General features: G+C 45.1%; 10 protein-coding genes, 1 long non-coding RNA gene and 1 pseudogene across 17 annotated transcripts; 8 read left to right on the top strand and 4 right to left on the bottom strand.

Annotated features, from left to right (window-relative positions):
- The first annotated feature begins 24,717 nt into the window (after positions 1-24,717).
- chst7 (carbohydrate (N-acetylglucosamine 6-O) sulfotransferase 7) lies at positions 24,718-29,281 on the top strand. Of its 2 annotated transcripts, XR_008810031.1 has the most exons (3): positions 24,718-26,121; positions 28,273-28,536; positions 28,644-29,281. XR_008810031.1 is itself a non-coding variant. In XM_056277208.1 (2 exons), the coding sequence occupies exon 1, from the start codon at positions 24,832-24,834 to the stop codon at positions 26,086-26,088; it is 1,257 nt and encodes a 418-aa protein (XP_056133183.1). In that variant the 5' UTR covers positions 24,718-24,831; the 3' UTR covers positions 26,089-26,121; positions 28,273-29,281. The 2 variants fall into 2 exon arrangements, 1 of the variants encoding a protein (XP_056133183.1); XM_056277208.1 differs by having other exon boundaries at positions 28,273-29,281.
- A 1,170-nt stretch (positions 29,282-30,451) lies between these two features.
- On the top strand, positions 30,452-36,600 carry LOC130109266 (uncharacterized). The gene is made up of 3 exons (XR_008809988.1): positions 30,452-30,463; positions 35,638-35,776; positions 36,566-36,600. It is a non-coding gene; the product is annotated as an uncharacterized LOC130109266 (long non-coding RNA).
- Positions 32,371-60,727, bottom strand: slc9a7 (solute carrier family 9 member 7). The gene is made up of 16 exons (XM_056276072.1): positions 60,439-60,727; positions 57,965-58,167; positions 57,730-57,807; positions 55,990-56,066; positions 55,767-55,879; positions 55,497-55,602; positions 55,120-55,261; positions 54,855-54,960; positions 54,370-54,458; positions 53,333-53,446; positions 52,421-52,532; positions 52,164-52,317; positions 41,113-41,176; positions 39,627-39,709; positions 36,119-36,224; positions 32,371-33,443 (listed from the first exon to the last, which is right to left on the bottom strand). Exons 1-16 carry the CDS (start codon positions 60,716-60,718, stop codon positions 33,180-33,182), a joined length of 2,091 nt encoding a protein of 696 aa, XP_056132047.1. The 5' UTR covers positions 60,719-60,727; the 3' UTR covers positions 32,371-33,179.
- Positions 57,243-81,711, top strand: rp2 (RP2 activator of ARL3 GTPase). 2 transcript variants are annotated; one of them, XM_056276070.1, is made up of 6 exons: positions 57,243-57,293; positions 61,730-61,785; positions 63,483-64,151; positions 78,214-78,328; positions 78,462-78,547; positions 78,630-81,711. In XM_056276070.1, exons 2-6 carry the CDS (start codon positions 61,783-61,785, stop codon positions 78,711-78,713), a joined length of 957 nt encoding a protein of 318 aa, XP_056132045.1. In that variant the 5' UTR covers positions 57,243-57,293; positions 61,730-61,782; the 3' UTR covers positions 78,714-81,711. The 2 variants fall into 2 exon arrangements, with proteins under 2 accessions (XP_056132045.1, XP_056132044.1); XM_056276069.1 differs by lacking the exons at positions 57,243-57,293; positions 61,730-61,785 and adding an exon at positions 62,349-62,659.
- Positions 81,712-82,294: 583 nt separating this feature from the next.
- On the top strand, positions 82,295-118,332 carry jade3 (jade family PHD finger 3). 2 transcript variants are annotated; one of them, XM_056276143.1, is made up of 12 exons: positions 82,295-82,445; positions 86,346-86,414; positions 86,530-86,589; positions 86,693-86,775; positions 86,895-87,052; positions 99,849-100,039; positions 100,160-100,371; positions 107,398-107,565; positions 107,866-107,982; positions 114,157-114,615; positions 115,140-115,257; positions 115,437-118,332. In XM_056276143.1, exons 3-12 carry the CDS (start codon positions 86,541-86,543, stop codon positions 116,291-116,293), a joined length of 2,412 nt encoding a protein of 803 aa, XP_056132118.1. In that variant the 5' UTR covers positions 82,295-82,445; positions 86,346-86,414; positions 86,530-86,540; the 3' UTR covers positions 116,294-118,332. The 2 variants fall into 2 exon arrangements, with proteins under 2 accessions (XP_056132118.1, XP_056132117.1); XM_056276142.1 differs by having other exon boundaries at positions 82,295-82,440; positions 86,322-86,414.
- Positions 118,333-119,428: 1,096 nt separating this feature from the next.
- plcxd1 (phosphatidylinositol-specific phospholipase C, X domain containing 1) lies at positions 119,429-123,437 on the top strand. The gene is made up of 7 exons (XM_056277691.1): positions 119,429-119,817; positions 120,029-120,174; positions 120,480-120,622; positions 120,722-120,850; positions 121,052-121,207; positions 121,303-121,483; positions 122,452-123,437. Exons 2-7 carry the CDS (start codon positions 120,051-120,053, stop codon positions 122,694-122,696), a joined length of 978 nt encoding a protein of 325 aa, XP_056133666.1. The 5' UTR covers positions 119,429-119,817; positions 120,029-120,050; the 3' UTR covers positions 122,697-123,437.
- A 1,179-nt stretch (positions 123,438-124,616) lies between these two features.
- si:dkey-66a8.7 (PI-PLC X domain-containing protein 1) lies at positions 124,617-131,146 on the top strand. Its single transcript, XM_056276520.1, has 6 exons — positions 124,617-124,854; positions 124,994-125,130; positions 130,130-130,258; positions 130,351-130,506; positions 130,622-130,805; positions 130,887-131,146. The coding sequence occupies exons 1-6, from the start codon at positions 124,767-124,769 to the stop codon at positions 131,138-131,140; spliced, it is 948 nt and encodes a 315-aa protein (XP_056132495.1). The 5' UTR covers positions 124,617-124,766; the 3' UTR covers positions 131,141-131,146.
- A 12-nt stretch (positions 131,147-131,158) lies between these two features.
- On the bottom strand, positions 131,159-135,420 carry gtpbp6 (GTP binding protein 6 (putative)). Its single transcript, XM_056276519.1, has 10 exons — positions 134,793-135,420; positions 133,945-134,082; positions 133,754-133,824; positions 133,547-133,677; positions 133,351-133,421; positions 133,069-133,227; positions 132,720-132,928; positions 132,275-132,423; positions 131,959-132,111; positions 131,159-131,823 (listed from the first exon to the last, which is right to left on the bottom strand). Exons 1-10 carry the CDS (start codon positions 135,169-135,171, stop codon positions 131,697-131,699), a joined length of 1,587 nt encoding a protein of 528 aa, XP_056132494.1. The 5' UTR covers positions 135,172-135,420; the 3' UTR covers positions 131,159-131,696.
- Positions 135,421-136,347: 927 nt separating this feature from the next.
- Positions 136,348-141,296, top strand: LOC130109338 (ICOS ligand-like). 3 transcript variants are annotated; one of them, XM_056276195.1, is made up of 6 exons: positions 136,348-136,709; positions 136,840-136,946; positions 137,077-137,415; positions 138,725-139,009; positions 139,145-139,294; positions 140,653-141,296. In XM_056276195.1, the coding sequence occupies exons 2-6, from the start codon at positions 136,886-136,888 to the stop codon at positions 140,736-140,738; spliced, it is 921 nt and encodes a 306-aa protein (XP_056132170.1). In that variant the 5' UTR covers positions 136,348-136,709; positions 136,840-136,885; the 3' UTR covers positions 140,739-141,296. The 3 variants fall into 3 exon arrangements, with proteins under 3 accessions (XP_056132170.1, XP_056132172.1, XP_056132171.1); XM_056276197.1 differs by having other exon boundaries at positions 137,077-137,184; XM_056276196.1 differs by lacking the exon at positions 136,348-136,709 and having other exon boundaries at positions 136,788-136,946.
- nit2 (nitrilase family, member 2) lies at positions 140,769-158,122 on the bottom strand. Its single transcript, XM_056276198.1, has 10 exons — positions 158,083-158,122; positions 157,693-157,811; positions 157,096-157,216; positions 147,823-147,911; positions 147,548-147,641; positions 147,355-147,429; positions 147,186-147,264; positions 142,058-142,156; positions 141,805-141,860; positions 140,769-141,615 (listed from the first exon to the last, which is right to left on the bottom strand). Exons 1-10 carry the CDS (start codon positions 158,108-158,110, stop codon positions 141,521-141,523), a joined length of 855 nt encoding a protein of 284 aa, XP_056132173.1. The 5' UTR covers positions 158,111-158,122; the 3' UTR covers positions 140,769-141,520.
- A 579-nt stretch (positions 158,123-158,701) lies between these two features.
- On the bottom strand, positions 158,702-189,218 carry tbc1d23 (TBC1 domain family, member 23). 2 transcript variants are annotated; one of them, XM_056276259.1, is made up of 19 exons: positions 189,175-189,218; positions 188,331-188,442; positions 187,215-187,320; positions 185,949-186,153; positions 185,687-185,810; positions 185,446-185,570; positions 184,689-184,735; positions 184,505-184,608; positions 184,253-184,375; positions 183,877-183,969; positions 182,213-182,383; positions 181,751-181,793; positions 181,473-181,579; positions 177,438-177,580; positions 176,714-176,758; positions 175,704-175,792; positions 175,435-175,570; positions 174,189-174,383; positions 158,702-160,992 (listed from the first exon to the last, which is right to left on the bottom strand). In XM_056276259.1, the coding sequence occupies exons 1-19, from the start codon at positions 189,210-189,212 to the stop codon at positions 160,908-160,910; spliced, it is 2,091 nt and encodes a 696-aa protein (XP_056132234.1). In that variant the 5' UTR covers positions 189,213-189,218; the 3' UTR covers positions 158,702-160,907. The 2 variants fall into 2 exon arrangements, with proteins under 2 accessions (XP_056132234.1, XP_056132233.1); XM_056276258.1 differs by lacking the exon at positions 176,714-176,758 and having other exon boundaries at positions 189,175-189,212.
- A 63,873-nt stretch (positions 189,219-253,091) lies between these two features.
- Positions 253,092-258,001, top strand: LOC130109839 (serine/arginine-rich splicing factor 7-like; annotated as a pseudogene).
- Positions 258,002-261,277: the final 3,276 nt, after the last annotated feature.

Below are 261,277 nucleotides of genomic sequence, written 5' to 3' on the forward strand. Positions count from 1 at the left end.
CGTTGGAAACCGGGAGTTACTGGCTGTAGTGGCTGCTCTGGAGGAATGGCGCCACTGGCTCGAGGGCGCTGAGCACCCGTTTCTCATCTGGACGGACCACAAGAACTTGACTCACCTGAGGGCAGCCAAACGTCTCAACAGTCGTCAGGCTCGGTGGGCTGGCTTCCTTAGTCGTTTCAACTATGTTCTGACTTACCGTCCTGGGACACGCAACGTAAAGGCTGACATCCTGTCTCGGCTACACCCGAAGGAAGGCGCGTTTGAAGAGCCTGAACCCATCCTCCCTGCGGCTAGAGTGGTCGGTGTGGTCACTTTTGGTCTTGAGTCGGCTGTTCGCACTGCCCAACGTGCTCAACCCGCTCCGAGTAACGTGCCACCCCGTCGCCTCTTCGTCCCAGATGCTGTTCGGTCTCGAGTTCTTCAGTGGGGTCATAGCAGTCGTTTCTCCTGTCACCCAGGAGTTAGTCGTACCCAGTCGTTCATCGCTCGGCGCTTCTGGTGGCCAACTATACGGGAGGATGTCAAGAGCTTTGTAGCGGCCTGCACTGTTTGCGCCCGCAGCAAGGCCTCTCACCAGGCGCCATCTGGTCTGTTGCAGCCACTCCCTATTCCTAGCCGCCCCTGGTCTCACGTGGCTTTGGATTTCGTTTCCGGACTACCACCTTCTCGGGGAAACACTGTGGTTCTCACCGTCATAGACCGTTTCAGCAAGGGCGTCCATCTGATAGCCCTTCCCAAACTTCCTTCGGCTGCTGAGACCGCGGACCTCTTGATGCAACATGTCTTCCGGCTTCATGGCCTGCCATCAGATGTAGTCTCCGATAGAGGTCCTCAGTTCACCTCACAAGTGTGGCGTGCATTTTGTAAAGGCATCGGAGCCACAGTAAGTCTGTCTTCGGGCTACCACCCCCAAACAAATGGTCAGACCGAGAGGGCAAACCAGAGCATGGAGACAGCGTTGCGTTGTGTATGTAACAGCAAGCCCTCCACCTGGAGTGACTACCTACCGTGGGTAGAGTACGCCACCAATTCCCTGGTCAGCTCTGCATCTGGACTTTCTCCATTCGAGGCATCCCTGGGGTATCAACCTCCCCTGTTCGACCCACAGCAGGATGAAGTGGCCGTTCCCTCCGTACAGCTCCACTTGCGACGCTGTCAGCGTGTCTGGAGGACCATCCGGACAGCACTGCTCAAGGCTAGGGAGCGCGCTCGCAGAGGGGCTGACCGGCGACGTACCCCTGCGCCGGAGTACAAGAAGGGACAGAGGGTCTGGCTGTCCACGAAGGACGTTCCCCTCCAGACAACCGACAAGAAACTCTCGCCCCGCTTCATTGGTCCTTTTGAAGTCCAGAAAGTCCTGAGCCCGGCAGCTGTTCGGCTGAAGCTGCCTTCCTCCATGCACATTCATCCTGTCTTCCACGTCTCTCGAGTTAAGCCCGTCTCCAGCAGTCCTCTTATGCCCCCGGTTCCTGAGCCTCCGCCTCCGGAATTTGTAGATGGTCATCCTCAATGGAAGGTCCGCCGGCTGCTTAAAGTCCGGCGCTGCGGCCGCGGGTTCCAGTATCTCGCGGACTGGGCAGGTTATGGACCTGAGGAGCGCAGTTGGATTTCGCGGAAGCTCATTATGGATCCCTCTCTCCTCGCCGACTTCTACCGTGCCCACCCGGGGGCGCCAGGTCAGTCGCCAGGTGGCTCCCGTAGAGGGGGGGGGTACTGTTACGTCTCGCCGCTCCACACCCGCTCTGCAGTGTAACCTTGGCCAAGGCTCAACGTCTCCCCGCTCCACACCCGCTCTGCAGTGTAAGCGTACCCGGAGCTCTGCCAACTCCACCTGATGCCTGTTTCCTCGTTACCCCTCCACTCACCTGTTGGCAATCACCTCCCTATATCTGGCTGTGTCACTCTCAGCTTGCTGCCAGTTCGTGCCGTTCCCTGGGAGAGTACTTGTGCTTGTCCTGCTCATCGAAGTTTGTTTACTTACCTGGATCTTCCCTGGAGATTTCTCTGTTGGACCTTCCTCGTTGCTCCCCTTCCCCTGTGCGCTGCTTTCCGTTTACGAAGAGGATTTCTTCACTCCAGCGTTGCTGTGATTTTCCGTTCTCCTTTGGTATCCTCCTGTTTACCCCCCCCCCCCCCTCCTGCCTGGATTAAGGGCCGACTCCACTGTTCCCGGATTAAAGGGCGACTCCACGGTTCCCGGCTTAAAGGTGGACTTCGCGTTTCCTGGTGAGAGTGGACTTCCTGAGTTTTCTCTTCAATAAATTAGCCTGTTGGTCCCGCTATATTGTGCCTTCTGTGTTTGTGCTCTTGGGGTCGGGTGCAAACCCTAACACCGGGGGCAGACAGGCCTCCAAGAGAGAGACGCTTGCCATCGAGGCTGGCAGATTATGATATGACGTAGACTGGAGAAATGTAAAAAAAAAACTGTTGGGTCAAGTTCAGTGACGATTGTTGTTTGATGATGCAAATGTGAAATTAACATGTTAAAAGGTCTTATATGTTTACAGACTGTTCAGAAGTGAATGTGTTAATGGAGAATTAATACATGGTTCTAATTAAGGTGAAAGCATACAGAATATGTGGTATGTGTTTTGGTTAGGAATGTTTTGATACTGTCATTCTATGGGTTCATATTTTTGAATTGACAATAACCTAAAGTTTATTTCCCAGAAAAGGAGGGATGTCATTTACCGGTTTGGCATGTAAGGGCACCCGTATGTATGTGACGTCACCTGTTGATGTGGGGAGAAGCGCGAGGAATATTATTCGGGCAGTCTTGCAATACGGTGGAATAAAGCAAGCCACGTTAGGCATTGTGTAATAACAGTGTGCCTAATCATTTATAATTAATGACACCTATATAAGCATATAGGTGGGAATAACAGATCAGAACAGTAAGCTTAACATAAATAGGTAAGTATTACTTACAGATATATGCTCTTTAGGGTTCAGCAGAGAAAAATGAACAAATGATGAGTAAAAAACAGCGGTTTGCTTCAAGGCTTTCTTCCGTGTAAAGGAAACTATGGCAAGTCCACATGAACAAACAGCGTAGCACATCAGTCAACATTAACCTTCTCTTAAAGGGCCAGCACACTTTGGTTCTCCTTGTCCACTATGTCCTGTTGTCAATTCCGCCTTGGTGTTTGTATGTTTTGTCTTTGTGTGAGAGTTTTATACTGGCTGCAAACTAATTTTCCTGCAAGGGACAATAAAGATAAGTTGACTTAACACTCCCTCCAGCATAAGTTTGATGCCCCACTATATCTTGCTATAACAAGGGGATTTTTGAAAAACCTCATCTTGACCTTCCAGTCGAACACGTTCCATATTGGATAATTTGTTAGTTTGTGTCTATCTCTACATGAATTTTCCCAGGTTTCATCTTCAATTATAATATTGATTTCTAGCTCCCATTTTTCTTTAATATCCACAGTGTTACACATTTATGTGTCTTGAAGTATCTTATATCTGTGATATTAAATTAAGTTTTATTGTTCCCTTTACTGTTGATATGAAAAATGCTTAAAGGTTAGATGGTACTTCACATATCTGTTGCCATTCAGAGTTTGTTTGTAAATAGTGTCTTATTTTTAGGAATCTGTAGATACCACTTCTAGTGAGATTAAATTCTTGTTGGAGTTGGTCAAATGATCGTAGGACCCATCCATCCATCTGAACCGCTTATCCTGCTCTCAGGGTCGCGGGGATGCTGGAGCCTATTCCAGCAGTCATTGGGCGGCAGGTGGGGAGACACCCTGGACAGGCCGCCAGGCCATCACAGGGCCGAGACACACACACACGCACGCACGCACGCACACACACACACACCTAGGGACAATTTAGCATGGCCGATTCACCTAATTTACATGTTTTTGGACCGTGGGAGGAAACCCACGCAGACACGGGGAGAACATGCAAACTCCACACAGAGGACGACCCGGGATGACCCACCAAGGTTGGACTACCGCAGGGCTCGGACCCAGGACCTTCTTGCTGTGAAGCGACCGCACTAACCACTGCGCCACCGTACCACCTGATCGTAAGATCTCCCCCTCAAATAGTTGGTCTATAATAGACAGGCCTCTGTCACTCCATTTTTTAAAACCCTTATAATTTTTAGCTGGCAAAAAAAACAACAACGCTATTTTGTGGTGAAGAAGGAGCTGAGCCGGAAGGCAAAGCTCTCAATTTACCAGTCAATCTTCGTTCCAACCCTTACCTTTTTTTTGTTCCAACCCTTACCTATACGCCCATTTCACGCCGCGGCCATCTTGGATTAAAAAAAAACAAGCGGTGGGAATTTAGCTACGCCCCCTTCTTACTTAATTGAAAACACTGCTGGAAGCAACATGTCGTACTGCTGTGTACCATCCTGCAACTCCTATCAAAGAAGGGAAAGAGATAAATCCTTGACGTTAAACCGCTTCCCCGAACGCCTGCACACCCGTAATGCATGGGTGGTGAAAATTAAGAGGGATACAGGGCCACATTTTCAGGTAACTACCAACACCTTCACCTTTACCTAGTTAGCTGGCTGGATAGCTAGCTAGCTAGCTCCCTAGCAACGTTGTTAGCTAGCTTTCTGGTCTAACTACAACCATGACAGTTAACATATTGCTGACAGTAACGTCAGATATCATTTGTCATTATAGATCACAGGCAACACCAGGGTGTGCTCAAAGCACTTCACCGAGGACTGTTTTCGCAAGACGTTTCTTGGGCTGACAAAACTGAAACCCGGAACTCTACCGACCATTTTCCCATGGTCAAATCAACCTACGCCGAGGAGGTAGCTAAGTTTACTAACTTTACTAGCAGACAGACATCACGGTAGGTCATGCAGAGCTATAATAACGTTAGCTGGATGTTGTCATGAAAATGATTTTAGGATGTTGATGAAATGAAACATAATAACTGCCATTAATAGCGTGTATTTTTAGGGTTCCTGTTCGTGGTGGTCAACCTGCTGGGGAGGTGACACCCGAGTCAGCAGATGAGTGAGTAACGTTTACAGTTGTGCACTCATGTTTACAACTAAATTCCACATTAAGATGCCATATGGCTAAATGTTTACTCCTCCTGCTATTATTGCAACAGACATTATGTACATGTAGGCCTACTGTATGCATTGAGCTGCAGAGGTTGCATGTACATTTAACGTTACTGTATGCATTGAGCTGCAGAGGTTGCACCATGTACAGCCAGTTAAATAATACAGTTTCACTGTGACTAAAACATTAGAAGGGAGACAGAAGTTTGACGTTGAAAAATGTTTGCTCCTGTTTGTAGTCGCATTGGTGACTTAATAGCGGAAGAAGATGAAGAGGAACATGAAGAGGAACATGAGGGAGATAGGTGAGTTGTTACTGTCAGTACAATCCAATTTTTCAAACATGTAGATTACTGCATTGTACAATATGTATGTATATATATATATATATATATATATATATATATATATATATATATATATTCACTAATCTTTCAATAGTGGATAGCTCTGTTCTGACACATCATCTTGATAACAGGAAAATGTGTGGATTTATATTGCTTCCCACATGTATGACATATCCTCATGTGTCCAGTGAGGTTTGGGTGACTCTACCTGATCATGACTACGACGTCAAGCCCCTTTCTGCGGAAGACCAGCTTGATGCAGTAAAGAAACGCATCGCTTTCCTGGAGGACGAAAATAAAAAGCTGAAAAGTGAGCGTTTTGGTCTAGAACGCTTCCAGTGTGCGCCCAATCTGATCAGGTTTTACACTGGTTTTAAGGATTACCACACTCTCAAAGCACTCTTCCTAGCTTTACAGCCTACTGCAGAGTCCATGGTGCGATGGACTCAAATGCAAAGAAACAGCCATAACCTAGAACACATTTCTGTGTCTGGCTTCCATGCAGAGCATTTATCGCTGATTGATCAGTTTTTCCTGTTCTTGTGCCGTGTGAGGCAGGGCTTTTTTGCTCTGGATTTATCTGTACGATTCAATGTGTCGCCGGCCACAGTCAGCAGGAACTGTACGACGTGGGCCAACTCTTTGCTCTTTATGTTAGGGACCCTCCCAATATGGCCTAGTAGAGCAGCAGTAGACAAGCTAATGCCACCAGTATTCAGGGAATTCTACCCAAACACAAAAGTGATACTAGACTGCACAGAGATCCGCATTGAGACAGCTAGTTCGAAGGTTTTGAACACCATGACATACTCCCATTATAAAAGTAACACTACACTGAAATCCCTAATTGGGATCACTCCCTCAGGGTCAGTTAGCCTGGTAAGTAATCTATACACAGGATGTATTTCTGATAAGGAGATAACTAAGAGGTCAGGTGTTCTGGACCTCTTAGAGTCAGGTGATGAGGTCATGGCCGATAAGGGCTTCCTTATCAAAGACCTGCTCGATGAAATAGATGTACAACTTGTCATCCCTGCATTTTTAGGCCCAAGTGGACAGTTTAGCTGTGATGAGCTCACAGACACACAGAGTATTGCTGGCTTGAGAATACATGTCGAACGGTCAATAAGACGCATAAAGGAGTACCACATTTTTGATGGAGTCATACCCCTTTCACTAAGTGGAACAGTCAACCAACTGTGGACTGTGTGTGCTCTCCTAACAAATTTTCAGGGACCACTGTTTTAAACCTTTGTTAAATTCAGCTGACAAGAAAATAGCGCACACAAACCTTAGATAGATTGAAACATATTTAACTTCATTTCAGTACAGTCCCATTTTTTAGCCCACACCTTGAGATGAGCAATCACTATCTTAGTTTAGTAAACAATTGATGATCTGAGTTGGTAGTGAGTTCCAGTTTATTGCTACAACAGAAGGACAGTTGACCCAACATATTTTAGTTTAAAATGAACCAACAGTTTTGTTAAAGTTAAAGGACAAAGAATGAAAATATTGTAGATGGGACAATCCAATGTATAAATATTGAATGTACAGTATAAAAATGAAATGTATCTTATTTTTTATTTTATTGTGATTAAACAGCTTCTTTGAATACAGCCCTGTGTGTGTTTCTCTCCTCATTGGCACAGGAGAGGCATAAAGTACTCGAAAAAGAAAAGATCCAGCTTAGTTTTCATATTCTCCCATTCCTCCGCATCAAAGTAGATTCGCTCCAGGTGGTAGTCATCTCGGCACTTCACAAAAAAGTCACACCACATCATCCCTGTGATTCCCATTTGTCCCATGATCTGATTGTAGTAGCCATGGCTCTGTTTGAGAGCAAAATATCCATCTGGTCTTAGAGAAAGGTACTTGCACTCCACTAAGCTGTCCACATCAGGACACTTGATTTCCAGCAGTCCCTGAAGCTGACCGGAGTCATCCACCACCTTTCGGTCAGGGGAGGCACCCAAATGTGGGGCGTTGGGGTTGATGGCGAAACCGCAAGTGGAGACCGAGTGTCCAGTTACTTCCTCATACTGTATAGCTGCAACGGGCTCCAACTCAATTCCTCTCATCATGGCCTGTGTCTGCAGTCCTCTTCGGTCTCTGCCCCGGCTGCATTGATTAACGATTCAGTAAGAAGGGGGCGTGGCTAAGTTCCCACCACTTGGTTTTTTTAATCTAAGACGGCCGCGGCGTGAAATTGGCGTATGGTCATGAGCTCTGGGTGTCGTGTATTGATTACGTCATTACGTCGCGCTTTGATGTGGAATGGAGATGAAGAAGAAATATGGAGTAAAGTGAAGTGATGTGAAACGTGGCTCTCGGTGTGCGTATGATTTAATTCGGTTCTACTTGGCATAATATGCAAGTTAGAAGTGTAACACTGGGTAGTGACCGAAAGGGTGAGATCACAGATACAAGCGGCTGAAATAAATTTCCTCTGTAGGGTGTGTGGGCTCAGAGATAGGGTGAGGAGCTCGGACATCCGGAGGGAGCTTGGAGTAGAGCCGCTGCTCCTTCGCGTCGAAAGGAGCCAGCTGAGGTGGTTCGGGCATCTGATTAGGATGCCTCCTGGGTGCCTTCGTTTGGAGGTTTACCGGGCACGGCCAACTGGGAGGAGACCCCGGGGTAGACCCAGAACTCGCTGGAGTGACTACATGTCCAATCTGGCCTGGGAACGCCTTGGGATCCCCCGGGAGGAGCTGGAGGGCGTTGCTGGGGAGAAGGATATCTGGAATACCCTACTTAGCTTGCTGCCACCGCGACCCTATTTAGCTTGCTGCCACCGCGACCCGACCCCGGAGAAGCGGCTGATGATGAATAAATGAATGAATGAATAATTGGGATGTTTAATTTTTTTCTTACGTTTGACCAGACCTTCAAGGTAAAGATGATCCATTCATTTTTTTTATTTGCATTGTGCTTGGGTCAAAAATGGCAGCATGGGGGGTTACGTGATGCACGGAGCCATACAGACGTAGTTTTTTCGTCTCCCCACTGGATTGACTCTAAATTAATATTAGCATTTTCTGCCAGTTAACTACTTTAAAAAGTAACGACGGCATTTAACGTCTCTGGAAAACTTTGTCACTACGTCTGGATCGTCTAAGAGGAAAAGCAATCGTAAAAAGGGAGGAAAGTCCACTGCTAACGCCATGCTTGCTAGCCAAGGTAAAGCACATGCTAATCCCGATGATACCGCTCGAGAGGCCAGTTTAGCCGACGGAGGAGAGATGAATGTGCACCGAGACGACTTGATAGTGGAGCGGATGACCGCTAACATCGCCAAAATGTCAGACAGTAAGTTAGCTGTGTAACAGAGTTGAAAATGACCTCACTCAGATAAAGTGAATTCTCCCAAAATTTGTATTTTAACATGTTATTGTAATCCAATGCTTTTTGATGGTTTGTGTAAACCCCAGATGTTGTACCGCATTCACTAAGGTTAAATATGAGGCTGCGCGACTGTTTGTCTATTTACTTTCGCTTTGACACATTTTGGGCATTTGCGCTATCCGTACCTTAGAGCTAGACCATCTCCGCTGGAGGTAAGCAGGCTTTGGGAGCGCTCCGTGAATAATTTGATATTTTAATAAAGGAACATGTTTTCTTTGCAAACTATGGGTTGGATATAAATGTATATAAGTTGTACTAACTGATGCTCTCGAAAAGTAACGATAGAAAGTGATTTGTAAGTGTTTTAACCGAGTTAAAGTATAATTTTGGCGGCAACCACGCTGCGCTGTGCGTTATGGAGAGCATTGTTCTTATTTTGGTTTTATGCTATTTTAGACTTGTATGCAGTCGCGTTGCAGCAGAAATCGCATGGATTGTTGTTTCATTTGTGAATGCAAGTACGTGGTTTATGTATAATGTAAATGTGTAAGAACTTGGTTATGAATATTGCAAGAGTCAAGAATTTCTATGTTAAAACTATACGATCACTTAGTGCGCTATGCTTGTGCTGTCTGTCCTTTTGTTTGGTTTGTTTTGTACTTTTGTTTGCATGAAGATTAATGAGTTGTGCATTTTGATTTCCATGTAAGTTTAGTATGCTATGCAACGCATGAGGTTAGCCAGGAGAAACATTGTTTGCTAGCTCATGCACGGGAGAGCTAGACCATCTCCGCTGGAGACTTGTATGCAGTCGCGTTGCAGCAGAAATCTCATGGATTGTTGTTTCATTTGTGAATGCAGGCAATAAAAGCCACTGTTAGGAACCTCTGGTCTGAATCTCTACCACAAACACCTGCACAAGTGAGGGTCGTTACAGCTGTCATACTGAAGCCGGTCAATGAGCTCGCTGAGAAATTCGACACTACCTGAGAGACCGTTGAACAGCGGGGACTGTTGAACAGCGGGTCTCCAATCTGGACGATACATCGACGGCTACCGCGCCACATTTGGACTCTGGAGACCAAACTTATGTAGCGCTATCTATCCCTTTTAACTGTCAAGGACAACGCTCCTGAGTTCTCTATACAACTCGGTATCCAATAAATTATTGAAGTTTGTTAACTTCGCTTCTTATGTGTTTAAAGTATGTTCTAAAGGCTCTAAATGCCTTACAGTGTCATCAGGTAACTCCAACTAAAAAGTTGACTACCTCTTTAAGGCGCTTAAATATGGCATATGACCCCTTTAAGGCAATTTAACATGGTCTAGACATCTCTGGGTGTCACTAGGTTACTTCCAGTAAAAAGGTGGACTAGCCCTTTAAGGTTGTCTCAACATGTTACTTACCATAGCCTAGACACCACAGGAATAAACACACATGAATAATCCACACTCACACAGGTACATAGAATTATATATACAAATTTATTATGAGTAATAATTATTAGAATGAATGAAAGTAATAAGCCTCAATGGCTAACAAGCATCTGCATTCATATACACACAAATGAATCAGACCAACACATTAGCATACAGCTCAACAACCCTATAACTAAGCCGGCAATAAAAATAAAAGAAAGTCAACCCCTAGTTGCAGGCCTGTTTCTTTATCGGGTACGTTGGGACCCTAAACAGCCCTCTTCGCTCCCCTTGGAAGCCCGCACATCCAACTTGTACTCACAAAGAATGCTCCTCTTCGACTCGCGCTTCTCACCGCAGCACAGCAGCGAACGTCAGGCAGGCAGCCATCCTAGCTAACTGGCTAGTTAGTCGTTAGCACCATCTCACGGTCGAACCGTGCGCTCGCCTCGGCAGCACAACACGGCAACAGACGACTCCTTCTGCGTTCCTCGATGGTCGCATGAACACACCACTACACTGTAACTGATAACGTTACTTCGCTAAACTAGAAGACGGCCCGACTCACTGTGGGGCAAGCCCCTTACCGCATCCAGTCCATTCGCCCGTCTTGCTGTGCTAGCAACGAACACCGACTGGCTAGCTCGCTCCGTAACGTCGCTGGGTCAACATATGGGACTGACGAGTAGTCAGTTTGTCTCCCCAGTCCACACAAACAGTTCCCGGGATGGGTCTCGGTCAGACACCCGCACACATCACTGTTCACTAAACTTCAATTACATTTCTCTCACCGCAAAATAGCATATAACAACTCGACATCAAACTGCTCCGTTCTGCTCACACAAGTGACGAGTGACCTACTTTCTCTCCCAGTTCAGTCTGCTCGCGCTGACGTTCCCCGCTGCCCTCTCAACCAATCACATTCAAGGTAAGTTATTCTCTCCACAGCCAACCAATCACAACAATGGTAAGTTTTCAACAATAAAAGTAAATGCATTTCACATTGGTAAACAACTGTTTTGCAGAACAATATCAACCATATAATATATTCATATTCAAAATGTAAACAAATAAACATAGGCCAAACTCTTATCTAATAGTGCAATATAATATATCTAAGGCCTATAATTTAACCACAGGGTTACACTTAAAAGGGCACTGGATCGTCTTGACATGCTTGAGAACCAAAGCCAATATTTAAAATAGTTATATTTTGTCAAATTAATGTCAATAACTACTGGAGCATGGTCGTTTAGTGTTATTGGTTCAATGCTGCAGTTTGTTACTTTATGTGTATGCTGTCTGGATATACAAAATGGTCAACACGTGAGTAACTTCTATGTACATTAGAAAATAAACTAAAGCCATTGCCTTTTGGATATTTATGCCTCCGTATACTGTATCTGTTAAACCTAATTCAGTTAGCATTCTATTTAGCTTTTTTTTTCTTGATTGAGGTCCTGGGTCTGCTGGGTTCTTATTTTGTTTTCCCATTCATTACTGCGTTAAAATCCCTCCCTAAAGTTATCGTTCCCTTTGCATTGCTAGCAATTAAATTTGCAATGCAACTGTAACAATAAAGGTCATCTTCATTTGGGGAGGCGCAGTGGTTAGTGCGGTCGCCTCACAGCAAGAAGGTCCTGGGTTTGAGCCCCGGGGTTGTCCAACCTCGGTGGGTCGTCCTCTTTGTGGAGTTTACATGTTCTCTCCGTGTCTGCGTGGGTTTCCTCCGGGGCCTCCGGTTTCCTCCCACAGTCCAAAGACATGTAGGTTGGGTGAATCGGCCATACTAAATTGTCCCTAAGTATGAGAATGTGTGTGTGTGTGTGTGTGTGTGTGTGTGTGTGTGTGTGTGTGTGTGTGTGTGTGTGTGTGTGTGTGTGTGTGTGTGTGTGTGTGTGTGTGTGTGTGTGTGTGTGTGTGTGTGTGCGTGTGTGTTTGTATGTCGGCCCTGTGTGATGACCTGGCAGCCTGTCCAGGGTGTCTTTCCACCTGCCGCCCAATGACTGCTGGGATAGGCTCCAGCATCCCCGCGACCCTGAGTCTGAGAGCAGGATAAGCGGTTCACATAATGGATGGATGGATATATTTGTAGTGGATACATATAAGCCGTGTATTGTGCCAGTGATCATACTATATCTTCACATTTTATCTTGAATTATTTTTCTAGAGAAAGGCAAACGTTCTTATGGAGTAGGATGGTGACTCTTTCTTTTTTTATTTTTTTTTACCATGAGAGGCACTGAACACCATCCCCACCCGCTCCCTTCTTAGTTTTGCATTGTGGTGGACACGTATTGGGGATAGAATTCACCCCAGGAACTAAGGGTTAAGTCAGGGTTGCCCTGACAGGTTAACGCAGGGTTAAGTTATGGTTGTTCAGCCAGTTTTCTGATTATTCTTGCCGCCTCCGCTCAGTCGAGCTGTGGTTTTGTTGTCTCTGATTTACCGTTGATTAAAGAAAGTTGCCTACACGGCTTAAGTGTGAACCTACGGTCTTCTCCGTTCCTTCGGCTCTACACTGGTGACCCCGACGTCGGTTTTCGGATAAGTTTTCTGAAACCACACACATTATGGCTACGAACGCCGTTGCAATTAAACTGCCGGAGTTTTGGGAGTCTTCCGCGGCTACATGGTTCGCGCAGGCTGAGGCACAGTTCGCGCTCAGAGACATAACAGCAGACGAGACCAGGTACTACTACGTAGTGGCAGCGCTGGGGGGCGCTACGGCTTCCAGGATAAGCGGTTTCATAACCAACCCACCGGCCGATGGTAAATACGCCGCACTTAAAAATCTCCTCCTTGAAACTTTTGAACTGTCAACAACGGAGAGAGCACGTCGCCTCTTCGCAATTCAGGGTTTGGGAGATGGCAAACCATCGGAGCTAATGAGCAGGATGTTAAATCTCCTGGGTCAAGAAAAGCCATGTTTCCGTTTATGGAGCTGTTTCTGCGCAACATGCCGCCCCACGTCCAGACTGCGCTCGCTAACTCCACCATCACTGATCCCCGTGAGCTGGCAAAGGAGGCTGACCGATTCTTCGTCGCTACACAACGTTCCTCCCATGCCGGGGTGCTGGCTCCTACCTTCACTGGCCCCCCGCCGACATCGCGGGCGTGGCCCGACGGTGGCGCCACAGCGTCAGACCGCTACAAGCCCTCTGGACTCTGTATGTACCACGCTCGATTTGGTGCGAAAGCTGAACAGTGCCGTTCCCCCTGCAACTACAGGCCGACGGGAAACGAGAGGGCCAACACTCAGTAGTGGCCATGAATGTTGGCGATACGAGCAGGCTACTCTTCATCCTCGACACCATCTCTGGTAGGCGATTTCTCTGTGACACGGGCGCACAGAGAAGCGTGCTCCCTGCTACTGACGTCGACATCATGGCCGGGGAGCGGGGCCCCCAGTTGGCGACGGCTGACGGCTGACGGCAGCCCTATCCACACCTACGGCGTGCGGTCTGTAGCAGTGGCGTAACCAGGAATATTTTTGTAGGTGGGCCTGAGTGAAAATGGGTAGGCCAAAATTTTCCAGCAATAATCCTTCAAACAAGACGCAAATTCGAACACATTACAGCAGTAAACACATAACACAGGTTTTTAGTACGTGACCAAGAAACATACTAAAACTTTAATAAAAACCCACTTAAACAAATACCACGCCAGTCATTCTCGCCAGGCTCTGCACAACCATTTAAACATCACTGAGGAAAACAGCCCGACTCGGTCTAAAAGATCATGATACAACATGTAAGCTATAGGCCTATAGTACACGTTTTACAGCACAATGTGTAGACGCCGAGGGCGAGCATTGAAGATCGAGATTATTTCATCATAGTCCAAAGAGTCAGTAAGTTCCCTTTCAAAGGACAACAGGGATAGATTGTTGAGGCGTGCAGTTAGCATGGAACATCTTAGACATGTTTTGATACGGCCTGTAGTGGAGAAGAGTCTTTCAACAGTACATGAAGTCAGGGGAATGGTGATCATTGCCCTTAACAGTCTGTTAATGTTTGGGAAAACGTCAGAGTTGCAGCTGTCCAGCACTTCAATGAGGGATGGGTAACACTGACCCCTCTCCACTTTACGACGCAGTGCCTGAATGAAAACGGTCCATTCCGAACCCTCAAATTTACCAAGTGCAATACAATGGGGGGGGGGGTTGCTAGCCTGATGTTTCGAGCATGCCTGGCGGAGGTGCTTCCAATCTACAAACCCGCTTCGAAAAAACGTGTTTTCCATATGGGGCTCGGGGAAATGCCCACACATTTTACAGAAAACAGCGTTCCTTGCTGAGCTGTATTCAAGTCACTTAAATTCTTCATACCACTTATGGGAAAAAGAACGTAATTTTCCTGAAATGTTGGTTGCGGGGAACACTAATTTAGGCTGCCTGGGTGGCTCATCCACAGCAGACAAATCTGACAGTGGCATGGTCAAGGGAATCGTCTCACCGTCGTCAGAGGGGGGAGGAGAAGCTGCCTGCAACGGAGAAGCTGTAGCCTCCTCTGTCGTTCTCTCCGGCGGTATCTCACTCTCATTGGGCGGCTCAGTCGGTGCTGGAGCAGGTGTGCTTTCCTCCTCTCCATCCGTGGCTTTTTAAAAAAGCGGAAGATTGAACTTTGTTTCGCCATTCCATAAGTTATGGCTAACTGTTGGCTATTGGCTAGTTAGCAGCAGCGAAAAATACAGAGCGTGATGGTATGCGCGCTCAGATTTTGCAGTTCTACGTACGTAAAAGGGGCCGGCCTACGTGCTTGTAAGCCATCGTGATTGGGTGGGCCTGGGCTTGAAATGGGTGGGCCTGTGACAGGCCAGGCCCACCCGTGGTTACGCCCCTGGTCTGTAGAACTGTGTTTTGGTGGACAACGTTTCACGTGGGAGTTCGTCATGGCCAATGTAACGCTTCCCCTCCTCGGAGCTGATTTTTTGTGCGCTTACGGTTTGCTAGTGGACATTCAGAACAGCCGTCTGGTCGACGCCTTAACCTTCTCCTCCTTCGCATGTACGCGGGGGGAAGCGGCCTATGCAGGTCTAGCCAACTCTCTCTCAGAGGCAGACAAGTTCAACCGCCTCCTCGCTGAGTTCCCTGACCTCACCCAGCCTACCTTCTCTGCACCCACCGCTAAGCATGGGGTGGAGCATCACATTGCTACGAAGGGGCCCCGGTCTACGCCAGAGCCAGGCGTCTCGACCCCGCCAAACTCGCCATTGCCAAGTCTGAGTTCGAGCACCTGGAACGCATGGGGATCATCCGCCGCTCTGACAGCCCGTGGGCGTCCCCACTTCACATCGTCGCTAAGCCTGATGGAGGTTGGCGCCCATGCGGGGACTACCGCCGACTAAATGACGCCACCACGCCCGACCGCTATCCTGTCCCGCATATCCAGGACTTTTCTGCAAACCTGTCTGGCAAACGCGTCTTCTCAAAAGTCGACCTGGTCCGTGGTTATCATCAAGTTCCCGTGCACCCCTCGGACATCCCCAAGACAGCGGTGACTACCCCATTCGGCCTATTTGAATTCCTACAAATGCCATTTGGACTCAAAAACGCGGCCCAGTCCTTTCAGCGGCTGATGGATTCGGTGCTCCGTGGCCTTCCTTTCATCTTCGTCTATTTGGACGACATACTCATCGCCAGCGCCTCCGAGGAAGAACACCTGTCCCATCTTCACGCCCTCTTCACACGCCTCAGCCAGCATGGGCTGATCGTAAGCCCGGCGAAGTGCCGGTTCGGGCTGACGGCCATTGATTTCCTCGGCTACCGCATCACTGGGGACGGGGCGGTCCCCCTGCCCTCAAAGGTGGAAGCGGTGGCGGCCTTTCCGCGCCCCCAAACAGCTCGTGTGCTCAGGGAGTTCATCGGGATGGTGACATTCTACCACCGCTTCATTCCCCGAGCCGCCTTTATCATCCGGCCACTGTACGAGGCGCTGAAAGGCATGTCCCCCAACCAGGCGGTCGACTGGACAGCAGAGCGGGACCGTGCATTCACCGAGACTAAAGCTGCGCTCTCCCAGGCTACCCTGCTAGCGCCTCCTTCACCTACAGCGCCTATTTCCATAATCACGGATGCATCGGACTATGCTGTTGGTGCGGTTCACGAGCAGTGGGTGGGGTGGGGGGGAGGGGGGGCTTGGTAGCCTTTGTGCTAAGCTCGCGCACCAGAACCTGACCCGTGTGGCGAAACCCAAGACAGACAGACACGAGATGACTTCAAAAGCTACAAAGGGGGGTTTTATTGTGGGAGGGAAATGTATGGTGAAAAAAGGCGTTCTGTTAGTGGGATGTGTGAATAAACTATGTGTGGTGTCCCGTGGTTTGCGTGAATAACTATGTGTGAGTGTTTTTAGCCAATGTGTGGTGCGGTATGTAAATGACCAGGAGGTGTTGAAAAAATGTGCGTGCACCTGGCGAGAAAGTCCAGTCCGTGATCCAAGAGGGGTTGTCCGAGAAAGTCCAGGTCCGAGATCCGGGAAGTCGAGTCCGAAAGGAGGGGTCCAGATAGAGGGACAAGGGGGGAGATCGCAGGAGAGGTCCGGGGAGAAACGTGAAGGTCGCTGGGGACGAGGGAGACGCGGGGAGCCGTGGAAATCGCGGAGGGAGAGTCTTGGGAGGAAACAGAGACACGAAGATAAGACACTGGGGAATAAACAGAATGCAAGGAACGCTGGAGGGCTTGTCAGAACTTTACCGCAGGGTTCAGTACGTCGAAGCACTGAGAGACGTTCTGGAAGGCTTCTTGTAGAAGGCTGCCTGATTGCCACAGGTGTGCCTGATGGATGATGGCAAACACCTGGTGCAGCGCAGCGCTCGTCTCCTCAGAGCGCGAGCCGAGCGCTCGGATGTTTCCGGCACGTCCGAGCTGGGGGAGTGGCTTGAACGTGCCGGGGAGGTAGCTCGGGGCGGTGTAAGCACAACACTTTGGCCTTTTTCAGTCGCCAGCTTACACCCCGAGAGCGCAAGTATAGTACTTTTGACAGGGAACTCCTCGGTCTCTGGCTCGCCATCCGGCATTTCCGGTTCCTGCTAGAGGGCCGCGAGTTTACTGCGTACGTGGACCACAAGCCCCTCACGTTTGCCATGTCCAAGACGGCCGAGCCATGGTCCGCTCGCCAGCAGCGACAACTCTCCTACATTTCGGAATTCACTACCGACATCCAGCACGTCGCTGGTAAGTCTAACCAGGTAGCTGACTGCCTGTCTAGGGCAGTGATTGGAGCGGTCTACCTAGGCCTGGACTATGCACAGATGGCCGCTGACCAGGCCACGGATCCGAGCATCCTCCGTCTCCGGACCTCCGACACGGGACTCCGCCTGCAGGACGTTCCTTTCAGCGACACAGGTGTCACCCTCCTGTGTGACGTCTCCACAGGACAGCCCAGGCCCATCGTCCCGGACAGCTGGAGACGCCCCGTGTTTGAAGCTGTGCACGGCCTCTCTCATCCAGGCGGTAAGCCACCCGTGCGCCTGACCTCTGCTAAGTTTGTGTGGGAGGGACTTAAGAGAGACGTGAAAGCGTGGGCCGACTCGTGTGTTGCCTGTCAGCGGGCTAAGATACACCACCACATTAAGGCGCCCCTGGTACGCTTCGCAGTGCCGGAGAGACGATTTGACCATGTCCACGTCGACCTGGTTGGTCCCCTACCCCCCTCCCATGGGTTCACCTACCTCTTCACTGTGGTGGACAGGACTACGCGCTGGCCTGAAGCTGTTCCCCTGGCATCCACGACGTCTGCTGATGTGGCCCGGGCTTTTATTGGGTCGTGGGTCTCACGTTTCGGTACGCCTTCCGACCTTTCATCTGACCGCAGGCCACAGTTTACCTCAGAGCTATGGAATGCTGTGGGTGAGGCTCTGGGCGTCAAGCTTCACCACACTACCGCCTACCACCCTCAGGCGAACGGCCTATGTGAGCGCTTCCACCGGTCCATGAAGGCTGCGCTTCGGGCTACTCTCAAGGACTGCAACTGGGTCGACAAGCTCCCACGGGTCATGCTGGGCCTGCGGACCGTCCCGAAGGAAGACCTACAAGCCTCCTCTGCGGAGCTGGTGTACGGCACGCCGCTGCGAGTCCCAGGCGATTTCATGCCCAACGCAACGCGTCCCTGGTCAGCTGTGGACCAACGAACCTCCTTGCTGGACGGGGTCAGAGCTTTCACACCCGTCCCTACCGCCCAACACGGCGCTCCGGTGTCCCAGGTGCCCCCAGGTCTGCAGTCAGCGGACTACGTGTTCATCCGTCACGACGCACACCGCCCCCATCTGCAACCCCCTTCTGACGGCCCCTTCCGCGTCCTGGAACGGGGAACTAAGCACCTGGTGGTGGATTTTGGGGGCACGGCCGAGCATGTTTCAGTGGACCGAGTTAAACCCGCACACCTGGACTTGACGCAGCCGTTGGAGTTAGCCCAACCTCCTCGTCGCGGTCGTCCCCCGGCTCCGCCTCCTCCCCCCGTGGAGGCCCGCGCTGCCTCTTCTGCTCCTCAGGCCGACCTCCACAGGCCCGCGTCAATGCCTCCCAGAGACACTCCGGCCCCTGTTACCTGGAGCCGCCGCGGACGGCCTGTCGTCCCCCCGCGCCTGCCTGACTTCGATTACTAGGGCGAATTCTGGGGGGGCTCATGTGGTGGACACGTATTGGGGATAGAAGTCACCCCAGGAACTAAGGGTTAAGTCAGGGTTGCCCTGGCAGGTTAACGCAGGGTTAAGTTATGGTTGTTCAGCCAGTTTTCTGATTATTCTTGCCGCCTCCGCTCAGTCGAGCTGTGGTTTTGTTGTCTCTCTGATTTACCATTGATTAAAGAAAGTTGCCTACACGGCTAAAGTGTGAACCTACGGTCTTCTCCGTTCCTTCGGCTCTACAGCATGTTCCTTCTCCTCCTAATGTGTTTCCTGTAGTAATGCTACTGAACAGTTCATTTTTTTCAGTTGGTCCAGTGTTTTTCCCCCCCTTTGTTGGGTGGTTTAAGCCACGGACATTATAGCTTGTTAACCTCAGAATTTTTATTTAAATTACTGTTAACCTTTTTTTATAATATAGTTTTGATACCCCGCTATATAGGATTGTTGTATTCTTATACTGTGTAAACATCATCAAACCTGAAAAACGTAAATAAACAAATAAACACATTAACAAACTTCCAACCAAAAAGGTAAACCCCAGCTGGTCTCTGGAACCTTCAGCTCCCAGAAAGAAATGACGGTGGAGAGCTGTGACTTTTATCTTCAGTGATAAGCACACTAAAAGTGTAGAGTGCAACCTGCATTGAACTGAACAGATTTCGAGTGTTCCATACCCCACTTTATGTTCCATACCCCACCTCCAAATACCAGCAATATTTGCGTTGTTTCGAAGAGTAACTGCAAGCGGTTCGTTGACTAAGTCAAAGAGGATCGGATTTAATGGGCAGCCTTGACGGGTTCCACGTCCTAGAGCAAAGGATTGAGAAACTGTACTATTGGTTTGAACTGTTGCACTGGGAGATGCATATAATAATTTAAGCTATAAACGACGGTCCTAATCCAAATTTTTCCAGAGCTGTAAATAAGTACCTCCACTCAACTCAGATCAAACGCTTTTTCAGCATCTAACGATACAACACACTCGGGAGAGACGTCGGACATTAAAAAAAGGAATGATGATTCTTAACGAAGCCAATCTGGTCAGTTGCTATTATTTGGGGGACAACTTCTTCCAATCTGCATGCCAGAGCCTTTGCTAGGATCTTAGCATCAGTGTTCAGAAGTGAAATTGGCCTGTACGAAGCACATTGTACAGGGTCTTTCCCTTTCTTGGCTATGAGAATTATACATGCCTCATTCAGGGATGTTGGGAATGAGCCCAGCCTAAGGGATTCTGTTAGGACAGTTGTTAATTGTGGGGAGAGGAGTGCTGAGAACTTCTTGAAAAATTCAGCCGGAAAGCCATCTGGCCCTGGGGATTTAACAGATTGCATTGATGATATGGCCAGGGCTATTTCTGCTTGGGTTAGAGATGCTTCTAGTTTCTTCACCAAGTCTGGGGGAATAGTTGGGGTGAGCAAACGGTCAAGAAAGTCTTTGATTGTCGCTTCATCTCCATCAAATTGGGAGGTGTATAGTTGGGAGCAGAAATCTTTAAATGTATTATTGATTTTAATGGGATCTATGGTGACATCCCCACTATCTGTGTGAATAATTGTTATTAGTTGTTTAATCCTACGTCCCTTAAATTGGTTAGCTAAAAGTTTCCCTGTCTTTCCTCCATGTTCATAATAGGTACTTTTACTTTTTAATAACAGATTTTGCGTTTGGTGTGGTAAAGAGGTCAAATTTAGTTTTGGGTTCTAATCTTTTGTTATATAATTCTGGGGTTTGGGTTAGTGCATATTGCTTATCAGTTTCCAGGATTTTAGTTGCTAAATCTAGTTGCTAAATCTAATTGTTCCTGCTGATATAATTTGCCTTCTCAGGTAGTCCTTAAGTGCATCCCAGACCACAAGAGCAGATACATCCACAGTGTTATTAGTTTCAAGAAAAAATGCAATTTGTTCTTCTATATATTTTACAAACTTATCATCAGAAAGTAGGGTTGAATTAAAACGCCAGTGCCTTGTGGGCTGTGGAGTACCAGAAAACAGCAGTGACATCACAACAGGGGCATGATCAGATATAACAATAATTGGTAAGTACAGGAATGGACTTGGGGGGATTAATTTGTTGTTGATGAAAATATAGTCTACTCTGGAGTATGTGTGATGTACTTTGGAAAAAAAGAGGAATACTATCTCTGCTTAGGGTGAAGGAACTGCCATATATCTGAAATTTCAAGCTCAAAAAGAAAAGACTGAATATATGAGGCAGATTTCTCACTACTCCAGGTTTGGTGGAAGAGCGATCCAGGATCAGGTCCAACAAACAGTTGAAGTCCCCACCAGGTATTTATAAATTTTCTTTGTAGGCTACATCACTGCTTCCCGGAATGACCACATAGTTCTTAAATGATATTCCCTTCAGAACAAAACAAAACTAGCCAATGCAAAGTGCCAACCAAAACGATCAAGGAGTACTTGTTTTTCATTTAAAGTAATAACTATTATATTTACAAATCAAACAAGTTGTTAGTTTTCTTTAAATTAAAGTAATCCTCCTATTAATTTCCCACCTGCTGATTGTCATTATGTGTTCATAAGTCATGTGGTAAGATGCAGAGATCAGCTTCAGACATTTGTCCTCTTCCAGCTCCCCTCCTGGCCACAGACCACTGGTCTTGTAATATTTCTCTCTCCAGCGTCTCTCTGCTAGCCACCTTAACAGTAATCCCCATCTTTTCTAATTGCCTTTATTTAAACTCAAAAAATCTCTGCGGGCTGCCCCTCATTTACAATGATGTCATGTAGCAGTTTAAAATGACTTGGATACAAAATAATAAAAAATACAAGATAAAAGAAAACAACCAATTAAAACAAGTACATAAGTACAGTTAATAAAAGATACAAGATACACAAAACAAAAACAACAAATAGATTAAAACAGGTACAAACAGAAGCTGAATGGTTTGTAATCATAGATTTAAATTGACCAAGGGTTACCGAAGTATTTAGGGTGAATTGTAAGGAGTTCCAGGTGGTCGCAGCAAAAGCAGATCTTCCAAGCTCAGTACAAACTCAGGGGACTTGCAGTTAAAACCAGTCATTGGACAGAGTTTGATGTGGTCCAGAGGAGCAAACTATCGTAAATTTGATATAAAATAGCAGCCTCCCAATAAGGGCCTTATAGATAAACAACTACATGTGCCTATCACGCCTCACAGACAGAGAAGACCACCCAACTTTATCATACTGCCAAGATGAGTGCTATAACCGTCACCAGTAATAAATGTAAGGGCAGAATAATAAACAGCATCCAAGGGCTTAAGAGTAGAGGTAGAGGCATCCCAATAAATCACCTCACTATAATCCGTGACAGAGAGAAAAACAGCTTCAACAATCCTTTTCCTACAAAGCATAGGAAAGTTAGTGCCATTTCTATACAGAAAACCAATTATTTGTCGTAATTTGTTGACAAGATTGTCTATATGAAATTTGAATGTGAATTTGTCATCAATCCAAATACCACGGTATTTATATTCTGCAACTCTCTCAATAATGGATCCTTGTAGTGATGGATCGAACTGGGTCGACCCGCGGGTCAGGTGGGCTTACTAGAAAAAATCACGGATTCGGGCGTGTGGGTCAAAAAGTGACAAAACAGTGTTCAGAGTAAGTTATAAATAAATTACAGAAACATTGCGTGCAGTTGGCTAGGCATCACTAGTCCACCTTCTCTTCCCCTCTGTTTCTGTCTCTGTCTCCCCTCCCCCAAAACACACACACACACACACACACACACACACACACACACACACACACACACACACACACACACACACACACACACACACGCAGGCAGCTTTATCATCAATTTGCGATGGTGGTTTTGCTCAGTGCATGTTAGAGCAGGGGTTTTCAAAGTAAATCAGTAAGCCTCCCTTCAGAGAACATCTGGGGCCTCCCCCATTTTTTTAATAAAAGTCATGATAATAATCATAATAATAATATTATTAATGATAATAATAATCCACTCTGTTTTAATATCGTGAAGAACCTCAGTAATAGCTATGCTGAGAGAGACAGGATCTAGAAAAAACTGAGTGGCATGATTTGGAGTAGGTACATAATCATGATTAACAAAAAGATGGTCAATGTTAGTAGGAGGAGGTCATCCATATACTATCCATCCCGGGTCGTCCTCTGTGTGGAGTTTGCATGTTCTCCCCGTGTCTGCGTGGGTTTCCTCCGGGTGCTCCGGTTTCCTCCCACAGTCCAAAGACATGTAGGTCAGGTGAATCGGCCGTACTAAATTGTCCCTAGGTGTGAATGTATCGGTCCTGTGATAGACTGGCGGCTTGTCCAGGGTGTCTCCCCGCCTGTCGCTCAATGACTGCTGGGATAGGCTCCAGCTTCCCGTGACCCTGATAGCAGGATAAGCGGTTTGGATAATGGATGGATATATATATATATATATATACATATATATATATATATATACATATATATATATATATATATATATATATATATATATATATATATATATATATATATACATATATATATATATACCGTCAATGGTGTTATAAGTGCTCAACTAATGAGGAGTGGAATATCAACACATACAGGAAACATTTTATTAAAACTTTTTTTCCTGTATCTGTGTTGATATATATCTGTTGTACGAATTGTACAAATGGTTTTATGAGACCATTAAGGTTAAAATTAAGTGCTAATTGTCATGTGATCTGTCTACTAAACAAAATGACCATTTAGTTTTTTTTTTTTACACACACTCACTATATTTGGTGTGTAAAACCAGGGTACATATACCAGTCGAAAAAGGGTTTCGGTTCCCTGAAGGTGTGGTGGCAACAGGTGCCGTGGTGACCCCTGGCCATCTCTACAACTGTTATCTTTGAAAACACCGTAGAACAGACATGTGCTCATTAACAGAACAATTACACTGGTGGTCTGACTAGTAATGGCAGAACTGTACGTACAACAGAAAACTCAAAAAGAATATATAAATGAATAAATAACAATTCAAAAAAATAAAAAGGTAGATGAAAATAGATAAGTATGTTACTGAAGTTAACAAAATTAAGGCAGTACATGATTAATTATTTAAGTTAATTAAATCAATCCTTGTGTATATATCTGCAGATTATTTTGCTGTAGTGTTGTTATTCTATGTTAAGTACACTGAGAGAGCCACGAAACCAGAGTCAAATTCCATGTAGTGCAAACCTACATGGCCAATAAACATGATTCTGATTCTGAATTTCATGCTGAAGGTATCATCAAAGAGCTTGAAGGAGCCTAGATTGCATCTGGTAGGCCATTTTAGCTCTACTAAATAGATTCAAAAACCATGGTGCAGCCTTGAGGAGTCTTTGCTTTGCGAGCAGTATAAAAATTATACTTCAGTCAGTGTAGAAATGAATTAATAACTCAGTGTATTTGTTGGGGGCAGTAACGTAGACAGACCTGTCATAGTTACTGCCAACAATGTTTGCCATAAACGTCTTTACTCAACTCTGTAGTATTTTTTGACAATTACACTTTAAAGAGACGAATGACAGCATCATTTTCTCCTTTACGAATCATACAAGGGAGAGAGAAAGCGTGGGCAGCGCCTTCCTTCCCAAAAAGGGCCATGATTCATTGCGCGTAAGAGCAACTCTTCTTTCTAGGCTCTCTGAGACGACGCTTGTTTGTAACCCATATTCTTTTAATGGCCACTCTGGTCATACTTCACCACCGACCGACAAGATTACCATTAGATGTTGTTGTAACTTAGCGATATGGTTAATACGCCTCTACGGACAAATGTGTCCGCATGGGATATGGAGATATTTTGATCGTCTTTGTAGGGAAGGAAGGCGTGGCTACGACTACGTTGTCCACACCCCCACACCCTCCCTCTCGCTCTATCTCTTCTCTCGCGTACACAGATACGCACTCAAATTGGGCATACACACAAACACACACACACACACACATAACTTTACAGCGAGTGAGCACCCTTTAAACAGAGCAGTGCCATACCTCCCGGGAAGAAGGCTATGCCCGTTTAGGAGGAAGGGAAATGAAGAGGAGACTACAGAAGAAATACCTGATTATAATATTAGGCTATTCTGTAGTGCTCTTGTTGATTCCGTATGTGTTGGATTATGGGGGCAAATCCGTGCATGTTAAACATGGACAGCAGCAGCCCAAATGCCCCGATTTGGAGAGCACAATGGCACTGTGGAATAACGGTGACAAGTTCAACACCAGCGACACGGTGGAGTACGACAGTGTCAACAGGAGCCGGTCTCGGATACACATCTACCTGCATGCCACCTGGAGGACGGGCTCCTCTTTCTTGGGAGAATTGTTCAATCAGCACCCCGACGTTTTCTATCTGTACGAGCCCATGTGGCACATATGGCAAGCCCTCTATCCGGGCGACGCGGGGAGCCTCCAGGGAGCCGTGCGGGACATGTTGAACTCTCTGTACCGGTGCGACTTCTCCGTCCTGAAACTTTACGCCAGCTCGCAGAACATTAGCACGTCGTTCATATTCGGCTGGAAGATGAACAAGGTGATATGCTCGGAGCCGCTGTGCGACGCGCACAGGAGACACGAAATCGGACTGGTGAGAGAGGACCTGTGCGGGAAGTGCCGGAAGCGAGACGTCCGAGAGCTGGAGAGGGAGTGCAAGAAGTACCCCGTCATGGTAATCAAAGGCGTCCGTGTGCTGGACCTCGGCGTCCTTGTTCCTCTGATGAGGGATCCCGCGTTAAACCTGCAGGTCGTCCAGCTCTTCAGAGACCCGCGGGCCGTGCACAACTCCCGCCTGAAGTCGAAACAAGCCCTGGTCAAGGAGAGCATTCAGGTACTGAGGAGCAAGAAGCAGACCGACAAATACAAACGACTGCTGGCCCCCAACAACCGGGCGAACCGTGCCGAAAACTACGTGGCGACTGCGATGGAGCTGATCTGCGATAACTGGCTGAACGACATCACGCTGATTCTGAATGCACCCGCTTGGCTGAGGAGGAATTACCTCCAGCTCCGCTACGAGGACCTGGTCCTGCGCCCCATGGAGGAGCTGCAGAGGCTCTATCGTTTCGCGAATCTTTCCACTTTCCCCGAACTGGACAGATTTGTGCTAAACATGACGCATGGCCAGGGGTATTCCTCGGACAAGCCTTTCCTCATATCGTCGAGGGACGCCAAAGAGGCTATCTACGCCTGGAGGGAAAGACTGAACGTGGAGCAAATAAGCCAAGTGGAGGCCTACTGCAGTGAGGTGATGAGGCAGCTGGGCTATCACAAGAACAGCGTCGATAAAACATAGCCGTGCTGAAGCAGGAGCAATTTGAGGATTAAGGTAAGAAACCTCTCCTTCCTCTTCACACAGGCATTACAACAGGATCGGGTGAAGGGTCAATAACTGCTTTCTGGTCCATGTCTCCTCCAGATACTGACTGGTACTAACACGTCTCGTAACAAGGCTGAAGTATTGACATAAAATCAACATAGCAATGATATTGTGAAAAAAAATCTAAATTGCAATATTTGTTTTTTCTTTTTTGTGTTTATATATAAAATGAATTTGGACTGATTGATCGCAGTTTTACGGGATAAAAAGAAGTTAGAAAATTTCCTCAGCTATATGCAGCTTCTAACGTTTTAAGCTCCATTTGCAAAGAATTTATCACTAGGAAATAAGGCAGCTGTCCAAGAAGCCTTTATGTGAGACTATATTATATTACCTGTCAGATCCAACGGGATAGTTTTCCTCAAGATGGGTTATTTAAGCTGCCCTCACAATGGGTCATAAAAAGGATGTTTACCCTAACATGACTGATGTTAGGGTAAACATACATTGCATCCTTTGACTACTGCATATATATATATATAAACTTTGTTAAAAGAAACACTCAACACTAGGGAAAGTGCTCAACAAATAAGGAGCAAAATAATCCGATTGTTTATAGCATGAAACAGGCTTGTACTGTCTCATAAAGAATTTACATGACTTGCTGGATTATATATATATGATTTCAATTCTGAAATGACATAATGTTCAGCCTTAACTCCCATACACTGACAGATTACATTTCTCATAACAAGGTCTGAACAGTGTTCTCTTTCAATGATATTGTATTGGATTAAATTCAGATAGTCATATTGTGATACACAGTTTTGCTGTCTACATTTATGATAGTGACAGTCTATTACTTAAAATTTCTCACAAAATAAGGTCTGAAACATTTGAGGTTGCATTATTTGAAAACTAGCTTTTGGTTTAATGTTATACTTTATATTGCCAAACAATTAAATGTAATGAACTTCAGTTGGATTTGTGGACCTAGTAATTTTGCACACTGTGTTAGTGGATATCGTGATATATAATAGGGTGTAAGATTTTCCTATCATTATCAATATTGTCCAGTACTACCCATAACTCTCACAGTCCTGATGCTAACCAGCATGGGAAGAAACCAGGGACACACCTATTGAATATTATATATTGTTTTTTTTTTCTTACAGTCGTCCTCCACATCCGATATCGCCTGTTACGACGTTGTTAAAACAGCTTTAAATCAGATAATAATGGACTCTGTTTTATTATTGCCCATGAAAGTTCTACTGGTGTTCTGTAAATTATTGACATCTCACTGTAGTGTATCACGCACCTTATGCACTATCTGTTTCTCCGTTGCTGTTAATATCTTTCTGTTCCCACACTCGCAGGCAAACGTCCCTTGTAGTTTTCTTACTTGCTCATAAATCAGACATTGTACCTCATCATTAGCTCGTACATGCTTGCCAACAATAAGATCATGGCAACAAGATACACTGTCAGAGGCTGATTGCTATGATGGGTTGGACATTATTATGCCAATTTGAACACAGTGAATCGTCTGCAACCATTTTTCATTTCTAGGCGTCATCACGTATTGGATGGGCGGATGAAAGATTCAGACGGAATATCACAAAGAAAGATTTCTCCCTCTTTCACGGGTGACTGATCTGGTTTTTTAATAGAGGGCTCATTGTTTTCTCCTTGGCAGTGTTTAGGGCTCCTCTCTGGATAACCGGGGTTGGCAGTGAGTCACTGGGCCTTAGACTACGCGGTGGAAAAGGGGGTCATTGTGTACGCCTTTCTGTGAGGGGGGCATAGAGCTCCCTGGGTTACGCCTGTCACCACCAGCCCTCACAAGCAGACCCTTTACAGCCAGGCTGCCTTCAAGCCGTCAGCCTGTAGCAGACGCAGGGGTGGAGGCCGTGAGACCTTGGTACCCCTCCAATGATGAGGCGTAGAAACTGTAACCATCACTGTAGCACATACAGACCTGCCGATGGAGGTCTTTTGACGTTTGGCTGCAGCGTCGTCGCGTTAGACCCAAAGGGGAGACCGTGTCAGTGGTGCTTGTTTTACAGTATCCGTTTCCATATCTACATCTGAAACAAACTCACTGGGTTTGCTTGAATTCTGAAACCAGTGCTAAAATACCTTTCTCTCTCTTTCCAGGGGCCTGGCATTCAGGGCTAAGGGCAACAGATGGAATAACAATAAAATGTGTTGGAATCTGGTCCACTGGGAATTCGCAAGCATGACCGTTGGGTTGTTTCCCCTCAGCAAAGCCTGGTCGATGAACTGGCGAAAATTCACGTGGAGAGAGCCAATATTTGGAAAGATGCATTTGAAATGGGGAAACCATCAGCAACTGCATTCTTGTCAGAATGGCCGACCGGTAAAGTTGCTGGATACAGAGAGTAAACAGGAAGGATAAAGGTAAACAAGAAGAAAATGATCAGGTTCATTCGTGCCGTCATTCCACCTGGCCAGGCCCGATCCCTCTGTCCTTTCATCAGCACTAATCCCTCCTCAATCCCCTACAGGCAAGGGCCACAATAAGCCTGAGACTGGTCTTGCTCGGAAGGCTGCTGCCAAGATCCAGACCAGAGCACTGGTCGCATCGAGTTCAGCCTGACCTATGAACTCTGAAAAGGAAGCTATCCGTCCAGCCAATGTCCAAGTGTGGCTGTAATCTTGAGCACTACCGATACCCAACTGTGGTTGGCTCACTAACAACGCTCACTAACAAGAGCTTTGAAAAGAGGAACTGCTTTGTGAGACGATGCCTGACTAGAGAACTATTGTGCCCCAACCCACCGACTTCTCAGGAATCCAGAAAGCTCAACTGCTCCCTCATAACTGACCAAACACTCATGCTAGTTTGAAGTTATCTAACATTTCAAGGATGAGGCTGAGAGAACCGCCTTCTCTCCGGCAGTTTTCGCACTCAAACTGATACCGATGAATCTAAAACACTATTCCCACAGCACAGGTTATTTTCAGTACTCTCCAAAATGTCACTCACTCTGTCACCGTCATGTCACATCCCTCAAGACTGTGTTTAAGACGTAAAATGATAACAGCATTTACAAAACAGCTTTTTAAGTTGACTGAAGCTATTGTCTTGTCAAAGAAAGTGAAAAAAAAACCCTCAGCCAAAATAAACTAACTTTAGTGAAAAGTCGAAAATAATGTGGATTATTTCAGTTGTGTCGACCATAACATGGCTTTTGATGGAACCGCTGTCAAAAGGGAAGAAAACATGGGGGGGGGGGGGCTCACAATGTGAAATGGTTTTTAATTCATATACCAACATGCAAAACATTGCAGGTAAAACTTGTCAGCCAGTTGTTGCTACTGGAAACAACAGGTGCATATTATTTACAATTAGCTACATGTCATGTTTCTCTAGGACAGACAGCATGTAAGGATTGCTAGCAGGAACTACAGACCAAATGATAGTACAACAGTCTGGAGAAAGTGCACATGATGGTTATATTAGAGTCCCAAAAGTCTCCTCTCGTTGAGATAAAGTGCCAAAAAGCGCTCCTTTGCCTGTCGCCACCATTTGAGATATCCATGATGTTACTGTCCATAAAGTGCTCCAACGAGTTGGCATATCCTAGACATGTTTGTACATGCAACGTCTTGTTCTCATTTTCTTCCTTAATCGATAATTAATGTGGCCATTTTCACATTTTTTTTAATTATTTTTTTCCACAGCTGAGGGGATACTGCAATATTCAGTCCGTTCAATGGGTCTTTTGAGGCTATGCATTATAGCCTTAACACAGAATGGCTGGTAGAAGCGTCACACAGAGATGAAAAAGTATTAACACATCGGGTCACTTATCACCAATGTGACCCTAGGTGCAATAACAGGCGGCTTGTTGAGACAACGTGACAATTATGAAAATGTATTTAAACAGCGCTCCACATACAGACAAGGCTCAGACTATGGAGTAGATATTTAGGGTGCACCGCTAAACATCACCTTCCACTCGAGCTAGGGTTTAAAATATCTGTACACCCTACAATGAGTGATGCATTGCACAACTTTATTTTCCCCACTGAAATGCGTCTGATGGAACTTTGTAATCTGCATCAAATACGACATTTACACGCTGCAAATTTGAATGTCACACCTGACTTTACACGTACTATATGCAGGATATGTAAAACCAGCAAATGCTGTGTGATGCACAAAAAGGAAGTGGTTTGTTAACCTTTCAAACATAATGACGCAGGAAGTTGACAAATGTGGCTGACATGGCTTTCGTCCCTCTTGAACACAGAAATCTGTCGCTCAAGCCAAGAACATCCTTTCGGTTATGCTGCATCTCCGATGAGTTAAAGTGCATGGGTATGTCCACCACACTGCACATGTGAAACCAGTCTGAAACGGCTCCATAGACCTAGAAAAGGCTGCATGGTAGCTTGCGCTGCTCATATTTACATTTGTTGACTAGACTCAAAATGTAACAGCTTAAGAAAAAAAAATATGGGAAGTGAAACATTTCACTTTATAATAATGCTGAGGAAGAATCACCAAGGGTGGCCTGCATACAGTGAGGAAATTTGCTGAAACGTTGCAAAAAAAAAAAAAAGTTTGCCACAGTATCAATCATTAAAGCTTTCTATAGTTCACATGGTGCAGTAACTTGTGAAGTGACACAAATCAATCTGTTGGATAATCAAGAGCTCAGCGGACTGTTGTGGAAAATGTTAGAGAACGGAAACATAGAGTGAGTTGTACTGGCAGCTTTAAGTCATTGTATCGTACAGGATTTGTTTGTTAGAGGGAGTCATTAGGCCATTTTACATCTTTTAACAGTTCCCTGAAAAGCGAAGGTGGGCCCCATTGGTGTTGGTGGAGTAAGGGGCAGTTCTGTGTGAAGCGACCGGAAAGAGGCTAAGGGGGCATGAAGACTATATTTGGTGTTTCATGTCTCATAAGCAGAAGTAATCTTTTGTTGCAAAAAACAAGCACTGGGTTGGTTGTGTGTGTGGGAGGGGGGGCTCCGTCAATGAGTTTCACATCATTGCATTGTCACACTGGCATTAACAACAAAGAGAACGCTGTGGCCCCCTTATCTATGAGTTAAAAACATTTTAGAGGACGTTATGTTATGGTTAGTTCGCTTTGGATAAAAGCGTCGGCTAAATGACTGTAATGTAAAAATGTAAATGTAGTTGTAATCTGGTCTTTTGGGACATACTGTCAGGTTGACTATTTCTGCAGTAACTGCCCAATTTACGAGTATGTTTTTACCTTAATCATCTTCAAAAAGTAGGATTACCTTTGTAAAAAACAAAAACAAAAGAGCAAATTCATATGTAACTGTTGATTCCTTCAAGTTAAAAATGCACGACTGAAGTCTTGCAGGAAATTAAAAAAAAATTCTGATAACTTAAAAAGGCTTCAAATCAAGAGTAGGTGAGTTGTGCTCCCTCTAAGTCTGTAAAGTATGCTACAATTCGAATTTTTGGCAGTGACATTCTTAGATATCACAATAAACCAATGACATGACATTGTTCTGGGGAAAATAGGCCAGGCAGTACTTCAATTTATAAGACTTGGAGTGACCTGAAAGTGCGCCAGTATTTCTTCCATCCTCCAATCTCTTAATTGTTTCACAATAAAACAGACATAAAAGGTCACAAATTCACTTTGTGGTGTGGGAAAATTTGAATCAACCCTTAGATCTAAATGTCAGACAGTCTTGTTGCCTTGGGCAAGGCTATAAAGCATACACATCTTAGCTTGAATTCCTTCACTTGGCCCAAATATATTTGCTAAATTAAATAATTTTAAATTAATGTTAGATAGATTGTGTGCCAGTTTCAAAACAGAAACTGTGATGCAGCTGATCATGGTGCATCAGCTCCTTCAGCATATAACCCAGCATTTACAGCACCCTTTAACTTTACAGCTGTGCATAGCTCAACTGAAAGGGTATAGTTAGAGAAATGTATAAGTTAGCATAATCTCAAAAGAAGAAGGACTATGAGATAATTGGCAAGAAAAGAATTATGTTGCTTTTGGCATACTGTTAGTGTAAAAGGATTCGCTTGTATCTTCAAAAACAGTCGCTCCAGGAAATACAACAAGGATTGGATACGCAACTGTTTTTTTTCAGCGGTCATAAGATGTTGCGCACCGAAAAGAGCGAACTCTACTAAGGGGCAAACAAAGATTCACATTGTATTTACACGTTTGCCTTTGTCACACATTTCAGTTAATGCTTCATAGAATCTGATGGTATTTAGAGGGCCGAACATTAAGCATCCTGCGAATTTGTCCAGTTAAAGATTTTCCAGACGCTTTTGTGCAACTATAAGGAAATATTCAACACGATATTCACTGAACTGTGGCAGCGCAGCAGTCTCAAGACAAATGATACATGATGAGCACAGAATTCATGATCTTGGAAATGAGTTGTGTATAAGACTCAACGCAGTACCTCAGTGCCGTGTGATTGCTAGAGGTATCAGTTCAGCTTAAAAACAGCAGAGGAAGGCTTCTCAGCAATCGTACAAGGAGTAACAGATAAACTGTCAGGACAAATCAAAACGCAGTGATAAGAGTACTGACTGGCACAACATCATTCTGTTAATTTTCAGCCCAAATTGAACACACAAAATATTTTACAATCAAAAGCGCAGACATCAAGTATGCCATGACGCTAGATTGTCTCTAAATCCTGCATATGTCCCTCCTAATAATGCAGGGGGGGAGAAAAGAACCAGTAGAACTGAATCACAGTATAAACAGTACGGAGCCCATGGGGAACGCATGCCTGCTGAAGCCTCGACTCCAGCAGAATAATAAGATGAGATGCTCCTTCTTAAGCTCTGTGCCCGCACCAGGAGCTCAGCATCAGTCTAAACCCTCCCCTCATCCCCTCGTGTTCATTCCCATCTCCAGTTTGTCCAATCTCTGTGAAGTGCTGGACTCCGCGCTGCAGGAGTGAGATATGTGCAGGGTCAAGGGCGAGGAGGCGTTTTAGGGAGGGAGAAGGGGGTCGGTCGGGTGACAGTGGTGCAATGGAGGATTGGGGTTGGTGATGGGGGGGGGGTCAGATGTGGTCCTCGATGGGGAAGACGAGGCGCGTGCCGTGGCTTAGCAGCTCTTGCTCACGGGAGTCAAGCTCGCGTTCGAGGGCCTCCTCGGAGGTGCTGCCGCTCCTCTTTCCGTTCACACTCCAGCCCAGCCCACCCGCTGCGTCTGCACCCCCGGCGGATGCCCCGTTTGCTGTGATGGCGGTGTCTCCGTACGTGAGGGTCAGGTCGCCGTCATTAAGGATGAAGTCAGAGTCGGGCTCCCTAAGCTGCTCGTGGTTCTGCAAGCACATCCACAGGGAAACATGAGGGGAGGGATGGGACCGCGGGAGTATGACACACATACATACGCACACTACATGCACAGTTGTGCGTACTGCACGTGACGCAAACAGACAGTCTTAACAGGACAGACTGACACTGACAAAGTGAATGTTTAAAAGGAACACTATGGATTTACAGAAATACAGAAAGGGAAGGGTACAGACTTATTTAGTTCTCCATGTTGTAGCAATGTGAATGTTAACATGGTTAATAGGCTGAACTTTAGAAAGCTAGATGAGATTTTTTTAAAGACAAACTGCACAGGGGTGTGTTATTTGTTGCACTATCATGCCCATGACTATGAAACTGTTTTGGGAGCTGACCTGACCCCCCCCCCCCTGAAAAAAGAAAAACAAAAAACCTTAAGTACTTGCATATTTCATTCATATGTATGAATTGCATGTGGATGAAAGGATACACAGTTCTCTCATACTACAGCACTTGGTTTTCACAGGCCTAATTGTGTTTGACTGGCTCAGAATCAATAGGCAGTTCCTGTGCCTGAGGAAATAAATTGGAGCACATGAGTTTGTGCTGGGTCAACACAAGGATTACTCAGATGAACGGGCCATACCAAATAATCGTGATTACGTAACCCTCTCACAGTTATTTGAGAGAGGAAGTGGGAGGATGGGGGAAGCATCCAAATGAAATCCACCAGGATTTTAAGCAGTGAAAAGACAGAAAATGCATACTTATGAACAGTGCTAAATCCACAACTGTTTAATGCACCGACACAACTAAGCATTACGAATGGTCCTGCTCATGTAGCTATACAAAAGTCTACATTAAGTATCTCTAAAAAAAAATAGCCATACTAGAATTTATAATACAAAATGATGAGAAGTCAGGTCTTTTTGCCACCATGTTTTACCACCTTGTTACTCCATGTTTCATAATATCCATAACAAAGGGCTTTATTTAATCCAAAGTCTCTTCGCCTGACAGAGTGAAACACTGGATTGTCCTGATTATGTGAACAAACGTCCAAATTCACTGCTCGTATGGCTATCAGTCCTATGCAGGCACGCGAAAGCTGACCCAAATTTCAAGAGTTTTTAGAGGCAGCAACTTCAGAGTTTAAGTGGTTTACTCAATATGTGAAGGGAAAACAGCTGAAATTTAAGAGCAACTGCTTCAATAAGTGAAGGCAAGAGGGAGAGTACTTGAGGGCAAAACTAGATGACATACACTGATGAATATGCTTAATATAAGCTTACAGAATGGCAATGTTTAGAAATTTCAGGATGTTCCTAACCCAGAACACAAGTTTTCACACACATCCACAACTCAATGAGACAAATGAGCACAAAATTAAAGACAACGAATTGACTGAAGTTGACTTGCAATGTGTATGAAAAGCATGTCAATGAAAATGTGCCTCCGCTCAGCAACAAAAAGTCGAGATTTTTTTCAGCAAGACCGCAATTTGGGATACTGTGAAAGCGGAGCGTGATGGCCAGATGCAAAACCCAATGAATCAAACATGTAAGATGGTGTTTTAAACAAAACAAATGGAGGAATTCAATGTCCACCCAAGCGTGAACATCTCTCATCAATGCATGTTCTCTCTGTCTGAAACACTGGGATGTAGCGTCTTTCAGAATAGCAATCGTCGTTGAGGTGCATGAATGGGCCTTTTGTACCCTCCGGATACAAAAGCTTCTTGCTCTGACATTTTCTCCCTTGCCAAAGGCCTTCGTGCTTTGTTCCTTTCTGGAAGGCATTGAAAATACGTTGACAATACCAGAATTCTGCCGAGTGAAGTTCTTCATGGACGCAAACCTAAATGGGTGTTAATGGATAGGGCCAAAGGGTGAAAGAACATAAAAATCAATATAAAAACTACGGCTGTCATTTTACAGTATATGCAAAATTACAACACAAATAAACAGAATTTTAATTCAAGCCATTTCACACCAACGGCTTCAGTTGCAGCTGCTGAAGACACTACATTTTAAACAGCTTTTATTATGGCATTTTAAACACAGCCTGATTATTTCAGCATGGCCAAAAGATTTTCTGAAGTTAAATATACTGAGAAACTAAGACAGAGAAATTGCTTATGCACTCCAGTACTGCAAGTGTCTTTGTCCCTAGAAAAACCTGTGATTCTTCAAAAAAAAATCCTCTCTCTCATCTCATCATCAGCTGCTTCTCTGGGGTCGGGTCGTGGTGGCAGCAAGCTAAGTAGGGCACTCCAGACGTCCCTCTCACCAGCAACGCCCTCCAGCTCCTCCTGGGGGATCCCAAGGCGTTCCCGGGCCAGATTGGACATGTAGTCCCTCCAGTGAGTTATGGGTCTACCCCGGGGTCTCCTCCCAGTTGGTCCTCCGTGACCAGTCTGCGATGCCGGAAGTCGGCACGCCCCGGTCCCCGCCTTTGCCTGCCACCAGGCCTACACCCTACCCCAATGCTCATCCCCGTGGGTGGCGGGTCCACGGGGTGATTTTTAAAAAAGAATCCTCATCCTCTGAAATGATTAACATTAGATAAAGTGCAATTGAAAGGATTTTTTTACAGGTCTGTGTTGTTTTAGCGGCCAGTACACATTCAAGAATGTCACCGTTTGTGGTGTGTATACTGTTTATGTGTACATGTGCTTGAGTTTGTGTATATTTACAGTACTCACCTTGTAGGCCTGAGGGCTGGTAAGGCAACGAGCCAATGGTCCACAGCAGCTTGGCAGGGTGGTGGTGAGCGGCGGGCCACTGTGTGTCAGGATGGGCTTCATGTAACTGGGCATTTATTAAGGACTCTAAACCAAAAGTGAATCAAAATCCCAATGTCTGTATAGAAATTATAAAAAAAAAAAAAAAAAAATCCATGTTCTTTTCTCAGATTAATTTTCTATGGTCCATTCCATTTTCCATTTCCCCCGTTTTCTGTTCAGTTTGGGCATGGCTCTTTTACACTGAAATATTATTTCATGTTTGAAAGAGTCTGTTTTCAATCACCATCCTTGAGATGAGCACTGCTTAGTTTGAATGGTGTTTAGTTTAGTGTCGACATGCAGGAATTCAGTTTTCCAGAAGTCAGCTTGGATCAGAACAAATTTGTTTAACTTTCTGTGCTTCAGTTTGAACAGGTTGCTGGTTCTCTGGTCGCTGCCTATAACCACCTTACAGACTTCTTGACAGTTGAAAGTGAACACAGCTGAGCAAAATTTCCAACAACTAATTGTGGTTTAAAGAATTTGTATAGGTAGGACATATTCATAAAAACACTTCATATGTGCACAAGCTGGAGGGATAAGAAATCAAAGACATGAAAATACACCTGTACTTTTCTTCAAGGCTGGAGGGCGCATTGTAACCAGCAGATTATAAACCATTATTTTTCTCATATTTTTTCACTTTGATGAAATTATCATTATTCCATCCATCCATTATCCAAGCCGCATATCTGAATTCGGGTTGCAGGATACTGGAGTCTATCCCAGCAGTCATTGGGCAGCAGGCGGGGACACACCCTGGACAGGCCACCAGGCTATCACAGGGCCGCACTTTCACACCTACGGACAATTTAGCATGGCTGACTCACCTGAACTACGTCTTTCAACTGTGGGAGGAAACCCGAGCACCCGGAGGAAATCCACGCAGGCACGGGGAGAACATACAAACTCCACACTGAGGACAACCCTGGATGACCCTCAAGGTTGTCCAACCTTGGGGTTCGAACCCAGGACCTATTATCCATCCATCCATTATCCGAACTTCTTATCCTGCTCTCAGGGTCGCGGGGATGCCGGAGCCTATCCCAGCAGTCATTGGGCAGCAGGTGGGGAGATACCCTGGATAGGCCGCCAAGCCATCACACAGGGCCGATATACACACACACACCCAAACACATTCACACCTAGGGACAATTTAGTATGGCCGATTCACCTGATCTACATGTCTTTGGACTATGGGAGGAAACCGGAGCACCCGGAGGAAACCCACGCAGACACGGGGAGAACATGCAAACTCCACACAGAGGACAACCTCCAAGGTTGGACTACACCGGGGCTCGAACCCAGGACCTTCTTGCTGTGAGGTGACCGCGCTAACCACTGCACCACCATGCCACCCAGAACCTATTATCTATTATCATTGTTGTTAGATAATAACAGTGTATATCATTCCATCATACATACTGAATAGAGGGATCTGAGGAGTCAAGTATCAGCATACTAATTTGTGCTGTGTTATATGGTGAGCACTTAAGTCCACGTGTGAATACACATACAGTCAATAGACAGGGGACTATCGACCATCTAATCCACCAGTCATCAAGCGGGGAATGAATCCAATGTAATGTGGAAATGCACATTACACACAGAGGTAAAGTGTCTTTATGCATGCTCAATAATCCAGGTAAGGAAATCACAGAAAGTTGAATCAGTTCATCTGGACACAATGTTTATTGAGAGAAATGTTTCATCACTCATCTAAGTGACCTCTTCAGTCTCAACTGACTGCAGGTATCCCCACCCTTATAAATAATACAATGGTATAATGACCGAAAACAACGATCGATTTCGTATGCAAATTACCATGAGCATCAACTAGAGTTACAATGGCCATGTGTACTGTTCACAGAGGATTGGGGAATGTTTACAATCACAGCATTGTAAAATGGTGACAGATGTACTCTTAGTCCAATAAACGTTGTGTCCAGATGAACTGATTCAACTTTCTGTGATGTAGAGGTAATATGGCAAAAAATTTAGCAAAACAGTAACTATCTTGGCTCAAAGACAAAGACTTCAATGGATAACAGAGGCCTTGGCAGCATATCTTATGTCCATGTGTTCACAATGAGTGTTTGTCCAGTTCAAAACTCAAACACCTGCGCCACCAAAGAGGGATTAACTATCTAAACCAAATTAAAGTGAAGTGAATGCATTATAGGCACAACTACAACAGTATCCTTACTACGTGCAGTGACACAGTATACATGTTGGGCTTCTACAAAGCGTAAACAAGTTTGCATGGGGTGTACACAAAATAGGTGGGGTACTGCCTTCTGTTTGCAATCTGTCAAGTATAATATACCAGTCTGGGGAAGCCCTATGCCCTGTGTAAACAATTAGGTTATAAGCTCCTTTAAAGATGGAGGCAGCCTGTTGCACACTGTCAGGGCATGCATTATATTATGACTAATATCAAAACTGTTGCATCACTGGAGGAGACTGGATTACCTGTATGTGTGGTTGTGTGGTTAATCTCTCAGTGCACTTTATGAGCGCCACAGTCTAACAACTAGAGCAGAGAGCTGTACAGCAGCAGCCAAACTCAAAGGCCTTTGCTATTTATGTTGACTTCACCCTCAAAGTGACTGGAACTGAAGAGAAATGGACCCTGAACACCTCAGCTGTGTCAAAGAAGGTTGAATCAGTTCATCTGGATACAACGTTTATTGACAGATACGTTTCATCACTCAACTAAGTGACATCTTCAGGCCGCTTAACTGATTGCAGGTATCCCCAAACTTATAAACAAAACAGTACAATACAGTTGCATAACGACTGAAACCAATGACCAGTTTCATGTGCAAATAGGGTGTGACATTAACTAGAGTTTCAAGGCCATGTGTACTATTCACAGAAGATCTGTTAATAAATGTATCCAGTTGAGCTGATTCCACCTTCTTTGATTTTCTTACCTGGATTACTGAGTATGCATTAAGACACCTTAGCGGTGTTTAACAAGTGTCCCCATGGAGAAAGTCTCCACAGTGAAACACAGCTGCCCTCCTCAGAACTACCTAGACAATCAGCCACAAGTGACTGCAACTGTTCAGCTGTGAAGGAAGGAAAAAGGAAGTAGGAGGATGAGTTGCAAAACCATTATTTGAATGTTTGTTTTTTTGCAACACAAATTAAAAAGCTGACACCAGACATGTTTTTTGCAAATTAATCAAAACAGTCTTTGCCGGCATGAAAATACTTTTCCACAACTAGATGCCAGACAGACAATAACAAAGAGAATAACTTCTGTTGCCTCATACACTGGCTGTCTGAAAAGCTACAATCATAGAATAAATAAACCTCAGACAATTACCTTTAATTGGAAAGCAAAATTGAGGAAACCACATGGTGGTTCATGTTTAGTTGTGTCTTCTTTGGTTCAGTTAGTGGGACACTGAAAGGATACTTGTGATCGAAGGTGTACCAAAGTCTGAAGAGCCAGGCACTCTCCTGTTTGGTTTTACTTTGTCCCTCCGCCTGAGTCCCATCCTAGAAAAACATGTGGAGATGCCATCATTCATTTACTGTCACCAGCTGGAAGTCTCAGGAAGTAAGCAATGTTTTGCATTACAATACCCCCGTGACATCAGAGCAACAGATCACCCAGTGGGAAAGCTCTGGAAAACTACCCAGCAATGAATAAATAAAACAGGAAGGCGAGGAAGAACGAGTGACAGGAGTCGAAGTGTCAAGGCTTTGTAGGTAAACACCCTGTTAGCATAGCAGCTCTTTGGTAAACTCAGTGGTAACATCTCTCCCTCGCTTTACAACAGCCAGCATCACTCCCATCTCCTGTATAGCCCTCAAATCATCTTCAGATGAGCTAAACCAAGTAAACATACAGCTATGTGGCCACGTGAAACACTGGGATGGAATAGGAATACACACTAAAGGGTACCACGCACAGCTTGACTGGCTCTGTCTAGCTCTACATGGAACAAATGTAGTCATTAAAAAACAAGGAAACATGGTGCGATAGAGGCAAAGCACAGCTGTTGTGTGACTTTGTTGTGAACAGAATGACACAGGATCATTGTCTTAAGTTTGCAGTTGGTAGTAGGCCAAGTACTGACTGCACATTTTCAATTGAGGAGCTAGCGTTAGATATTATTTACATATCCTGATTGGATGTTTAACATTGGTATTTTAAAATAATTGCTTCTGAACCAATTAAACAGAGCTAAAGTCAGCTTGTCTGACTCATGCTTTAAGCTAACCAATAAACCAAGAGAAGCAAGCGGACTCATCAGAAGCACTTAAAAACATTTATCAAAGGATTGATTTTTTTGAGCATGTTAAAGGCCATAGAGCACAGCTTATTTGCATCTCTGTTGATGGTGTTTCTGTGAAATCCTACCTTAAATTAACCCTTATGGGCAATATCAAATGATGCTAAAGGAGAATAGTGGTGGGGGTGCAGTAAAATAAATTTTGCCAATTTTATTACCGATGTAGATTATGTTATTAATAAAAAAGAAATCTTTAATATCTATCTCAATTGAGGAGATCTCACATTGAACATGCACTCTATGGACAATTTGCAAAATGTGTCAAACAGACATTATTAAACTTGCAGCAAAACACAAGTTTAGGTACTCTGTGCATATGAAAAATATCAGTTCTATGAAGCCTCTCGCTCTCTCGCTTCCAAAATAAAACTATATTTTTCAATAAAAATGCTATACTTCTGCAACTTCTGCAATCCAAGTCAGCTTATTAAGTTCCCTTTTCTGTGGCAACCTAAACTAGTTACATCATATTTCTTCCAGGGTGTGGATTCAGACTTCCTGACTGTGTGCCAGCTCCAGGTACATGAGCAGAAACAACAAAAAGGAATCAAAGTGGCATTAACTTTAAGTACTATGGACTTCCTTGTTAAGCGAAATCCTCACCCCTTGCAGGACCTGGAAGTTGTCTCCACAGGGCTGCAGGTCTTGATCTGGGTCAACTCCGACCCTGCAAAAGCAAGAAGAAAAACAGAAGAATAAGTGCATCTAGTCTGTGGTTGATGAGAGACAGACACACACAAAGACAGACAACAATAGAATAGAGGAAATGTTTGTATTCATGTCCCTAGTAAAAAGTGAAACAAACAACCACCACTGTTAATTTAAAAAACCCCAGAGATGTTTAAATATATGTTAATCAGTCATGGTCCATCCATAACAGAAAGGCAGTTGTGCATGCAAAGACATTCTTACTGTATTTCACTCCCATCATGTGATACATTTGTATGTGTGTGTATGTGCTATCCAACTAATTTAAAGCATAGTTAATTGTTTAACTTATTCATCCGTCAAAAAGGAACAAATGTGATATACACGCTGAATCCAATGTAGTTACTGCTACATCTAACAGTAATTTCAGTTCAACACTTTCCTCTCTGCCCTTAGAGTCTTGGTCCCTGCAGAGATGGAGTTGGCAGATTAAAACAGGATTTTTGAAATCACACAAGATCAGGAACGGTTCACTTTTAAACAAAGGTGAGTGGCATAATTCTTACACAAGTCCATATGGACAGAGGCCAAAGAACAAGAGTGCAGCCTTTCGTGCCGAAACTCCAACCTGCTGTTGGGACTATGGCAGTTTTAACCATTATAAAGCAGCCTGAGTTATCTCACACAAAACTCCATTGCGTATAAGCATTATCATACCTCCTTTAAACGTACTTTTCCACAGTAACAACGCAGAGAAACTAGCTTTTTTTGAGTGAACAGGCAGCCGAAAACAGAGCACATTTCTTCCCAGTTTCCAGCCCACTGGCCAGAGAAGGAGGAGACTAAAAAGGCTCTGAATGACACTCACTATCTCCCCCATCATGAGGAGGGAGCCCCCGAGGACCCGTTCTCTACAACCCAATGTCCACGTGTCTCACAGCGGAGGAAAGGAGGGGGGCGAGAAAGGGGAATGTGTGTGTGTGTGTGTGTCTCCTCGGGGAGACTAAGTTGTACGGCGGTCAGAGGACTCACAGCGGAGGGAAGGAGGGGGGCGAGAAAGGGGAATGTGTGTGTGTGTGTGTCTCCTCAGGGAAACTAAGTTGTATGGCGGTCAGAGGACCTGGCAAAACAAAGAGGGGCAAAGCATGCTGGGGCTGCCACATTAAGAATTTAGGAGGAATGACAAGACTATGGTTCACTGACAAAATTACAGAAGAAAGTCATGGAAAAAGAGGTGTGCAGGCCAGCGCAAGTCTCCTCTGATAAGGAAGACCGGGCATAAATGCACGCATGCATGCACACACATCTACCATATGCATTTATGCGTACATCCTTCTACCTTAAAGTCACTCAACTACCTCCAATCCCAACTCTGATTCAAAAAACATTGCTTTTCCCTCATAAAACCCATTAATGTTCCCCTCAAGTGGCTGCTTTCTGAGGTTTTATACAGTATGCGTGTGTGTGCGTGCGTTTTATTACATTGCATCCTTCCCATCTTGCCTGTGCTTTTCAGATCAGTTCACACTGGTCTGTGGAGCAGCTTCCAGAGAACACAGTGTGTGATTTATCCTTCACACTACTGTGTGAAAATCTAGGGGACGGTCCATAGAAACACAAAGAGGAAAATAAAAGGTCCAGGCTGTCACACAAATTCCCCATGTTGGCCATCTAAAGGGCCAGAAAAAAAAGAAAAAAAAAACAACTTGAAGAAGCACTCTGACATGCTATGGTAACTCCAGTAGTAGCAACACTTCTAACTGGCCAACTTTTGTTGGTGCGACACCTCCTCTCCAGCGAGTTTACCCTAATTCTTCTAAGCACAGACTTTTCCAAAAGTATTTTTTCTATGCGAGATCCAAATGAGTTTTGTTGGTTGAGGAGAGTAATCCTACAAAGCCAACACCATTGTAACTATTCTATCACATATTACTGGTAATTCATTGTGTTGCGACAATTTCCAGATTACAATTCTCCTCTTAAAAACCACCAGCTATTCCTCCAAAATAGTTTCAGGGCCCATTTTGATACACCGCTCACCAATCCCAACCCTGCATCTAAAAATATGGGTTAACCACAGTAGTAGCGCTTCATGGGTCTTAAAAACAAATACAAACCCCACATGCATTACATCTTTTCCTCCCCACAGTGCCTTTTCAAATCACATGGTGAACTGGAATAGAAATCTTTCAGTAACTGCAGAGATCAGTGAAATCCTGGGCATTCGCTCAGCCATTCCCTCGGTTGCAACAGGCCTCCAAGTCGCCCTCTTCCAGCACCATAGAAGTGAAGGGGACAGTGAAAACAGTGAAATGATGGCTTCGTAGGAAACCACGCACTACCCCGCCACCGTGTACAGGAGAAAATGTTTTTAGCACAAATTCACATACAACACCTGATGTACTGGTACCCGTGATGTTGCCGTCGGTTCTGTAGCGCTGTGCTGTCTCCAACTCTGTCATAGATCAGTGGGTGTTGCAAAGTTGAAACGCATTGGTTGGAAAAGGAAGAGCTAAAACAGATGTGTTCATCCATGCAGTTTGTGAAGGTACACTGAGAAAATAAAAGCTGTTTGTTAAATCTACATACTGTAGTGGCTATTGACTGCTGCTCTACCTGCATTACATTATGAATGTTTTGTTAACCCTCCAAGAAAACAAACCCCTCAGTGTTTCCCAACCCAGTCCTCAAGGAACCCCTATCCTGCAGATTTTCATTGTAACCCTGCATAGGTAGTCCTGCTTGTACTTACTCAGCCAATCATCTCATAGCACTTAATTATGCAAGGTGTGCAAAATCTGATATAATTCATTGCTGACTGGTTGCATAACTACAAACAGGTACCTATTCAGGGTTGCAAAGAAAATCTCCCGGATAGGGGGTCCTTGAGGACTGGGTTGGGGATTTCACTCTACAAATTGTCATTGGATGGATTAGATGGACGCTGTTGTGACAAGTGTGTCCATCACCACTCAACACCAAGCTCCAACCACTTAGGTATTTATCCACAGGACACAGATAGGGATTACATCATTTGGCTCAATCCCCAACGCTCATCTTTCATCCAAAATGAAACACTGCTTTCTGTCCTTTCGCACAGCCGAGTACAATCACTACGAGCATCTAGACAGATGTACAAAAAGCAGCCAACTGGTGATTTAGGAATGAGACTATTTATATAGAGCATTTATACCCCGGGCATTGGGTGACTGATGACAGTTGAATAGTTAAACACAGACACAAATGGTAGTTGACGCAAACAGTAGTAACAACTCAACGTGTCGGAAAAACATTGAAAATAGCATTTGGAAACGGCCTGGGTCAAATACGAGTCACGTTTTTTAAGGGATAGCCACTGCCACGAATATTCATGGGATTAAGAAAAAACCAAAGAGGGACGAAGTAGCTAAACACTCCCAATTCTTCCATTTATAAAAATTCAGATCTAATCAAACAAGGCAATCTAACAAAAGAAAACTGCATACTGCATGAAAAAAATAAAAAAGACACCAACTGTCTAGAGTAGAATTTTTTTGAGGATTTTTTTTCTCTCCCCAATTTGCTTAGGCTAATTACCCCACTCTTCCGAGCCAGCGCTGCTTCGCCCCCTCTGCCAATCCGGGGAGGGCTGCAGACTACCACATGCCTCTTCCGATACGTGGAGTCACCAGCCGCTTCTTTTCACCTGACAGTGAAGAGTTTCACCAGGGGGACGTAGCACATGGGAGGATCCCGCTATTCCCCCCAGTTCCCCCTCCCCCCCGGAACAGGTGCCCCAACCTACCAGAGGAGGCGCTAGTGCAGCAACCAGGACACAGACCCACATCCGGCTTCCCACTCGCAGACATGGCCAATTGTGTCTGTAGGGACGCCCGACCAAGCTGGAGGTAACACGGGGATTCGAATCGGGATCCCCATGTTGGTAGGCAGCGGAATAGACCACTACGCTACCCGGACGCCCTAAGAGTAGAATTTTATAGTTATCTTCAGCCTCCTTTCAGCAAAGATCACTACACATAGTGGCCCAAATTGTCACCTTATAATCACCTACTCACATCTTAATCACCTGATTTAAATTGTCCAGGTAGATCTAAATCTCAATGCTTTTGAGCTGAGGGATGAATAAGTAGCTCCTCTCTGAACCAGTGTGCACTGCAATACCAGTGAAGCACATAATTATTCAGGAAGCAAAGCTCTTCCTCCCTGCTCCCTGGATGGCTTTCCTCCACTTAGTTTAAATTTACTGCACCACTGCAACTTCCCAAACGCACATATACACTCATCCCCTTTCCCCTACCTCCAGTTACCCCTCCCCATAACACCAACTATTTCTTTTCAGATTGGATCGATGAAATTGAGCGCAGGACACCGCTCTCTTAATACTTCTTCTTTCGGCTGCTTCCGTTAGGGGCTGCCACAGCGGATCACCCGTTTCCATCTCTTCCTGCCCTCTAGATCTTCCTGTGTCACGCCAGCCACCTGCACGTCCTCCCTCACCACATCCATAAACCTCCCCTTTGGCCTTCCTCTTTTCCTCTTCCCTGACAGCTCCATATTCAGCATCCTTCTCCCAATATACCCAGCATCTCTCCTCCACATATGTCCAAACCATCTCAATCTTGCCTCTCTTGCTTTGTCCCCAAACTGTCCAACCTGAGCTGTCCCCCTAATATATTTGTTCCTAATTCTGTCCTTCTTCGTCACTCCCAACAAAAATCTTAGCATCTTTCACGATGTGACAAAATCTGAATTTCACCCCGATACAATGCCACTGAAAAATGATGAATGGTTATATCGAATTGTTGCCCAGTGGCCCCAGCCCTAGTATACATCCTCGGGTTAACACGCTGAGGATCATCACAGGGATCACAGACGAGCTGGGCACCGTCTGCCTGTTGTGCCCTACATGTCCCGGTTACCATGGCAACGACTGCAAGGGGAGATTTTGGCAACCCTCTTAAGTCCCCTAGGAACAATAGATGCTGCTCAGTCTGAGGCGGCACTACTCATATTTAACTGAGCCCTTTAGCCCAGACAGCCGCTGTCATACACACCATGAGCCCATAATCTGCTTTAACGTGATAAATGTCGGTTCTGAACACGTCCTGCTCAAACCAAAACGGGGGAGGCCGAACTCCAGGCAGACAGATATTCATTTTAACGACGCTCTTAATGAGCAAGTTCGACCAGCGGATAATAACACTGCACTGAGTTACGTACATCTACACCCAAGGAGACAGCTCATGCAATGGTGGCTGAGATAAAGACAATTATTTCACAGTTGACTTGACTGGGGATTTGGTGCGCTCAGGAGGGATTGTGGCAGGAATGAGGAAAAACACATGAGACCAAGGCGAGTTTGATGTTTATTCCTCAACTCCAAAAACCAACTGCAGCAGGAACAACCCTGCCCCGGCGAGCCCGGGAACGTAAACCACGCCCCCAGCTCACAGTCCTGCTGGGTGAGAGGCATAGCCCCTAGTGTCCGCCACACAGCCCCCCCCCCGAACACCCAGAAGGGACTCCTGGAAAGAAACTTAGTGTCTCACTGGAGGCTTAAGCAGCCTGCCATAATGGCTGCGCCGTCCCTCAGCCGAAACAGTAGGTGAAACACAGTCCAAAGCCGGCTGAGAAGCAGAACGCTGAACCCGTGAAGACACTGCCGGGGTTCTGGAAGGAGGACGACCCCGACGGGGAACCTGGGCCGGAAACACAACTTCGCCTGCCACCCTGTGTGCCGGTTTAAGCCTATCAAGCGTGACACGCTCCCTACGCCTACCCATATCTAGCACAAAACCCTTAGGACCCGTCTCGAGAACCCGAAATGGGCCATCGTATGGGGGTTGGAGGGGCGAGCGGTGAGCATCATGCCGTACAAAAACAAAACGAGCCGACATGAGCTCCGCAGGCACGAACGACCGCGGAAAACAGTGGTGAACGGGGCCTGGAACCCGAGTGCTGTCAGACAAAAAAGGATAAACGGCCGGACGGGGTCGAGGAGCGGAACTCCCAGGCAAAAATTCCCCAGGGACGCGGAGTGGCTGACCGAGCACCAGCTCAGCGGGTGACGCGTCAAGGTCCTCCTTAGGAGCGGAACGCAACCCGAGCATAACCCAAGGTAAACGATCCACCCAGTTACCATCCGAGAGTGCAGCGCGCAGCACTGCCTTGAGCGACCGGTGAAAACGTTCTCACAACCCGTTAGCCTGAGGGTGATACGCGGTAGTGCGGTGTACCTGCACACCCAAGGATCGCGCAAGTGCCGACCAGAGCTCTGACATGAACTTGGGGCCCCTGTCTGAGGTGATATCTGACGGAGTGCCGAAACGGGCGACCCAGGAGGAAAGAAAAGCACGTGCAACATCCGAGGATGTTGTGGAGGATAGAGGGACAGCCTCTGGCCACCTGGTGGTCCGATCTACCATTGTGAGCAGGTGCGTAAAACCCTGTGAAGAAGGTAGAGGGCCCACCAGGTCCACATGCACGTGGTCGAAACGTCTGGCCGGGATCAGAAACGGTTCGAGGGGCGACTTAGTGTGCTGGTGGACCTTAGCGCGCTGGCACGCGACACATGCAGCTGCCCACCCCTTGACGTCCTTGCGGAGGCCAGGCCAGACGAACTTGGAACCGACCAACTTCACCGATGCCCAAACTCCAGGGTGCGAGAGGGAGTGAATCGAATCGAAAACTCGACGGCGCCAGGCCACTGGAACAACGGGGCGGGGACGGCCGGTGGAGACATCGCAGAGGAGGGCAGGACTGCCTTCCTGCATCACAGCGTCCTCTAGCTTGAGACCGTTACGCGTTGACCTAAGGGCAAGGACGTCAGGGTCACTGGGCTGGTCGGCAGCCATAGCGGAGAAATCCACACCGAGGTGCACAGGACACACAAGCACACGCGACAGACAATCAGCAACAGGGCTGGACTTCCCGGCCACATGCTGAATGTCCGTTGTGAACTCGGAGATCGCCGCTAGGTGGCGCTGTTGACGAGCAGACCACGGCTCAGTCACCTTGGACATGGCAAAAGTCAGCGGCTTATGATCCACATAAGCCGTGAATGGGCGACCCTCCAGCAGGAAGCGGAAATGCCGGGTTGCAAGGTGCAGTGCCAGCAACTCCCGGTCAAAAACGCTGTACTTGCGCTCGCTATCTCGCAGTTTGCGGCTAAAAAATGCGAGTGGCTGCCACGCATTCGCCACACGCTGTTCAACCACAGCCCCCACGGCTATGTCAGACGCATCGGTTGTTAAAGCTATGGACGCCGTGGGTGTGGGATGGGCGAGGAGGGCAGCGTTAGCCAGGGCGCACTTAGCTCCGTCAAAAGCCTGGACCTGTTCGGGAGTCCAGTCGACAGGGTCGTTAGCCTTCTTAAGCCGCAGGGCTTCGTAAAGTGGCTGAAGGAGGTGGGCAGCGCGAGGGAGGAAACGGTTATAGAAATTCACCATTCCCAAGAATTCCTGCAATGCCTTAACAGAGACTGGGCGGGGAAATTCCGCCACCGCTTACACCTTAGAAGGCAACGGGACCGCGCCTTGCGGCGAAATGCGGTGACCCAAGAAGTCAATCACCGGCAGTCCAAACTGACACTTGGCCGGGTTGACTATCAGGCCGTGTTCGTCCAGACGACGGAAAACCTGTTTCAGGTGCGCCAGGTGCTCGTCAGCTGACGGACTGGTCACTAATATGTCGTCGAGATAAACGAACACGAAATCAAGGTCACGCAACACCGAGTCCATCAGCCTCTGAAAGGTTTGCGCTGCCCCCTTCAAGCCAAAAGGCATGCGCATGAATTCGAAAAGCCCAAACGGGGTGATCACTGCGGTCTTGGGCACGTCCTCTGCGCGCACGGGAACCTGATGATAGCCGCGCACCAGGTCCACCTTAGAGAAAATAGTGGTACCTGCCAGGCGTATGGAAAAGTCCTGTATGTGTGGGATGGGATAGCGGTCATTGGCGGTGACGTTGTTCAGGCGGCGAAAATCGCCGCAAGGCCGCCACGACCCATCCGCCTTGGGCACCATGTGAAGCGGCGAGGCCCACGGGCTGTTGGAACGCCTCACTATACCCAGACGCTCCATGATGGCGAACTCCTCCTTGGCTATAGCCAATTTTACCGCGTCGAGGCGCCGCGCGCGCGCAAAAACTGGCGGTCCCAGAGTGGGAATGAAATGTTCTACCCCGTGTTTAGTAACCGCGGTGGAAAAGGCAGGTGTAGTCACCGATGGAAAATCCGCCAGCAAGCGCTGAAAAACATCCCCTAATGCTAAAAAGTTAGCGTGTGTTAACGGCCCGGCTCCCCTTGTCTCGCACGGAACAGTGGCGAAAGACACAGCATCAATTAAACGGCGGTTTGCAACATCAACCAGCAGACCATTAGCACACAGAAAATCCGCGCTGATAATAGGAACAGTAATGGCGGCCACTACAAAGTCCCACTCAAAATGGCGCCCGTGGAAGCAAACAGTCACCAACCTTGTGCCAAACGTCGCAATGGACGAACCGTTAGATGCCCTTAACTGTGGGCCGCCGCCTTCGGCCGACCTGTCTGTCTTAGCAGGAGGGAGTAGGCTCTTTTGCGAGCCTGAGTCCACCAGAAACCGTCTTCCTGACATCGTGTCCTTAATGAAGAGCAGCTCACTACGTCCGCCAGCGCCCACAGCTGCTACTGAGCGCTGGCCCTGGAGTTTCCCGCCGTCTCAAACGTGCACGGAGGGACGCAGCGCCTCGCCTTGCCGCCGAACCGCTGGTGGAAGAAACAGAGGCCTCTCCCGCGCCGTCTCCGGGCAGTCACTCCAGCCACCACTGCCGGGTCCGCGTCCTCCGACGTCGGCTGCAGAGGCTCCGATGCCACACTCTGCACAGAGAACCGTCTAGCAGGACCCGATCGGCCTCCTCAGCCAAACCTCGGCAGTCACGAGCGGCCAGACACGGGGAGTTAGTCAAAGCCGCGCGCACAGGAGACGGGAGCTGGCGCAAGAAAACGTGCGGGAAAAGGAACCCACCTTCGTCTAAGCCTAGCAGCGACTGCATATTGTCCATGAGATCCACAGCCGTCCCGTCGCCCAAACCGGATAGGGAAATGATTCTATCTGCCCTCTCTGCGGTAGCTAGACTGTACCTCCGGAGCAGAAGATGTTTGAGGGCGACGTATTTATCGTGTTGCGGAGGGGCGCGCAACAGCTGCATGGCCCGGCGTGTGGACTGCTGATCCAGCGCAGCGACGACCAGATAGTATCTGGAGTCGTCCGCGGAGATTCCACGCAGGTGGAACAGCGCCTCGACATGCTGGAACCACGAGGCCGGGTCGCTCTGCCAGAACTCTGGGAGCTTCACAGCCGCGGCGAGAACGGCCGGCTGAGAGAGTTGGGGCGGCGTGGCCGAAGTGGATTCACACACATCTTCTGCTCCAAACATGTTCAATTCGGGGTCACCAATGTGGCAAGAATGAGGAAAAACACATGAGACCAAGCCGAGTTTGATGTTTATTCCTCAACTCCAAAAACCAACTGCAGCAGGAACAACCCTGCCCCGGCGAGCCCGGGAACGTAAACCACGCCCCCAGCTCACAGTCCTGCTGGGTGAGAGGCATAGCCCCTAGTGTCCGCCACAGGATCCCTATTTTAAAAGGCATTGCTACAGTATTCAATGGTAGGGCTGTCCCTGTGGTGAAGGATGGGGGAGTAATTGTCAAATACACCAAGTCTCAAAAAGTTCATGAGGTCAGCAGCAGTGGAGATCTCTTGCCCCATCTCCTGGTCATCACCAACAGGCAGGAAAGACCATGGTGGAGTAGTTTACAGTTATGTTTGTTTGCTTATACTGGTGCAAGGACACATATATGCACGTTTGTTTGTTTTTCTAAATCAACTCTTTAAACTGTGTATGTGTTAAAGGACAACAACCCAGCCACTGAGGATGCACAAGCCAGTGCATTCTTAGTGCTGGTCCCAATGGGACCCATGAGGAGGGTTGCGTCAGGAAGAGCATTTGGCATAAAACCTTTGTCAAATCAAATATGCAGATCATAAATCAGATTTCTATATCGGATCGGCCGAGGCCCGGGTTACCAATGACTGCCACCGTTACTATGAGCCAGCAGGGTGTCGGTGGAAACTATGCTACTGTTGGATGAAGGAGAAGGGGGGGGGGCATGTTCAGAGCTAGCAGGAGAGGAGGAAGGGTAGGAATGTGGAGGTGAGAGTCAGAACTTTGAATGTTGGCACTACGACTGGTAAAGGGAGAGAGCTGGCTGATATGATGGAGAGAAGGAAAGTAGATATACTGTGCGTGCAAGAGACCAAGTGGAAAGGGAGTAGTAAGCCAGGGGCATCAGAGGTGGGTTCAATCTCTTCTACCATGGTGCGGATAGGAGAAGAATTAGGGTAGGGGTAATCCTGAAGAAAGAGTGTGTCAAGGGTGTGTTGGAGGTGAAGAGAGTATCAGACAAAGTGATGAGTGTGAAACTGGAAATCAAAGGTGTGATGATGAATGTTATCAGTGCATATGTCCCGCAAGTTAGGTGTAAGATGGAAGAGAAAGAAGAGCTTGGGTTGTTAAGGGACAACAGCGATATTAAAGGAATCACAGAATGACAATCCATCAGCAGCCATAGTGCTGAGCAGTCTTCTATGCGTCTCTGAAACACCAATAAAATCGTGTCGGCCAGCGACGTCACTGTCCATCAACCTTTACTTCCTGGTTTACCACTACCTTTGGTTGACCATGTTGAAATAAGTTACATCATTTAAGAAAAGGCAAACAACAACACTACATACAGCTGGCCTTGCGAATGCCATAGAACGACGACGACTCATGGATTTGCCTTTTCCGCACAAATTCAGCAGCATTTCAGAGACACTCAAGAGGACTTTATCAGTAGTATGGCTACTATTGGAGCATTATCCCTACAATATGTATATATATATATATAGAGAGATAAAGTTGAAAATCATGATTGTTTCCTTTAATGGTCAGAGAGAAATAGATTTTATGTTTCATGTTACCTGATGTGCAGCCATGACAGCATGGGAGTGGTCCCACCACCAAACACCCAGACAGTGAAGAAGACAATTAGCAACGTTGTGGTGAACATCATCTGGCGGGCATATGTGGCCGTATCCCGAATGGCCAGGGCAAACGCCATTGCCCCACGCAGGCCTGTAGAATTTCATACCCATCATTACATCTCGAAAACCACCCAGCCATCCCCAGGTTTACATCATTACACATTCATGTATTGAAACAACCCATTCTCACATACCTGCAAACATCATCATGTGCTGGAAGTTTCCTTTAATCTTGTGCCTGCGGCCAAGGTTGAGAAGGAAGGAGAGTGGATAAATGTTGGACGCTCTTCCAATAAAGATGGCAATCTGACAAACGAGGCTCGGTCAAGGATTGGAGTAGGGCAGTAGTTGGTAGAGTACCCACTGCTAAGGGAGGATTCATGAGTGCTGGCTACCATTTACAGTCAGCACTAGAAGGTAAATTACAAAGATTTGAGTGTGAACTAGTACAAACTTCTCCCAGTGCTGTTTTGGCAGGTGGGGAGAGCATTGCTCGTTGGGCCAGAGGAGAGAAGACCAGGAGTGTCCCAGGAGGTGGGGGAAGCCAATAAGACATTGCATTTTCATATATCTTTCTCAGTTAGTACTTAGGAGAGGAACCCAAAATCTAATCAAGATGGTGAACTGCTTGAAAAGACAATTTTTTGGACTGTGGCTTTAAGCCACTGAAAAGGGAAGTCCTTACAGATTTTGACTTGCACCAAAAAGGGAACAATGAATCAGGCTCACTGAAACTGGTACACTGCTAGTGGGAAGTGGTGCCATACCAGGATTGTCCGATTAGCCATGGTGTTGTGTTAAATAAAGTAAGCAGCGTTCAGCAAAATGCCAGCTTCCTTCCTGCATAGCCCCCATTATTTCTTCTTGCATTCAGCAAAATGAAGTTATACAGAACAGAGATTCGATGCAGAAGATTTAAAGAGACCTTGACTTCAGGCTTAAGTGCTAAATTCATTGCCAGTCCAGCAGGGTGGGACATGCCAGAGCTACTGCCTGGACTGGAATATCAGGGCAGTCCGAACTATCATGTTATCAACAACGGAGAGAAGAGGGTTAACTGAATTTACAAGTTAAACAATACATGTTTTTGTACATCATAAGGATACAAAAGCCCCTACAATGAAGATAGGGCTGAAAATGTGGTTCTGGAATGTAAAAAGAGCCAAGCCCATGTAGGAGAAGATGAAATTCTCAGCCAGAAAGTGCAGGACCTCGAAGAGCTAAACAGGGAATAAGAGTTATATATACAAAAATATCACATTTAAAAAAGATCTCAATTCCCCAAAAAATTAAAACCAAAGACACAAACAAACAATATCCCCCATGGATTTACAGCCTGTTTATATACAAATTCCTCCATAGGCTTAATCAAGTCCAAAAAGACATCAATGCAAATTAAATCATGAACTTTTTGCTTTTTCTCCTTTTCAAGTGTGAGGATTGAAGTCTAGCTTTCCCCCATTGCATTTCTAAAAAGGTTGCCTGGCTATGAATTAAGCTCCCCATCTTTTCCCTCAGAGTCCAGATAAAGCTTTGATTGTTGGGGGTTATTTCCAGTTTCCACAGGCTGACAGAGACGCAGGTTCCCTGGGCACCATGATGATTACAGAGCTGATTGCATCCAACTCATACTGCAGCTTTCTGAGCCGAGAAGGAGAGCCCAGGGTGCAAGAGGTACTATTTAACAAGCAGTATAACACAGCCAACAGCAAAAACAAAATAATCTCATTCTCAGCATAACTTTACAAAATTAAAAACACTTTCACATACACCTCTTCCACCCTCCTGCACTATGTATAGGCCACATTAACTACACCAATGCACTACATTAGTGAGTTGTTGCATACATATTTGCTACTCTCTTAAAATAACATAGGCCTGCCAGGATACTTTAACCACAAATTACCTCACACAGCATGATGTCTGTCGCTTATCTAAATTCTCCTTCTCTGGGGAAAACAAACCAGCCATGACAGCAGGGATGTCCTCAGACTGCCCTGATTAAGGTCACAGCAGGCTGACCATTGGGGCCAGCTGGCACTAGCAGCAAGTGCACTTTTCATATGACCAGAGATAGAGCAGTTTGAGAATGGGGCTAAGGGGCCTAATAGAGAAAGTGGATGAGCATTTATCTGTGTACTACCTGTTTGGTGCGCTTCGTGGACTCTTCCGAGAGGTTGTTGTAAGTGTAGTGAGCCTGTGTGATGCCACAGAACAGAACAGCCACGACACCTATGACAACACACAAGCACATTTGAATGTACTGATTTCAACACCCAGAATGAATGGTGCAGGTTTTATCATTGGGACACACACACTAAAACATTTTTCCCAGCATATAACCAGTTATGGAAACACAAGATAGCTAAAGACTAGCTTGTCTTCCTACTGTTACTTTGCCACTATGTATTATGTTAATTTCATGTGCAGCATATCTAGAGGCTAATATGTATTCAAGTCCCCGTCAGATTTTCTTCACTACAGATGCAGAAAATCGTGTGAGGAGGATTTGCAACTTCTCATTTGAACAGCCTACAATTCTGTCATGCAGCAATATCTGAACATGAAGGCTTGTATGCTGAATGCAGATTGCAATCGACTGACGTCCCAAACCCTTGGCCCTCTCACCTGTAAACCCGCAGGCTTCGGCCAATAGGAAGGTACTCCAGGACATGAGGAAGAAGAGGGCTGTCTCCAACAGTGGGAAGCAGTGCAGCTTGGTGAACTTGGTGACGTGAGAGTAAAGTTAAAGAAAAACCAAGATACAGATCAACCATTACCAAGTCCCATCCCAAAACATAGCCAAACTGCATGTTAGCTTCATACTGTGATTTTCAAAACCGTTGTTTTTACAGATCATGTTCAGGTCAAGGCATGTACCAGGGAAGGATATGAGGGCAGTGACAACTCCAGTGACTGCACCCATGGCAAAGGAGCCGCTGAAAATGCCCAAGAAAACACCCACAGACTTGAAAAAAGCTGAGGCATCGAACATGTGTGTGTTTGCTCCACTGGGCTGGTAGGCCACAATAGACCTGAAATATAGAAAAAGTATTATTAACAATATTGTGGTTTTCAACCTAGTAGGGATGTCTACAAAAGGTCCAGTAGAGGGAGCTAGAGGACTGTCTGTCAAAGGGTCCAGATGAGAGACGTTTGTGATGAAACGCTCCACTACTGTCTCACACATCCGTGTTGAATTTCTCGGGGATAATAAGACAGGGGAGGTTTTTGTAGAGGTAGGTTTGACAAGGCACCGCAGCGACTTACGAGGAAAGTACTATGGCCACCGCATCATTCATAACGCTTTCTCCAAACAGCAGAGCGTAGAGATCCACATCTGCATGAAGCTCATTAAAGATGGCCAGCACCGTCACTAGACACATACACAGACAGTCAGAAAGGCAATGACACACACACGTGCACGCACCACAACATTTCATCCACCCTGAACTCCATTTGCAATAGATTTCATATTTGACATGAATTGATAAATTGTCGCACCCTTCTAGACCGATTGTCATCTTGTGTGTGCAGTACCTGGATCTGTGGCAGAGATGATGGCTCCAAAGAAAAGGCAGTCGGTGTAGTAGAACTTATCGGTTAGCTGCCCTACCACCTGCATCAATTTGACCACGCCGTACATTAGATTCCTGTGGATGGATAGCCAGTTGAGGGGAGCAACCAAGTACTGTTTTTCCTGGAATTTCCCGATTCTACTGCCAAATTTGATTTCTACAACACTGATAGAGAACATACTCACCCAATAACAAAACATGAGATGGCCGTTCCAAGAAAAGCATATGTTATGATGGAGCCCAGATTCCTAAAGAAGTGTCTCTAGAAAGAAAGAAGAAAAAAAGGCAGAACACAAGATTTTCAAATTCTGCATCTCTGTGCAGTTTACAGCAACTATTTAGAAATAGTGTGTCTTGATCATTTTCACACTGAGGAACACATCTTTCCTCATTGGGGAACTATACAGATCCCCCTGTGTCACTGAAAGTCATAGATGGCCAAATACCACCTTCTTAAACTTAGCTAGTAATACAAATACACATTCAGCCCTGCAGGAATACAAAAGATAGTAAAACAAACAGTGACGCATGACAAACAGCACAAAACAGAGTTCCTCTTTTGAGCAGTTTGATAGCTAAGGTCCTCATCTCTCTGTATGGGAAATCTTCCCAGATCAACAGAAATGCTTATTTTGATTCCTCTAGAAAACATGGTTCTTCAATAGCCAAGTATTTACATCCCTAACAACATATACGGTGACTGTCAACCACTGCTTTCCTCAAAACTCAATATGTTGAAAGAGATCTTGGAAATAAAAACGTGCCACAGTGAATTAAGCATGTGGGGGACATTCAAGGCAGCACGTTTATGGCGGCTCAACAAAATGAAATGTGGCAAAGGATTCCAGCATTTGCACATAATTTACCATCCTGTCTCTTTCACCAACTTGAAATCAACTATTATTTCCACTGATATGTTCAAAGCCAAAGAACCACACAAAACGTGTAGCCATAAACAGAGCATTTGAACAATATTTTTAATAAATTCTCTCTCTCTATCTCTCTCGCTCACTCACTCAATAATAAAAAAGGGTTGAAAATGAACTGCCAGTGCAAACAATGGTGTAATGTTTCATACACAAGATTTCCCACTTCCCATTTGCTGAGACAGCAAACTGTCCCACAATACCACCTGCATCTACAAAAATCCCTCACAAAAAGTCCCTCAATGCCCATTTTTCAGATACAAATGAAACATGAAACATGATATGGTATGTCCTAAACGGAGAGTCAAAACTGTCAAACACTTGAGCATTACCACAGAATAGATTATCAGCTTCTGTATATTGTAGCTAAATGTAACATAACTAATGTTTTTGAATGTTAATATATGTATGAATGTTAATATATGTATGAGTAATGCCTTCACACCTTCTACTTTCGATTATTTTCAGGACACTGGTGAACCCCAAGATACTGCGCATCTACACTGAAGAGTTGATACTGAAAACAACTGATCCAATGCATCACTGTTTACAATGAACAGCAGGTGAAGGCACGTGACTCCAAGGGAACCCAAATCACCATAAAACCTTTAAGTAGAAATATCTACAGTTCATGATATATGACAGTTCTTTTGAATACAGTGCGTGCTGTCAAGAACTGCTGTTTTTCTGTATTAGGGCAATGTCAGAGAGGAGGCAAATGACATCTGGTGTGGACTTCCTCTCCTAAGAGCTATTTATTTTCAGCAAACAGTGCATGTTCTTACAGCCTGGCCAATGAGAGCTTTTCTTGGCTAGCCAACTGTCCAATAAGACAGACGTTTGTGGCAGGAAATATACCCACCTGGCTATGTATGGCATCATGTGTCCGAAATTAGACTTTAAAAGAACAGCGGCCACAAAGTTTGAAATTGTCCAGGGGTCTGTCATCATAACATACATACTCTCAAATTAATCTGACTTTTGTTTGGGCGGGCTTACCTTTTTTAAACTGTATCCGGCATGGAAAATAATTGGGGGCAGCAATATGTTGAAGAACACTTCAGGGTCAAACGTAACCTGTTAATTTGAAATACAGAACAAGGTAAGCATTGGACGAAATAACGCAACATGTACTTCCTACATGATTGTGGATCATTGGGGAAGTTCAGCCACAACAAAGTTGTAAAAAGTGATGTTGGTTGGGAACCACCCAATAGCAAAGGATCACCATTACCTTGCGCAGCATATCATTCTGTTCCACGTTGTGAATTTCACGTGAGTTTATCTCCCCTTTGAGGGTATACTCAAAGAACTTGCCACTGACATTAAGCAGCAGTGTACTGACAGGCCCTTCTTTCAGTGAGCAGCTTGGTGGAGTTTTGTTGTGGTAGCTAGTGGCAGGGATACCATAACGGAGTATCACCCCCACCAACAAACCTAAAAAGAAGAAAGAAGAGGATAAAACGCAACGTGGCCCCACATGTAACCCCTCATAATCACAAAGACAAAGACATGCAAGCTTGCATGGACACACAAACACAGTTTTGCAATGGATATAGTGTTATTCACTTTCCATGGGTAAGTATGGAAAATGTGCATTAGTAGCTCGCAAACTATTCAGTGTGTCGCACAGATTAATTACAAAATGTTTTCACTCGAAAGTACAACATTCACAAAGTTTCATTTCTATCTAGTTGGCAAGACATTTCCTGTGTCTGGGCTGGAAAGTACCTGAAAAACAGCCGATGCTATTTGATGCGACTTTGAAAAAAATTGATACCTAGGATTCAAGCATCTTTTTCCACTCACAGGAAATTTGATACTGCCATTTATCACCGATTCATTATCATCTTGGATTTCCAGATCTATCTGAAAATACAACTGAACATTGAGCAATCTCAACACCACAAATATTATCTTTACATATGTCATGGCACCCTTTAAGTTACATTTTATTTTTTTGTTTTAAAAAAGGCTCCACTGTGTGTTAAAGTAGTATCTGGTGAGTAGTGTCCTATGTAGAAGATGCATGAACACACCGAAGTAATATTGTGAGCAGGTTTCCATTTGGCACCACATTCATACTGGTGACATAGCCCAGCAAACCAAACACACATGGCTTGATCTATCAAAACACAGGTTCAAAGTTCATTATTTTCCAATAGAAACTACATAAACAACATTGTTTTAAGCATCAGCTTTGTCGTTTAACTTGAATTACATATTAAATGACATTACTTAAGAGACATTATTTTAGATGTAGTACATAGACCCAGCAATCTAGCATACTGTCTGCAGTACATATTTGGTCAGTCTAGACAGGTCTTATCCAATGTCTCTACCTTAGGAAAAAGAACCCATGATCTCCAAACCTCTATCACAATATATGAAGTCCTACTCGTGCATTCTGTTGTATTCCCACCTCCGTTGAACGTCAGCAGTAAGGGAATAAATCAGTGTTAGCTTTGTTGATTTGCCCTTCCATTCAATCACAACTCTCTATAGCATACAACACATGTCTGAAAATTGGAAAACGAAAACCATGAAAACAGCTTAACTGAGTCACTGCCAGTGTTTACATTAATAGCAGAAATATGACAGTGGAGCACACTTCTTATTGGTCACACACACACACACACACACACACACACACACACACACACACACACACACACACACACATACATAAGTTGGCATTTCCTGTATAACTTGTCACATTCAATTTGTGGATACCTTTTAGAAAGAGAGGGCCAAATCTATTTGAGTTCAGTGGCAGAGAATGAGATTTGATTTTGAGAATAAAGTATGAGGGGAAAAATAGAAAAACAGTTGTAAGCTCTGCCGAATTTCGTCCTGAGTTCTTGTGCAGCCTGGTGGAGAAGCATTGCGAAACATTACTTTATGGAAGTCAATGACTTTGACCATGATCATGATCACTGACACTATAGATAGACAGATAGATAGATAGATGGATAGATATTCAATTTTATAATACACAATCTGGTGCACAATCTGGCTTCTGACATACATTGGCACTGATTTTTTTCCCCCCCATTTCTCCTCTCAAGTCTTGCACCGTTTCAGATTCGGAATTTCGAACCAATACACGAATAATGTGGTCGTCTCTTAAGAGGCTTCGACGTCACTCCAGTGGTTTTGTGTGTGTGTGTGTGTGTGTGTGTGTGTGTGTGTGTATGTGTGTGTGTGTGTGTGTGTGTGTGTGTGTGTGTGTTGTTGTACTGTAGCTGTATTAAACAGGCTAGACAACATGCCAAGTCTGGCAGACAATCGGCTCACTGGGCAACCGGGCAGTGTTTAAGGTGCACTCATTCGTGAGACATAAAACAGTAAAAGATGCAAGACAATGCCACAGTCCACACTGTGTATGTTTACCACCTGGGCGCCAACAACCACATAACCCCCATTCAGGCGGTCGAAGACGGCTAAGAGCCGCCAAAACGCATGTTCTAGAAACCGCCTCTGTCTGCTCCGACTAATTAAATAGGATTTCAATGTGACGACGTTTCTATGGTATATATACACGTCTTTCCTAACTCACGTCATTACTTCATGTGCAAGGTTAGATTACCGTCGCCCGTCATTATGTGGCCGGTTGAAAGACTGAAAGCTTACGGAAGGTTACGGTTGTATGTAAGGAGGGAGATGGGGGGGGGGGGATGCATCGGCGATAAGACTCATCTGCCTCACCGTATATCATAGCCAATCCAGTCTCATGAAGGAAACGAACTCGTCTGTGTTTGAAGAGCCAGATGGTGAGAATCGTTAAGGTCAGCAGTAAAATGAATGTCAATAAATTCACGCTGTCCTGACGGTGACTTTCTTCGGCTTCTTTTTCGGTGGCAAGTTCCTCCATCCCGTTGTCCTCCGCATTCATCAGAGAGACCGTATTCAGCAGCAAAATCAAAATGGGCAACATCTTGTCGACAGCACACAGTCTCAGCCGCCTTGGCTCTCGGAAAGCGTCCATGGTGCAGGATGCTGATAGTGACCCGCCTCTATGCCATGTCATTGCGCAAGTAGACGGATGACTGGGAAAACAGTTTAACGCTAAGAAATCGTAGACTGTAGTTCAACCTTTTAAAGGTACACTGCGCATTATAAGGTGCGAGAACTTGATACGGTTTCACGTTGCACTGCCCCTCTCGAGCGGAGCAAATGAAAGCCTGCGCACACAGCAAATTGCCATTAGGCGTTTTAAGCGAGGTTAGTGATACATTGTCCAGACTTGCGATGATTTTGCAGTTCAGTGCACATTAGTCGGAAAGGGAAATTCACGCATCCTTTCTTCTTTGAATATGAAAAGTCATCATTTTGTAAGAGAGCATCGTGTGGGGCTGTAGATGCGAATATTTGCTGGGGGTGTGTGCTTTCAAGCATAGATTTTGACAAGAGCTGAATTTGAGAGCATTAAGCCCTAATTGTGACACGGACCACTTTTTTCGTTTTTATTTCTGTCGGCAGAAGTACAGAACTTGGTGCTTCTCGCCCAGAGCCTAATATTAAAATTTGTAAAAAAAAAAAATCATGGTGATGCTGGTCGGGTGGCTTGTGTCCTGGGCTGTTCCGGTAGCGTCTGGCCGCTGCTTGACATCCTGCGCATCACATTCTTCGTATATTTTATAATTCCCTTATAATTCTGTTATCCTCTTTCAATGTATTCTGTAAATTGTATAAACACAACATCCTTTGCACGTTGTCCGTCTTGGGAGAGCGATCCCTCCTCTGTTGCTCTCCCTGAGGTTTCTTTTTTCCCCCTGTTTTAAAGGGTTGTTTTTTTGTTTTTGGGAGCTGTTCCTTATCCGATGCGAGGGTCTAAGAACAGGATGTTGCGTCACCTTAAAAGCCCCTTGAAGCAAATTTGTGATATCGGGCTGTACAAATAAAACTGGCTTGACTTGACTTGACTGTCCCATGTTATGTAACTGCGTTAGGTTGTGAAAGCTGTTCTTTTACCATCCCCCTTGTGGTGCTCTTGTAGGTAGACCACGGGGTGAAGACAACGCCCAGAGAAGTGCGCCCATAAAGCAACTAATGGTGCGTTCAGGTTATTCTCGTAAATTAGTTGAAATCGGAGTTTTACAACTGGGAACAGTGCTGGAAATAATTTAGTCAGGCTGATTCGATAGATTTAAACTAATTTAATAGTTCCCGATTTAGAGTAACTTTGAGCTTTCATGTAAGAAACCGTAAGGCAATTAAAGCACTGCTTGCGCATACACTGATAGTAACTAATGGGCAAGGACTATGCTAGTCCGCAATTCTCGAAAAAAAAACTTACAAATCTGCGCATCAGAAAGAAGGGATTAGATTGGCTGGACGTTGTGGATATGACTTTTCTAACCTGCAGCGCTTAGAAGACACAACTATCGTAAATTATCAAAGATAATTTTTATCAAGATAAAGTTTTAATTCAGATAAAAATACTGCAATAATTTACGAGTTTATGTAGACTCCCCGAACGCAACGTGAGCGAAGGCCTCTTCCTCTTTCGCTCTGTGCCCGTTTGTGATTGGCCATAGCAGCGAGCTGCCAAGCACCGATTGGCCAGCGAGCGAATGGAGAAAAGGGAAGCTCTAGTCCGGATTTGTCACCAAACACAAGCGTGGTAGAGCACGAAACGGAGGTGGACGTCTGAAAAATTAGAGGAAGAAAAAAAATAATAACAAGACCCGAGGCCGTGCTGTAATTTTGCGTTTTCAAACTGCCAGTCCAAATCGGGCATTTTGTGATAAGTGGAGGAACAACAATGGGCTGTTTCTTTTCAAAGAAATCCAGAAGAAAATCACCTGAAAAAGAGGAGCGCACTCCGACAACAACCACTGTTGAAACTGCGACCAGCAACGCTGTTCCCCTTGGCAATAACACCGACGAGGCACCCAAACAGTACAGCTGGGACAAACGCGAAAAGGTGCGGGTGCAGCACAGCAACATTCATCAAAGGGGGAATCCTAAACAGTCCTGGTTATTTTACCTGCATTGTGTTAACTGGTGACGCTAATAACCGCCTGTCCTTATCTAATTTTCGTCCGTTATCTATACCTGCGTAATCCAATTGAGGATGCAATTAAACTTAAGGCATGAAGTTAAAATGCGTTGTTGGTGCTCCGGGCTCACTTTTAGGTTAACTGTCCTGTGTGTGTTACATTGAAAGAGAACTGACTGTGTTCGGTTCTGGTGGATGATCGCTGTTCCTGCCGAAAATCATAAAGACAGTGACGGCACCAAGCCGTTAAAAAAAGTAGGATGTTAGGCGTGAACTAAAACTGATGCTATAGCTAAATATAGTTGCGGTGCGAGTGACATCACGCATACATGTTACATCCACACGACTCATCATTAATTTTGCTGTAGACAGCTTTGCTGCTCAGCGGATACAGCTCATTATCGGATTAACTTGACCCCAACACGTAACAGCTCAAGGCAAGCACGTGTATGAAGTGGTGAACGTTTCAAATTGGCCGTGAAACACAATGGTAAACTTCAAATAATACACCACATCACGTTGTCCCCCTTTTAGTCTACTGAGTTTAAAAAAGACAAACCCAATCCCAACTATAGGCTCTTGGTTATCCAAACTACTTATTGAGTCATGCACCTGTTGCATGAATTTTGTCTTCATGGATACTTAATTTTTTTAAAATTTAACATCCAAAGTAATGAGTACATGCCTAAACATAGAAAGTAATGACTACATAAAGAATACCGCATTCATTTTCCCTTTCTTTTTACAGGTTGATCCAAAGGACTACATGTTGTCTAATGTCAAAGATGCCACAGTGGGCCGTTTGCCTGGCAAACTGAATGGGCAACAGTTTGTCATCCAAGACTGTGAGAATTGCAACATCTATGTATTCGACCATTCTGCGACAATTACCATTGATGACTGTGTCAATTGTCGCATTGTTTTGGGACCTGTTAAAGGTAGTGTGTTTTTCAGAGGCTGTAAGGACATCAAGTGTGTGGTGGCCTGCCAGCAGTTTCGAACGCGGGATTGTAAAAAGATGGACGTTTTCCTGTGCTGTGCCACTCAGCCCATCATTGAGTCATCAACAGGCATGAAGTTTGGCTGCTTTCAGTACTTTTACCCAGAGCTGGCTTTCCACTTCAAGGATGCTGGGCTCAGCGTATTTAACAATAACTGGAGCAACATTCATGATTTCACCCCTGTCTCTGGAGAGAACAACTGGAGCATGTTGCCAGAGGCAGCAATGGTTCTGGACTATGTGCCAGCCCCAGAGCCTGACTCCGAGTTTAAATCTGTGAGAATCTCCACCGATGCCTCACGCAGTATTGTGCCTTTGACAAAGGGTGGGAGGCGTAAGGACAGTGAGGAGTCTTGCCTCTTTGTTTTCTTTGCAGGGGACTACGCAACTGCTAATGCCCGTAAACTGATTGACGAGGTAAGGCAAATGGGAAGAGGACAGATATGACACTTGATGTAGTTTTCCAATTTCTGGGCTTTGGGTGGATTTTCCAGTTAACAGCTGGCAGCAATTGAATAGCTTTTCCTGTCTTACACCATGGATTTTGTACTGCTAATGTTTAGAGGAAGTATTTATCAAATACTTGGAGGGGTTAGTAACCAGATATCAGAGCTTATATCATTGGGTAACTCTTAGTAAATTGCAGCATGGACAGTTGTAACATTGGGGAGTTCAGAATATAGGGATGGCTTTTGAAGTTCCTAAACAATGTATTCTCTTTCTGTAAAGAATCTCTAACTTACAATAGAGCTATATCAGGCAAAACCCTAGATTTTTATTGAAAATGAGGAAAGCATTTATATCTACCGCCACAATTCCTCAAATCTTTCAAAACAATCAAAAATTGCACATTGGTTGTCATTCAAATCAAATGGGAATAAATATTTACACTCAACTTTCCCATTAAGAAGTAGGTTTACTATTTCTTTACTCTGTAAAGGAATAAGAACTGAAATATAGAACTTAAATTGTCTTCATCTGATTTTTTTCCATTTCACCACAAAGATTTGATTTGCTAATATTTTTGATTGTACACATAAATATTGTATAGTACCTTACTTTCTTTAACCTTTATCCTTACTAGGCACTTCCAACTCATTGGCTACTCTTACTCACACAAGTACTCCCTTAATAATTGGGATATTTAATAAATCAATTAATGAGTTTCATATATTGATATTATTTTAGTGTTTCGATGTACCAACACTGTCCTAACTGATAGCATTGGTTCATCTACTGTCCTAATGTTCAGTATTGGTACATTTGAGGTAAGGTGTATCCTGTTTACTGTGAACTTTTGCATTCAGTGCAGTGTTATTCAAAATATTGTGCAATTTTATGTATACAAGGAGAACTGAGTTCAAGGTGTGATGGTGAAGGCTGTAAATATCCTATAAATATAAACATGTCTAGTAAGTGTACATATATTACTATGTAGTACGATATAAATAAATACAAAATATAAATCTTAACCTGTAAAATATCAAAGAAGGATGAATCAATTCATCTGGATACAATGTTTATCTGTCAATAAACGTATCCAGATGAACTGATTCAACCTTCTTTGATTTTCTTACCTGGATTATTGAGCATGTATAAAGACAACCTATAAAATAGATATTAATAGCAGCGTGTCCCAAAAAACACATCGTCAATAACACTGTATGCATGTTAATGAACTCAGAATTCAGTGTCAGTCGCACTGAAAAGCGATGAGAGAATAAAAAAGTGTAAACAGAACATTTCTGATAGCAGTCCCAGTGAACATGTTCACTTTTACCTTTATTCTAAAATGTGGTGATTATGGTAAAGTAAAATTGCGCCCATATTAATTGCTGTTTTGAATGTTCAGTTTTAACCTGCAGGAAAAACTTTTTATCCATAAATCAGTTTTGGTATAGTGGTAAGAAATGGAAACGGATTAGCCGCTGTGGCGACCCTTAACAGGAGCAGCCGAAAGTAGTAGTAGTTTTGGTATAGTGGTGATTAATATTAACCACTTTTCTAAATTAACATACTGATCAGTTTTATTTCATTCTTCCTGACTGCCAGAGATGGTATTAATACCTGGATATGCATCACGCATACGCAGGAGGTTGAGACTTAATACCAACAAAGTCACAACTGCGACCTGGGTAATGCAAGCAACCTGATAAAGGGGCCTGGCTACCAGCAGTCCTCTCCTTTTCATCATCTCGCTTAAACGCATACTGTTAGCATTAGCTAGCATCAGTGTTTTACTGCCTATGCCAGTAGCCTCGTAAACTGTTGGTTGGAGCTACATTCCATCCTCCAGAAGCTGCATGGTCGTTGCTCATCTCTACCAGGAGTTTTATCAAAACTCCGACTACAAAGCGTTGGACTTTTCCAGGTAAGTAAACTACCTGTATTTCCCTGCCAGGCGAGCATTTCTACCTGCTTAAGGTGCTCACACATGATCAGCTGTAAAACTGTTCTGTGCTGGCTGTGCCATTTTTGTCCTATGGGGAGAGTGGTGGCGCCCAAATAGGTGTATGTAGTTTTCCAATTTCTGGGCTTTGGGTGGATTTTTCAATTAAGAGCTGGCAGCAATGAATAGCTTTTTGGTGCCCAAATAGGCGGAAACGGCTGAAGCACTTGGCGTTAGTATGCACCGCTCAAAATTGCCACTGAGCGCTGCGCTCAAAGTTCAAATTACTTCCATTTTGACTTTGGTTGCCCTGACCTTTCAAAGCGCAACTAACTAGTAGATTGTGGATTAGTCATGGAAAATGAGAACTGTGTGAGTTTTCCTTTAGTATCAAGCTCTAAAAAGTTGTAATATAAGGTGTTCAAGTTAATTTGCTTTAACTCACATCACACGTCCTGCGATGTGACTATTGCACATGCACACATCGCGATTATACGATGCTGAAACTACACTATACATACAAAAGTATAGGGACACCTGCCCATTATACCTACAGGAGCTTTTATGACATCCCATTCTAAATCTATAGGCATTAATATGGAGTTGGTCCCCCTTTTGCAGCTATAACAGCTTCCACTCTTTTGGGAAGGCTTTCCACAAGATTTTCCAGTGTGTCTGTGGGAATTTTTGCCCATTCATCCAAAAGAGCATTTGTGAGGTCCGGCAATGATGTTGGACGAGAAGACCTGGCTCGCAATCTCCATTCTAGTTCATCCCAAAGGTGTTCGATAGGGTTGAGGGCAGGGCTGTGTGCAGGCCAGTCAAGTTATTCCACACCAAACTCACCCAACCATGTCTTAATGGACCTTGCTTTGTGCACTGGGGCACAGCCATGCTGGAACAGAAAAGGGCCCTCCCCAAACTGTTCCCACAAAGTTGGAAGCATAGAGTTGTTCAAAATATCTTGGTATGCTGAAGCATTAAGATTCCTTTCAATGGAACTAAGGGGCCTAGCCCAACCACTGAAAAACAACCCCATACCATTATCCCTCCGCCACCAAACTTTACAGGTGGCACAATGCAGTCAGGCAGGTAACGTTCTCCTGGCATCTACCAAACCCAGACTCATCCATCAGACTGCCAGACAGAGAAGTGTGATTCATCACTCCACAGAACACGTTTCCACTGCTCCACAGGGTCCAGTGGCAGTCTGCTTTACACCACTACATACAACGCTTGGCATTGTGCTTGGTGATGTAAGGCTTGCATGCAGCTGCTCTGCCTTGGAAACCCATTCCAAGAAGCTCCTGGCGCACAGTATTTGTGCTGATGTTAATGCCGGAGGAAGTTTGGAACTCTGCAATTACTGATATTACTTTCACACTGGCCAAAAAACCTGCAAAAAACCCGCTAATGTCTGCCTTTGGTCAATGTGAAAAGGTGGATGTTAGTGAGTTTTTTGGCCAGTGTGAAAACGCTGAGTCAACAGAGCGATGGCGACGTTTACGCGCTGTGTGCCTCAGCACTCGTTGACCCCGCTGTGTGACTTCATGTGGTCGGCCACTTCGTGGCTGAGTTGCTGTTGTTCCTAAACGCTTCCACTTTTCAATAATACCACTTGCAGTTGACCGTGGAATATCTAGCAGGGAAGAAATTTCACGAACTGACTTGCAAAGGTGGCATCCTATGACAGTACCACGCTTGAATTCACTGAGCTCTTCAAAACGACCCATTCTTTCACAAATGTTTGTAAATGCAGACTGCATGGCTAGCTGCTTGAGATTTTATACACCTGTGACTATGGGTCTGAATGAAACACCTGATTTCGGTGATTAAGAGGTGTGTCCCAATACTTTTGTACATATGTGTATATCTTGTGTAGCCCAAATCTGAAGGCAGCCTTAGTGCCTCTGCACATTGAAGGTGAGTAACTGTTGTGTGCTGTACTAGCTTGTACTAGCTTTTTCTCCCCAATTGTACTTGGCCAATTACCCCACTCTTCCGAGCCGTCCCCAGTTGCTGCTCCACACCCCCTTTCAAGCTGGGAAGGGCTGCAGACTACCACATTCCTCCTCCGATACATGTGGAGTCGTCAGCCGCTTCTTTTCGCCTGACAGTGAGGAGTTTTGCCAGGGGGCTGTAGCGCGTGGGAGGATCACGCTATTCCCCCCAGTCCCCCCCCCCCCGAACAGGTGCCCCGACCGACCAGAGGAGGTGCTAGTGCAGTGACCAGGACACATACCCACAGCCGGCTTACCACCTGCAGACACAGCCAATTGTGTTGGTAGGGACGCCCGACCAAGCCAGAGGTAACACAGGGATTCGAACCGCCGATCCCCATGTTGGTAGGCAACAGAATATAGACCACCACACCACCCGGATGCCCTCGCTGAGGTGTTTTCACCTCGTTATGACACCTGTGTCAATGGCTAGGGAACCATAGCAGAGTATTTTTTCACTCCTTGGCTACTGGCGTAACGCTTGTTAACAGTAATTCCAACTATGGATGACTTGTGGGAATTGTCTGTAACACTAGCAGAGTTTGGATTGGTGGCTATATTACCTACATTGCTTGATTCAAGGTGGTACAGGTGCTGGTTTAATTGGATTTGGAACTGAGTGTCTCTTGCTCTACAGCTACATCGCTAGCCTTGTGGCGTTATAGGCGCTGGTTTACTTTGGATTTGTAGGGGAGTGTGTCTCACTCTACTATCATCAAACCATAGGGTGCTACACAGGCTGAGGTGCGCTCATCTTGGTGGTGTATGTATAAGGTAGGAAGAGGTTCGTTCCCCCACCACCCGTTAGACTATCTTATCCCTCGGGCTATGCCCCTTAGAGTCGGATACCGTTCACATTTGAACCAGTACCGATGCCTGGAATTCAGTACTGGTACCCAACGGTGCCATTTGTTGGTACTTTACTCTCTGTAATAAAAAAAAATGTATTTCAGTTGTATAAAGTAAGTCCAAACTTCTCAATTTCAACATTGTTATCCATCTATCCATCTATCTTGGTAGATGCAGTTTTATTAAACCAGACAATCATGTGAAAGTTATGCCATTACTCAGCGACGTCAATACTTATGAGCCCCTGAAACGAGATCCAGGTAATGGTTACAAGAAAAAGGTGATAGATTGTCTGAAACTGTTAGAACAGGACAATGCTATTGACAGAATTTTGTACCATAGATTATACCCAGGGGAAGCTACCTGTATGGTTTACCTAAGATAGATGAACAAGAGATGCCATTACGGCCTATTGTTTGTATGATTAACTCAGTGACCTATAACATTGCTGAGTTTCTGGCATCTATTCTTAACCCGTTGGTAGACAGTAATGAACATCACATTCAGAACACTATGGATTTTGTGGACAATGGGAGGGACATCATTATGGAGAGGGATGAAACAATGGTCTCTTATGATGTTACATCTCTTCATGTGCGTTCCTTTTGAAGAAGCAGTGGAGGTAGTTTATATGAAATATGAAATTCTAGGACGACTCCACCCTTAGCAATAGGACCACCCTTAACACTGACCAAGTGTGTCTGCTCCTGAAGCTGTGAAAGAATAGCCTTCTTAAACTGTGAAATTGCAATTGGTGAAGGGGGATATTTGATTGTTGATGTTTACCGTAAACCAACACATACCGATCAGTACTTAAGGATTGACTCTCATCATCCACTGGAGCACAGACTATGAGTCATCAGGATATTGAACCACCGAGCTGACAACGTCCCCACCGATACAGCGATTGGGGAAGGGGAGAAGTCCCACATTAAACAGGCCCTGGTTAAGTGTGGTTATCCTAACTGGGTGTTTGTCAAAACCATGAAGACGCACAAACAATGCACCAGCCGATTGAAGAGCAGAGAAGGACAACAGAATGTGTATTTTCCAAACACCATGTCTCGGTTGCTTTTCAACCCCAAAACACATTGCACCAGAAATTGGTGCACCCCAAAGATCAGGTCCCCCGGCACAAACAGGGCAACATACACTCACTGACCACTTTATTAGGTACACCTTGCTAGTACCGGGTTGGACCCCCTTTTGCCTTCAGAACTGCCTTAATCCTTCGTGGCATAGATTCAACAAGGTACTGGAAACATTCCTCAGAGAGTTTGGTCCATATTGACATGATAGCATCACGCAGTTGCTGCAGATTTGTCGGCTGCACATCCATGATGCGAATCTCCCGGCCCACCACATCCCAAAGGTGCTCTATTGGATTGAGATCTGGTGACTGTGGAGGCCATTTGAGTACAGTGAACTCATTGTCATGTTCAAGAAACCAGTCTGAGATGATTCGAGCTTTGACATGGCGCATTATCCTGCTGGAAGTAGCCATCAGAAGATGGGAACACTGTGGTCATAAAGGGATGGACATGGTCAGCAACAATACTCAGGTAGGCTGTGGCATTGACACGATGCTCAATTGGTACTAAGGGGCCCAAAGTGTGCCAAGAAAATATCCCCCACACCATTACACCACCACCACCAGCCTGAACCGTTGATACAAGGCAGGATGGATCCATGCTTTCATGTTGTTGACGCCAAATTCTGACCCCACCATCCGAATGTCTCAGCAGAAATTGAGACTCATCAGACCAGGCAACGTTTTTCCAATCGTCTATTGTCCAATTTTGGTGAGCCTGTGCGAATTGTAGCCTCAGTTTCCTGTTCTTAGCTGACAGGAGTGGCACCCGTTGTGGTCTTCTGCTGCTGTAGCCCATCTGCCTCAAGGTTCGACGTGTTTTGCGTTCAGAGATGCTCTTTTGCGTACCTCAGTTGTAATGAGTGGTTATTTGAGTTACTGTTGCCTTTCTGTCAGCTCGAACCAGTCTGGCCATTCTCCTCTGACCTCTGGCATCAACAAGGCATTTTCGCCCACAGAACTGCCGCTCACTAGATATTTTCTCTTTTTCGGACCATTCTTTGTAAACCCTAGAGATGGTTGTGCGTGAAAATCCCAGTAGATCAACAGTTTCTGAAATACTCAGACCAGCCTGTCTGGCACCAACAACCATGCCACGTTCAAAGTCACTTAAATCACCTTTCTTCCCCATTCTGATGCTCTGTTTGAACTGCAGCAGATCGTCTTGACCATGTCTACATGCCTAAATGCATTGAGTTGCTGCCATGTGATTAGCTGATTAGAAATTTGCGTTAACGAGCAGTTGGACAGGTGTGCCTAATAAAGTGGCCGGTGAGTGTAGTATATGCTGTTAATTGCTGGGAGAATTGCCATGACTTGTACATTGGGGAAACCAAATAGACGCTGGCCAAGAGGATTGCACAACACACAAGAGCTAATGCATCAGGCCAGGACTCCACAGTCTTACACTCATCGACAGGCCAGTGACCGCTCTTTCTAGGATGAGGATGTGCACAACCTTGATGGGGAGGAACGCTGGTTTGAATGGGGAGTCAAAAAGGCCATCTATGTGAAGAGGGTATGACGATCCCTGAAGTTGGGGGTGGGGGGGGGTGGGGCTAAGAGTACATCTGTCACCATCTTACAATGCTGTGATTGCAACTATTCCCCAATCCTCTGACTAGTACAGCGTTTCTCAAACCTCTCCTGGAGGACCACTTGTCCTGCATGTTTTAGATCTCTCCCTGCTCCAACACAGCTGATTTAAATGATCATTTTTGTTATTAGGCAGCTTCAGGAGCTCATAACGAGTTGATCGTTTGAATCAGCTGTGTTAGAGCAGGGAGAGATCTAAAACATGCAGGAAAAGTGGTCCTCCAGGAGAGGTTTGAGAAACGCTGGATTAGTACACATGACCATTGAAACTCTAGTTGGTGGACACACTCATTTGCACATGAAACCAATTGTTGGTTTCAGTAGTCATGCAACTGTGCTGTTTATAAGAGTGGGGATACCTGCAGTCAGGTGAGACTGACGAGGTCACTTAGATGAGTGATGAAACGTTTCTCCCACTAAAAGTTTTGTCCAGATGAACTGATTCACCTTTCTGTGATTTCATACCTGGATTATTGAGCATGCATAAAGACAATTTGCTGACTGGCGCCAGGCACCTTTGACTAAACCAGTGGTTCTCAAATTTTTTCTGTCATGCCCCCCTTTGGAAGAAGAAAAAATTTCATGCCCCCGCCCCAACAAAATGGTGACAAAATTGGCCAAGTTTAACTTTATTTAAATAATATCAAGATCATTAACATTCCTTTCACTTTTCTTTCAGTAATTTCTGTTGTGCAAATAATAAACGCAAGTTCCACTTCAACTTTATCGAACCTCTTTTTGTGACATTTGTCACTAGATTGCTCCATCAGTCTGTGTGCTTTTCAAAAGCAGAAAACCAAAATAAAATTTAAAAATCCCTTTGCTATAACAATAAAGTTCAATATGTTAAAAAAAAGAACAGATGCATGTATTTGGGAAAAACGATGAGCAAGTCAATTTGTGAGAGCTCAAGTTTTATCATTGCATTAGTGGCTGCAATGAGCCTGTTTTACACTTCACATCTTTTCAGAACGGGCTTGCAGGCTTGATACTGCCATTCTCAAGTCATGCTCAATGTTGAGCTTAGATCTGTTCTTTGTTTTAAGTGAGGCAACAGCAGAAATGAGGCAACAGCAGAAAAGCCCATCTCACAGTATAGGATGTGGCGAAGGGAAGCAGAATGCCCACAGATGTCATCTCGATGAACTGGTCCTCTTCTGTAGAGCTGAAATCAGCAGGTGCTGCTGCACTGAATGGATCTGTCACCCAGTCATACTGAGCGCTGTTATTTGGGAAGTATTTTTGAAAGAATCCTCCCAGTGAAGAAATGTGCTCCTTCAGACATGAAATCACTGTGGTGGCTCCAGAATCACTGGTTTCAACAAATTCACTCAGATTCTCAAAGAAATCAGTATTTCCTTGATCAAGTCACCTGCCCCACATCTCAAGCTTTCAAGTGAATGTACTAATCTTGTCTGCCAGGTGAGGAAGGTGCTTGTCTCTTCCTTGAAGCTGAAGATTTAATTCATTCAGCTTTTCAAATATATCACTGAGATTGGCAGTTTCATCAGAAATTGTTCATCACTAAACTTGCTTGCAACTTCATGCATAGGCTCCTCCTCCAGAAACACCCGAATATCCTCTCTGAACGCAAAGACTCACAACACTTTACTTCACGAGAGCCACCTGGCCTCACTGTGAAACAGCACAGCTGAATGTTCAGCTCCCATCTCCTCACAAAGTGCAAAGAACTGCCACACTCTCAAGGGTATTATTTTGATGAAATTGACCACGCTAACAACATCGCTCAAAACCTCGTTTAGATCAGGACTAATCTGTCTTGATGCTAGCGCTTCTCTGTGTATGACACAGTTTGCATCCATTGCACATTTAGCAAGAGCCTCTTGATTAGTGCCTGCAATCCCTTCGTTTTCCCTGCCATGGTCTGTGCACCATCCGTGCAAACACCCGCACAGTTCTCCCGTTCCAGCCCTTGTTCTGTCGGGTAACAGTCAAGCCTAAAGAGCTCATCAGCTGTTGCTGTACTTGGGACGTACTTGCAAAACAGCGAATCCTCAAACAGTGACTCTGTCGTGACAAAGCGAACATAAGCAACAAACAAGCAGTCTTTATTGCTGTCAGTAGCCTCAACCACTTGTAAGGCGAAATGTTTGTCTTTCAGTTTTTCAAGGAGTTCTTCAAGGTCATTTGAAATGTCACATATATATCTTCCAACTGTATCATTGGACAGAGGGACAGCCTTCAATTTTGAAGCGCTTGTCTCATCAAACATAGTTGGCACCATATCTAAAGCTGCGGGAAGTATGAGCTCCTCTGCTATTGTGTGTGGTTTCTTGGACTGGGCAATTCTGTATGCGACTTTGTATGATGCCATTAGTGCTTTGTTGTTCACTGTTACAGCTTTTACAAAGCAATGTTCCTGCTGAAGTTATGCACCAAGTTCTCTCTGAAAGAACTTGAGTGGCTTATTGACGTGACTGGGGTGTAATGTCTCTAAGTGTCTTCTTAATTTGTTTGGTCTCGTACTACCAGCTGCCAGAGTTTTCAGACATAAAATACACACTGGTCTCTCCTCATCTCCCACCACATTCACTGTGAAGATAGGCTTCGTCATATTTTGTTAACTTGGTTTTTGGTTAATTACCATTGGCTAAGCACTTTGTCTTGTTTGTCTTGGAAGCATTGCCTATCTTTCTTTTCGCCCCTGTCAAATATATCTTTCCGTTCTGTGAACCTACAGACTCTGTCTCATGAAAGCACGTTTTGTTGAATGTTCCGCCGTGAAAAAGATTTCGGCATCAAAACAGTAGTTCTGCACTACACCTGCCCGGGGGGGCACACACTTTGAGAAACTCTGGACTTAAACCAAGACACACCAGCACTCTTGGTCCAGCAGCCAGCACTCGAGTCTCTTGAGAGCCAGATATTCCTCTTTTCAGCAGGGCTACCTCCAATGGGTCCCTCCATATCCTGCCTTTTTGGACACCAAGGGATATGGCACCCAAACAAGGGGCTGATAACACCCTTGGGTGTTATCAATTGTTTCAGAGGGATAGTTCAAGCGTTGGTCCCCAAAGTTCAACGGGGTCAGAATGACCTGCCAATGACTCTCTCAGGTCTTTGGCTCTCATGCATGAATTGTCGGTGCCTCTGAGAAAAGGCACCCTCACATATATGTAAAAAGTTCGATTCGATTGACAGGGTTCTTCTCAGCTTATTTTCTTGTTCCAAAGAAGGATATCGGCTTTCGCTTGATCCTCAGTCTCAGGAAGCTGAACCAGTTCGTAAAGGTTCTTCATTTTCACATGCTTCACACAGTGTATGTTCTCCTGGCTGTGTCCGAGAGAGACGTGTTTACAAGCATCAACTTGAAGGTTGCTTATTTCCATGTACCAGTGGCACCCCACCACAGGCAGTTCCTTCATTTTGCCTTCGAGGGACAGGTGTACCAGTTGTGGGTGCTCCCATTCAAGCTCTCACTCACCCCTCTGATCTTTACCAGGTGCATTGCAGCACCACTTTCTTCTCTGCAGGGCAGGGGCAAGCAGGATTCTTCCTTACTTGGACAATTGGTTGATATGTGTTCCGACCTAGGAGCAGGCAATCTGTGAAATAACAACTCGTTTGGCCCATGTGACCCAGCTGGGGCTCACTGTGAATTTTGCAGAGTTTTTTAGTTCCCAGTCAGTGAGTTGTGTTCATCGGTGTTGCCCTCGATTCAGTGTTAATGAGGGCCTCTTCCTCTCCCCAGAGGTTAGACAACATTCTCAACCTCGTTTTCAGAGAGGCACACGGCTAACATACGGCCTACCCCTCTGATTGCAGGGTAAATTGACAGCAGTCATCCCTCAGGGCTCCTTTCATTGTGCCTCTTGCAGATCTGGATCAACATTTTGGACCTCAATCTGAAGAGGCTCCAAAGTAGGATGGTGATGGTCTAAAGCCAGTGTTTTCAGTCTCTAGAATCCTGGAGAAACAAGGCTTTTCTGTTCCACGGTGTTCCCTTTGGCTCACTGCCCTCCCACCAGGAAATAGTAGTAACTGATTCCTTCCTCTCAAGCTGTGGGGCTGTGTGGAACCTCAGGGCAGTCGGGGGGACCTGGAGTCCTCAGCAGAGGCCAAGAGCTAAATGTCTGAGGGCTAAGTGTACTGGTGCAGTACACTTAGTCCTCAGACATTTTCTTCATTTCTTGGAAGGGAAACATATCCTTGTCTGATCAGACAACACTTCCAACAGTTTATCATACGAACCATCGGGGGCATGAAATCCAGTCAATCCCTGTGAGAGGCTCAGAGATTACTTCAATGGGCTTCACCTTGCCTTGCAAGTCTCCGGGCAGTGCACTTGCCAGGTGTGCAGATCAAGGCCACAGACATGCTTTTCCACCAAAAACCCTCTCCGAACAAATGGAGACTGGACCCAATGGTGGTTCAGATGATCTGAGAGAGGTATGGCAGAGCGGAAGTTGACCTGTTTGTTTTGGAAACATTGACACCCTGTCCACTGTGGTTCTCCCTCTCGGAACCAACCAGTCCATCGGGACAGGACACGCTCCACACCCCTGGCCAGACTGCCTCCTTTTTACCTTCCTTTTGCCTCCACTACTCATGCTGACACTTAACAGAATAAACAGATGCAATCACACAGTGCTGCTTGTGGCTCCATACTGGCCGGAGAGGATATGGTTGCCTGTGATCTCTCGGCTTCTCAACGGAGTGGAGTGCCTTGGCCTCTCCCACTGAGTTGGGGGGGCATTTGGCACCCTCAACCGGATCACCTTCGGCTACATGTTTGGCCCCTGAAGGGCCAGGCTCACTTCTGAGTTCTTGGGATCAGGCTGTGGTCCAGACCATACATATAATGCTCGAGCATCCTCAACTAGGGCACTGTATGCCAACAGGTGGAAACTCTTTTCCAGTTGATACAAGGATCAACACATGGACCCAAAGTGTTGCTCTGTGCCTATATTGCTCAAATATTTGCAGAAGTTGGCTGGATAAAGAGCTCTCGGTCTCTACCGTAAAGGTGTATGTTGCTGCTGTCTCGGCTCAACATGTTTTGGTGGACGTTTGAACTGTAGGGTCACATCCTCTGGTGAGCTGTTTTCTGAAAGGTGCTGTCCAGTTGCGGCCCCTACGTGTTGTATGGGTGCATTCATGGTATTTGTCTGTCATCCAGTTTCTAGGATGACAGACAAATCTCATGAATGGATGTTCCCCACTGTTTGAGCCCCTGGAATGGGCTGAACTCAGATGACTGTGTAGTAAGACTGCCTTTCTCCTTGCTGACGGACCTGCAAAGCGAGTTGATGAGCTTCGTGCCCTTTCCATTGCCAGGGACTGTTTGCATTGGAATTCGGATGGGTCTGGGGTTACCATGTGGCCCCACCCCTCATTTCTTCCCAAGAGGCTTTCAGCTTTTCACATCAATCAGCCTATCAATTTGGCAGTTTTCACCCCGCAGCCAGAGGCGGGGGAACTGCATACCTTGTTGGCATGGGTCATCCAGGTATTACATACCGTCTCTGGCAGTAAGGTAGAATGAAATAGAATGAGAGTTAAGTATGTAACTAAGGTTCTATGAATGCTGGACGACCACCAGAGTTCATTGTCACTTGAAATCTTGATGAGCAAATTCTGTAGGCAACAACCGCTGGGTGCCAGGGCCCTTAATCAGGTTGCTTGCATAACCCAGGTCACACATGTGACTTTGTTGGTATTATGTCTTGACCTCCTGCGCATGTGCATGATGCATATTCAGGTATTACATACCATCTCTGGTGGTCATCCAGATTTCATGTAACCTTCGTTACAATCGTAACTCTCGTCCTTTGGCCATTAAAATGTCTTAATTTTGTCTCCCAGAATATCCATAGGATGGCAATGAACCAATGCTTGCTTGTTGGTATATACCTTTGCTGTCTAAGTGCACCATACTTGCTGATATGTTATTTCTATAAATATTTTGACCACTTTCTGTGAATCCTAAGTGTAAGCAGTATTGACAACATGACCTTTGTAGCTCAGCACTGTTAAGTGGCTAGAAAGACATTTGATTGCTAAGTAGTTACAAAGGTTTTGCTGGCCATGTTAGAGTTACTAATGAGCCTCAGCTGTTGAAAGAAAATGGAAATTGCTCGTGCAATTTTTTATTTTTTATTATTATTTTTTTATTGAGAGTCCAAACCACACAAATTCTTACTGAAGTTGCATTATCATATGCATGGTTTTGACAGATCTGAAAAACAAAATTAGGTAGCCTAAGTGAAGTCAGACAGGCTTACATTCAGTGGTTTTCTTTGTCTGGCTCACTGTGAACTAGCCAGATGCTGCTTTACAAATGCTAAGCAAGCTGGTTGCATTATTAAAACATTGCGGTTATGTTTCGGCTAAAACCAAAATACACATTACATTATCACTTAAGAATGAGACCAATCTTACAGGAAGTCTGTGCTGGAATCTTGTTCAAAGTCTCATACTGTGCTGACATGTTTCATACAGTTACACAGTCAACTGCTTTCCTACAAGTGCAAGTGGAAGACTCAATGAAATATTTCTTTATTAATTGATATTATTTTTCCTGATATTGTACAGGCAAACAGTAAGGGTTTTGTGTTGATCCAGACCAAGGAAGTCTCTATGCGACCTGAAGATGTGAAGAGAGTTTTTCAGAATAATGCTGAGGATCTTGGGGAATGGATCACCAAAGGTTTACTTAATCTTCTCTATCATTAGTCATTTTTTTCCCTTTTGCTATAGGTATAAGTGATAGATATACAATATGTGGGTTGTGGACCATCCATATATAATCTGTTTGATTCTGAAATAACTTGTATTACAAGGCCCAGTCATTGCCCTTGAGTTGAACGGGGATGGAGTGGTTGAAGCCTGCAAGAACATTGCCAGTGAAGTCTTCAATGGGAACAAGGTAATTATATTTCTGGCAGCTGCCTTTGCTATTATATTTTCAGAGGTAGTTATTCTCTCTGTGATCTCCATATTTTTCGCAGGTTTTTGTTTCCGAAAACAAAAATACATCCTCTCGAGATGTGGACAACTTCTTCAATTTTGCTGACATGCAGATGGGCTTGTGAGTTATTCAGAATCATATCAAATGGAACAAGAGTTTCTCTATCAGGACCCCTCCCCCACACGCACACACACACACACACACACACACACACACACACACAGTCCAGCTAGGGTTTATTATAAGAAGTGTTTGATTATTTGCCTCCTTTTGCCTGTATCACAAAATCTGTAATAAGGGAAAATTATATGGAAACCTTTTCAACAATGCCTTTTGATAAGGATAGGACTGTGTACTGTAGATCAATGATCAGTTTATAGAGTTGAGATCTGTCCCTTTTCTTTTTAAATGACTAGGAAGATTTAATATTTTGCTGTAAACCACTGCACACATACTAGGTATTAGAGCTGTGAATGTTTATATTTTCTATGAATGTATTTGATCCTTCTATTGCTTGTATCTGTTATGTGAATGTACCTTTTTACTGTAAATGTGGTTCATTTTGAGTCAAAGCTTTATTCTCGTTACTCTCCGAAAGAATCTCTTGTAGTATGAATGTGCGAGCGCAAGGATGCCTGAGGGACAAATATTTAATATATAAATCTTTTTTTTTTCTTCCAAGGATTTATTTGTGTGTTTTGTTTAGATGGTTGGGTTTGTTTTTTTTGTGTGTGTGTGTGTGCAAGATGTGTATATTCAAAGTGTGCTGTGTAGGTGATGGCTATATCTCTGTCAACTGCTGTGTGAACAATAGGTCAAACTTTTTATTGCAAAAAGTATATAAAATAATCATTTTTGGACAAAAGTGTACCAAGTAAGAATATAGCTTGGATTCTAATGTAGGCCATTCATGTAATTTTTTAAAACATTTTTGTAATAACTGATCATTTTTTTAACTTTGAATTTAATGCTTTTGGATGGTAAAGCAAATCAGTGTTCTTAAATCAAGCAAAAGTCAGTTGTGTGTCTTTTGTTTTTTTTTAAGCCTTTTCTCACTGTACTTGTACTTGGGCTAATTTAGATTTTCCAATTATTCATTCTGATCCACACAAGGCTGACTAAATGCATAAAATGATCTTGATATTTAGGGCCGTGTATTTGGCATACACAATGCATTCATTTGTTCACGTGTAGAGCTTAGTAGCTACAATAAATACTCAATGGCAGCAATAATACAGGGATAATTGACTCAAGATAGGATGTTCTTCTCTTCTAGTGTAATGTATGGCTACAACGTTGATGAAGCTGAGCGGCATCATTATCATTTAGATGTTTGCTGTGATGGTAAAACACGTTCCTTCCAGGAATCAAGGATTTTTATGATTATCTGTCTACATGCAGTCTATTTGCTTTTAATTATGTTGGTTTAGTAAGTAAAACAAATTAGGAGTAGGTAAAACTAGCTCATTAGTTGTGACCTACTGGCTCATTAGTCTTTTTTCATAAAGCACTGCTAAAGTCTGTAAAGCCTCGTTGATTCCCTGTTAAAACCAGCGTTCCTCCCTATCAAGGATGAACACATCCTCAACCCTGAAAGAGTGGTCACTGGCCTGTTAGATGGGTGTAGACTGGAGTCCTGGCCTGATGTGTTAGCTCTTCTGTGTCGTGCCGTCCTCTTGGCCAGTGTTGTTTGGTTTCCCCAATGTACAAGTCACAGCAATCCTCCTGGCACTTAACAGCGTACACTATATTGCTCTGTTTGTGCCAGGGGACCTGATCCCTGGGGTGGACCAATTTCTGGCACAGCTTGTTTTGGGTTTTGAAAGCAACTGAGACGTGGTGTTTGGAAATTACGCATCTCAGCTTTTCTGGCACTCCTGCCACATATGGAATTATCACTGATTTACGCTTAGGCAGCTGTTGTCCTCTCTTCGATCAGCTGGTGCACTGTTTGGGAGTCTTTCTGGCTTTGACAATCGTCCAGTTAGGCTACCCAGGGCCTGTTTATTGTGGGATTTCTCCCCTTCCCCAACCGCTCTGTCAGTGGGGGCCTTGTCGTGGTACAGCGTCCTGATGACTCCTAGTTTGTGCTCCAGTGGATGATGAGAGTCAGACCTTAAGTACTGATCAGTATGTGTTGGTTTACGGTAAACATCAACAATCAAATGTCCCCCTTCACCAATTGCAATTTCACAGTCCAAGAAGGCCAGTCTGTCATTTTTCACATATTCCCTGGTGAACATGATGTGGTTGTCCACAGAGTTAAAGTGGTGGGGGAAATTTGGTACGTCCTAATTTTAACCCAGGTGTCATCCACAAATCTGAACAATGGCTAGGGGGTGTCCCAGGATAGGACATTAGAGCCTTCTTTTCCACTTCCTCCATATCCACTATAGGTGAAACTGGGGAAATCCATAGCACACCCATGCTTCTGCCTGTAGTACTGGCTTCTGTATGTGAAGTACGTGGACTGAAGACATTGCTTCGGGAGCAGGCACACTTGGTCAGTGTTAAGGGCTATTGCGAAGGGTGGGGCCATTTTGTAATTTCATACGGACTGCCTCCACTGTTCCATCAATGAGAACACATTTTTAGAGAGACATACCATCATAAGAGACTGGTGTTTCATCCTCCTCCATAATGATGTCCCTCAGCTTATCTACAAAATCCATAGTGTTCTGAATATGATGTTCATTACTGCCTACCAGCAAGTTAAGAATAGAAGCAAGTAACTTAAAAGACGTTATAGGTCACTGAGTTAATCATACAAACAATAGGCCATAATGGCACCCCCTGTGTATGTATCTTGGGTGTTCATCTTTCACCATCTTACAATGCTATGATTGCAACCATTCCCAAATCCTCTGTGAATTGTACACATTGCTATTGAAACGCTAGTTAATGCTCACAGCAGTTTGCATATGAAACTGATCATTTTCGGTCATTATGTCACTGTATTGTCTATAAGGGTGGGGAAACGTGCAGTCAGTTGAGACTGAAGAGGTCACTTAAATGAGTAATGAAACGTTTCTCTCAATAAACGTGTCCAGATGAACTGATGAAACTTTCTGTGATTTCCTTACCTGGATTTTTGAGCATGCATAAGGACTGTTTGAAATAACGTGTCACGGACCCCTCCAAACACAAACTTCAAATTTTGGGGGCGGGGGGTCTTCAAAATGAGCAAGTGGATTCCTCAATGGTCTGTTTGTGCATTTTTAGTTCTTAATTATATGTCACCCATTCATACCATATTATGTGTATCATTTGGACTGGGAACATTAGTCCTCCAATACCTATTTCTTAAACCTACAGATTTTCTAAAGTATAATTTGATTTGGGTGAAAATACGAAGATTAGTTTTACTTAAAATAATGAAAAGCTTAAAAACATTATTTTAACATGAATCTAGATTGTCAAACTGCTGCCTTTGATGGAAAAATACCTAGGGATTGTGATGTATTTTTTATTAATGAATGTTTACTATTTACTGATGCAGGTTTGGTAGGCTAAGAATACAAATTTGTCAAATTTAATACTAAACTTTATCTCAGACTCATTTGTTTTGACCGTTTTTTGGTGCACTAATGTCAAGGTTTATTTCCAGTTAGCAGTGTACGCCATTCTACAAAATGCAGTGCGGGCGGAGTTTAGGACCCGGCGGCGGGCGCGGTACAATAGAGCTGTTGTGCCGTGGTGGAGGGATTGCAACCCTTGAAATTCCTTGTGTGGTAGAATAAAAAAAACATTTAATCAATATATATCGCTGCCCTCATTTAAAAAAAAAATACCCATTTTGGAGGATGCTTTACAACAGCTAGGTGGAACAAGCCGTGCAATATTACGCAAAGGTAAGGTACGTGAAATTTGAACAGATCTGTTCGTGTGTTCAATTTGCCAAGGACTGGCCCTTAGATGGTTTACCCAGGCCATGAGGCCTGCTTCCTCTCTACCTTCCTCCCTCTCCGTTTTATTTTTATCGGTTCATCATCTGCGGCGTTACTGGTCACAAGGGAAAGTCATAGGAACACTTAAATGTGATAAACACTAAGGTGTCGTGACGAAGTTTTCCATTTATTTAAGTAATGTTTCGCCCGGAGCCCGAGGAAGTGACATATTTGTATGGTGGCGCCCATGTTTGGTTCCTCCTGCCGTCTCCCTGCTAAAGGCCCGCGTTTGGCGCCAAGGCACTTCACAACGGAGCATGTTAACGATATTGTTTGTTTGTGTTCTCCGTTTTTACCCTCTTTAAACCGGTGATTTTGGTGAACTGGCAACCAGACACTGGTATAAAAAAAGGTTACGGCATATCTGGCAAGCGGTATGTAAAAAACAAAACAAAACGCTTGAACGGGGCTAAAACGTTAACAATTAAGAGTACGACTCCGTGTCACTGTTCAGTTTGAATTGAGGGTTACGGGAGTACAGTAATGCGAGTTATCCAATACCACAGACCGTGTGAACATCCGTTAACCACGTCCTGTTCTCACGACACGTTGTCTTGCCATTGTCTGTCCCGTGGGAAACCGCTGAGTTCTACATGCTCACCGTTACCTCAGGTTTGTAGCATACGGAAAGACGTAAGTGTATTGATACTTGACTGATCTGAGATGTGGCTAAGCTTTTAAAAGCTTGTCAGGATAAAAGATGGAATAATGGAGCGAAGACTAGACCTCCGTTTTGGGGGCACTAATTTACACAAATGGTGAACACCGTGTAAGTACGGGATAATAGTAGTTGGTGTATCCTCCATAGTTTGGATCTTTTTAAACACAAGTCTATTCTGTTTGCGTTCATCAGTTCCCCATTCGGCTATCAAAATCACATCTTGCACACTATCTACCTATGTATCTGTCCATTTATCCATCTATCCAATCTCTCAAGCTTGCTCAACCTGGGCATCATAAGCAGACTTAACAGATAAGTTGAAATACAATAGGGGGCGCCCCGGTGGCTCACTTTGTAGAGTGCGTACCTCATAAGGCTGAGTCCTTACAGTAGCGGCCTGGGTTCAAATCCGGCCCAGGCCCATTGCTGCATGTCATCCCCTCTCTCTCCCCTGCCCCTCGTGTTTCTCTCAACCATCACTATCTCATAAAGGCAGAACATGCCAATAAATAAATAAATTATATATATATATATTTATATATATATATAAATACACTCACAACGCTAGAAGGCCCTGCACCAGTGACCTTTGTCGGAGATCCCTGTTCACACACATTGATGTTTTTGTCATTTTACTCTAAATTGAGTCCTTTTCAGTCAAGAAGGGATAGACTTTAATTGGCAGGAAGATTCATTTTATTCATTAATTTTCCAAGCCACTTGTCCTAATTAGGGTCGCAGGGTGCTGGAGCCTATCCCAGCACTCATTGGGCGGAAGCCGGGGAAACACCCTGGACACAGGTCACCAGTCCATTGCAGGGCAGGCCAGGAAGATAGAATGTTATTTCTTCAGGGATTTATTTTTGACGTTTTTATACAGAATACAGAGAGGCGATTGAGCAGACTGTGTTCTGTTTTGTAGTAGGACATTCGACTGCAACAGACTGAAGGAATCAGTACAAAGTTTTACATAGATGGCATAGAACACCATATATTCTTCATAAATTTGACCCCACCGGATCTTGGGCGGCACGGTGGCGCAGTGGTTAGCGCTGACTCCTCACAGCAAGAAGGTCCTGGGTTTGAACCCTGGGGTTGTCCAAACTTGGGGGTCATCCCAGGTTGTCCTCTGTGGAGTTTGCATGTTCTCCCTGTCTGTGGTGGGTTTTCTCCGGGTGCTCTGGTTTCCCCCACCATCAAAAAGACATGCATGATAGGTTAATACCCCTGTCTGCCATTGACCGGGGCATCATGGCAAGAAGACCTGGAGTTGGTCCCCGGGTGCTGCACGGCGGCTGCCCAGTGCTCCTAGCAATACAGCTAGGATGGGTTAAATGCAGAGCGTAATTTCCCTATGGAGATCAAGAGCATATCAAAATTAAAAACAAAACAAAAAAATCAAAGAAATCTCCCCTCTGCTCAAAAGTGCAAAGTAGAAATGAATACATTCATTCATTGTCTATGGAAATGTCCCAAAATAAGTAAATTTTGGTCTCTAATAACCAAACAGCTAAATACAATTTTACAAACTACAATCTCAAAAAATCCTAGTCTGTTTCTGCTCAGTCATTCGTACAGTAACCTCCATCTCAATTCTTCTAAATGTTAGCTTCTCAGAAAGCTGCTTGTTATAGCATGAAAATGTATACGTTTTAATTGGATTTTTGATAAGCCACCAACTGTCACTCAGTGGTATTGGGAATTATTCAGGAACTTGCCAATGGAAAGATTGTGTACTAGATCTAAAGGCATATAGAGATTTGTCATGGAATTTGGAAACCTTATCAGTTTTACCAGATGGCCTGATTAGCTTGTCTCCTCCACATGCAGGCCTACAGCAAAGTTCTCTCTCAACCTAACTTTTCTGTTATTTTTTAATACTGTTGGTTATATCGATTGCAATGTGTGAAAATTGCATTTGCTGTGTTTAAGCTATTGTGGCATCTGACAGCAAGTTGCTGATTTGTTTTGTTTTATCCTTTAATTGTATCCATTTCATGTTGTATATACATATATTTTTGTTCTTTTGCTCTTTGTGTATGTAAAAGCAAAATGAAACAATTCTGTTGATAGATTTGTTGTTAAGCATCTTATATGATGTTCCTTAATATAAACAAATGCAAAAAAAGTTTTTATGCAATGAATAGCTGCTGGATGGCAGATCTTAGTCGGTCTTAGTTACACTCAACAAGGTATGTTTGTTTTCTTCTGTTGTTAAACATGGCTCAAGATAATGCCAGTCTCATAAAAATGAAGCCTCAATAGCTGGAGCTTTATTTTCTTCATGCTGGTGAGTCAGATGGAAAACTCAGGTATTGTTAGCCTTTTAGTTTTCAGTGGTAGGTAATGCCAGTGCTTTGTCACTGACTGACAGAGCAAGGTGCTGCTGTGGCCAAGCTGCACGTAAGCTGCTTCCACTCTTTAGAGCCTTTACGGAGAGCACGCTGGGTGGTACGTTTGGTCAGTTTCACTCACCTGTGAACTGTATGATTATATTTATAAGATTCATTGGATACATTTTATTCATTTAACTTCATTTATAAAACTCTCTTGAGCCTCAACCATTTTGTATGCTTTGGTCAAGCTTTGGTGTGAAATGGGTTCCAGTTTTTTTTTTCCCTTTCCCCCTTCTATTGCACTGGCCCTCGTGGGGAATGTGAGACACACCCTGTCTGTTGAAACAGCACACTGTATCACGGGCTTCTGGGTTCTGGGGGATTGAGACGGTCTACTGTTTATGAGAGCGAGTTGTATGTGTGAATGTAATATTTTTATTTATTTATTTTTAATATTGCAGTCCTACTCTGGCATCCTCAACCTGTCTGCTCTGAAAGTAATTCTGTCTGTTCAGTGATGTATCATTCTTATGACTGACTTTTGGGAGTTTTGTGTCATATGTGTTTACATGACATTACATGACATTAAGCTTCCTAGCCAAAGCTTAAAGCTAACCGAGGATTTAACAACGGGAGCCGCCAGCCGCAGAAACAGAACAAATCATTGAGACACTTTCTCAGACACTATCTATGCTGCTAACTCTGTGATATCCATCAGTTGCTTATATCCATCCGTCCGGACTTATATCCATTGTTTCTGATGGTGTTGTATCTCATCTACTTTATAGACTGACATCATGTCTGATATCCAGGTATAAGAAGAGGCTATTTAGGGTTTATCAGAGGAGTCCACTAGCATGCTTGTCAACTTTGAATTTATGGTGAGTAGCTAATTTTTTGTGCAGATTGAGGTCACTCTTTGTCTATGGTGGTCAAGAAGAAGCAAAAAATGACTTGTTCTTCTTCCTGACTTGTTCTTCTTTTCCTCCCTTGCAGGATGCTTCAGGATGAAACGTCATAGGTCCTCAAGCAGCAGTGACAGTTCTGACAATGAGAGTAAGTGGCTTGTCTGAAAGTACTCCTTCAACTGAACAGACCTCTGTTTTACAAACACACACACACCCTTTCTTTTTATAATGCACCTTGCCTCTATATTTAGGTCCGTCAACCTCCTTCTGTTCTTCCAACAAGTATGGAAGCAAACCTGGAACCCCTGCGTCCAACCCAAAGAAACCGGCAGAAGTAAGCAAGGCCTCCCTTAATTGCACCATCAGATTCCATGCTGAGGGTTGATTAAAAGAAACTATGTTAAACGTTAAAGCTGGTCTTTTCTAATATTTGACCTTTGGCCTGTCCGACAGGTGTTCAGAAAAGACCTGATCAGTGCTATGAAGCTACCGGACTCCCACCATGTCTCTCCAGAGGACTATTACTTACTGGCAGATACCTGGAGGCAGGAATGGGAGAAAGGAGTTCAAGTACTCGCAAGTCCAGACACCATCCCACAGCCTTCAGTCAGGTAACATCTGACCCCTTTTGAACAGTGTTGATTTGGTCAACGGAAACCGTGACGAAAAATATTTGTCCATAATGATAATAACAATAATAATAATGTCTGTGAATGTTCTCATTCATCCAGGTCATGGTTATCCAAAGGAGTTGAATCAAGTGCAACTGGACTTGGTATTTATCCGTGAAGACGTTTCGCCTCTCATCCAAGAGGCTTCCTCAGTTCGTGCCTTTCTGACTAGACCAAGCTAGTCTGACTGGCTGGTGATGAGACTCAGAATTTATCCTCTTTGGAGTCGTCGTCAGAGCTATAGATGTCCATGGCTTTGTGTTCCGATGTTTCCCAACGCCCGTCGCTAACACAGCCATAGATATGAGTGGCTGTTTTGTGTACCGATGTTTGGCCGCGCCCGTCGTTATCGGAGCTATTGATATGCGTGGCTCTCCTGTGCTCCGATGTCCAGCCGCGCCCGTCGCCATCAGAGCTATTGATTTGCATTTGTTTAGCAGCGACGGTCGTTAGGGGTGTTACTTTCGACTTCATTATTCAGTGGTCATGAGAATCGTTGGAGCCGTTAGTGACTGACTGTTGTTCTTGGAGGCTAGGCTTCTTGAGTCTCCTGGGTAGAGATGAAAGGACGGCATTGTAAGTGGGAGATAGGTGGTGTCGCAGACCTCCTCCTCTGTTGAGGGATGGTTTTTCCAGTTCACATAGATGGCTTCCTTCACCCCTCTTTCACACCATCTATCTTCTCTGTCCAAAATGTGTACGTTGCTGTCCTCGAAGGAGTGTGTCTTCTCCTTTAGATGTAGATAGACTGCTGAGTCTTGTCCTGAGGAGTTTGGCCTTCTGTGTTGGGCCATCTGTTTGTGTAGTGGTTGTTTGGTTTCTCCTATGTATAGGTCAGTGCAATCCTCATTGCATTGTACAGCATACACCAGACTGCATTTTTGGGTGTGTGGTACACGGTCTTTGGGATGAACCAGTCTTTGTCGGAGTGTGTTGCTGGGTTTGAAGTATACCGGGATGCGGTGTTTGTTGAAAATTCTCCAAAACTCAGGAGAATTTAATAATGAATAATGAATGAAACTCAGGAGAATTTAATCATGAAGTCGAAACTAACACCCCCAACGACTGCCGCTGCTAAACAAATGCAAATCTATAGCTCTGATGGCGACGGGCGCGGCTGGACATCGGAGCACAGGAGAGCCATGCATATCAATAGCTCCGATAACGACGGGTGCGGCCAAACATCGGTACACAAAACAGCCACTCATATCTATGGCTCTGTTAGCGACAGGCGTTGGTAAACATCGGAACACAAAGAGCCATGGACATCTATAGCTCTGACAACGACTCCAAAGAAGATACATTTTGAGTCTCATCACCAGCCAGTCAGGCTAGCTTGGTCTAGTCAGAAAGGCGCGAATTGAGGAAGCTTCTTGGATGAGAGGCGAAACGTCTTCACGGATATATACCAAGTCCAGTTGCACTTGATTCAACTCCTTTGGATAATAATAATAATATAATGCATTTTATTTGTGCAGAGCTTTTCAAAGTACTCAAAGACCTTTTACATATGTTAGAATAAACGAAAGCAACACGCCAAAAACATCAGACACAAAACATTAATCACACATTAAGAGCAATATTGAAGAGGTAAGGCTTGATTAATGATTTGAATATGGACAAATCAGTGCAGTCTCTGAATTGTTTGGGGAGGGAGGGGGCAGCAGTGGAGAAGGCTCTGTCGCCCTGGGTCTGGTGCATGATCCTGTGTGGTGGAGACAGGAGGTTGGTGTCGGAGGAGCGAAGGCTGCAGGAAGGAGTATGGTAGTGGAACATGTCGGTGTGGTAGGAGGGGGCTGGGTATGGAGGGCTTTGTGAGTCAGGAGAAGGACTTTGAATTGGATCTGTTGTGGGACAGGGAGCCAGTGGAGGTTCTGGGGGACAGGGATGATGTGGTCATGTGAGCAGGTGGGCAGCAGAGTTCTGGATGTACTGGAGTTTGTTTAAGACTGGATGACGAGCCATCGAGAATGCTATTTCAGTAGTCAGTTTTGGATATGATGAAGGCATGGCTCAAGGTTTTGGCAGCAGAGGAGAGTGATGGGTGGAGAAGAGCTATTTTTTAGGTGGAAAAAGGTACCTCTGATGATTTGATTGATGTGATGTTCAAAGGAGAGGTTGCTGTCAAATGATTCCAAGGTTGCAGATGTGTGGGGAGGGAGACAGAGTGGCGTTATCAATGGTAAGGCAGAAGTTGTGAGTGGTTTTGGTAAGGATTTCGGACCGATGATGATCATGACAGATTTATCACGTTAGTTTGAAGAAGTTGGCTTCCATCCATGATTTAATTTCATTGAGTAAATTGGGGTAAATTGTAGTGGTGATGTATTTAGTGGACATGTAGAGCTGGACGTCATTGGTGTAACAGTGGAAGTGGAGACCATGACAACATATGATGTTACTAGGGGGGGAGTATGTAAAGGACGAACAGGAGAGGACCAAGCACTGAACCCTGGGGGGACGCCTTGGGACAGAGGAGCGGTGGAGGAGGTGCAGTTGTTGATGCTGATGAACTGTTGTTTGTTTGTGAGATATGACTTTAACCAGAAGAGCAAGCAAGCAAAATTTTATTTATATAGCACTTTGAAAAACATAGTTACAAAATGCTTTACATGCAATACACAAAATACGAATAAGTACATAAATTGAATGAATGGCATAGGGAGTAACAGACCAAGCTAAAATGAAACAAAACAGAGGGAATGTTTGGGGATCTATAAAAAGGCTTGCCTGAAAAGATGGGTTTTTAGAAGCCGCTTAAAACAGTCCAAAGATTCAGCGAATCTAATCGATTGGGAAAGATTATTCCAGAGGCTTGGGGCTAAAACTGCAAAGGCGCGGTCACCTTTTGTTTTGCGATTGGAGTGAGGGATGGATAAAAGACTAAAGTTTGAGGATCAGAATGGTCGGGAAGTGGAATGAGGAATGAGAAGATCAGAAATGTAACTGGAGGCAAGATCATGCAGTGCTTTAAATGTAATCAATAAGATCTTATAGTTTATTCTGAATTTATGGGAAGCCAATGGAGGGATACAAGAGTAGGGGTAATATAGGACCTACGACTAGTTCTAGTTAGTAGTCTAGCAGCTGCATTCTGAACCAACTGTAGACGATTTAAAGTAGCTTGGTTGAGGCCAGAGTAGAGGGAGTTACAGTAATCTAGATGGGAGAAAATGAAAGTGTGAATTAATGTTTTGATATCCTTAAAAGAAAAAATATTTCTGATTTTTGCAATATTTCTTAGCTGAAGGAAACAGGATTGGACAAGCTTAGTAACATGGTGATCGAAAGGCATATTCCAGTCAAAGATGATACCAAGATTTTTAGCAGTAGGTTTGATGTTTGAATGAAGTGGACCAATAAACGGATCAGGAGGGCAATATCGGCGATGTTGAGGGAGGATTCAAGGCAGGAGAGAAGAATGGTGTGACTGATGGTGTCAAAAGCTGCAGTGAGTGCAAGGAGGATGAGAATGCAGAGGTGGCCAGAGTCTGTGGAGAGAAGGAGGTTGTTAGTGACTTTAAGGAGAGCTGTTTCTGTGCTCTGCTGTGAGCGGAAACCAGATTGAAATGGTTCGAACAGGTTAATGGAGATGTGGTGAGCTTTGAGTTGGGAGGTGACAACACGTTCCAGTATTTTTGACAGAAAGGGGAGATTGGAAATAGGCCAGAAATTGCTCATTATATCAAGGTTGAGTCCAGATTTTTTGAGGGTGGGGGTGACAGCAGCCAGTTTGGGGGACTGAACCACAGGTGAAGAAGGAGTTAATGATTTCTGTGATGAGTGAGGAGATAGCAGGGAGACAGTCCTTAACAAGATTGGATGAGATGGGATCCAGAACACAAGTGGAGCTTCTCATTCCTACCATAAAGTTGGACAACCCTATTGGGGATACTGGAAGGAACTTTTTGACAGGGGCTGAGTAGTGAGTGGACGGATGGTGAGTGAGTGGACGGGTGGTGGTGGTGGTGGGGGGTCAGGTTGCTGTAGATGGTGTAAAGTTTAATTTGTAAACATGAAAGGAAAGAGTTGTACTTGTTAACGGTGAAGGAATTGGGGGAATTGTCACTGGGTTTGGGAAGTTTGTTTATTGTGGAAAGTGTAGCCTTGGGGTTGGTGGAGCCAGAATGTAAGAGGTGTGAGTAGTAGGTGGACAGGCTGTGATGACAGCGTCTTTGTATTGTTGAAGGTAGTCTGTATACGCTTGGAAATGCACCGTTAAACCAGTTTTCTTGCAAAGTCTTTCAAGCTGGCACTTAAGGGATTTCGTTTGATGGAGTTCAGGAATATACCAGGGAGCTGAGTGTGTGAATAATAATAATAATACATTTTATTTGTGGGCGCCTTTCAGAGCACTCAAGGACGCCTTACAGAACACAGTTAAAAAAAAACAAGCAGCACTGTATCAGGCGGCATAAAATCAAAACAAAGCAGGGTAGACAATAAAAAGTTAATACAACAGTAAGTATAAAATCATAATCAGCACAAAACTCAATGAAGCGTGGATCAGACTGAATATGGCAGTTTGAAAGGGTACATTTTGAGATGGGATTTGAAGGTTGAAAGAGAGTCAACGTTGCGAATGTCTTGTGGGAGAGAGTTCCATAGGTGGGGGGCAGAATGACTGAAGGCTCTAGACCCCATGGTAGTCAAGCCGGCCAATGGTGTAGTGAGTTGGAGAGCAGAAGAGGATCTGAGAGTGTGAGAGGGTGTGTGGATATGAAGGAGTTCAGAAAGATATGAAGGAGCTAGGTTATTAAGGGCCTTAAAGTTGAGAAGCAGGATCTTGAAGTCAATACGGTATTTAACAGGGAGCCAATGGAGTTTCTGAAGAACAGGAGTGATATGATCTATGGAAGGAGTTCTGGTAATGATACGGGCAGCTGAATTTTGGACCAGTTGAAGTTTATGAAGATACTTGAGGGGAATCAGACTACTACTACTACTTCCAGCTGTTTCTGTTAGGAGTCGCCACAGCGGATCATCCGTTTCCACCTCTTCCTGTCCTCTGCATCTTCCTCTATCATACCAGCCACTTGCATGTCTTCCCTCACCACATCCATGAACCTCCTCTTTGGCCTTCCTCTTTTCCTCTTTCCTGGCAGCTCCATATTCATAATCCTTCTCCGAATATATCCAGCACATCTCTTCCGCACATGTCCAAACAATCTCAATCTTGCCTCTTTTACTTTGTCTCCAAACTGTCCAACCTGAGCTGTCCCTCTAATATACTCGTTCCTGATCCTGTCCTTCTTTGTCACTCCAAATGAAAATCTTTGCATCTTCAACTCTGCCACCTCCAGCTCCATCTCCTGTCTTTTTGTCAGTGCCACTGTCTCCAAGCCATGTAACTAGTGTCACTAACATCTTGGTCTCACTACCATCTTGTAAACCTTCCCTTTAACTTTGCTGGTACCTTTCTGTCACAAATCACTCCTGACACTCTTCTCCACCCACTCCACACTGCCTGCACTCTGTTCTTCACCTTTCTTCCGCAGTCCCCGTTACTTTAAACAGTGGACCCCAAGTATTTAAACTCAAATGCCTTTGTCACCTCTACTCTTGCATCCTCACCATTCCGCTGTCCTTAAACTGATCCTCCTTTGTCACCTCTACTCTTGCATCCTCACCATTCCGCTGTCCTCCCTCTCGTTCACATACTTGTATTCCGTCTTGCTCCTACTGACTTTCATTCCTCTTCTCTCCAGTGCATACCTCCACCTCTCCAGGCTCTCCTCAACCTGCACCCTACTCTCGCAACAGATCACAATGTCATCTGCGAACTTCATAGTCCACGGAGACTCCTGCCTGATCTCGTCCATCAACCTGTCCGTCACCATTGCAAACAAGAAATGGCTCAGAGCCGATCCTTGATGTAATCTCACATCCACCTTGAACCCATCCGTCATTCCAACTGCACACTTCACCACTATCACACTGCCCTCATACATATCCTGCACCACTCTTACATACTTCTCTGACACTTCCGACTTCCTCATACAATACCGCACATGTCCTCTCTCGGCACCCTGTCATATGCTTTCTTTAAATCCACTAAGACACAATGTAACTCCTTCCGACCTTCTCCATCAACATTCTCAAAGCAAACATTGCATCTGTAGTGCTCTTTCGTGGCACGAAACCATACTGCTGCTCGCTAATCATCACCTCTCCTCTTAACCTAGCTTCTATTACTCTTTCCCATAACTTCATGGTGTGGCTGATCAACTTTATACCTCTGTAGTTGCTACAGTTTTGCACATCGCCCTTATTCTTGAAAATCGGTACCAGTATGCTGCTTCTCCACTCTTGGACATCCTTTTACTTTCCAAGATTGTGTTAAACACTCTAGTTAAAAACTCCACTGCCATCTCTCCTAAACACCTCCATGCCTCTACTGGTATGTCATCTGGACCAACTGCCTTCCAGTCTTCATTCACTTCATAGTTGCCCTCACTTCCTCCTTGCTAATCCAGCGCACTCTCTAATTCACTAACCCCACATCATCTAACCTTCTTTCTCATGTTCTTCATTCATCAGCCCCTCAAACTACTCCTTCCACCTTCTCAACACACTCTCCTTGCTTGTTAGCATATTTCCATTTCTATCCTTGATCAACCTACTGCACATCCTTCCCAGCTTCGTCCTTCTGTCTAACAAATCAGTACAAGTCTTTTTCTCCTTCCTTAATGTCCAGCCTCTCATACAACTCACCATACACCTTTTCCTTTGCCTTCGCCACCTCTTTTCACTTTATGCCACATCTCCTTGTACTCCTGTCTACTTTCTTCACCTCTCTGACTATCCCACTTCTACTTTGCCAACCTCTTCCTCTGTATTCTTTGCTGTACTTCCTGATTCTACAGCCAAGTCTCCTTGTCCTCCTTCCTCTGTCTAGATGACACACCAAGTACCTTCCTAGCTGTCTCCCTCACTATTTCTGCAGTGCCATCTGGCAACCCTTCACTACCATCCAGTGCCTGTCTTAACTCCCCCCTGAACTCCACACAACAGTCTTCCTTCTTCAACTTCCACCATTTGATCCTTGGCTCTGCCTTCACTTGCTTCCTCTTCTTGATCTCCAAAGTCATCCTATAGACCACCATCCGATGCTGCCTAGCTATGTTCTCCCCTGTCACCACCTTGCAGTCTTCAGTCCCTTTCAGATCATGCTCTCCTACATAAGATATAGTCCACCTGTGTGCACTGTGTATACGTCACCCTGTGTTCCTCCTTCTTGAAATATGTATTCACCACAGCCATTTCCATCTTTTTGCAAAATCCACAAAATCTATTCTTCCATGGTCCTCCCCTTGACACCATACCTGTCCATCACCTCTGTTCCCTTCACCGACATGCCACTTCAACCAACTCACTCCAGAATTCTTTCACTTCCATTTCTCACCCAACTTGCAGGGCATATGCACCGATAACATTCATCATCACACCTTTGATTTCTAGCTTCATACTTATCACTCTGTCCGACACGCTCTTCAGCTCCAACACACTCTTGACATACTCATTTTTCATTCATTCATCTTCAACCGCTTCTCCGGGGTAGGGTTGCGGCGGCAGCAAGCTAAGTAGGGCACTCCAGGCATCCCTCTCCCCAGCAACGCCCTCCAGCTCCTCCTGGGGGATCCCAAGGCATTCCCAGGCCAGATTGGACATGTAGTCCCTCCAATCAGTTCTGGGTCTACCCAGGGGTCTCCTCCCAGTTGGCCATGCCTGGTAAACCTCCAAAGGAAGGCGCCCAGGAGGCATCCTAATCAGATGTCCGAACCACCTCAACTGGCTCCTTTCGACGCGAAGGAGCAGCAGCACTACTCCGACCTCCCTGCGGATATCCGAGCTCCTCACCCTATCTCTAAGGCTGAGCCCTGACACCCTATGGAGGAAACTCATTTCAGCCGCTTGTATCCACGATCTCACCCTTTCAGTCACTACCCAATGCTCATGACCATAGGTGAAGGTTCGAACAAAGATTGACTGGTAAATTGAGAGCTTAGCCTTCCAGCTCAGATCCCTCTTCACCACAATGGTCCGGTACAACGTCCACATTACTGCTGATGTCTGATGTCAACCAAGACAGCCCAACAATTTGACATACTCTTCCTTCAGAATTACCCCTACCCCATTACTCCTCCCATCCGCACCATGTTAGAAGAGTTTGTGCCCACCTCTGATGCTCCTGGCCTTACTCCCCTTCCACCTGGTCTCTTGCACATGTAGTGTATATCTACCTTCATTCTCTCCATCAAATCAGCCAGCTTTCTTACCAGTCATAGTGCCAACATTCAAAGTTCCAACTATCACCTCCACGCTCTTACCCTTTTTCCTCTCCCACTGCCTCTGGACATGCCTTCCCCCTCTCCGTCACCCAACAGTAGCATAGTTTAAACTGACACCCTGCTGGCCAACAGTACCGATGGCAGTTGTTGGAAACCTGGGCCTCGGCCGATTTGATATGGAAATCTGATATATGATCCGCATGTTTGATTTGGCAAAGCTTTTATGCCGGATGCCCTTTCTGATGCAACCCTCCCCATTTATACGGGCTTGGGACCAGCACTAAGACGCACTGGCTTGTGATCCTCAGTGGCTGGGTTAAAAGTGTGTGAATGAGACTACTACTACCACTACTGCTTTTGGCTGCTCCCGTTAGCTGTCGCCACAGCGGATCATCTGTTTCCATTTCTTCCTGTCTTCTGCATCTTCTCTGTCACACCAGCCACCTGCATGTCTTCCCTCACCACATCCACAAACCTCCTCTTTGGCCTTCTTCTTTTCCTCTTCCCTGGCAGCTCAATATTCAGGATCCTTCTCCCAATATACCCAGCATCTCTCCTCCACACATGTCCAAGCCATCTCAATCTGGTCTCTCTTGCTTTGTCTCCAAACCGTCCAACTTGAGTGGTTCCTCTAATATAATCATTCCTAATCCTGTCCTTCTTCGTCACTCCCAGTGAAAATCGTAGCATCTTCAACTCTGCCACCTCCAGCTCTGCCTCCTGTCTTTTGGTCAGTGCCACAGTCTCCAAACCATATAACATAGCTGGTGTCACAGCCATCTTGTAAACCTTCCCTTTAACTCTTGCTGATACCCTTCTGTCGCAAATCACTCCTGACACTCTTTTCCACCCTGCCTGCACTCTCTTCTTCACCTCTCTCCTGCACTCCCCGTTACTTTGGACAGTTGACCCCGAGTATTTGTGTGAATGAGTCTATTTTGGTTTTACTCGGGATCAGCTCATCAAGACAGGCGGAAAGTGAACCATTATAACAATTGACAAGCTCGAAGGGAATATCAGACAGTGGGGGGATGGGAGTGAGACATTTTACTGGTAAGAGAAGCAGAAAGAGCTGAGGGGGAGCTAGATTTGAGATTTCTGAAGGATATTATGCATTTGACTTTTGGGATAGGGATGTTAATGTCCATGGTGATTGCCAGGTGGTTAGAGATATTGCAGTTGGATAGTTGATTTATTGTGAGACCAGTGGAGCAGACCAAATCTAGGATGTAGCCATGGCTGTGAGTGGGGAAGTTGATGTGTTGTGTTAAGTTGAAGCATTGTTGCAGTTCCAGAAATTCTATGGCAGAATTACAGTCAGCGTCATCAATGTGGATATTAAAATCACTCAGGAAGAGAACGGAAGATGAGCTCACACATAACTGGGTCAGAAAATCAGAAAAGTCAGAGAAAGGAGGGGTTTGGCTTGGGGGGTCGGTAGATAACGTCAGTGACCAAAGGAGTGGGACCAGAGTTTGAAGGCAAGGTATTCAGAAGAGTGAGAGGCAGGAATGGGAATGGGAGTTTTTTTGATGTCATTCTTGTAAACAACTGCAACACCACCTCCCTGCCCCTTAAGATGAGCTTTACCAATGTATGTGAATACTGTGGGTGTGGTGTGGTTTAGTCAGAAATAGTCCTGGGGTTCATGTCAGGTTTGACTGAGGCAGAGGAAATCAAAGTCACTGTCAGTTATAAATTCATTCAGAATGAGGCTTTTGTTATTGAATGAGCACTTGTTGATCAAAACTAGTTTCAGATGGCGTTTCTTTATGATAGATTATGAGGACTGAGGAAGGGGATGGAAATTGAACTGATTCACGTGTCGTTTATTGTGGTAACGATGAGGGTAATGATGTATGTATGTAATACAGTCAGAAATGGGGAGAGGCAGAACAGCAGTGCAACCATGTCACAAGGGGGAGCTGGTGTGAGCAAAGGATGTGACAGTCATTATGGGCAAAGGGGAAGAAGAAGCTTCAGGAAGGCGTGTGTGTGTGTGTGTGTGTGTGTGTGTGTGTGTGTGTGTGTGTGTGATCTAGATAGTCAGTCCCATGTGACAGGGTGAACCATGCCATCAGCCGATAGCATGGTAAAACAATGTGATAGGTTTATGGGCATAGGCGCAGCAGCTTGGGGTCTTTGCGTCTTGTCACATCTGACTACCCTTCTGACCAGGTAGCCTGGGAGTGGAGTAGGAGGAGGGCCAGCAATGAGATTGTGGGTCCCAGAGGATGGTATTGGAGATGGCTGAGTTCTTAACTGAGATCGTTTTGGACTGTGTGGCTGCAGTGTCGATAAAATTGGATAAAAAAATTCCTTGGCCGGATACAATTGGGGAGAAGGGGGGGGGCACCTTTTTTCATCTGAGAGCCATTGGATAATATCCTTGAAGTTAGTAATGTCATTTATTGCTTTTAGGCAGTCCTCCCATGGCGTAGTAATATTAAACCGGTTGATTGATGTTCACAGAAAAAGTGGAAGTTAGCTATTAGCTCCGTTAGCCGTTTGCTCAATCATCTGAAGGCTGAGTCCACACGGTTCTCACCAGGAGTGCAGGGAGTCAGTGCGACAATTGATGATCGGGTAAAAGTCTATAAAACAGGCAAACCATGAAATCAGTTAAAATAATCCAAAAGGTCTCAAGGAGTTGTTAAAAGATAAAAAGTAAGCAGAGCTACAAACGGCAACTGGAACTGGAAGTCAATGTTTTCAGTCCATGGTCATGTTATCCATGACCCTAGTTTCATAATGAAAATGGGCCCAATAGCTAAATAAAAATTCATCTTGGGCTCTAAAAATTTGGACAAAATAATGGAAAGGAAAGCATGATCAAACCTCTGTTTCTAATCAATCCGTCAGCATGTTAATTTTTTAACAAAAACCATGGCGAAAAGTGTTGATCAACAATGTGAAAAAAACGCAATAATAATGTAAACTAAAACAATTTTCCTCATAGTTTTTAAGTAAATTTTGATTACATCGTTGTATCTTTCGTCAGTGAAAGTAACACTGTTCATGAAACACATTTGCTTAGACTAGACTATTTCTCCCCCCAATGTTCTTTGCCAAACCACTGGGACTACAGTTTTACTGGTAGTATTTTCTGTTATTATTAAGGGTGGGACGATACTGGGTCGAATTCTGAATCATTCAATATGGTCTTCACGGTTCAAGATGCTCCCCATTTCGCGAGATTGTGTGTTGTTAACACTAAAACAACCGCGATTTCACTCCTACCTAAAACGACCATGGGTGGTCAAAATGACCACCAGTTTTTAAACTCTATATTCTGTCAAGATAAATACCCAATTGAGATATTAATGCATTGCATATGTTAGTATGTCTGTTAGGAAACGACTGACACCAAAATTAAAATTTTAGCAACTTTAATACTCCAGCGAATTCAGAAGGCAGCCAGGAATCCGCTGCAGCCGGGATGCAAACCTGGATCGCCCACACCATGGGTAACTGCGCTAACCAGTCGACTAAAGGGTCTGACCCATTAGCCAACAGGCTAGCGAGTCTACACATCCGTGATCGTTACAATACTATTTTTCAAACAATTTAAAATTGCCGCTGTCCAACGCCTGTAAATACTGCAACGCCTTGGTGGTAGTCATGGTACGTCTGAAACGGCAGCTGTACCCAGACAGGTTGAAAATAATACCTGGAAGAGGAAACAAAAAACAGAAAACACATTGCTAATCTAACAAACGTAACAAGGCCTAAAAAACATGAAATGTAAAAAAAGAACTGAATGTTGTGAAGGAAATGACGCGAACACACGTCATAAATAGTGGCATGACGTGCAAATTACGTGCGGTCATTTTGACCGCTCGTGGTCATTTTAGGTAGATTTTATCTTAACTTTTTTTGTGCAGTTGATGTAAAACTCATTTCAATGCAAATATATTCAATTTTAAGAGCATTCAGGGAGCAACAGGTCTGTATCTTTTTTCACCCCCACAAAGTTATTAAACTTTGAAAATCTAAAACGGTCAAAGTGACCGCCTTGGTCGTTCTAGTAGTTTTTAAAGTTTTAAAGTAAAGCAATTGTGTTACACAGGAAGAAAAGATCACACAAAATTTCGTTGGAACGTTTGCACTTGCATTACGTTTGAATGCGTGCCTTTAATAATGCCAAAATGTTGGGCCTAATTCTTAAAATAAATGAAAAATAGAGAACTGCAATGGTGTGTTGTCTCATGCTTACCAAGGCATCCACTGTATCGTATTGAATCAAAATCGTGAGCCCTGAATCGTGAGACGTATCTGAACCGTGAGATTTATGAATCATCCCACCTCTAGTTATTACAGAAAGTGTTGCAAACGGTCGATAACCTTAATTCTTTTTGTTTCTGCTCTCCCATGATAACAACATTATTACACAATCCAAAGAGCCTCTTGACGATGACAGTTACTGATCACCTCTGTGTGTTCAGGATTATTGCAGAAAAGCCCAAGGAAGTGCTTTTCACTCTGCAGAAGAGGTACATCCAGTGTTGGAGCAAAGATTGCTCCGAGGTGGGGTGTGTCAACATCAAGGAACTTGCGGAGAGCATGTGTCGCTATGACCTGGACGACATGGACCTCTACTGGCTTCACGTGCTCAACACGGAGCTAAACCATATGGGTAAGGTTTATGTTGAGTTTAAAACTGTACATAAAATCTATTATTAATTATTGCCCTAACTGGAAGAGCCCTGCTGCTGTTGCTCTGACAGGGGATTTCTGTTTTCTTTCCATTTCCCAGGTGATGGGCCTGTTGACGAGCTGACAATGGAGCGAGCCATGGAGGCCCTGGAGAGGCAATGCCATGACAACATGAACCACGCCATAGAGACTGTGGAAGGGCTGGGAATTGAATATGATGAGGATGTCATCTGTGATGTGTGTCGGTCCCCTGACAGTGAAGAGGGAAATGACATGGTGTTCTGTGACAAGTGCAACATCTGTGTACACCAGGTGTGTACCCATGGACTTTACCACAAAAAAACAACACAATCAATAGTAAATGCACTTGTTGTTTGCCAGATAGAAACAGACTGGAGAAACTCCTCACTGATGGAAATATAACTGGACATTTTTTAAATCAACTTTCAGTGACAAATCCGAGTGATAATATCAAAGATTATGATAGAGTATATTTCACCAACAAGGAATGAGTTGGGTTAGGATGTTGAGGAATTGGTCAGTGGCTACTTGGCCACTTACAATAGGTTTGTCCAAAATGTGTCGATACATTTTCAAATTACCTAGTGATTAGGGGTAGGACGATATGAAAATTTCATGTCACAATTATCCTGGCCAAAATAATTGAGATTCACAATATTATTCCGATTATGGTCAAAATATGCTTAAAACTCTTTTAAAATGGTAGTAAAGCTTACTGGACTCACTTTGCCTTACACTTTGTTAAGAAACAAATATTTTTAATGCATCACAGATAGGACATCTTTTTTTAATGAACATCATTTTTAGTGAGAAAAAAAAACAAGGACAGATTCAGGCCTTGACCACATGTATATTAATATTTTTAGAGGGATATTTTCCCCCTCCATTTTAAAAAAAAATCTAAATTTTAATGACCTAAAACACCGTTTGTATGTTGATGAGAGACCAAAATGTAAAGCAGGGGTTGGCAACCTTTTGGATCTCCTGTAAATGGTAAATGGACTGCATTTTATGTAGCGCTTTTCTAGTCTACCGACCACTCAAAGCACTTTACAGTGTATGCTTCACATTCACCCATTCATACATTGATGGCGTACGCTGCCATGCGAGGTGCCTACCTGCTCATCTCGAGCAGTTAAGGGTTCAGTGTTTTGCTCAGAGTATCAGGGGCGCTTTGACACACTCTCCGCAGGAGCCGGAGATTGATCCAGCGACCTTCCGATTACTAGACGACCCACTCTACCTCCTGAGCCATGCTGCCCCAGCCATGCCCTCCCATGCCACTTTAAAAGTTAAAAAAAAAATCGCAGACCCGAGTGGCAGTTCATAATGAGCATTTATCTATTTATTTACTGCTACTGCTCGTCTCCCCATCTAGATTCTGCATTCCCTAAGATCTGCGCTACACACACACACACACACACACACACACACACACACACACACACACACACACACACACACACACATTATTTGTGCAAATATATGAAAATTCCTAGGGCACAAAAAATTATTCAGTCTTACTGATTTAGTGCGACCCTTGTTTGTCGCAATATCTGGTAACCACTGCTAGACGTAGCACATCATTTACATCCACACTCTCGTCAAGAGCTATGCTGAATACAGACACATCTTCAATGAAAGAGTTTGCTGGTGCCTTATGTTTTCAGCCATGTCAAGTCAATCATTATTTGTATATAGTCCAATATCAGAAATTACAAATTTGTCTCAGGGAGCTTTACAGTAATACAACATCCTGTCCTTAGATCCTCGCATTGGTTAAGGAACAACTCCCTAAAAAAACCCTTTAACTGGGAGAAAAAATAAGAAGAAACTTCAGGGAGAGCCAACAGAGGAGGGATCTGTCTCCCAAGATGGAAAGATGTGCAATGGATGTTGTGTGTACAGAATAAAACATAATTTAAAGAATACAACATTGAAAGAGGATAACAGAATTATAATGGAATTATAAGATATATGAAGAATAAGAGGAGGTTGCCAAGCAGTGTCCAGACGCCACCGGAACAGCCTAGGACCTGAGCCACGTGACTACCATCACCATGTAGACCTGACAGGAGGACAGACTACACATGCACACAGGGAAAACTTACATCACACCATTCACATATATAGAAGAAGAGACAAGAAAAGACATTAACCACACATCGGTGTGAGAGATGGATATAACATTGAAACAGGATAACAATATATCTTTATGTTTCTAATATATTTTTAATATAGCTTATACGTATTTATAAGGTATATTAAAAATGTGATGAAGAGGATGCCACGCAGTTTCCAGCTGGCAACCACTATCACCATGGAGACCTGGGAGTGGGCAGACTACATGTGCACACAGGGGAGACTCACATTACACCATTCACATACACAGGAGAAAAAACAGAAGACATCATTCAGAGAGAGAGAAAAGACATGAGAGAAGAGAACAATTTGCAATAGTCAATAATCTACTCCATAATCTTGTTGGCAAAACAGTGCTTGGTAAATTCATTGAAACAGAAACCAACCCCCCATGCAGTACAGGTCATGAAGTACTCAATTTAAAGACAATTATTTGTAGGTTAAGAAAAAAAGATGAGTTTTAAGTTTGGATTTAAAGGACTTAACAGACTGATTGTGTGACAGCAACAGGCAGGTTATTCCACAAGAACAGGGCCCGATAGGAAAAGGCCCTACCACCAGCTGACTTCTTTTTAACTTTGGGTACACACAGGAGCCTTGTATTTTGAGTGTGGAGAGCTCGAGATAGAATGTACAGTTTAAGAAGATCAGACCGGTATGATGGTGCAAGCCCATTTAGGATTTTATAAGTCAGCAGAAGCACCTTGAAGTCTGATCCAACATGGATAGGAAGCCAATGAGGGGAGGCAAGAATGGTGTAATATGGTCAAATTTTCTAGTTGTAGTTAGATTCTAGTTGCAGCATTTTGAACCATCTGAAGACTTTTAGTACTAGCATGTGGCAGACCTGAAAACAACATTACAGTAATCAAGTCTGGAAGAAACAAATGTATGTCTTATAGTCTCTACGTCAGCAATGGACAGGAACAACCAAGTTTTAGGTATGTTACATAAGTGAAAAAAGGTAGTCTTGGTGGTGATTTCTTTAATGTGCTTATCAAAGGAAAGGCTGGGTTCAAACGTAACGCCAAGATTTTTGGCTGCCACACTTTGTGATATCGCTGAGTTGTCAATTGTTATTGTTACTTGATCAAATTGGTGTCTGTGTCTAGCAGGGCCAATGACGGGCATCCAAGTTTTATCTGAATTTAAAAGTAGGAAATTCAGTGACATCCAATTTTTCACAACAACTAAGTAGGCCTCTAAATTAGTCTTTTGAGTATGATCATCAGCCCTTATGAGGACATGTTGCTGAGTATCATCCGCATAGCAATGGAAATTTACTCCATGACTGCATATAATTTGACCAAGAGGTGAAATATAAAGAGAGAAAAGTAGAGGGCCAAGAACTGAGCCCTGAGGTACGCCATATTTAACGTCAGAGGATTTTGATGTAATATTATAGCAAACACACTGTCTTCTTCCAGATAAGTAGGACTTAAGCCAAGAGAGAGTTAAGCAAGAGACACCAAAATTACAATTTATTCTAATGGTATAAAGTGATCAGTGGTGTCAAAGGTTGCCCTGAGGTCCAATAGTAGAAGCACAGAGGTGGAATCAGAGTCCATAGCTGGTAGAAGATTGTATACCACTCTGGTTAGAACAATTTCAGTGGAATGACAGGCACTGAAAGCCGATTGGAAAGCTTCATATAGTTGTCTTCTATATGGGTTGAAAGTTGTTGATACCCAACTCTAACTCGATCTAGTACTTTAGAAAAGAAATGGAAGATTAGAGACTGGTTGATAGTTCTTAATAGAACTGAGATCAAGGTGTGGATTCTTAAGTAGAGGTTTGACCAAAGCTGTCTTAAAACTGCAGGGAACAATGCCAGTAGAAAGTGATAAATTAACAATGTCCAGCATTGTAGGTCCCAGGAAAGGCCAGAGGTCTTTTAGAAGTTTTGCTGGTAAAGGGTCAAGTAGGCAAGTAGTTGGTTTAGAAGCTGACACGAGCATAGTCAAAAGTATCAAGAGAGATAGTTCCAAAAGCTGTAATAACAGGGACTACCAGTGACTCATTGTATAGATATTGCTCTGCCCTTGCTAACATGTAGTGTCCAGCCTGCTAGCTTGGCAGACAGATAACAGGTTCCCAAGAAAGACTCAGATTCAGGAGGAGTTCCATTTAAAACCTTTACTTAAGAAGATCTGTAAAATAAAATAAACATACAAATAAAATACATGTCAATTTCATATAAAAACTCATAATAGGCTAATACATCCACTATTTGTACACACAACCATGTAAAGATGAAACAAACTGAGTACAAATCAATGCGTTTAGCTTCAGGCTAACTAATTCATAAAGACATTTAAATTAAAAGAATAAAATCAAAACGTAATGCAAGGTTTACAACTTTGCAAAAATCAAGATGCAAGGTTTGCAGTTTAGCAGAAACCAATGGTAGACGTAAACGTTTAATATGGATTTAAAAATAGAATAGAATAGACGTTGGCCCAGTGGTTAGCGCTGTTGCCTCACAGCAAGAAGGTCCTGGGTTCGAACCCCAAGCCATCCAAGGCAGGTCCTTTCTGTGTGGAGTTTGCATGTTCTCCCCGTGTGTGCGTGGGTTTCCTCCAGGCACTCCAGTTTCCTCCCATCATCAAAAAAAAGACATGCGCGTTAGGGTTAATACTCCTGTCTGTGCCCCTGACCAAGGCAATAGGAAAAATTACTGGAGTTGGTCCCTGGGTGCTGCATGGCAGCTGCCCACTGCTCCTAGCTACAGAGCAAGGATGGGTTAAATGCAGAGAATAAATTTAATTGTATGTATGTACAAAATGACTAATAAAGAGTATTCTATTCTGTTCTTCTTACATTACAACTTACATTGCCGCGCTAACGGTTAGCTTTGGGCTAACTTACATTGCAATTCCCCATGACATGCTAGCGGTTAGCATAAGGCTACATATTAACTACAGAACCGGACTTTCTCTTATTATTACTGATTTTTATTAAGTGTGTCTGTAAACATTTATGAGAGAACGCAAGGCAACTTTATTTATATGGCACATTTTATACACAAGGCAGACTCAATGTGCTTCCCATAAAGAAAATAAAAATGAATAAAAATTTTTTAAAAAAGATTTTTTTTTTTTGGATTCCACTCCCCCTTTTTTCCCTCCCGAATTGTACCTGTCCAATTACCCCACTCTTCCGAGCCGTCCCGGTTGCTGCCCCATCCCATCTGCTAATCCAGGGAGGGCTGCAGACTACCACATGCCTCCTCCGATACATGTGGCGTCGCCAGCCACTTCTTGTTCACCTGACAGTGAGGAGTTTTGCCAGGGGGACGTAGCGTGTGGGAGGATCACACTATTCCCCCCAGTTCCCCCTCCCCAAACAGGCGCCCCGACCAGAGGAGGCACTAGTGCAGGAACCAGGATACATGCCCACATCCGGCTTCCCACCCACAGACACGGCCAGCTGTGTCTGTAGGGGCGCCCAACCAAGCTGGAGGTAACACGGGGATTCAACCCTGTGATCTCTGTTGGTAAGCAACAGAATAGACCGCTACGCTACCTGGACACCCTCTAAATAAAGGATTTAACAACTAATTCCTAAAAAGATGTTTAAATTAAAGAATAAAATCAAAATGTAATGCAAGGTTTACAGCTTTGCCAAAGTCAAAGTGCAAGGTTTGCAATTTAGCAGAAACCAATGGTAGAGATAAACATTGTTAATATGGATTTAAAAGTAGTCAGTGCTGGAGCAAGCCAATAATCTTACAGAATTTTATTCCAGCTATTAGTTGCATTGTAGACATCAAAAGACATGCATGTTAGGGCCAACACTCCTGTCCGTACCCCTGACCAAGGCAAGGCAGGGCAAGGCAAATTTATCAATATAGCACATCTCCGCAACAAGGCAATTCAAAATGCTCCACACAAAACACAAAAGGCATCAAGAGAAGCAATATAAGGCAACACATAGAAAAACTCAAAAATCAATAAAAAGAGTAAAAGTTACAGTGAGTTACAGTAGCAAGATGAAAATCAAAAGCTTCAAGCCTTATTCAACAAAAGGCAGTGGCAAAGAGGAAAGTCTTCAGCCTAGATTTAAAAGAACTGATAGTTATAGCAGACCTGCAGTTTTAAGGGAGAAAGAGGCGGATATTAGACAACCTACTTTATTGCTCCTGCCATTGTCAGTTCTTGATCTAAAGCAAAAAATAAAGCTAGCTAGCTGTTTTTACCACTGTAATGCAGCGTTCATCGGCAGAACAGAGGGAGGGGGTAGGAGGTGTATGATAGACCATGTCAACTGTGTGCGCTCTCTTGCTGTCAAAAACAATGGAGTATTTTGAGACTAATTAATTATTTCCTATTTTAAATCGAATTGTTTGTTTAGTTCACCATTAGGTTATATTTTATATTAATTTTTTTTATCAAAAATAGTATTAAACAAAATATTTTTTTAATGAATTGCTCCACATGTCCATGTTAATAGCCTCACGTACCACCGTGGGCACACGTGCCATAGATTGCCAACCCCTGACATAGAGGAAAATGTATTTTTTGTAATAGTGTTGACAAGGCATCAGATTCTTGCCTACACCCAGCAGGTAACCACAATGACAAGTTGCTTTCCTACGGCCAACAAAACCTCCTCCACTGTCATACTTGTCGTCACAATGGGCTCTGGCGGAACTGTCCGGATCCCATAACAGATTGACAGGTGGCGTCTCGCAGGATGCCATTCCTCCGCAAAACAACAAGCAAAAAATGGCAGGACAGTCACCAATCAGCCAGCAAACAGAACAAACACTTAACTGATCATGCAGAAATGACAGATGGAAAAAAAGGAGGGGAAAAAAATCTCCAAAGTTAGAAACAGTACAGTCATAAACATGCCGTAAACCGTTACATGCCATAACCTGTTAACGCTCACGCATGCGCGACTCACATCTACCGCTGTGATCAGGTAGTGACAACTTCCAGAACTCCCAACATGCAGTGCAGTGAGACAGAGAGCAAGCTAGACAGCTTTTTGAAGTTACTCGTGTCAAGATATTCACTATTATCCCCATTTGCAATTATCCCGATAAAAGAAATTCATCATGATCAACTTTTCGTAGTGTTTTTTTATCATAATCCGTGATAAAATCCTATATCGTCCCATCCCTACTAGTGATTTACCACTGTTTTCTAACCTGCTGCTCTTTACCCACAGGCCTGCTATGGCATAGTCAAAGTACCTATTGGAAACTGGCTGTGCAGGACATGTGTACTTGGCATTGACCCACAGTGCCTTCTGTGCCCCAAAAAGGGTGGTGCAATGAAGGCTACACGAGCAGGAACTAAGTGGGCACATGTGAGCTGTGCCCTGTGGATACCAGAGGTAAATAAAATAATGCCTTGTTCTTGATCTCTGTGATTGGTTCTACAATAAGAATTATAGCAGCATGGCAGCGTTGTCCCTTTACCACAAGGCCTGGGTTGAAGCAACTTACCTAAGTTCTTGAGCAAGAGAGTAAATCCATAAAAGCTCTGTGGGCTGTTTTTGTGGTCTGACCTTGCTCTGGATGAGGGAGTACAAAAATAGTCTCTGGCTGTAATAATATCTATAATATGTATAATATATCAGTAATATCTCGGTGAATATGAAATAATAATTTTTGTGTCTTGGGCTATGCTGTAGGTGAGCATTGCTTGTCCAGAGAGAATGGAGCCCATCACCAAGGTATCCCACATTCCACCCAGCCGCTGGTCTCTCATTTGCAGTCTCTGCAAAGTGAAGATAGGTGCATGCATCCAGGTGAGTGTGTATGTCAGACAGCGCAGTCACTCACCATGACAAGCTGTAGGGAACATTACACATCTTTCTTTAAAGTGTGCTGATTAGGATTACTGTGAATCATTGACATCTTCGACTATGTTGATTATGTAAATGGTTTGATTTGCATATCAATGTATCGATGTGTCATTTTTTGCAAGGACTTTTATATCAAGTACTAATAAATACATTAAACATTTGTATTAACCATATTTACTTTCTACTATGTTGCCTCAAACCATCTGTTAATAAGCTCTGCATTGCTGGCAATGGCATCGAGTACAGCCATTTGGTTTTTGAGCACATGCATGACAGTGGCAGCTCTGAACTCGAACTCTGAATGTGAAAATGAAGTTCTGTCCAGAAATACCAGAGCCAAATAGGATTCCCAACTCTTTGGAGTCCTCATGCTACACTTTCGTGTTCCATAGACCTCAGTTCAAACTCGTGTGGAAAACGTGGAAAGGGATCCACATCCGTCTGCGAAGAATTCTCATCTGTTTCATATCAAAATTTAACCTTGGTGAACTTTGACCCACGCATTCATATGATGTAAATTCACTTGACCAATATTGATCCTTGACATAACTATGAGTGATGATTGCTCTCTGTGCTGTTAACAAAGCGTGGTCAGAAGCTCTTCCTCTATGAAGACATATCCTCATATAGACATGCATATACCAATAATTCTTGTGGGGAGCGAAGCGATTTTTGGTTGCATCAATGGTAATGTGACTGCCCCTTCACTCATGTCGAGGAAAAGGTGTAGATTAATGGCAATCCTACATCGTTTGGAAACTAAACTGACATTGAGACAAAGGCCAAAAACGTACTTTATTTTAATTGTGCTGAACATATGCAAAACGGTTGCCACCCAAGTGGCATTGTTCACATGCATTGTTCACATACTTGTCTGCATCCTTTTTGTCTGACTGGAGGCTTAAAAGATGTATGCGCTAGGGGGCAGCTAAGGCACAATTTCTGATAGCTTCTATTTTGATGTCTCTGCCCACAATCTGTGATGTTCATATTATGTCAATGGACCTAAACTAGTGGTTACATCCTGCCCCCCCCCCCCCATGGCTTGTGTGGGTATTGGACCTTGCGGACATGTAACATTAATTTTGGAGGATGTGCAAAGCTCAGTTAGCATTCACCAGGCATGCCATAGTTAACCAGCTGACAATGAAGGGGTTAGTTCTAAAAAGTCATTTTGGCATCAGTCATCTTTACCTGCCATAATAGCACAGCTATAAACTCAGATATGGTTTGGATGCTTTAAAGTAGGGCTAGGCGATATTGACAATCAGATCTCACATTTTTGACTGAATACCTCAATAGATAAAGTGACAATATTTTGGGGACAGCTGTCAGTACGTTCATAAGATATTTAAACACAAGATTTTTTTAATATAAAGATAATTGGTATTATGATAACCAGGCAGGTAGAGGCATTCATTACCCATCTGACTCAGCTAAAAAAAAATGCAATAAATTCAGAAAATGGTATCACTGTACTGTAATCCAGCCTCTAAGAGTGGGGAATGACAACTTTGTTATATCATGATAACCAGAATTCCAGATTATATGTAGTCTCGTATCACAATATCTACAGCTGCTACCCGCTGCCACAGCGGATCATCAATTTCCATCTCTTCCTGTCCTCTGCATCTTTCTCTGTTAGGCCAGCCGCCTGCATGTCTTCCCTCACTAAAATTGACTTGGCTTGACTTGACTACATAAACCTCCTCTTTGGTCTTCCTCTTTTCTTCTCCCTGACAGCTCCATATTCAGCATCCTTCTCCCAATATACCCAGCATTTCTCTTCCGCGCATGTCCAAACCATCTCAGTCTTGCCTGTCTTGCTTTGTCTCCAAACTGTCCAACCTGAGCTGTCCCTCTAATATACTCGTTCCTAATCCTGTCCTTCTTCGTCACTGCAAATGAAAATCTTGGCATCTTCAACACTGCCACCTCCGGCTCCATCTCCTGTCTTTTTGTCAGTGCCACTGTCTCCAAACCATATAACGTAGCTGGTCTCACTACCATCTTGTAAACCTTCCCTTTAACTCTTGCTAGTACCCTTCTGTCGCAAATCAATCCTGACACTCTTCTCCACCCACTCCATACTGCCTGCACTCTCTTCTTCACCTTTCTCCCACACTCCCCATTACGTTGAACAGTTGACCCCATGTATTCAAACTCGTACACGTTCGTCACCTCTACTCTTTGCATCCTCACCATTCCACTGTCCTCCCTCTCGTTCACGTATATGTATTCTGTCTTGCTCCTACTGACTTTCATTCCTCTTCTCTCCAGTGCATACCTCCACTTCTCCAGGTTCTCCTCAACCTGCACCCTACTCTCGCTACAGATCACAATGTCATCCGTGAGCATCATAGTCCATGGAGACTCCTGCCTGAATTCGTCCGTCAACCTGTCCATCACCATTGCAAACAAGAAAGGGCTCAAATCCGATCCTTGATGTAATCTCACCTCCACCTTGAACCCATCTGTCATTCCAACCACACAACTCACCACTATCTCACTGCCCTCATACATATCCTGCACCACTCCTATATACTTCTCCGCCACTCCCGACTTCCTCATACAATACCACACATCCCTCTCTCGGCACCCTGTCATATGCTTTCTCTAAACCCACAAAGACACAATGTAACTCCTTCTGACCTTCTCTATACCTCTCCGTCAACGTTCTCAGAGCAAACATCACATCTATGGTGCTCTTTCTTGGCATGAAACCATACTGCTGCTCGCTAATCATCACCTCTCCTCTTAACCTATTGCTTCCACTATTCTTTCCCATAACTTCATGCTGTGACTGATCAACTTTTACCTCTGTAGTTGCTACAGTTCTGCACATCACCCTTATTCTTAAAAATCAGTACCAGTATGCTGCTTCTCCACTCCTCAGGCATCCTCTCACTTTCCAAGATTTTGTTAACACTAGAACAACCGGGATTTCATTCCTACCTAAAATGACCATGTGCGGTCAAAATGAAGGCCAGTTTTTAAACTCTATATTCTGTCAAGATAAATACCCAATTGAGATATTAATGCATTGCATATGTTAGTATGTCTGTTAGGAAACGACTGACACCAAAATTAACATTTTAACAACTTTAATACTATTATTAAACAATTTAAACTTCAGATAGACATGGTCGAACTTGTAATAGCAAAATTGAAAAAGTGAAAATATTACCTGAAAAACAAAATGGAAAACACATATTGCTAATCTAACAAACATAACAAGGCCTATAAAACATGAAATTTAAAAAAAGAACTGAAAATAACCATTGAAACAGTTCCAAACAATGACCGGAACTTAAAAACTACTAGAACAACCATGGGCCGTCAAAATGCTGCCCACAGTTTTTAAACTCTATATTCTGTCAAGATAAATACCCAATTGAGATATTAATGCATTGCATATGTTAGTATGTCTGTTAAGAAATGACTGACACCAAAATTAACATTTTAACAACTTCAATACTATTTTTCAAACAATTTAAAATGGCCGCTGTCCAACGCCTGTAAATACTGCAACGCCTCAGTGGTAGTCATAGTGTGTCTGAAACGACGTCTGTAACCAGACATGTTGGCAGTAATCAAAAATCAAGTTTAGACTATTACTCTGCACTGGAGAACGCAAGTGTGTTTCTAGGACAAAGCAGTGAACTTTGCGAAGCAAATGATGCGACCCACACACGTCATAAATAGTGACGCGCAAATTACGAGCTGTCTTTTTGATGGTTCATGGTCATTTTAGGTAGATCTTATAATAACTTCTTCTTTTTTTTGCAATTGATCCGAAACTCATTTTAATGCAAATATATGCAATTTTAGAAGCATTCAGGGAGCGGCAGATCTGTCTTTTTTTCCCTCACAAAGTTTGGAAACCCAAAACCATCAAAATGACAGCCTTGATCGTTCTAGTATTAAACAATCTAGTTATAAACTCCACTTCCATCTCTCCTAAACATCTCCATGCCTCCACAGGTATGTCCTCTGGACCAACCGCCTTTCCAGTCTTCATCCTCTTCATAGCTTCCCTCACTTCCTCCTTGCTAATCCACTGAACTTCCTGTTTCACTATCCTCACATCATCCAACCTTCTCTCTCTCATTTTCTTCATTCATCAGGCCCTCAAAGTACTCCTTCCACCCTCTCAACACACTCTGCTCGCTTGTCAGCACATTTCCACCTCTATCCTTGATCGCCTAACCTGCTGCACATCCATCCCAGCTCGGTCCCTCTGTCCAACCAAATGGTACAAGTCCTTTTCTCCTTTATTAGTGTCTAACCTCTCATACAACTCACCATACGCCTTTTCCTTTGCCACCTCTCTTCGCTTTACGCTGTATCTCCTTGTACTTCTGTCTGCTACGTTCACATCTCTGACTATCCCACTTCTTCTTTGCCAACCTCTTCCTCTGTATACTTGGCTGTACTTCCTCATTCCACCACCATGTCTCCTTATCTCCCTTTCTCTGTCCTGATGACACACCAAGTATCTTCCCAGCATCTCATATCACAATATAAAGATTATTATTGTCATATTGCTCAGATCTACTTTTAAGTGCTGTTGAACCTTAATGGTACCTTGGGTTGTGTAGTTAGTGGTTCTCCCTAGTCAATCATTGCATGGTAAATCAGCACAGGTCTCAAAATCACACTGCTAGCAAGTGAACAATGAAAAAGCAGATTTTGCTAATGTATAGAAAAAAATAGTAGGTTCCCACTTTTGGGAAAGTGAAAGATGTTTTTTCTTTTTTTTTTAAGCTTTGCGTTTGAACAAGTGATATGCTGTAATACAACTGGAGGAAACTTATGCCAGTGGAGTGAAGAAAATGGTACCATTGCCAAAAATTTAAAATTGGCAAAAAGCAGGGCATGACTAGATTCTGCTACAAAACGAGTTTCCCACTTTTTTTCACCTTTTACATTATTGGTAAACATTTTATTTACTTCATTCCATCGGTATAAGTTTCCTCAAACCAGATTTCGATTTAACACTCCACTCCAAATAGTGTTCAAGTTCAACAGGGACAACATGTAATCATTATCATTATAATGATGTTTATTATTATTACAGAGGCTAAGTGGGAGCTCCCCCACTAAATGATAGCGTCGGGTATTGGCCATCACACAAGGTGATGATCGGACTATGAATACTGAGTGCAGACGTTTTTTGTTTTTACAATCCAATAACTAAACGATAGCGTCAGGTATCGGCCATCACACAAGGTGATGATCGGGCTATGAATGCGGAGTACAGAAGTTTTTTTGCTTTTTTTTTTAAACAATCCAATAGTGAATGGTGAATGCTGTGGTCAGTGCTAAAAACTTTTTTTTCTGTGGCAGTGTGACATTGCCGCACATTTAAGAGGCGATGACATGGTGGAGTGCTTTCCATTAACGGCAAATATATTGTCGATGTTATTGAATCCAATGTTGGTTGGTTTTTGTTGGTCATAGCTGTAATTCAGATGGTTGTTTATAAATTAGGCTATAGTTGTCTGCCTAAGTACAGGTTGTTGTCTCTCTCTCTCTCTCTCTCTCTCATTACGGTATTCACCGTTTACTCTTGCTTTGTGTGTGTTTGTGTTTGTGTGTGTGTGTGTGTGTGTGTGTCTGTCTATCTGTCTGTCTGTGGTTAAAGTAATACTGTCAACTTGTAGCCGCATGTCCTGTTTGTTATCCAAAGTGGCTTGCCTATGGCATAAGATGTGCTGTTTACCCACATACCACAAAGTTCTTGCGGATTGGAGCCGCATCGACTTGGCGACCTTTGACCCAAAACATCCAAAGTCTGGGATTTCTTCCAACTAACAAAAGAGCTTCTACAACTGATAGTGTTTTGTGATTAGTTATAGTTAATATTAATTTAGTCACTTGGAAAAAAAACAAAACAAGTAAAATTAAGTAAATGTTCAATTGTGTGTGTGTGTGTGGGGGGGGGGGGTTGATGGAAAAATAATCATTTAGATGCATCGATTAATTGATAGAATAATCGATAGATCAGTTACTTAAATAATCATTAGTAGTAGCTCTAGTGCTGAGATATGTTCATATTCGAGAACACTGCTACATTAGAGCAACAGTACCAACTAAAAATCTTCTGATTCACAGTGCTCTGTGAAGAACTGCACCACACCTTTCCATGTGACGTGTGCCTTCGAGCACAGCTTGGAAATGAAGACCATTCTAGATGAAGGAGATGAGGTCAAGTTCAAGTCGTACTGCCTCAAGCACAGCAAATCCAAGATGGGAGAGCCTGGTCTGAGCCCAGCTCGCCCTAAACCCACAAGTGAGACTGAGAAGGTGGGCCAGCGGGCACAAAGGTTACTGGAGCTTGAAGAGGAGTTTCATACTCTAATACAGCCTGGGGAGCTGGCACAGAGCCTGGGACTCACTGAGCATCTGATGGACTTCATCTACCAGTACTGGAAACTGAAGCGGAAAAGCAACTTCAACAAAGCTCTGCTGCCCCCTAAAGAGGAGGAGGACAATCTGTTGCTGCAGCCTCAGGAGGATAGCATCCACACACGCATGCGCATGTTCATGCACCTCCGACAGGATCTGGAGAGGGTGGGTGCATGTGTAATATACAATAATAGTTTTGACATTTGGTCTTTGATATTTTGATGCTCTACTGTTTTTATCTAGTTTTGAAAGAGCAAGTCTCAAAGTTGTTTTTATTTTCTCATTTTCACTATCTGTGGACTTTCTGAGCTTAAAGTGGGACATCTAAAATACACAACTGATGCATTATCTGCTCTTTGTCACATGTGTCAGAAATTGTGCATTGTGGGAATGTTGACTTTTGAGGCTTGAGTATTGGCGTGACTGAACTCTCTGAGCCTTAATATATTGCCTTAATTTCGAACAAAGGAAATTATTTAAAAATATACCATGGTCCAAAGTCTCATAAATGAATACTATTGGGGAAAATATAGTTTGCCAGTTGGAAAATGGATTTGTCATCATAGAAAAGAGCTTTAAAGGAAGATCTCATTTACATCTGAGAAGTGGACGAAATCCTGCTAACTTGTAAAATGTTAAAAGTAGTCCTTGTCAGTGACCATGTTTAAATCTGTCTTTAAATCTTGCAGGTAAGAAACTTGTGTTACATGGTGAGTCGGAGGGAGAAGCTGAAACTTTCCCAGAGTAAAGCCCAAGAGCAGATGTTCAACTTACATGTGATGCTAATGAACCAGGAAATCTCTGCTGGTGAGCCATATGTTCTGTTGCACTTTTGTCAGTCTCTGTCTCATGGCAAGTACTCATGCCAACTATAATGGAGATTTTTTTGAGTGTTGTGCTTGTTCAGTTTTCTTTTGTTTATTTGTTTGTGTTTTTTGTGGGTTTGCTTTTTGTTGAATGTTAAAGATATTCTGTGTTCTCTGAAGGTCTTCCTGCCTCATTCCCTATGGAGAGTATGCTGTTCCGTCCTCCACCAAGGATAACACTAAAGCTGAAGATGCCAAAAGTGTCAAACCTGGGAAATGGGAAGACCAGTTCCAAATCTGGGAATGGGCCCCTCTGTCCAGATAACAGTGGGAATGTTCACGAACACACTGGAGGAGGGTTGGGTCAGGGGAAGCCTCAGCTCCAAGGTCGAGGCAGGAAAGGGGAGTGCCACAATGGCCTGCTGTCTTCCTCAAGCTTCTCCCATAGAGAGGGCAGCACAATGTTGCCCATCAAACCAACTGGTAAACCCTTAGCTCTACATGCTGCCCTTCATGGCCACTCATCTAATGGTAATGGAAAATTTGAACAAGACCGTGGACATGTTACCAAAGCTAATGGCCTAATGGAAAAGTTTGTTACCCAAAAGGATAGTTCTTGCCAAACCCCAAACGATAAGGGCTCCTCAAATGAGGTGTTGGGCAGGGGGAGCCAATCTGGCAACTTTCGTAAGTCTGCCATGGAGCACTTCAGCAGGTCATTCAAAGACGCTACTGTCAGCCTGGTACGGACTACAGAGGACATGCAGCTCTCAGATAAAATGTCCCGCAAGGGCTCAGCCAAAGAGAAGCTGTGGCCCAAGTCCGGGTCTGAACACCAACCAAGCAACAAGCAGTCTTACCAAGAGAATGATGGCTACTGCCCTGACCTGGAGCTCAGTGACTCAGAACCAGAGACAAAAGGGAGGTACCCAAGGCAGGTGCGAATAACACAGCCAGAGGGCCCAGTGGGTGACCACCGTAAAGCAGGCAGTCGGGGGAAACAAGTCCAGGGCTCCAGAAACTTGGTCCAGAGGTGACGTCTAGTTGTACATTTCACCCACTGCCATAACTTTCTCAATTCCCCTCTGGCAGTCTTCCTAAGTGCCAGGACATCCCTCTGAACACATCACTCTCACTCTGGGCCCAGTCTGTCAGGTGCTAATAATCAGTGGGACATGCTCTCAGGGACCCAAGCCAGGCCTTGAGGCTGACGGTGCTGTGTACAGAGACCTGATGTAGGTATTATATCCCAGATCATCGCTGAAAGAGGGTTCCTATGTCATCACTATTGAGCTTGGTTTGAGAGGAGCAAACCTGTACTGTCTTCTGAGATTAACACACTTTTTTGTCTTTCTTCAGTAACATTACATTTGTAACCTGCATATATTTATGATAAACTGTCGCCTTCTAAACATAGGTTAAACTTGGCTTTCACTAGAATTGTACATATTCTTTTAGGATGATATTTGATTTGGGATGTAAATAATTGGTGTAACTGAATCATGAAAGTTGAATTCTACTGATGCTTTGAACGTGAACTCAAACGTGGAATTTATGGTTCCTGTACAATGTGTCCATGTGTAGCCATAACTTAAAACTCTGGCATGTAAGATGGAAAACTTGTAGTGAATTTTAGCGTCTTCTGAATGTATGCTGTCTGTCGCAGTTAGCCTGTTTCCTAGGTGTGATAATGGTCTAACTATTAACGACTTCTTAAGTCATATGTCTTCCTTTTTTTACAGGTCTGCCATTTGTCAAGCATGGGAGTATTTGAAAAGAAAAACTTGTTTTTATGTAGGAATACAAAATCACTGTATTGGTCCTCTATCAAGTTGTCTACATTATAACGGTCATCTCTTGCTTTGCCAAGAGCATGTGATCTAAGGCATTCAAGTTCTTGTCCCAACAGAAAAAAAGTCAGGTTATTGGCCAGCATAATTGCATTCCAGATGTGTGTTATACAAAAGTTAAGTACTATAAATACTGATCAAGAATCTCTGATTAAGTAATACAACTATTTTGAACACGAACTCAAGAGAGAAGCCTGTCTCAGATCAGTAGATGACAGGTCCCATTTTATTCATAGGCCCTGAATCCAATGCCAGATAGTTTAAATTTAGATTGCAAAAGTTTTTGAATGCACATTGTAAATTTTCCAGTTGTTGGAGTCACTACATGGAGATTAAATTACCTGGTGTAACAGTCCACAATGTATTATGTGAACTGATCAACAGTATGTGTATTGCCATCTCAATGCCAGCATTCTGACAAGAACACTTTACATGAAGTTTTTTTAAGTGCTATTTCACTTTGCTACATTTCATTTCCACCACATATCGACACACGACTTGCTGAGCAGTCAACCTCACATCGGATGCCCTTTGAATATTCAATCTTGCAGCTGTCTTGAGGCTTTTCTCTCTGCTCTCATGTATGATTCCAAACAAAGAGAATTGCGTCTTGGAAAAACAACACAGCATACAAAATAAATCCAATATCTGTTGCCTAACTTGAATTTACTTGTAGGAGAATTGTGAAAATTACAAGTATTTTTAGGCCAGTTAGTTGGGGATGCAAATAGTATCACTGCTGATATCATTGACAGCCAAAACTAATCACTGTCTTGATGCAACCATAGGTGTACATGGGCCAAAAATTACAAATATGCCAAAGTGTAATATCGCTTTAATTGCTGACATACGAATCTAACTAATCTATGAGTACATGCTTCTTACTGTGTTGTTAAGCTCGGGTTGGGTGAGTTGGAATCAAGTTTAATATTCGCTGCACTTAGTTGGGCGTCACATTCCCCCCGTGCAGCATTAAGGAATACAGTGACGTATTCATTTATGTCCAATGAGACTCCAACATGACTTTTTTTTTATTGTGTTGTCTAAATCTGCCAGCAGAAATTACAAACACTACGAATATATGTGGATTGTAAACTGCAAAAGAGGTGCATACTTTTAGTGTAACACATTTTACAATAAAACAAGGACTTATGTATTTTCACATACTTTTATGTTTTTCCTTTTGGAAAGTATGTTTCTAAATAAATCCTGGAAATACACTGAGACTTTTTTGGTCACAGTCTGATTTTATGACTGGTTATTATATCCCAGATGGTGTAATGGCATGAAACTTTTAAGAGTGTTGTATTGTGAAATTACTTATTAATTTGTCCTAGTGGGTTAGTTGGTATGAAAAGGTGTTTGCTCACATCTGCCACTAAACTCAAGTTAACCAGGATTAGCTACAGTAGATGGCAGCATTACCACATTAGAGTACGTAAAACCACAGAGCCCATAGTTGGATTGCAAGTGAACTTGACCAGTGGATGGTTCCTCTGCTCTTTTTTGCTGTGTGTCTCTGTTTGCTTAACAGAGACACACAACCTCAGCGATTTGAGCAAGACTGCAGTAAGTAAATCAGGGGAAACTCAATGAATCTTAATTTACTTCTAGACAGGAAGGTGGGCCTATATGCAGTAGTTGTTCCACAATGTAGACTCAATCATTTAGAGCCTAAAAGATCCCCCAGTGAAAAATGTCAAGAATTTTACACTCCATGCATTTAAATCTATTTGTACTAGGCAGATCCAACAAAATGTAAAGGGAAAAGAAAGGTATTAGATTTTATCCAATACATACAGTGAAAACGGATTTTGATGAATGTACAGCCTTAAAATATAAACCCAAGCTATGTAAAATTGTGGCCTGGTATATAAATATAATTGTCTTCCAGCTGAACAAGACGTGTAACGAGAAACGAAAGGGCTCTTTAAGAGGAATGCGTCTTTTGAATCTGCTGATCAGTGACAGCCTCCTGAACATCCTGCTGTGCTGGCAAATCCTGTTTCCCCACATTAATTTGTTTCCCATATAGCCTTAACGTCGCGGGACTCTTTTTTTTAACGCTTTAAACACCGTTTAACAAACAAAACAGCATGCTGTAAGCCGACGAACTGCAACTGGAAAAACGCTGTTTTCGCTATGCTTTTTGTTTGTTTGTTTTTAGCTGTGTAAATGACTGCATGCGCGCTCCCGCAACGCACGAAGTCTGGAATACGTATTAATTTGGGGATACAAAATTTCGAGGCACATCGTCCACCCTCCATAGTCTGCTAGTCACCGCCCTCTCCGGTCATTCTCAACCGCCAAGGATGAATAAAGAAGGACTACGTGAATATGTTATTTCCCTTGACTGTGCCGATTGGAGAACATAACAGATTCGTATTTTTATTTAATTCATGATTTCGTCCTCGGCGTGGTGTTCAGTTCCTCTGAAATTTGCGATATAAGACCCATGCTATCTTTAGCCTATGCAGGTGTAGAGATGCGCAGCCTTCACACAACACAAGGCAGGACTCCGTAGACTTACTTGATACAGGAGCACATTTAATCGCGTAATCGAGCCAGACATTATTTAAACAGTCATGGTGCTTTGTGTTATTTCGCAATGGGTGGCCTTTCTCGGCACATCCCTATAGTTAAAAAAAATTCTTCTCCCCACTGAACCGGTTTGGCGACCAAAGCAAAGGAATCGGGTACTTCCTTCCCATGTAAGTATGTCACTCACAGGTCACATTAAAGGAAGCTGCATGGCACTGCTTTATGTCAGCAGTTAACACTACAAGCAAATATATTTAAATTTAACTTGTCTCAACGATGTGACAGAAAACAATGTCAGGATAAAGCCTCCAGTTGGACCATATTTGAATGTAAACTACGTGTATGCTTATTTAAGCCTTGGACTATTTTGTCAATTTTCAGCTTGCAGACGTTGGAGTTCATCATGTCCTCAGTTGTGGTGTCTGAAGTTAATGAATTAACCCTGAAGAACGTGGCCATGGACAGCTGGATGGCTCACATGCCATGTGCATTGTGGGACATGCCCCTTTGTAACTTGGCCATCCCAGGTAAACACCTTGGCAGTTATGTGGAATTTATTCCTGGATGAGTGATGAATTATGAAGCAATATTAAGTAGCATTATGCCAGACATGTATTGTGTGAATCATGTGTACTATATATATATATTTGGGCATGTGTCAGCTGGACACTGAGCCCATTCAAAACAAAATGTCATCTCTAAGCCCTGTCCTATGGACAGCAGATCTATAAATATGGTGTGATTATGCAAACTCTTTAATTTAAAAAAATAAAGTAGCCAAATGCTCCTTCTGTGCATTGATTAAAATATACTTTTATTTTCCCCTATTCAGGAAGCCACAATGCAATAACCTACTGTCTCGATATGAATGATCGATCTCCTGTAGACCTGACTCAGCCAGATATGCTTCAAAAGTTGGACAAATACATGAAGCCCCTTATTCGTCCATTTGTTTACAAGTGGGCCATAACCCAGGTAAAATATGTGGGGAAATGCTACTCTAAGCCAGGAGTCTTCCATTGTCAAAAACAGTTTCAGGGTCACCCCAATCATCGGGTATCCTATGTGTTTCAGGAGTCGACTATAAAGCAGCAGCTTGACTGTGGGGTCAGATACTGCGATTTGAGGATTGCTCATAGACCCAATGACAGCTCCACTGACCTCTACTTCTACCATGGGGTTTACACCACAGTCACTGTGGAGGTACTCTAATATACAGACTAGAATATCTTCTCAAGATGTGGAGCCACAAATACAATTGCTCTTTCCCTACCTGATTACTTTATCTCAAATTATTAGAACAGCCATTCGACAATGGAAAAAAAGAGTGCAGTATTAGATTCAGTATTGTCCTAAGATTGTACTGTGTAGAATTGCACCCAAAATGTGTTTTTTCCTTGATAGACTGTGCTTACGGAGGTAAGAGAGTGGCTGGATGCTCATCCCAGAGAGGTGGTTATCCTCTCATTCAGCCACTTCCTCGGCCTTACTCAGGAGCTCCACATGCAACTCATTACAACAATAAGGAATGTGTTCTCCTCAAAGTTATGTCCCAAGACGGTAAACAAATTGTTTTGTTTGTTTCTTATACAACTTAAATAACACAGACAGAATATAAAACTAAATAATATTTTCCATTATTCTGTTGATTTCAGGCGACTGTTACCCTTCGAAGCCTCTGGGCTTTAGGTCACCAGGTGATTGTGTCCTATGAACACAATATGACTAACTGCCACAGTGACCTGTGGCCACATATTCCTTACTGGTGGGCCAACAAATGCAAAGCAGAGGCTCTCATCGAGGAGTTTGAACACAGAAAACAGTACGGCCGACCAGGTACTTTTACATATGACCACAACTGCCAACTGCTGTACAAAGCAAACATTAGCATTCACTATCTATTGCTGTAAGTTGAAATTCACTTTATTATCGTGTATATATAAAAAGTACCATGTAGCTTCAAATGCAATGAAATGCATGTGTCCTGGCTCTCTTGAGCCCTTAAAACTATATACAACGAAATGATAAATAACAAAAACAATAAATATGAAATCATAAATGCCACAAAATGATAAATCATGGAAATTATATAAGGCACCTACTGTTCATTATTCTGAGCGCCTGGGGGTAAAAAGTGTCTGTGAGGCGGCTGGATGGAGCTCTGATGCTGTGCAAGCGTTGTCCTGAGTGACGGAGGGGGAACAGACCATGTACTGGATGGTTGGTGTACTCCATCATACTTAGGGCCTTCCTTCTGCAACGACTGGTGTACATGTCCTGAAGCTTACTATCCTTCTCAGTTGTTTGTGGTCCTGTTGCCAAACCACACCAGTATGCTTCCAGTAAGGATGTTCTCTATGGTGGTCTGATAGAAATTGAACAGGTTTATGTGGACATTCTGAATTTTTTAAAGACATTCCAGGAAGTATAGTCTCTGTTATTAATGACACAACTGGTGTTAAGAGACCAGTAGAGGGAGTCTGAGATCTGAATGTCTAAAAATCTGAAGTTCTTCACAATTTCAACTGACACCATTGATGAAAATTGGTGTCTGAACTGTTTGGACTTCCTAAAATCAATAATTATCTCCTTTGTTCTCTCCACATTGAGGGAGAGGTTGTTCTCTTGACACCATATGGATAGGTCCCTCACCTCCTTCCTTATTGGCATCTTCATTGTTGTCATTTAAGTAATAATTACACAGAGTGTGTGTGTGTGTGTGTGTGTGTGTGTGTGTGTGTGTGTGTGTGTGTGTGTGTGTGTGTGTGTGTGTGTGTGTGTGTGTGTGTGTGTGTGTTTTTCAGGAGGTTTCTTTGTCACAGGTATTAACCTCACAGAAGACCTGAAATACATCTGCTCCCACCCAACAGAGTCGCTGAAGGACTTGGTCGTGTCCACATATCCAACCTTGCTCAGCTGGCTGAAGGAGCAGAGCCCGGGCTCCAAGGCTGGCTCCCTCAATATTATTGCTGGTGACTTTATCACAGAGAGCCACTTTGTACCAACTGTTGTTGCTCTGAATGAGAAACTGCTGAACTGGTCCTCTTGAAATTTTGTAATAGAAACATCTACTAATATGCATTACCCTTTGGAAACAAAAATGTGAATTAGAGCATGAAATACATGTGTGTGCTTGTTTAATTGAAAGGGTGAGAGAAAGAAAAAAAATCAAGTGACTTGAATTAATCATTTGAATAGAAAAATACTTGCGCTTTTTTTGGAGACGTTGAAATCTAATTTTCCGTCTTGAAGCTGCTTGGAAACAAACTATGTTATTTTGAACTGCACTGTTTTTTAAATTTTTTTTACAGATATTCCACTATATATGCAATGTACTGTATGTGTTTTCACTACACAGACAAAGTGGCCAGTTTTATTATGTTACTGTGACCCAAGCAATAATGATACTACTAATCTCACCTTAACATATAGGCATTATAAATGTTCAAGCACAAGAACACATTATGTGGTTTAAAAGAGCACATGTGACCATCATGTGGTGCACAAAGTTTTATAAAAGTTAAGCATAAGCCGCAATTAAAATACTTAAATTGCCTTTCCCATGTATACCCACTCATTATGCATATTATTTGTAGTAGAGAATGTTACACACACAGGAGGAGACAATACAAAGTGGTAAGTGCATGAAAAATATTTTAGCATGAACACAGCCTTGATTGTAGCACACTGAAATTTGACTTTGCTTCAGCCAACAAGTTTAGGCATGCCTTTTATTTCACAATAATCATAGCCCGCACCTCTGTGCCTGTGGAGATCATCTCTTCCAATAAACTTGTGCATTTTTAATCAAATTCTCCTATCCTTGCCATATTTACTGACCCTGCTGCAGCGCAAACCAGTGTTAAGTTGCATGTAAAACCCAAAGAATAGACTGAAAATGATAACAGGGACAATTTCCTGTGTGGGTGACTTCATCAGCTCATAACCGAAGCAGGTTTTATCACTACATTAACATTAACATTAATATCGACTATCATGCAGAAGGAGATTGTAGGGATCTTGGCCAAGAAAGAAAAAGTCCGTGTGCCATGAAAGGTACTGAATGGTTAAAAACAACATTTCACTTGTTATATTCTGACTTTGAATACCCATGGCCCTAGGCTTCATATTAAACATATTGAACATGAAATATTTATAACTAGCCTTATGACACTGCACCCAGATTCAAAAATAAATTGACACATAGGTGTTATTCACTTCTGACATGTTAACAGATGTTTTCATGGTGAAATTAGGAAACCGTAGTGGGTCTGACAGGTATTGAAACTGAGTGATCGGACTCACTGTAATATTGTTTACGTTCTACTTATGGACATATCTTTCATTGTCACTGGAGCTGCATGTTGACATCGTGTCAAAAGTATTGACTGTAGAGCTCTGGTCCCTAAACTGACCTGTGGGCCTAAAATATGTCAGCCACGTATGTTGAATAGAATAGAATAGAATAGAATAGAATAGAACTTTATTGTCCATGGCTGGAATTTTGTCTTTGGTCTCATCTAAGGGTGAACAGCAATACAGGCAGAACAAAAGACAGTTAAAAACCTTATTGAAACATATATAAACAGGATCATCAAAAATACATCTATAAAATACACCCAGGAATATCTTAAACATACAAACAAACTGCAGATGGAGGAACATATGAATGGAGGAAGTAAACTATAAGAACAAATAAAATGCTAGATGTTTTCTGTTAATTTGTGGGGACGAATGGACATATGGGGGGGGGTGTCAATAACAGTACTTCAGACAGAGCCACAATGAATTCAGAACTGCCTCACCCGGAACTTCTGGTCTGTGGTAGAAAATATGAGGCTGTTCCAGAGTTGGTTCAGGAAAGAATGGCACAGTTTACCGATGAATGAACCAGGAAATGTAGTATTTCTGGTCTTTGCTTTTTTCTTCTTTTTTTAGCGACAGCTTTTGGTTAGTTTGTTTGGAGCAGGCGACTAAAAGGATCTGGAGAAACAAAAACAAAAAAAGGAAGAGAGAGAGAGAGACGGAATAGGCTCGATCATATGATGACTACCTTGAAACCATCATGTAGGTGTAGCATGTGGCAGCTAGTTAAAGAGCCGTGAACAAAGGGTCCGTAATGGATAATGTCCAGAATTATGAAGACTGGATGTCCTGTTTACCGGAGGAGCTGTGGGATATTCCCATAACAAATCTCTCTATACCTGGTAATTGAGATGAAGTTTCTTGTTCAAGCATGTTTTGCAGGCGGCATAGGGTGTCAGTTATGAATTTCCTGAATCCAGTGGGCTGTAATTGAACATATCAACAACTGAAAATACATATACATTTTTTTTTGTATGTAAGGGAGCCACGACGCTATGAGCTACTGTCTAGATATCAACTCCCCGCTGGTCAGGTCCGAGTCGGACACTTTCCGCCTGTTGGATGGACTTTTCTGCTGCTTCACAAGACCTGCAATTTTCAGATGGGCCACTACTCAGGTACGATTTGTGAGTTACGTGCGAAAAGGGGGGGTGGTTTATTTATTCGACAACCTAGTCTGACCCATATAGTTAACTATAATACGCCTTTTAACATGTTTAAATATATGTAAGCCTAATAAGAGTCTGTTGTCGCCAAGCGGCGAAGTCACGTCTGACCTCGCGATACTACCATCACCCCCAGCCAGGTAACTAACGCTGGATCTTCTGCTGCAGCCGTCCTCAAATGTGGCATTGTTGGAAGTCGGACCGAAATAACACGATATTTTCTGACGTTATTTATTACTTTAACCATCATGTTGTGTGATACAATAACAGTAAAGGTTGAATTCGGGGTTTTTTTGTTTCAAATTTTCTCTTCAAAAGCGCCCACTGTTCAGCTTCTCTCGGTCAACATAATTCCGATACTAGTGATTTTATCGGACACGCCTTCATTCATATACAGCCTATCACAGCAAATCAACAACTTATCAAACCACACCCACCGTTACCGCCAATCTTTGCTTGTACCTGTCACTCAAAGGTCAGCTTATGGATATTAATAAAACATAAACAACTCCTGCACAGGCTCATGAGGCTATTGACCCAATTTCATTTATAAATGAAAAAGAAAACGTTGCTGAAAGTGTTATTCGCACACGATGTCAGCAGGAATATCGGTGGACAGATTCATCACAGAGCTGCGCCAGAAGAGCAAAGACTGAGTTTGGCAGAGATGAAGATGACATGATAAGGGATAAATTAGTGTTCAGCATAAATGATGCCCGTTTGAAAGAAAGACTGTTACGTGATAATGAGCTTACTTTGCGCAGGGCCGTAGAGATATGTAGATCAGCCGAGCTCGCTAAGTCACAAATACAAGCGATGCAGACGTCACATGTTGTCCAAGACGCCTCAGTGGAGGCATTGAAGAAAGCAACAGGGCAAACGCGCACGGGCAGCTGGAACAAGAACAAAACGAGCAGCAAGAGGCATGTAGCAACAACTCTCTGCCACAAGTGTGGAAATAAACATGAGCCCCGTCAATGCCCAGCTTATGGTGCAGTGTGCCACAAATGTGGTAAGAACAATCATTTTTCCAAGGTGTGTAAATCAAGCACTGAAAAAAGCGGCAATTACAAGACAAAGACAGTGCATAATCTAGAAAGTGAAATTGATTCCTTATATATAGGCATGATTGGAAAATACAAAAACAAAGCAGCCCACCAAGCTAAAGGCACTGTATGGCGTGAAACAGCCACGGTCAGAGGCGTAGCAATTAACTTCAAGTTGGACACAGGCGCCGATGCAAATGTGCTTCCTATGCGCGTATTCTGGCAGCTACCAGGTCCCGTTCAGTTACGGCCCACAAAGACTGTGCTGATAGCTTTCGGTGGTGCACGACTACCCTCAGATGGTGTTGCATCTCTAGATTGCCGCACGTCTAAGCATACGGCTATATTGGACTTCCATGTGTCTAGCCGAGCTGGCAAGCCAATCCTGGGTGGAGATGCGTGTGAAGAGCTGCAGCTGGTGAGAAGAGTCGAGGCGCTTGCAGTGGAGTCCCCACAACCAGCAAAACCTCCGGCCACCAAAGAGGAGCTGCTGCAGAGGTATGTGGAGGTCTTCACAGGATTAGGCGAATTTCCTGGAGTTCATCACAAACACATTGACCCCAGCATCACGCCTGTGATTCACGCGTGCAGGAACGTACCACTCTCCATCATGGACTCACTAAGAGAGACACTCACAGACTTGCAGAACAGGAAAGTCATAACTCCTGTCAATGAACCTACAGAATGGGTGAACAGTCTTGTTGCCACAAAGAAAAAAAATGGTGCGCTAAGGGTATGTTTGGATCCTTGCAACCTGAATGAGGCAGTCAAGCGTCAACACTACTCCATTCCTACGCCGGAAGACGTGCGCAGCAGGCTAACAGGAAAATCCATCTTCTCCATCCTAGATGAAAAGGATGGATACTGGCAGATCAAGCTAGATGAGCCGTCGTCTAAGCTATGCACCTTCAACACGCCGTGGGGCTGGTACCGCTTCCTCAGACTCCCATTCGGGATCAAATCGGCCAGCGAAGTGTTTCAACAAAAGAACTGTGAGACCTTCGGCGATATCCCAGGTGTGTACATTATAGCAGACGACATGATCATCGCAGCGTCATCAGAGCGGGAACACGATGAAATCCTGCAGAAAGTAATGGAGAGAGCCAAGATCGCACATGTGAAATTTAACAGGGACAAGATCCAGTTTAAAGTTGATACTGTAAAGTACATGGGACACGTCATCACGGCAGCAGGACAGAGAGCTGACGACACAAAGATCAATGCGATTGTCGACATGCCAACCCCGGAAGACAAACAAAGTCTCCAACGTCTGCTGGGAATGACAAAATTCCTAGCGCAATACATACCAAACGAAGCCTCACTCATGGCACCCCTCAGACAGCTGCTCAAGAAGGATGTAGCGTGGCAATGGTGCCCGCACCACAGCTCAGCGCTAAAGGCACTAAAGACCACCCTCACACAAGCCCCTGTGCTGAGATACTACGATCACAAGCAGCCTCTAACTCTACAAGCAGACTCCTCAAAGGATGGACTGGGAGCCTGTCTGATGCAGGACGACCGCCCAGTGTGCTATGCCTCACGAGCGCTCACCGACACAGAAAAGAGGTACGCACAGATAGAGAAAGAGTTGCTCGCTATAGTGTTTGCTGCTAAGAGATTCCACCAGTATGTCTACGGCAGACCAGTAACTGTCCAGTCCGATCATAAGCCTCTGGAGGTCATCATGCGCAAGCCGCTAAGCAAAGCACCTGCGCGGCTGCAAGGTATGCTTTTACAACTGCAGAGGTATGATCTGAGTGTAACATACACACCAGGCAAGCACATGTACATTGCCGACACACTCTCACGTGCTACAGCTAGCAGAGAAGGTGACCATATTGATGAAAACCCTTGTGATGAGAGAGTTGTGTATGCCTTGAATGCCACAGATGCCTTGAGCGAGGAAACACTCAGCCAATTAAAGAAAGCAACGGCAGCAGATAGCGTGCTGCAAGCTGTGTGTGAGAAACACAAGAAAGGCTGGCCCATGAAAAAGAAAAGTTTGGACAGAAAACTACATGCCTACTGGGCAGTAAAGGACATTATAAGCATGGAAGATGACATTGTCTTGGTCGGAGACAAAATCATCATACCCCAGAGCTTCAGGAGCACAATTTTGGAGAAGCTGCATCTTGCACACCAAGGAGTGCAGCGCACAAAAGCCAGAGCAAGAAAGTCTCTCTACTGGCCTGGCATGGCATGAGATATAGAGGCAATGGTGGAAAAGTGCGTGCAATGCCAGCAGCTACAGCCCAAACAGCAGGCTGAGCCACTTATGCCGCATCAGGTCCCAGAACTGCCATGGATGAAAGTCGGAGCTGACATCTTCGAGCTACACGGTCAGTCATACCTGTTGTTAGTTGATTACCTAACCAAATATCCTGAAGTGCTCAACATATCTGACAAAACAGCATACACAGTAATCCAGAAGATGAAGTCTGTGTTTGCCAGACACGGGATTCCTAGGGAGATAGTGAGTGACCATGTCCCATTTGCCAGCTATGAGATGAAGTCATTTGCAGCTTCATGGGAGTTCAAGCTCACACACTCCAGCCCAGGTTTTCCCTCTTCAAATGGCATGGCTGAGAGAGCCATAAAGACAGTGAAACATGCGCTGAAGAAGGCAATGCAGACCGGCACTGACCCACATCTGCTGCTGCTGTCACTGAGGAACACACCGGTGACAGGACTGGACGTATCACCTGCACAAATGTTGATGGGGAGAGTTCTACGAAGCACACTTCCGTGCTCCAGTGCTGTGCTGACACAATCAGTCCCACAGCACATTCACAGCAAGATCCAGAACCCGCAGTTCCGTCAAAAACAACGTTACGACCAGTGTGCAAAGCCCCTGCCAGTGTTGACCCCAGGAGACACCGTACACATGCAAACGCGGCGCGGCTGGGAGATGAACCACGGTCCTACACTGTGCAGACACCAGCTGGGAGGATGCAAAGAAGGAACAGGCGACATCTGAGGAAGATACATCCGAGCCTATTCAGAGACACGGACAGTGATGAACATTTTGACTCAGAGGTACAACCCTCACCCTCACAAGCGCCTGTGCCAGTCGACTCACCACCACATGACCTGCCACCACACGACCCTCCTCCGGTGACTACAGGCAGTACACCCACATGCTACACAAAGTGCGGCAGAGCAGTTAGGCGCCCTGCCAGATACAATGACTACCCTCAGGGTTCTTTTGTGTGATCATTCAAGTGTTTATTAAGAAAAAGAAAAAAAAGAAAAAAAGAAGGTGAAACAAAGAGTACAAGGTGTGTTTAACCTGAAATGTTGCAAGATTGCTGAATGTTCAAAATGTTTACATGCTAACCACCAGAATGTGAAAAGGAAATGGTTTATGTTGTTTAATGAGAGTCATCTGTCATTTAAAAAAAAACATGCTGTATTAATCATTGAAGTATGCAAGTAGAAAAGACTTGTTCAGTGTTAATGCCATAGTGTTAATGGTTTGGTAAAGGGTCTACTGTTGAAGCAACTGATGAGTAGGCCACATCTCAGTTGGAAAAGAGGGATGTGGTGTATTGGATCGAGCACTCGGTGCTCGATTGTGTTGGACTGTTACCACTACTGAGTTCTGTAATACACTGGACGAACCTAGTAGTGTGTGATGTCTCCGCCAGTAAAGATCAGACTTGTGCCGCATCCTCGTCTCCGTGTACTTATATATAATAGTGATTAAGTTAGTAACCCACGAATAGTAACACTACAATAGTGTACATAAGAGAAGTCACAACAATATGATACTGATTTCAGCCCAATTTTAAGACGCTGTCTTAGCATTTTCAGGAGGGCTGGATATTTTCAGAGTAGATAAGCACTGTGTTAACATAATCTACCCGAGTTTTTGCTGATATATTGTGTATGACTTCTCCATACAGGATAAAAGCATCGAGGAGCAACTATCCATGGGGATTCGATTCTTTGATCTTCGGATTGCACGCAAACCCTTGGACACAACAAGCTACCTGTATTTCACACATGTCATATACACACATGTAACGGTTTTGGTGAGTGCAAGATCCGGCCTTAGTTATGTCAATAGTATGACACAGAATTGCACTCATGTTAAACTGATCTGGAAAATGTCCCTCCTTGACAGGAAACACTGGTGTCTGTTGCCAACTGGCTGGAATCTCACCCAAAGGAGATTGTTATCCTTGCTTGTAGCCATTTTGAAGGCCTGAATGACGAGCTCCATGAATCATTCATTCTGTCGTTGAAGAAACTGTTTGGGTTGAAACTCTGCCCCTGCAAGGTTAATTCTGGCCTGTATAGCTCTTATAGCCAACCTCTGTATCCCTTGCTTCAGATTTACGTCAAAAACATCTAAATGACAAGCCCTACAGAATACCATCTGCCTGTTTCTACAGGGATCAGTCCTGACCTTGCAAAGTCTGTGGGCGTCTGGTCACCAAGTCTTGCTGTCTTATGATGACCAAGCTGCAGTCAGACATCAGGAGCTATGGCCAGCCATTCCTTACTGGTGGGCCAATCAACATACAGCACAGGGAGTTATCAGTTATCTAGACTGGCAGAAAGAGTTGGGCCGCCCTGGTGAGTTTGAGTTGCATTTCTGATTGCAGTATTACCAGTTTATGTCAACATAATGTCCATCAATCCATTTCTTCTTTCCAGAGGGTTTCTTTGTCTCTGGTCTAAATCTAACCGCTGATAGGTATTACATTACACTGCACCCGAAGCAATCCTTGAGCACTCTGACCCTCAAAAATTGGGAATATTTGAGAAAATGGCTGGAGGAACAGATGCCCGGGGCAAACTCCAACTGCCTCAACATCATCGCAGGAGACTTTGTGGGGCCAATCCCATTCTGTTCCCTTGTCATTGCACTGAACCAAAAACTTATCCCAAAGACCACTAACGTAATATGAAAGCATTGTTAGCTCTAATATTGAGAATTTTTTGTATCTTACAAACTCCAAAATAGCCTCCGAATACTTCTTGCACCTTCATTTTCCGAATGCTAAGCAACATTGATTCATGGGTTCCTTCAAGTTTTCACAAGAATGCTTGAAATATTTCTTTGCAGAGATGAGCTTGTTTACATTGAGTAAATGCACTTTAACCACAAAGTGATTTCATGTTTAACAAGAGGAAAGAGGATGCATCATAAATAATGATATTCGAGAGTAAAAATATTTTTAAGCATTTTATATGATATGGCTCTCATATGCTATGAACATTACATATTAATACATTTTCAACGACTTTACAATTATGTCCATCATAGACATGTTATGGTGATTGTTTACAGTAATGTAATCTGAAATACATACGCTAACACAGTTTTGTTCTGCTGTTCTTGTTTATTAGTAACCAGCCACAAAACAGTGATATCAATGTGCTCATTGCACAGGGTCAAAACAGTGTACTGCTCAGTTTCCAATCTTTTTGTCCACATAGTAGTAGTTGCATACTGATGTTTTGCTATCTGTCTGTGAATAGTTTCTTGTAGCGTCCATAAGCAGCGGCGCTGATGATAACACTGGTGACAGCCAAGCCTTCATCAGCGATCACATTCACTTCCTGAACTGTGGCCTCTTTGTACAGCCAACTGTTAATGAATGAATGAGACACAGTCACACACACTTGTTTACAGTGCTTTTGTATTTTACAACAGAATACCATGATACCTATTACTGAGAATCACTATCAGTGAAATATTCTTGCTCAAACTATGTAAATTCACCTTAACTGAGGAGTGCTGAGGTCAACTTTGAGGTTTAAAATTAGTTTTCCAGTGGACTTAACAATCTCCTCTTCGACGACTTTCTTCAGTTCATCCAAGCCCTGTTCTTTCAAGGCAGATATCGGTAGGGAATTTGGCTCTGAGGGCTGGTAACTAAAGAAGATGGTACAAGATAAAAATCTTGAGAATTCAATTCCTCCTAATATTAAACCAGGTACAGGCTCATCTCAATAACATTACACTTAACAGGGCTGTGAAGTAAAAAAAATGCACTGAAAGACGAGCCATATGAAAAACTAAAATCATCTGTTCTTACTTTTCGAGTAGGTCAACCTTATTGTGCACCTCTATCATGGAGCTCATCAGCCTATCAGGGATCTGAAGGTTCTTTAGGACATTTAGCACATTGACTTTCTGATTCACAGTCTCTGGATGGCTGATGTCTCTGACATGAACTATCAGGTCCTTGGAATAAAGGAAAGGTGAGCATGGCCTCAAGGCACCATTCTCTTAAGATGAGCATTATTGAAAATTAGTCACACAATTGTCACATATGATCTCAGAGTCAAATACTCTCCAGTTACATTTAATGCCTATGCAGGGAAGGTTTCCATTTGCAAACTGAAACAAACTGAAGTTTTGTGGCAACTATGATATGAGAAGCGAGCACTTGATTATATGCGAAGTATATCGTGATATGAGAAACGAGCACTTGATTACATGAGAAGTGTGTATATCATGATATGAGAGGGGGTACATACAGCGTGCTTAACATCTTCCAGGGTGGCAGAGAAAGCGTCAATGAGCTGGTGGGGCAGCTGGGACAGAAAGCCAATGGTGTCCACGTACAGCACAGTCATGCGACTGGGTAACTGACCAGCATGGACAGTGAAATCCAAGGTGGCAAAAAGTTGGTTTCTGGGCTGGAGACCACAATCCCCGGTCAGCGCTTTAATCAGAGTGGTCTTTCCTGGACAGACAGTGGGGAAATATTAAACTGGAACACTCAATGTCAGGATACAAGAGACTCTGATGTAAAGTTCTTTGTATTAGATATTTGTGTCAAAAGTGATGGGATAAATGAAGTGTCACTTGCTTCCAGCCTCTCACCACAATTGGTGTAGCCCATAACAGAGATGATAGGGAAGTCTTTCTTTTTACGCTGAGAGCGTAGCAGGTGCCTCTTCTTACGTAGCCGCTCAAGAGCAGCGCGAATCTTCATCTCCCTCTCTTTCAACAGCCTTTGCTGGACCTCTATAAATGTCTCACCTACAGTAAGGAAGGGGTGAAGGCCCAAGTCTCTTCTTTAGTTGGGCAGCTCAATTAAAGGAGCTCAATGAAAGACACATAGGCACGTTATACAGCATTCACTACAGCTGACCATGTAAATACCTGAACCGCCTATGTATCTTGAGCCTCCACCCTGCTGGTCCAAATGTGCCATTTCATTTTTCAGTCGAGATCTGCCAGTAGCATACAAATCATTGTTAAATGTATTCTCAAAGTCAGAGAGGTAGGAGTTTCAAATAAAATTCATACAATAAAACATGTAAATAATTAAACCGAGTGTCTCAAAGACAAAACTGACCTGACCAAGGGGATCTCTGCCAGTGAGATCTGTAACTTGGCCTCTTTAGTTCTAGCATTGCAGCGGAAGATGTGAAGTACCACTGAATACCTGTCAAAGACCTTTACTCCCCAGGCTTCCTCAAACTCCCTCTGTATAGAATGAAAACAATCACAAATAGGCCTGAAATTTTTCTGTGTAGAAAACAATCAAGTGAAGTTCACTCACCTCAGACAAAGGCGACAGGTGCTCAACATTGACAAAAGCACCATTGATTCCTGGTGTTTGCCTTATTATCTCTGAGAGGAAGAAAAAAAAGAAAAGTCATATAAGGCCAATTATACTGAATCTATACAGTGATTTCTGAATGGAAATGACAGAAAACCGTACCACAGCAGACAGTAAAGAGAGGAATAAACCTGTGAGAGACTGGAAATTCCCCTTGCCAAATATCTTCTTCTTCTCTGGAGTTTTGGTGGAGAGGATTATCTTATCCACTACGCTCCAGTTCTCCAAGGTGTTAACCAGCCCCACAGCCTCAGCCATCATCAACTCAGCTGCAAAGCAAACATTAACTTAAATGCAAGGATGCCGTGGAGGGCATACATTTGCATACTACATTGTATGGCTGGGTGATATTGACAAAATCAAATCACGTTATTTTTGATCGAACACCTCAATATCAATAATTTGACAATATTTTGTGGATGACTATTGTTGCTTTTATAAGATATTTACACTCAAGAAAATTTTGAGAAATGATGATTAGTAAACTGGATATGATGGTTCATTTCACTCAGCTAAAACAGTCATAAGTTCAGAAATTGTATCACTTTTACAGTAGTAATGCAGCCCTTAAGACCAGGGAATGACAAAATTTAAGTTATTTCAAGATATTATGATAACCAACAACCCAGACAATATCTAGTCTCATATCACAATAATTATCATAGTAATTCATATCACAATATATTACCCAACTCTACTACGCTGACACAAAACCTTGCAGCATAAATTCATAATTTGTCATGGTAACATCAAATTGATGTGAATTGTATGAGGGTATGAGCTTTAATAAAACCCATAAATTAGTGTTTCCCTGAAAACAATTAATTTCCCTCATAATGGCGGTTGTTTTTTATTTTTTACAGTGATCACCAACTGTAGGTCAAAGTTTAACCGTCTTTTTTATTTATTCACTGGTTCAAATAGGAATGCCAAAAATCTCAAGAGACAGATACTGGTGGTTGCATGCTGCTTTGCTCACCTGATGTCAGATATTGCTTCTTGCGTCCCCATTTCACATCAGGGTGAACAATGAAGATCCTGTACTCTCCATCCCCAAATCTGGTGGGAATTTGCTGTTGAAACAGTTCATCCACCTCACTGTCCTCCATGAAGTCTTCGTCTCCATCGTCCTCATCCTCTTCCGTGTGTCCAATAAAACCTCCACCGAAGTCATCTCTGCCCTTGAGCTCGCACGGGGACAATACGAAATGTCTGGGCTGGGAGGGAAATAGACATCGGAGCCAATTCTGTGGGATTACAGTGGAATGAAAAGATGTCCTCCGACAGAGCTGTTTGCAAACACGTCCGAGGCATGGCATCCACGAATAAACTCTCTTCACTAAAGAGTGCGCTATCATAATGTCTCTGAAAAACTTGTCATTAAGTCATTAATCGTGAAGTCCAGTGTACAATATTAAGTATATCGGAACCAAACGTTCAAGGGGCAAAGCAGCTATGCAACAGGACCTTAAATAAATCAGTGGTTAGATAACCTTTAGTTAACGAAAGAAAACAGGTCTGTTTAATTAAATGTCAGAGAAATCATATGCTATATCAGTCGGCGATTGCTGACGTTTAAGAAACACACGCTTCGTTTTCTTCTTCTGCTTCCTTCTTCTTCTTCTTCTTCTTCTTCTTCTACTACTATTACTACTACTTCTTCTTCTTCGTTGGATTGGTTATGGCAGTTGCAAACAACTTCCTGGCCCATTACCGCCACCAATTCAACAGGAGTGTGAATCGAGGAGCCTAACCCGGAACTCTGCCTCTGATTGGCTAGTACTCGTTGCCTCCGTTGATTAGGTTGGTTAAGGTTAGGGTTAGCCAATCAGAGATAGAGTAGGGGCGGGTCTTCCCGAATCCAGGCGAACCCTCTCTCAACGAGTACTAGCCAATCAGAGGCAGAGTTCCCGGAAAAGAAATCACGCTGGCTAACCAAACCGCCCGGTACATTATTAAAACCGACTAGCTCACTTCTCTATTTCCTTAATACATGAATAAGTTGAAATACGGAAACTTAAATTAAAATTATTACTGTAAATCTTTTGGATTTTAAAAATAGGACAATAAGCCACACATCCTCTGATGATCTTTCAACAAATGTCTGTCATTTGCGCACACGCACCGCTCATTGACTCCGTGAATCTGTTGTTTCACCCATTTCTGTGTTTCCAACACACCATCAATACATTCCCCACCGCTTAATAATCATACCTCCCACAGGTGTTTTTTTTTTAATTGACAGTGTATTATATAATCAATTTTGACCCATTCGCATCCTTGTCATAGATTCCGGCCTCCTTCAAAATCCTAACCTTCTAGTTTTCAACTTCTTCTCCAATATTTTATAAATATCTACCCTTTACTTCTCTATTTCACCCCTTTCACTTTGCTTTCGGGTCTTAAATCTCAAACTCTCAGCCTGCCCCCTGTGGACATATATAGATATAACATAGATCCGTTCCAGCGCCACTAGAGAAAAGGGAAGGTGGCGACACAATGTGTTGAACGTGAACCTTGTCAACCATAACTTGGATCGCCTGAAATGTTTTAATTGGAAATATATGCATCAGGGTGTGACGTGATTTTTGATTAAAAAGTGTACGATGAAAGATGAGTGAGTAAGTGAGTAAGAGCGCAAGAATGAGAAATATTCATCCGTGATCGTTACAATATGTTCGAAAGTGCAGAGAATAGGCTTGTTTGTTTTTCCACCGGGAGGAAAAACTTGTCAGACTGGTCAGACGGATAACCCAGTAATGGCTTTCCACAGGACAGCGCATGTGTATTTCTTACTCTTATTTATCCCTTACTCCAACCGGCACTGTAAAACATAAACCAGGCGGCCCACAACACAACACGTCTGAACACGACTGTGAAAACCTTTGCTGCATTGGTGAGTGTTGCAGTGAGTAAGAGCGCAAGAATGAGAAATAGTGACGTTAGGTTGAGGACACGCTTGTTGTTGGAAAATGGCGAAACTAAACATGAGCAGACACCGGTGACTTGGTTTATCTCTACTCTAGATAAAGGACACGTTATCCCGTCCTTCACCAACATTGCCTCTGGGCAATGTCTGCTCTATTGGGCCTAGGGCTGCTGCTCAGCTTCCTCACTTACACCACTGGTTTGGGTAAGATTTACTTTTTATACTTTTTTGTGTGTGCTAATAATAAGACCAACGACGAAGTCAGAGGTTGACAACAAAGAGCTCTAAAATTGTTAACCCGTGTAACTTGTGCGTCTTTTTTTTCCGGCGGCAGGAGACGGGTGTGTGCTGGGGGTGGTTGGCCAGCCCGCGTCATTGCCCTGCTTCCACGATGCGCTGAAAACCAACTCCGCGGACGTTTCCGTCGAGTGGAGGACGGCCGGTAAGGTGGTGCTCCGGTCGGAGTGGGGTGAGCATGGCCGGGTGGACGCGTGGAGCACGTCCGGGGCAAACGGAACCAGCGTCTCCAGCGATGCGCCGCAGACGGGCAACTTCTCTCTGGAGCTGTCCACAGTTAGTCCTAACGAACCCCAAACCTCTTATAGTCTATTTCTTATGTTATCCGGGGAAGAGCAAAGCCCTCCGCTGTGCACAGTGTGCCTCGAGATAGCAGGTCAGTGGCTTATATGTAAAAGTATAACACGTAAAGGTTTCTAAAAAAAAAAAAGAAGAAGAAGAAGCAGACATGAACTCCTCTGGTTGTGTAATCCAATTTCAACACTTGGTACCACAGCCACTGCATCACTCCTTGCTCTTTATTGTTCCTCTCTCAGCTGCTCAGAAACAGTCCCAAACAAATTCCTTATTTCCCCTCCACAATTTCCACTCATCCTTGTCCACGCACCCCAAAAACAGCGGCTATTCTGCAGCAGTGCAATCCTGACACCCCGGATCTTGTCAGAGAAATGTCAAAGGTGCCTTGTGCAATATTTCAGTTGTCCTTACAATGAATAAACATCAACAGGGGTTTCTGAACGGCACTGATGGAAACAGAGTAAATAAAAACAGGTGATGGGCTAGCTGACTTACTTGTTGTTGTTTGACAGCCCATCCCCCAAAACACTTGAATTGGAAATCCTTAGTAAACTACAGTGGTATAGTGAACTACAATGTGGGTTTGAATTATTCTGAAACTCCCAGGGTGGGATGCTGCTCACTAGTATAAATATAGTATTATCATAAGGCCAGTGAAAACCACAGGTCACAATGTGAATGCTTGTCAATGACACACCAAAAACATTTTCCACGTGTGAAACATCATTGATCAGAATAACAGAAGCCAAAGCAAATTGAGAGCATTAAAGAGCCTATGCAAAAAGTCACCACATGCAGCACTGGCCTCTTCTGTGCCACATTGATGACGTAGTGACACCATTGACATAACACAGGTTACTTCAACAATACAGAGAAACCGATAGAATTATCAGCGAGGGCCTTGACCAAAGACAGTAACATCATTTTGGGTACATCTACAGGGTCTATTGCTGGATCTTGGGGGTCTCAGCCCCCATCCCTATCACCCCCCCCACCCCACCCACAGTCTGAACCCTGGCTGTATCTACTGAGGGTGGTCAAAAAAGGCAACTGTCGGCAAACATGCTGTATCTATCTATTATCTTTCAATTTAAATCTGCCTTGCTTGCTTTGATTTGTTGGGGTCATTCCCGAACCTCACCTAAGAGGTCTTGTGGTCCTTCTTGAAGATTTTTTTCCTCATGGGTTTCCTACATTGTACTGATTGATGATGATGATGATGACTGATTGTAGTTGTTATTGTTAAGCCCTCTGGGAAAAATTTGTGATTTTTTGGGGCTATACAAATAAATTTGACTTACTACCTTGACTACAGGTCAGGATTCAAGTAAAACTACACATACTGCCTTATTAATGAGGAAGGATTGCTCTCCATGTACTGTTCCCAGCTAGCTTCAGCTTCCCGCTGCTACACAGAGAGGACCCAGTGGAAAGTGACGAGACTGTCTTCATATGTCGCTCCAGCGGAGGGTTTCCTGAACCCACCATTCATTGGCTCATCGACTGGACAGAGGAGCCTTCTTGGGACTCAGTCCGGACCCTCACGGCCCAACTCCCGGACTCTCTACTCTACAATATCACGAGTCGTCTGACTGTCAATGTCACACAAGGCACCAGTGTGTCCTGTATCATAGAAAACCCGGTATTGAACGAAACCCTAACATCCATCAGCTGTGAGTACAAACTGCTCATGTGACGGCCTTTGACATGGCCTCAGTCATACCCACCCTCGCATAGTAATATGTCATTCAAGTAAATGATTATTTAATTTTTCTAATTGACTTTTTCTTTCCCTGTCGGTGTTAAAGATGGAGTGCAGGTTAGCCAGGTGGTGAGACGAGCATCGGAGGCCATGTGGATTTTCAGCACAGCACTGTGTGTGGTGGTGGGCGTCATGATATTTGCAGGTGTGGTCTATCAGATTCATCTGGACAGGACTCACAAGAGGAAACACAAAGGTACCGCAAAGATTCCTTATTCAAACTACTTTGAGCAATGACTTGAGATTTAAAAAAAAACCCAACACAACAACAGTATACAGACACAGATTTGACTTCTAGAGGTTACTTTTTAAAAATGTCTCTTTATAAAGCAGCGGTGGCTAACCATGTGCCATGGAGAGCCATGTGTATGCAGTCTTTCATTACAACCTGACTCCACACCAGGTGATTTCACTGATACATTCTTCCTCTTTGGTTGAAGGGTTGCTAATCAGTGAAATCACCTGGTGTGGAGTCCGGCTGGGATGAAAACCTGCATACACATGGCTCTCCATGGCACATGGTTAGCCACCCCTGTTATAAAGCATCTCAGCTTTGATAGATAATACAAAGTCATAAGACAAGATGACAGGAGGGAGAGATGGGTTGACGTGCAACAGACTGAGGTCCTGATTTAAACCCATCGTAAATGCCTTGCTCTGCACAGCTGCAAGGGTATTTTTCTACAATGCTACTAAAATCTGTCTCGTTAAACCATGCCCACCAGACCCAGGTGCATAGGTTTTAATTTCAAGCCAACGTTACACTAGTGTACTTTCCCTTACTTGCATAATTTCGAACAGAAAGGAGGGAGGTTTATTGACGAAATCAGCTGGTGTTGGTTTTGGTTGGCATGAAAATCTACATACACATGGTTCTTGATGGCACTCAACTGCAGCCCGCGGAGACTTGGAACTATTGCTGAATCGTGGTCAAATGTGTTTTGCTGTTATGAGTGGAATAAATCCTGTCCTCAATCTGTTTAAAACCTCACAAAAATAACCGTTACCGGTAGGAAAGATAACAGGACTGGGACAGTACTAAAAGTGACCTAGGAGGAAAATGGTGGCATTTCCTAATACAATCAGTAGCACCATTATTACAAAAGTGTTCAGAAATTATTCATGTGTAGAAACTTCCTTCGGGCGTAAAAGCTTAAACCAGTATTATTTACAACCAGAAACAGTAAAGTCAATATCCCATTAACGGTTAAGGGGAGCAGTTCCAGTCCGTGCGTGAATTAAAACTACAAATTAAAAAGTCTCGGTTTTGTGGTTCAGGGTTGATTTCATGTTCACAGACATTGATTAAACTGTCTGAAAACAGTTGACAAAAACATTTGCTTAAGTGGCGTCCTGCTTTGAGAACAAAAATCAAATGAGTCAAAAATCAAATCATGTGTAACAAATACACACCAGTCAATATATTGTGTTCAGACACATACTGTTAATATGCAACGCATGACCAACCTCAGTACCTATTCACATTGACTTATCTGTAATATGCATTAGGACCCGTTGCTAATATTTTGCCTTTTTACCCTTTTCCTGCCGTAGGAAAGAAGGACTCTTCAAGGTACACAGATGAAACTGTGGTTATGCACGTGGAGCAAGTGGAGACTCTCACTGAGGCCAACGTATGAAATCAAAGGTCAATTTAATAATCGTCACCTGGCAGATTTCCCACCTGGGAGATGGCTGTTTGGAAAACCATCTCATGAGAGTGGACATGGCTTCCCTAGTGAACTTTTGGTGCAACTGCATTGGTTACAGTTTAACTCGGTATTATTTTTCCTCTTAGAAAAAGGTCTCCACTTCACCTCTTGGGACATTGCTCCGTCTTCACCGTGCACTCCTTAGGAGTGCCCTTTTCCTCATTTTGTGTGGGACTTTGTTTGTTTGACAATGCCACCATCATTTTCATGACAGTTATTGTTGTGCTGAACAGTCAAGTTAGTGTTTTAAATCCTTTTATTGTCTTTGCAATCTTTGCACAGTCTCCAATAGCTTAATTGTCATGTCTTTTATGCTTGTCATGAGCAGAAAAAAGCACAAAAATTGGTAGAGTAAAATTCATATGGCTCATCAGAAAAATGTAATTCCACTTGAAACAAATTTTACTTTTGATGTCAAGACATTAGAAAAATCTTATATAATATCAAATCTATGCAAAACCATTAAACATAAATCAGTTGTGATAAGGGAGGTGGCAACTATTGTTTCATCTTTAAATGTCAATATGCTCTAATCATGTAGGCACTTATGCTCAATTTAATTACAATCCCATATTCTCTTGTTTCCACAATCTTTCGTCTTTGTGGGGTGGAGATCGGTCAGGTTAGCACAGCTAATGTGGGATATATTCATATATCGTCTGTTTATGAGATTGACCCCGGCAGTCTCTTGATGTCTCAAAGTTCAAGTTTCAGCCTTCCTGCACAGCATTGACTGAGTAGAGGTCACTGCGACGCTGGGCTGTGATCGGGATCTGCTGGCGGACGTCTGCTAAATATTGTAGATCTGCAAAACAACGGACACATAAATTGGGAGAAATTACAATTTCAATGAGGAAATGATCCTGTCTTATCCAAACAAAGCCCCTCCATTTTAAGACTTTTAAAAGCTTTCACAGACATCGTGTCTGCTATAAGAGCCTTCCAGATTGCTAACGTCCACTTGAGGAGAAAGGCAAACCTCTGTGGTACTCACCAATGTCAGCATAGACAACCGCCTCCTCCGACCCTGCCTTTGAAATCACCTCGCCCCTACAATGACAGAATAACTGGTGGAAAATTGGCTCATTTCATCACCCAATAACAGCGAGAACGGAAACACAATGTGGCTGGTCATGATGAACTTAAATCCACATCAGATGGAAAGTCCTTGAGTTGCACATTGCTCTGGTCAATTCACAAACTGGTTCTGTAAATGGATAAACCACCAAGCCCAAATCTGTTCTTACCATGGGTTTACAACAGTGCTATGACCCCAGGCTACGTAGGAAGCAGTTTCATCTCTCGCGGGCGATGCTGTGGCTACATACACTTGGTTATCAAGTGCCCTACAAATGGGACAAAGAAAAGCAGAGAGGCAGATTTATTAAAATTTCTAAAACACAGTTTCAAACAATTTGACTGGTTACAGATGAGATCCAATCCAATCATGCTGATGAGTCGAATAAAGCACATTTTTCAACACTTTGTCACTATGCCAACTCTTGAGGCAGTCGGTTGACTGTCATTTTGGATATCACCTTCACTAAATTGCTTTGAGGAGAATTCTTGTCGGTTTGGACACTTTCTTTGCATGAAAGCCATATCAAAATTCTGAATATCCATCCGTGCCTTGCACTTAATGCATCAGTTGTACACATAATCATGATTAAGAAAAAAAAATACCCCGAGAGATAGGGGGCATGTCATGGAGTAGACATGTAAACTTTGAGGTCCCAACTTTTATGCATAAATAGTTATAATTTGCTTAAATAGTCTGATTAAGTGACTTTTGAGTCAACAAAGTATTTTAGTTTTTGGAAAGACTTTTGGACAGGAGCGGTTCTAGGATCAGACCTTTAGGGGGGCTCAGCTTCTAATGAGAATGTGACATGCATAAAGTGCCTTACAAATGTTCAACACCCCTGCTAAATCATTCATTTCATTGGATAACAACACATTAATATTTTTTTATATATGATATTTTTAATTTACAATAATACTTTTAATGAATAACCATTAAGTAACACGAGTTTTACGCCACAAAATATTTTTTAAGAAAATGAAAAATGGAATATGCTGTTTGCAAAAGTATTCAATCCCTTTTCACATTGGCAAACCTCAGTTCAATTGGGTACACCATGTTATCTTTAGAGGCAAGTCAGGTGGTCTATTGTAGTGTATAATAATAATGGTTTGGAATGAACAATAACAGAATTCAATACAATACACCTGTTTTAGAAAGGACCACAGTCAGTTAATGAAACCTGAGGCAAAGACTCAATCATATTGACCAGAACTTTCCAAAGTGAATAAAAGATCAAAATCTGTGATCTGTCCTATACTTGAGAGGCTGTGAAGTCATTTCCAACAGCTTCTCAGAGAGCTGTTTACTTTAAACGTTAGAATTGCGCACTGAAAACAGGGGCGGCTAGCTTGACCGCAGTCACAGGTTGCCATTTTCTAAATCTCGCGGTGCTGTCGGGCATATCGTAGCACTGCTGAGTGACAGCGCGAGAAGCGCATTCTCTGTTCGGTGGTGAAACGTGACAGATGGGCTGAGGGATAAAAGAACTCTTTTATTTGCAATCTCATACAAATCGCCCTGTCTTCATCTTTTTTGACCCCCCCCCCCTTTCTCTCCAATTGTACCTGGCCAATCACCCCTCTGAGCTGTCCCGGTTGCTGCTCCACCCCCTCTGCCGATCCAGAGAGGGCTGCAGACTACCACGCCTCCTCCGATAAATATGGAGTCGCTAGCCGCTTCTTTTCACCTGACAGTGAGGAGTTTTGCCAGGGGGACGTAGCAGGTGGGAGGATCACGCTATTCCCCCCCAGTTCCCCCTCCCCTCTGACCTGGCACCCCGACCGACCAGAGGAGGTGCTAGTGCAGCGACCAGGACACATACCCACATCTGGCTTCCCACCCACAGACACGGCCAATTGTGTCTGTAGGGACGCCCGACCAAGTCGGGGGTTACACGGGGATTCAAACTGGCGATCTCCGTGTTGGTAGGCAATGGAATAGACTGCTATGCTACCAGGATGCCCACTGTCTTAATATTCTAACCTGTAATATTTCTATCCCATAGATTTGCATTGAATTGGTTCTCAAAAATACAGAACAAAAACCCTAAAGGGAAGGACTTCAGTTTTCCCCCAAGTGTTCATCATAGTTATCTCAGGTTTGACTTTTTTTGTCTTTCCCAACAGCATATGTATAAAGGAATAGATTGCCATATCGTAGCGAATTCGGGGGGCAACCACAGGCACTGCCGTAGCCAGGACGCGAACCTGGGGCTCGCTACCCGCTCGACTAAAGGGTCCAACCCGTTAACCGAGGGCTAACGTGTCTACTTATCCATGCACGTTACACTACCCCCCTCCTTCGGGAAGCGTGTCCGCGCGCATTCCACTTCTGACACCAATGTAGCGAATCCGGGCCCCCCCGAATTCGGACATTTATTCTATTTACTTACTTGTCTTATTAACCTATTCTAGCTGTAGCTGTTTCCCACCTAATGTGTCCTTAAGTATTTCTTGTTGCCTAGCTGTTTAGACTTAGTTATCCTTTTAGCTTATAAATATATTCATTGGTAACTTGCTGTTTGCAGATTTAATAGTACTGTGTGCGGTTTGATAGAGTTTTACAAAAGTGACCAGTTTCTGGGCAATAGGCCTATTTTCAGTGTACCTCTTTGGCCAATTGAGTGTTAGGTGGCCAGGGTGTGGCCAGAACATCACAGGGATTTATAAGTCTGGCCTGATTCAGTTTCAATCCAGTGTGCATTTTAACTTCTGGAGCGATTCTGAATTGCTGGTTCGTCTAGAATAGAGTAAGTATCATCTTTCTTGCTTAACAAGTTGCTACTAGTCTTATTCCAACTGCTTGAGTATTAGTTCTTTTCTCTATACATCTGCTGCTGGTTCCTAGTGGGATCTTATTCTAGCTGTAGCTGTCTTATTCTATATACTTACTTGTCTTATTTACTTATTCTAGCTGTAGCTGTTTTCCACCTAGTGTGTCCTTAAATATTTCTTGTTGCCTAGCTGTTTTGACTTGGTTATCCTTTTAGCTTATAAATATATTCATTGGTAACTTGCTGTTTGCAGATTTAATAGTATTGTGTGAGGTTTGATAGAGTTTTACATAAGTGACCAGTTTCTGGGCAATAGGCCTATTTTCAGTGTACCTCTTTGGCCAGTTGGGTGTTAAGTGGCCAGGGTGTGGCCTGCACTCCTGGCAGACAATTAGCAATTAGTGTTCTTTAAACCACTGCTGGTACTTCTAAGCGTCAGGCAAACAAGCTGAGGGCAAACAGGTGTAGGCTGAATGAAGGCAAGCGTGACTTTTTCAAGCCAAGACTTCGTCAAGCACGGACTGCTCTTTTTAGATCCGGTCAGTCATCTGTATTTTGTGTACCTAGTATAGACTATGTGTTTCCTTCGCATTCATGTCCTTTCCTCTTCCCGGGGCTAGCATAGACATTGGGTCACTCCTAGGTGCTGTGACCCTACCAATCTCATCTATCCCACTCTCTCCACTCACATTGAGCAAGTGGTGGCGGGAGGGCTCTGGAATTGACCTTTCACAAAGTCCCGCCCCCCTTAGTTACTGTTGCTATGCCCATCAAGCATTTCAGAACTATCCAGGAAGTAGCCGGAAAACACCAAAACATGAAGGAAGAAATCAGCGCATTGTGTGGGTAAAAATGACAGTAATAATACGTTAGCTGTATTAGCTATCAATAATAGCTAGTAGCAAGCTTAGCTTGGAGCAGACAGGTATTTTTGTTGATTTTTGGATGGATTAAGCTGGCCATGGGGTCTGCTATACTGCGAAATCTATTGCCGACATTGCGCTTCTTGCGTTCTGGGTTTCGGGAAGGGAAAGAAAATTACACCCCCTCCAAACTTTTCAGATATCTAGTATCTGATTTGCAGATCCCATAGGCACACCGTTTCAGCATTTTGTTGTGTGTTTGAAAGCTTGACGGACCGTTGCTAAGGTAGGATTGGACAAGCACCGTTCTGGGGCGGTACTTAGCGAAAGGTCAATTACCAGTCTGCGGTGCCGAAAGCTGAGTTTATCTCAGGCTACGTATCCTTGCTCGCCCTCAACTTTCTTGCTTTAACTGAGACCTGGATCATGCCAGAAAACACTACCACACCCGCAGCTCTGTCTGATGTTTACATTTTGATCTATTTTGCTGTGTTATTTATTATTGTTGTTCTATCTATACTGTGTTTTATGTGACATTTCTACTTAATTTTTTTTTCATTTTAGATCCGTACATTTTATCTTTCTGTTTTTCTGAGAGGGTATAATAATGGACAACATGCAAGCTTTTGTGTTTTGGTATTTCACACTGAATTTATTACAAAGCTGATATGTTGTTGAAGAAAAGGAAAATAAAATTAAAAAAAAACCAAATTGGTTATTATTTCTTTAAGAGAGAACAGAAAAGGAGCAAAAATCACCATAATGATCTGAATACATTAAATGATATTTGCACCAAATCTGGAACTTATCGTCAATATTTTATACATTTCTTGTTTTAAATTCTTTGAAATGCATTTTGTCAAGGGATACACGCCTTACGCCAATCATTGTTAAAGGGTTTTAAATAATTGCACTTAATACTTTTGAAAAAAATTTCCTCAAACAAATCATAAAAACATTGAGCGTTTCAAGAGCCCCACTGTGGTTTAGGTCTCCGTTTGGGGACAGGCAAGAGTTAGGAGCAACTCATCAAAGCAACGAGGAAACCTCTGTAATTAACTGCTCTGTGTGTGTGTGTGTGTGTTTCAAGAGGCACGGTGAGAGGTGTGTGTGGGTGTTTGTGTTTCAAGAGGCACAGTGAGAGCCTGGGTGAATGATGACACGCTGAAGTATTAAAAAAAGAACAAAAAGAACAAATGAACAGCTCGCACACTGCAGGGCTCCAATGTTCACTTATTTATTGCAGCAACACCACTGTGACGACTTGAGCACCACTGATCTTCATCAGAGACAACAGCAGTGGTGCTCAAAACATCAACGTGGTGTTGCTGCAATAAGTGAAAATTGGAGCCCTGCAGTGTGCAAGCTGTTCATTTGTTTTTTTTTCATTGTTTGCTCATTTTCGGCCCAGCACCTGCACTTTTTTGGTTTGGATGTGCATGTATATTCCTACTTTGTATATATGCTGGAATATTATCTCATGAGAGATTGCTGTAAATGGTTGTGCTTGTTTGTTGTGGACTTGAACGGTCATGGACAGGATTCAATAATGGTGTGTTGGGCTCCTCTGAGGATCATGTTGCTTAACAAATATTAGATATTGAGCTCTGTTTAAAAGAGTGACAACAATAGTGCCCGAACTTTGTCACACTCACCTTCCCCTCTGTAAGAGCTCCCAATGGGCTGGGCCGGTTGTCATGTTGAAGGCCCCAGGGTACACCAATAGCTGACAACCTGGCATAACCAGAGGACAGTTGAGAGACGGAATAAATTCCTGTGCATGTCATGACACTTGGTGTCAGACACTCCTTCACACCCGCTCACCTTTTTTACTGTAGAGCTGTGCAAGCTCTGCAAACCTTATGTCATAGCAGATCCCGATTCCCACTTTACAGAATGCTGAAAGAAACAGGACAGTGACAACAAAGAGTAAATACCTGCAGACCGGTCAAGGTTAAACAGTTGTTCTCGTTTAAATTCAGGAAGGGGGGCAGGGGGTTGTGAAATGGATACTTGCATGTGTCAAAAACCGATAGGCCACTTCCTGGGCTCAGTGTCTCGGACTCCTGGAAACGGATTTTCCCAGGAACATCGATGTCGAAGAGGTGAATCTAAATGAGAAAAGTGGGATAAGAAAAAAGGATGAGCTGAGTTGCTGACAAAATGCACTGCTACAATAGTCTAAAGTATTGTTCTCGGTCAGATACTCTCACAGGGCATAGAAATGGTCATAATGATTAATGGTGTGCTTTGTTCCATGTGATGGATCCTTGTCGTCAATGCACAGCATACCTTTCTGTGTTTAAGCATCAATCCTCCATCAGGGCCAAACACTGGACAGGTGTTGTACAACTTCCCACCGTCCTCCTCTGGGATAGACCCTGTTGTACAGCAAGTCACACCTTTCATTCCTCTACATTCAATCTGTCCACATTTGCACACCCCTACATTGATTATTCATAGGGTTGCCAACCGTTCCTTGAAATAAGGAATCATTCCTTATTATATATATATATATATATATATATATATATATATATATATATATATATATATATATACACACACACACATCTTTTTACTGAAAGACAGTCAAGCTGAATCAATGTGCTATCCGTCTGAGTTATTGTGTCGTACCATTGTTAATCTAATTAACAATACATACACTCACTGGCCACTTTATTAGGTACACCTTGCTAGTACCGGGTTGGACCCCCTTTTGCCTTCAGAACTGCCTTAATCCTTCGTGGCATAGATTCAACAAGGTACTGGAAACATTCCTCAGAGAGTTTGGTCCATATTGACATGATAGCATCACGCAGTTGCTGCAGATTTGTTGGCTGCACATCCATGATGCGAATCTCCCGGTCCACCACATCCCAAAGGTGCTCTATTGGATTGAGATCTGGTGACTGTGGAGGCCATTTGAGTACAGTGAACTCATTGTCATGTTCAAGAAACCAGTCTGAGATGATTCGAGCTTTATGACATGGCGCGTTATCCTGCTGGAAGTAGTCATCAGAAGATGGGAACACAGTGGTCATAAAGGGATGGACATGGTCAGCAACAATACTCAGGTAGGCTGTGGCATTGACACAATGCTCAATTGGTACTAAGGGGCCCAGAGTGTGCCAAGAAAATATCCCCCACACCATTACACCACCACCACCAGCCTGAACCATTGATACAAGGCAGGATGGATCCATGCTTTCATGTTGTTGACGCCAAATTCTGACCCTACCATCCGAATGTCGCAGCAGAAATCGAGACTCATCAGACCAGGCAACGTTTTTCCAATCTTCTATTGTCCAATTTTGGTGAGCCTGTGCGAATCGTAGCCTCAGTTTCCTGTTCTTAGCTGACAGGAGTGGCCCCCGGTGTGGTCTTCTGCTGCTGTAGCCCATCTGCCTCAAGGTTCGACGTGTTGTGCATTCAGAGATGCTCTTCTGCATACCTCGGTTGTAATGAGTGGTTATTTGAGTTACTGTTGCCTTTCTATCAGCTCGAACCAGTCTGGCCATTCTCCTCTGACCTCTGGCATCAACAAGGCATTTTCGCCCACAGAACTGCCGCTCACTGGATATTTTCTCTTTTTCGGACCATTCTCTGTAAACCCTAGAGATGGTTTTGCGTGAAAATCCCAGTAGATCAGCAGTTTCTGAAATACTCAGAACAGCCCGTCTGGCACCAACAACCATGCCACGTTCAAAGTCACTTAAATCCCCTTTCTTTTATTAGGCACACCTGTCCAACTGCTCGTTAACGCAAATTTCTAATCAGCCAATCACATGGCAGCAACTCAATGCATTTAGGCAGGTAGACATGGTCAAGACGATCTGCTGCAGTTCAAACCGAGCATCAGAATGGGGAAGAAAGGTGATTTAAGTGACTTTGAACGTGGCATGGTTGTTGGTGTCAGACGGGCTGGTCTGAGTATTTCAGAAACTGCTGATCTACTGGGATTTTCACACACAACCATCTCTAGGGTTTACAGAGAATGGTCCGAAAAAGAGAAAATATCCAGTGAGCGGCAGTTCTGTGGGCGAAAATGCCTTGTTGATGCCAGAGGTCAGAGGAGAATGGCCAGACTGGTTCGAGCTGACAGAAAAGCAACAGTAACTCAAATAACCACTCATTACAACCGAGGTATGCAGAAGAGCATCTCTGAACGCACAACACGTCGAACCTTGAGACAGATGGGCTACAGCAGCAGAAGACCACACCGGGTGCCACTCCTGTCAGCTAAGAACAGGAAACTGAGGCTACAAATCGCACAGGCTCACCAAAATTGGACAATAGAAGATTGGAAAAACGTTGCCTGGTCTGATGAGTCTCGATTTCTGCTGCGACATTCGGATGGTAGGGTCAGAATTTGGCGTCAACAACATGAAAGCATGGATCCATCCTGCCTTGTATCAACGGTTCAGGCTGGTGGTGGTGGTGTAATGGTGTGGGGGATATTTTCTTGGCACACTTTGGGCCCCTTAGTACCAATTGAGCATTGTGTCAACGCCACAGCCTACCTGAGTATTGTTGCTGACCATGTCCATCCCTTTATGACCACAGTGTTCCCATCTTCTGATGGCTACTTCCAGCAGGATAACGCACCATGTCATAAAGCTCGAATCATCTCAGACTGGTTTCTTGAACATGACAATGAGTTCACTGTACTCAAGTTGCCTCCACAGTCACCAGATCTCAATCCAATAGAGCACCTTTGGGATATGGTGAACCGGGGGATTCGCATCATGGATGTCCAGCCGACAAATCTGCAGCAACTGCGTGATGCTATCTTGTCAATATGGACCAAACTCTCTGAGGAATGTTTCCAGTACCTTGTTGAATCTATGCCACAAAGGATTAAGGCAGTTCTGAAGGCAAAAGGGGGTCCTACCCGGTACTAGCAAGGCATACCTAATTAAGATGCCAGTGAGTGTATATACCATGTCATATACACTCACCGGCCACTTTATTAGGCACACCTGTCCAACTGCTCATTAACGCAAATTTCTAATCAGCCAATCACATGGCAGCAACTCAATGCATTTAGGCAGGTAGACATGGTCAAGACGATCTGCTGCAGTTCAAACCGAGCATCAGAACGGGGAAGAAAGGTGATTTAAGTGACTTTGAACGTGGCATGGTTGTTGGTGCCAGACGGGCTGTTCTGAGTATTTCAGAAATTGCTGATCTACTGGGATTTTCACGCACAACCATCTCTAGGGTTTACAGAGAATGGTCCGAAAAAGAGAAAATATCCAGTGAGCGGCAGTTCTGTGGGCGAAAATGCCTTGTTGATGCCAGTTATCAGAGGAGAATGGCCAGACTGGTTCGAGCTGATAGAAAGGCAACAGTAACTCAAATAACCACTCATTACAACCGAGGTATGCAGAAGAGCATCTCTGAATGCACAACACGTCGAACCTTGAGGCAGATGGGCTACAGCAGCAGAAGACCACACCGGGTGCCACTCCTGTCAGCTAAGAACAGGAAACTGAGGCTACGATTCGCACAGGCTCACCAAAATTGGACAATAGAAGATTGGAAAAACGTTGCCTGGTCTGATGAGTCTCGATTTCTGCTGCGACATTCGGATGGTAGGGTCAGAATTTGGCGTCAACAACATGAAAGCATGGATCCATCCTGCCTTGTATCAACGGTTCAGGCTGGTGGTGTTGGTGTAATGGTGTGGGGGATATTTTCTTGGCACACTTTGGGCCCCTTAGTACCAATTGAGCATTGTGTCAACGCCACAGCCTACCTGAGTATTGTTGCTGACCATGTCCATCCCTTTATGACCACAGTGTTCCCATCTTCTGATGGCTACTTCCAGCAGGATAACGCACCATGTCATAAAGCTCGAATCATCTCAGACTGGTTTCTTGAACATGACAATGAGTTCACTGTACTCAAATGGCCTCCACAGTCACCAGATCTCAATCCATTAGAGCACCTTTGGGATGTGGTGAACCGGGGGATTCGCATCATGGATGTGCAGCCGACAAATCTGCAGCAACTGCGTGATGCTATCTTGTCAATATGGACCAAACTCTCTGAGGAATGTTTCCAGTACCTTGTTGAATCTATGCCACAAAGGATTAAGGCAGTTCTGAAGGCAAAAGGGGGTCCAACCCGGTACTAGCAAGGCGTACCTAATTAAGTGGCCAGTGAGTGTATATACCATGTCATATATATATATATATATATATATATATATATATATATATATATATATATATACACACGTCATCAAGCTGGCTGCCAGCAGGTACTGAGAAATAACCAAACACTACAAACAATCTCCAAATTTCAGAACATTTCTGAAAGTTGAGATCACGTCAGAAAAGCTCATCAGCTATTTCAAGGCTTTTTTACAGCGATTTTTTTTTCCAGCGCAGAAGTTGAACAGAAATGTCGAAGCAGAGAAAAATAGATGCAAACAATCCACCTGGGGAAACTCAGTGTGGTGGTGGTGCGGAAGGCGTCTTGGGAATTGCTTAAGTGCTGAAAGAGTTCAGAGAGTTCCGTATGGAAACTGCTGGGGAACTTTTAAGTGCTGAAGAAGGAAATAAGCGAATTAAGAGAAGACATTGGAGAGCTGAAAATAAGGATGGACGAAGCAGAATTAAGAATTGCGGAAAATGAGGACCACAAAATCAGTATGACCAAAGTGCTTATCCACAGCCTGCGCATACACCGACAATTGGAAGCAAAATGTGAGGATCTTGAAGGCCGTGCCCGAAGGAACAATCTGAGGATTTATTCGGTGCCTGAAAAATGTGAGGGAAGTAACGTGGTTGAGTTCGTGGAAACCCTGATACATGAGAAACTGGATGTTAATGGTAAAATCTGCATTGAAAGAGCACACCGGGCAGCGGGGCCAAAGACCGGGCACAACGAACGTCCCAGGTCAATAATAGTTCACTTCCAAAACTACAACATGAGGCAAAAAGTGCTTCAGGCTGCCTGGGCAAAGAAGGAAATTCAGGTGACTGACAACAGGATATTTTTGATGAAGACTTCACTACCCAAGTGTTTATGGAGCGTGCAAAATACAGACAAGTAAGAAAACAACTGCAAGAAAGAAAGATCAAGTCAAGTGTACTTTTTCCTGCAAGATTGAAAATATTTGAGAAGGATGGAAAAATCAAGGTGTTTGACAACCCCCAGGCTGCAGCAGAGGGTCTACATCAGTATGGTGTTAACATGGAGATTCCAGCTGGGGAGCCGGACTTGGGAGTCCATGCTGCAGGTCGCGAGCTGGCAGACACCCCGCTCCAGGAGCCAGAGAGCGCCAGCAAGTGAGCTGATGTTAGGCGTAAAGACACTGCTGGATTCTCTAGATCGGCATGAAAGAGCAAAGAACTGAAAAGGTATGGATGGGTTTTCAAAACAGAGTTTATTGTCCAGACCAAGGAGTGTGGTCCCTGCAGGGACATAGAATTATTTTGATACAAACTCATGACTGAGCCGATCGGACATCAAACCTTTTCAAGATCTGACTACTCTGAGCATAAAATGTATGACTTTGAATATGATGTCGATCCGGAGAGCCATGTGTTTAATTTCATCAATGACACTTGTATATACTATTCTGAGGATCAATTTAATGACGATGTTGAGCTAAATAATACATTTTCGTTAATACATTTCAACTGTCGAAGTCTTTACGCAACCTTCACTAAGACCAATGATTATTTGAAAACATTTAAAAGTAAATTTAAGTTAATAGCCTTATCTGAGACGTGGTTAAATCAAGAGAAAGATATTGATTTTCATATTGAGGGTTATGAGTTACATCATATCAATACAGTCAACAATAGGGGAGGGGGTGTGGCCCTGTACAGAGGGGAGGGGGTGTGGTCTTGTATGTGGACAGTGACCTGAAATGCAGACCAGTTGAATACATGACAACTGTAATCGATGATTTAATGGAATGCATAACTGTGGAAATTGAAATGGAAAGGATGAGAAATATCGTTGTCACTTGTGTATACAGAACACCGGGTCAAATGTAGAAACGTTTAAAGATAGTATGGAAGAATTAATGAATAGGCTAAATGAAAGTAAAACATTTATAATCTGTGGGGATTTCAACACTGACCTTCTAAATGTGTCTAAACATAAAACATCAGATTTTTTTTTGGATGCATTATATACTAGCAGAGGGCTATACCCTTTGATTACCAAACCCAGTAGAATAAACTCGAGCTGTGCAACATTAATTCACAATATATTTGTAAATATGATGGAGAATAGTGTTAAAAGTGGCCTAATAATAAACAACATAAGCGACCATTTACCTGTATTTCTAGCATATAATTGTCAAATAAGGAGGAAAATTGCTGTAGATATGTAAGGGTAAGAACCGATGAAGCAATAGACAAATTCAGGAATGACCTCTTAAAAGAAGAGTGGAAAGGGGTGTACCTAGAAGAGGTAAATGCTTCTCATGAGACATTTCTAAAGAGCTACTTAACGCTGTATGATTCACATTGTCCAATAATGCCATGCAAACATAAACGTAGCTATAATAAAAAAACCTTGGATAACCATGGGCTTACAAAATGCATGCAAAAAGAAAAATAAACTTTACAGACTTCATAAAATTTCGAACAAAGACAGCTGAAAAGCAATATAAGGTTTACAAAAATAAGTTGATGATATTGAGACAAGGCAAGAAAGAATATTATAATAAAATGTTAAGAGAAAATCAAAACAACATTAACGGTACTTGGAAAATATTAAACTGTAGTGACCTACTTGCAGGTTAGATATTCACCATGCGGGCCAGAGATGGTCCCTTTAAGACAGTGGGCGGGGGTTAGCAAGGGGTACTGTGGGTAGACACGAGGGAGGTTTTGAGTATAATGAACTGTGGACTTAAGAGTTTGTGGGAGGAAATAAACGACCACGGCTGTGTGGTCAAAAGGAGAAGTGGTCTTGTCTCCTTTCTTTCATCCTCCACAAAACAATGTAATTGGAAATAACTCTGTGTCTATAGATCTGCCCAATTATTTCATCAATGACAATAATAAGGTTATAAAAAACGTGAATGAAGCGGTGAAGGAATTTAATTCCTTTTTTGTTAATGTTGGGCCTAATCTTGCAAATTCCATTAAAGAACATAATGATGGGCAAGTAGAAGGTGGCCGGAATGGGGGAAGTAAAGTGGTACAGTCTATGTTTCTAGGAGAGGTGAGTGAAAATGAAATTAGATCCATTGTAGCAAAATCCAAAAACAAGACATCAACTGACTGTGATGGGACTGACATGATTATAGTGAAAAAGACTATTGACTGTATAATCAAACCTTTAAGTTATATCTTTGATCTGTCTTTTCGTACAGGTATTTTTCCAGACAGAATGAAAACAGCAAATGTTATTCCACTTTTTAAAAAGGGAGATAAACACAGTTTTACTAACTATAGATCAGTGAGAGTCATCATGGCTTTCAGACAAATCGATCAACATCTTTAGCACTAATGAAAATAATGGAAGAGATTACAACAGCAATAGAATGTAAGAAATACACAATAGGTGTATTTATTGATTTAAAAAAATGCATTCGACACAATAGATCATAACATGTTAATTGCTAAATTACATACATATGGTGTAAGAGAAGTAATTCTAAATTGGTTAAGCAGTTATTTAGATAACAGAAAACAACTTGTAAAGTTTGCTGGCAATACATCGGAGTGCATGAAGATTGAATGTGGAGTCCCACAAGGCTAAGTGTTCGGGCCGAAACTTTTCATTTTATATATCAATGACATATGTGAAATGTCAAAGATACTGAGTTCGTTTTGTTTGCAGATGACACAAATTTTTTTAAGTTCAGGAGATGACTAAAAAAGTTTAGCAGAAAGCATTGTAATTGAAATGGTCAAACTGAAAAGATGGTTTGATGAAAATAAGTTATCATTAAATTTGCGCAAAACTAAGTTTATGGTCTTTGCTAAACAGAAAAAAGGATGTAAATGTTTGACTGTCTACAGTAGGAGTTGATATTGAAAGAGTATCTGCGTTAAGATTCTTGGGTGTAATAATGGATGACAAATTGACATGGAAATCTCATAGCATATGTAAAAACAAAGGTGTCTTAAGAATATTTGTGTTTTGAACAAAGCAAAGTACGTGTTAAATCACAAGGTAATTCGAATTCTGTACTGCTCACCTATTTTGCCATATTTTAGTTACTGTGTGGAAGTGTGGGGCAACACGTATATAAGAAACATAAAGCCATTGTTTATATTACAGAAAAGAGCAGTAAAAATTATCCATAAAGTGGATCCAAGAGAACACACCAACGGACTGTTTATTAAGTCAGGATTAATGAAACTTAAAAGATTTAGTTGAGTTACAGACATTGTTAGTTATGTACAGGGCAAAAAGCAGAGTATTACCAGAAGATTTACAAAAATTATTTGTTTTTAGTTCAGAGGACGAGGACAATAGAAGGAAATTTAAGTTTAAACATCAATGTGCACGTACTACTTTAAAGCAGATGTGTATTTTGGTATGTGGCGTCAAAACTATGGAATTCTTTAGAGAACAATCTAAATGGTTGTATAAATATTTTTCATTTCAAGAAAATGTATAGGGAAAGAATAATTAGACATATGGAGCTGTCAGGTAATGGGTTTTCAGTTGATGGTGAATTATTGTGTATGGCTTTTTGGTTCCTTTTCATTTTCCATGTTGCTGTAAGTATTAGTTGTTGAGTAACAGACTGACAGACCATCTATTTTGTTGTTTATTTAGGTTTGACTAAGGGGCAGGTAAAATAAGATTTTTCTTCTCCCTGCTCCTTTTCAATCGTGAAATGTGTAAATTGATTATGAATTGCTTGTTTCTGTCTGGAGCTGTGCATTACCATGAGTGGAATAAATAAGGAAATTAAATGAAATATATATATGTATGTGTGTGAGTGTGTGTGTGTAGTGTAAGGCACATTATATTTGTTATGCCCGTGCTGCCTCGTCCATCCAACCCCCATCCCTGTCCCTTGTTCCTTATTTCCATTTCAAGGAGTTGGCAACCCTAATTATTCGCCACACATTATCTATCTATCTCTTTACTCAAAAGCAAAGGATGTGTAGGAGCCATTTGGTCTCATCTTGTAAGCACTTAACTAGTCCACAGGTGTCACTCTAGTTGCTATGAGTTCACAGCAATATAGGTGGGAACATTCATTCAGGTGACAGGTGTTGCTTGACGGAGGGGAGCACACAGTTTTTTGACCGCCTCGCTGCTGCAGGCCATGCTAGGCTGGCAAGCGATACAAGTGTGAGTTTGGAATATTGGACTGTTTATGGATGTATAACGTTTTATGGATTATGGATTGAAACATCGTGGTGAGTAATAAATATCATAACATTTTAACCTAAACAAGTCTGAACTTTATTTTACAGACACACGTAATGCGAAGTGGCTACAAGCGCGTCGATTAGGTGCCTGTCTAGCAACCCCTCAGGGGCTTTAAGTGTAGGCTTAGTCTCTACAGGATGTAACGACAATTGTGCTTGGACCAACCAGTGAAGGTACAGACCTTTTCCTTACCTCCCACTAGGTACACCTTATTCTCCTTAGCAGCCTTGGACAGCATCTGTGTAGATTCCCCGGGGATCTTCTCAGCATACTCAGGGAAGAAATTGGTTCCATAAGGAGAATTGAAGCACTCCTAAAAATGATAAGATTGACTTGAGGTGACATCCAAACAACCCCCCCCCCCCCGCGCGTGTTATTTCTATATCAGTCACAGCATCTAAGTGCATGGCTGGATTAACCTGCCAGGGAAAAACCAGGGGCAAAAATGTACAATGAGCCTCAACCAACCGGACGACTCTCCACTGTCTGCACATTGTATGTGCACAATGAGGGGACAGGGGCCCATCTTAAGGCCCCTATCATTTATTTGCTCTACTACTACTACTATCATTTCATTTGATATTGTGTGTAAATGTTGCACATTATCAAACCATCCATCCATCTATTATCCAAGCCGCTTATCCTAATTGGGGTCGCGGGATGCTGGAGCGAATGTTCACAAACCAACTGACACTTGCTGAACCTGGAGCCTCTGGAGCCCCAGGAGGTCCGGGGCCCCGGGGCAGTTGTCCACTTCGCCTAGCCTTGTCTAAAAGTGACAATACTCACTGGCAGAACCACCATTTTGCTCCCTTGGGCTGCAGCTTCATTTATCAGCCTCCGGGCTTTTGAGAGGTTGTCTGCCTTGACTTTTGTCACATGCAACTGGACCACAGCCAGGCGAAACTCTGTGAGAGGAAGGATTGCAACCATTGATTTTCAAACTAGGTCTAGCATGGAAATTATGGCCAGGGGACTATTCAAACATAGCAGACTGACTGGAAGTGGATCGCGGACGATTTTGTTACACGCATTTACTAGTTCATACACACTTGCAACGCAATGCATGATGCTTAACACCAGTCGATCTTCTTGCAACGTCAGTAAAAACACGTTTTCATATCAATATCACTTAGTTATAGGTAAATTAAAGAACGCCACAGATTACTGTTCACTTACTCGACATGGCCCTTGACACACCAGACATCAGTGCAGAAAGGTTATGCCGTTTCCAATGTGTTGAGGAATAGTATGTACTTCCGGCCTATAATCAGTTTCCAGAATAAAAGTCTTCTTCGGAATTGCTTTTCTCTGCGCGGCAAGAGCAACAAATACAGCAATAAATATTTTCAACTGCACATGTATGTCTGTTCATCGTTATATTAGTCCTTCGTGAAACTATTACGTTTAGATTTGTAAACTAGTATTATTTAGCTAAAATCGCTTTATTGTGAAGTCAGGAAACTAATGTGTCATGTTGGGTACGGGTCCGCCCCTGCCAATCACATTTCGAGGCGTCTCATGAACGGCAGTCTAAACCGGTGTTCGGACGACTTATGCTACCTTGTCGAAAAATGCCACCGTAGCGCGGATAGCACTCTCTCCCAACCATGCGCAGAACCGCCTAGTAGCGCAACCCGCTGAGGTAGCACATATCGCCACCACACCGGTGGTTTAAATATTCTATCCAACCATTATCCGAACCGCTTATCCTGCTCTCAGGGTCGCGGGGAATTATTACATGCAACAGGGATTGAGACGTGGTTTGAACAAATGTTTGCCCACAGATGCAGTTGAATAATCTCAATTTATTAAAAACAAACGCCGTTAGAAATTAACAATACAATAAGGTGCAAAACATACAGGATCGTTCGCAGTCTTTAGAGTTAAGCATTTTGACTAGTAGCGACATCCGTGGCGTCCCCTGCCAACAACGTTAGAGCAATTTATCGACAGTCTGGACTCATCTCGCCGGCCAGTCAATGAGATATCTCAGTGAACAGAATACTGAACAAATCACAAAATTACAAATTACAGCACAAAGCATGAATGAAAACTGGAATGCTTTGAAAGAGTAGTGAAAAATGACGAGCTCAATCATTAGGTTGACTCAAGTTTTAATGTTTCCCACACTGCAAATGTGCCTCAACCAGAAGGTGATCTCCTCTCATGCCATCTCCAGGAATGAAAGACATAAGCCCTCTGGACACAACGTTCACCTCAAGATAGAAAGGTGACATATCCTTTTTCTCTTCTCCCTGTAAACGACATCACCCAAGTGGCCTAGGCAACTGAACTTGGATGCAACTGACTAATGTGCATAAGAACTACACTTGTTCTTTAAAGTAGGTTATTGAATAATGGCAAAATTAATCGTGCTGTGGAGAATTAAATAGCCATGAATCAATAAGCATTAGTGGAAGAATGACAGATGGGGAAAACAGCTACATACTATGGTAAATCTAAAAACAGTTTATTCCAGTACCACAAGTTAGAGGCATGAAGCTAGAAGCAACGATGTCTAGCTGACTGGTGGCTACGTGTGGAAAGAAGTTTTGTTTTGACCAGTACTGGACAAGAGGGGCCATAGAGGTATTTCCAAACAGTTGCTTTTAGGATAATAGCCCCTTAAACAAAATAACCCTTTTTTTCTCCATTTTGAAGCCATGGGTTGTGCATAACAGCAAATAATACAACCCATGCATATAATTTCTTCTTTCTAAACACTGAAATTTTTTTTAGCACGGAGTTGCTCAAATTACTTAAGAGGGGACTCCATACTTAAAAAAAAAACAAAAAAACCCAGTGGTTAATTTCTCTTGTTTTTATTCTATTAAGATGATTGAGGGAAAATCCCTTTGGACATGAATGGGATAAAAATTCCTCCACATAACTAGACGACCTCATCTGGTCATAACATTGTTGTCCAGAAGGGGCTAAGAACATTCCTCTCTGAGCTACATAAGACTGTGACATGATGAGTGGTTAACCAGATACATGTCAAAGCAGAGAGTAAATTATTTCCCAGAAACAATATGAAAAGGTTTACTGCTTAGTCTAGGAGCAGGAGACGTTCAAACCATGTGAGCTGGTTCAAAAGCCAGTTAAATATCAACCACATATTCAATCTACCTTGATACACTTTCAAAATTACTTTGCAAAGGCTTGTGCCGATATAGAGCAGTTTCCATAATATATACAATACATATTTATAAACATCCTCAAATAAAATCTACTTAAGGCCGTCTGCTGAAAAAGAAAAGTATCAAAAACAGCTGTTGTGGTAGGAAACTTGCCTCAAATGCCACAACAGCTTTTTGGGATGTGCATTGTGTGTTTGAGTTTGGAGCTCATCACTCAGTTCCAGACCAAAATAATTACCTTGAAATAGGCATTCAACTTAACACCCAGACTGCAGACACTTAAAGCAAAGTAAATTCACAAAATGATCTGAACAGCAATACTAATCTCCTCAGTACAAGTGGGTCTGGTCTTAGCACTGCCTTATATCTACCATCAGATGTGTAGATATATGTAATGGAGTGGGATGCACAAGTCGAAAGGCGAAAACAGCGCGCTCTCGACCACTGAATGGCTGCCACAGTTCTCATTAACCTCTCATCATGTAGACAATCCTTAAACAGGTTTGCCACTGGTGGATCAACAGGCTACTTTAAGGCTAGAGGGAAACTGCCAGAGTGGAGCTGCACTGCGGTAAGATTCCAGGTTTTAGTTTAACTTTGTCCCAAATTAAACAAACAAAAACATCCAAAACATAACCTTTAGTGTTCTAATGAGTTTGAGGAAAATGGTTGGGTGGTGGAGCACCTCTATATTTCATCACACACAGCCTGTCCCATAGGATCCTTAGTCAGTCAGTGGATAAGCCCCCGTATTCCACACAGAATCACACAGGGCAGACCAAGGGAGAGAAGAGGAAGAACATTTCCCTCTTGGCGGACAGGTTTTTCTGCCACAGCTGGCCGTGATGCTTCTTCCTTTCTTTAGGAACTCTCAAGAGCATCCAGAACTTTCATGATCTGTTGCTTGATGACTTTGGTAGCATCTCCTGCATTGGGTATCAAATATCTAAAGTGAAGCAGAAAGGCCGTCATTAGTGCAGAGTGACAGTGGGATATATAACAGTATTTTTTCACTACTTTTCAGGCAAAATAACATGTTTGAGGGGATAGTCTACCCTGAACAACATCCACGTTAGTTCTATACCGAAGAAAACTCCAAAATCAAGAAACCTAGGCATTAACAACAAATAAATACTAAAAACAGTTCATTTTTAATATACTACAATTATTTCAGAGTGTCAGTGCATGGTTATGTCATTATGCAACAGACCTTTTTCACACAGCCATTTTGACATGAAATAGGATAAACACAGGCGTTACCAATGATACTAATTAGGGTTCCATTCCATTAAGGTGAAACACAGTCCGGGTGCTGCTATTGTGCATGTTGGCTCACTGAAAAGGCTCTGCTACACTAAATGGAACAGAACCTTAATTAGTTTTATTAATTAAACCTGTGTTTAACTACTATTTCACGTCAATATGGCTATTGTAAAAGGTCTATCCTCCTTATTCTTTTGTGAGGGAGCTATGACACAATTTAAGTTTGGCCAAGGAAACCTGAGGCTGGCACGGTCATAACTTAACTTAATTATATCCTAACACTCTAGGTTCACAAGCTAAAACCATTACCTGTGAAAGAGAAACGGTTTTAACGATTAAAACCACTTACAGTGTTTGAAACATTATATGTTACAATTCCTATGCAACAAACAGTCAATCAGTATCAGTTTCCTGTTCAAAATGTAATGTAAAGGCAAATTCCAGGCGATATATGTCCCAGGTGAATAAGGTTTAGGATTAAAAAAAGGTTTTAGTGAGCAACTGGCGGAGATCTCAAGACTAATGGAATTTTTCTCTAATCTAACTTCCCAAGCCTAATTACAACCAAAAAACAGAGTTGTCTTTATGCATGCTCAGTAATCCAGGTAAGAAAACAGAGTTGAATGGACCTATAATATTAGAGGAAGTAACTGAAGCTGTCCGCATCTTACAATCAGGAAAAGCCTCGAGTCCTGACAGCTTTAGCTCAGAATTTTATAAATACATTTAAATCACTGACGGTGAAGCCTCAGGTGAACATGTTTAATCACGCCTTTGAGATGGGGTCTCTTCCCAAAACACTTACAGAAGTAAAAATTAGCCCCATTTTTTTTCTCAGATTTCCCCCCCTTTTTTTCTCCCCAATTTACAGCCAATTACCCCACTCTTCTGAGCCGTCCTGGTTGCTGCTCCATCCCCTCTGCCAATCCGGGTAGGGCTGCAGACTACTATATGCCTTCTCCGATACATGTGAAGTCGCAAGCCGCTTTTCACCTAACAGTGAGGAGTTTCGCCAGGGGGACATAGCGCATGAGAGGATCACGCTACCCCCCCCCCCCCGAACAGGCTCTCCGACCAACCAATGGAGGCACTAGTGCAGCGACCAGCACATGTACCCACATCTGGCTCCTCACCCGCAGACACGGCCGATTGTCGAGTCAAGTCAATTATATTTGTATAGCCCAATATCATAAATTGTGTCTGTAGGGAAACTCGACCAAGCCAGAAGTAACACAGGGATTTGAACCGATGATCCCCATGTTGGTATGCAATGGAATAGCTACCCGGACAGCCTTATTTTTTATATGCTACCTGGGCAGCCTTATTTTTAATAAGGATAAACCAGGGGATGAATGTTTATCCTTCCGGCCTAGTCTTTTCAACTTAGATTTCCAGCTTTTATCTAAAACACTAGCCTTAAGGCTGGAGAAAATCCTCCCTCATATTACCAAACAGGGTTCATTGCCGGAAGGAATTCTTTTAACATTGTTAGAAGGTTACTTATATAATTGTGTCAGCAAAACATCGTAAAGGTATGGTAATTTCATTGGATACTGAAAAAGTGTTCGATTGCATGGAATGGAATTTTTTGTTTTTTACACTCAAGGAATTTGGTTTAGGTGAAAATGTTATCGACTGGGTCGTTGTTATACCACAATCCGCTAAATGCTCTCTGTACTTAGCACTGGGAAGGGGCACACAACAAGGGTGCTCCCTATCATCTTTGTTATTTGCACAATTGAACTGCTAGTGGAAGCTATTACAAACCACCCCAATATTCAGAATCAGAAACAATTTGTCATCTCATTCATGTACTTTCATACACAAAAGAGACAAAATTTCGTTTCTCCCAGCCCACAGCAGTGCAACACAAAGGACAAAACACAATCCAAAAGAAAACGACACCACCAAAAACATACAAAAACACAAAAACGAAAAGCAAAAAAAAAAAAGAGTCAACAACACAGTTCATTCAGTAAATTTGCAACACAGTCCAAAAATGTCACTGTCCAGAGAACAAACGCCAGCCAGGATGACTGTCCGAACAGCCGGTCTGCATGGGCTAGCAGTTAGCTTAGCCTGCCCCACTTCCACGTCCAGTCATACCGCCCTTGGTGTTTCCTCTTCGGGCACAGCTCCAGGTGGGGGCCGGGTCCCTGGGCCCACGGGACGCAGCAGACCAGGCTCCCTCAGCCGATCCAATGCTAGCGCTCCCAGCCAGACACCTTTGATACACCTCCCCCGTACTCCACACGACGACACAAATGTAGACAAAAACACTACACAGTTGACGCTAGGCGAAGCCGCCGCCAGACCGCCCTTGGTGTTATCGGAACTGCCGGTCTGCATGGGCAAGCAGTTAGCTTAGCCTGCCCTGCATCTGCGTCCTGTCAGACCGCCCTCGGTGTTTCCTCTTCGGGCGCAGCTCCAGGCAAGGTCGTGGTCTCCCGGTCCACAGGACGTGCAGACCAAGCTCTACCAGCTAATCCAACGCCAGCTTTCCCAGCCATCAAACGAAATTGACGATCACAGACATAATTCTTCACACGATGACACAAACTCAGACGTAGACATGGATAAAGACACTGCATATCATGCAGTCATTGGTCATCATTAAAAAGGCCTAATAGTGGCTCCATCCCCTCCGGAGACTTAAAAGGGCAAGCCTCCCCATTCCAGCCCTCACCACCTTCTAGGGGCATCATTGAAAGCATTCTAACCTATGCTCTCACTTCCTGGTTTGGTAACGGCAAAGCGACCAAACAACACGAGCTGAACAGGATAGTGAAGACAGCTAGCAAGACAATTTGTGCCCCTCTCCCCTTCCTGTTGGAGCTTTCAGTCAAGTCAATTTTATTTGTATAGCCCAATATCACAAATTATAAATTTGCCCCCGTGGGCTTAACGGCAACACAACATCCTGTCCTTAGACCCTCTCATCGGATAATCGGGAATCCAAGATGGCAGCGCACTGGACGCAGCGGCTACTGCGGCTCTCTGTTCAGTGCTATGTTTTCTTTGTTATTTATACGTTAGTTTTAAGTTTATTTACAAGTGTAGGTCATGTGCTCTTCTACAGCCGTCAGAAACTTTTAAACCTCAGAACGGATTACTCACTTCGCTCCACCATCACGGACAATTAGCCCATTGATATTATCCGCTCACCGGTCTCGCAGTGGAAATGCCCCCGTCGGCAATGTAAACAGAAGAGGGGGAAACAAGGCGGGCTACATGCTAAGCTAAGTAGCGCTCCCTTCAAAGTTTTCCTCCCCAGCATCTTCATGGCTAATGTCTGATCGTTAGCTAACAAAATGGACTAGATAAGACTCAGGCTGTCCTCTCAGAAAAGGCTGCAGAACTGCTGTCTGCTGATGTTTAGGCGACGTGGCTCAACAGCAACCTAGCCGACTCGGCAGTCGAGCTAGCGGACTGCACAGCCTTCCGTGCTAACAGGACAGCGGACTCCGGCAAGATCCGCGGAGGAGGTTTGAGTATTTATGTCAATAACTCTTGCTGCAACAATATAAAGATCGTTGAAAGGCATTGCTCTGCTGATCTCGAGCTCCTTATGATTCAGTGCAGGCCTTTTTACCTACCCAGGGAGCTAACGGCCATTACCATTGCTGCTGTATACATTACATTACAGTCATTTAGCTGACGCTTTTATCCAAAGCGACTTACAATAAGTGCATTTAATGTAGGGAATCAGGAGAACTGCTAGTCATCAGAGGTCATAAGTGCATCTTCTCTCTAAACAAGCATCTAAGAGCAAAACCAGTGTTAAAGTAAAAGTGCGAGAAAGAGGGTTTTTTTTATATGAGTGAATACAATAAGTGCTACGAGCAACCCAGCCACTGAGGATGCACAAGCCAGTGCATCCTTAGTGCCGGTCCCAAGCCCGGACAAATGGGGAGGGTTGCGTCAGGAAGGGCATCCGGCGTAAAATCTTTGCCAAATCAAATATGCGGATCATAAATAAGACTTACATACCCAATCGGTCAAGGCCCGGGTTACCAACGACCGCCACCGGTACTGTTAACCAGCAGGGTGTCGGTGGAAACTATGCTACTGTTGGGCGAAGGAGAAGGAGAGGGGGAAAGCATGTCCAGAGGCAGCTAGAGAGGAGGAAGGGTAGGCATGTGGAGGTGAGAGTTGGAACTTTGAATGTTGGCACTATGACTGGTAAAGGGAGAGAGCTGGCTGACATGATGGAAAGAAGAAAGGTAGGCATACTGTGTGTGCAAGAGACCAGGTGGAAGGGGAGTAAGGCCAGGAGTATCGGAGGTGGGTTCAAACTCTTCTACCATGGTGTGAATGGGAGGAGTAATGGGGTAGGGGTCATTCTGAAGGAAGAGTATGTCAAGAGCGTGCTGGAGGTGAAGAGAGTGTCACACAGAGTGATGAGTATGAAGCTGGAAATTGAAGGTTTATTGCTGAATGTTATCAGCGCATATGCCCCGCAAGTTGGGTGTGAGATGGATGAAAAAGAAGAATTCTGGAGTGAGTTGGACGACATGGTGGAGAGGGTACCCAAGGAGGAGAGAGTGGTGATTGGAGCGGACTTCAATGGACATGTTGGTGAAGGGAACAGAGGTGATGAGGAAGTGATGGGAAGGTATGGAATCAAGAAGAGAAATGTGGAAGGACAGATGGTGGTCGATTTTGCGAAAAGGATGGAAATGGCTGTGGTGAATACATATTTCAAGAAGAGGGAGGAACACAGGGTGACGTACAAGAGTGGAGGAAAGTGCACACAGGTGGACTATATCTTATGTACAAGGCACCATCTAAAAGGGATTGGAGACTGCAAGGTGGTGACAGGGGAGAACGTAGCTAGGCAGCATCGGATGGTGGTCTGTAGGATGACTTTGGAGACCAAGAAGAGGAAGCGAGTGAAGACACAGCCGAAGATCAAATGGTGGAAGTTGAAGAAGGAAGACTGTTATGTGGAGTTCAGGCAGGAGTTAAGACAGGCACTGGGTGGTAGTGAAGAGTTGGCAGATGGCTGGACAACCACTGCAGAAATAGTGAGGGAGACAGCAAGGAAGGTACTTGGTGTGTCATCAGGACAGAGGAAGGAAGACAAGGAGACTTAGTGGTGGAATGAGGAAGTACAGCAAATTATACAGAGGAAAAGGTTGGCAAAGAAGAAGTGGGATAGTAAGAGAGATGAAGAAAGTAGACAGGAGTACAAGGAGATGCAGCGTAAAGCAAAGAGAGAGGTGGCAAAGGCAAAGGAAAAGGCGTATGGTGGGTTGTATGACAGGTTAGACACTAAGGAAGGAGAAAAGGACTTGTACCGATTGGCTAGACAGAGGGACCAAGCTGCAAAGGATGTGCAGCAAGTTAGGGCGATCAAGGGTAGAGATGGAAATGTGCCGACAAGCGAGGAGAGTGTGCTAAGAAGGTGGAAGGAGTACTTTGAGGGGCTGATGAATGAAGAAAATGAGAGAGAGAGAAGGTTGGATGATGTAGGGATAGTGAATCAGGAAGTTCAGTGGATTAACAAGGAGGAAGTGAGGGCAGCTATGAAGAGGATGAAGAGTGGAAAGGCAGTTGGTCCTGATGACATACCTGTGGAGGCATGGAGATGTTTAGGAGAGATGGCAGTGGAATTTTTAACTAGATTGTTTAACACAATCCTGGAAAGTGAGAGGATGCCTGAGGAGTGGAGAAGAAGCATACTGGTACCGGTTTTCAAGAACAAGGGCGATATGCAGAACTGTAACAACTACAGAGGTATAAAGTTGATCAGCCACAGCATGAAGATTTGGGAAAGAGTAATAGAAGCTAGGTTAAGAGGAGAGGTGATGATCAGCGAGCAGCAGTATGGTTTCATGCCACGAAAGAGCACCTCAGATGCGATGTTTGCTTTGAGAATGTTGTTTGAGAAGTATAGAGAGGCCAGAAAGAGTTGCATTGTGTCTTTGTAGATTTAGAGAAAACTTATGACAGAGTGCCGAGAGAGGAGGTGTGGTATTGTATGAGGAAGTCAGGAGTTGCAGAGAAGTATGTAGGAGTGGTGCAGGATACGTATGAGGGAAGTGTGACAATGGCGAGGTGTGCGGTTGGAATGACAGATGGGTTCAAGGTGGAGGTGGGATTACATCAAGGATCGGCTCTGAGCCCTTTCTTGTTTGCAATGGTGATGGACAGGTTGACGGACAAGATCAGGCAGGAGTCTCCATGGACGATGATGTTCGCGGAAGACATTGTGATCTGTAGCGAGAGTAGGGTGCAGGTTGAGGAGAGCCTGGAGAGGTGGAGGTATGCACTGGAGAGAAGAGGAATGAAAGTCAGTAGGAGCAAGACGGAATACCTATGCGTGAATGAGAGAGAGGACAGTGGAATGGTGAGGATGCAAGGAGTGGAGGTGACAAAGGCATTTGAGTTTAAATACTTGGGGTCAACTGTCCAAAGTAACGGGGAGTGCAGTAGAGAGGTGAAAAAGAGAGTGCAGGCAGGGTGGAGTGGGTGGAGAAGAGTGTCAGGAGTGAGTTGCGACAGAAGGGTACCAGCAAGAGTTAAAGGGAAAGTTTACAAGATGGTTGTGAGACCAGCTATGTTATATGGTTTGGAGACAGTGACACTGACAAAAAGACAGGAGGCGGAGCTGGAGGTGACAGAGTTGAAGATGCTAAGATTTTCACTGGGAGTAACGAAGAAGGACAGGATTAGGAATGATTATATTAGAGGGACCGCTCAGGTTGGACGGTTTGGAGACAAAGCAAGAGAGGCAAGATTGAGATGGTTTGGACATGTGTGGAGGAGAGATGCTGAGTATATTGGGAGAAGGATGCTGAATATGGAGCTGCCAGGGAAGAGGAGAAGAGGAAGGCCAAAGAGGAGGTTTATGGATGTGGTGAGGGAAGACATGCAGGTGGCTGGTGTGACAGAGGAAGACGCAGAAGACAGGAAGAAATGGAAACGGATGATCCGCTGTGGCGACCCCTAACGGGAGCAGCCGAAAGTAGTAGTAGTAGTAGTAGTACAATAAGTGCTATGACCAAGTAACAGGGTAGTAGTTCTTGAGGAGGTGAGTTTTCAACCTGTGCCGAAAGATGGGCAGCGACTCCGCTGTCCTGACATCAGTGGGGAGTTCATTCCACCACTGTGGGGCCAGGACAGAAAAGAGCCGTGACCGGGTCGATTGGCAGCAGGGGCCTCTGAGCGATGGGGCAACCAGGCGTCCCGAGGCAGCAGAGCGAAGTGGTCGGACAGGGGTGTAGAGCTTGACCATGGCCTGGAGATAGGAAGGAGCTGTTCCTTTCACTGCCCTGTAGGCTAGCACCAGAGTCTTAAATTGGATGCGAGCAGCTACTGGGAGCCACTGTACGGACATGTGAAGGGGTTTTGTGTGGGAGAACTTAGGGCGGTTGAACACCAGACGAGCTGCAGCTTTCTGAACAAGCTCCAGAGGTCTGATGGCCGATACAGGGGTACCAGCAAGGAGCAAGTTGCCGTAGTCCAGCCAGGAGATGACCAGAGCCTGGATGAGCACCTGTGCCATCTCGTCGGTGAGGAATGGGCGAATCCTCCTGATGTTATAGAGGGGAAATCTGCAGGAGCGAGCAACCGATGCAACGTTTGCAGCAAACGACATTTGGTCATCCAGAATCACACCCAGATTCCTCGCAGTCCAAGTTGGCGTCACCACGGTGTTGTCAATGGTGATGGCCAGGTCTCACTGTGGGCAACCTTTACCCGGAAGGAACATCACCTCTGTCTTGTCCAGATTGAGCTTCAGGTGGTGTTTCGCCATCCACTCCAAGATGCCAGTCAAGCACGCAGCAATGCATGTCTCTACTTGTGGGTCAGAGGGAGGGAAGGACAAGATCAGCTGATCAGTGTTGAAGGCAGATGGAAAGCATCCTGCCTGTAGGGAGGTGTTGATGAGGTGGGTTAGAAAGGGAAGGAGTTCAGCTGCTATAGACATCCCCCCACATGCCAACGCTAAGGTAGCACTTAAGCAGCTACAATGTGCCATTAGCAGACAACAGACCAAACACCCGGACAATGCCTTTATCATAGGTGGTGATTTTAATCAGGCTGTATTGCCCAAATTCCATCAGCATGTCTCCTGCCCCACTAGGGGACAAAACACCCTGAACCACCTCTATACAAACATTAAGGACTCATACAAAGCTACTCCCTGCCCCCACCTGGGGCATTCTGACCACCTCTACCTGTTCCTGGTACCAGCCTACAAACCCATAATAAAACGGGTCAAGCCAGCAGTACAGACAATCACTGTCTGGCCAGAAGGAGCGGTCTCTGAACTCCAGGACTGTTTTGACAACACAGACTGGAGTATTTTTGCACATTCAGCTATCCATGGCTCCCATATAGACATTGATGAACAGACATCTGCCATACTAGCCTACATTAACTTTTGCACTGAGAGTGTCACAACAAAAAAATCAATCTGCGCCTTTCCAAACCAGAAACCCTGGATGACCAGTGAGGTCTGGCAGCTGCTGAAGGTCCAGGATGCAGCGTTAGAGTCAGGTAACTGTGAGGCCTACAGTGCACCCAGATCCAACCTCAAAAAGGGCATCAGAACAGCCAAACATAAATATTCTCTATGAATAGAGGACCACTTTCACAATAACTCCGATCCCCGGCGAATGTGGTAAGGCATTCAGTCTATCACAGACTACAAAAGCTCCAATAGCGGTCCCACTGTCCATGATGCCTCCCTGCCAGACGAACTAAATCATTTCTATGCTCGCTTCAACAAGGACAATACTGACCCAGCCACAAAAATACTCAACCACCCAGAAAACCAGGTGCTCACTCTATCAATCGCAGAAGTCAAGAGAATCACTGCACAGAGTGAACACACTGAAGGCTGCCGGACCGGACGGCATACCAGATCGGGTCCTCCGGGAATGTGCCGACCAGCTGGCTGGGGTCTTCACAACTATATTTAACCTCTCACTGTCCCAATCCATAGTCCCGGCATGCTTTAAGACCACCTCTATCATTCCTGTCTCCAAGAAACCAACATCCACATATCTGAATGACTACCGACCTATAGCACTCACCCCCATTGCCAGGAAGTGCTTTGAGAGACTGGTTCTGGCTCACATCAAAAACATTATTTCCCCACATTCGACCCACATCCGTTTGCCTACCGTCCCAAAAGGTCTACTGAGGATGCCATTGCCACTGCCCTGCATTTTGCTCTGACCCACCTTGAACGTAACAACACATACATCCGGATGCTGTTTATAGATTATAGCTCTGCCTTCAGCACTATCATCCCTGCCAAACTAACCACCAAACTCCTCTCCCTTGGCCTCAACCCCTCCCTCTGTAACTGGACCCTGGACTTCCTGGCCAACAAACCTCAGTCTGTTAGATTAGGTGACCACTCTTCCTCCACCCTGACCCTCAGCACAGGTGCCCCTCAAGGCTGTGTTCTGAGCCCCCCCCTTTTCTCCTTCTCTACCCACGACTGCCTGCCAACTCACCCTTCAAATGAAATAGTTAAGTTTGCAGATGACACCACAGTCATTGTCTGTATCACCAACAATGACGAGACGGCCTACAGGGACAAGATTCAGCACTTCACATCATGGTGTACTACCAACAATCTTGTCCTCAATGTGCAGAAGATGAAGGAGCTGATTGTGGACTTCAGGAGGTCTAGAAACTGCAGCCACTCCCCCAAACACATCAATGGGGTAGAAGTGGAGCATGTTTCCAGCTTTAAATTCCTTGGAGTCCACATCAGCGAGGAACTTTCATGGACATTAAACACACAGGCCCTTGTGAAAAAGGCCCAACAACGCCTGCATTTCCTGAGGAGGCTGAGGAGCGCCCGTCTATCCCCCAAAATTCTCACCAACTTCTACCACTGCACCATAGAAAGCATCCTGACCAGCTGCATCTCAGTGTGGTATGGCAACTGCACCTCAGTAGACCAGAAAGCTCTGCAGAGGGTCGTCAAGGCGGCCCAGCATATCACCGGTACCCAGCTCCCAGCCATAAAAGACATTTGTCACAAACGCTGCCTTCAAAGGGGTCTCAGCATCAGCAGAGATCCCACCCACCCCAACCATGGACTGTTCTCCCCCCTGCGCTCTGGGAGGCACTACAGGAGCCTCAGAGCCAGCACTACCAGGCTCAAAAACAGCTTCTTTCCACAAGCTGCTGCCCACCTTAACCTGTCTACTCACTGAATGTCTGTAGATATTTTTAAATATTTTGTACTCTTGCTCTTTTTTAACTTATTTTTTAGCTTTTAGTCATCATGTGTGTATATCTTATACTGTGTTTGCTGTGTTTGTCTGTGTCTGTCTTGCACTGTTTGGTGGAGCCACAGCCCCCCCCATTTCATTTTTAACATGTGCCTGCCCATTGTTTTTAATGACAATAAATTGAATTGAATTGAATAATCTCATCTCATTTACCATCAATATTGTGTTCACAGAGCCTCCAGCATCATTAAGGATCTCCACCATCCTTCTCACAACCTGTTTTCCCTCCTGCCGCCTGGGAAGGGGTACAGGAGCATCTGCGCTAAATCCAGGAGAATGCTAAATAGCTTCTACCCACAAGCAGTCATGCCCATCCACCTACCCTCTAACCCCCCCCCCCCCAATCAGTGCTGGTCACTAGTTGACAGACACCAGCTGTCAACATTTAAACTAAAATGGCATTTAAATTGACTGTGCTGTACTTGAATGGCCTGTGTTTTTAACTGCTTGTGCTTTTTTGTTTTGTTCTGTTTTTAGTGGTATTGTTTTTAGGGAATTTTTGGATGTGTATTTTTATCTTCTCTGTTGCACTGCTATGGGCTCGGAGAAACGGCATTTCGTTTTTATTTATGTGGCAGGTACATAATGAAAATGACAAACTAAACCTTGAATCTTGAGGATACCATTCAAAAAACATCCTCGTTCTCTCTCTCTCGTTCTCATTCTCTGGGCATATATTTCATCGCAAAATATCGCCAACTGAGCAATTACCTTATAAAATACGTAGCAATAGGTTTATAGTAGGATGCTGCTATGAGACCCTTTACAAGTCCAGTAAACGATGCAATCTTGCAAACGTGGGCTCAAGATCTTGGGGTGGAGATAGATGAAGCTTCAGAGACAGGTGTATGAGAGTATGCTAATGACATATCGATATGTAATAGATCAGAGAACTAAAAATCAGGTTGTTGCATTGCCTTCATATATTGCCTCAACTCAGAAATAAGATGGACCCAAAGAAGTCAGCTCTGTGCATTAACTGTAGCAAGGAGGTTGGTAGCTCTATACACACTATATGTACCTGTGTACGTATTCGGGATTTCTGGGTGGAAGTAGTTTCAAAGTTAAATTTGGTGGCATCTGGGTAGTGTGGCAGTATATTCTGTTGCCTACCAACACAGGGATCACCAGTTCGAATCCCCATGTTACCTACGGCTTGGTCGGGCATCCCTACAGACACAACAGGCCATGCCTGCGGGTGGGACGCTGGATGTGGGTATGTGTCCTGGTCGCTGCACTAGCGCCTCCTCTGGTCGATCGGGGCGCCTGTTCGGGGGGGGCTGGGGGGAATAGTGTAATCCTCTCATGCGCTACGTCTCCCTGGCAAAATTCCTCACTGTCAGGTGAAAAGAAGCGGCTGGCGACTCCACATGTATCGGAGAGGGATGTGGTAGTTGGCAGCCCTCCCTGGCTTGGCAGAGGGGGTGGAGCAGCGACCGGGACAACTTGGAAGAGTGGGACAATTGGCCAAAGAAGATTGGGGAGAAAAAAACCCCAAAAGTTAAATTTGGTTTTCAATAAAAAATTGGATTTGGATCCATTATGCCTTCTGTTAGGAATGCCACACCTATAAATCAAGGGGATTTACAGACAAAAATTGCTGAATGTGTTAACCTATGCTACACATAAAAGCATATTACTAAAATGGATGTCAAATGAGCCACCAACAGTCTTAGAATAGCATAAGGTGGGGCTTCTGGGTGGTGTGGTGGTCTATTCTGTTGTCTACCAACATGGGGATCGCCAGTTCGAACTCGATGTTACCTCTGGATTGGTTGGGCGTCCCTACACACACAATTGGCCATGTCTGTAGGTGGGAATCAGGATGTGGGTATGTGTCCTGGTCGCTGCACTAGTGCCTCCTCTGGTCGGTTAGGGACGCCTGTTCAGGGGGGAAGGGCAACTGGGGGGAATAGTGTGATCCTCTCATGTGCTACATCCCTCTGGTAAAACTCCTCACCGTCAGGTGAAAAGAAGCGGCTGGCAACTCCACAGGACTTGGAAGAAGCATGTGGTAGTCTGCAGTCCTTCCCTGCAGAGGGGGTAGATCAGCGACCAGGACAGCTTGGAAGAGTGGGGTAATTTGCCGGATACAATTGGGGAGAAAATGGGGGGGGGGGGGGTAGCATAAGGTAATAGAATATCTGACATACTGGTCTAGAAGTAAAATTGGTATATTTTATAATATATGGACTCCATTCCTTGATTATGTGGGACCTAGATTATCCAATATATTCAGGGAGGTACTTCCTAAACCAAGGAATGTTGGCTGAATGCTGAAGGGAGGCTTTGTTGTCAGTATTTTTTTTATTTATGATATCCCACCATGCTTGTGAACTAAGACTGTGTTGAGCTACACGTACAATTTTAGAGGGACTGTGTTAGGGGAGGGGAGTTTTCAGAGGGATTTGGTGTGTGTGTGGGGGGGGATAGATAAATGTAAAATCTGTGTATATGTGAAAAACACGATTGCATGATTAATAATAAAGACACGTTAAAAAAGATTTTGTGTCTATTATACTGCATTTAAAAACAACCCTCTCAGACCTACACAGAGCCCTTTCTAATACTCATGTTTGACGTGGTGTAAATATCCTTGTTTGTTAGCAAGCACCTCTCAACTGCTGATATCTCCACTCCAGTGGTATTGTTGTTGCCAAACTTGAATGTAATGAGTTCGGGGTGCTTCTTTTTTGAGGTGATCTTCACCACCGAGTTGAGTGCCTGCCTGGATTGAATGTAGGCAAAGCCCTTCCGTGAGGCAATCTCCCGAAGGCAGTACATGTGAGTGGCTGTGATTAACATGTGACTGGAAGAGAAAAAAAAACCAAAGAACATATCAGAGGCAAGAGATAGATATATGGAGTCTTAGGTTTTCTCCTACTACACCACATTTATAACATTGTGTAATGGATGTTCTTTCATTTTTAAGGAAGTGTGGAGTCTCTGCTATATCTTCACTATTTTTTTTGTTTTGGATTTTTCACCGTTTTCCTCCCCAATTGTACCTGGCCAATTACCTCACTCTTCTGAGCCATCCCAGTTGCTGCTCCACTCCCTCTGCTGATCCAGGGAGGGCTGCAGACAACCACATGTCTCCTCCGATACATGTGGAGTCACCAGCCGCTTCTTTTCGCCTGACAGTGAGGAGTTCGCCAGGGAGACGTAGCATGTGGGAGGATCACGCTATTCCCCCCAGTTCCCCCTACCCCTCGAACAGGCGCCCCAACCAACCAGAGGAGATGCTAGTGCAGCGACCAGGACACATACCCACATCCGGCTTCCCACCCGCAGACACGGCCAATTGTGTCTGTATGGACGCCCGACCAAGCCAGAGGTAACACGGAGATTCGAACCGGAGATCCCCGTGTTGGTAGGCAACGGAATAGACCGCTTCGCTACCCGGACACCCATCTTCATTCATTTTTGAACAGTAACCCCAGCTAATTGTTCAATTTGTGCCTATTTGCCATAATATCCAAAAACGATTGGATTGCAACCATAGCAGGGACATAGTCAACATTTTACAATGTAATTGTCCCTGTAATTTGATTCTGAGTACTCAGTCTTTGAATCAAGTCATGAGGGATTTCCCCTTGCAGAAGTCCCCCACCCAGATGCCAGACATGTTATTAAAAGGCATGAATCAAATGCAAATTTCTTTAGCGATGTATTGCAGTATTTTTAGATACAAAACACCCCATGGACCTGGCTTGTAACTCACTCTCACACTCGCTCTCATGTTTAGTAGGCAGAAAATTCTCCACAAGGGGGAGATGACCACATACACAGCACTAGGGGTACAATGTAAGAATTGTGCTTTGCATCAATAACTCTGTGTATCCTTGTTTTAAACTTACCTTGGGAACATATGACCAGTCTCTTTCACCTCATTACAAGGGATGTGATGCTTCACATCAGGTTTGTTTATCCAGGTCTGAATGTTCACGATTTCCTTCCTGTCATCATCTGACATGGATGAGCTGTCAATCTCATCTGAGGATTCAGGTTTAGAACATGCAGACCAATAAAATTTGCTCAAAACATCTTAAAAAAATGAATATAAACATTTTTAGTCTCATTGATCCCTGCGGCCCCTCCATTTCAACTGAATGGAAAGGGTACTTACCTGTGTCATATTCTTCTTCATCACCAATGCTGAATACAGGCTTTACCCCCCTGTAGGGTTTGCCAACACGGTCACTGCTGCTCACATGCCTGTCAATTAAAAGTGATAAGGTAATTTGGAGTCTAAATACCATTCTTGTAGAGGTTATAGAGATGTGATATGTCAGTGCCCATGATGAGTAATTCTACTAAACACTCCATCGGGTCAGTCAAATAAACCACACCAGAGACACACAGTTATGCCACTAAGGGTTATTAATTGCCTTCTGGGCTGCTCCATTTATAAGCCAACCACAATGAATATTCTTAGACAAGCCAGCCAGCTTCTACAGTACATAATAGGTTATTCTGTCAAAGACAAAGAAACAGCTGAATCATACACTTCTGACAGGATATGAGAAAAGTGCCTATTAGTTGTTGTCTATGATACCCAAGGCTATTTCCGGCAAATAAAGAAATTGTACACTTCCATAACTGATTCAGTGATTTTGCATAGCCCTGGCTATCACCTTTAAGAATAATAATGAAATGGAAAGCCTGAGACCGCGAATGCAACTCCAAGCAAAATGAAGTGGGTCGAGGGTCAACCGAAAATAGCTCACTTGTTCAGCCTAGAAAGAGAAACAACATCTACAGTGAGTTGTGGATATAAAAAAATGAGCCAAAGCTGTCAGGGAAAGATTAAAAAAAAGAAAAAAAAAGGTTGGTGTTGACACTCGACAGAAGTGCCAAATGCTGTTAGTAAAAGCATGAAGACAGACCCTAAGAAACATGACTGATTCTCTACCTCTTGCAAGAAAACATGTGAGTGACAGTTGACAAGCCTATTGTTATCAGGTGAGTGACAGCTGTAGACATGAATGTATATGTAAACATGCGTTAATGCGACGCAGGCTAGGTTTTCCATATGCATAGCTCCTAGGTTCAAAACAGACAATCCTTGGGACCGGTGTGGGTCTACAGCCAGTGGGCATGCTGGTGACAAATTGCTCAATGCTGGGAAATTCTTACCGATCGGGAATCACCTTCTCTGGCCAGGGCAGAGTGAAAGATAATCTAGCATGGAATAGGGCAAAAGGTATGGTGAAGAGATATGTTTCTGAATTAAGTTAAATAAAAGCGGTTACAAGGAGTTTTTCATTGATTATTCATCAGTAAATTTAAATTTTGATGCCTCTATATGACTGACATAATCACTGTATATCTTGTAAACACTTGTTTTTCCAAAACACCACTACATCTCTCACTTCTCTCTTCAAAACAAATGCACCTTCTACCAGAAAGTGAATACAGACCTCTGCGACAAGTGATAACAGTGCTTGTGCAAAATTAAGTAGTTCTTGTGTGAAAACACAACTTTTGTTCACAGGGGTGGGCAAAGTCAATAAAAATCCCAAACTCCTCGTAGCAGCTTTAAGCTTTAGGTTAAAAAAAAAGAAAAAAGAAATAAACACAAAAATAATGTTTAACAGTAGTTCATTACAGTTGTCAAAACGTCCATTCCTTAATTTGATTGTCAATCACAAGATGATGAGAGGATGCTGACTGGGTCTAAGTGCGGAGGGTCTTTTATGAGAAATCTTGAGTTCTTATTTGCATATACCATATGAACCCATTGGTGTGCAGCCTATACTGTGAGTGCTCTACTCTATTGTAGTCTACATAATTTCATTGAGATATGTGACAGCTTGACATTAATAACCACCGACAGGGTGAGACTAGGCCGGGTGCTCACCTGTCTACAGGAGTGGAGGTATTCTCAATGAAGCTGATCATCTTCTCCTTTACATTCACCGACTTGGTCTTGAGCGCAAATGTCATTTTGTTGACCAAAGACTTGACCCCTTTACTATCTCCAGGGCTGCTCAAGGAATCTCCCTGTATTGAGGAGTTAGACATTAAAAGGATAAATATAATCAAGAAATCAAAAATGGATCTATAGAGGTATTTGCTGAAACACTATCAGGTACAGTGCCTTGCAAAAGTATTCAACCCCCTTGACAGTCATCATTAATTTCTGGATTATAAAAGATACTCACACATCTGTTTCTGAAAAATATTTTTGTGAACCCATAAGCCCTAACAGCAAGTTCCCAAAGCCAAAATAAGTTATGTTTTGCTGGCTTTTTAAAAATAAATTAAAAACTAAAATATAGTGCTCAAACCCACGCAGACACGGGGAGAACATGCAAACTCCACACAGAGGACCTCCGGGGGCTCCAGTTTCCTCCCACAGTCCAAAGACATGCAAGTCAGGTGAATTGGCCATACTAAATTGCCCCTAGGTATGAATGTGTGTGTGTGTGTGTGTGTGTGTGTGTGTGTGTGTGTGTGTGTGTGTGTGTGTGTGTGTGTGTGTGTGTGTGTGTGTGTGTGTGTGTGTGTGTGTGTGTGTGTGCCCCCCCTGTGATGGCCTGGCGGCCTGTACAGGGTGTCTCCCCACCGCCACTGCCCAATGACTGCTGGAATAGGCTTCAGCCTCCCCGCGACCCTGAGAGCAGGATAAGTGGTTCTGATAATGGATGGATGGAATATAGTGCTTAAATAAGCATTCAACCCCCACATATCAATACTTTGTAGACTACCCTTTTGCTGCAATAACAGCCAGGATTCTCTTGGGGTAAATATGTACAAGCTTTGCACATTCTTCTGGAGTAATTTTTGCCCATTCTTGGCAGAATTTGTACAGGTCTTGCAGGTTGGTGGGATGGTGCCTCTGGACTGCGATTTTCAGTTTGTGCCACAGATTTTCAATGGGGTTGAGGTCCGGACTTTGACTTGGCCACTCCAAAACGTTCACCTTTTTGGTGCTGAGACTTGCCATTGCTGCTTTAGCCTTGTCCTTAGAATCATTGTCCTGGTGGAAGGTGAACCTTCTTGCAAGCTTCAGTTTTATGGTGGACTGCAACAGCTTTTCTTCCAATATTTCCCATTCTTCCCTCAATTTGAACAAGGTTCCCAGTGCCTGCAGATGAAACGCAACCCCATAGCATTATGCTATCGCCACTATGCTTCACTGTAGGGAGGGTGTTTTTTACGGCATGAGCAGTGTTAGGCTTGCGCCACAGATAACGCTTTGAGTTTTGGCCTAAAAGCTCAACTTTCATCTCATCTGACCACAAAACCTTTACCCACACCCTAAATGCGTCTCTCTCATGCTTGGTTGCAAACTCCAAGTGTGCTTTTATATGCATAGTTATGAGCAACGGCTTCTTTCTTGCCACCCTCCCACACAGGCCAGATTTATGTAGAGACCGTGATATGGTTGTTATGTTTTTTCTTACCATTGTTATGCCGATGACACCCAGCTGATCTTATCCTTCCCTCCCTCTGACACACAAGTAGAGACACGCATTGCTGCGTGCTTGACTGGCATCTCGGAGTGGATGGCGACACACCACCTGAAGCTCAATCTGGACAAGACAGAGGTGATGTTCCTCCCAGGGAAAGGTTGCACGCGCCGAGACCTGGCCATCAACATTGACAACATGGTGGTGACGCCAACTCGGACTACGAGGAATCTGGGTGTGATCCTGGACGACCAACTGTCGTTTGCTATAAACGTTGCATCGGTTGCTCGCTCCTGCAGATTTCTCCTCTATAACATGAGGATTCGCCCATTCCTCACCGACGAGACGGCACAGGTGCTCATCCAGGCTCTGGTCATCTCCTGGCTGGACTACGGCAACTCCCTCCTTGCTGGCGCCCCGGCGTTGGCTATCAGACCTCTGGAGCTTGATCAGAAAGCTGCAGCTCTTCTGGTGTTCAACCGCCCTAAGTTCTCCCACACAACTCCCCTTGTCATGTCCCTACACTGGCTCCCAGTAGCTGCTCACATCCAGTTTAAGACTGTGGTGCTAGCCTACAGGACAGTGAAAGGAACAGCTCCTTCCTATCTCCAGGCCATGGTCAAGCCCTACACCCCCGCCCGACCACTTTGCTCTGTTGCCTCGGGACGCCTGGTTGCCCCGTCGCTCAGAGGCCCCTGCTGCCGATCGACCCGGTCATGGCTATTTTCTGTCCTGGCCCCACAGTGGTGGAATGAACTCCCCACTGATGTCAGGACAGCGGAGTCGCTGCCCATCTTTCGGCGCAGGTTGAAAACTCACCTCTTCAAGAACTACTACCCTGTTACTTGCTCTTAGCACTTATTGTATTAATAATAAATAATAATAAATAAATCTCATATAGCGCTTTTCTAACACTCAAAGTCACTTTACAATAAACAGGGTGAAACAAGACAACAGATAAACATAGCACAAACATGCAGGGATGAATGGGAAGGGGGAGCTACAAGAGGGAGAAGCGGCAGCCACACACGACGCCAGCAGTACTCTCCGACTTAAACATATACAAAAGGGCAAGAAAAACAAAAAACAACAGCACTGTAGACGTTGATTTTCTGTAGGGGTTCACTCCCATAGCCTATTCCTCTCCCGAGGTATCCACTAGGCAGTGGAACTATTTAACCCATAGCTGGGGGCTGGTTCGTGGCCATCAGGGAATATCCACACACCGGTGGGCCTGCGTACCACATGTCTAGGGGCGCCAGACCTCCTCCAAGTCCCTTGTAGTTCAGCCAGGGTCCAAGGTGTACCCAGTTACTATGTATCGCCACGAGGAGGCACTACATAGGGCTCGCTGTTGGAGAGGCTATGTACTGGCAGGGAGAGACTTACGTGCTTGGCTCTCCTGTTCGCATTTCTGCTAGCCAGCAGTGAAGGTTGAGAGTGACACGTGACAGGCACAGAGCACTACACCAACACACTAGATGCTGTATTCACTCATTTAAAAAAAAAACTCTTTCTTGCGGTTTTACTTTAGCACTGGTTTTGCTCTTAGAATCTTGTTTAGGGAGCAGATGCACCGATGTGCTGATGACTAGTAGTTCTCCTGATTTCCTACGTTAAATGCACTTATTGTAAGTCGCTTTGGATAAAAGCATCGGCTAAATGACTGTAATGTAATGGCTGACTCATGCACATTTACTCCAGTTTCAGCCGCTGACCTCTGGAGCTCCTTCAAAGTGATTGCAGATCATCTGTGGCTTTCCTCACCAGCCAGGGTCTTGCTCGGATACTTAATTTTGAGGGAAAGCCCGACCTACAAAGAATCTGGGTGGTGTGATACAGCTTCCACTTTCTGACAATGGATCCAACAGTGTTCTTGGGACATCCAAACACTTGGATATTGTTTTGTATCTCTTTCTCACCTTCTGCATTTTAATCACTTCGTCTGTTACTTCAGTATCATACTTCTTTGTCTTCATTTTCGGCTGGAGTTCACACCCGGCTAATGAACTTTGCACAGAGTGCTTTTTATACCCATAAATGATACCATTACTTTAATATCTTACAGGTGTACACTAATTATGTCCAACTGTGTTAACCTGAGTTTGTTTTAGGAATAATTTGTCATTTGTGTAAACTTGGAGCTTTCAGAGCACAAGGGGTTGAATACTTATGCAAGCACTATATCTTAGTTTTTAATTTATTAAAGTCGGCGAAACATAACTTATTTTGGCTTTGGGACCATATTGTTAGAGCTTATGGGTTCACAAAAATAATATTGTTCAGGAACAGATGTGTGAGTATCTTTTAGAATCCAGAAATTAGTGATGACTGTCAAGGGGGTTGAATACTTTTACAGGGCACTGTAGGTCAGTCATTCTGTCTGTCTAACGTAGTTCAGTTGCTTCTCAATGTGAAACCCCCCCCCCCCCCACACACACACAGTGTTACAGTCTCTCTTCAAGGCCCTGTTCACTCACGTCTGCAGAGCTGAGGCTGCTGTGGGATCCTGAGGTGCTGACAATCCAGTGGACGTAAGACGAGTCGAGGCCCTCAACATTCATGTCTACCAGGTGCTGCTGGAGAGCTGCAATCACAGTATCTCCTTTAGTTCAAGTTTCAGTCCAAATATAAACAAAAACGTGTACAGTTGTGTGTGTGTGTGTGTGTGTGTGTGTGTGTGTGTGTGTGTGTGTGTGTGTGTGTGTGTGTGTGTGTGTGTGTGTGCATGTCTTTATTCTCAAACTAGCCAACTCACCCATGAAACCACCTTTTGCGATGCTGACATATTCTTTGTTTTTCTGTTAAAAAAGATTATATATGAACAAGAGCTCACACAAATACATGATATATCTAACTTAAATGGAAGGAGTCTCTGTCTGTCTGTATGCATGTCTGTCCTTCGCTTTTCTCAACAACCGTTCATCCAATCAATTTCACACTTGGCGGGTGTATTGCTGAGGACCCAAGGAAGCACAGTGTCAAGTGTGAAAATGTTTGGATGAGCGGTTCTCGAGAAAGCTGCATGCAGCAATACCGGAGGCCAAGCAATCGGCTCATTCCAAACAGGCACATTTTGAGCAGGCACTGCACTAGTGAATACAATTGGCAATGATTTAGAAAAAATAGCAATCAGTTTTACAACAGTAACTGTTGCCTAACAGGAAGGAAATCAGAGCCTGATCATGATGCAACCCATTTCCTCTTCCAACTCACTGACCTGTAAGAAATGTGCCAGCACCATGTTCATGTACATGTCCTCCTCCTCTCTCCCACTGCCCATGAAGCACAGGTGTTCCCCGCTGGCAATGGATCCGGACTCCAGAGACTGCTTCTGTGCCTCCAACAGAGATTTCACAGATAGGGAAAACTCTGAGGGGTTCTGCAGCATCTATTAGGAGAAACAGTAAAGAACGGATAATAATAATACATTTTATTTGTGGGCGCCTTTCAGAGCACTCAAGGACACTTTACAGAACACAGTAAAAAAACAAGCAGTACTGTATCAGACAGCATAAAATCAAAACAAAGCAGGGTAGACAATAAAAAGTTAATACAACAGATAAGTATAAAATCATTATCTGCACAAAACTCAATGAAGTGTGTATCAGACTGAATACGCCAGTTTGAAAAGGTATGTTTTGAGATGGGATTTGAAGGTTGAAAGAGAGTCAATGTTGCAAATTTCTTGTGGGAGAGAGTTCCATAGGTGGGGGCAGAATGACTGAAGGCTCTAGTACCCATGGTAGTCAGAGACTCTGAGAGTGCGGGAGGGCTTGTGGATATTAAGGAAAGATATGAAGGAGCTAGGTTATTAAGGGCCTTAAATGTGAGGAGCAGGATCTTGAAGTCAATATGGTATTTAACAGGGAACCAATGGAGTTGCTGAAGAACAGGAGCGATATGATCTATGGAAGGAATTCTGGTAATGATATGGCCATCTGAATTCTAGACCAATTGAAGTTTATGAAGACACTTGAGGGGAAGACCAAAGAGGATAGAATTACAGTAGTCAACGTGGGATTTAAGCAGGGTGTGAGTGAGTATGGCTGTGCTTTTAGGTGTACATGATGGCTGAAGACGATTAATATTGGGCAGATGGAAGTATGCAGACCGAGTAACATTGTTGATGTGAGCTTCAAAAGATAATGTGCTGCCCTGGATGACACCCAGACTCTTAATCTGAGGCGATGGAGGAACTGTAGAATTGTCAATAGTCAGAGAAAAACTATCAGGTTTGGCCAAAGTAGATTTAGTGCCTACTAGGAGGACCTCAGTTTTATCACTATTAAGTTTGAGGAAGTGGTATGAAAACCAGGATTTAATTTCTAGTAAGCAGTCAGAAACGGAAGTGGGCGGAAGAGTGGAGGTAGGCTTGGTGGATAGATAAAGCTGGGTGTCATTCACGTAGCAGTGAAATTGAATGCCAAATTTCCTGAAAATGTGGCCAAGAGGTAGTAGGTAAATAATAAATAGGAGGGGTCCCAATACAGAGCCCTGGGGAACAGCGGTAGTAACAGCAAAGGACTGTGACCTCAAATTTCTAATCTAAAGCAGTCAAGGGGGGTGCCAGTTATTCCAATGGAAGCTCATCTTTCTAGGAGGATGTTATGTGAGATGGTATCAAAGGCTTCACTCAGATCAAGGAGGACAAGTATGGTTAAGAGCCCAGAGTCAGCTGCAATCAACAGATAATTAGTGATTTTCACCAAGACTGTCTCCATACTGTGCATGGAGCAAAAACAGAAATAGTAAAGAACAATAGGAGAAACAGTAAAGAACGGAGAGGAAATAGAGCAGGTAGAGTTACACTTGCCATGTCACCTTTGCTAGAATATCCCTAATTCGCTTACTCTTCCAAGAGCTGAAATGTCTCACACTCACCAGGTCAGAGTCCAGGTGGAAAGCCGTGGACAGATGTCCTGCATTATACTGCTCTGCAGGTCGACAGTCCACCACAAAGAAGCGTACCCCATCCTATAAAACAATACACATACTACCCTTTGCTCAATGAGCAAAGCAGATGAAGCCTACTGGAAAAACACATCGCTTGCTTTCGTACAATTATATTCACATTTTAAATACTTTTAAATCCCATTCAGTGCGCAATATTATGTTCTTGACATTGTGCACAAGCATCAATCTGCATGGTCAATATACATTTGATACGACTTCCTCTTTCTGTATAAAAACCTTACAATATTTACAAGTTTCTTTATCAATCAGAACTGGATTAAGACAGCCCTAGTGCAGTACTCACTTGCTGCTGCTGGTTAGCCTGCAGAATCTCAGGGACAGACACAGGGAGACATAGTGCCTGGCTCAGGTCCATATCCTCCTCTTTTAGAGCCACCAGACTGCTGCCAAACAGATTCTGGTTCTCCTACCACATTTCAGACAAAGTCAGAAAGACTCGTTAGTGATTAATAAAATAAGCTCTCTTCTTTGTAAGTGCCATTCTTGCTTCAATCTGCCTCCAACGCAGAATCTTTGTCTTAGCCAATAGCTGTACCTTTCTAAGTGACAAAGGTGTCTTGCTGTAGTAATACTGGGCCAGAGAGAACAAGTCTTCAATGTCCTCACCTTCCAGGAGAGCTGGTGACCCTTCAAGCATTTCTGTGACAAATAAATCCTTGTTTGAATCAAGCATTTCACATAGTTTGGGGCAAATAAAAATAGATTTAAGGGAAACTTACTTATGATGTCTCCTTTGCTGGTTCCTTCTTGTGCCAGGATCGTATCTCTGTGGGTGAAGCCAACAAAGAAAAGTCAAATCTATATTTACAATAGATGGATAGGGTCCAAAAGTCAAAGATCATGCTGTCCTGAATAGGGCTGTCAAAGAATATTCCAAATTCCAATATATAACCAAATTGTAAAAAAAAAACCCAAACAAACAAACAAACAAACCAGACATTCGAGTGTGAAAATTTATGTTTGAGGAAAAAAAAAAGAAAAGAGCAGCACTACTGCAGTTGTCTGCCTTGCGAATTCTTGCGAGGGCCTTGGCCGCTGCACTGAATATGATGCATGACAGACAGGAGTCACAAAACGTCACTTTCACTCTTACTCAGCAAAGATGGAAAAATACTATCAGATTGTTCATTTAAACCAGTATGACTACTACCTAATCTGTATAAAAATCGGGCTATCGAATAACACATCAATTACGAATCATTCATCTCGCTCCGAGAGACAGCATGTTCTCCTTTTTCACTCTAGCATCAACCAGAGTCATGGTCTTTAAATTAAGTTTTATGGTATTGGATATTATTTTATTTTGTAATGTGTAGGTATGTAGATCTTTTAGAAGACATGTTTACGCTGAAATAAATTACCTATACAAGTAGTTAGTTGTTGTACTGGTTTGCCCTCTTTTGGACAGAATGTGCAAAAATATATTCGAATTGGTTTGAACCTATGTTTGAACCTATTCCAACTTCAGATACCTACTTGGCATTGACAAGGATGATAAGCAAAAGGAAAAAGATGAGGAAGGGATCAGCCTGTTGGAGGTAGTTGTCCCACAAGGCCTGGGTGACTTCAGGAAGGCAATGACTAGCAAACAGACTGCCCAGCTACAGTGGAGACACACAAAGAAGGACAGACACATCAGAAGTCTCAGGCAACAACATTTCAGTATGACCTGGCAGAGCTCTGTTAAGCTGAGGGTGAGACAGAAAAGCAGACCGACCCAGTTGATGGCATAGGAGTCAGGTGTAATCTTTTTGGTGTCCAGGAAGGAGCAGAGCTCTGGCTCGTGGTACTGTAACAGCAGCCTGTACAGGTGGAATGGCCGGCCATTTGGCACACAGTCCCTGAAAAAAAAGGACATATTGCATGCACTACAAATTCAAACCTCCATGACCATACTTGTGCATCTCTTTATGTGTAGTCAAGAAAGAGGAGGAATGGTGAAAACGATGCAGATGTCATGGCAAGGAGAGGGGGCTCACCTGGGGATGTATTTGTTCATGATGGCGTAGAAGCAATTGTAGAGGTCACTCCGGGGCAGCTGAAGCCCCAGCAGTGGTTTGAGCAGGTGTGGCCAGCTCAGCTCCGGGGTGAAGGTAATGTTACGTGACTTGCAGTAGAATGTGATGACTGACTCCACATCTGAGATCAACTCACTCCTCTCTTCCTGCGATACTCCAATCAGGTCTAAATGTAGGAACCAACATGATAGCCATTAGTAGCCGCTTTTCCTTAAACAACATGGGCATCCAAATTTTGGCTTTCAAAATCGGGAAATAAGAGAAATATATTGTGTATTAATAAAGATACAAAGTGTGAGATATAACAACAGCAGTGTTTTATTGTAAACATCTGGATTAGGGGGGTTTAGGTGTTATACTGGTAGAAACAGAAGAAGCGGTATAAATTTGTGCACTGTTACAGATTTGTCATATTGTTGCTACCACGGTTGAGATAAAATAGATTGTGGCAACGCTGTCATTTACTACCTGGAAACCAGCTGAATATTCTGTCAGCCAAATTTTACACTACACCACCATTTGCTAGCATCTTGTATACTAGTAGCAAGCCATTTGGATTATGCAATTAGCCAACGCAAACAAGTTTGTCTCAAAGTGCAACTAGCTGAGACATAGCTGATGTCTGTCAATGTGCGATAACAGGTAGTCAACCTGCAACAGGAACTTAAAAACGAACTTGAGGGGAAAAAAATAATCCCATATAGGAACATTTTCAGCATATACAGGTATCTTTCATTGGACTGTCTTTTCTGAACCATGCCAAGACAGGACGCTTGTAGCTCTATGAGAGTAGACACTAATATTCAAAGTAAAGATTTTTGGTGTCATTTTCTCTGATGAAATCCTTAAGATCTGCACAGATGAGTAATAGTCCCAAGTTTAAAACAAACATGCTCTTTCTTTCCCCCCTCATCAGGTGCTCCTACTTAAATGATGCTCTCACACGCATGTGTATGCCATAACCCCCCAAATCTGAAACAAACATGAACTACAACATGCAGAACATGACAAATCTCTTCCTGGGACCTTATGAAGACATACAAAGTTGGAAGACATACAAAGAAATAAATACATGACATAGGGCTTAAGCCATACATATGTTATGAAGGAGCAAATTCATTCCATTGGTGATTTAGTGCTGGCTATGGGATTCTGTCATTCCAATAAAAAAACCTTTCTTAACAATTTTCAGCAAAGAAAGGAGAAATTAAAGGCAGAAACACTCACCAATCAGCTGTTGGCTGCGGTTGTGTATTAGAGTCTGTTCTGGCAAGTCCAGGACCCCATCCCAAGGAGACAGGCTGTCTCCCTTCCCAGCAACATTTAGAGCAATCTGCCAACATGCAAGGAAACATAGATGGAAAGCATGGAATAATCACTAAACAGAGATATTGACTAGAACTGAAAGCTCAGCTGACCTATATGCCATGTGCTGCAAAACTGCTGACCCTCTACTGAGCATTTTAATAATAGAGATACAGGGCTATGGTTGAACAAAATGTAAAATTTATGATACTACTTGACTTTTTTTTCAGCACTTACTCAGCTGAAGTTATTCAGTAGTTGATTGTGCTCACAAGCTATGCTACTCCGGCAAGATGTACTGCCATATAAAAGCTAAAAAAAACTCACTACAGCTTTGTAACTACAGAAACTTCTTTATAAAATTACACTTTTAGTAAACATTTATGAGGATTAGTTAATAATAGTGTATGATGGTGTACAACCTAAGAAACATATCATCCTTTTTAGCAGCTGGGTCATTAAAGTGGGTGTATACAGTTGATGATTTTCAACCAAGGCCACTACTTAAAACAGTTGTCAATACATTGATAACTGCACATCAGCAGTGTAAGAAAATTGTCATCTACAGCTACTTGGTAACTGTAGATTGTCTCTAGTACAAATCTAGAGTGAAGTTTCATTATCAGCATTACAGATGTGATTGAGATACAAAATAAAAAAAAAATTCATATGGCCTTTTATTTGTTTGCTGGAGTAGGAGTTGCCTGTCTTTCCAGTTTTCCTCCTCGCTACGGTCTCAAGAGACTGTTCCCAATCTACTTTGTAAGTTCATTCACTTGGAACCATTTCTGAATTCCATTCATGCACACAATAGATTAGTTTGTACATTCTGTAATTTACAAGTCTTTTCATGACACTAGCAGTCAAGTGAGATACTGTTAGTTTTAACCTGGGGATAATTTTCATTTCCAGCTACTTTAATCAGGTGAGGATATACAAGTTAATTTCAAACTATTGAGTTTCTCCTCGAAACCTGTAACGCCCTTTGTATGACCTGTACGATAGCTTGAGGTAAAGACTAGCTTCAACCCTACTCACCTTCCACATCTTGGCTCTCTGTTGGACTGGGAGCTCCTGAACCTGGATGATGCCCTTGTCTGTCTCCATGTCAGAGCCGCCTGAGTCCAAAGCCTCAGCTAGTTCCTGATCCCTGCAGTGCAGGAATGCACAGCACAGATTCACAATCTGTTAACTAGATGACCCAATTTAAGAATAAAACTCAACTATACAACAATAGCTGAGTATTCTTAAAATATACGCCAATCATGTAACGTGTGGTACACGAAAACTCACAATAGCAGCACAGTAGTGGGTTTAGGTTAACAAAATACTTAAGACACGTCGATAATAAACCAAATCGCATTTTAAAACACTGCCAAACCAAATCTAAACCACGATGTAGTGAACTGTAATGGTGTTTAAAACAGACCACCGATTTTTCTGCTCGGTTGACAGCATCGGTTGGCTGTAGTTACATTTATCGTCTTCATTATCATTGAAACTAACAGAGCTAACAATCATGTTTATCGGCTTTGCCAAGGCCTAACAACTTGACAGTTATGTTAGCATGGCCGTGAGGGCATAATTGTACTCTGGTACGTTTTTGTCAAACCTCGGCGTGTCTTCATTAACTTGATCTAATTTCGTTTTCATGACTCGACTGGAAAACGGTTAGCAAAGGTAAGCTAACTATCGGTTAGCCGATACGACAATTGGCATTCATCTCGCCAGACAACCAACGCCAAGCTTAGCCTCCATCATTCAGCAGTACAAGAGAGCTACCCAAACATATTTCTTGCGAATATACACACTGTCCTAGGACGAAAACGCCAGTTTGACAGCCGAAAGCAGAAGTCGTTGTCCAAAACGACAATCGTCTTACCAGCCGCCCATAAGAACTTCCTCCGCGGCGTCCGCCATTGTTGTGTTGACGGTCCACGTCAATCACCATCCCAATTGGAGACATGTCGCACGGCGTTGACGTCACCACTGAACAAAATCTAACGACTGCACGCAAGTTTATTTCATAACACTAGGAAAATATAACAGAATAAAACATAAAAGAATAACGTTTGTTTTTCCACATGGAACTTCATATGTAAGAAGAGGTGGCCCAACATATTGATATTCCGTTGACTGATTAATCGGATTTTGCGAAAAGGATGGAAACGGTTGTGGGGTGAGTACATATTTCAAGAAGGGGGAGGAACACGGTGATGTATAAGAGTGGAGGAAAGTGCATACAGGTGGACTGTATCTTTTTTTTTCCCCTTAGATAGGAATATGTATTGTTTGGGTTCCATGACACAAATAGTGAAAGTAACAATAAGTTTTACTTAGTAATTTTTTTTGTGCAAAATTTCACATCCATAAAAGTAAAAAATTTAAATAATAAACCATTCTTTCCTGCTTTAATTATAGAAATTAAGAAATATATATCTATCATTCCCAGATGCACAAACAGAAAAGCAGTCAAACATATAATGCTTGCTTACATTATAACATTTTCACTTAATATGCACTTTAAATTTACCCCCTGGCAAAAGTGCTTTATGTTTGTTCAGCATTATTTTTCAATTATTGTTAATACTGTGGCAGGAATGAGGAAAAACACAGGAGACCAAGGCGAGTTTGATGTTTATTCCTCAACTCCAAAAACCAACTGCAGCAGGAACAACCCTGCACCGGCGAGCCCGGGAACGTAAACCACGCCCCCAGCTCACAGTCCTGCTGGGTGAGAGGCATAGCCCCTAGTGTCCGCCACACAGCCCCCCCCCCCCCCCGAACACCCAGAAGGGACTCCTGCAAAGAAAATTAGTGTCTCACTGGAGGCTTAAGGAGCCTGCCATAACGGCTGCGCCGTCCCTCAGCCGAAACAGTAGGTGAAACACAGTCCAAAGCCGGCTGAGAAGCAGAACGGTGAACCCGTGAAGACACTGCCGGGGTCCTGGAAGGAGGACGACCCCGACGGGGAACCTGGGCCGGAAACACAACTTCGCCTGCCACCCTGTGCGCCGGTTTAAGCCTATCAAGCGTGACACGCTCCCTACTCCCACCCATATCTAGCACAAAACCCTTAGGACCCGTCTCAAGAACCCGAAATGGGCCATCGTATGGGGGTTGGAGGGGCAAGCGGTGAGCATCATGCCGTACAAAAACAAAACGAGCCGACATGAGCTCCGCAGGCACGAACGACCGCGGAAAACAGTGGTGAACGGGGCCTGGAACTCGAGTGCTGTCGGACAAAAAAGGATAAACGGCCGGACGGGGTCGAGGAGCGGAACTCCCAGGCAAAAATTCCCCAGGGACGCGGAGCGGCTGACCGAGCACCAGCTCAGCGGGTGACGCGTCGAGGTCCTCCTTAGGAGCCGAACGCAACCCGAGCATAACCCAAGGTAAACGATCCACCCAGTTACCATCCGAGAGCGCAGCGCGCAGCGCGCAGCGCTGCCTTGAGCGATCTGGTGAAAACGTTCACACAACCCGTTAGCCTGAGGGTGATACGCGGTAGTGCGGTGTACCTGCACACCCAAGGATCGCGCAAGTGCCGACCAGAGCTCTGACACGAACTGGGGGCCCCTGTCTGAGGTGATATCTGACGGAGTGCCGAAACGGGCGACCCAGGAGGAAAGAAAAGCGCGTGCAACATCCGAGGATGTTGTGGAGGATAGAGGGACAGCCTCTGGCCACCTGGTGCTCCGATCTACCATTGTGAGCAGGTGCGTAAAACCCTGTGAAGAAGGTAGAGGGCCCACCAGGTCCACATGCACGTGGTCGAAACGTCTGGCCGGGATCGGAAGCGGGTCGAGGGGCGATTTAGTGTGCTGGTGGACCTTAGCGCGCTGGCACGCGACACATGCAGCTGCCCACCCCTTGACGTCCTTGCGGAGGCCAGGCCAGACGAACTTGGAACCGACCAACTTCACCGACGCCCGAACTCCAGGGTGCGAGAGGGAGTGAATCGAATCGAAAACTCGACGGCGCCAGGCCACTGGAACAACGGGGCGGGGACGGCCGGTGGAGACATCGCAGAGGAGGGCAGGACTGCCTTCCTGCATCACAGCGTCCTCTAGCTTGAGACCGGTACGCGTTGACCTAAGGGCAAGGACGTCCGGGTCGCTGGGCTGGTCGGCAGCCATAGCGGAGAAATCCACACCGAGGTGCACAGGACACACAAGCACACGCGACAGACAATCAGCAACAGGGTTGGACTTCCCGGCCACATGCTGAATGTCCGTTGTGAACTCGGAGATCGCCGCTAGGTGGCGCTGTTGACGAGCAGACCACGGCTCAGTCACCTTGGACATGGCAAAAGTCAGCGGCTTATGATCCACATAAGCCGTGAATGGGCGACCCTCCAACAGGAAGCGGAAATTGTGCCAGCAACTCCCGGTCAAAAACGCTGTACTTGCGCTCGCTATCCCGTAGTTTGCGGCTAAAAAATGCGAGTGGCTGCCACGCATTCGCCACACGCTGTTCAACCACAGCCCCCACGGCTATGTCAGACGCATCGGTTGTTAAAGCTATGGACGCCGTGGGTGTGGGATGGGCGAGGAGGGCAGCGTTAGCCAGGGCGCACTTAGCTCCGTCAAAGGCCTGGACCTGTTCGGGAGTCCAGTCGACAGGGTCATTAGCCTTCTTAAGCCGCAGGGCTTCGTAAAGTGGCTGAAGGAGGTGGGCAGCGCGAGGGAGGAAACGGTTATAGAAATTCACCATTCCCAAGAATTCCTGCAATGCCTTAACAGAGACTGGGCGGGGAAATTCCGCCACCTCTTGCACCTTAGAAGGCAACGGGACCGCGCCTTGCGGCGAAATGCGGTGACCCAAGAAGTCAATCACCGGCAGTCCAAACTGACACTTGGCCGGGTTGACTATCAGGCCGTGTTCGTCCAGACGACGGAAAACCTGTTTCAGGTGCGCCAGGTGCTCTTCAGCTGACGGACTGGCCACTAATATGTCGTCGAGATAAACGAACACGAAAGCAAGGTCACGCAACACCGAGTCCATCAGCCTCTGAAAGGTTTGCGCTGCCCCCTTCAAGCCAAAAGGCATGCGCATGAACTCAAAAAGCCCAAACGGGGTGATCACTGCGGTCTTGGGCACGTCCTCTGCGCGCACGGGAACCTGATGATAGCCGCGCACCAGGTCCACCTTAGAGAAAATAGTGGTACCTGCCAGGCGTATGGAAAAGTCCTGTATGTGTGGGATGGGATAGCGGTCATTGGCGGTGACGTTGTTCAGGCGGCGAAAATCGCCGCAAGGCCGCCACGACCCATCCGCCTTGGGCACTGTAGCATTCCAGCCGGACTTTATTCAGACGATGCACTCCAATAACGACTGATGGGTCCGTGGTGCGGTATCAGACCATTTATTGCAGCATTTTGCTAGTCACACCGTAGACACACCATAGAACCACCTTAAGAGCTGTTCGCCTTCCAGCTAGGTGCTAAATAAATGATGATGATCAATGAATTATAAGTCGTGAATTCGTTCTGTGCATAGCGAACATGACCATCGTGTCCAACTTTCAGTTTTGTTCTGCCGTTTTCTCGCAGCAGCGCACAGCATCATGGGAGACCAGAGTTTTTCAAATAAAGGTCACATAACAAAAGGAAGTGTAATTCGCTGTTAATATCAATCAGGACTGTACTTTAGGCACAAAATACAAATCAGTAATGAGCACCATACAAATCAATAATAATAAAAAATATTATGACAAAATTATATGGGTCATTTACACTCCCACCAAATCATTAATGTTTTGAATATAGAAAATCAAGCATAAGCAAAAACAAATGATTTCTCAACTCAAAATTACCATAAACCATACGTATCGTGGGAAAGGAGCGTCAAGTATTTTAAAACAAAATAAAAAACGCATCTCAAGAGATGCAAGGCATGTGTTAGTTAGTAACTAACTAGTCACTATCTAGTAACAAGACCAGTTTTTGAACTGGCCGTTCAAGCACTGTCTGCTTGGTGAGCTGTTTTGCCTAGGTTTCTATCCCCTAGACAGATCTTCACGCTCCTAACCAGTCCATCTCTATCTACTACAGTCTCTAAAACTCTACCCAACCTCCATTCATTTCTGAGTCTAAGATATGAACACTGTCCGTAGCCAGTCGTGCTTGCATCGGAGAAGTGGTGTAACTCCTGTCTGGTGACCCTCCCAAAGTTTGCAGGTGCATAGCTCCGGGGAATGTCTATCTTCTCCATGTTGGTAAGGTCATTTTTCCATCTCTCCCACCGTGGGCGAAGTTCATCAGTCAGAGGATAATCCCAACCCGTTCCATGTCTGCACATTTCCTGCAGTACTCCCTTTCCGATGAGCAAGAATGGGGCGACAAACCCTAGGGGGTCATACAAGGAGGCAACCGTAGACAGTATACCTCGGCGTGTTGCAGGTTGATCCTTGAGATTGACGTTGAACTTCAAGCAGTCTGACTCGATGTGCCATTGGATCCCCAACGCTCTTTCTGAAGGTAGGTCATCCAAGGTAAGGTTAAGATCTTTGATTTCTGATGCACGTTCAGATGACGGTATGCTTTCTATTACAGCTCTGTCGTTGGACACAAATTTGTGGAGTCTAAGGCCACCCAGGGCACAAAGTTCTCTGGCTTCTCGAGCGAGCTGAATAGCCTTCTCTGTACTGTCCATACTTGCGACACCGTCATCGACATAAAAGTCTCTCAGAATGAACTGTGAACCTAGGGGGTATAGGTCTCTGTTCTCAGTAGCCAGGTACTTCAAGCCGTAGTTTGCGCAACCAGGCGATGAGGCAGCACCGAAGATATGTACCCTCATTCGGTACTCTTGAGGTTGCGTGCTGAGATCTCCTTTCTTCCACCACAGGAAGCGCAGGTAATCCTGATCCCTCTCGCTCACGTGGAATTGGTGAAACATCTTTTCTATGTCGCACATCAACGCAGTAGAATGCAGTCGGAAGCGAAGGAGAACACCATTGAGATTGTTCATCAAGTCGGGTCCAGTGAGCAGATGATCGTTTAGACTGGTTCCCTTGTATTTGGCAGAGCAGTCGAATACCACGCGCAGTTTGTCTGGCTTCTTGGCGTGGTAGACACCATGATGAGGTATGTACCATTTTTCTCCTTCCTTCCCATCATCATGTACTTCCTCTGCGTCACCCTTTTCTATGACATCCTCCATGAACTTGATGTACTGTTCTTTGTATCTTTCATCCTTTGACAGCTTCCTCTTCAGATGGCTGAGACGAACGATGGCAAGCTGTTTGTTGTCAGGTAGGTTGGGTCTCTCCTTAAAAGGTAAGGACATTTCGTAGTGACCTTGACTGTTCTTCTGGATGCCGTTTTTGAGTTTGTCCAGGAACAAGATATCTTCCTGGGCCCCCTGTCCTTTCATCCTCCTTGGCATCTTTGAAGTCAGACTCCAGAATGCGAATAGCATCTGCAGGGGTGACTGGCGGGAGCTCCTTCTCAGCTACCCGGAAACACTGTCTCGCCACGCTTGGAGTGTCAAGGTATGGTGAAGAGAGACCCACGATGCTCCATCCAAGGTCGGTGCGGATTGCGTAAGGCTCTTCATTTCCTCCTGCTATTACGTCTCTTGGTGCCATTGCCCTCGCACAGTTGTATCCTATTAAAAGACCAATATCACAATCTTGCAGCGGTGGAATCTCGTCTATGACTGCGGAGAGATGATTCCATTGTCTGGCTGTTTCACTTGTAGGAATGTGGGCGCGGTTCACCGGTATACCGTCCTTAGCGTAGGCAGGAGGAAGGTCGATGTGGAGGGAAGATCTGCAACCGCGCACACGAAGCCCCGAGACTTGTTGGCTTTTCACGATAGTGTCACGTCCTATCATTGTCGTTAACTTCAGTTTCACTGGACAGGACTCTGCCTTTAGAGCGCTGCTCACTTCCTGGTCGACGAATGTGGTGTCACTCTGTGTATCCAGCAGGGCGTAGACAAGTTTTTCTGTTCCTGAGTTGTTCTTGGACGACACCCATACGGGCACAATCATCGATGTGTTGGTAGACTGTCCAGTCGTGACGGCATGTGACATTGCAGTCGCGGCAGCTTCTGATTCATTAGCATTGCTTGGGGGAGTGTTTTCCCGAGCTGCAGACGGTTCCCTTTTCACGTGGTTGTCATTGTGAAGACAGGTGGGGTGTTTGCCTTTGCAGGTGTTGCATGTATGTCTATGTCGACAGTCCTTCGCGCTATGGCCGGGTTTGGTGCAGCCATAGCAGAGCTTGTTCTCTTTCACGAATTCTCTTCTCTCCTCCAGAGTCTTGGCGATGAACTTGGGACATGCATGTAGCCCGTGTTGGCTGTCTTGGCAGAACGCACAGGGGGGGTTTTCCTTTCCGCTGGCTGGCTTTTGCTTGTCACTGTCCGTTTCAGTTTGCGTACTCAGAACACTCGCCTTGTTCCTCTTAGGGTCCCTGTTATTCGGTTTTGCTTTGCTAGACTCGGAGTTGCGTAAGGCATAAGGTGAGGTGATCGGATTGCATGCAATCGCTGCCGCCTTTGCCATGAAAGTGGTGAAGTCCTTGAAGCTGGGGAATTCTTGATTCCTGTCCAAGGCTTCCGTAGCCTTCCTGTTCCATCGAGATGCTGCCCATTCTGGCAGTTTGTGGACCAGCTTCATGTTCTCTTCACAGTCGTTCAATATTTCGAGGCTCTTCACATGAGACATTGCGTCTTGGCAGGCGTTCAAGAAGTCGGAAAAGTCTCTAAGTCCCTCTGCATCCCTTGGTTGGATTTTTGGCCACTTTGTGAGCCTGTCTCTGAAGGCTCTCTGTATGACGAAGGCCTGTCCGTATCGGTGATTCAGTTTGCTCCATGCGTCCTTGTAAGACTCGCCGTCGTTTCTGTAGAAGGTCCCTTCCAGTGTCTTACGAGCTGGGCCGCCTACATATTTCCTCAAGTAGTAAAGCTTGTCTGCTGAGGAGATGGCCTTTGAGTCAATGAGTGACATGAATGAAGTTCTCCACTCAATGAACTGAATGGGGTCGCCATTAAATACCGATGGCTCTGGCACTGGAAGTCTATTCAGGGCTATACTATCTTGGAGGGCCCGGGCGAGGGACGACACGTTTACGTCAGGTGACGATGCTGTTATATTGAGGGTTTGGTTGCTGGTAGCTGGGGAGCCGTGAAGATTTCTTTCAGGATCATTAGAGTGGACACTGCCGCCCTGTGATGTTCCCTGGTTATAGACTTGAAGTCTGGCCCGTGCAGCCCTTAAGTCCTTTTCTGCCTGTAGACGTTCAAGAGCGCGTTTTTCAACTTCAAACTGCCACCTTTGTTGCTCCTCTAGCATCCTTCGTTGCTCCTTTAGTGTCCTTTGTTGCTCCTCCAAACCTTGTATCTTCTCCCTTTGCTTATCTTCTTCAAGCAACCCTTCGAACTCCGCTTCCTTTGCTGCAAGCTCTGCTGCCGCGTCCACACGTTTGACTGTTAAAGTGCTGCCTTCGTGGCTGTGGACTGACTTTGACACTCTTGAGACAGTGGATCCATAGATTGAGCGCGCATAGCCGCCCTTGAGTAGCTCCTTGAGACGTCGTTGTGCTTGTTCTGCATCAAAATCTAAATCGATGTCTACAATCCTCTCGTAGGCGATTTTCTTAATCTCTGTTGTAGCTGCCTCACATGCATCAACACGGCTTCTCATTTCGGCTGAGGGTGTGAAGTGACCTCGTATGTCATTATAGGTGTTCAACACAGCCTCTTTATCCTTCTCCAAAGTATCAAGCAGAGATACCAGCTCAGTTTCCTTGAGGTCTTTCTTTAGCCGCTCTCTTGACTCACGAGCTCGACTCTTCCATTTTTCGTACGCTGAGAGGAGCTTTCTCTCCTTCTTCCTCACCTCCTCTTGTTGCAGTTCAAGCATTTTAGGAGTCGAGATCTTCACTCGAGTCGAGCGTCGGAGGCTATTCCCATTTTGTTCTTCAAGTTGACTTTGGAGGCTACTTAGTGTTTCTTCCTTAGTTTGAATGTCCTGCTCTAAGTGTTCTATCTCGGTAGTCTCTAGCGTTTCGTTGAGAGCCTCTTGTAGCTTACTAATTTTAAGCTGTAGTCTATTTATCTGATTCTCTAGCTCTGACTGTGGGGCAGGATTCTCTGTTTCGGTCATATTCAATTCTGCCATGATAAATGTGATGTAATGAATTGTTTTCCTTTACTATAGGCCATAGACTACCCAAAGAGAGGAGCAGAGAACCTGGTATAGCTACAGACTGCTTAGAGGACTAGAGCCTAATACTGTAGGCTGACTGTTATATTACTGACTGCAAGGTTATAATATCAATCTCTCCACTGAATACAACATTCAGTTACCATTCAGACTGTATAAATCATGCATTAAACATGTTTCCCCTTTTTTTACAGTCAACAGGAAGGATGATCAGTAAATGGATAGTAATAATAATAATGTAATATTTGCTAGTAATATTTGATTTGCTAATGTCCCTTACGGCTTTCCGTAGCGCCACAACAAAGTCACGTGATGTACGTAACAACGTCAGTCGGAATCCGGTCGGTGAATAAACACCCAGCACGAGAGAAGTCGTCCTTGCTTTATTAATGTTATAAGTTAACATAGCCAGAGGGCACAGACCATTACATGGTGTCAGAGTAGCGGAGTTTAAATACCCAATATGGATTCGTACGGCGTTCCAGCTCCACGGATGGACTGGGAATCGGCGAACTTACCTGAAGCATGGAGATGATTTCGACAAACAACGGAGCTAATGTTCAAGGGCCCCCTGCGCGGGAAGAACGAAGAGGAGAAATGCAGCTACCTCCTGCTCTGGATAGGGGAAAAAGGGCGCGATGTGCACACTTGGACACTCAGCGGAGAACAAGCCAAGAAGCTAGAAACGTACTACGATAAGTACACTGAGTACATCACCCCCAAAGCAAACCCGATTTATGCCAGATATAAATTTCATGAAAAGATCTAGGGAGAGAGTGAATCCTTCGAACAATTTGTAACTGAGCTAAAGCTCCTAGTCAAAGACTGTGGCTACCCAAATGCCGACGAGATGGTCAGGGACCGCATCGTGTTTGCCACCAACTCACCCAGAGTGAGAGAAAAGCTACTTAGCCAGGGAGCTGAGCTAACGCTAGAAAAAGCCATAGATGTAGCCCGTTCACACGAGCTAACAAAGCAACAGCTAAAGTCTATGGGCCAGGGCAGCACACATGAAACGGTGCACGCAATAGGCAGAAAGACTTACAAACCAAACGCACCCAAAGCAGCTAACGCTAACTTCAGACAAAGGGAAGGTAACGTTAGCATCGCTGCCAGGGCGTGTAGCTATTGTGGAGGGCTACACGGCGCTAAAGCCACTTGCCCAGCTAAGGGTAAACAATGCATTAAATGCAAGAAGCTCAATCATTTTGCTAAAGTATGCAAGTCTAGCTCCCAGGGACAGACAAAGTACTACCACGGCACAGTACATGCCGTCGGAGAGAACCCAGAAGAGTACACCACTGACAGAGAGCAGGAAGAAATGTACTTCGACAACATTGCAGTGGAGAGCACCGCTGTGGGAGAACAGACAGAGCTGTACATAGACTGCATCTCAATAGAGAACAACGGAAAAAGCAACGAGCAGGCTTACGTAGAGGTTGGAATTGGCACACCTCCACAGAAGGTAAAGTTTAAACTAGACACTGGGGCACAGGCCAATACTATTCCCACCAACCTGTTCCAGGCGCTGTTCAAAAATGTGAGACTGAAACCAGCAATACACAGACTCACTGAATATGGAGGAGGCGCGCTGAGCGTGAAAGGCACATGCAAACTCAAATGTAAGTACAGAGACAATGCAATGATGCTGGACTTTTACGTCATTGACACAAACGCCCCACCAGTCATGGCAATGAAAACATGCCGTGACCTAAACTTGGTAAAAATAGTGATGGCTGTGAGCGAGGAAAACAATGTCACATCACAGAGCATAATGGATGAGTATGCAGATGTTTTCCAGGGAATAGGAGAGTTCCCAGGCGAGTGCACCTTCCGCGTCACACCAGATGCAACACCGGTCGTCTGCCCGCCACGCAGAATCCCCATCGCCCTACGCAGCAAACTGAGGGACGAGCTTGACAGCATGGAGAAAGGCGGCATAATCTGTAAGGTAACAGAACCCACAGAATGGGTGAACGCACTCGTCATTGTTGAGAAGCCAAAGACAGGCAAACTTAGAGTGTGTTTAGACCCCAGAGCTCTTAACAAAGTGATACAACGACCTCACTACCCCCTCCCCACGCTGGAGGACGCCACCACAAAGCTCGCTGGAGCTGAGTACTTTAGCGTGTTAGACGCGCGGTCAGGCTATTGGGCCATCAACCTGAGCACTGAATCCTCAATGTTGACGACATTTAACACAGTGTTTGGCAGGTATCGTTTCCTCAGACTGCCATTCGGAATCGTGTCCGCTCAAGACGAGTTCCAGAGACGCGTGGATGAAACATATGAAGGATTGGACGGTGTGACGGCCATAGTGGACGACATACTAGTGTTCGGCAAGACTAAAGAGGAACATGACCAGCGTCTCAGAGCGATGCTGAAGCGCACAAGGGAGCGAGGGGTGAGGCTCAACCCCGACAAGTGTCACATATGCGTGTCCGAGGTAAGCTACTTCGGCCACACGCTCTCACACGAAGGCATCAAACCAGACCCACACAAGGTGAAGGCGGTCAAGGACATGCAACCCCCACAGAACAAAGCAGAGCTGGAGACAGTCCTCGGCATAATCAACTACCTCGCCAGATTCGCTCCACACCTCTCACAGATAAACTCACCCCTCAGACAGCTTCTGAAACAGGACAGTGAGTTTGTGTGGGATGCAGTCCATGACAAGGCGTTCCAAGAGATGAAGAATCTCATTACACAGCACCCAGGTCCAGTACTCTCATATTTCGACCCGCAGAAAGAGCTGCGACTCCAAGTGGATGCATCCAAAAGTGGCCTTGGGGCTGTCATGCTCCAAGATGGCAAACCAATTGCCTATGCGTCCAAGTCACTCAACAGCACTGAAGAAAACTACGCACAGATAGAGAAGGAGCTCTACGCTGTGGTCTTCGGCTGCAAGAGGTTCCACGAGTACATGTACGGACGAAAAGTGATTGTGGAGTCAGACCACAAGCCTCTGGAGGCAATACTAAAAAAGCCACTGGCAGCAGCACCAACCCGGCTGCAACGGATGATCCTGGCGCTCCAAAAATACGACATCCAAATCATCCACCGCCCCGGTAAGGACATACTGGTGGCCGACACACTGTCACGCAAGTCAATAGAACACCACGACAGTGACCTACAGGAAGGGATGGAGGCCCAAGTGCACACAGTCCTCAGCAACATCCCTGTGAGCGACACAAGACTCACAGAAATCAAGCAGGAAACAGCGCAAGATCCACAGCTCACCGCACTCAGACGAGCCACACTTACTGGCTGGCCAGACACAAAGAAAAAGTGCCCGCCCAGCATCCAGGAATACTGGAACCACAGAGCAGAAATCTCAGAAATGGACGGTATCCTGTTCAAAGGTGAGAGAATCATTGTCCCCCAAAAGCTTCGCAAGGACATGATACAGCGCATCCATGCCAGCCACCTTGGCGTGGAAAAAAGCAAATGCCGAGCAAGAGACTTACTGTTCTGGCCTGGCATGGGGAAACAGATCGAGGATGCGGTAGCAGACTGCAGCATATGCCAAGAACGGCGCAGCGCAAATGCAAAGGAACCAATGATGTCACACGCCATACCCGAGCAGCCGTGGCAAGTGATAGGCACAGACCTATTCACATGGAACTCACAGGACTTCATAGTCACTATGGACTACTACTCCAGATTCTTCGAGCTAGAGAGACTTTACAGCTGCACCTCATCTGCCGTCATCATGAAGCTGAAAGCAGCAATGGCTCAACACGGAATCCCCGAGACTATCATCAGCGACAACGGTCCGTGCTACAGCTCTGGTGAGTTCCGCAACTTCTCACAGACATGGGGTTTCTCACACACCACCACAAGCCCCCACTACCCACAGAGCAACGGCCTCTCCGAGAAGACTGTCCAGACGGCCAAACGCATCCTGGACAAAGCCAAAGCTGAGAACAAAGACCCCTACATGAGCTTACTGGAGTATCGCAACACACCCGTGGACAACCTGAAATCACCGGCACAGCTACTGATGAGTCGGAGGCTGCGGTCCATTCTCCCATCAACTGCAAAACACCTGCAGCCACAGATCGCCAGTCAGGAGGATGTTCACAAAAGGAGAGAGGTATGTCAACAGCGCCAGCAGGCATACTACAACCGAACAGCCAAACCTCTGCCCCACCTGCCCGCAGGCACACCAATCCGCTTCCGGCAGGAGGATGGATCCTGGAGACCTGCAACTGTGGAAAGACCAGCGAACACAGACAGGAGCTACCACATCCAAACCAAAGAAGGTCAGATCTACCAACGCAACCGTCAACACCTGCGACAAAGCAGAGTGAACACTCACACTACACACACACACACTTCACAGCAGACTGTTACCAGCGCTAACAACAACACACAAGCCCATCAGCAAGAGCATGCTGAACCTCCAGACACGAACAATCAGCGACAACCAGACACACAGCCTGGTTACACCACGAGGTCAGGTCGCACGATCAAACCAAGACAAATCCTTGACTTATGAATGTTAAAAAAAGAGAGAATTTTACACCAACCTGTACTATACCTGCTGTGTTTTGAAAAGAAATATTTACAGCGTTCACTTACCTTGTGTACCTACCTGCTGTTTGCAGTTACCAGTAATGAAATGAAAAAAAAAAGATGAAATGTTATTACGGCGTCACATTTAGACAGTGAAGGAAATGTTTTACACTACTTTGTTGCAGTCCAGTTATATAAGAGTTCCACTTTCATATTCTTTCTTATTAAGATTGTATTCGCTTATAAACGTGCTCAACGTGGTCTGTATCTCTGCAGAGAAAGCAGCACTTTTCAGAAAAAGGGAGATGTAATATTTGCTAGTAATATTTGATTTGCTAATGTCCCTTACGGCTTTCCGTAGCGCCACAACACAGTCACGTGATGTACGTAAAAACGTCAGTCGGAATCCGGTCGATGAATAAACACCCAGCACGAGAGAAGTCGTCCTTGCTTTATTAATGTTATAAGTTAACATAGCCAGAGGGCACAGATCATTACAGTGGAGGACAAGGGAATAGCCTCTGGCCACCTGGTGGCCCTGTCCACAATAGTGAGGAGGAACGTATAACCACGGGAGGGGGGCAGGGGACCCACCAGGTCAACATTGACGTGGTCAAACCGCCTCTCTGGAACCACAAACGGCGCCAAAGGGGCCTTGGTATGGCGGTGCACCTTGGCGCGTTGGCACGCCACACACGAGCCGGCCCAGGCTCTAACATCCTTACGGAGCCCAGGCCAAACAAACTTGACGCTCACCAGCTTGGTCGAGGCCTTCACTCCCGGGTGGGAAAGGCCGTGGACGGTGTCGAAAACTTGGCGCCGCCAGGAAGTAGGCACCAGGGGGCGCGGTTGACCGGTGGAGATATCACAGAGGAGGGTGGTGTTGGCCGCGTCGAACGTCACGTCCTCCAGCCGTAGCGCCGTAGGGGTCGACCGGTAGTCTTGAACGGTCGCGTCCTTGGCTTGGTCCGCTGCCATAGCAGCGTAGTCGAGTCCCAAGTGAACGGCGTTAACAACCGCCCGTGAAAGGCAGTCGGCGACGAAGTTATCCTTGCCCGACACGTGTTGTATGTCCGTGGTAAACTCGGAAACCGCCGCGAGATGGCGCTGCTGACGCCCAGACCACGGTTCTGAGGTTTTGGCCATACAGAACGTCAGCGGTTTGTGGTCCACGAAAGCGGTGAACTGTCGGCCCTCCAATAGGAACCTAAAGTGTCTGGTTGCGAGGAAGAGACCCAGTAGTTCCCTATCAAAGGTGCTGTATTTGCGCTCGCTCTCACGGAGTTGTTTACTGAAGAACGCCAACGGCTGCCAGCCCCCCCCCCCCACCCACTGCTCACACACGGCCCCCACGGCGTAGTCGGAGGCATCCGTTGTAAGGGCTATGGGGGCGGCAGGCGACGGGTGAGCTAGCAGCGCAGCGTTGGCCAGCGCGGTCTTGGCAGCCACAAAAGCCTCGTCCATCCCCGAAGACCAGTCCAGCTCGTCCTTAGACTTCTTACCCCGCAGGGCCTCATACAGGGGACGCATGATGTGGGCGGCACGGGGCAGGAAACGGTTATAAAAGTTCACCATGCCCAGGAATTCCTGCAGCGACTGTACAGTGCGGGGGCGGGGGAACATGGTGACAGCCTCAACCCTGGCAGGGAGGGGAACGGCCCCCTGTGGAGTGATGTGGTGCCCGAGGAAGGTGATGGACGACTCCCCGAACTGACACTTAGCTGGGTTGATGATGAGGCCGTGTTCGCTGAGCCTGTCGAACAGCTGTCTGAGGTGCGTCATGTGTTCCTCCGCCGACGCGCTGGTCACGAGGATGTCGTCTAAGTACACAAACAAAAATGGCATGTCGCGGAGCACAGAATCCATGAGGCGCTGAAACGTCTGCGCCGCCCCTTTAAGGCCGAAAGGCATACGTAAAAACTCAAAGAGCCCAAAGGGTGTGATGACAGCCGTTTTTGGGACATCCAGTGGGTGGACCGGCACTTGGTGATACCCCCGCACTAAGTCGATTTTGGAATAGATGGCAGCGCCCGCCAGGTGGGTAGAGAAATCTTGTATGTACGGTATGGGGTACCGGTCGGGGGTCGTGGCATTGTTTAGGCGACGGTAGTCCCCGCACGGGCGCCAACCCCCGTCGGCCTTAGTAACCATGTGAAGAGGGGAAGCCCACGGGCTGTCAGAACGGCGGACAATGCCGAGGCGCTCCATAGTCGAAAACTCCTCCCTGGCTATTGCGAGCTTGGCCGAGTCGAGGCGTCGGGCCCGGGCGTAAACTGGGGGGCCCACTGTGGTGATATGATGTTCCACGCCGTGCTTGGCCACCGCCGAGGAGAAGGTGGGTGTGGTGAGCTCGGGGAAATTTGCGAGCAGGCGTTGGTATGGATCCCCGGTGGAGAGTGTGTTAGCGAGGCACAGCGCTCCAGCCCCCCCAAGCGTGCAGGGGTATGACGTAAAAGAGACGGCATCAATCACGCGACAGTTTTTAACATCCACCAGCAGGTTGAAAGCACAGAGGAAATCCGCACCTAGGAGCGGGGTGGATACAGCAGCCATCACAAAGTCCCAGCCGAAACGTCGGCCGCCAAAACACACGTCCACATGTCTGATACCGTACGTCCGAATGGACGTGCCGTTGGCGGCGTCCATCTGGGGGCCGTGACTGTCGGTCATCGTGTCCACAGCTTGTGCTGGTAGTATGCTGCGTTGAGCGCCAGAGTCAACCAGCAGCCGCCGGCCCGACAAGGAGTCTCTGATGAACAACAGCTTGCAGTCACAGCCGGCGCCCATAGCCGTTAACGAGCGCCGGCCTTGGCGTTTCCCTGAACCCTGTAACTGCAGGGTTTGCGACACCGTTTTGCTTTTGCCCCAAACCTGGCATGGTAATAACAGAGCCCGTCGTCAGGTCGGCGGCGGGCTGTCACCGCAGCCGCGGTGTCCATATAGTCGTACACAGGTGGTGGTGGGGCGGTCTGGTGGGGTAGCAGGGCATGCACAAACTGTTGCCGGTTGGCCAGGAAAACCCTGTCTGCTTCAGCAGCCAGAGAACGGTAGTCCTTGGAGGCGGCGAGAGGAGAACTGGCCAGTGCTGTGCATACAGGTGCGGGGAGCTGCCTCAGAAAAATGTGTGTGAAAAGAAAGGCCGGATCAGCCGATCCCAGCACAGACAGCATTTTTTCCATGAACTCAGACGGTTTGCCGTCGCCGAGGCCATTCGGGGACAGTAAACGGTCTGCCTTCTCCAGCTCCGACAGTTCAAATAGTTTCAGGAGGAATGTCTTTATAGCATCGTACTTGCCAGCAGCTGGCGGAGCTTCCAACAGTGTCATTGCTCGCGCCGTTGTCGATGCGTCTAACGCCGCCACTACGTGGAAGTACTGCGTTGCATCCTGCGTTATCCCTCTCAGCTGGAACTGGGCTTCCACATGTTGAAACCACGGCCGTGGATTATGCTGCCAAAAGTCGGGTAGCTTCACAGTAGCGGTGTAAATGCTAGCGTTAGCAATAGCCATGTTGTTAGCACCGGCGTCGTCGTTGTCAGACATACTCGTATTAGTAGTTCAGATCACGTCGGGGTCACCAATGTGGAGTTAGAAAACAACGAGACAGGAGACGTGAGAGTAGACGTAGTCGAGGTAGTTTACTAGCTCCAACTTTGCATGTCATACGTTCGACAACGACACTGAACTGTCTACCGGAAGCGGAAGTGCATTATCTGACCTCTTAGGTGAATGTCTCTAGTTATATAGATGTGGGTCACCACACTGTATAGTTTGTATTCTTTTCAATAAAAAAAGTGGGCTATATCTTATGTAGGAGGCACGATCTGAAAGGGATTGGAGACTGCAAGGTGGTGACAGGGGAGAACTTAGCTAGGTAGCATCGGATGGTGGTCTGTAGGATGACTTTGGAGATCAAGAAGAGAAAGAGAGTAAAGGCAGAACCAAGGATCAAATGGTGGAAGTTGAAGAAGGAAGGCTGTTGTGTCTCGTTCAGGGAGGAGTTAAGACAAGCACTGGGTGGTAGTGAAGAGTTGCCGGATGGCTGGGCAACCACTGCTGAAATAGTGAGGGAGACAGCTAGGAAGCTACTTGGTGTGTCATCTGGACAGAGGAAGGAAGACAAGGAGACTTGGTGGTGTAATGAGGAAATACAGCTAAGTATACAGAGAATGAGGTTGGCAAAGAAGTGGAATAGTCAGAGAAATTAAGAAAGTAGACAGGAGTACAAGGAGACGCGGCATAAAGCAAAGAGAGGGGTGGCAAAGGCAAAGGAAAATGCATATGGTGAGTTGTATGTGATAAAAATAATAATAATAATGATAAATTAAACTTATATAGTGCTTTTCTAATACTCAAAGTCACTTTACAATAAACAGGGTGAAACGAGACGACAGATAAACATAACACAGACATACAGGGGTGGATGGGAAGGGGGGCTAAGACACTAAGGAATGAGAAAGACTTGTACCATTTTGCTAGACCAAGGACTGAGCTGGGAAGGATGCGCAGCAGGTTAGGGCGATCAAGATGGGGAGGAGAGTGTGTTGAGAAGGTGGAATGGGTACTTTGAGGGGCTGATGAATGAGAGAGCGAGAAGGTTGGATGATGTGGGGATAGTGAGTTTGGAAGTGCGGTGGATTTGCAAGGAAGAAACGAGGGCAGCTATGAAGAGGATGAAGAGTGGAAAGGCAGTTGGTCCAAATGATATACCTGTGCAGGCATGGAGGTGTTTAGGAGAGATGGCAGTAGAGTTTTTAACTAGATTGTTTAACACAATCTTGGGAAGTCAGAGGATGCCCGAGGAGTGGAGTAGAAGCATACTAGTACAAATTTTCAAGAATAAGGGCGATATGCAGAGCTGTAGCAACTACAGAGGTATAAAGTTGATTAGCCACAACATGAAGATATGGGAAAGAGCAGTGGAAGCTGGGTTAAGAGGAGAGGTTACGATTCATGAGCAGCAGTATGGTTTCATGCCATGAAAGAGCACTAGATGCGATATTTGCTTTGAGAATGTTGATGGAGAAGTATAGAGAAGGTCAGAAGGAGTTACATTGTGTCTTTGTGGATTTAGAGAACGCATATGATAGGGTGCACTAAGTACCCCATTCTTCCGAGTCATCCCGATCTCTGCTCCACCCCCTCTGCTGATCCGGGGAGGGCTGCAGACTACCACATGCCTCCTCCAATACATGTGGAGTCGCCACCTGACAGTGAGGCGTTTCACCAGGGGGATGTAACACGTGGGAGGATCACGCAACCCCCCCAGTTCCCCCTCGAACAGGCACACCGACCGATCAGAGGAGGCGCTAGTGCAGCGACCAGGAAACATACCCACGTCCGGCTTCCCACCCACAGACACAGCCAATTGTGTCTGCAGGGATATCCGACCAAGCCGGAGGATTCGAACCGGCGATCCCTGTGTTCGTAGGCAACAGAATAGACCACTACACTACCTGGACGCCCCTGATGACCCTTTGTAAAAAACCGAGACCGAGGAATAACCAGCAGGGCTCCATCTGCGGATCTTAATGGTCGATAGGGAGTGTACCAGGTCAATAAATCAGAAATGTATGTAGGACCATTTAAAGCCTTAAAAGGGACCGATAAAATTTTAAAATCAATTCGAAATATAACAGGGAGCCAGTGTAGGGAGGCAAGCACAGGAGTGATATGGCCATGCCTCTTTTTCCCAGTAATGAGCCAAGCAGCGGCGTTTTGTACCAACTGCAGACGGTGGAGGGAGCCCTTGCTGATAGCAGAATAAGGTGCATTACAATAGTTAATTAAGCCGAGAACAGATAAAAGCATGTACAACTTTTTGCAGATCGGCAATTGATAAAAATGACCTAATTTTGGAGATTAGCTTGAGCTGGAGAAAGCATGACTGAACAACATGTTTGACTTGATTATCCAAACCGAGATTTGCATCAAATATTACCCCAAGATTCCTAACAGCCTGTTTAAGACTACCTGACAGACCACTAAGATTAGTAACAAAAGGGCCGATGGAATTTTCAGGACCAAACAGAATGACTTCAGTCTTATCATTTAATTCGAGAAAAATTTCGGACATCCAGGATTTAATGTCAGAGAGGCAAGTTGTGAGATTTGGTAGGGCGCTAGCGTCTGTGGGTTTTAGTGGCACGTATAGCTGAGTGTCGTCAGCATGAAAATGGTAAAGCACATAGTGAGTTTGAATGACCTGGCCAAGGGGCAGCATGTATAAAGAAAAGAGAATGGGGCTAAGAACTGAGCCTTGAGGGACACCACAACTCAACTGAGCCATTGAGGAAGTAGTTACCCAGAACAACAGAAAAAGTTCTGTTGGTGAGGTAAGAGCACAATAAGCCAAGAGCCGAGCCCTTGATGTCAACCCAAGTCTGTAAGCGATGTAAGAGGATGTTGTGATCGACTGTCAAAGACAGCACTAAATAAAGCAGTCACCTCTGTCTGCAGTCAGCAGTAGGTCATTAGTGACTTTAACTAGAGCTGTGTCAGTACTATGAAGTGCTCTAAAACCAGACTGGAAACTATCAAAAACACTATTAAATATTCTGATTCTGATAAAAGAAATCAAGTGAGATGAAATTACTCTCTCCAGAACCTTAGATAGAAAAGACAATGTGGAGATTGGTCTGTAGTTACTTAAGGACAGGGGAACTAAATTAGGTTTCTTTAGCAATGGGTGAACAATGGCATGCTTAAAACTATCTGGAAAAGACCCAGAGGCCAGAGAATTATTAGGAAATTGCAGAATAATGGGGCTGATAGTTGAAAATACCTCCTTGAGCACGGATGAATAGGCTCGGTAGCCCTTGGCTAACGGACCCTTTAGTCGAGCGAATAGCGATGTCACCCGCGGTGCGGGAAACATGGGTTCACGTCCCGGCTGCGGCGGTTCCTGTGGTTGCCCCCCGAATTCACTACATTATTATTACACATTCACTTCCCAGTAATTGTGGCATCTGGGTTTTTAACTGTCTATTGAACAGCAGTTCAGCTGGCGACCGCCCATGTGACAGTGGAGTTGACCTATAGTTGACCTGTAGTGCTAAATAAGGATCAGTTTAGAATCAACAGCTTCCTTGATTAGCAACTTCAAAATTTTCACTCCATTTTCAATGAGACCATTAGACTGTGGATACTTTGGATTCGAAGTCACATGTTTGAACTCATAGGTCTTTGCAAAGTTGCGGAACTCCTCACAGCTGAACTGTGGTCCATTATCAGTCATTACATAATCAGGTATGCCATGACAAAATAACGTGATAACCTGAGATGCTGTTGTGTTTTTCAGGGGTGCCATCTCTGAGTAGTTTGAGAAATAGTCAACCACAAGCACGTAGGTTTTCCCATTCTAGTCTATTCAGCTCTGGTTTTAGATTTACCCGTAGAGCTAGTGGCACCTTCTGAGCTGCATGAATGACTGGTTTGTTTGGCTTTTCTAGCTCAATTTTGTGAGTGACTTTAAGTTTCCCCAATACCCTGAAAAACATCAGCATAATCACATCTATCCACGGGGGTTCGAACCCCACTCCTGGTTCCATGTCGTGTTTTGTTGTTGAGTCTTCAGAAATATGAGGCGACATAAGGAACCTTCAGTCTTCATTTATTGCCCAACTCCCAACGCCTGCAACTGGTTACCCCAGCTGTACGCAAGTACGTCACGTGATACACAGATCACGTCATGACGTATGACACAAGTGTGATCGTTCAGCCAGGGGAGGTTATGTGATTTTTGTTTCCTACTTTTAAACGATGCAATTTGGTCGAGGATGGATAGGTACTGATCGTTGAATGAATTTAACAGTGCATCTGGATTGAGGGGGGATAGAGGGATTAAAGGATGATGAGTTAAAAGGCATCACAGAATTTAACCGCAGAGCCAGCGTTGAGAATGCGAGAGCATGTTTTAGGATAGTGACTATAGCGAGCTGCAGTAGGACTTTGAAAATGACAGCTTTATGGTCAGATACAGGCATATCCACCAGATTAAGACATTCGAGAGAGAAACCAGATGACAGTACAAGGTCTAACATGTGGCCTTTGGAATGTGTGGCCCTTTAACAGATTGAATGGGGTTAAAAGAGTGTATAAGATTTTTTTAAAAGTGAAGTCCAACACTTTGGAGTCTAACAGATTCATTTTTTGATTTAAAATTTTCGATTTGGAACTGTTAGAAGTGTAGCCGGGTGGTAAATCTGTTAAATATGTTAAATGATTTTCCACTTAAATTTAGTATAGTTTAACTGTTAATATATGTAATTGTTACACTGTCAAGCCATGTAAAATGTCATTTGATGTATTTAAATTGTGAGGCAGATTGTGAGTGTATTTTTATAGTTTTGGTTGTCATTGCATGTTTTGACCAGTAAGTGGCAGTGGCGGACTTTTATTGTAACTCCGTGCAAGTTATCCAAGTGCATCTTGGGTATTCTTTCTTTTTTTCTTGTGTGGGGCGCCTGAAGATTGCGGTGTGACGAGGCTCTGACTCCGTAGTAAGTAAGGGTAAATATCTTGTGAAATATACCTGTAACATTATTCCAAACAATATTGTATGTCGGTAATTTGACAAGATGGTTTGATTTAGACGCTACTGGAGTTGATGTTCGGTGATTTTGGGCGCGAGCCGTCGACCGCTGTTCGCCATTGCAGGCATGACAAGGTAATGTTGGCGTGAATAAAGCCACACCATGCCATTGTATTTGGGATGTAAAGGTTTTATATGCATTTTAATTCTGTTTAAAGGTAACTGACAGAGTGAGAAGTTGCGCGATCTTCAGGAAGTTCCACATGTCTTTGTTAAACCCTGTTTAACGTACATAGTCCACTGCCGTATTTTGCACCGTATTTTGTATTTATTATTTCCCTTTTTAAAATCTTTTCTGTTAAACTTGCCACATCTGTGAACATTTATGAGCTGTTTGCTCGAAAGACACAGGAATGTATGCACTCAGTAAAACGATCTGCATTCGAAGGTTCAAACAATAAAATTAAAGCTACAAGAACCCCGGAAGTAATTGTGTCCTGTGTGGTATCTAATTCCACGGGCTACATAATTTTGGTACCAGGAGTGGGGTGTAGCTAAAACATTTTTTTTAAAATTGGCAACAGAGTGGTTTATTTTTACTTAAAAAAAAAAATACGGCAGTGGTGAAGATTGCTGGTGACGTCCGTTGGTGTTGAGTCTGAAGCCATCCTGCTGTGGAGGTGGTGACCAGCGAGAGACGACGTGAGGGCATCTAAGAGGTTCTGGTGCTTCCTGTTTCACACGACTCAGCCGTACCAGCGCAGAGGACTCCAGCGCTAACTTCAGCTACAAAGACCAAGATCCAGCAAGGCTCCAAGTTAAAGACTGTCCTTGTAGTATCCTTGAACCAGGTTTTGAACTAAATATCCTCATTTATACTGGACTGAGTAAAGATTAATATATCATTATGTCTTGTGATTCTGGTGATGAAGGGAGTTCACGTAATGATAATGGCCACACCTCAGGTGGCATAATGGGTATAGGTGAAGGTGCTACAAAAGAAATGCAGACCACCATGCAAGAGCTTGCCAGACTGCGAGATGAGCTCACCAGGTTAAATGGTGAAGCAAGGGCTCAGAGAGCAAGTGATAACAGTGCACCCACACGTTCATACATCTACGTTCCAAGAGAACGCCAGATCCAAGCATTTAGTGGGGAGTGTGGTACAGACAGGAGATCTGTCGAAGAGTTTATTGAAGAGGTTGAAAGGGTTTTAAGATACAGAGAGCAAACAACAGAGGAACAATGTGACTATATACTATCTCTATTGCATGGCCCTGCATTGGAAGAGGTGCGACTATGCATGAGGGGTCAGTCAGTGGGGCCCAGTGATTTATACTCTTACCTGAGCAATGCATTTGGGGAAAAGCGCAGTTCCACACAGCTTTTGCAGACCTTTTACAACCGTAACCAAACTGATGGAGAAGACCTCCGTGACTACTCCCATGCACTATCCCAGATTTTGAGCTCTGTAGTGAAACAGTCCACAGATGTAATACCTAATGAGAAAACTGTGCTCAGAGACCGGTTTATTGAGGGTTTAAGAGAAGCAGCACTCAGGCGTGAACTCAGGAAAATGGTTAGGGACAAACCAGAGAGCAGTCTTCTAGATGTGAGGAACGAGGCCCTCCTGTGGGAGATGGAGGACAGCAGGTCTCATCGTCCCAGGGTCATAAAGAGCAACCAAGTTACATTAGAGGTTCCGGAAACCCAGTGCTCTATTATTAAAACAAACAATGACCAAGGTATTGCATTAAATGATGTTCGGAGAGCAGTAGCCCATCAAGAAAAACAGCTAGCAGAGTTAGGCAAAACACTCGCTGATCTAGCCTTTGCTGTAGGTGAACTGAGTAAGCGCAGCACTCAACAGACATTCCTAGAGCCCAAGCCACGACCTAGACCCCAGCCAAAGTTCACACCAGATGGTCAGCCTATCTGTTTCAAGTGTAGAGGCATAGGTCACATTGCAAGAAAATGCTCACAGGCCAGAGGGGGTCAAGGGGACGCAACACCTAGTTCTTATGTAGTGCAGGAAAACTCGCACCCTCAGTTGTCATGAGCCACACAACTCGAGGGGAGGAAGCTGGCTCACCAAAAGAGACTCCAGACAGAAGCAGGATCTTAGAGCGTGCAGTCGGAGAATGTAAAACTGTTGAGGTGAAACTACGAGGTGTTACAGTGTCCTGCTTACTTGACACTGGTAGCCAGGTCAGTACAATTTCTGAGAGTTTTTTCAGGGAACACCTGTCAGTGAAAGGTGAAGACATTCACCCGGCATTTGAGTGGTTAAAGATCACTGCAGCTAATGGATTAGACATACCCTATATGGGCTATGTGGAGCTTGATGTAGAAGCCATGGGTCTGACTATCCCAGAGCGAGGTTTTCTGATAGTTAAAGATTCTGAACACTCTTCCTCTGTTCCAGGTCTAATAGGGATGAACATTGTCAAAAAATGCAGAGAGCTAGTACACACTGAGTTTGACACCACACTGCAGGAGAGGTTTGACTCAAACTGGAGAGAGGCTTTTAATCATCTTAATGCAGTACATGCAACAGACAGACTCTCTTTCGCTAGGGTAGCTGGTAAGGATGTAGTCCATGTACCTGCTTCATCTGCTGCTACAGTTATGGCCAGGGGACTCAGGACCGTGAGTGAGGATGGTTCTTTTTTGTTGCTGGAGTCTGTGGGTGTCCCCGTTCCTGGAGGTTTGGTTGTTGTGCCTACTTTGGTTTCATCGGGCAATCACATTTTTCCAGTCCGAGTCATGAACATGTCTGATGAAGATATCTGGCTAGGGCCACGGACTAGACTAGGGGTTTTGACTCAGGTAGACTGTGTGAAAAGTGATGAGCTTTGTGAGGTACAGTTCCAGAGAATCTCAGCGGACACTGAACAAGTGAGTATCAGTGAACACCCCGAAACACCGACAGATGTGCAGGAAATTCTCGGCAAGCTCAATTTTTGTGGTAGCCCAGAACAGCAAGCACAGCTGACTTTGTTACTGGAGAAGTACTCTTTTGTGTTTGCAACAGAAGATGAAGATCTAGGCCACACTGACAAAGTACAACATGAGATCCATCTGACAGATGACATACCTGTAACACAGCCATACAGACGAATCCCACCCACACAGTACAGTGAAGTCAGGGAACATATTGGCAAGCTGCTTAAAAAAGGGGTCATTCAAGAAAGCTCTAGTGCTTATGCTTCGCCCATAGTACTAGTGAGAAAGGCAGATGGTAGTCTGAGGCTATGTGTTGATTACAGGAAACTCAACTCAAAGACAAGACGTGATGCATTCCCGCTCCCGAGAATTGATGAGAGTTTTGATGCGCTGAGAGGGGCAAAGTTCTTTTCGACCATAGATCTGGCGAGCGGATACCACCAGGTAGCTATGCATGAGAGGGATCGGACTAAGACTGCATTTACTACACCGTTTGGTCTGTATGAGTACGTGAGAATGCCTTTTGGTGTTTGTAACGGTCCAGCTACATTTCAGAGACTTATGCAAGTTACTATGAATGATCTCATTTTTCAGATACTCCTGGTCTACCTAGATGACATCTTGGTTTTTTCAGAGACATTTGAGCAGCATTTGGAGAGACTTGAGACTGTGTTTAAGAGACTGGCAGAGACGGGCCTTAAGGTGAAGTTGCAGAAGTGTGCTTTTCTACAACAGTCAGTAAAGTTTTTGGGTCATCAGGTGTCAGCAGAAGGTATAGGAACTGACCCCTCCAAGGTCTCTGCTGTTAAGAACTGGAAGGTCCCAACCACTGCCAAAGAGCTGCAGTCGTTCTTGGGTTTCTGTAGTTACTACAGGAGATTCATTCGAGGCTTCTCACAGATTGCCGGGCCACTGCATGACCTAGTCAACAAATGTTCAGGTGTGAAAAAAACAGGGAAAGTAGGTCACCAGTTTTGTAATATGTGGACACCAGAGTGTGACTCTTCCTTTGAGCAGTTAAAGGAAAAACTTACCTCTGCTCCCATTTTGGGTTTTGCCGATTTCACACAACCATTTGTAGTTGAGACAGATGCTAGTCAGCATGGATTAGGCGCTGTATTGTGTCAGCAGCAAGGTGACACCAGACGTGTCCTAGCATATGCTAGCCGCAGACTACGCCAGGCTGAGAAGAATGACCGAAATTATAGTAGCATGAAGTTGGAGTTGCTTGCCTTAAAATGGGCAGTTGCTGAAAAATTCAGGGGTTACTTGCTTGGTTCAAAGTTTGTTGTCCTGACTGATAACAATCCCCTCTGCCACCTCAAGACAGCCAAGTTAGGTGCTATAGAGCAGAGGTGGGTAGCGCAACTGTCTGTTTTTGATTTCGAGGTTAAGTACCGTCCTGGTTGCAGTAATGCCGCCGCAGATGCTCTCTCTAGGCAGGAGTTTGCAGGGGAGCCTGAAACAGACCCTGACTCGGATTTTGACGACTGTATCACTGTGTGTAACCTGATTGAGCGAGGAACAGTTCTGGATCCTGGTCTTGTCTCTAGAGGTCTGGAGTGTTACAAAGTGAGACAGATCCGTGCTGGGGAGTCGAGGTCTGGTGAGACAGGTACTAAACAGGGCAACACCCCCACACTGCCAGGTTATACCAGAGAGGAGCTGGTAGGTTTTCAGGCCGGTGACCCCACCCTAAAAGAGTTTAGGGCATTTTGGGATCGGGGGAGGAGGCCATGTCCCAGAGAGAGAGCAGCCCTGTCTAGTCAAGTGAAAAGATTGTTGAAACAATGGAGATGCATACAACAACGAGAAGGGTTGTTGTACAGGGTTATCACAGACCCACGTCATGGAGAAGTGTGGCAGTTACTTGTGCCTAGTTGTTTGAGGGACCAAGTTCTAGAAAATGTACATAACAACATGGGACATCAGGGCATAGAGCGCACTGTAAACTTGCTAAGAGGGAGGTGTTTTTGGGTAGGGCTATGCGAGGATGTTGAAAGCTGGGTTAAAAACTGCGAGCGGTGCATTTTGACCAAGATGCCTCAGCCAAAAATCCATGCTCCAGTTCAGGCATTCCTGGCCTCCCGACCTCTAGAAGTGGTGGCTGTTGATTTTACAGTGTTGGAGGCAGCTTCAGATGGCCGTGAAAATGTCCTTGTTGTGACCGATGTGTTTACAAAGTTCACACAAGCGTATGCTACCAAAGACCAGAAGGCTGACACTACAGCTAAAGTTTTGCTCAGGGAGTGGTTCATGAAATATGGGGTCCCAGAGAGACTGCACTCAGACCAAGGTCGAAATTTCGAGAGTGAAATTATAGCAGAGCTGTGCAAACTCTATGGGGTTAAAAAGACACGGACAACTCCCTACAGGCCACAGGGAAACGGTCAGTGTGAAAGATACAATCGCACACTCCATGACTTGTTAAGGACACTCCCACCAGAGAAAAAAAAGCGTTGGCCAGAGCATCTGTCTGAAGTAGTATATGCCTATAATGTCACTCCTCATTCCACCACAGGGTACTCGCCTTATTATTTGCTTTTCGGGGTACAGCCACATCTCCCAGTAGATGCTTTATTAGGGCGTGAGTGTGTGTCAGACAGGAAACAGGATTGGTTGTCTGTTCATCAGGAGAGACTCCGACAGGCACATGAGAGAGCCAGAGAGTACTCAGAGCAGAAGGCAGCTGAGAGGATCTCACTGCAAAATGAGAAGGTGTATTGTCCTCCTGTGGACATTGGTCAGTTGGTTTTCCTACGTCACAGACCCCCAGGTAGACATAAGATTCAGGACACATGGACCTCAACAGTCTACAAGGTAGTTGACATCCAGGGTACCACACACACTGTTGAACCTTTTGAGGGAGGTCCCATTAAAAGAGTTCATAGGTCAGAGTTGCGACCTTGTGCGAAACCAGTTCCCAAACCAAGAACTAGAACTAGGTTACAGACCACTACACAGCCTGTAGCTGAGGATGAGCCTGAGTCACCTGAGGCTGATTTTGTTATTGTTGAGGAAGTCATCCCTCGCCGGCTTGTGCAAGTACCTAACCTGCCTCTTGCAGCAGAAAGTGTTAGTTTACCTGTGACAGCACCCACAGATGAGAGTGACGGTGAAGGACCTGAGGAAGGTTATTCAGATATGAGAAATTGTGGCACAGAAACAGAATGTGTTAATGATGTGCATCCAAACGTTAGCGACAGTGACTTGCCCATTATTGAAAACAGGGACAGGCCCGCACTAACAGAGGATGCTGGTGGAGCAGGACGTAGAACCTATGCACCTAAACCTGCCATTAGGAAAAGCAAGCGGGAAATGGCTGGATCTCATTCAAACCCATTTCATCTGCCAAAGTCAGCCTGTAATGCAGTCTCAGTCAGCACAGACATGGTCTCTACGGTTTTGACAAGCTTGGGTGCTGCTCTCTTTGAAAAGGCCTTGCAGGGAGTATTTGAGTCAGTTCATGTTTCGTAGTCACCGAGGACGTTGACTATATTTGCAGGGGAGTATGTAGCCGGGTGGTAAATCTGTTAAATATGTTAAATGATTTTCCACTTAAATTTAGTATAGTTTAACTGTTAATATATGTAATTGTTACACTGTCAAGCCATGTAAAATGTCATTTGATGTATTTAAATTGTGAGGCAGATTGTGAGTGTATTTTTATAGTTTTGGTTGTCATTGCATGTTTTGACCAGTAAGTGGCAGTGGCGGACTTTTATTGTAACTCCGTGCAAGTTATCCAAGTGCATCTTGGGTATTCTTTCTTTTTTTCTTGTGTGGGGCGCCTGAAGATTGCGGTGTGACGAGGCTCTGACTCCGTAGTAAGTAAGGGTAAATATCTTGTGAAATATACCTGTAACATTATTCCAAACAATATTGTATGTCGGTAATTTGACAAGATGGTTTGATTTAGACGCTACTGGAGTTGATGTTCGGTGATTTTGGGCGCGAGCCGTCGACCGCTGTTCGCCATTGCAGGCATGACAAGGTAATGTTGGCGTGAATAAAGCCACACCATGCCATTGTATTTGGGATGTAAAGGTTTTATATGCATTTTAATTCTGTTTAAAGGTAACTGACAGAGTGAGAAGTTGCGCGATCTTCAGGAAGTTCCACATGTCTTTGTTAAACCCTGTTTAACGTACATAGTCCACTGCCGTATTTTGCACCGTATTTTGTATTTATTATTTCCCTTTTTAAAATCTTTTCTGTTAAACTTGCCACATCTGTGAACATTTATGAGCTGTTTGCTCGAAAGACACAGGAATGTATGCACTCAGTAAAACGATCTGCATTCGAAGGTTCAAACAATAAAATTAAAGCTACAAGAACCCCGGAAGTAATTGTGTCCTGTGTGGTATCTAATTCCACGGGCTACAGAAGACTAGACTAATACTTTATGTCTATCTCTGCGCAGATGAAGTGGATTATTAAACCGTTATAAAGAATCGTACTGACTACCGAACTTCTGCTGGAGGGAAAAATGCAGCCTTCGTTTATTCGGTTGTTTTGGGAGAAGAAGAAAAATGAACAGCGTCTCAGTGACGTAATCAATCCGCGCATGCAAGCGCAACACCGCCCACTTGTGGACAAACAAAGTCGTAAACAAAATAATAGTACACAGTAACACATAGTCATACAAATACACTGGTGTCATATCTCAACACTCCCACTTATGAATCATGTGCTTACTGTATACCTTTTCATATTCATAGAACAAATGAAAAGAAACTTGGTATAACCCATACCACTCACATTTCACACACCAAACATTGCCTTAGCAAATGTCTTCAGTTTTACCTTGAATGCGGGCTTCGTCATTACATCCGCAACCATTTCGTCTGTAGGGCAATACACCAATGACATCCTTTCCTTTGACTCCTTGGAGTACACACAATGGTCTGATTGGTTTTGTGTAAAACCATCACCTGTCAAACACTTGTGAAACAGTAAGTTCCAATTGCGGCCAGACTGCTTGAGGCCGTAGATTGACTTCTCTAGTTTACACACTAGTTTTTCTCCCTTCTCAATATAACCCTCAGGTTGTTCTATGTATATGTCATAGTCTATGGGGGCATGAAGATAGGCCGTCTTTACATCCATCTGGTATAAAATCAAGTCATATTGAGCCGCCTTCTGTAGAAGCACTCGAACACTTGTTAGGTTGGCTGTCGGCGAAAATGTCCCCCCATAATCCACCCCAGCTCTCTGGCTATATCCCTTTGCTACAAATCTAGCCTTGTACTTGTCGTGTCCATCTATATCTGTCTTTATCACATACACCCACCTTCCTCCCACTGTTTTCTTGCCCTCTGGCAATTTCGTAAGGGTGAATGTTTTGTTGTCTCTTAGAGACTCCATTTCCTCGTCCATTGCCCTGGACCACTTTTCTGATTCTGGCGATTCCATGGCCTCTTTAAAGGTCAGAGGGACACCGCACACTGCCCTGTATGCATAATCTATAGTAGTGAGTGAACTGTCATCACTGTTGCCCTGACTATAGGTTGCGTTCCCTTTGGGGGTACCTCCCACTGGCTAAGGCTTGTGACGTCACCCTTGGGTGCTCCTCGTCATCATCCTCGGGTGCTGACTGTGTACCGTCAGTCTGTACATTTTTCTGTACTCTAGGCTGAGTTGCAGCTGTCTCAACAGACTTTCTCTCTCTTACCCAGTCTTCTGGGTGCAGACCTGGTGTCTGAGTCTCATTTTCACTAGTTGCCTTGGGTACAAATTTAACTAGTCTGTGTTTCTGTACTTTCTCTTGGTCAGGGTAGTAGACTAGGTAGGCCGGGCTGTTCTTGTCGTGTCCTACAAAACGCCCCCTCTCACATCTAGAATCTAACTTTCCCTTGTCCTGCTGGTAAGCATAGCATTCTGTCCCGAACTTTTGCATTCTAGCCATGTTGCACTTTTTTTCTGTCATTGCCGTGTATGGCGTAGTGCCTGTGTGCTTGTTGAAGCATCTGTTTCTGGTGTGGGCTGTCTCCTGTACAGCATAATGCCAGAGGCTCTTTGGTAGACCACTATCTATTAACATATACCTTGCCATCTCGAATAGTGTGCGTCCTTCTCTCTCTGCAACGCCATTTTGATGAGGAGAGTATGGGCAGGACGTCTCATGTCTTATTTTGTTCCGTCTCAACAGGGTTTGAAACTCCTTGCCTGTAAACTCAGTTCCATTATCCGACCTTATGCATTTCACTGTCCCATAGGGAGCTACATCTGCCAGAAATTTCTCGGTCGCTTGCACTGTGTCACTCTTTGCTTTTAAGATTTAAACACACACTGCCCCTGTGCACACATCTGTAAATGATTGCATGTACCTGAAACCATTAATGGACTCGTTTGCCACAGGACCGGCTAAATCAGTGTTTACCAACTCCAGTGGTGTCTTGACTTTGTCTGTAGGTTTCCTGTTCCTGTTTTGGGTAAACTTCCCTTCTATGCATACTGCACACTCTTTGTCAGGTTTACACACTTTACCCTTTATATGCATACCATCAGTGATATCCTGTAGCTTTATGATATTGTCATAGCTGCAGTGGCCCATTATCTCATGCCAAGTTTCTATATCATGGCTCACATGGCACTTTTCAACAACACATTCAGTTTGCAAATAGTACATTTTCCCCTGTACAAAAATATCAAACCTGGTACCATCCGGTGACATCAGGGCACCTCTGCCCTCTTCGAAGAACACACTGGCTCTGTGTGCTGTCGCAGACTTCACAGAGAAGAGCTCTTGGGGGTACGATGGAATATATAGTGCGTTCCACAGTGTCACTCTACACCGTCGCCCCTCACTGTCGAGCAGACATACCGTAGCATCTCCCCTGCCCTGCACCACACCAAAGGTGCGCTTACCGTCCGCTAGCTCCATGCAGTGTTTCTTTGGCTCGAACGAGCTGTCAAAGCTCTTGAACTTCTTCTTATCATTGACTATGTGGGAAGAAGTCCCACAGTCCACAATCAATCCTGGTTTGAACTGTTGCCGTCGTCCTGGTCCTGCTGAGCTGGTCTCTCCAGCCTGCACCCTGAAGATGTAGTCCTCTTCTTCCGCAGCATTCCCCGGTCCCTGACCTCGACCTGCTCCGTGACCACCACCACCGCCGCCACCTTGCTCGCGTGCACACCTGGCTCCATCAGCGCGGTACTTCTTCTTGCACACTTTGTCTGCGTGACCCTTGACCCGGCAGAAGCTGCACTACACGCTGCGTGAACAGTCCGTTTTCCGATGGCCTTTGTCACCGCATCGCCAGCACACCGTTTGTTCATCATCTCCCTCACAGCGTTTCACTGGCTTTTTCTTAGGTGCTGCGTGGGCCTTCATCCCCCTCTCGGACGTCTCGTCCGATGCTGTAGCATTAGCTACATCTTCAGCCGCCTCAAAGTTTCTCAATTTGGCCTTAAATTGTCCCAATGTCAACTCACTGTCGCCATGTGTCACCATTAGAGTGAATGGCTTATATCTCTCGGGTAACCCCCTCATCACCATGGCCATCATTAGTCCCTCACTCGGTGCTTCTCCCGCCCCTTTGAGAGCCGTTATGATTTGTTCAGCTCGGATAATGTATTCGGTTATCGTCTCATTATCAGCTTTCTTTAGCTCAGTCAATGTTACATACAGAGTGACAATCCGGGGTCTGCCCTTACCAATGTAATGTTCCCGCAACACCCGTATACTCTCTCTACCTTTGTTCTTCGTTTCTCTGAAGATCAGTCCCAAGCTTGTGTTGTCCAATAAAGGCGCCAATGCGCAGTAGGCGTCCGCGTTCCGCTCCTCGTCTAGGGCCTGCTCTTCCGCTGTCAAAGGTCCCACGGGCTCGGTAAGAATGGTGGTTTTCAGCCCCACACCATGCATGCAACAGAACATTCGCTCGTCCCACAGTTCATACTCATCGGCCTGTCCGTTGAATGTGGGCCACCTGCTCTTCTTCCGCTCCATCTCCCTAGGTAGCGTTAGCTTAGCTTAGCGTTCCGTTAGCTTCCCGATAGCCTCTCTCGATGTTAACTAGCTTCACACTAACTTGCTACTCCGTGCTAACCTGTGCGCATCCCGCCATCCGAGGTTATCACACTTCGTGTACTTCTTTTATCAAACTACTAAATAATCCAACGTTATCTGGGCCCATAACCTGTTAGAAGACTAGACTAATACTTTATGTCTATCTCTGCGCAGATGAAGTGGATTATTAAACCGTTATAAAGAATCGTACTGACTACCGAACTTCTGCTGGAGGGAAAAATGCAGCCTTCGTTTATTCGGTTGTTTTGGGAGAAGAAGAAAAATGAACAGCGTCTCAGTGACGTAATCAATCCGCGCATGCAAGCGCAACACCGCCCGCTTGTGGACAAACAAAGTCGTAAACAAAATAATAGTACACAGTAACACATAGTCATACAAATACACTGGTGTCATATCTCAACAGGAACTCGTATAGCTAATAATTTGGCCCCTTCACACCGGCTGCTGGCTGATGTCTTAGATGTGTTTTTCTAAAAAAAAGAAAAGAAAAAAGAGGGTTATTTGTTGCTCCAGGAACTGTAGAAATTTGAGATTCTGCAACCACTTAGGTTTGAATCTTGATGGACCCCCCTACTAGCCCTACATCCACATAACTGTGAGTTTGGCGGTTCGAAATTACAATACTGTCATAGACACAGTCCTTTATTTTTGGAATTACATTTGCAGAAATTAAAAACGTCTATTTGGGAGTAAAATAGATGAGTAGCAGAGTAACATGAATATTCAACAGCATCCGGTTTCAATTCTCTCCAAATATCCCAGAAATTTAGCTCTTGGATAAACTGATGTATAGTCTTCCTACTCTTTGTATGTGTCTGATCAGAACCCGATGACCGGTATCTAGTTAGACGTGGAAAGGTATTGATTTATGTATGAGTCATAATTCCCTGTGCATGTGTAGAGAAAGAAGCTGAAGATATCTGCCCCAGCCATCTTTTCCTAATTTTAGAATTGTCTTGTAAACCAGGCAAACCAAATAAATAAAATAATAAAACAGGTATCTTTTCCACACATAGCTTCCTCGTTCTCTTGTCGTTGTAGCAGTCAATTTAGAAAATGAAGGAAGAAAAGAGGGCATTCCCACGTAAGTCCAAGATGCCTGTAATATTCTGTTATGTAATAAATCAAGCTGAAAAGTAAATCTTGTCTTTGTGTCTTTAATCATGTCTTGTCTGCTCAATGGCTGTAACATGTTCTGACCCTAGAACGTTTTGCACATGAACCTTAACCCTCGACAATAAACAAGCTATACCAATACTGCTACCTACTGGCCTGCAGGGCAGTTGCAGTGCACGTATCATTACATCCTCCTTCCTTGGAGGTTAATACAAAAAAAATAAGATAAGTATAAAGTCTAGAGACTATTAAGCTATAACCAAACTTAGTCATCTAAACATTACACCAAATTTTTAACACGTTCCTTTTCAGGTAAAATACCAAACAGGTAAGTCACATTAAACTATTGCAACACCTAGTCATTTAAACATTAAACAATATTTTTTTTAAACTTTATTTTCCAATTTTCAAGTTTTTTTGGAACAGGTATACAAAGCACACGAACAACAACAACAACAACAACAACAAAAATAAACATGCAGGAATCCCCCCTCCCCCCCAAGGCTAAAAAAAAAGGACTACGCAGGGATTTCTTATTCCAATTCCACATAATAACCATATTTTTGAAGACAATATAAAGTTGTACACATATATCTATAAGTATTTTCGTTACAACCAGGTAAATAAAAAGTACATTCAAAAAAAGGGAAACCCTTCAATAAAGTCTATGAAAGGACTCCAGGTCAAAGTAAAGTTTTTGCGGGTTTTACATATTTTATATCGGAGCTTTTCTAAAGGTAGAAAGGACAGCACCTCCCTCAACCACTGCAAAAATGATGGCGCTTTATTTGACTTCCAGTTAAATAGGATAAGTCTGCGTGCTAGTATGCAAAGTTGTGACCTTACAGTTAGGGAGTGGTATGCCAAAGACGGCTGTGTGAAAATCGGGGTTTATGGTCTGTTTACAGATATGTGAGAATACATTAAATATCTGTCCCCAATAACTTGAGGGAGGGGCATGCCCTGAACATGTGTCCCACCGAGGCTGGACTATGACTGCACCTCGGACAGCTAGGGTCTGTGGTGGGAAAGATTCTGGCAAGCTTGTCCCCCGAGTAGTGAAGACGGTGAAGCACCTTAAACTGAATTAACCCATGTCGTATACACAATGAAGACGTATGAATACGAGTTAAGCTGTCCCGCCATGCCTCTTCAGAAAGCTCTACACCCAAATCTCTCTCCCATGCAGTTTTTGTTTTGTCCCAGGATATCTGTTTCAATCCCTGTATCAGTGTGTAAATTATAGAGACCCGTTTTTCCCAAAGGGGTCCTTCTCTAGAATAAAATCTAATTGGCTCCTGGTTGGCAGATACGGAAATGAGGGAAACACTTTCTTGGCAAAACTACGGATTTGAAGGTATCTAAAAAAATGGGATCTGGGTATGTTATGGTCTTTGGTAAGTGTTTCAAATGAGGCGAATGTTCCATCTTTAAATAGATCACAGAAAAACACCAGTCCATTTCTATGCCAAAGTTGAAATGTGTTATCTAACACAGATGGCAAGAAGAATTGATTATTTGCTACTGGAAAAAGACCGCTAGCATGCTTTAATCCAAAATGCCTCCTAAACTGGAGCCATATCCTAAGTGAAGCTTTAACCACAGGGTTTGTTATTTGTATGTTACGATTATGTGGTAGTGGAGAGGTGAATATCGGTAAAGGATTGGATAAGAGTTCCATGTGAACCCAATCTGTACCCTGTTGATTCTCATATGTAAATGCCCAATGTAAAAGTTTTACAATGTTCGCAGCCCAGTAGTAACAAATAAAGTTAGGCAAACCTAATCCCCCTGTCTCCTTAGGGACCTCCAAGTATATTTTCTTCATCCTGGGGTTTGAATTGTTCCAGATGAATGATGAAATTAATCTATCTAATTGTTGAAAAGTTGTCTTAGGTATGAATATGGGAATCATTTGAAAAAGATAGAGAAATCTGGGTAAGACTGTCATTTTAACTATATTAATGCGGCCCGCTAATGAAATTGGTAGCGTTGACCACTTTTAAAATCTTGTTTTGTTCGTTCTATTAGTGTTTTAAAGTTGTGGTTATATAACCTCCCCATTGTATGAGTGACTTTGATTCCTAAATTTGTAAATACATTATGTTCAAGTTTGAATGGAAAGCTAGAGTAGTCTCTATCAGTGTGGTTAATCGGAAAAAGCAAGCTCTTTGAATAGTTTATCTTATAACCTGACAGGCAACCAAAGTTATCCAGGGTAAGTAATAGTCTTGGTATAGATTCTATTGGGTTGGATATATATAACAACAGGTCATCTGCATAAAGTGATACCTTATGCAATTTACCCCCTCGTGAGATACCTTTAATGCCATCCTCTGCCCTAAGAGCTATAGCGAGTGGCTCAATTGCCAAATCGAACAAGTAAGGAGAGAGGCTGCAGCCCTGTCTGCAGCCCCTATGTAGTGAAAAATAATCAGAAATAATATTATTCGTCCGCACTGCGGCTATCGGTGAGCAATACAATATTTTAGGAATGTGAAACCAAAGCCAAACCTTTCTAGAACAGCAAATAGATATTGCCATTCGATGCGGTCAAATGCCTTCTCAGCATCTAAAGAAATCATTACTTCTGTCTGTTCTACGGAATGTGGTGTGTACAGTACATTAAATACGCGGCGCATGTTATAGAATGACTGCCTGCCTGGTATAAAACCAGTTTGATCAGGGTTAACAACCGTTGGGACAACAGTTTCAATACGGGTGGCCAAGATTTTTGTAAGGATTTTGTAGTCGCAATTCAACAAGCTTACAGGACGGTAGGAGCCACACATTAGGGGATCTTTTTCTTTTTTAAGTAACACTGATATGCTTGCCTGCATCATAGTTTGGGGCAATTTCTGTTGGTTAAAAATTTCCTGATACATCAGGTTAAGTATTGGTGCCAGCTTGGTAGCAAATTCTTTATACATTTCAATTGTGAAACCATCCGGACCTGGTGCTTTGTTGCTCTGCATGGATTTAATTGCTTGTATCACTTCCTCTGTTGATATCTCTCTGTCTATCTGTGCTCTGTCTTCAAGGGCAATTTTTGGTGTGGTCAGACCGTCTAAAAAAGTTGAAATATGCAACAAGTCGCTGGGCGGTTTTGAACTATAAAGGGTAATATAAAATTGTTTAAACTGGTTATTGATGGTGTCAGGGTCGGCAGTCTTTATCCCAGCTGCTGTGCAAATTTCAGAAATAGTGTTAGCGGCTATGGACTGTCTAACCTGATGGGCTAATAGTTTTCCAGCTTTCTCTCCATGCTCATAAAATGTCTGTTTTGATTTAAAGAATAATTGTTCTGTTTGTTTAATGGAGAGATTGTCGAATTCTGTTTTTAATAATAATTTTTTCTCATAAAGTTCAGGTGTTGGGGAATCGGCATATGAACGGTCCACTTCCGCTATACTATGGGACAGTTCTGTTAGACGTTGTTTATGTTTCTTTCTCTCATGTGCTGTGTATGAGATTATTTGGCCTCTAAGGTAGGCTTTGAGAGCCTCCCAAACAATAGTTAGTGGCATATCTGGAGTATGGTTGAATTCCATAAAGATATCTATCTGCTGGGAGAGAAAATGTTTAAAGGAGTCCCTGGACAGTAATAGAGGATCAAATCGCCAGGTGCGTTGGGGTTTAGGGCAGTCTATGAAACCTATATCTAGATGTACAGGACTATGATCCGAAATAACAATATTATTATATTGGCTCCCCCTAACCATAGGAAGGACCCTACTATCCAGGAGAAAAAAATCAATCCTTGAGTAAGAATGGTGCACTGGGGAAAAAAAGAGTATTGTTTAGTGGTTGGGTTGTTTCTTCTCCAGGGATCAAAAAGAGAGTAGGATTCCATAAATGAATGGATAACAGCACCTGCCTTCGAAACTTTACTATTAGGTCTTGGGTTTGATCTGTCCAAATATGGATCTAATACACAATTAAAATCTCCCCTCAATATTAATCGGTAATTATTTAAGTCTGGGAGGGCTGCTATGAAACTAGAGAAAAAAAGTGGGTCATCCCAGTTTGGTCCATATACATTTGCCAGTGCCACAAGTGTACCATACAGGTTACCCGTCACTATCACATACCTTCCCCTGGGGTCAGAAATAGTCAGTAGTGGAACGAATGGGATACCCTTCCTGATCAAGATGGCCGTGCCCCGCGTTCTGTTCTCATTCCTGGAACAGAAAATTTGTCCTATCCAAGCTTTTTTTAGTTTTGTGTGTTCACTTGACCGAAGGTGGGTTTCCTGTAAGAACATGACATCAGCTCTCAAAGATTTTAAATGTACAAAAACCCTACTACGCTTTACTGGATTGTGAATTCCCTTTATATTCCAGCTCAAAAAACGAAGATAACCTGTATTCTGAGTGTCAAACATTTTTTCTAAAAATGAAAAGAGAAAAGAAAAGAAAAAGTCCCTGCCTACTAGCTACAAAACAAAAACAGAGCCTTGAGAACCCATGCTGATCTACTAATTCCCTAGAGATCGCATCCCCCATTTCTAGTATAACCTGGCAAATAACCATATAAAAACCCTCTAACAAGCCCCAACCAGGGCGAACAGTGGTCTTGTTAAGATTATATTAAATCCAAAAAGTATTTATATACCTAAGAACTATATATCAACACCCATATTACATTTTTTTAAAAAATTAAAATAAAAAAAAAGAAAAGGAAGGAAAATATATCTACACCCATATAACAGCAGTTATAATACAGTTCCTGTGTAGGTAAGTGACACTGACCTGGGTGTCGCCCTAGCAGTCGTCACCAAAGCACTGTTACGGGTCTCATAATAATTAGCATCCATACACACATATACATGCACACACACGATAATAATAAAACAGAAAAATAGCTTTTTTAAATGGGCAGCAGGTATGAGACATTTTTATTATATGAAAAATGTAACATTATCTGTGAGTCTCAAATTACAAAAGTTAAAGTAAATAGATAAAGTTAAACCATAACGTTACCCTGTTGTCTTGGTGTCTTAGCTAGTTACTTCCGATAGCTGTTGGCACTTAGCAGCTAATATCAATTAGCCGCAAATACCAGTTAGCCACAAATATATTGGAGTTTATCAACATCTTACTGTACATTGTCCTGAGGCTTTAGGTTCTCCCTGATATAACCCATCGCCTTAGATGGGTCTTCGAACCGCTTTTCTTGGCCAGACGATGAAGTGATACGAAGCACCGCCGGGAACTGGATCCCGAACTTGACGCCCTGGCAGCTCCGGGGGAGCCGTTTAGCTGCCCTAGCCCTTCTTTTGCACTTTTCAAAGCCAAGGTGACCCTTGTGGATCCAGCTGAGCATCTTTTGGGGCATAGACTCTGGAATGATGATCCTGTTTTGCCTCAGCAGTAGGCCATTGACCACGCTCAGCTCTGCCCTGATTGGCTAGAATTGTAAGAGTTTACCTTTTGTCCACCTATGTTGGAGGTTGGCCATCACTGTCTGCAATGTCACGTCTTTTTCCGTTTCTAGTGCAGTCTTCTTGTACATCATGTCTGACACTGGGAGGGAGGAAGCAATCAAGTTAACACGCTTTTCCACAGCCACTGAGATGGTGCTGGCCTGTGTCTTTTTGACTGGTGCAGGTGCTCAGGACAGTGCATCAGCCAGAGTGATGCATTTACCTGGCGTGTAGACTAGATTCATGTCATATCTTTGCAGCCTCATCATCATCCACTGGATCCAGGGAGACATGTCATATTTTTTTTTCTGAAGATTGAAATGAGCGGTTGGTAATCTGTTTCTACTGTAAAGGTGGGTAGTCCATAGACATAGCCATGAAACGTCTCACATCCAAACACTAACCCTATGGTCTCCTTTTCAATTTGGGCGTATCGCGTTTCAGTCTCTGTCATTGCTCTGGACACATATTCCACTGGTCTCCAATTGTCGTCGTCATCAGCCTGGAGAAGCACAGCGCCCAATCCGTCTTTGGATTGTGTCCATGGAGATTTTTGTTCTGCATGAGGGATCGAAAAAGGTAAGCACCGGCTCTGTGGTAAGTGTCTCTTTAAGCTTTTACCATTCTCTGTCATGTTTGGCAGTCCACTTGAACAATTTGCCTTTGTTGAGCAGATCTCTGATACAGACCGTTTTTGCAGAGAGATTCGGGATGAACTTGCCTAGGAAGTTTACCACACCCATGGCTTGCAGTACTCCCTTCTTCTCTGTAGGTGGGGGCATGCCCAGAATAGCCTGTACTTTGGAGCGGTCTGGTTCCACGTCTTGTCCAGACAGCTTGTCACCTAAGAAAGTGATCTGTGTCCCCGAACTGACATTTGTTTTTGTTCAGTTTCAGACCACTCAACTGGATTCTCTGTAGGAGGTTCAACAGCCTGTCGTTGTGTTGTTGTAGTGTACAGCCTCACACAACTAAGTAATCAAAGTAAACCTGGGTGCCTTCTAGACCAGGGGTGGGCAATCTTATCCAGAAAGGGCCAGTGCGGGTGAAGGTTTTTGTTCCAACCAAGCAATTACACACCCGTGTCTCCTAATCAATTTCCTCAGCAAAGACTCTACTGGTTGATTAGTGGGATCAGGTGTGTAACTGCTTGGTTGGAACAAAAACCTTCACCCACACTGGCCCTTTCCGGATAAGATTGTCCACCCCTGTTCTAGGCCCTTAATGATTGTTTCCATTGCTCTGTGATAGATTTCAGGAGCTGATTTAATTCCAAATGGAAGTCTAAGAAAACAGTATCTGCTGCTCTCATCATCCAATTTCAGTTGCCAGAAACCATGAGATGTATCTAGTTTACTGAAGAATTTGGCCCCTGACTCCTGAGATTTCACTAGTGATTTCTTCCCATTTCGGTATCTGGTAGTGCTCTCTTTTAATGTTCTTATTAAGGTCTTTGGGGTCTAGGCACACCCTTAACTCACCATTGGGTTTCTTTACACATGTTATGGAGTTCACCCAGTCTGTCGGTTGTTCGATACATTGTATGACTCCCAATTTCACCATCTGGCTGAGTTCTTTCTTTAAGCTGGCTCGAAGTGGTGCTGGCACTCTCTATGGGCATGCACGACTAGCTTGGCATCACTTTTCAGCTCTACTCTGTAGGTGAACCGCAACGTCTCTTGGCCTGTGAAGATATCAGGAAACTTTTACACAATGTCAGTTACTGTGTCGCTGTGAGTCTTAAGAACCACCTTTTCACTGTTGATTTGGTAGACCCTCTTGACCAGCTCAAGGCCCTCACATGCTTTGTCTCCTAGCAGTGACTCATGATCACGAAGAACTACCACGATCATCAGGTTTTGTTGCTTCCCTTTCACGTTCACTTTCAGCCTGCACACCCTTTTGGTTTCTATTGGCTGTCTGTTATATGCCTTCAGTGGGACTTTCTGTTTATGTATTTGTGGCTTCTCTTCTTTAATGTCTTTTACACTAATCAGGTTGGCTTTTGCCCCTGTCTAATTTGACAAAAACCACTGTCCCATTAACTAATAGAGGGGCTGTCCATTTGTCTGTTCCCACTGCACTGACTTGATGTCCAGTGGCTACACTCTCAGTTGGCTACACACTTTTTTCAGTCACAAGAAACCATGTTCACTAAAAATAAATCACTCAGTGAATCACTATCAGTTTCATCCACTACATGCACATCGCGTTCTTTCCTTTCACATTTTTGCATAGTGGTTTTGTCCCTTACACATTTAGCTGCACGTTTTACCAAATGCTGGGCATTGCCTTGGTTTGTGATTATCTTCACCGTTTGCAGCTAAATGTGTCACTTTGCTTGCTTCGAGCGCCTCGGTATTTTCCGCGCTCATTTTCCTTGAATGAAACAGCATCTACATCTGCACTTGGCGGAGCTAAAGCAAGTCGCTTAGCAGCACCTCCAAACGCTTCCACATGCTGTTTAGCTAACTCGCTGGCCTGGCATATTTTCACAGCCTAGTCCGAACTGAGTTCCGATTCTCTTAACAATCTTTCTCTCACTTTCTTGTCACATGTGCCAAACACAATTTGATCACAAATCATTGACTCTTGTAGTGCATTGAAGTTACAGGTACTAGCCTTTAGCTTAAGGTCTGTGAGAAAACTATCAAAAGTCTCTCCTTTGCGTTGCATCCGCGATCTTAACACATACCTCTCGTAAGTCTCATTGTTTTGACAGGCAGTGTTCATCGAATTTGACGACTTCGTCCTACTTGTTTTTGTCACCCTCATTTGCAAACGTGAATGTGTTGTACACCTTCAGCGCATCAGTTCCAGCAATGGTGAGTAGCATGGCGATTTCTTGTTCATTTGACACCCCTGTCACTACTATAGCCGCGACATACAGCTTGAACCCCTGCTTGAAATTTCTCCAGTTCGCATCTACATTTCCAGTTAACTTCAAAGTCCCCGGGGGTTTTATCGCATCCATTTTCTGCCTGGTCCACTCCGGGTACCATGTTATGTTCTGTTGTGTAATAAATCAAGCTGAAAAGTAAATCTTGTCTCTGTGTATTTAATCACGTCTTGTCTGCTCAATGGCTGTTGTAACAATAGGAACTATTGTTAGGAACCATTGTTTAGTCCCTTGTTTACACAGGGGTCGTTTAGGTTGTTGCACCTGGAATAACGGACCGAGCATGATGCATAAACTTACGTGCCGAAGTTATTATTAAAGTTTATAGCCCCGTGGGGTTGAAACGAGTTGTAACGTCTCATTAGTAGAAGGTAACAACAAACTTTAACATGGTGGCAGCGGCGGACGACTCGGTTTGAAGTTTGGTGCGGAAAAGTTTCTAGGAGCGGGAGAGCGGTTAGTGTTCCTAAGCAACGTTCAGTATATGTTAGCATTAGCTGCTAGCGTGAGACTGCCGTGTGACATGGATGGGCTTAAACCACCGCAAACGTTATGTCTGGACTCAAGCAACCTTTCGAGGACATGGAAGACCTGGAGGGACGAGTTTGCTCTGTATGTGGATTTAGCCATGGCTGACGCCGATGACAAACAGAAGGTGAAACTGTTCAGCTATCTTGTCGGAGAGAGCGGCAGGGAACTTATGGACACGTTACTGGGCGACACACCGAAGGATGCATGGACGTTAGATGACCTTATCGAGAAGTTTGATGATCACTGCGACCCCAGCGTTAACGAGACTGTGGAACGTTATCGTTTTTTTTTTTTTACAAAAAACCAGGGCACCAGTGAAAATATAGACCATTATGTCATGGAACTGAGAGTGTTGGCAAAAACATGCAACTTTGGGACAGTGAGAGACTCGCTCATTCGGGATCGGATTGTGTGTGGAGGTAACAACACAATCGTAAGAGAAAGACTGCTCCGAGAGAAAAACTTGACACTGGACACATGTTTGCAGCTGTGCAGAGCCGCTGAGCTCTCAAAGGACAATGTGAAAACCATCTCGGGATCGATGGTGGAAGAGGTACATGCAGTGCAAGGAGCACAGTATCGGAAACAGACGAGCAACACTGTGGAGTGCAGATATTGTGGAAAAACGCATGAGAAAAGTAAACAAAAGTGCCCAGCGTTTGGGAAGAAGTGCACAAAGTGTGGAAGAGAGAACCACTTTGCAGCAAAATGCAGAGTAAAACCGGAACTAAGGAAAAAGAAATATGTGAGTAAAATAACAACTGAATCTGAGAGTGATGAATATGAAGATATTATCACCTGTGTAAAAGAAACTGAGAAAATGAAGAAAACTCAGCTTCTCTATGCTGGCATGCTTCTAGGCAAGGACATGATCAAATTCCAAATAGACTGTGGTGCCAGTTGCAATATCATCCCAATTAACCTGCTGAATCCAGATGCCAAATTAGAACACACGAAGAGTGTACTAGTAATGTACAATAAAACCAAATTAAAACCACTGGGAAAATGTAAAGTGAAAATAAGAAACCCGAGAAACAACAAGCTATATCGCTTAGAGTTCCAGGTGGTGAATGCAGCTGGTACAGTGCCTCTGCTGGGTAGGAGAGCCAGTGAGGCCATGAAATTGATAAAAGTGCAATAAGAAAACATCATGACAATAGACAGTATTGTCACAACAGAAACAACAACAGGACAGTGGATAATGGGACAAATTAAAGATGAGTATGCTGATGTGTTCATTGGCGATGGCTGCCTCAAGGGAAAATACAAAATAGAGGTGGACAGCACAGTGAAACCAGTACAGCTGCCAAAGAGGCGGGTCCCAGTCGCCATGATGAAACCACTGAAGGACGAGCTACAGGACCTACAGCAAAGAGGGATCATAACACCTGTGGAATGCAGTACAGATTGGATCAGTGCAATGGTGGTGGTACAGAAACCAAGTGGGAAACCAAGAGTGTGTATCGATCCCAAGCCTTTGAACAAAGCTCTAAAGCGCAGTCACTTCCCACTGCCAACCATTGAGGACATTTTACCGGACTTGTCAAAAGCAAAAGTGTTCACAGTGTGTGATGTCAAGAGTGGATTCTGGCATGTGCAGCTGGAGGAGGAGTCCAGCTATTTAACAACATTTGCCACTCCATTCGGACGTTACAGGTGGCTGAGGATGCCAATGGGGATAAGTCCGGTCCCAGAAATCTTTCAGAGAAAGCTCACACAAGCGCTGGACGGTGTACCGGGCTTGTACATTATAGCTGACGATGTACTGATCACAGGCCAAGGGGAAACACAGGAGGAAGCTGAGCGTGACCATGATGGAAAACTGAGACTGTTTCTTGAAAGATGCAGACAAAAGAACATCAAGCTGAACAAAGACAAATTCAAGCTGAGACAAAAGGAGACCACATACATTGGACACCGCCTGACGGCTGATGGACTCAGGGCGGATCCAGAGAAAGTGCTTGCCGTTGAGAAGATGCCGGCACCGACTGATGTGAAAGGAGTGCAAAGGCTGCTAGGTATGGTAAATTATCTAGCCAAGTTTTGTCCCCACCTCTCAGACCAGTGCATAGTGTTGAGAGATTTGACACACAAAAACAGGGAGTGGAACTGGACAGCACAGCATGAGGAGGCTTTCCTCAAATTGAAAGAGACTATAGCAAAGGTCCCAGTACTGAAATATTACAACCCAGATGAGGAACTCACAGTGCAGTGTGACGCTTCAGACACAGGTTTAGGCGCAGCGCTCATGCAGATGGGTAAGCCAATAGCATTTGCAAGCAGAGCACTCACTCAAACAGAGCGTGGGTATGCACAAATAGAAAAGGAGTTCTTAGCAATGGTTTTTAGCATGGAAAGATTTTACCAGTACACATACGGCCGAAAAGTGACGGTGCAAAGTGATCACAAGCCGTTGGAAACAATAGTGAGAAAACCTCTACTAAGTGCACCCAAAAGGCTGCAGGAAATGATGCTGCGCATACAAAAGTATGATCTAGATGTAGTATATGTGCCAGGTAGAGACATGCTGCTAGCAGACACTCTGAGCAGAGCTTATCTTCCTGAGAGTGCACCGGATGCAGAACTAGAGACTGTCAACATGGCACAACACTTACCTATCGCAGCAGACAGGCTACATGATATACGATCTGCCCCAAAAGAGGATGAAACATTGCAGCTTCTCATCAAAATGATGCAGCAAGGATGGCCTGACGATAAGTCAAAAACACCAAGGGAAATCAAGCCCTACTTCTCATTCCAAGAGGAGTTAAGCCACCAAGATGGAATAGTGTTCAGGAGTGAGCGCGCTGTCATCCCTGATGCATTGAGGAAAGACATCACTTGCCGCCTACACGCATCACATCTGGGTGTGGAAGGATGCCTACGGAGGGCTAGGGAGTGTGTCTATTGGCAGGGCATGAACGACCAAATAAAATCATATATAGCAAAGTGTGACATCTGCAGATCAATGGACATTAAACAACAAAAAGAAACACTAATGTCACATGATGTGCCAAGCAGGCCGTGGGCAAAGGTGGGCACAGATCTGTTCATGTTTGAAAACAAAGACTACCTCATAATTGTTGATTTTTTCTCAAATTTTTGGGAAATAGATTACCTGGCAGATACCAAGTCAACCACAGTGATACGGAAGCTGAAAGCTCATTTTGCCCGCCAAGGTATCCCAGATATTGTAATCTCGGACAATGGCCCACAGTATTCGTCACAAGAATTCCAGAAGTTCAGTCGACTGTGGGGATTTCAACATAAAACCTCATCACCAGGTTACCCGCAAAGCAACGGCAAAGCTGAGTCAGCTGTTAAGACAGCAAAAAGACTTGCTCAAAGCCAAGGCTGCTGGACGGGATCCTTATCTCGCCCTTCTGGACCACCGCAACACACCATCACAGGGTACTGATACCACACCAGCACAGCGGCTGCTCAGTCGCCGTACCAAAACACTACTGCCAACCAAGGCAAGCCTGTTACAGCCGAAAGTTGTGCAGGTGAAACAGGATTTACAAAATAACCAACAACGGCAGAGGGCATACTACGACAGGTCGGCTAAAGACTTGGACACGCTTGCCCCAGGTGAATGTGTGAGAGTTCAGCCTCTCGCACCCCACACTGGCTGGAGAGTGGGCAAGGTGCTGAGGCCGGTCGATAGGAGATCCTATGAGGTCCAGCTGCACACGGGTGGTGTCATCAGGAGAAATCGCAGACACCTCAGGCATGCACCAGGGGCAATCTTCACTGACACTATGGACATGGAGATCAGCAGCCCCAGTCAGCCAGAGAGTGTTGAACCCGGACATTCAGAGTGTTCCTTCTCGCAGTGTCTTAGCAGGAAACAAAACCAAGGACACTGGTGACAGGGCCAACCCTGTTACCACCAGATCAGGCCGCTCTGTTGTGCAGCCGCAGCGATACAAAGACTTTGTGACCTCACATAGATGAATGGATCTGTAGCACTAATGGACTTTGGGGGGGGCATGAATGAAAAAGAAAAAAGTGAATCACAAATGTTGTGCAAATGTATTAAAAAAAAGAAGAAACTGAAAAGAGAAAGGATGTAACAATAGGAACTATTGTTAGGAACCATTGTTTAGTTCCTTGTTTACACAGGGGTCGTTTAGGTTGTTGCACCTGGAATATCGGACCGAGCATGATGCATAAACTTACGTGCCAAAGTTATTATTAAAGTTTATAGCCCCGTGGGGTTGAAACGAGTTGTAACGTCTCATTAGTAGAAGGTAACAACACACTTTAACAGCTGTAACACGTTCTGACCCTAGAACGTTCTGCATATGAAACGTAACCCTCTACAACAAACAAGATGTACCAATACTGCCACCTACTGGCCTGGTGGGCACATATCATTACAATGCCCAGGCAAAGCAAATAGGCTCGGTGCATTAATGGTAGAGGCTAGTTCCCATCGATGCAGAGAACGGAAATGGAGTAGAGAACGGTCAACTGAGCATGCGCGAAATGCCTCTACCATGCCTCCACACGCATCCAGCATCCAGGCGCAGGGATTCTAGGAAGACCCACACCTACTCTGCATCTGATTAGCTAACTTTAACCCTAACCCCGCCCTAACCCTAACCTTAACCTACCCAAACAACGGAGGCAACGAGTACTTGCGCATGCTCAGTTGACCGTTCTCTGCATCAATGGGAACTAGCCTTTACCGTGCATTAATGTCGCGCTGCGGAACTTCTGGGTGTGTCTGTTTGCATAAGAACTTCCGGTATAGCCGGATGCTTATGTCCTACTGAATCATTAGTTAGCTGCTAACTTATCTGTCCGAAATCTTAATTTCGTCCGAAAAATCAATGACTCAAACAGGGTAAAAAGGGGCGTTAAAGTATCAATGCCGTGAATCAGGCTCCACTGAGCACTGTTGTGTGCCACAGTGTGCGAATTCGGCGTGTTATAATTTTAAGTTTCCATTCATTCCCTTGTAACTGCAAGGAAAGAGCTAAGTGGTTAGCGAAGATTCAGAGGAATGCCTTTACCATTACCAAGAGTACAAAAGTGTGTAGTCGGCATTTTGAACTGGGTGATTTCGCTGTGCCAGCTACAGCTGTGTTAAGGAGGCTCACGAAAGGAGCTGTCCCCATACTCTGCGTGGAATGAGTACTCCAACTCCGCACCCAGGCTATGTGTGTGGGAGCACCGGTAGCATCCTGCTGTTGCCCCTCTGCCAGCCCTGGACTCCTCTGATAATGAGATGGATGTCAGCAGCTGCCTGCATGACTATTGCGTGGCTCCTAATCCTGCCGCTTTGGATGACGCCCTGGCCCAAAATGAGTCAAGGAGGAAACAAATAGAAGTGCTCCAGAAACAACAAGAGACTGCCCAGCTACAGTCAAAATTCAGCCTGAGGCGATTTGCAGGTTCCGATGAGGGCATTCGGTTTTACACCAGGTATGTCTGATTTTTATAATTTCATTTAATCACCCCTGCCAAATTAACTAACCTGTTCAGTCTCTCCACCCCCACCATGCCTCTCTCACACACACCTACACCTAGTAGATTGCAATAAGTACTGGGCTATAGTTTAACAACCGTACAGAAGATACAATGTGAAACCACCATGTCATGTATTATGGCTTGTGTCCTAAGGTTTGCTACCTATGAGCATTTCATGTGCTTCTGGCGCTTGATCGAGCCGTCTCACATGTTACTGCTCACCAGCGCCCCCCAGATCACATTTCTGTGTTTGCTGAAGCATTCCTTCATCTGTGATGAATAACAGTCAAGCATGACTATGAAAAGCTTTTGCCGGTAGTGATTTTCACAGGCCTTCAATGGATCCTCATTGCAGTCCATGCCTCTTCGTGGTCGAAATTCGACCCCATACTTGGCTGCTTGGGAAGAGGTCTTTTGGAAAAGCTGCCTGAACTCCATCTCAGAGTTAGCCCTCATCTCATCTACCTGCTTAATAACAGCATCAGCAGCTGAAACGCAACTCACCAAGTCACAATTTTCCTTCTGAAGGAAGGTGGACAGGTGGTAGGTTTTTGCAAGCATCTTCTCACTCACATTCATGGACAGCATGAATTCTGCATTGTCAATTGAATTAAAGAGCTGAGTGGCTTTGACAGATGTGTCTCCTGTGAAGGTTTCACTGATTTTCTGCAGGCTGGATCGCACAGGGTCTAAAAGCTCGTTGAATGTAAATATTGCGTCGTGGCGTTCGACCCATCTCGTTTCACACAACTTCGTCAGTCGCGTTTTCTTGCAGTTGGGTAAAAGACGTTCCGTCTCGTGTCGCAGACTGGCAGACCGCAAAGCCGAATCATGGAAAAAAGTGCAGATTTCCGAGACAATTCCAAAGCAATTTCGCACCATTTGTACAGTGCAGCACTTGTTTAGGACCAAATTCAAACTGTGGCTGGCACAGTGCACATAAACTGCTTGCTTGTGCTTCTCTTTGATTTTAGCTTGGGCACCATTTAAACGGACACTCATGGCAGATGCGCCGTCGTATCCCTGGCCACGTAAAAACTGTAAATCAACGCCTGCATTTGTCAACTGACTTTCGATTGAATTGGCGATTGCCTCCCCGGTTAACTTCTCGATATCAACAAAGGACAAAAAATCCTCTCTGATGCTATATTGGCTGTCATGCTGGTTCACGTATCTGACACAGACAGAAAGCTGCTCCCGCCCTGAAACATCTTTCATTTCATCTGCCAACACAGCGAAACACTGCGCGGAGTTTACTTTCTGCACCAGTTTGTTTGTTATCACATCTCCAATTATGCTGATTATTTCATTTTGTACATCAGGACTGCAGTAGCTAGCGTTTGCTGCACATTTACTCAAGTGTTGTAACAGTACTGTGTCGCCAGATGTAGCCCTAAACCTGAGTAAAGCCCTGAAATTTCCGTCATTGTGAGTTGGCTCATTCAATGTCACTGGTCCTGAATCAATATCACCTCTCAGGGCGAGTTCTTGGCGACCGCAAAAAATCAACGTTGCAATGATGCTTTTGAGTTTTTCTCTGTTTTCTTGGACTCGCTTTTTTCTCTCAGAATCTAGCCTCAGTGAAATTGCATCCATTTTATTGTTGAGAACCATTTGGAAATTGTCCGCTTTCAAACATGCATCCTTGTGATATGCCTTTTGTGCATGGTCTTTGAACGTCTCTAAAGCATGTTTCCAGTCTGAGAAGTGGACATTAATTAGCTTGCCAGCTTTTCTGTGCCCTCCCTTGCCCACATGCTCGACTGCAAATGCAACACAGTGCTTACAAAAACAACCATCGGACCTTGTTGAGTATACTAGCCAGCTAAACTGGTCAATCCAATGACGTTGGAAACGTAGTTTACCTCCTAGTTTTGTAGGGAATGTTTGTCCTGTGGTGGACACGTATTGGGGACAGAATTCAACCCAGGAACTAAGGGTTAAGTCATGGTTGCCCTGGCAGGTTAACGCAGGGTTAAGTTATGGTTGTCCAGCCAGTTTTCTGGTTATTCTTGCCGCCTCCGCTCAGTCGAGCTGTGGTTTTGTTGTCTCTCTGATTTACCGTGGATTAAAGAAAGTTGCCTACACGGCTAAAGTGTGAACCTACGGTCTTCTCCGTCCCTTCGGATCTACACTGGTGACCCCGACGTCGGTTTTCGGATAAGTTTTCTGAAACCACACATATTATGGCTACGAACGCCGTTGCAATTAAACTGCCGGAGTTCGTCATGGCCAATGTAACGCTTCCCCTCCTCGGAGCTGATTTTTTGTGCGCTTACGGTTTGCTAGTGGACATTCTGAACAGCCGTCTGGTCGATGCCTTAACCTTCTCCTCCTTCGCATGTACGCGGAGGGAAGCGGCCTATGCAGGTCTAGCCAACTCTCTCTCAGAGGCAGACAAGTTCAACCGCCTCCTCGCTGAGTTCCCTGACCTCACCCAGCCTACCTTCTCTGCACCCACCGCTAAGCATGGGGTGGAGCATCACATTGCTACGAAGGGGCCCCCGGTCTACGCCAGAGCCAGGCGTCTCGACCCCGCCAAACTCGCCATTGCCAAGTCTGAGTTCGAGCACCTGGAACGCATGGGGATCATCCGCCGCTCTGACAGCCCGTGGGCGTCCCCATTCCACATCGTCGCTAAGCCTGATGGAGGTTGGCGCCTATGCGGGGACTACCGCCGACTAAATGACGCCACCACGCCCGACCGCTATCCTGTCCCGCATATCCAGGACTTTTCTGCAAACCTGTCTGGCAAACGCGTCTTCTCAAAAGTCGACCTGGTCCGTGGTTATCATCAAGTTCCCGTGCACCCCTCGGACATCCCCAAGACAGCGGTGACTACCCCATTCGGCCTATTTGAACTCCTACTAATGCCATTTGGACCCAAAAACGCGGCCCAGTCCTTTCAGCGGCTGATGGATTCAGTGCTCCGTGGCCTTCCTTTCATCTTCGTCTATTTGGACGACATACTCATCGCCAGCGCCTCCGAGGAAGAACACCTGTCCCATCTTCATGCCCTCTTCACATGCCTCAGCCAGCATGGGCTGATCGTCAGCCCGGCGAAGTGCCGGTTCGGGCTGACGGCCATTGATTTCCTCGGGCACCGCATCACTGGGGACGGGGCAGTCCCCCTGCCCTCAAAGGTGGAAGCGGTGGCGGCCTTTCCGCGCCCCCAAACAGCTCGTGCGCTCAGGGAGTTCATCGGGATGGTGACATTCTACCACTGCTTCATTCCCCGAGCCGCCTTTATCATCCGGCCACTGTACGAGACGCTGAAAGGCATGTCCCCCAACCAGGCGGTCGACTGGACAGCAGAGCGGGACCGTGCGTTCACCGAGACTAAAGCTGCGCTCTCCCAGGCTACCCTGCTAGCGCATCCTTCACCTACAGCGCCTATTTCCATAACCACGGATGCATCGGACTATGCTGTTGGTGCGGTTCACGAACAGTGGGTGGGGGGGACTTGGCAGCCTTTGGCCTTTTTCAGTCGCCAGCTTACACCCCGAGAGCGCAAGTATAGTACTTTTGACAGGGAACTCCTCGGTCTCTGGCTCGCCGTCTGGCATTTCCGTTTCCTGCTAGAGGGCCGCGAGTTTACTGCATACGTGGACCACAAGCCCCTCACGTTTGCCATGTCCAAGACGGCCGAGCCATGGTCCGCTCGCAAGCATCGACAACTCTCCTACATTTCAGAATTCACTACCGACATCCAGCACGTCGTTGGTAAGTCTAACCAGGTAGCTGACTGCCTCTCTAGGGCAGTGATTGGAGCGGTCCACCTAGGCCTGGACTATGCACAGATGGCCGCTGACCAGGCCACGGACCCGAGCATCCTCCGTCTCCGCACCTCCGACACGGGGCTCCGCCTGCAGGACGTTCCTTTCAGCGACACAGGTGTCACCCTCCTGTGTGACGTCTCCACAGGACAGCCCAGGCCCATCGTCCCGCACAGCTGGAGACGCCCCGTATTTGAAGCTGTGCACGGCCTCTCTCATCCAGGCGGTAAGCCATCCGTGCGCCTGACCTCTGCTAAGTTTGTGTGGGAGGGACTTAAGAGAGACGTGAAAGCGTGGGCCGACTCGTGTGTTGCCTGTCAGCGGGCTAAGATACACCGTCACATTAAGGCGCCCCTGGAACGCTTCGCAGTGCCAGAGAGACGATTTGACCATGTCCACGTCGACCTGGTTGGTCCCCTACCCCCCTCCCATGGGTTCACCTACCTCTTCACTGTGGTGGACAGGACTACGCGCTGGCCTGAAGCTGTTCCCCTGGCATCCACGACGTCTGCTGATGTGGCCCGGGCTTTTATTGGGTCGTGGGTCTCACGTTTCGGTACGCCTTCCGACCTTTCATCTGACCGCGGGCCACAGTTTACCTCAGAGCTATGGAATGCTGTGGGTGAGGCTCTGGGCGTCAAGCTTCATCACACTACCGCCTACCACCCTCAGGCGAACGGCCTATGTGAGCGCTTACACCGGTCCATGAAGGCTGCGCTTCGGGCTACTCTCAAGGACTGCAACTGGGTCGACAAGCTCCCATGGGTCATGCTGGGCCTGCGGACCGCCCCGAAGGAAGACCTACAAGCCTCCTCTGTGGAGCTGGTGTATGGCACGCCGCTGCGAGTCCCAGGCGATTTCATGCCCAACGCAACGCATCCCTGGTCAGCTGTGGACCAACGAGCCTCCTTGCTGGATGGGGTCAGAGCTTTCACACCCGTCCCTACCGCCCAACATGGCGCTCCGGTGTCCCAGGTGCCCCCAGGTCTGCAGTCAGCGGACTACGTGTTCATCCGTCACGACGCACACCGCCCCCCTCTGCAACCTCCTTATGACGGCCCCTTCCGCGTGCTGGAACGGGGAACTAAGCACCTGGTGGTGGATTTTGGGGGCACGGCCGAGCATGTTTCAGTGGACCGAGTTAAACCCGCACACCTGGACTTGACGCAGCCGTTGGAGTTAGCCCAACCTCCTCGTCGCGGTCGTCCCCCGGCTCCGCCTCCTCCCCCCGTGGAGGCCCGCGCTGCCTCTTCTGCTCCTCAGGCCGACCTCCACAGGCCCGCGTCAATGCCTCCCAGAGACACTCCGGCCCCTTTTACCCGGAGCCGCCGCGGACGGCCTGTCGTCCCCCCGCGCCTGCCTGACTTCGATTACTAGGGCGAATTCTGGGGGGGCTCATGTGGTGGACACGTATTGGGGACAGAATTCAACCCAGGGACTAAGGGTTAAGTCATGGTTGCCCTGGCAGGTTAACGCAGGGTTAAGTTATGGTTGTCCAGCCAGTTTTCTGGTTATTCTTGCCGCCTCCGCTCAGTCGAGCTGTGGTTTTGTTGTCTCTCTGATTTACCGTGGATTAAAGAAAGTTGCCTACACGGCGAAAGTGTGAACCTACAGTCTTCTCCGTTCCTTCGGCTCTACAGTCCGATATTGGCCGTCCAGTCCAGTGAGTATATTTCTCTTCTCTGTTCGTCTGATATTTTCCCACCAATATAATCCACAAAGTCGTGTGAAAACGTTTCCGAGGTAGAGGACGGCGGGTCTGCTAACTCTGGCTCCGTTTCCGAGGAGGGGGGCAGTGGGTCTGCTAACACTTGCTCCGGAAAATCGGTAACGTTAGTGACCAGATCATCTGTAATGTTTTTTTTTTCCATTTTTGAGTCGGGACACGTTGAAACAAAAAAAAATCACTGATTTTACGAATATTAACTTTACTGCTCTTGACTGATTTACAGGTAGCTTTCGGCGGCTCCATTGCTTTTGAAAAGCATGTGGTGACCCACATCTATATAACGAGAGACATTCACCTAAGAGGACGGTGTACCTTTAAGGGAAGAGGCGAGAGGTCAGATAATGCACTTCCGCTTCCGGTTCACAGTTCAGTGTAGTTGTCGAATGTATGATATGCAAAGTTGGAGCTAGTAAACTACCTCGACTACGGCTACTCTCACGTCTCCTGTCTCGTTGTTTTCTAACTCCACATTGGTGACCCCGACGTGATCTGAACTACTAATACGAGTATGTCTGACAACAACGACGCCGGTGCTAACAACATGGCTATTGCTAACGCTAGCATTTACACCGCTACTGTGAAGCTACCCGACTTTTGGCAGCATAATCCACGGCCGTGGTTTCAACATGTGGAAGCCCAGTTCCAGCTGAGAGGGATAACGCAGGATGCAATGCAGCACTTCCACGTAGTGGCGGCGTTAGACGCATCGACAACGGCGCGAGCAATGACACTGTTGGAAGCTCCGCCAGCTGCTGGCAAGTACGATGCTATAAAGACATTCCTCCTGAAACTATTTGAACTGTCGGAGCTGGAGAAGGCAGACCGTTTACTGTCCCTGAATGGCCTCGGCGACGGCAAACCGTCTGAGTTAATGGAAAAAATGCTGTCTGTGCTGGGATCGGCTGATCCGGCCTTTCTTTTCACACACATTTTTCTGAGGCAGCTCCCCGCACTTGTACGCACAGCACTGGCCAGTTCTCCTCTCACCGCCTCCAAGGACTACCGTTCTCTGGCTGCTGAAGCAGACAGGGTTTTCCTGGCCAACCGGCAACAGTTTGTGCATGCCCTGCTACCCCACCAGACCGCCCCACCACCACCTGTGTACGACTATATGGACACCGCGGCTGCGGGGACAGCCCGCCGCCAACCTGACGACGGGCTCTGTTATTACCATGCCAGGTTTGGGGCAAAAGCAAAACAGTGTCGCAAACCCTGCAGTTACAGGGTTTAGGGAAACGCCAAGGCCGGCGCTCGTTAACGGCTATGGGCGCTGGCCGTGACTGCAAGCTGTTGTTCATCAGGGACTCCTTGTCGGGCCGGCGGCTGCTGGTTGACTCTGGCGCTCAACGCAGCATACTACCAACACAAGCTGTGGACACGATGACCGACAGTCACGGCCCCCAGATGGACGCCGCCAACGGCACGTCCATTCGGACGTACGGTATCAGACATGTGGACGTGTGTTTTGGCGGCCGGCGTTTCCACCCCGCTCCTAGGTGCAGATTTCCTCTGTGCTTTCAACCTGCTGGTGGATGTTAAAAACTGTCGCGTGATTGATGCCGTCTCTTTTGCGTCATACCCCTGCACGCTTGGGGGGGGGGCTGGAGCGCTGTGCCTCGCTAACACATTCTCCACCGGGGATCCATACCAACGCCTGCTCGCAAATTTCCCCGAGCTCACCACACCCACCTTCTCCTCGGCGGTGGCCAAGCACGGCGTGGAACATCATATCACCACAGTGGGCCCCCCAGTTTACGCCCGGGCCCGACGCCTCGACTCGGCTAAGCTCGCAATAGCCAGGGAGGAGTTTTCGACTATGGAGCGCCTCGGCATTGTCCGCTGTTCTAACAGCCCATGGGCTTCCCCTCTTCACATGGTTACTAAGGCCGACGGGGGTTGGCGCCCGTGCGGGGACTACCGTCGCCTAAACAATGCCACGACCCCCGACCGGTACCCCATACCGTACATACAAGATTTCTCTACCCACCTGGCGGGCGCTGCCATCTATTCCAAAATCGACTTAGTGCGGGGGTATCACCAAGTGCCGGTCCACCCACTGGATGTCCCAAAAACGGCTGTCATCACACCCTTTGGGCTCTGAGTTTTTACGTATGCCTTTCGGCCTTAAAGGGGTGGCGCAGACGTTTCAGCGCCTCATGGATTCTGTGCTCCGCGACATGCCATTTTTGTTTGTGTACTTAGACGACATCCTCGTGACCAGCGCGTCGGCGGAGGAACACATGACGCACCTCAGACAGCTGTTCGACAGGCTCAGCGAACACGGCCTCATCATCAACCCAGCTAAGTGTCAGTTCGGGGAGTCGTCCATCACCTTCCTCGGGCACCACATCACTCCACAGGGGGCCGTTCCCCTCCCTGCCAGGGTTGAGGCTGTCACCATGTTCCCCCGCCCCCGCACTGTACAGTCGCTGCAGGAATTCCTGGGCATGGTGAACTTTTATAACCGTTTCCTGCCCCGTGCCGCCCACATCATGCGTCCCCTGTATGAGGCCCTGCGGGGTAAGAAGTCTAAGGACGAGCTGGACTGGTCTTCGGGGATGGACGAGGCTTTTGTGGCTGCCAAGACCGCGCTGGCCAACGCTGCGCTGCTAGCTCACCCGTCGCCTGCCGCCCCCATAGCCCTTACAACGGATGCCTCTGACTACGCCGTGGGGGCCGTGTGTGAGCAGTGGGTGGGGGGGGGGGGCTGGCAGCCGTTGGCGTTCTTCAGTAAACAACTCCGTGAGAGCGAGCGCAAATACAGCAACTTTGATAGGGAACTACTGGGTCTCTTCCTCGCAACCAGACACTTTAGGTTCCTATTGGAGGGCCGACAGTTCACCGCTTTCGTGGACCACAAACCGCTGACGTTCTGTATGGCCAAAACCTCAGAACCGTGGTCTGGGCGTCAGCAGCGCCATCTCGCGGCGGTTTCCGAGTTTACCACGGACATACAACACGTGTCGGGCAAGGATAACTTCGTCGCCGACTGCCTTTCACGGGCGGTTGTTAACGCCGTTCACTTGGGACTTGACTACGCCGCTATGGCAGCGGACCAAGCCAAGGACGCGACCGTTCAAGACTACCGGTCGACCCCTACGGCGCTACGGCTGGACGACGTGACGGTCGACGCGGCCAACACCACCCTCCTCTGTGATATCTCCACCGGTCAACCGCGCCCCCTGGTGCCTACTTCCTGGCGGCGCCGAGTTTTCGACACCGTCCACGGCCTTTCCCACCCGGGAGTGAAGGCCTCGACCAAGCTGGTGAGCGTCAAGTTTGTTTGGCCTGGGCTCCGTAAGGTTGTTAGAGCCTGGGCCGGCTCGTGTGTGGCGTGCCAACGCGCCAAGGTGCACCGCCATACCAAGGCCCCTTTGGCGCCGTTTGTGGTTCCAGAGAGGCGGTTTGACCACGTCAATGTTGACCTGGTGGGTCCCCTGCCCCCCTCCCGTGGTTATACGTTCCTCCTCACTATTGTGGACAGGGCCACCAGGTGGCCAGAGGCTATTCCCTTGTCCTCCATGACGGCAGCAGAGGTAGCACGGGCGTTCATCGGCTGCTGGGTGGCCCGTTTCGGCACGTTGGGTGACATCACGAGCGACCGGGGCTCCCAGTTTACTTCGGAGCTCTGGACGGCGGTCGCTGAGCACCTGGGGATGAAGATCCACTGCACTACGGCGTACAACCCGCAGAGCAACGGACTTTGTGAGCGGTTCCATCGGGACATGAAAGCCGCTCTGCGGGCAAACCTCACTGGCTGCGACTGGATGGACCGGCTCCCATGGGTCATGCTCGGCCTACGTTCGGCCCCGAAGGAAGACCTCCAGACCTCCTCCGCTGAGCTGGTGTATGGCCAGCCCCTGCGAGTTCCGGGGGAGTTTCTTCTGGATGCTACGGCTCCCTGGTCGGCCGCCTCTCACCTCAGTGCGTCCCGGAGCGCTGCCGGTGCCTTCGCTCCCGTTCCGATGTCTAAACACTGCCTCCCCCGGTCCTACGTCCCCAAGGATCTGCCATCGGCGAGGTACGTCTTCATTAGGCACGACAGCCATCGGTCCCCGCTGCAGCCCCCATACGACGGGCCCTTCCGCGTCCTGGAGGCGGGGGATAAGAACTTTGTGGTGGACATGGGGGGCAGGCCGGAGCGGGTCGCTATAGACCGTCTCAAGCCCGCTCACTTGGACATTGGGGAGCCAATGCAATTGGCCCTACCCCCGCGGCGGGGACGCCCTCCTAGGTCGGCCCCGGCACCTGCCTCTGTTCCTGCTTCGGCCCCGCCTATGGCCCGGGTTTTGGCTCCATCTGTTTCCCCTCCTGTGAAGCGCAGCCGTTATGGCCGCAGGGTCCGCCCCCCGACTCGTCACTTGTTTCCCCCGTGACTTTGCACTATGTCATTGACTGTTCTGTTGTAGAGTCTATTTTTATGTTCATGACTTGCGCTTTTGCTGTTTTGCATTGTTTTGTGTAGGTGAATTCTGGGGGGGCCTGTGTGGTGACCCACATCTATATAACGAGAGACATTCACCTAAGAGGACGGTGTACCTTTAAGGGAAGAGGCGAGGGGTCAGATAATGCACTTCCGCTTCTGGTTCACAGTTCAGTGTAGTTGTCGAATGTATGACATGCAAAGTTGGAGCTAGTAAACTACCTCGACTACGGCTACTCTCACGTCTCCTGTGTCGTTGTTTTCTAACTCCACAAGCAAACTATAGATCGACCATTTAGCTAGCATAACCAGTGGCAGGTTGCTTAGCTGACTCGTCAGACCCCTGAGCCAATCAAAAGCGTGTGATTTTATTTGTTTTACGAAACAGACCAATAAGATACATCATGTTTGGAAACAAATTAACTGACAGGTTTAACGCCCGTCAGTCACGATAGATGCAGTGTATGAGTAGGCTAGAGGGGCGGTGACAAATAATCAAAACGATAACTAAATAATTATTGATGCCATTTCAGACGGGCCGTGGGGTTTCGGGGGGGGGGGTTCAGACACGAAAACCACCTACCTGGCTACGTGCCTGGTCTGCTACAGACCTTATTGTGATAGGTGATCGTGAAATGATCTTGGCGTATAGTTTACCGGCCACTGTCTTCTCAGGTCAGGATGGATTGGAAAGTCCGCGGTGGTGTAGCGGTCTAAGCATCGGCTTTGTGTCGATGCAGTTGCCCATTGGGCACTGAAGTAATACTTGGGGTAGTATTGGTCGAGGATCAATGACCACACCGGGTTATAGAACTCAGGTTTAATCGTGGCTCAGTAGGCAGACGTAATAACCATACATGGTAGTGGTGTAACCATAATAACAGTCCGGGTAGTACATAACACCTAGTGTAGTTCCAGTGGATATACATGGCGTTATATCACTACATCCCCCCTGTTTAGTTTTCAATTTTTACAGTATCAAAATACAAACATATTCAGAGCCCTCCTTTTGTGTGTGATTGTCTCTACTCATAGTCCTTGTAGTGAGCTGGTTTGGAAACAGCTCTTCCATATCTTGTGCGTACTGTCTTGTGTGTTTCACAGGTTTGGCTGGAAGAAGTTCCAGCTGCATGAGTGTCCTGTTGAGGTTCTGTGAAGCGGGTTCTTGCGCTCCTCAGTGCATGGGGGTGGTGAATTTCCCGCAGGTGGCTCCTGCCACGTCTGAGTTTGTTCCCATTTGATGTTTGCACAATGTAGCTCCTTGGCTCATCGCACTTTTGTACGATGGTGGCTGGATACCAAGTCCCTTTTTCCTTGTTTAGGACAGATACGTGCTGTCCGGGACCGAGTGGAGGTAGTTCTCTGCCGCTGCTGCGGTCATGATGTTCCTTCCTGTTTGCTGTTCTCTGCTCCAGGTGGAGTCGGTTTTCCTCCTTGCCTGGGTCCCCTCGACTCGGCAGCAGGGTGGTGACTGGCCTTTCGAAGATCAGTTCTGCTGGTGATGGTAGTTTACTATCGATGGGTGTTGCTCTGACCTGTAGTAAGGCCACTTGTATGTTACCTCCTTGTCTCATGGTTTTCTTCACAATGGATTTGATGTGTCGCACATGCCTCTCAATGAATCCATTGCTTTTTGGATAGTGGGGTGAGCTTGTCACGTGCCTGATTCCCCAGTCAGCCGTGAATTTCTGGAACGCGTGCCCTGTGTACTGGGGTCCATTATCTGTAAGTATCTCGTCAGGCCTTCCAAAAAGAGACATGTACATTTCCATTTTTTGTGCAACTGCCCGGCTGGACACAGGCATGGGCATTTCATCCACTAGAGGGACCTTAGAATATCTGTCCACAATCAGTAAATACTGATGTCCATCGATCTCGAATAGATCAGAAGCTAGGGATTGCCATGGTTTTGACGGTGTGTTGTGTGGGTTGAGAGGTTGCTTTGGATTTGCATCCTGATGTTCCACGCATACGCTACATGACCTGCAGACTCTTTCGATGTCATCGTTCATTCTGATCCAGTAGACACTTTCTCTTGCCAGTCGCCATGTCTTTTCGATGCCCTGGTGTCCTACATGCAGCTGTTCGAGTATAGAATCAGTCATGGAGTCTGGGATGAGCACCTGTCTGCCTTTGAATATGACTCCTGCTTCAACTGCGAGCTCATCTCTGAATGACCAGTACTCACGTAGTTGTCTTGGTAGAGCTTTGATGTTGTCTGGCCATCCCTGGTGGATCAGCTCTTTCAGTGCATTGAGTCTGGGGTCGCTGGTGGTTTCCGTGCGGAGTGCGTCCTGTTTCTCGGGAGAGAAGTTTATCATTGCAACAGTGAGCATCTCTGGATCCTCGACTTCTGCCTCTATTCCATCAATGCGCTCGTCCAGCTCGATGTTGCTGTTGTTCTCAGGGTGGGTAGTCGGCTGAGTGTGTCTGCCAGGACCATCTGGTTTCCTGGTCGATACGTGACCTCGTAGTTGTATCCTTGTGTTTTTATCAGCATTCGCTGAAGCCGTGGCGGGGCGGCATGCAGTGGCTTTGTGCATATGGTAACGAGGGGTTTGTGGTCTGTAACTACAATGAATGACTTCCCATACAAGTAGGTATGGTATCGCTGCATTCCATAGACTATGGCCAGCATTTCTCGCTCTATGTTGCTGTACCTGGATTGGCAGTTGTCCAGTGTCTTTGAGCCAAAAGCTATGGGTCTTTTGTTCTGCACTAATGCCACGCCCAGTCCTTTCTGTGATGCATCGACCTCAAGTGTCAGAGGTGTGCTTGGATCATAGTACTTCAGGCAGTCATGTTCGTTGATAACTGATTTCAGGTCCTCAAAGCTCTTTTGGTGGTCAGTGTCCCATGTCCAAGGCACGTCACTTTTCAGCAACACCCTCAGTGTGTGTGCTTTGTCTGCGAACTTTGGGATGTAGGGTGACAGGTAGGTCAGCATCCCAAAGAATCTGCTCAGTTCATCTTTGTTCTGGGGTGTCGGCATTTTCTGGATGTCCCTGATTTTGGCTGGGTCAGGTTTGATACCTTTGTCTGTGTACAGGTTGCCAAAGAATGAGATGCTTGTCTGTTTGATTGTGCACTTGTCACTGTTGAACACAATACCTGTCTTGGCTGCTCTCTCCATCAGGTTGGTCAGGTTCCTGTCATTCTCCTCTTCGCTTGCTCCGTAGACTGCGATATCATCGGCTATGCTGACGACACCGTCGAGCCCCTCCAGGATTTGGTCCATCTTTGCCTGGAAGAGATCTTGAGAGACACTGAGACCAAATGGCAAACGTTTCCAGCAGTATCTACCAAATGGAGTTCGGAATGTGGTTAGCAGTTGTAACTCTTCCTCTAGGTGTATTGACCAATATCCAGCTTTTGCGTCAAGTTTGCTGAATATTTTTGCATTTGCAAACTTTGGGTTCAGTCCCTCCACAGTAGGAATCTTGTGTGGGCATCTCCTAAGGCTGGCATTAAGCTTTTGGGGGTCTAAGCATATGCGAAGGGAACCATCTTTCTTTGTGCTGTGTGCCAGACTCGAGCACCAGTCTGTGTGCTGTTCTACTTTTCTTAACACATCTTGTTCGACTAGGTTATTCAGTTCATCTTTCAGTTTGTCTTTGATGTGAATGCTGCACTTACGTGGTGGGTCTATGAATGGTTCAGCATCCTTTTTCAGGAAGAGCTTGGCCTTCCCACTGAAGTTGCCAATTTTGTCAAACTGGTCTGGGTATGCTCTCTTTAGGTCTGCACTGTTAGATATGGTCATTTTGGGTTTTGTCTGTCTTGTGTTGACTTTTTTCTGGTTTGCATGTCCTTTCTCGGTCACTGCATCTACATTGACAGTCACTAGGTTTAACAGTTCACATGTTGGCAGCCCAACTATGGCAGGCCCTGGTACGTCTACAACATAGAACTTTGCATTGATCCATTTGGATTCTTTGTACTGGCATGGAATGTCAGTGGTGCCAAGACAGGGGATGGCGTGACCACTGTATGCAGATAGCCTCCTGTTGGTTTTTTTCAGTCGTTTCTGGGTGCATGCATTTTCACCGTACATCTGCTTGAAGGTACGCAATGGGAGTGTGTTGCCTGACGCACCTGTGTCTATCTTCAGACGTAGTGTGTATCCACGACCAGGTAGGTCAGGAGGTGTCACCTTCAGGACTGTGTACGCCTCCTCTCTGGCCGGCTTGCTGTCTATGCTATGCATGCACTTTTCACTGATAGTTATGGAGTGGAGCTGTTTCTGGTACTCTCGTTTGGCCTTCCTGCAGCACCGCTCCCAGTGACCTTTTGCACCACATGCATTGCATTCATCATCATATGCAGGACATCGACGTGGTTTGTGGCTTCTCCCACAGTTACGACATATGCGGTCCCTGTCCACAGCGTGGATTCTCTCATTGTGTGACAGGCTAAGTTTGACTAACTGTTCATTGCCTGCTGTCAGGGCTTCATATTTTCGTCCCTCGGCCAGAACCTCTGCTAAGGAATATCCTTTTGGTTTGCTGTATAGATAATTCCTCAGGGCATCATGGGGAGTGCTCGCAATAATAAGCCCAATCATACGCTCGTTAAGCTCTTCGTCTGAAAACTGACATTTCTGTGCTAGTGTTCTGGCTCTGGTCACAAAATCATCAATATTCTCATCTGGTTTCTGTCTGTGTTGCATCAGTTGCAGTCTATGGATTCTGAAATTTACGTTCAACTTTAGCTGTTTTTCAAAGAAGTCCCATAGTTTGGCAGGCTTTTTCTTTTCATCATCAGTGAGACCACTGGCGTTCAGTCTTTTTCATCCTTCATCTCCGATTCCACGACATATTTTCCTAGCTTGTTTAGCTGCGCCATTTATTTTTTCATCTTCTAAATACAGAGTCATTTTCTGTTTATACAGTGAAATTGCCTCACCCAGGTCCGGGTCGGACCAATTCATCGTCGGTAGATGCGATGCCATGACATCTCCTGTTACTAGCTAGCTAGTTAGCTTTGCGGCTAGCTCAGCTCCGGCGCACTCTTGCTTGAATGATGACAGAAATTATCCACGGACAATTTTATCAGTCTATCTTCATTCTTCATAGAGAGTACTTTACCGCTGCCACCATGAAGTAATACTTGGGGTAGTATTGATCGAGGATCAATGACCACACCGGGTTATAGAACTCAGGTTTAATCGTGGCTCAGTAGGCAGACGTAATAACCATACATGGTAGTGGTGTAACCATAATAACAGTCCGGGTAGTACATAACACCTAGTGTAGTTCCAGTGGATATACATGGCGTTATATCACTACAGGGACGGGGGTTCGCGTCCCGGTCTGGCCAGATCTGACTATGGCCGGACGCGACGAAGCAGCAATAATTGGCAACGCTGTCTTCGGGGGGGCGGAGTCGGCTTGTGTTCGTCACATGAATCCGTCTGTTTGTGTCGGAAAAAGCAGCAGTTCGGCCTGGGTTTGCCTTGTCACGAAAGTGGCGAGGTGTCTCCTTCGAGACTGCCGGCCGGAGAGATGCAGTTGGCGAACGCATTCAGTACGAGGGTGGGTGTTTGAACTAAAATAGGGGTCGATTGGCCACTAAATTGGGAGAAAAAGGGAAAAATCATAAACAAATTTAGAGGATGGATTGGAAAGCCATGGAAACTTAGTATGCTGTTCAACTTGGAGCTAGCTGAACAAAGTGGGACACAGCAATGCTCAGAGTATTTATTTTGTTGTTTTTGAAAATGTTCGGTCTTGAACTTTTTTCTGATTCATGACGAGCAAACTGTTGTAGGGTAATATTATGCAGCCAACAGCTCCCCTTGGGGGCACTGATTTATGTATACTTGCCTTGTGTAACATGCCTCAGTTGTTATGGGCACAGCCGGCGAATACACGTTACTAAGAGACACAGCCCGAGTCTGTCTGTTATTTATATGCACCTACACTTGCAACACAAACTGTCATGCTAGCTAGCTAGGTCGGCGCCAGCGCAACGTAAACAAAGGGAGCGGAAACGTACAAACAGTACTATTTCGAAGCGGAACTACGTCACATAGCCTACTGCATGTAGCGCATTTAGCAAACATCGGCGTTTGTTCGCATATGGAACGTATTTCGCCTATGACGTTACTTTTCTCAGTTACAAAAATAACAAAAGTGTAGTTGCCGAGCCACTTCTGACACCATGTTTCTGTATAACGAAAGAAGACAGTCTGGTGTTGTCAAGTTCAGTAACCATGTTGGAACAGCAAGTGCCTGTATGCGGCGTCGATAGCTTCCCAACTGCTTCCGGCGTGTGACAGCCTGGCTAGTCGATTACCTATCACGAAGACCATATAACAGAGAGGGCGTTCAGCTACTATGGCCCGTTGAGAAGCGTCTGGGTGACCAGGAATCCACCTGGGTTCGCTTTCGTGGAGTACGATGATCCCAGAGACGCTGACGATGCAGTTAAAGGCATGGATGATTTGGCTCCAGGATCCGTGTGGAAATGTCAACAGGACTATCTAGGAAGGTCCGTGGACGCCCAAGCAGACTCCATTTTGAGTCCAACGACCGGCGTTATCAGTGTGGTGACAGGGGCCACTACGCCTGACTGCTACCGCTTCAGTACCAGAGGACGACGTAGCAGGTCTCGCTCCTGGTCCCGCTCCAGGGTCCAGGTTCCGTGGACGCCGCTATTGTTCCCGTTCCCGCAGCCGTAATAACGGCTGGCGCCACTATTGTATTTGAATCACGTCAGGACACAGCGCTGTCGCTCGACACAACCTCTCCGTGGCATTCTTTATTTAGACTGACACAGCATCAAAGGCAGACCCGATCAAACAACCCAGAGCCCGCAGGCATCACCAATCGATCCCAGCACAATAGAACAGCACCAAATCAAATGCAGCACTGTCGATGTGTGCATACATAACATTCCCCCCCCCCCCCGGCAGGATTTCAAACATGAAAGGTTGACACAAAGTCCTCTAGGTGGCCAGGGCGTAAACGTGTGCGAACAGGTCGCGGGGCGGCCTGAGGCTGGGCAGGCCGAGGTGGGGAGGGAGATGGCAGGGGAAGCTGAGGCCCAGAAATGTCTGGGGCCCGTGTAGGAGCTGCATGAAGCCCCGGGGCGTCTCGCCATGCTGAGGGAATGGCTATGGTTGTGTCACCAGCTGTGTGTGGCGGAGCTGACACCTTCCGTAGACGACTGGAGTGCCACCGAGTGCCATCGCTGAGGAGGTAAGTGGCTGGGCCCAGCTGACGGGTGACTTGGAGAGGAGAGGACCAGTATGAAGCCATTTTATTGTCCCTGTGGGGCCTGCGGACCCTGACCCAGTCTGACACATTGATGTCTGGCACCCTGGTTCGTTTTGACTGGTCAAACCGTTGCTTCATCCGCGTCTGCTGATGAGTGACTGAGGCTCTGACCCCAGAGGGAGGTGCCTGAGGTGTGGAGGGGCGGAGCCTGTCAAGGGGCATGCACAGTTCCCGGCCTAGCATGAGAGAGGCTGGGGAGACGCCTGTGGTCGAGTGCTGTGTGGCCCGATAGTGTAGCAGAGTGTGACGGATGGCCTGCGTGAAAGAGCACCCTTGGGCCATGTGTGCTCTGAGGCCGTTCTTCAGTGACTGGTGAAAACGTTCAACGCCGCCATTGGCCTGGGGTGGTAGTACGCAGTGCGTATATGACGGATGTCCTTGCTTTCGAGATAAGCAGTGAACTCAGCAGAGACCAGCTGAGGGCCGTTGTCAGTGGTGATGGCCTTTGGGAGGCCCCAGCGAGAGAAAAGAGAGTCCGGGAAGTCGATGATGATCTGTGAGGTCACAGTGCCGGAAGTGGTGAGTTCAGGCCATTTTGAGTGTAGATCGTAGGCGACCACCATGAAGCGTTGGTGGTGGGGAACTCCATGGATCTCACCACAAATGTCCAACTGCAGGTGTTCCCAGGGCTGAGAGGGCCAGGCGAGAGGTTGCAGGGGTGGGGGAGCCTGGTGGCCAGTCTTGCCACTCACAAGGCAGGCAGAACAGTCCTTCACCAGAGCCTCAATATCTCTGTCTATCCCCGGCCACCACACCAGGTCTCGGCAGCGCTGTTTCAGTTTCACAATGCCCAGGTGGCCTTCATGTGCCGTATTCAAAACACGTGCACGGAGAGCAGCTGGGACCACTGTGCAAAACCCACGTGCCACGCAGGTGTCGTTCCAGCAGGAGAGCTCCTGTCTGACTCGGGCGAACGCAGCCAGCTCCTCTTGGACCTTGTGAGGCCAGCCGTTCTGGATGTAGGTGCGGAGATGGGAGAGGACAGGGTCCTGTTCGGAGGCTGCCCTCAGCTCCTGCAGAGAGACAGTGGCCTGGAGGGGTGTGTGTAGCATTTGGACAATGTCCTTTTCCACACAGTCAGTGTCCGTCTGTGGAGCTGGGGTGGAGACAGAGCAAGAGAGCAGGTCGGCGACAACATTGTCTCTGCCTGGGGTGAACTGCAGGCTGAAGTTGTACTGGCGGAGGCGGTCAGACCAGCGGTGCAGCCTCAGGGGTTTGTGGCCTGTCCCAGATGTGGACAGCAGCGCTGTCAGGGCCTGGTGATCTGTCCTGAGGGTGAAGGAGCGGCCATAGAGGTAGAGGTGCCACCTTTCACAAGCCCAGATACAGGCTAACGCCTCACGCTCACCCACGGAGTACCGCTGCTCGGTCAGGGTGAGGGCACGGGAGGCGAAGGCAATGGGCTTCTCCACACCGTTCTGGGTTTGAGACAGCATGGCCCCTATCGCTGTGGCTGATGCGTCACAGGTCACAAAGGTGGAGCTGGAGATGTCGAAGTGAGCCAACACTGGTGGTGAAGTCAGTTGAGTCTTGAGATCACGCACAGCGTCACTGCATGCCTTTGACCACACCCATGGCTCGTCCTTACGCAGCAGCTGGCGCAGGGGGGCTGTGGTCACAGAGTACTGGGGAAGAAACCTCAGGTAGTAACTTGTCATACCCAGGAAGGAGGCGACCTGGGCGGCCGAGCTGGGCTCAGGGATGGCCTGAATGGCGTCCACGTTGGATTGTAGTGGAGTTACACCGCTCGCTGACAGCCGGAACCCCACGAAGTCGATGGCTGGCACAGAGAGGACACATTTCTCAGCATTGAGAGTTAGCTTGTGCTTGGACAGGGCTGCGAAGACCATGTTAAGGCGCTTGTCGTGGATTTCACTGGTGGGCCCGTGTACCACGATATCGTCCAGATAAATGGCCACGCCCAGTATGCCAGCCAGCACGGAGACCATGATTTTCTGGAAGCAGCTAGGGGCGGAGCTGAGACCGAAAGGCATCCTGGTGTAGCGAAACACTCCTGCATGTGTCACAAAGGCTGTGAGGTTTCGGCTGCTGGGGTGGAGGGGCACCTGTAAGTACCCCTGTCTGAGGTCGAGCTTGGAGAACACCTCAGAGCCATAGAACTGAGCAGTGAGTTCTTCTGAGGTGGGCAGTGGATACTTATCAGGGACCACTGCCTTATTTACTGCACGTAGATCGACGCAGACACGCAGGCCCCCCGACTTCTTCTTAGCCACCATGAGGTTTGAGACCCAAGGTGACGCGTCCACCGGTTCAATGATACCAGCTTCCAGCAGTTGTTGCAGCTCGGCAGAGACCCCATCACGGAGAGCCAACGGGATGCGGCGCAGTGGTTGGATGACAGATTTCACAGCAGGGTTGAGGAGAGGTTGATGGGTGAAGGCGGAGAGGCAGCCCAGCCCCATAAACAGCGATGGCCACTTCTGCTGCCAAGGTGTGGCGACAGTCAGGATTGCTGCCCCCCTTGTGTCTAAGAGGGAGAACCCCAGAGCGGAGAACAGGTCCAGGCCCATCAGGTTGGCCCCACGGCGTGCCACATGAAAAACTGCATTGGGCACCAGCTTGGTTCCATAGCGGACAGTCACTTGGAGAGAGCCAACCAGATCGATTTTGTAGTCACCATACCCACAGAGGACAGCTGAGGGTGCGGACAGTGGCAGTGAACCGAAAAATTGACTGTAGGTATCAACATTCAGGAGAGACACACTTGCACCGGTGTCCAATAGCAGGGGGATGCACACATCATTAATGTTGACTGTGCATGATTTGAATGACACTGGCCCAGAGCTCACCTTGTGAATGACGGCGGTTGAAGACTGGGGGGTGTGGCCCTCTGACCCAGCCGGGGAAGATCGACAGACGTTGGCAAAGTGATTGTGCTTACCGCAGCTACGGCATGTCTGGCCACGGGCAGGGCAGTTCTGAGCCCTTGAAACATGAGACCGAGACCCACAGTTACCACAGGACTGTTGAGGGCGGGGCCGAGAACGCCGTCGTTGCAGTTGCAAGACGTCCCCAGTGGAGTCGGCGCCCGCCTCGCTCTGGTTGGGTTGCGTCCCGAGGGGCAGCCGTGAGTAGAGGGAGGAGTCGTTGGCAGCTTGACTGGAGGTGGCCACTTGCTGTGTATTTAGCATAGCAGCACACTCAGCTGCTCCCTCAACCTGTAGTGCGATGGTAATTGCTCTGGACAGCAGCAGATCGTCTTTTTCCAGCAGGAGAGTCTCACGCACCTTTGCCCAGAGACCCGAGCACACGATGACCCTCTGCTCCCAAGCAGTGTAGCAACAGAGCCGTCTTCCTAGCCTGGCTCACGTCGTCGAGCCCAGAGGCGATGATGTAATTTTCAAAACTATGTAGCCAGCGAGTCCATGGTACCGGAGGCTCGCCAGGTAATGCCAGGAAGGGGGCAGGTGGTGGGAGAGAGATATCAGCCATCCTCGTCGCCAATATTGTATTTTTAAATCACGTCAGGACACAGCGCTGTCGCTCGACACAACCTCTCCGTGGCATTCTTTATTTAGACTGACACAGCATCAAAGGCAGACCCGATCAAACAACCCAGAGCCCGCAGGCATCACCAATCGATCCCAGCACAATAGAACAGCACCAAATCAAATGCAGCACTGTCGATGTGTGCATACATAACAGCCACCGCTCTCCGTCTTACGCAAAACGCAGGAGCAGGTCTGGCTCCCCATTGCGTTCCAAATTCAGGACTCCAGTGAGAAGTCGTTCCAGGTCTTGGGTCAGGCTCTGGGCCCGGGCGCTCCGACTCTAGGTCTCGCGCTTTGTCCCGCTCAGTCAGTAACAACAGTCGTTTCAGACCAGGAAGTCCCAAGAGTCCCACACCTGGAGATAACTGAGTGAAGATTATTTACCCCAGCTCGCCCCCATCCCACCACTCACACACCTCCCTAATCCCGTGGTCATCCCTGCCTGCCTCTGCAGTCTGATTTGTTTTTTGCCCCCCCCCCCCCCGGGGTAACGGGAGCAGCCGAAAGTAGTAGTACTTGTCTGTATACTCTCAGCCATCAGATTTTGAGTTACATTTTGCTGCACGTGCTGTCTGTCTCGGGATGCTAATGCAGTCACTATAGTGGGCAAGTCTTTTTCCCAGTTCTGAGAAAGCTGTGATTATTTAAAAAAAACTTGTATTTGTTGTTCTTTGTCGGCCAGTGAGGTGGGGAGTTTAAGAGAGTAACATATTGTAACGTGCATGGATAAGAAGACACGCTGGCCGCTGGCTGGCGAGTCTGACCCTTTAGACGAGCGGTTAACGGTGTCTCCTGCGGTGCGGGCGATACGGGTTCGCCTGCCGGCCGCGGCAGTTCCTGTGGTTGCGTTGTCCCCCGAATTCGCTACAATATGTTGGCTAATTTAATAAAATGCATTTGACTTTCAACAGTGATTTGGGAAATTCAAATGGCATTTGCTACTATTTTGCAGGATGAGACGACCACCTCTTCTATCGGTTTAGTGTTCCTCTAGGGAAGTTGCATCGACCTGCTTTTATTTTAATCCGCGCTTATGTTTGACGGCCTTGCACACCCTGATGCATGTTCTTACCTTAACTCTAAAACTATTTTGTCTTATGACACCTGTCAAAGATATATTTTCCTTTTTGTTCTGGCGGTCTATTAAACAGTCCACAACTACACACATGCACAACTGACTCAAAACCCTAAAATTGGTTTTACTTTTTCATTTGAAACTGGATTATTTTTTTTATCATAATACTGGATAATTTTTGAGCTTGGATGTGCAATTTAGTCCAATCCTTGTTTCTCACACTTGCAGAGCGGCCAGCCTGCATGCCTTATAAAAATTGTCACATTCCCAATTCAGAGATTGATAATCCATTCGATGCTCTAAAACCGCACTGCCCTTTTTACAAAGGTTATGAACTCACTGTCCACTAATTGTCCAAAGGAGTTGAATCAAATGCAACTGGACTTGGTATATATCCGTGGAGACGTTTCGCCTCTCATCCAAGAGGCTTCCTCAGTTCGTGCCTTTCTGACTAGACCAAGCTAGTCTGACTGGCTGGTGATGAGACTCAGAATTTATCCTCTTGGCGTCGTTGTCAAGAGCTATAGATGTCCATGGCTCTTTGTGTCCCGATGTTTACCAACGCCCGTCGCTAACAGAGCCATAGATATGAGTGGCTCTTTTGTGTACCTATGTTGGCCGCGCCCGTCGTTATCGGAGCTATTAATTTGCATTTGTTTAGCAGCGACGGTCGTTGGGGGTGTTACTTTCGACTTCATTAGAGTCATGAGAGTCGTTGGAGCAGTTAGTGACCGACTGTTGTTCTTGGAGGCTAGGCTTCTTGAGTCTCCTGGGTAGAGATGAAAGGACGGCATTGTAAGTGGGAGATAGGTGGTGTCGCAGACCTCCTCCTCTGTTGAGGAATGGTTTTTCCAGTTTCGCATAGATGGCTTCCTTCACCCCTCTTTCAAAACATCTTCTCTGTCCAAAATGTGTACGTTGCTGTCCTCGAAGGAGTGTGTCCTCTCCTTTAGGTGTAGATAGACTGCTGAGTCTTGTCCTGAGGAGTTTGGCCTTCTGTGTTGGGCCATCCGTTTGTGTTGTGGTTGTTTGGTTTCTCCTATGTATAGGTCAGTGCAATCCTCATTGCATTGTACAGCATACACCAGATTGCATTTTTGGGTGTGTGGTACACGGTCTTTGGGATGAACCAGTCTTTGTCGGAGTGTGTTAATGGGTTTGAAGTATACCGGGATGCGGTGTTTGTTGAAAATTCTCCTGAGTTTCTCGGAGACCCCAGAAACATACGGGATGACTGTGCTATTCCTTCTGTTCCTTTTCTCCTCGTCGCTCACCCGGTTGGTCTTTTTGGAACGTGTTGCAGTTTTCACAAAGGTCCAACTGGGGTAGCCGCAGGTTCTTAAAGCTCCCCTCAGGTGTTTGTGTTCTTCCCGTTGGGCCTGAGTGCTGCTGGGCACATTGTCAGCTCTGTGTTGCAAAGTTCTGATGACACTCAGTTTGTGTTCCAGAGGGTGGTGCGAGTCGAAAAGTAGATATTGGTCTGTGTCTGTAGGTTTCCTGTAAACCCCAATGTGGAGGCTCCTGTCTTCCCCAATGTGGATGTCACAGTCCAAGAAGGGCAAACTGTTGTTCTTTACGTCTTCCCTTGTGAACTTAATGTTCTTGTCCACTGATTTGATGTGTTTGGTAAACGCTTGCACGTCTTGTGTTTGGATTTTGACCCATGTGTCGTCCACATATCTGAACCAGTGGCTCAGAGGTGTTCCTCTGAAGGAGTTCAGGGCCCTGTGTTCTACCTCTTCCATATACTATAAGTTAGCCACAATGGGCGATACTGGTGAGCCCATTGCACAGCCGTGTTTCTGTCTGTAAAACTGGCCCCTGAATTGGAAATATGTAGTGTTCAGGCAAAGGTCCAGTAGTTGGCAAATCTGGTCTGGGCTGAGGTTGGTCCTATTGTGGAGGGTGTCGTCCCGTAGCAAACGTTGCCTCAGTTTCCAAAGCCTCCATGGTTGGGATGCAGGTGAATAATGTCACGTCGTAGGATACCATGGTTTCATCCGGTTCCAGTTTTACACCTTGGACCTTGTCCACGAAGTCAGTGGAGTTTTGGATATGGTGGTGTTTCTCCCACTAAAGGGGTCAAGATGTTGGCTATATGTTTGGCAATGTTGTACGTGACCAAATGTATGCTGCTGACGATGGGCCTGAGGGGGGTAAACATCGGGACACAAAGAGCCATAGACATCTATAGCTCTGACAACGACTCCAAGAGGATAAATTCTGAGTCTCATCACCAGCCAGTTAGACTAGCTTCGTCTAGTCAGAAAGGCACGAACTGAGGAAGCCTCTTGGATGAGAGGCGAAACGTCTTCACGGATATATACCAAGTCCAGTTACACTTGATTCAACTCCTTTGGATAACCATGACCTGGATGAGAACATTCACAAACATGTCCACTAATTGGATTTTCAATATGTACAGAACTCTTAATTTGCAGTTGTGATGTTTTTGTTTTTAAATCTTCAATGTGGTAAGTTTAATTTCTGTATTGGCTGTTTTATTTTGGAATAAAGCTTAAGATTTAAAATC

Source organism: Lampris incognitus, chromosome 3 (assembly GCF_029633865.1).
Source record: "Lampris incognitus isolate fLamInc1 chromosome 3, fLamInc1.hap2, whole genome shotgun sequence".
Classification (NCBI taxonomy): Eukaryota; Metazoa; Chordata; class Actinopteri; order Lampriformes; family Lampridae; genus Lampris; species Lampris incognitus.

What these genes read in the sequence shown, in the direction of transcription:
- LOC130109338 (XM_056276195.1), top strand. Translation starts at nt 136,886, where the DNA reads ATGTCTGCTCTATTGGGCCTAGGGCTGCTGCTCAGCTTCCTCACTTAC. An exon ending in AACCCTAACATCCATCAGCT is followed by an intron (nt 139,010 to 139,144) that starts GTGAGTACAAAC and finishes TCGGTGTTAAAG; the next exon opens with ATGGAGTGCAGGTTAGCCAG. An exon ending in TCACAAGAGGAAACACAAAG is followed by an intron (nt 139,295 to 140,652) that starts GTACCGCAAAGA and finishes TTCCTGCCGTAG; the next exon opens with GAAAGAAGGACTCTTCAAGG.
- rp2 (XM_056276069.1), top strand. Translation starts at nt 62,498, where the DNA reads ATGGGCTGTTTCTTTTCAAAGAAATCCAGAAGAAAATCACCTGAAAAA. An exon ending in TGGGGAATGGATCACCAAAG is followed by an intron (nt 78,329 to 78,461) that starts GTTTACTTAATC and finishes TTGTATTACAAG; the next exon opens with GCCCAGTCATTGCCCTTGAG. An exon ending in AAGTCTTCAATGGGAACAAG is followed by an intron (nt 78,548 to 78,629) that starts GTAATTATATTT and finishes TATTTTTCGCAG; the next exon opens with GTTTTTGTTTCCGAAAACAA.
- gtpbp6 (XM_056276519.1), bottom strand. Translation starts at nt 135,171, where the DNA reads ATGATAGCGCACTCTTTAGTGAAGAGAGTTTATTCGTGGATGCCATGC. An exon ending in TGGAAGATGTTAAGCACGCT is followed by an intron (nt 132,424 to 132,719) that starts GTATGTACCCCC and finishes CTTTATTCCAAG; the next exon opens with GACCTGATAGTTCATGTCAG. An exon ending in AAGGTTGACCTACTCGAAAA is followed by an intron (nt 132,112 to 132,274) that starts GTAAGAACAGAT and finishes CATCTTCTTTAG; the next exon opens with TTACCAGCCCTCAGAGCCAA.
- tbc1d23 (XM_056276259.1), bottom strand. Translation starts at nt 189,212, where the DNA reads ATGGCGGACGCCGCGGAGGAAGTTCTTATGGGCGGCTG. An exon ending in ACTCCTATGCCATCAACTGG is followed by an intron (nt 185,571 to 185,686) that starts GTCGGTCTGCTT and finishes TCTCCACTGTAG; the next exon opens with CTGGGCAGTCTGTTTGCTAG. An exon ending in ACCTCCACTCCTGTAGACAG is followed by an intron (nt 176,759 to 177,437) that starts GTGAGCACCCGG and finishes ATTCCATGCTAG; the next exon opens with ATTATCTTTCACTCTGCCCT.
- jade3 (XM_056276143.1), top strand. Translation starts at nt 86,541, where the DNA reads ATGAAACGTCATAGGTCCTCAAGCAGCAGTGACAGTTCTGACAATGAG. An exon ending in TGACAGTTCTGACAATGAGA is followed by an intron (nt 86,590 to 86,692) that starts GTAAGTGGCTTG and finishes CTCTATATTTAG; the next exon opens with GTCCGTCAACCTCCTTCTGT. An exon ending in ACCCAAAGAAACCGGCAGAA is followed by an intron (nt 86,776 to 86,894) that starts GTAAGCAAGGCC and finishes CCTGTCCGACAG; the next exon opens with GTGTTCAGAAAAGACCTGAT.
- slc9a7 (XM_056276072.1), bottom strand. Translation starts at nt 60,718, where the DNA reads ATGGACGCTTTCCGAGAGCCAAGGCGGCTGAGACTGTGTGCTGTCGAC. An exon ending in CCGGATACAGTTTAAAAAAG is followed by an intron (nt 56,067 to 57,729) that starts GTAAGCCCGCCC and finishes CTTTCTTTCTAG; the next exon opens with AGACACTTCTTTAGGAATCT. An exon ending in CTGGAGTTGTCACTGCCCTC is followed by an intron (nt 54,961 to 55,119) that starts ATATCCTTCCCT and finishes CTTTACTCTCAC; the next exon opens with GTCACCAAGTTCACCAAGCT.
- si:dkey-66a8.7 (XM_056276520.1), top strand. Translation starts at nt 124,767, where the DNA reads ATGGATAATGTCCAGAATTATGAAGACTGGATGTCCTGTTTACCGGAG. An exon ending in ACACACATGTAACGGTTTTG is followed by an intron (nt 130,259 to 130,350) that starts GTGAGTGCAAGA and finishes CCTCCTTGACAG; the next exon opens with GAAACACTGGTGTCTGTTGC. An exon ending in TGAAACTCTGCCCCTGCAAG is followed by an intron (nt 130,507 to 130,621) that starts GTTAATTCTGGC and finishes CTGTTTCTACAG; the next exon opens with GGATCAGTCCTGACCTTGCA.
- nit2 (XM_056276198.1), bottom strand. Translation starts at nt 158,110, where the DNA reads ATGTCTGGTGTGTCAAGGGCCATGTCGA. An exon ending in GCAAAATGGTGGTTCTGCCA is followed by an intron (nt 157,217 to 157,692) that starts GTGAGTATTGTC and finishes TATCATTTTTAG; the next exon opens with GAGTGCTTCAATTCTCCTTA. An exon ending in AGCACTGTTGTAAACCCATG is followed by an intron (nt 141,861 to 142,057) that starts GTAAGAACAGAT and finishes CTGTCATTGTAG; the next exon opens with GGGCGAGGTGATTTCAAAGG.
- chst7 (XM_056277208.1), top strand. Translation starts at nt 24,832, where the DNA reads ATGAAGAGGAGACTACAGAAGAAATACCTGATTATAATATTAGGCTAT.
- plcxd1 (XM_056277691.1), top strand. Translation starts at nt 120,051, where the DNA reads ATGTCCTCAGTTGTGGTGTCTGAAGTTAATGAATTAACCCTGAAGAAC. An exon ending in TTGTAACTTGGCCATCCCAG is followed by an intron (nt 120,175 to 120,479) that starts GTAAACACCTTG and finishes TCCCCTATTCAG; the next exon opens with GAAGCCACAATGCAATAACC. An exon ending in ACACCACAGTCACTGTGGAG is followed by an intron (nt 120,851 to 121,051) that starts GTACTCTAATAT and finishes TTTCCTTGATAG; the next exon opens with ACTGTGCTTACGGAGGTAAG.